This window comes from Notechis scutatus, chromosome 3 (genome assembly GCF_049901735.1).
Source record: "Notechis scutatus isolate UNSWTSFEM ecotype Mainland chromosome 3, rNotScu1.2, whole genome shotgun sequence".
In the NCBI taxonomy this organism is placed as follows: Eukaryota; Metazoa; Chordata; class Lepidosauria; order Squamata; family Elapidae; genus Notechis; species Notechis scutatus.
The window spans coordinates 80,509,312-80,797,669 of NC_142011.1; the positions used below are offsets into that span (position 1 = coordinate 80,509,312).

Genomic DNA, 288,358 nt, shown 5'->3' on the forward strand with positions numbered 1-288,358 from the left:
CCTTATTTTTTGGTGTCTTGTAGCATTCTCATTTTAATTCTTGGTTTTTTGCCTTGCCAGATGAACTTAGAAATCAGTCTATTTAGGTCTTCAAATAACTTTTTTTCCTAGTTTTACCGGGATTGCTTGAAATAAAAATAGCAATTTCGGTAGAACGTTCGTTTTTGTTGAAAGCTATCCTTCCAACCAGGGACAGCTGTAGGTTTTTCCACTTATCCAGATCTATCTTTATTTGCTGTATTTAGCATAGTTACAAATCTATAGGACTCGAGTGATTAAGAACATTCAATAAATTTTAAGATTATAAGAAATGAAGTCTGTGCCTGCAGCCAATTCTCCCATTAGTATGAAGGTTAGAGAGTTGTGAGAATTCTGAAACTAAAGCAGTCTGGAAAGAGGTGTGCTTGCAAAGCAAAAAAAAGACATCTTGATTAGATGGCATTAACTACCATTTACTCAAACTATAACATTATTTGGCCTACTAATCAGTTGTTTTAGCACATACCATGGCACAAAACTTATTCTTTTCAAATTCAAAATAAAGGGAAAGTAAGGGATTTAAGATACTTTTTTAAGATACTTTTTTTGCATGTGATCCTAACCAGATAAAATACAGCTCATCAGTCTGGAACCCACATTACATATCTGATATTAGCACAGTTGAGAAAGTCCAGAAATATTTCACAAGAAGAGTTCTCCACTCCTCTACTTGTTGTAGAATACCTTATGCCACCAGACTTGAAATTCTAGACCTAGAAAACCTTGAATTACGCTGTCATTGGTCTGATCTAAGTATGGTATATAAAATCATACATTGCAACGACTTACCTGTCAATGAATACTTCCGCTTCAACCATAACAACACAAGAGCACAAAATAAATACAAACTCAAGGTTAACCGCACCAAACTTGATTGCAGGAAATACGACTGCAGCAACAGAGTGGTTAATGTCTGGAATACTCTACCTGACTCTGTGCTTTCTTCCCCAAACCCCAAAAACTTTAACCTTAGACTGTCTACTATTGACCTCACCCCTTTCCTAAGAGGTCTGTAGGGGGCATGCATAAGTGCACCAGCGTGCCTACCGTCCCTGTCCTATTGTTTCTTTTATTTATTTTTATATGTACCCATTATCTTGTAAGCGATTGACAAATCAAAATAAAAAAAAATAAAATAAACAGATTGTTCAGACAGCTGTAGGTTTTTCCACTTATCCAGATCCATTTTTATTTGCTGTATTAATTTAGTATAGTTGTCTTCTTTAATGGATGTGCATCTTGTGTTAGCCAAATTTCCAGGTATTTAACTTTTTTAGTTATCTGCACGCCCATCTTTTCCGTCAGTTCGTTTTTCTGTTTATTTGTAAGGTTCTTTGTCAATATTTTAGTCTCTTCCTTGGTTATTTTAAGGCCTGCTACCGTACCAAACTGTTCTATTTTTTTTATTTATTAATTTGAGTCCTGTTTTTAGAGGTTCTTCCAATCTGCAAATGCTTGTATTTTGTATTGTTCTTTTTTTATTTTTAAGCCTTTTATTTCTGAGTCTTGTCTGGTCTGTCTAAGTAGAACTTCCCGGGTTAATATAAATAGAAGTGGGGATAGTGGACACCCTTGTCTTGTACCTTTATTTATATTAAATGTTTCTGTTATTTCTCTGTTTATTATCACTTTCGCTGTTTGATTGGAATAGATTGCTTGGATCTCCTTTACAAAGTTTTCACTGAAATTCATATTTTTCAATTGTAGTATCATAAACTGCCAGTCCATATTATCGAAGGCTTTTTGCGCATCTAGAAAAATTAATGCTAACTGTTTTTCGGAGTGGATTTTCCAATATTCCAATACATTCATAAAAATCCTCATTTTATTTTTCCAATGTCTTTTAGGTAAGAAGTCATTTTGATTGGGATGTATGAATTCATTTTAAAATCCTTTTAATCTTTCTGAGATTATAGAGGCAAATATTTTCTAATCTACGTTTAGTAATGATATTGGCCTATAGTTTTTTATCTGTTGAGAATCTGAGTCTTCCTTTAGAATTAGTGTAATGGGTGCTTCTGTCCAAGTTTTGAGGAGTTTGGCCTTTAATAGTGCTTTGTTGTAAACCTCCAACAGTAATGGTCCTAGTATCTCTTGTAAGATTTTTTTATAGAGTTCTGCAGGGACTTCATCTGGTCCAGGTGTTTATTGGTGTTTTTTTTTTGCCTTTGAATTGCTTCCATTGTTTCTATTGTCGTTATTCTTTCATTCAACATTATGAACAATGAGGAACAGTTCAATTCTTATTGAAGTGTTGATATGTTACTAAAAGAATACAAAGAATAACCAAAAGCTGAATCACTCCATCAGAACAAAGTCCTACTATATTCAGGAGTTGGCTGCATGTATAAATATGTGCATATGTAATACTTTCAGTCAACGAGGGTGAAGAAAGTAGCGGCAACAAAGATGGCACCCAGTCAGGACATTTTGGTGGTAATGATGCTACTACATGGAATAATGGGCACCATGATCAACCTCAACAATAATGGCTTTGAAGACATTGTTATTGCTATTAATCCAACGATACCTGAAGATCCCAAAATTATTACCAACATAAAGGTATGAAAATTAGACATTTCTGAATATATTAACTTTATAATACATTAAAAATTATGCTAGATATGTAGTGCTAAAATCTATTTGCCTTTTGTAAATAATGAGGTAAATTGAAAGATGTGTGTGTGTGTGTGTGTGTGCGTATGCGTTACAGTGAACAGCTTCCTCTGTCAAGGAACTGGGCAATTCAAGACCAATTTGATGATAAGAAAAGAGACCTTTTTGATAGGCAGCAGACTGAATAGGCACAAATCTCAACTAATAAACAAGCTTTCTAGCTAAAATATATTTGTTTAAATTGTAGCTTATAGATGTATTTTTATCTATCTCTAGTGATCATGCAAATTGATTCTGTCTAATATTGAATTTATTTAATTGTATCCTGCAATTATTATTTTTACATATAGCTCAAGGCAATGAACATATTCAACACATCCTCTTTTTCCTATTTTCCCAATAACCCTGTAAGATGTATTGGGCTGAGAAAGAATGACTGTCCCAATTGGTCATCCAGTTTTATGTCTAAGGCCAAAGAACTCACAGTCTCCTGCTCTCCAGCTTGGAGCCTTTTGTTCTTTTACTAATGCTTTCCTCTATTTGGTGCTGTGTAAGTGTACCCCTGCTTTTACTATAAAGTCCCACCATTCATTTTTATGAAACTCCAAAGAAATTCATAAACGTTTCAAACAACTTGATTGCTCAGCCCCAAAATGCTGCCCTTTATCATACAGACTTTGTGTTCCATTTTAAAAGCATTCCATGCTCAGATGAGGCTAATTGTTAGCTACTCACGCTCCTTTACCTCTTTGAAGGAGAGATGAAGCAATCCTCCTTCATTTCATATAATTGTAATAATTTGATCTCTGGCGCCAGAGGTGGTATTCAGCAGGTTCTGACCAGTTCTGGACAACTGGTAGCAAAAATTTTGAGTAGTTCGGAGAACCGGCAAATACCACCTCTGACTGGAGATTTTACAGTATCCTTCCCCTGCCACACTCACCAAGCCACGCCCATAGAACCGTTAGTAAAAAAAAAATTGAATCCCACCACTGTCTGGCACTATATATCATATTAGTGTTGGCCTTCCCCATCCTGATGTTTTTGAAGTTGAACTACAACTTCAAACTGAAGTTGAATCATTTTTAATCAACATGGCCAATGAACATGTTTGCTGAGATTATGGAAACCAAAATTCACTATATAAAAAGTGAGGGAAATGCATAAAAAGGTGAAAGAAAAGTGGGTGTTTTTGGATATATTAAACAAGATTGTGAGCTTTAGCAAGATGATTTAGGAACAGACAGCGCAGCCATTATTTCATAGTTTTACTTGCCGGCGAAGAGGAGAGGCGAGGAAAGAGAAGGGAATTTAATGGAACTTCGCCTCATAGCGGGGCAAGGCTGGCAAGCTGAGGTGGCCGCACCAGAGAGCGTCACTGCCGACCCCGTCGTGAGGATAAAGGAGCGGGATAGAGATTCAGTCCGATGTCAGCCTCGGCTAGAGAAAAGAGCCAGCCTCTCGGAGCACGCCGGCGTCTTTCCCTCTCTATGTATGAAAGAGCTCGCCTCGCTCGGAGCGTTTGGCGAAGCACACGAGTTTCGCAGTTGGAGAGGGAGGCGGCGGCGAAAAGGACGCAGCGGCAACGGCAGGATGCTGCAAGTCAGGACCTTGCATTGAAGCAGCCCGGGGGCACGTAGCCACCTCCCTCCAGCCCACCTTGAGGATTTGCCTTTTGTTGGTATACTTGGCTTCAGGCGCTCCTGTGGCCGCCTTCCCTTTGCCTTCGAAGGTAAAGTGAATTATTTTAAAACCTCCGCTCATCCGCCAGGGCCGCGGCAGAGCCGCACGGGCTGGGCAGAACCAGGAAACACCTGCGGCTGCTTTGCCCGGCTCTGCTCGCACGGCTCCGGCGCGCCCCTGATGGGATGAGCGGAGGTTTTTAAAATAATTCACTTTACCTTCGAAGGCAAAAGGGAAGGCGCCACAGGGCGCCTGGGCCATGTCTCCTCAGGGCTCCGGTTGCAGGGAGGAGCCCTGACTGGCTGCACGTGGGCTGCGCCAAATGCCGCGGGCGTTGCTGTAACGCTACGGCAGCAAGGGGGAAGGGAAATTAATGGTGGCGGAAGGTCTCCCGATATGAAGTGCTCCACCAACGCAGGCAGCACCATATCCGGGCATGCAACAAAGTACTTCCTAACGGCAAGCCCCCCCCGCCATTCCCCCCCCATTTCGCATGTTTAATATGGGCCTTAATTTGGGGGGAGGGGCTTAATTTGATTTTATGCCAATAAATCATGCTGGGGCTTCCTATTGGTGGAGGCCGTATTGTTGGAGAAACACGGTAGTATCTCTTGTAAGATTTTTTATAGAGTTCTGCAGGGACTTCATCTGGTCCAGGTGTTTATTGTTGTTGTTTTTTGCCTTTGAATTGCTTCCATTGTTTCTATTGTCATTATTCTTTCATTCAACATTATGAACAATGAGGAACAGTTCAATTCTTATTGAAGTGTTGATATGTGACTAAGAGAATACAAAGAATAACCAAAAGCTGAATCACTCCATCAGAACAAAGTCCTACTATATTCAGGAGTTGGCTGCATGTATAAATATGTGCATATGTAATACTTTCAGTCAACGAGGGTGAAGAAAGTAGCGGCAACAAAGATGGCACCCAGTCAGGACATTTTGGTGGTAATGATGCTACTACATGGAATAATGGGCACCATGATCAACCTCAACAATAATGGCTTTGAAGACATTGTTATTGCTATTAATCCAACGATACCTGAAGATCCCAAAATTATTACCAACATAAAGGTATGAAAATTAGACATTTCTGAATATATTAACTTTATAATACATTAAAAATTATGCTAGATATGTAGTGCTAAAATCTATTTGCCTTTTGTAAATAATGAGGTAAATTGAAAGATGTGCGTGTGTGTGTGTGTATGCGTTACAGTGAACAGCTTCCTCTGTCAAGGAACTGGGCAATTCAAGACCAATTTGATGATAAGAAAAGAGACCTTTTTTGATAGGCAGCAGACTGAATAGGCACAAATCTCAACTAATAAACAAGCTTTCTAGCTAAAATATATTTGTTTAAATTGTAGCTTATAGATGTATTTTTATCTATCTCTAGTGATCATGCAAATTGATTCTGTCTAATATTGAATTTATTTAATTGTATCCTGCAATTATTATTTTTACATATAGCTCAAGGCAATGAACATATTCAACAAATCCTCTTTTTCCTATTTTCCCAATAACCCTGTAAGATGTATTGGGCTGAGAAAGAATGACTGTCCCAATTGGTCATCCAGTTGTTTTATGTCTAAGGCCAAAGAACTCACAGTCTCCTGCTCTCCAGCTTGGAGCCTTTTGTCCTTTTACTAATGCTTTCCTCTATTTGGTGCTGTGTAAGTGTACCCCTGCTTTTACTATAAAGTCCCACCATTCATTTTTATGAAACTCCAAAGAAATTCATAAACGTTTCAAACAACTTGATTGCTCAGCCCCAAAATGCTGCCCTTTATCATACAGACTTTGTGTTCCATTTTAAAAGCATTCCATGCTCAGATGAGGCTAATTGTTAGCTACTCACGCTCCTTTACCTCTTTGAAGGAGAGATGAAGCAATCCTCCTTCATTTCATATAATTTTAATAATTTGATTTCTGGCGCCAGAGGTGGTATTCAGCAGGTTCTGACCAGTTCTGGACAACCGGTAGCAAAAATTTTGAGTTCGGAGAACCGGCAAATACCACCTCTGACTGGAGATTTTACAGTATCCTTCCCCTGCCACACTCACCAAGCCACGCCCATAGAACCGTTAGTAAAAAAAAAATTGAATCCCACCACTGTCTGGCACTATATATCATATTAGTGTTGGCCTTCCCCATCCTGATGTTTTTGAAGTTGAACTACAACTTCAAACTGAAGTTGAATCATTTTTAATCAACATGGCCAATGAACATGTTTGCTGAGATTATGGAAACCAAAATTCACTATATAAAAAGTGAGGGAAATGCATAAAAAGGTGAAAGAAAAGTATTTTGGATATATTAAACAAGATTGTGAGCTTTAGCAAGATGATTTAGGAACACATAATTATTTCATAGTTTTATTTTTAATGGAACTTATTCACACATTTAAAGGTAAAACTTTTAATTCTTTTTTATAATTTCTCAGTATAGCAGATGAGGTTATTTCCTGAATGTCAAGATTTTGTTACGTGTTCAAGAAAATAATGAATATAGAAAGGACAGAAAAAGATGCAAGAACATAATTTGTGATTTTCAGATTCTGGGAAGTTGTGGTATAGGTAGCACCATTCACATTTTTTGAGACTGCATGTGAAACCCCAAAATAAGTATTAGATCACATGAGAGTGCTAAGCAGAACAAAATAAATGCAATGTACAGAACCCTAGGCAGTAACTATTGACAGCTCACAACAAAGTAAATATATTTGTATTTTGTGTTCCTATTAGGATATGGTTAAAGAAGCATCCAACTATCTTATCACTGCTACAGAACGAAGATTTTACTTTAAGTCTGTAAAAATTTTAATTCCATTGACATGGTCACAAAAACCAGAGTACAAAAGAGTAATAAGAGAATCCTACGAAAATGTAAGTGAGAATGTTCTTCAAAAATATGTGATATTTTAAGAGACAGAAACTATCATATAGCTTCTGGTCTCTGATTTTGTTCTTATAACTCAATTGCCTTTTCCAATTGCAGTTGCTTTGAAAGGGCATTTGCCTTTTAAGAATCCTACCAAGGGAGTCTGAAAGAGCTGGATAGTTTACTCTTCAGAAAAAATAATTGAGATAGAATATAAGATACTTTATATATACTAAAAAGGTGACAGATTTAGAATTTTTCACTCACTCTCTTTCTCATTCCAGGGATCTGGCCAGAGAATAATAGATTTCAGTTATACAAAGACAGATTCTGATTAATTATTACAAACAAAAATGTAATAACAGTTTAACTATACTGGCTTTATTCAGATTCTTGCACTGAGCAAGGGGTTAAACACAGTAGCCTTAAAAGGCCCTTCCAAATGTACGATTTTAAGATACTTCAGCTGTGACATTCACAGGGTTTATGACTCTAAACTCTATATTTACAGAAAGTTTGCAATTGAATCAATATCAGCCTACAAGTGGCCTATATTAAGAAACAATGTCAGGACTAGTTTCATTCTAAAACATACAGTAACAGAATCTGGCAAGGAATGCACTTCCCGCTGCCCTCACTTTATCTTCATTTGAACTAGGAAGGGGTATGTCTGATACATTTTTTCCAAGTTATTTTCTTGGCCTAGGCTGGGCTCAAGTCCCACTTATCTGACTGTTGCCTGGGCAGAAGCTCTTCTCCCTCACCTTCAAGGCCTTTCTGTATGCCAGACCCTGTGTCTAACCCACAGGCCGCGAATCACATGCAACCCTGGAAAGCTAGTAATGCAGTCCCACAGGACAATCCCCCCAAATAAAGGAAGTTTGTTATTTATATACTTTAAGTGTATTATTAGCTATATTTTATATGCAGCCCAAGACAATTCCTCTTCACTCAATGTGACCCAGGCAAACCAAAGTTTGGACACACATGTCCTATGACCTTTGCAGTCAAACAATGACAGCAAAGTTATTAACTTCAAGTGCCTGCTTGTGAGTTTTATGCCCATTGTTGGGAAATAATAATTCCTGACCTTTATACACTAAAACTTAATGGACTATTTGAGGGAAGATATATACATTATTCCCAAAGATCTGCTAAATCCAAAAGTGCTTCTTTGGGTCTATTTATATCATTTATACAACAATATAATTAAGGAAATAATGTAATTTTCACCATTTATGTAGTGACAACATTATAGAAACTGACATAGATAATATAATTTGTTTTACTTCTATAATGACATTATTAAGGTGAAATTAACATAAATTTATCTAATTTATCTGAACCATTTGGGCTGTAACAGATTTGCCTGTTATTTTCAGGAAGGAATGATACCTAGATGAAAATTTTACTCAATCGTTTTCAAGTCTGCTAAATAATAGTCCACTAAATTGATTTATGTTTTACTGTAATTGGTTTCTTGTTGTGATGTGAAGGGTCTAACAAAATGACTCAGTATTGCAAAGATGTTGCTGATATTGCTGAAGAATAACTGTTCACTTCCCTAAATATTTCCCCTGCTAAGTGTGGCTGCAAGGAATTATGGAGGATAATAGTTCCCCATCTCTTCTATGTATTTAAATGAATTATAGATACATTTAATGTGAGTAAGTCATATGAATATCAGCCAAACCTTTCATTATTAAGGTGATCCAAGTTTCAGATGCAGAGGCAGCTAAGTTTGACTGCTTCCATGCAGAGGTGGTATTCTGCAGGTTCTGACCAGTTCTGGAGAATCAGTAGCGGAAATTTTGAGTAGTTCAGAAAACCGGCAAATACCACCTCTGACTGGAGATTTTACAGTATCCTTCCCCTGCCATGCCCACCAGGCCACGCCCACAGAAACGGTAGTAAAAAAAAATTGAATCCCACCACTGCTTCCATGCCTGTGTGTAATATCTTGTCAGTTAAGTACCAAAAAAGATGTATTCATTATAGGTAATTTCAAACTAGGGATGATTTTGTATTATCTACTTTTTCTTCACTGATCTTTAAAATATGCCCATTGTTATTTTATTTTAGGCTGACATCATAGTAGCTGATCCTTACTTGAAATCTGGAGATGATCCTTACACCCTGCAGTTTGGAGGTTGTGGGATACCAGGGAGATACATTCATTTCACGCCAACATTTCTGACAAATGACAATTTGCAGGTTGTTTATGGATCTCGAGGTAATATAATTAATTGGGAGTAGCTTTTTTTCAATCTCACTAATGAAACCTTCAATAGGCAGGGACTGAACAATAACCAATGAAATAAGAAAGTTCATGAAAAAATAAATGTCTGATCTCCCTTGGTCGCTTCTTTTAAAAGGGTCAAAACTCAGGCAAAAGTTTAACAAAGTCTGCATTTTAGACTGAACAATACAGCCCCCAGCCTGAAGCTATCATACCCTGGATCTAGTCAGAGGATGGCCAGATTCAAAAGGAGTCTGCATGTTTAGTAATAGGATAGAAAAGGCACTTTCAATTTTGTGCAGCAAGTTATCTATGCTATACTTAATGAATTTGCAGTTGCACATAGACTTAAATGCAGCTTCCCTTCCAAAAATTTTCTCAGTGGAATCACCGTTAAATACCCACTAACAATGATATGGCCACAGTTCCAGCAGCATTTAAACACATACACATAACACCAACTTTTTACTGACTCTTGTAAATTTAAATTATTGTGTTACAGTTCAGTTGTTTTACTTTTTTCTTCCAGGTAGAGTCTTTGTCCATGAGTGGGCTCATCTCAGATGGGGTGTCTTTGATGAATACAATTATGATGCTCCTTTTTATGTTACTAAGGAAAAAAAAGTTGAAGCAACAAGGTATCTTCCTAAACTTAAATTAACCTGGTTGGCTGCAGTGGCTAGACTTCAGTACTTCATCAATTTTCTATTTGCCTCTTGATCAAGAATCCAATTATTATCCAAATAATAATATTGTCACTCTCTTGGTTTGTTAATTGTATATCTCTTTCAATTATTAAGCTATTAAGACAATGGTTTCTTGTGTATATCCAGTGTGACATCTTTTTCCATATCATGGGAATTTTTGTTTATAATTAATTGAAAAAAAAAACATATTTCAAAATTATCTGGGCTCTTAGTCCAGTTTGGTTTGCTATTTATTCAAAAACACTTTTTTTAAAGTTCTTAAACTTGTAGTTTAAAGATTTTCTGTCACTAAGGATTGAAGGAAATTTACTTGGTGCTGTAAAACAAGTGAATCCCAAAGTTCCTAATAGCTGAAATGCAGTTAACAAGTAATTTCCAAGTGATTAGAAAAGGAAGGATGCACACTTGGTGTCCTTTCAAAGGTGTCCACTGTGATTTGAGCAAGATGACTAGCCCCTCTTCTCCCAGAACTCCATCAAGGACCCTCATCTTGGGAGGACCAGATGTTTGACCCATTGGTGGGTGATCTCTTGTCTGTAGAAGAATTTTCACAGAGTTGGTCAATTCACGGATCTTCATTCCTCTATGGTGGCCAGCTCTGCTTTTCTTGAAGCTATCTTCAGTTCCCCATTTCTTCCCTAGAAGCCTCTAGAAGTCCCTCCATTATCAACGTTCAGAATTGTTAATACTCTTTTTCAAAGTTCAAGCTTGCAGAATATAAACATCTCCTGATTTGGATGGGAGACCAAGATCACTCGAGCTTTAGGCTAAGCTGGGAAGTTGAAAAACGTCCTGGAACAAGACAACAGCAAACCTCTTGAGTATTCTTGAAAAGAAAATGAAATGCATGTACCCCAAAAGTCATCACAAGTCAAGCTCAGCTTGAAATAAATTTTCTCTTTTTATATTCATGTCATAATTTTTCATTTGTAAATTATGTATATTTTTATTATATCATTTAGATGTTCAGCTAGTGTCACTGGTATTTACATATTTCCAACTGCACCAGGACAACACAGAGAGTGCGTATTCCTGCAGGACACTCAGATGTATGAACCAGGATGCCAATTTGTATCAAATAAATCCCAAAGCACTCCAGTGTCTATAATGTATATGCAAAGTCTACCTTCTGTAAGTATAACTAAAGTAAAGCATTTAAGTCAATCTAATATTTGTCCTGCTGATTAATTCTTACTTTTATATTTTTAGGTTACTATGTTCTGTAATAAAAGCAATCATAATATCGAAGCACCAAATCTGCAAAACAAATTCTGCAACTATAAGAGTACGTGGGAAGTAATTATGAATTCCACTGACTTTGCCTCTTCATCTGTAATAAGTACGTCTCCACCTGAGCCCATTTTCACCTTGATGCAAACACGTGACAGAGTTGTCTGTTTAGTGCTTGATGTCTCTGGAAGCATGAGTGGTGTAAGTGCAGCATTAGAAGATTCTTTTAGCAAAAATCTTCAAAACAATTTTTATAGGAATGCTGGGTTAGCTGTTAATTAATTACTGATATTCAACCACTTCTAATTAATATGCATTTCTTTTTATAAACATTAGCATTTATGAAACTGTAGTAAATTATAGTTGTTTAATTGATATGAAAAGGGGGAAAGTTATCCAAGAGGATAGATATGATCCAAGAATGTTATATAGGCCTTAGAAGCAGGGTTTTGTAAGACAGTTGGAGAGTGGGGAAGATGTCCACACTGTATCCACACATCTGGTTTGTCATGTCCTCTTCCTGTCCTGAATTGCTTCCCTAAAAGCTCCACAGCACACACTTAATGTCGAACATAAAGGGTTTGTGGTATGTAGCTGTCCACAAACCCGTATGGAACATGGAACTTTGCAACAGTTCAACTATTTGTCATTCCCCAAGAGAAAGTTCATCTTGATCAACATTATCCACTGTTTGAAAAGCCTCCTCCAACTGGCACATGCAGTTCTCTGGGGTTACTCCATCACTGCATTTTCTTTCTTTCTTTCTTATTGTGCCATTGTCCAACTACACTTTCAAAGGTAACTCTGGGTCAGCCATCAACAGTTTGACCACTTGATCATTAAGGCAGTAACAAGTTAAGTTTTTAAATCTTTTGGCACCATCAATCAGTGCATTTTTTGCTGCTGGATAAGAATTTTTGAGGAGTGGGAGTTTAAGAAAGATATTTAATCAATCTAGAAGCTGGAAACTACCTTAAGAAGATTATTTGAGGAAAGGAAGTGAAGAGCTGGACTTCCCTAGGAACAGCAATTACTGAAGAAGGAATTCCCTGTGATATAGGTCAGAGAAGTACAGGCATTCCTTGACTTACAACTAAAATTGAGCCCAAAATTTCTGTTGTTAAGTGAGACATTTGTTGAGTTTTTGCCCCATTTTACGATATTTCTTGCCACTTTCTTGTTACATGAATATCTGCCAGTAGAAAAGTTAGTAACCCAATTGTTAAGTGAATCTGGCTTCCCCCATTGATTTTGCTTGTCATTTGGTCGCAAAAGGGGATCATATGATCCTTGGGACATAGCAAAGGTCATAAATATGAACCGGTTGCCAAGAATCTGAATGTTGATCACATGATCAGGGGTGTTGCAAAGTTCGTTAACTCTGAAAAACGGTCATAAGTCCCATTTTTCAGTGCCGTTGTAACTTTGAAAAGTCACTGAATAAAATGTTGTAAGTTGAGGACTACCTATACAAAGGCCAAATCCTTTGCAGGAAAGCAATACTCAATTTCAGAATTTCATACTTTTTCATCCAACTAATCACCAGTTGACCAATTCATTTTAAAATAGAAAAAAACACAGGGGAGCCAGAGAAGGCAATCTCTCCAAATAGAATAAATGTCTAGTTACAGATTTTGAACAAGCTGTTGGAACTTTGAATCAGGGTTGGATGAAGGCCAGCTGTTTCTGCTTTTAAATGAATTTGGGCAAAAAAAGGCATTTGAAATGATTGTTCAGGCAGCATTGAACAATCTTCCATCCTTTTTTCTTTCCATGCAGTATGACCGCATTGCTCGTCTCAAGCAAGCTGCAGAAGTGTTCCTCCTACAAATTATTGAACTTGGTTCCTGGGTTGGAATTGTAACATTTCAAAGCTATGCCACCATTCAGTCTCGCTTGCAACAGATTGTCAATGACAACATACGGCAGAATCTTGTGAATGTTTTGCCTACCACAGCTGGTGGAGGGACTAATATTTGTGCTGGACTGCGTGAAGGATTTCAGGTGAAAGAAAACATACTCCCATTACTTTTATTTCTTTTTTCACCCTAGACACATGTTGTATAGTGAGCTCGTGCAGGTGTTTTAAGAGAAACACGAAGCAATTATATCATCCAATCATTGTAATTTTTTTTCAGCCTGGTAAAGCTGGGTTGGCAGCAGTGGTGGGATTCAAATTTTTTTACTACCGGTTCTGTGAGCGTGGTTTGGTGGGCATGGCGTGGCTTGGTGGGCGTGGCAGGGGAAGGTTACTGCAAAATCTCCATTCCCTCCCTACCCCGCTAACCTGCTTTCTAACTCCGTTCTCCTGTGCAGGGCAACAAAAGAAGACCCAGCTAATCAGCTGGGACTTAGGAGGCAGAGAATAGATGGGTGCGGGGCCAGTCAGAGGTGGTATTTGCCAGTTCTCTGAACTACTCAAAATTTCCGGTACTGGTTCTCCAGAACTGGTTAGAACCTGCTGAATACCACTTCTGGTTGGCAGTAGTCACAGGTACCAGAGCTTTAATAGATGCCTACTGAAATTAACACATGCACACAAACACATTTTAAAATTACAAGTCTCATTATCACAGTGTTCTTTTATGGAGATCTGATGGTATTTTGATCATTAAAAAAAAATTGCATTTATTAAATTTATTTTGGGGGAATATCCTGGACAGTATCCAATGGAATTCATGGTCAGATAAGATCCATCATCTCCTATCAGTGTGGAAAATGAGAGGCAAAAGGATGCCTTTCTATCCAGTGGGAGCTTCTCTTCCTAATTATTAAAAACCAATTAAAAGTAGAATTCCCATATTAATTTTTGAGAGAGGCCGGCATTGAAATTGTTGTTGACTGAATTAGCCTGAAGGCCAATTTCTGACACATGATTCACTTTGAAGCACTTCTTACAGTGAAGTTTCATAAGTTGAAAATATCAGAATGGCGTTTAATAACAGCTCCGTGTACTCTTTTCATATTTAGTGGTATACTCCAAGTAGTCCTCAACTTATGACCACATTTCTGTTATAAGTAAGACAGCTGTTAAGTGTGTCATGCCCAATTGCATGACTTATTTGCCACAGTGTTGTTTTAAGTGGATTATGATGTTGTTAAGTGAATTTGGTTTCCCCTATTGACTTTGATTGTTAGAAGGCAGCTGTGAAGACCTCAAATGGTGATCAGATGGCCCTTGGATGCTGCAATTTGTCACAAATATATGCTGGTAGCCAAGTGCCTGAATTTTGATCACTTGACCATGGGGATGCTATGATGATTATAAGTGTGAAGACCAGATACAGACAAGTTTTTTCGGTGCTGTTGTAACTTCAAACAATCACTAAAAATGATTGTAAGTTGAGGGCTACCTGTAGAAAGAACTTTTTCCTATAAAGAGAAGAGGAACATGCTTCCAAATGCAGATGTTATAAACAATATCCCACAAGGCAGACTGTGAGGAATGGAAGAAGAAAATTGTGAAGCCATCTCGACCTTGGATTTGACAAATTCTTTCTTTAGCTTGAGCTGATCTCATTAATCATGACATAAAATGTATGCAATGTGTTAGAATAGCAGCCCCCAACCTTTTGGGCACCAGGGACCGTTCTGAGGAATGAGGTTTTTCTGTGGACGGGAGAGGGCATGGTTTTGTGTGCTGCCTGCATCCTGCAGATGAGGCTTCACTTGTTTACATAGCCCGGTTTTTGGCATATCGTGGCCCAATGCCGGTCCAGGGACCGGGGTTTGGGGACCCCTGTGTTAGAAAACACAGGAATGTGTTAAATATTGTAGGAGGATTCAGCAAGGGATCCCCTCGTTCTATTTCTGATTTTATAAGTACCTACTCTGGCTTTTATTACTTTTATTACTTTTTATTACTTTTATTACAATTAATGATTCCTAAGGAATGCAACACTACTTTATGGCAGTTGGGGAAACATACTATAATTTTTATTACAAATCATTTATATAATTATTCTATGAATTTTATCCAGCATCTTCATTTTAAAGAGCATTCCATGAGTTTTATACTGCATTCCCTGTTCTGCTAATATTTTATTTTATTTATTTATTAATACAGGAGATTGGATTAACAGATGGAAGTACTGAAGGAAGTGAAATTGTGCTCTTGACAGATGGAGAAGACTCAGGAATTCAATCTTGCTTTAATGAAGTTAAAAGTAGTGGATCAATAATTCACACCATTGCTTTGGGGCCAAGTGCTGCAAAAGAGTTAGAAATGCTATCAAGTATGACAGGTAAAGTGAGCTACATATTTTGAATGATTTCCAGTATTATGCAATAACAAATGGTGATTCAGAAAATGTGATCTTATCCTCATAATCACCATATGTCATGTTCTACCTTCAGGTATTCTAAAATGATACAGTGGAACCTTTGGGTTGCAACCATAATCCATTCCAGGACTACGGTCGCAACCCGATTTGGTCATGACCAGAAGCACGACCATCTGTGCATGCGCAGACCCAAAAAACTAAAAAAAATGGTGCTGAAGGGAAAATCGTCACAGCAGGGAAAATCGCCATGGCAATTTTGGGGTTTGCTTGGTTGCCACCCAAAGATCTGTTTGTGACCAGAAGCAAAACAGAAGCAAAAACTTTGATCGTCATCCGATTTGGTTGCAAACAGCAGTGTTCGTGACCCGAGGTTCCACTGTATTACAATAATACCCAAAATATATAGTGTCAATACCCAAACTGTATTAGTTCTGCTTCCTTGTCCCATTCTCATTGCCCTCCCTTGTGCTTTAGATAATTTCTAAAATATGTTGTCCTGACTACACGTACAACACAATGTGCTTCTCACTTATTTTTTTATTTTATTTATTTGATTTGCCAATTGTTTACAAGATAATAAGTATAAGTGTATACATAGTTGTGAATACATGAAATGGGTACATATAAGAAAAATAAAAGAAGAATAAGAGAAACAATAGGACAGGGACGGTAGGCACGTTGGTGCGCTTATGCACGCCCCCTACAGACCTCTTAGGAAAGGGGTGAGGTCAATTTGATTATGAAGGTCAACTTGATTATGAAGAAAGCAGTGAAGAAAGGAATAAGGACCTAGGTCTTCCTAAACATAATCATCTCAAGTTTAAATAAATAATATATTTGTATAGCATAGGGACAATCAAATTTGTCTGAAAACAGACTTCTGCCTCCCAATTATCAATGCAAAAAATCATCCCAAATATTCCGAGATCACCAAACTTTGCACAAATTTAGTAATCTTATTCTTCAGTTTTGTTAGCAACATCATTCTAATTCCTTCTTCTCCATTTAAATGAAAGGAGAGTCTGCGCCTCCAGAGAAGAAATGGTAAATAGACAAAAACTATACTAGAATGAAGACCCAGGTAGTGAAACAGCTCTTCATAATTTTTCTCCAGACAAGGAGAGGACTTGAGATCTCCCACAAGTACTCCAGACAATTGTTCCTGGTAATGAGACTGCAAAACTGTAGCCTTTGGCAGATTTAAGAGCTCTGGGAGACAAGGGAATAGCAATCTTACTCAAACCATGATTGGTGCCTTCAAAAGGACACTCAGTTCACATACTTTCTTTTGGGAAATTGCTTGTTGACTGTTTTTCTGCTTTTGGGAACCTTTGGACTGATAGGTTTTATAGCATTGTGTGAGTTTCCTTCAAGCCTCAGTGAAAGAAGATTTAGTTACCATTTTAAAGATTTATTAATTTTTCCTTTTGGATTAAACAGTAAAAGTTACAAATAGACTAAGAGTCCATATAACTTTGAAGTAAGATTTTGAAATTAGTGACAAGAATACTTCCATGGGGAAATACTTTTGTTTTGAATTCTATTTGAAAAAAAAAAATAGGATGGGATGAAACTTTGAAGGTTGGATACCAGAAGGAACCATTATTTCACTTAAAAGAGAAGAAAATTTGACTTATTAATTGACAATGATTTTTTGTAACATTGGATATATTGAGGAATATTTTTGTTTGCCTCTATGTATAGACTCTGTTTCAAAGATATTATGAAAGAGGAACAAATTTTAACTGACAAGATTGAGACAACTGAAAAGGGATTAAAAATGACAGACTACAAGAATGATATGGAAAAAGATATTCTATCCTCTGGACACAAAAGAAACCAGTTGATGTCTTAATAATTAAAAGGGACAAATAACAAAATAAAAGAATGGCCTGGATAATGTTCCTATACTGGATTTACAAAAGAGGCTTGTTAAAGCCTTGAACAATTTTGTACGAAGGGACAAAAAAATAAAAATAAATCAAGCACTAGAACACGATTTGAAGATCAAGATTGTTAAAATTAAAAGGAAGGAATATAAAGTTGGTTTATTTGATCAAGGTTAGAAGAGATGTTTTTATCTCTAGTAACTCTCTAGAGTTTTCTGATCAGGACTGAATGACAAATCGTTAAGGATTTGTTTATAAATAAAAGATTGGATATGAGAAGAAGATATCATTTGTTGTATTTTAAGAGGAGGCAATAAATTACTAAAATTATTTATACTTTTGATGAAGCAGGAAATCATTTATTCATATATATTTCCTTTTTATTTATTTTTTGCTTTTTATTTTTTCATTTTTGCACTTTCTATTTTTTATTTTCATTCTTTTATTTTTTTAGTTTGTGTTGGTTTGTATCTTTTTAATCGTAACTATTAATATTTTTTAACAAAAATGAGATGGTCTGCAAATGATATTTGGATTGTTGCTAGTCCCTGCATTGCTGATCCCTAATGTAAATATTGATCCAACATTAAGCAAAATGCAAATATTTTAGTGAATCTCATAGATTATCTCAAATATCTCAATCTTAATTTAGGGGGATTAAAATTTGCTACCTTTGATATCTTGGATCCCAATGCCCTCATTGATGTTTTCAGTGGAATCTCATCAGGAAGTGGAAATATTTATCAGCAGTCAATTCAGGTATTTGAAAGCTATTTATTTATTTATTAAATGCCTATATTACCTGACTCTTAACAACATTGGATGATCAGTAGCGAGTAGGGTTTATACTTTCTCAAATTTATTTGGCCCTTCCTTTGACCATTCCTTCTGAATGGTTTGTAAATGGAACGTAATTTGTCAAATGTTCCATGTTTCTAGAAATTCTCTTGCATGCTTAGACTTGGCTTGGTCTAAAATATTTACACATTCCCAGTTGAAACTGTGATTGAACTTCTCTGTGTCTGGTGAAATTGAAGATATTTTATCATGTCTTCTGACTGCCAATTGACATTCATGGATGCATTGTGCCAATCTTCTATGTTCTGCATAGTGATTTTCTTTTTCTTTTTTTTTAAACTTTATTAATCTTTTATATCTTTAAAAACCAAACAAAACATATAAATATTATGACATTAACAGTGTGTAATATCTATCTCATATATTTCTATTTTGTGCTCATTTACAAATATATACAGTTCATGCAAATATAAACCTTTAATCTAAGAAATGCTTATTGTTGACTCTTTTTATTATCCCTTTGCCCTAAATCAATCCAATCATACATTTTTTCCCAAATTTTATAATATTCAGACTCCTCTTTCTCTTGTAACATCAGGGTTAATTTATCCATCTTGGCACACACCATTATTTTTTGAATAATCAGTTGATCTGTTGGTATAGAGTTCTGTATAGAGTTCTGTTATTCTGGTGTTATTTTGTTAGTTTTTAAGCTAATAAAACCAATGATATTTAGTATTTTCTTGGAAATGTGAATACATCTCTTATATTTCCCAATTTATTTATTTATTTATTTATTTTCTCAAGCAATTATAAGATAACAGGTATAAGTATAAACATAGTTATGGATACATGAAATGGATACATATAAGAAAAATTAAAAAAGAAACAATAAGACAGGGACGGCAGGCACGTTGGTGCACCTTTTACAGAATTCATTTAGAAAGTTGTTTTAACATTCTCATATCTCATTGTCTACCTTCCTGCCACATTTGTCACTATTATTGCTTGATTATCACTGCTTGCATTACCATTAATTTTGCATTGCACTTTTTGTTATTCTTGATCATCTGATTAAACATACAAGTTTGTGTATGCTTAGCTGTAACATGCTGATCACTGTATCCATGTGAGTGAAGGTATTTGTGTACCTCAGTATGTCAGTTGTTTCTACAGGTAGTCTTTGACTTATGACCACAATTGAGCCCAAAATTTATGTTGCTAAGCAAGATAAATTGAATTTTGTCCCATTTTATGACCTTTCTTGCCATAGTTGTTACGAATCACTGCAGTTTAAGTCAGGGGTGGGATATGACAGGGTTAACTACCGGTTCGGGATTTACGAGGCTCGGTGTTTTATGATGTGCTTCCCCGCACACTGTGAGCTGCGGTCATCAGCATGCTGGGTGCAGAGAAGCAGCCTTTGAAACAGCCCTCTTTTCCTGCTCTTTTAACTGCAGCTGTGTCTCGCATGGCAGCTGAAGTTGAAAAAAATCAGGAAATAAAGGTCAGGTAAGAACCCAGGTGGGTGGGTGGGCAAAAACATCAGCAGACATAGAACTGGTTCTATGTCTGCTGCTCTTCAGAGCTACTGGTTCTACAGAGGTGGACAGAACCGGTAGAAACCCACCCCTGGTTTAAATTAGTAACATGTTTGTTAAGCGAATCTTGCTTTCCCATTAACTTGGCTTGTCAGAAGTTCACAAAAGCTAATCCTATCATCCCGGGGCACTGCAACCGTCATAAATATGAACCTGTTGCAAGCATCTGATTTTTAAAAAAATAATTTTTATTCAATTTTTCACATAAAAACAAAAAGCTCTTTTTAGTGGACAACATATTTCCGGGTTATCACTTTTACATACAGATATGACAATAGTTATACATTTATATATGCATACTTAATTCTATTATTACCTTTTCCATTCCAAACTTTCAGAAAGGAGAGAAACAAGCCAATTAATCCTAGTCTCTTACATTTATCTCAGTCAAAACATCTTTTCATTTCATTTCAATTATTTCAAATATACTCCTTTAATATTTTTTTTAAATAAAAATAACAATATATGTTTTTCTAATAAAAAAAGTTACCAATGTCTCTCCTTTCTTTTAATAGTCTGTATTAGCTTATTAATTTAAGTAGTTCTTTAATCTGTCATATTTTCTTTCCATCACACATTCTTTCTATAGATTCTAGATTAATACAAGTTTTAACACAAAAGAAAAAGAAACAAGTATAGGTTTCCCCCCTTTTACTTCTTTGAGTGTGACACATCAGTGGTTAAAATATACCTTTATTCCCTCATCTTAATTCCCAATAAACCATTATTTTTAAATAGTTACAATAATAATCATTACATCTTTTCATTTGTATTCCGCAACATATTTCCCCCCTTAATTTTATTTCTAATTTCAAAAAAGGGAAAAAATTGACTATTCAATTTCTGGTCACTGATATTGACCTCATTTTTAAACATCTTCACATTCATTTCAATTATTACAATTTCTTCAATAAATCTTAACTTTTCTTTTAAAAATAAAAATGTATATTCATCTAATAAGAGTTATCAGTATCTATCCCTCCTTTAATAATTTATATTACCCTATTTTCTAAGTATTTTTTTTAATTGCAAATATATTCTTGTTACCCCTTGTCACCCTGCAAAATCCCCTTTTTAGTTCATCAACCATTATCTCTGAAAAAATGATTTCTTTTCATCATTTTACTATTTCCGTATTTCTTTATTTCATGCACCTGTTTCTTACTGCCTCTCCTCCCCCCTCTTTTTCCCATATCTTTTCTCATTCCGGTTTATACCTCTCTCTTTCTTGATATCTTCCTTTCCCCTTTTCTGCTGGATCTTTCTACCTCTCCCGATTTCACAGGTATTCCCCTTTTTGATTACCTTCTTAAATCTCAACTTTTTAGCCTTCCTTCTTTCCCCTCGTCTTTGTAGTGTTCTTTGTGTTAATTGTCTATTCAAGATGGCTTCTCCTTGAATCGACTCCTCCTTCTCTGAAGTTCTTTCTTCTTGTTCTTCAATCGCCATTTCCATTTCTTCTAACACAGAGCAAAGTGATTCGCCTCTTTCCTGTAGTAATTCTCTCATACTTTTAAGTTCCATTTTTAATTCCCAAAGAGATATCATCATTACACACTCTTATATTTTATACTCATTGAAGTCCACAAAAAACACTTTTACTTTCCTTCTTTCTTCTTCCAGTTTTCTAAAGTTCTCAATTGTTCCAGCCCAGGGTCTATACCAAAAACATCAATCAATCCCACAATCAGTCTTTCCTTGCTTCTTTCTTTATTCTGGTTCAGCTTTCACTTTCTAAGATTCTTACTTTGTTTCAATGTTTCTTTAACATTATATCAACACAAGTTCATACAGAAACAAGATGCTTTTCCTTTTGTTTGAGTTCAAGTTTTTGTCAGAAGATGGCACTCTCCGTTATACAAAGTCTTCACCTTTTCCCCCTGTTTTTTTTATTTAGGGTTTTTCGAACCTCAATATTCCAGCACAATCCAGTCTCCAATTTGTACATTTTATTCTTATTATTTTTTGACAATCGTTAAGTCCAGCTTTGTTTTATGCCTGTTTATTTCCAACATATTTTAACCCAATTTAATTAAGGCTTTAGTTCCAGCTTCTTCCTTTCCCGGTTCGAAGCCCCGCTTAGCTGTCAAAATTATTTTCTTATTTTTTTCCCTGTCCCTTTGTATTTTCCCCGCTCACTTTTCTTTTCTTAAAAGTTCAATGTTACCTTAATCCTGGGGTACTTTTTGTTTAATTGTTTCACCCAATTGTCCCGGTTCAGATGTTATCCACCTCTTTCTTCCCTCCTGCACAAATAGTCCAGCTGAGTCCTCCTCTTTGGGGTGGCCATTTTGGCCACTTCAGTCGTCTTCGGGGGGAAAAAGACCAAGCCCAGGAGGGGAGATGCGGCTCCCCTCAACCTGGCTTGTGGCTTCCCCTTACTCCACCGCCCCTCCAAGGCAGCTTCAGCCCCTAATACAATGATCGGGGCTCTCCAATGAAAGAGCACAGACCATAGCCGCGGACAGTCATGATCTAAGGTCTGTCAGCGAGGAGGGCTCAACCCAGAAGTCGCAAGCATCTGAATTTTGATCACATGACCATGGGGATGCTGCTACAGTTATAAGGGTGAAAAATGGTCATGAGTCACTTTTTTTTAATGATGTTGTAACTTCAAACATTGTATTGTAAGTCGAGGACTATCTGTAGAACATTATTATCATAATAGAAATATTTAATTACCTATAAAAATTACAAAGATTATAGAAATCTAGATAGATAGGTACGATTTGTTGTAATATGTGGGAGAGATAGTGCTATGTCAAGTGGTTGTTGCACTAGAAATATGCAACAATATCATTGAATAAATAGCATTTATTATTTAACCTTATATAGCTTTTTAATCCATCTTCTTAACTATGAAGTTTACCCTTGATGAGATACTCCCAAACTAATTAAATACATTTTGTTACAATCACAGTGTTTTCTTGCAATATTATAATGTTGTCTTCTTTTTACTTATAGCTTGAAAGTAAAAGTCAGAAAGTTGATTCCGGCAATTCTATTAATGGTACTGTATCCATCGATCACACTGTAGGAAATGACACTTTTTTTGTAGTTACATGGAGTGAACCCTCTTTTAAACCTGAAATTCTTCTGATGGATCCAAAAGGAAAAACATATAAACAAAACGATTTTGCAGTTGACAACACCAATCACAAAACTGGTCGACTTAAGATTGATGGGACTGCTGAGGTAAAATACTTCACCTTTCTTTCAACCAAGGAAGTTGTATTAACATTAAAGTTATAATTTTAATGCTCTTTTTAGCCCATAGACAAACAGGTCTACTTCAGAGGTGCAAGCGATATACTAATAAATTTTGGAATACCTTAAGCTAAATTAGTACAATTACTTTATCTTCTGAAGTTCCCATAAGATGGGTACTTGAGACATAGAAATAACCAAGTCTTTAAAAGGAGTGGCCTGATGTTTCCATTTTTTCTTTGCTGCAACAGTTAGCTGGTGCCATTAATTTGCCCATTCATTTCATTTGGGAGAAATCATACTGGACTAGCAACGTATTTCCACTGTAGCATAAAACTGAAATCATATTTAACTATGTTCATTGGAATTTTTGGAAACTGCAATTGCAGGACATAGAAGAATTGGATTGATGAAGATTTTCTTAAAGAGAGTCATCATATGGGCACTCTTGTGTAGCCCCATGATGGCATTTCTTTAAGTATAGTGTTCTGGCAAAAGCCACATCTTCTATGGACATCCTTCAAATGATACAGTCAATTAATGTTAATGATGTTGTTAATTGCAAGCAGCTACACCATAATTAAATCTTTCGCACATACAGTTTCTCCCATGTGAGCCACAATTATGAAATTATGGGACCTTAGTTCATATGAAAACCAATATGTGGACAACTGTGTGCAAAAATGCTGGGTGCAAACTGCAGAACTAAAATTGGAGACTTCACAAGTGATCATGAATGGGCTTCTGCTGTCCAACTCTTTAAAATTTCTACATATACAAAGTCTATTTATCCTCATGAAATGCAGTATACAGAGAAATCAAAACTGCATTGATATCTCCCAGACCATGCCGAGTGAATATTTAATAATATTTTACTTCCAAATCTTCATCTGCAGACAGGAGATTGGACTTATGCGCTTTATAATAGACAACCAACGGCTCAGGTGCTATCAATCACAGTAACATCTCGAGCAGCATCTCTAACAGAACCTCCAGCAACCGTGAAGGCCTACATAAGCAGTGATGCAAATGCTTTTCCCAATCCAATAACTATTTATGCAGAAGTCAGTCAAGGACTTTTGCCAGTGCTTGGTGCACATGTTACAGCCACAATTGAATCAAAAAATGCAATTGAGGAACTAGAGCTTTGGGACACAGGTTCTGGTAAGTGTACTTGGAAGAATGTTTGTATTATATATTTTTCATAATAATACATAATATTCAAGAAGTAGGAACTTACTCACGTGAACTCAGATGATTGTCTTACTACTGTTTACTCTAGCAAGTCTGTCAAATGGGTGGCCCATGGGCCAGATACAGCCCGCACAGAACATGCCCACCCCGGCTCTGCAAAGACAAAAAAGGACATGATACATCACAATCCAGCCCGTGACGCGATACAGCCGTGACACGTTTGACATTTGTGCTCTAAGATCATAAATAGTGATAATGGTGGTAGCCTTTTAGATCACAAACACATATTTGGCCACTTTCATTGTGTCTATTGAGCTCCTTGCATCGTTGCAGCTGCTTGCTTGGAGGAAAAATGAACTGTGTTGGATGAGCTTTGGAAAGCTTTTTGTGGCCAGTGTCCTTCTGCTCTGCTCTCGTTCTGTTGTGTGTTGTATTGCTTTATCACACCCCTTCTTAGCTTGATGTAGCAAAACTTGCTCCCCAAGACATAAATAGAGGTAGTGCTCAAGTTACGATCACAATTGAGCCCAAAATTTATATTGCTAAGTGAAGCATTGCTTAAGTGAGTTTTGCCCCATTTTATGACTTTTCTTGCCGCAGCTGTTAAAGTGAATTATTGCATTTGTTAAGTTAGTAACACAGTTGTTATATGAATCTGGATTCCCCATTGCCTTTGATTCTCAGAAGGGGAATCACATAACTCTGGAACACTGCAACCGTCATAAATATGAACCCAGTTGCCAAACATCTGAATTTTGAACATGTGATCATGGGGATGTGGCAATGGTCCTGAGTGTGAAAAACAGTCATAAGTCACATTTTCAGTGCTGTTGCAACTTTGAACCGTCGCTAAATGAACATCGTAGGTTGAAGACTACCTGTAGCCAGTAACTTAGACTGTCAGACAATGCTTCTAGATTAATTCAGTTCAATTGTACTAAGTTTGCACATTGTCTCTTTATTTATATAACTTAAATGTAGACTTTAGCATGAGAAATGCTGAACTGGTAGGAACAGAAACTCGAAATAAAATTAATGAGAGAAATAACAACCCCAGATCTACTAATGATACAACTTTAATGGCTAGAAGCAAGACCTAAGCAATCTCTTGTTGAACATGAAAGAAGAGAGTGCAAAAAATGCTCAATATTTAAACAAAACCCAATATTATGCTTACCAGCTAAGCCAATCCAGTACATCTAGGCAGAGAAGACTTCTAACTTATATTGTGACCGGAATGCTTCAAGTCTGACATCTTGGCAAATTGTTGCTATAAAAGACAGATGGCATCTAGGTTCAGCTATAATTAACTCTAAGGTAACATGACTTTGTCATAAAGTCAAATCCCTCAAGTGTTAATCTTCTACAAAAAAGGGAGCTTTATTCTTTTTGGGGGACTGTAGGCAGAAGTCTGGGAGAAAATGAAACAATTATATTTATAACATTGTGAGATTCTATCATTATTTTGTTTGATATAAAGATTAGCATGTAATTATTAGAAATATTTCTCACTCAACACTCGGCCCAGAAAAGTTAGGCCAGAGAACGAGGGGTATTTTTGTACTTATGGTATTTCAAGTCCTTGGAACTCCTTCATTATTCATTGATTTCAGTAGAAAAGCAGAGATTTGGGCAAACCAAGGTACAAAAATTTATTCTACTGAACCTTAAGGTAATGTCTGTTTCTTACCTACAATTACTACAATTTAATTGGCATAACATTGCTTTTCAGAGCTAGTCTTCTGAAAAAATGTATATTATCATAGGTATCTACACTTAACAAAAATATGATTATACATGCCTGTTAGTTTGAAGCTTGGAATATATTTCTATTGATGAGTGTTTACAGAAATGTTACATACCAAAAAAAATCATGCATGGCACATACCATCTGAATGATATCTCTCTTACAGAAATTACATTCTGATAAATCTTTTATCATTGGCTGAATTCTTACATCCAACAACCATTTTGCATGAATACTTATTTATAAGATATACTTATAAGATATTCGACTTAAACAATTCTGAGTGGCTCACAACAGTATTCAAAATTATCCCATCATCCCTCAGATTTAGGAATCTATAAACTATGATCCCTACTGCCTCAGGAAATCTATGCCAATACCATTGTTGCATAGAATCTAACACCCAAGAATTATAGAAATGGGGAAAAAATTGTGGAGCCATTCTGACAAATTCCAACCTATAACAGCTATTATTTGGTTCTGAATGTAAATAACCATAGAATTAAACATTTTCTTTGATGAGGGATAGATACAACTTAGTTTTTGTGTCTTTTCTACATTATCCTGGATGTTAATTTTTAATATTTTTGTTTCAAGGTGCAGATATTATCAAGAACGATGGAATCTACTCAAGATACTTCACATCATTCAAAGACAATGGTAGATATAGCATAAAGGTGCATGTCCAAGGGAGAAATAGAACCAGCCGACAAACTCGCCAAAGGAATCATGCTCTATATGTCCCAGGCTATGTAGACAATGGTAAAAATGATGAAAGAATAATAATGTAGTATAACTGAATGATTAATTATATGCCATCAAGTTGTTTGGGGGGGGTCCTAGTATATATTTTCTCCATAATGATCTATGATGAAGACCTAACTTGATCTTTCAATTTTTCCATCACACAATAATGAGTCCATTGACCTGGTCCTGGTCATCTTCTTCTCTTTACTTCTACCTTTCCCAGTATTAGAGCCTCCTCTAGAAAACTAGGTCATTGCATAATGAGTCTGAAGTAGGATAATTTGAGTGTGGTCATTTGAGAACTTGGAGTGGATTTATTTGATCCATTTGTTTGTCTACAGTGTTCTCCAACATCAAATTTTAAATACTCTTCCTTTCTTGCTCCTTCAAAGTCCAACTTTCACTTCTGAAGAGTATTACAGGAAATATCATGGCTTACATGTTTCTGTTTTAAAATATAATTTTATAAAGTATTGTAATATTAAGTATTACAATACTCATAAAGTATTAAGTATTATGATACTTATAAAGTATTATTAAGTATTATGATATTTAATAGTAGAAACTAATACAGACTAAACTTAAGAGAGAGAAAATAGAATAGAAAGAAGAAAAAGTGCAGGAAAGAAGAAAAAAGAAAGAGAAGAAAGAATATAATAAAGAAATATATAAAGAAGTGAATTTCAAGCTTCATCACAATAAATATAGATAAATTTAGTAACTCTTCACTGAATAATGTTACAAAATGTTATTCCTTCATTTCATATCCCTTACCTTATCTGTAAGCAAACCCATGAAACATCAATTTTTCAGTCTTGGTGTTTGTAAAAATTGCACAAAGGGTTGCCATATCTTGCAAAAAAAAAAAAAGAATTCAATTGTGATGAAATAAACTTATTTTATACTCTTTCCTTTTATTTCTAACACTCTTAATATTTAATTCAATCAAATATTGTAATAAGATTTTATTTGTCTTCAATTCTTAATTCCATTGCACAGTTTTTCATATCCATCTTAATTTAATTTCCTGTTTTAACATACTGTAATTTATTCTGAAATAACATACAATTTATATTAGTCATAGTAACATCCAAGTATTTCAATTTTCTCAATCTTAAATCCATTGTTCTCATTCTTTTTGCTCTTTCAGATTCCTGTTTTTGTTTATATTTTCATTATCTAATTAATTTTAAATTAACTAATGCACCACAACTCTTTCATTTTCTATTAATATTTCTACTCCTTTGAAAGAATTTTCAAACATTATCACCAAATTATCAGACAACACTCATAATTTATATGTTTCCCTTTTAATCATCATTCTAGCAATTATTTAATCTTGTTTTATGTCTCCATTCAATATTTCAAATCTAAGATGAATAACAATAGTGACAAGGGGCATGATTTCTCCTTTTCTATATTTCACAGGGTTTTGCTAATTTTCAACTTAAAATTATTTGTGCGTGTTGCAAAGTATAAATCAATTTTATCCATTTAATAAAATTCTCACCAAACTCCATATCTTCCAAAAATTAAACAGGAAAGTCCAGTCATCAAAGGCCTTTTCTGCATTTGAAAAGATCAAAGCAGCCCTTTTTTCAGTATTTTGTTTTAAGTATTCCAAAATGTCCAATACATTTCTAATATTATATTTTGGGTAAAACTCCAAACTGATCTTCATTATGGAAATCAACATAATAAAATAACTATAACTATAGCTATCTGTATATCTGTATCTATATATCTCAATTTCTAATAAATAATGTATCTCACAGTCCCTGATGAATAAATAGGCATATTATGTATATCTATTTATATTTTCAACAATATGGAAATGATTTGGCATTCTTCTTTGTAGACAACTCAAATAAGCACCAGAATAATGAGAAAGTTTAGAGTTTCTGCTGAATGATTCTTTCTTTCTTTCTTTCTTTCTTTCTTTCTTTCTTTCTTTCTTTCTTTCTTTCTTTCTTTCTTTCTTTCTTTCTTTCTTTTTTTTTTTTTTACAATAGGTGAAATAAAAATGAATGCACCAAGACCAGAAGCTAGTGACAATGATACCCAAGCAAACCTTGGAAAATTCAACAGAATTGCTGCAGGGGGTAGTTTTGTAATGTCAGGAGTGCCTTCTGGAAATACTCAAGATGCCTTTCCACCATCTCGAATCACTGATCTTGAAGTAAAACTCATTGATGAGAATGATTTCCTTTTGTCATGGACGGCTCCTGGAAACGACTATGATAAAGGAAAAGGTAATATTTTCTTTCCTATGTTAGGCAGAAGAAATCATGCTACAAAATACTATTTGCTATTGGCTCCCAAATTTAAATCTTTATAGAATTTTCCTTATGGGATAAAATTGGGTGAATACAATCCAATTTGGCACATAGGGTGCTTTTGGTTTAAATTAGATGTGTTTGTTGCAAAGATTTCATTGACAAAGATACCAGTTCCCAAGTATTGTGGAGAAGTTGTCTTAATGTCTCCTTGAATATTTTTATTTTTTTGCAGCTGAAAAATATGAAATAAAAACAAGTGAAAATCCTGTGGAATTAAGAGATACTTTTCAAAATGCTGCTTCTGTGAACACATCTGATCTGAAACCTGATGTTGCTGGGATCAAACAGTCATTTCAGTATAAGATGGAAAATTTCACAAAAGAAAATGGCACCGCAATTTACTTTGCCATTCGTGCCAGTGATGGCAGCAACAATGTTGGGGAAGTATCTAATATAGCAAGAGCAGTTGTACTTCTTCCTCCATTGCTCCTTAGTTCTCCCTCACCCACCAGTCCTTCTAGTTCTCCCTCACCCACCAGTCCTTCTAGTTCTCCCTCACCCACCAGTCCTTCTCGTTCTCCCTCACCCACCAGTCCTTCTCGTTCTCCCTCACCCACCAGTCCTTCTCCGCCTACAGAAGCTCCCAATACTAAAGCTCCTGTGATAAATACAGTGACTGTAATTGTTATCATAGTATGCATTGCTCTAATTATCATTTGTGCTTGTATATGTATAACTATTTGTGTTTTACATAAGCAAAAAAAGGTAAATCCTGAAACTCAAATGTAAGAAGAAATAAGATCAAAACTATAGAATGGAAGGACAAATAAATACAATCTATGATGGTTACACAGACTTTTAACAACCTTGTTTGTGTATTAAGACGGCAGTTAATATTCTCTGTCATAGGCATAGATTTCTGCAGTATTGTTGATTTTAACTTTTAAAAGTTGAAAGGAAATTGAATCACTATTCTCAGCTTATAAGGTAAGAGGTGAGTCAAAATAAAAACAAGTTAGAAATATTTATCAGCCTCATATGTTAAATTTTACAAGCCACCCAGAATCCTTTATGTGTGAGTTGGGTGGATATATAAATGTGTTTAATAAATAAATAAATAGTTTTTCCCATGCTTTCACTAAGCAAAGTTGAATTTCCAATGCAAATACTACATTTATCTACTGCTCTTTTACCTTTAGTGTAAATTTAACATAAAGCCAATCTGAACTTAGCAACCTCAAAGGCAGCATTATTAATTTCATCTATACTGATTTATGAGAATAAGTTCTATGTTAAGTTTAGGTTGCAATGATATTACCATAATGGAGTCTGATTCAGCCTTACACTGAAGTATATTTTTCTGAGATGAGAAAGATTAAATTAAATTAAATCAAGTTTCTGCAGGCAGAATTTAGATGAGTGAAACATGTTATATGGCTTTTTAGGAATTATGATTTTTACAGTCTAAGAAATCTTGAAGCATCAAGATTTGGGGTAAAATAATTATAGAACAATAAGATTTTCATACAATTTAGTCAAATTGCTCAATTTAGTAAAAATACCCAATCATATTGCACCATAATGTTCTATACTACACTTTAACTATAATGGAAGATGGCTTAGCAATTCTGATGCCTACCAACAGGGACAAAATTGCTTCTCCTAAATATTGGTAAATAAGTATCAAGATTAATGTCAAAATAATGTTTTTAACAAATATGTTTGGTAGGGAGGGATTTAGAAGAATCATATGAGACAAAAAAAATCATTGTTCCATTTGAACAATTTTACTTATTTTCATTTGTTTATTCAATGTATTCAATCTCTGTTCCATGAATCTGGGTAGCTAACCAGGATTAAAAACAAAATAAAAACAACAAATCACTAAATAATATATATAGAGAGAGACCAAGGTAGAAAATCAACCAACTCATCAATCAACATTTGCTCCAGTTTTTCTGAAGTTCAATAAAGAATAAATTTAATTGATTCTCAAACTTGCTTACCATTGTGTATGCAGTTGCAACATTAATAGCCTTTGGCGTATTTGTGAAGAAGTATATTGAACTCTTTTGTTTTTGCAGGTACAATTCAAAATTGTGGGTGACATGAAAATGGATGGGGCTTTAATAATTCACTTATGATTACCATCCTGACCCCCTCTGAAGATACCCCTGTATTTCTGTCCTGAATCCCCAATTTCTCCTTTGAAAATAACACCCTCGAATTTGATGAGCCAAAACATTTTCTGACTTCTCATTGACAGACTTATCAGACACCATTACAGACAGTTTTCAACTTACAACCACAATTGAGCCCAACATTCCTGTTCCTAAGTGAGACATTTGTTCAGTGACTTTTGCCCCATTTTATGATCTTTCTTGCCACAGTTGTTAAGTGAATCACTGCAGATGTTCAATTAGTAACTGTTCTGTCCTAGGCCTCACCCAAAAGCATTCAGTCAATTCCGAGTCCCAGAAAAACCCTATTTACAATAATGTGAATTAGTTCATTCACAGTCAGCCAACAGCTTGGCACACATTCTCAGGGAGGTGGACTAATTATCTCAGACTGTTATCAATCCTGGAATGCTACCCGGTAAACAGTTCCACACTCACTGTTGGCAGGGAAGGCTGGGTTTACAGACCAAGATACACAAGACTAGAACAAACACATGACTGAGCGAGTTGGTGAATGCTGGCATATTATTCAAAATGCTGTGGCACATCACTCATCATATGTTCTCAATCGCTGTCCTGACACAACCCCTATTCCTGTTGATGGAACAGAAGTCCATTTCATGCTCGCAGATTGAAACTGTAGCATCACCATAGATCTGCCATGTTTTACCAGCAGTTCTAGGAACCTTAATAGATTTATAGACAGTAGTGTGATGGGTTTAGGAATTGTACTTAGACACAATCAGATGGCAGTTACCTGGCACTTGGAGTGTATGGTATTACTGGGATACAGATGAGATAAAACTTCCCAGTCACATTTCTCTGAGCTAAGGACTTTTCACTTTCTGGGTGATTAATTAGTTTGTGACAAAAGTAGCTTGGTGCAGTGATATCAGGCTAGATATCAGGGGGTGGGGGTATGGGAGATGGGACCCTGAGTTCTAGTGCTGATTGAGGAAGAAAACCAGTTGGGTGATTTTGGGGCAGTCACTCTCTCTGAATCCCATGAAGTAGGCAATTGTAAACCACTTCCAAATCTTGTCAAGAAAACTGTAGGCAGTTGCTAAGAGTCAAGACTGACTGAAAGGTGGGGAAATGGTTTGAGAATCTGGAGGCCTTGGAGGAGACAGGCCCATAGAAATGGAAGTGTTATATTAGGTGACTCTAATCCTGGAACTCTTCCCACCTAGCTGTGGAAGCTAAGAATACAGTCCCTCTCTCACTGCTTGCTCTTAGTGCAGCATAGCAATGCTAGGACAGATCGTTCACTCTTCCTAACAGATGGATCTCCTTTGGGAAAACTAGGTCAGTTTATATTTCGCTTATAGTTTTCTCCAAATGCTCATGTCTGTTTTTCTTCTTCCTCTGATCTTCTTAATTCATTCTTCTTAGATTAGCCCAGCTGTTAGATAGGTGAAGGCAGCCACCTTACCTGCTTCAAGTTACCTGTATATATAATTTAGATTTTTCATTTGTTTTCTAGGATTGTATCTGGTAGAACTGCAGTTTTGATTCAATATTTATTTTTAGCCACTAGATGTAGTAAAACATTCCTTCTTTATTGTGGCATTTCCAACACTTTTTTGTTGTATGCTTTGGTTATCTTAACAATCACTGATGAATCATATAATCTACATCTAAAGCAGGGGCTCCCAACTCCTGGGTCACAGAATAGTACCAGTCCACAGCCCTTAGGAAAACAGGAGCTTTCCCCCCTTTTATGGTTGCACCCACCAGCTCAAGGTATGTCTGTAAAGGAGGCTTGCTCCTAGATGGCTCACTGAGGCTCCTTGGAAGAAACAAAGGGCCACTTCAGGGACCTCAGTTTGTGATCTATTCTGCAACCAGCACCTGCTTGTGATTTTGATGCCATAGAGTACCTCTAACTCCTTTTGGCGATAATATAATATTATCTATATATATATTTTCCCACGTCATTATAGTTGTGCTTTTAAAGTTGTAGCAACGTTTCGGCAGAATCTCATCTGCCATCATCAGGCTTCTGTATTGTGTCCGTCTGTGAGTCAGGCCCCCACAGTTGTTTCAGTTTTAAATTTGGGGCAGCCTATTGCTGTGCCAGAATGGTTTTTTCTTCATCCTGATTGGTTGGGAATCTTGGTCTGTGTTTATTGGTCTTGGAGTTTGCTGTGTTCTGCTTGATTGGTGTTTCTAATATCTTCTGTCTGTTTTGTGGCTCTTTTTGCATCTTGATTGGCTGGCAACATTGTGTTCCTTTATTGGAGGCCTTTAGTGCAGCTTGGCTCCGGGTAAATGGATGGCTATCATTTGTTAGGAAGCTAGGTTTCATCTGGGTGCCTGGTTGGGGTGTGTTTGAGCTGAAGGTATCAGGGGGGATCTGTTTGTGCCCAGGTGTTTGCCTGGCTAGTGGTGTGGAGATTTTTTTGTTTGTGAGTGCAGGCTTCCAAATGATTGACAGTCTGGTGGAATCATCTCTTCTATTCATGCTTTCAGGTCTTTTTTCAATCTCTATGGCTTCTCTGATAATTCTGTGGCTGGGATCTTCTATAGTGGCTAGGGTTTTGGTGCCATTGAAGTTGATGCTATGACCTGTGGCTTCCATGTGTTGGACTAGTGAGGAAGTGTGTTCCAGCTTTTTGACTACATTTTTGTGTTCATCTAGGCGGGTACTTGTTCTTCTATTGGTTTGTCCAATGTATGTGGCCGGGCATGATGCACAGGGGACTTCGTATATGCCTTGGTTTTTTGACCTGGAAATTTTGACCTGGAAATTGACCTGGAAAACCAAGGCATATACGAAGTGGAGTGTCAGAAATTGATAATACCAGCTGTTTTTATTATAAATGAGTTTGTGGCTTAGTACTGTACATAAGCTCATTTGTGATTTATTCAACAGACTGCTCTTTATGAAATTGAATTACTGATATATATTGGTGACGTGAATTTAGCTTGTAATTCTCCAAATGCTAATTTGATTTCTTTCAGTATAGTGACATCTAGTGGATTTACAATATACACTTTATTTTGTTTATATCTATCCTCTCTGATAAGATTCTGGTTGCTCCAACAGCATTTTTGCATTTGTGGCAGACTTTCACCTTGTGCATCACTGACTACACCTTGGTTCTTGGGAAAGAAGTTCTAGTGTGAATGCAGAAAATGAATCTTCAGTGAAGTGCTGTAAGAAGTTTACCAACCAGCTAAATGTAATTTGGTATTCTATGCTTGCCAAAATTCTCAATGACATTCTTGTATGCATTCCAGGCAATTTTCTCGGGCCTCACTAACAGATATTAGAACTGCTTGTCATTGATGATGTATATGACCAACAAAAATGCCTTCCTTAATCCTGGCATATTCTTGAAAACAGCTGTCTCAAATAACAAAAAACTTCATCTTCTTTGTTCACCACTTTCAGAATTTTTTCATTGGAGTTTTATGTGAAGCAGAGGTAAAAATATCTTCATCCAATCAACAGGTGTCTCATTTGTCATGTTTTTCTGTCCTGAAACCAAATTCTTTTGGAATGGCTATTTGTTTGCAATTCTCTTGCGTGACAGTCCCATTCACATAAATAACAATAGTACTTGGTCCATCTGAAATGTAATCTAAGCAGCAGAACCACTACCGTATTTGCCGGCGTATAAGATGACTTTTTTGCCCTGAAAAACATGCCTCCAAGTGGGGGGGTCGTCTTATACGCCGGGTCGTCTTATACGCCGGCAAATGGTAATTGGGAAGCACTGCGGCTGCCCGCGGCACCGCCTGGAATGACGGTGGTGCAGCCGTAAGCCTGGGATAGCCGGTCCCCTTCCCCCACCCTCCCGACCCTTGCGGGTTGTGGTGTCCTGCTGCCGCTGAGGCCGCTGGTTCGCGACGGTCCCCGCTTACCCCTCCCCGTCCCCAGCGTATTTAGTTGGAAAATTTGGGGCCTCTGCTCGGCAGCGGCTGCCTCCAGCAACTCCTCTGCATTTCCCTCAGGTGCGTCTGCGTGTTCCCGTGCTGGTAGGCAGGTTGTGCGTGTGTGTGTTCCTAATCAAACCGGCGCCCCAGTTCCCCCACCCCTTGTCCGTTTGCCGGTGGCTTCGTCTGGCTCAGGGACCGGATCAGGATCGCGGCAAGATTATGTAATGCCGGCTGGTTCCGGCTGATGGGGCTGGGCTGCCTGCCGCCTCGTCGCATGCGCGCACAGGGGGCAGAGCGGTGAGTGCCCGCCGAGGGTCCCGAAGCACGCGGCAGCCCGTGAGCGGGACCACCCACTAGTGCTCCTGACCTGAGGAGAAGGCCTCGCAATCAACCCTCGCTGTTTCCCTCAGCTGGGAACCTCTTTCAGAGGTGCCATCAGAGGTGCCACCAATGTAGGAATCCTCAGGGAAGAAGCCCAGAACCCCTCTGGCAGAATGAGCGCATCTATTGCAGCGGGGCTGCGTTATGAAACCATTAAAGTCACTTTCGCCGGCAATGTGTTTTGGGTCAGCTCTGCTCTGTTGGAAAGTCGGCGTTGTTTTCACTCTACCAGTTTCAGCCTTTCACCTTATTATGAAAGTCCCTTCGGTCCCCTCCAATCAATGGAAGGTTGTTAAGAGTTAGGTGCCTGTGTAGCAGCTTCCCTTAAAGGATGAGGAAGTCGGTTTGGTGCCTTGACTTCTCAGAGAAGCGGTGGGGATAAACAAAATAAAAGAAGAGGAAAAGTTCTTGAAACAGGAATCTCCCTGGAGAAATTTATTCTCAGAAACCCTGGATTTCTTGGGGAGTTTTAAAGGCAATTGCTTGAACCCAGTGATGTAGGCATCCTTTCCTGCTTGTTTCCAGTGCTTGAGGATGGTACTTTGCTAGGAATTGCTTCCATCCATTTACTACCACATCTGAGCAAAAGAAATGGCTTCTTTCCATCCTTGGTTTTACAACGCTGTCAGTGCTTTTGATGCCCAAGTAAAGGAAAAGTCCTTTACTCTGAGGAACATGCAGTTAGTTGATTATACTTTTCCCTCTATGGGGAGAGACCCAAGGAAGAAAGAGAGCAGCAAAGTTTATATGGGTTGCAAAATAGCCCGTTTCACCTCTTCTTTATGTCCTTTCTCACCCATATTTTCTTCCCATTGGTGGTATGCTTTCCCTGGGTTTATCCAGTTCTGAAATTAGGACTATTTACCTTTCTCTGATGGGGACTAAAATATGGATGATGCTTCAAAAATAGGACAAGATATTATTGGGCAACTCAGAAATAATAAACCACTCTACCAGGAAACTCTTTTCCCAAGCCTTGCATGTTAAAAAAAAAAAAAAAAAAGAGCTGGAGCCCAATGAGGGGATGCCTTCTCTGGTTTGTTGCAGCTGAGGCCGGGCGGTGCGAACGGAGGCCGGGTGGTGCGGCGGAGGCCGCTGAGCGCCTCGCTTCCTTGGGAGCTGGGAGAAGGAGGCCCGCCTACATCGGCCTGAAGGCTGGCTGCTCCTTTCGGCTTCACGGGATTCGTTTCCACGGTGCACAAAAGTGCCTCAAAAAAAAAAAAAAAAAAGTGCAAAAGTGGAAGGTGTGTGGAAGAGGGGGTAGTCTTATACGGCGAGTATATAACAAACTCTATATTTTGAGTGGAAATGTTGGGGGGTCGTCTTATACGCCCAGTCGTCTTATACGCCGGCAAATACGGTACTTTTAGATCTCTTATACTTGATCTATTGGATGTGCGTCAAGCAACAATTCCATGTTTTTGCATGTTTTTTTCATGTGTGTAGCATAGTCAACAGGTACTGAAAAATGTACACAACCATTGTGTAACAACAGAAGAATTTTATAAAACGACATGCGGTGAGTTAAATTACAGGCTATTTTAATGATTAGAAGCCAAAAATCTATAACATACAAGCAAAAGTATTTCGGAAACAAAATCTTTGTTGTCCAGAACTATATTGGGAAATCGAGAGCAATGAGACTACTAGAGCAAAAACAGAGGCAGGTGAATTCAACAAATAGTTTTAATAGTTTCTATTTAAATAGTTTTTAGTAACAGCCTGGTGAATAGTTAATCAATGAAATAATACTTTGAAGATAAAATTGTTCATGTCCATGTTAGTTTGGGTTTGATAATGGGTACTATATCAATGGGTGTACCAGCAAACTGCATTTCTTTAAGTAAGATTTGAGTACTGTAAATTGTAAACTAATAATGTTTTTACGGTGACTAATATATTTCAAACCAACTTGTCTCTATTACTGGTTAACAGGAGAGGCACTTTAGTGTAGTGCTTAAGGGACCAAGCTAAAGACTGGGAGATCGTGAGTTCTAATCCTGCCTAAAGCACAAAACTAGCTAGGTAACTGTGCACTAGTCATGCTCTCAGTCCTAAGAAAAAGGCAATGGCAACCACTTCTGAAATCTTGCCAGGAAAACTGCACTGACTTGTCCAGGTAAGTTGTCAGGAGTCAATGATGACTTGAAGGTGTTCACATAATTGGGTTGCATTATAAATTCAAATATAAATTCCAAAAGGCCATTTGAAGATTGCGAGGTAATAGGCACCTACACTTTTTACTATATTGGCAATTTACACACATACACACATACACTAGCTCAATACCCGTGCTTCGCTACAAAACTATGTGGTCAGGCTTAGTTTTTGGGAAGAAAAATAAGAGGAAAAAATTCTGCCTCTGCCTACCAGCATCCATTGGTATTCATCTGGCTAATGCCCTTTTTGGAAAGTGAAACAGTATTTGCTGTGTGACCAAAGAGACAGCAAGGAGCCAGGGCCATGGCTTAGCTCAACTGTTCTGTACTAAAGCTGCTTGGTGCTGGAAAAGTAACACTGAAACTGAAACTCCTCTCCACAGCTTGTGTTTTGCATTTGGAGCTGATTTTTTTTCCAGATGGGGAGAGGAAGTAGAACTCCTTACATCAGAGCGTGTTAATAATAATATATGAAATACTAATGCTCTGATGGTCATTTTGAAAAACCCTTCCTTAGTGAGCACCTAGAAGTCAAGAGGAACATACGTGCCAGATTTCAAGTTTGTAGGCTTTACGGTTCTGGAGATTTTGTGATGATGCGTCAATCAATCAATCAATCTATCTATACACATACATACACATATATATGCATATATACATATACACACATATGCATATATATACATATGCATGTGTATATGCATACACACACATATATAATATACCTCTGTAGAGAGTGCAAAAATACCTTTTTATGAATTTACGATACTGCCACATTGTCGGAACCGGATACAAACAGGTAACCGTTGTTCAGCGGTCAGAAAAAGGCACGTATCAAGCAGTCACATAAATTTATGACGCTTATTGTTAGCGTAGATATTCCTTCTGATCTTGCCTCCTGTTTTTAGGCTTTAGCTTCCGCGTTCTGAAAAAGCATGCCCGGCGCTTGAAAAACGGGCGCAAAACTCTCTCAAACCAAGCAGTAATTACCGAGGCAAGAAAAAAACCAAACCAAACCCACGTAGCTACTCCGTAAACGCCACCTCTCAAGAGATCAGTACGTGACCGGCCGCTGTAATCTAATCTACACCGCAGCGGCTGAAAGAAAAGGATCACGCCCAGACTCCGAAGGACCTTCCCTTAAAGATCCCCTTAGGAAGCTCGTCATCGGGGGTGGGTGTGGGGGGGAATGGGCGGAGCGTCCGTAGCAGCTGTGCCTTCTCCTTCTAGCTCTTGGTTCCGCCCACGAGCTGAATGCATCCAATTGGCTGCTGGTTTCGTAACTCCTGGCCAAGGCCCTGTTGCGGCTGGCACCACCCTTCTTACTGCCACCGCCGCCGCCGCCTTCGCCCGGGCGCTTCCAAAGGGAGGAAGTGTGGTGGGCGGCAGGCCGCCGCCGCCACCTCATCTCCCCCCCCCCTCCAACTCCTGAATTGGTCGGCTCCCGCTAAAGATGAATATTATGGATTTCAATATGAAGAAGCTGGCGGCTGACGCTGGCACGTTCCTCAGCCGAGCCGTACAGGTAAGGAGGCAAGAGCAGTGCCGAGGAAGCGAAGCCTCGTTTTTCCCTTCCTGCCGAGCCTAGTCGTCCCTCTCAGAGAAGGGCCCGGGCGTTGGCCAGGCCGTTGCTGCACGCGCGAGACCCCACCCCTCCCTTCCCCCTTCCCCAGCTGGCATAGAAGCCAGCTCCTCTGGCATTGGGGCAGCAACCGGTTGATCAGGAGCCAAATTAGGCCCAGTCCTCCTCCTCCTCCTCGCCCAGCTCTGCCGGGCTGTCTGCATACGCGGAGAAGGCAGAGGCGTGGATCATGGGGCGGGGGGGGGGGGAGAAAATGGGGGGTGGGCGCTGTTTTGGTGGCCCTCGCCCTACGGCCGTCCTCACCGCCTCCGGGGGTCGGTGGGGAGCGCACCCGGGCTTTAAATGCCCGCCCTTCCGCAGCTCCAGCGCATAACGCAAAGGTTTCTCTTTCCCGGCCTTCGCCCTTCCTTCCGCCCCGTCACTTTCTTTTATTCCGTTTCGGTTTGCCAGCCTCTTCCTCCTCCGTCTCCTGGGGAGGGTTTCCCGAGGAAGGTAGGAGACGGAAGGAGGATGAAGACGGGGGAAAACTACCAATGGCCCAAGAGCCTGGACGACGTGTGAAGAGTTCAATGCTGGGACTTTCAGGATTGACAGAACAAAAATCTTTTTTTTTTTTTAACCCCAGCAACACATAGCTCTACGCTTTGAAATTTTCAAGCCTCTCATAATAATAGCAGCCAGGGCCTATGGTTTGGAGACCAAAAAAAAAGGGGTGGTGGTGGTGGTGTTTAGACAGGCTGATGGAAGATTTTGAGAGGGCTGGGTGGGTGGTGACTTATATCAATAAGCTGCTTGCTCACCTTGTAAATCAAATAAATGGTAAGCTGATGTTTTCAGTACAGGCCTGGATTTTGGGGATGAAAATGTTGCCATTCATTCTGGCTTGAAGCTTTCAAAAGTGCATCCCCGCTGGCTACTTTGTGACACAAAATGCTGGACTAGATGGCCCTGCAGTTTGATCCAGCGAAGTTCTTGTGCCATGATTGTTTCACTTAAATTAGATTTCTGCAGACAAATGATTACAAGCCATTAGGCTAACTGCATGTGATTGTGGTGGCCTTTCTGGACACTAGAGTTCTGTAGTGTCATTTTTGGAAGAGTACAGTACAAGTAAAATAATAATATATATAAAAAAGCAAGGCCTCTTTCTTGCTCTCTGTGTGTCTCCCTTTGTCACATTTCAAAAACAAAAATAAAGCATGTGCTCTCAGCTATTATTAGCTTAAGCGCAAGAGTAACTTCGTACAACTGACTCTGCAAATTGAGAATATGTTTAACTTTGCAAAAGGAAAATGCCTGTCTGCAAAGTTTTACGGTGCCTGGTATATTATCAATTTTGTTGATTCCTTCTCATTCTAAAGAAAATGTAAGTCTATTCCTGTTAATGTACAGTATGGTGGTGAAAGAGAGGATCACTTTTTAAATATTTGCATTATTGGTAGATTGGATGAATTTGTGGCTTTATAGTATATTTTGTTCCTAACTACACTTACATCAGACTTCCTGTGTTGTGTAATTGTTGCCATAGCACAAGTTACTGGAGATCTTTAAGTTTTTCCAGTTAATAACAGGATGGCATTTAATTTCTTGGTAAAATTCTGTTAGTTGCATAATTGCCAATACAATTAGAACCATGTTAAAACTTTTTTTCCCTGCCCCACCCTTAAAGTGCTATTATATATTAATTTTAAACCACCCATTTGGTTTTTATGAAACATTTTCTGATCTCTTTTCTTAAATATAAACTAATGAGGGAAGCAGGGTAATAGTAAAGTTTTCTTTTAGTTGCTGGTAACACCATGGCCACTATGTCTACGTAGTTTTCTGGGCACCAATAAGAATTGTTTGCCAATGCCTTCTGCCATGATTGATTTTCCAGTCTAGCCTATAGTTCCAGAGATTTTTAGAGGCTCCCTATCCTGGTCCTAAACAGAATTGATCTGCTTTATGTTTTGAGGTGAGCCTTCGTTGGCTAAGTACTGTTTATTTATTGATAATATTTATAGTTAATTATGCAAATCTTGATTTAATTCATTATATGATATTAATAGTTATATATAGGGATAGAATAACAAAATGAAAATCATGCTGATGTCATAGTGGTGAAACCCCCCCCATTTTGTGACATACCCCTCCCTATATTGCCAGCACTTCATACCCAGGTCAATTTTATTCCAGTTTTATGTTCAGCCCTGAATTTAGTTGGATTTGTTTTGTGGATATCCAACCCCTTTATTGTTTAATGTTTTATATTATTTTAACTTATTGCATATTGGTTTTTTATTTTGTTTGCTTTGACTTTGTACCTTGTCCAGAATTCCTGCGCTATGCATATTGTAAAGTAAATATGCTAAAAGAACATTTAAGACTAAGTCAACTCATTTCCAAAGTACCAAATATTTTGGCTGAATTTTTCACAACTAGGGAACAGTGTAGGGGAGAGAGAAAAGGTTGTCGCTTGAATACAGATGTCTTTATGTGAGGGATATCCCTAAAAATTCTCTTGCTGATGGCTTTGTGTTCTGTTTATAATCTTTAAATTGATATATAGAATAGAATTTCATATTGGAAGTCTACTCCTATGGCCTCTTCTTTCTCCTTCCCATGGGGCCAATGCTAATAACTACCCTGTGGAATGGTTTTACACATTTCTTTTCATAATATATACTGTATTTTATTTACATTGTTTAGATTGCAATGAACTCAGAAGAGAGAGGGAGGAAAACATGCAATATGCACAACGATGTTTGCTCAGCTGGTCTCTTGCTTTCTCCATTCAGGTCATCAACACTAATGGCCCTTTGCAAAATCTTCAAGTTTATTGTATTTTTTATTTAAATGCTTTATTGAAAGCTTCTCAGAGATAAAGCAATACCAAGCAGATTGCTTTGCATATCCCAATCTCACTAGAGATCATCCACAAGCATCAACATACTACTGAAACTCTTGTGTGTGATTGTAATCTTCAAGTGGATGAAACATAGGGCACTGCTTTTTTAATCAACATACCTCAAATGGGATAATTTACAGAGTGTCTACAAAATGTAGGAGCCATGACTCCTGTAGGATTGACGTTTTGTAAAGTTGTGGCCTCTGTTACACTCACCCATGGTCATGTGATTGTCATTTCCAATATTCCCTGTCAGCTTTCTACAAGGAAAGTCAATGAGGAAGTCAGAAGTCACTCTCATTGCTTTTCTGCCCTGCTCATGGTCATTCCGTTTCTCTGATTAGGTAAGGAAATATCTCTGAAATGATGACCCAATGAGTAACACGTTGTTTTGTAATCTTGTGGCATACCTACCGTGTTTCTCATATAATAAGACCGGGTCTTATTTTTTTTTGAGCCCCGAAAAAATGGCTAGGCCGTCTTTTTGGGGGTGACTTAATTCCCCCCCCTTGCATCTTTGGGCGGGTGGGCGGGCAGCGATGGCTTGGATGTTGACCTCGGCGTTGGTGGGGCACTTCATATTGGGGTCAACGCAGGCAGCCCCATATCCGGGTGTGCAACAAAAGTACTTCCTAATGGCAAGCCCCCCACCATTCCCCCCCCATTTTGCATGTTTTAATATAGGCCTTAATTTGGGGGGAGGGGCTTAATTTCATTTCGTGCCTATAAAACATGCTGGGACTTCCTATTGGGGGAGGCCATATTGTTGGAGAAACAGGGTAGGTCTGAACTAAGAATGGAATTAGTTTAGAAAATCTATTTCCCCAGGAATTTCTGCAGCTGATGCCCCAAAGTTGTCTCAAAATTTTTCCCAAGAAAGGGTTAGTTGGAGATTAGTCAATAGTTCTCCTGAATTTCCTGTCTGAGCCATCGTTTATTGAGGAAGAAGTATATCACCAACCTCCTCCTAAATGGGGGACATCGTCTACTCAAGGATGCACTTAGCAGTGTACCAACCCATCACTGACTCATGCCTTGGAGCCTTTTGCCAATCAGAAATTGAAAGGATCCAGATTACAGATGTCCTGTCCACATTCTTCAAGCTAATTGCTAAAGATTAATATAAATAAAAGTTACATTTTTTTTGTACCCATGTTTCTTAAATTACTTAACAGGCTACAGTACTTCCATGTACTTCCTCTATTTTAAGAACTACATTTCTTCATTTGTAGTTTGTTCATTGGTGCTGGAATGAGAACAAACAAAACTATCTTCTAATTAAGAGATCCTATGATGCTTGTCTTATGATGCTGACTTGTTCACTTTTATATGAAAAAAATTAACTCTTTCATTTTGCATTTTCTTGGCTACAAATAAATATAGTGTTGATCTGAGTTAAACTAGTTCAGTGGTTCCCAACCTTTTTTTCACCCCGCACCCCTAAAGAAATTTCACTCGAACATCGCACCCCCTGAAATAAATAATAAATAAAAATGCCAACATATAGCCAATATCCTATTATTTACCTGGACTTTTCTCGCACCCCTGGAATATCGTCGAGCACCCCAGGTTGGGAACCCCTGAACTAGTTAATAGAGGCTCCAATAATAGTAATACTGTTGTCAATTTATATGTTATCATGGTAGTATTATCATGAATTAGATATTTGGCTATCTACTTCTCTATTTTCTTCCATAATTATATACAACTGGTCCATAAAATGTATATCACATAGTCTTTTGAGATTATCTGCACAAATTCATATCTCTGTCAAGTAATATTCATTAATAAAAGTTGCATACTGGAGATTCTACCCAACATTCTGAATGCAGTATTTCATTTACACATTGTATAACACCAAATACTTACCATACGGTAACTATAGCATATTTCTTAAGCATTCATGAAAGTTCACCAAGCAATAAAGCAATATTTAAAGGTATCTCTAAATCTCAAATTTTTGAGAGATTAATCATAAACTAAAACATAATAAACAGTTTGTTTTTGTTATTGGTATATTGATTAGAACGTCATATTTAGAGGCAATCTTCTGGAATATTTTGCTTTTTAGATTATTTTTATCCTTAATTACTTTAAAAGTAATTCAAGGTGGTGAACATACATAATATTTCTTCCTCCTCCTATTTTTTTCTACAACAATAACCCTGTGAGATAGATTGGACTGAGAGATAGAGAGAGACAGTACTAATTGGACCAAAGTCACCAGCTAGCTTTCATGCCTAACATAGACTAGAACTCACCATCTCCTGATTTCTAAGCCAAAACCTTAATTACTACAGCAAACTGTTCGGAAAATCAATAGTGATCAAGCTCCTGTTGTGAAAGAGATATAGGGAAATGTATGCTATTCCATTTTAGTAAAAAAAGCTAGATCAACGTGCTTGAGCATTCACTAAATGTGAATCTAGTCCTTTAGAGAAAAAGAGTTCTTATCTGAATAATTTGAACAATATCTACATAAACTATCAAAGTCATTCCGGGATAAACATTCAATTTACAGAATGCAAAAAAGATAACTAAATTGCTTTTAATTAATTTATTTAGTCATATAATTCCAGAGATAAAATATTTTACAATTACTGTAAAATTTATTATTTATTAAATTTATTCATCACCCATCTCTCTGTCAAGTGATTCTAGGTACAATGTTCCCAAAGTACTGATATTCTTAGGTGGAACTAAAACGATATTTGTTCTTTAGCATAAGCACATAATGGGGTGTTAAATGATAACCTAGCAAGGTCCCTTTCTGAAAACAATGAGCCACCAAAACATCCGCGTCCTACTTACAAACTAAACTGGAAGGATACCATGTGGTTAATGGTACTGAAAGCTGTTAAGAGATTTAGGGAAACTATTCCAGCTACACCCTGCCTGACCTTTTCTACATATCATCTGTCAGGCCGACAAAGATAGTTTGTGATGAATCAGATTGCAAAGGATAACAAATTTCAGGAATTGCACAGGCATCGCTTGCTTAAACATGTTACCGAAGGAAGGCTTTTTCATTGAGGATGCAAACCCTTAGTAGCCAATCATTATTTTTTCTTACATTATTGCCCCTTCCCCTCAAGTTCTGAAGCTGTGAGGAGGAAAATTTTCTTTAACACAGAATTTGAAAAACCCTACTGTACATAAGAGTGCCTACAACATATTGGTGGGAAAGAAAGGGATGCTTCATAATGCTGAGGCTGAAGCAAACAGCTTCTGGAATCAAGTAATATTTATCTCTAGGCTACCTGAGGCACCATCTTATCCAATGAGATTGGCTCGTCCCACCTGCAGAGGTTTATGAGATGAACATTCTCTGCCGCACCTTCCCTCTGGAGCATCATATCCCCTCTGTGAGATCTGCACCCACCCCTTTGATCTTTCAGAAGGGCCTTAAAACCTGGTTCTCTAATTGGCCTGGGTCCTGGACGAGGGTGTGTCATTCTAGAGGTGGTTACTGGGTTAGAAGATTCCACCACCATTTTATTGTATGCCTCTCTGTTATTGCTTTGTTAATTTTATTGTATTTATTATCTTACTGTTTCAGTTTTTTATAATATTGTTTTATTGAATACAGAGAGATGGGTGATAAATAAATTCGATAAATAAAGTTAAATAAATATACCAATATAATTGGCAACTCTGGGAGCAAATTCTTGTCCTTTGTCTTCTGCTCCACTTTAAACATAATGGAAATACTTTGAAACCTGGAAACCCATTCATAAATCCAAGTTGTGAATCAGCAGAGTATGTATAATTGCTATTGTGCGTTTTTCCCTATTTGTTTTTTCTACTAAAGAGATAATTTAAAAGTTGAAAATGTTTTGAGTTCTCTTTTCTCTTCCCAGAGATTGCTGCTGTGTTGTTTACTTTGGAAAACCATGCAAAAAATGAGTGTTGATTCTTGTCACCATTGAAAGTCACATTCTATTAATACTTTTATATATCTGTCCTTTGAGTATAGACTAGTAAGATAGGACAACAGTTACAGAAAATGGTATATATTGTATTTTAAAAGCCGTGCACGCCTATTTTAACATTCTAGCTAAATAAACCAGAAGAGAGGGGTTTTTTTTTATTTTTTTACTAATATGAAGATAAAAAAACTAAATGAGTAAATTGAGGCAAACTTTTGTATTTTTTTTCTATTTTTGCTGATCAATATGTTTTGCTCATATCTTGAGAAGTGCTTTTGTTTATTTAATCAATGTAGTTTACAGAAGAGAAACTTGGGCAAGCAGAGAAGACAGAATTGGATGCTCACCTAGAAAATCTTTTGTGTAAGGCAGATTGTACAAAACAATGGACAGAAAAGATTATGAAACAGACAGAAGTGTTGTTGCAACCAAATCCAAGTAAGAGCAAAACTTTATTTCTCTTTTGTCATTAACTTATTTGCATTTTGATAAGTTCTACATGCATATATAACGTAACCTGAATTATTAACTTCAGAGAAACTAGCATGTAATTCTTCATGAACCCACACGTCACCTTTCAGTTGTTTTATTAGGTACAAATTATGCAATAATTACAGAACTTAAAATGTTAACTATAATGATAAGCTTACAATTTTGCAGAATAAATTGATTCAAAATTAAGACCAAACTTATAATTTCTTAAGTGATTAGGAAGGAATAAAATTGATAGTATAACACTCTGAATGTCAGAGGTTCAAGGTTTATTGAACCAGAAATAACCAGCTGATTATTCAAAGTTCATGCTACTTTAATATAATTAAATTTAATTCAGTTCTACAGTTCTGAAAATTGATTTCTTAAAAGCCTTTCTTATTGCATTTACACCCCAGCTTTCATTGAGTACCTTAAGGCAGCATTTAGCACTCTTTCCTCTATCTATTCCTCACAGGATCAACCCTTTCAAACAGGTTGGGCTGAGAGAATATGATCAGACCAAAGTCAGCCTGTGAGCTTATATCATTGAGGAAGCCTTTAACCTGGTCTTCTTTTTTCTCTTTCCTTGCCCTAGCCATCACATTGTACTGTCCTTCAGCAATAATTTATTTGATTATATTGTTCTGGGTGCACAATGGCTCAGTGGTTAAAGACATTGAGCTTGTCAGCTGGAAAGTTTACAGTCTGGGTTTGAGACCGAGTGGTGCACGACGGGGTGAGCTCCCATCCTTGCCTCCTGCCCACCTAGCAGTTTGAAAGTATGCAAGTGTGAGTTGGTAAATAGGTACCACTTCAGTGGGGTGGTAATAGTGTTCCATGCACTTCAGCATATAGTCATGCTGGTCACATGACCATGGAAAGTCTTTGGGCAACTCTGGCTCCTTCGGAGATGAGCACCGCCTCCTAGAGTTGGACATAATTTAGACAGGGAAAACGTTTATGATTACCTTTATTATTATTACAAAATGTACAAGTTTGGTTGTATCTGTAGTCATCAAGTTACAATGGCAATTGGGGCCAGATTTCTATTGTTAAGTGATGTGATCATAAAGTATGTCATGTGACCACATTGCTTAGCAATGACAATCCCAGTTGCCATTGTAACCCCAGGTTGTACAGATCATTAAATGGGAAGAGGTGGAAGTCCTAGGCAGGTAATGCAAGGTTGCCATGGTGGGGTCAGTGCAGGGTGTAATTGCTACACTGTAAATGTGTGGCTGGGGAGGGTGCTGCAAGTAGGCACTACAGAGTGAGGATGGATAAAAAAATGGCAGGAGTGACTTTGATTTCCTGCCAGCTTCCCCATTCACTTTGTTTGTAGGAAGCTGGCAGGGAACATCAAAAATTGCAATCATGTAACACGGCTCCAAATTGCAAGACGGGCACCCAAGCATCCAGATCACATGACTCTTGGAATGCTGTGATGGCTGTTTCTCCAAGGATTGGTCTCAAATCCCGTTTGTTCAGTGCTGTAATAGCTGTGAATGATTGCTGAATGATTGGATGCAACCCAGTGTGAGCCTCCCAAGTAGACAAGACAGGAAATATGACAAGATGAATTAATTCTAATTTAATATAAGGCTATTTTTACATAATTGGCAAGTTTGAAAGTACAAGTCTCCTGCTGTCTTTTTTTACCTCTGATAAATTAGTATGGATTTTATCAAAGTTTCTTTCTCTGTCTGTTACTCAGTTCTGGACTTTTCCTTTTAACTGAAATATGTTGCCTTTTCCTAGGCAACATATTTCTCCCCACCTCACTCCCCACCTCTTCCAAGCTCATTCTCACATTCCATTCCATTCCAAGAATTACCTGTAATGAAGAAATGATATGTTTTATTTTTTGCCAGATGCTAGAATAGAAGAATTTGTTTATGAGAAACTGGATCGGAAAGCACCAAGTCGCCTGAATAATCCAGAACTACAGGGCCAGCATATGATTGATGCTGGAAATGAATTTGGCCCAGGAACAGCATATGGTAAGTTGCAGCTATTAGTTTATATGACAGGAATGTCTGAAATGAAGTTAACTAGATACTAATTCTATGATGAACAATTTATCTTCGTTGTAAGTATTCTATAACTTTACATTTTGAAGCTATATGCTGGGTACTGAAAACAATATTTCGAACATACTATAAAAATTATTGTAGTATTTAAATATGTAATAATACACAACTAAGGGTGTCTTTTGTCAACACTTCTAGATTAAATACCTGTAACTGTAATTATGTCTGTATTGCTACTTAAATCATGCAATCAATTTTATTGCAGGAAATGCTCTTATTAAATGTGGAGAAACACAGAAAAGAATTGGAGCAGCAGACAGAGAACTGATACAGACCTCTGCAATAAACTTCCTTACACCTCTTAGAAATTTTATTGAAGGAGACTATAAAACAATTACTGTAAGTTGTTAATATAATTTCTTAATGAAACTTGGAAGTAATTCTGAAAGCTCAAAGAAATGATTTTTATTGTTGTAGTTGAGCATTTGGTATCATCATCAAGAAGGAACAAGAAATGTAGTTATGCTTTTTCATTTTTATGAAATAAAACTGAATCTTTTTTACATTTTGTCCCAAATAATAATGTTTCTTTTTTTTTACAGAGAGAACGCAAACTATTACAAAATAAAAGGCTAGATTTGGATGCTGCCAAAACTCGACTGAAAAAGGCAAAAGTAGCAGAGGCTCGTGCTTTAGTAAGTAAGATCTGCTTCTTAAGAACTTCACAATACATAATTTTGTATTTAAATAGCATTTTGTCTCAGTTCTTCACAATTCAGATATTGCTGCTAATAGCAGAAAAGATAGAAAATTTTAACTCATTTGATCTTTTATAATCATGTATCTCTTTGAAAAAAATCTGTCCAGGTTTTTGGAGTGCATAAAGTATTTATTTATATATAAGATTTTTTCTCCCTCCTTTATTATTTTGAGTAACTCAAGGCAGTGAATATGCCTTCCTCTTCCTATTTTTTCCCCACAACAACAACCCTTTGAGGTGGGTTGGGTATTGCAAGAGAAAAGAGGAGCCAGCAAAACACTTCCACCAGCAGAATGCTTTAGCTGGATGAAATGCTTATTATGGATATTAGGAGACCTTTCATTTGCAGAACAGGAAGTCTGGATTCAGTCCTTTCAAAACAGTCACTGTAGGTTCTTATTTTTTAAAAAAAGTCATATAACAAGGCTAAAGGGTTTGTGGCTGTGAACATATTAGTAGAAGAACTTTGTTCCACTTAAGGTGAGACCTCTAGGAATTCAGACTGGTGTAAGAAAGACTATGAAATGTTACTTCCAGGTACATAGTTTCAAGAACAGGAGAAATTTATATTGACTTTACTTCTGAGATGTTCTGGTGAGAAAGAGCTGAATACAATACAGCAATGCTACAGCTTGAATCATAATAACCAGACTATGCAGAAAAAGCTGAAGATGATGCATTTACTAAACTGTTAACAGATACAGTGCATCAAAGGCACCTAGGTATATAAATATGTGACCACCTCCATCTAAAAAAGGGATACAATCACCATCCAGAATTGAAAACTCATAAACTGATGAAAGCATTTTAAAAGTAGGACAAGTATCTGCTTGTCTTCAGGTGTATGTTTGTGTATTAGATATACAAATATAATTATGCATTATTAAATATTGCCTACTTTCAAAATTCCATTTATAAAAACAAAAACTAAGAATATCCAAATGCTGCCACAAAAAACCCTGCATTAATAAAAAAGTGTTAACTGAAAATACACATCCAATTAAAAATACAGCATTGAGGGTCATTGTGGGTGGCCAGTATCATTACAGAATTGGGTGGTTTTATGCATTTTTAAATTAAATAAAAGCACAACACAACAAACCTGTCTTCTTGGCTTGTGGAAAGACATACTGTGTGTATATATGTGCATTTTAAATAAGAATTGTTAGCTTTTGCAGGCTTTCACTGTATCTGTGTGGCACCTTCCTTATAGGCTGTTTTTAAAGAAAAAGCTGCTCTATTATTTATGTATGTATTTATTTGTTTAGAGCAGCTGATAACCTAGGAAGAAATCATTTGTACTTCTCTTAATACAACTACTAGCAACTGTTAATTCAAATGTATAGCAAAATTGGCTTAAATTGAAAAAAACAGATATTAGTGTTTTCCCCCTTAAGATTTTTGTGACGCTATAATGGCTTGTGTCTAAATGAGTGTTAGGCAACATTTTTTATAACCAACAGCTACCATAATATTTTTAGGAGAGGCCATAAAAGGAGTGAATCCATATTATTACAGGTTGAAAGCTGACAGAAAGCTTGAAGCTTTCTCTCTCTTTCCATCTCTCTCTCTCTCTGTCTGTTTCTCTCTCTCTCCCCATCTCCCTCTCCATACCTTCCTTTCTCCTATATCTGTCTGTCTGTCTGTCTGTCTGTCTGTCTGTCTGTCTATCTATCTATCTATCTATCTATCTATCTATCTATCTATCTATCTATCTATCTATCTATCTCTTGTGCCCTAGCGCAAAATGAGAAGTAACCACTATCAGTTTTCAGCAATAAAAGAGATGGATTTCTAGAGCCACCCAGGAGACCAGATTTCCCGTTTCTGATCTAAATGATTGCAAGAGCCATTCAGGCTTCCTGAGGGAGATCATGCTTAAAGAAAATACATTGAAAACCTTCTAGTTATAGGTGGTTCTTGTTTAGCAACTACCTTATTTAGCGACTCTTTGCAGTTGCAGTGATGACATAAGAGTAACTTTATAATCAGTCCTTGAATTCGCAACTTTCATAGGTCTGTAAAGCAAAGTAAAGCTAAAGTCAGATCATTAGCACAATTGTGATTTCACTTAGCAACTACTGTACTTAATGACTGAGTCGCCAGACCCAAATAAGTTCTGTTTGCTAAATGAGGACTACGTGTACTATCTAAGATGTGTAAGGCGTAAGTGATGATCTAATAGTACAGATAATATGGTCTGGAGGTACTGAATTCTGTATATTGAAAAGCATTAAAAAATTATTCAAGAAGTGTCACTGCTCAGACAATATGTTTTTCTTATATCTTTGGCTCTGCCTACTGATACTGCAAACTAATTAAATTGATCTACATTGCATTTTCTAGCTTTTTTCCACAATATAACATCATTTTATCTTTATACTTTAAGCAACTAAACCTGTCTCCACCTGATGAAAATAATATTATGGTAAATGTCTCTTACATGCTCAACTTGCTGCATGTAAAATGGCTGAAAGTATGTTGGCCTCTTGTCTTCATAACATTTCTTCAGGTGTTTCCTCTTGCTTTCCTGCTGATCAGTATTATTTATTTAGATGAAGAACCACATCAGTGACCATGTTGGTATACATACATACATACATACATACATACATACATACATACATAGGGCAGGTAGAGATATGTCTCAAAGAGAAGTTTGCTGATTGAAAAAAAAAACTAATCATTTAAATAATTTTATTGATCTGTTTCTTCCAAAGTGCTGTATATATTTAGAAAATAATACATATGCATGCATGAATCCCCATTATATTATTAACCTTTAGGATGAGCAGCAGTATTTAGAGTAGTGATCCCCAACCTTTCTGGCATCGGGCCAGTTTTGTGGAAGACAATTTTTTCACAGACTTGGGGGGGAGAAGGGATGGTTTCATGCGCAACCTAGATCCCATGCATGCGCAGATAAAGCTTTGCTAGCTTGCCCACTGCTTGTATGGCCCAGTACTCAACAAGCCACAGACTGGTACCTGGTCATGGCCTAGAGGTTGGGGACCCTTGATTTAGAGCATAGAAAATAGGTAAGAAAGAGTAAGTTAGAAAAGGTACAAGGTTAAAAAAAAAGATATATTAGTAGTAGTAGTGTTAGTATTATTTGATTTATATCCACCTCTATAGGTAACTTAAGGCAGTGATATAATACTCGTTCCTTCTAATTTCCTCATAACAACAAGGTGGGGTGGTCTTGGCCAGCACCATTCATTATATGAGGAACCCATCAACTCCATCCTACACATTTCTTGATTTTCCTCTTCCCCATTCATTCTACTTTCATAAATTTCTGTTACATTTTCTATAACTAAATTACCTCGACATATTTATTTTATACTTGTTTATATAAATATATACATTTATACTCAATCCACTTTCACTAAGCACCCATTCATTTTTTATTGTTCTCTTATTTTACCACATATACTTCTTTAGTATTCCAATCCCCCTGCATTCACATTTTATGTTTCTTCTGATATCTCCCAACTTTTACTTTCATCTAGCAATGTGGGCAAAAGCATGCTTGTATCAACAAACATTTATTCCTCACGTCAGACCTCGTACTTTTACTAATTAATTATTTAATAGAGGTGGGAGTCAAATAGAGGAATATTAAGATGTGCTTATAGAAAGACAGCAGATGGCATGTGGTCTGTTATGTGGGATGAATGTTTGCTGAAAGAAATGACAGTTTTTACATAAGAAATTGTTCATTCTTCTGAAATTTCAAATAACTTTAAAAGCTCTTTATTCACAAGTTTGATATCTTTTAATGATATCCTTGTGAAAATATTTTGACTCATCTCAATACTACAATAGAAGCTTTTGATACATATATAATTTCACAGGAATCTTTTAGAACAGAATTACACTACTTCAAATGCAATACTAAGCTTTAAAAGACATAATACTATAATTGTGAGTGCTAGCAATTTGAATATTGTATTGTCTTTAATGCATAAATATAACAAAATAAGTGGGTCCTTTTTGGTATCCGTTGGGTTGGTCTAAATTATTGAAGTGTCAAAGGCAGGCTTGAATAGCAAGAGAAATCACTTCTGTTTCCATTATTGTTTGTAGTAGTGGTATTTTGAATAGATTTGGCTTATATAAGCCATTTTTCAAAATAAATGTCATCCATCTGGTCATAATTCTGTCAATTGCTATTTAGATTGTATTCTTTTTGTTGCTTTTGAAGATATAGGGTATTTTTAACAGTTAGGATTATTCTTTTGACACATTTAATTCATTGGATCCAGAAGTTTATAAGGGGGAACATTACTCATGAGAAATGAGGAATTTTCTCCCTATGTATGTACAAACCTCCTACTCTATGTCCTACATCACCTTTAAAATATTGAACATTATGGAGGAGTCAAGAGACATCTGGCAAGAAAGAAAGTAAATCTCCACTGAATCAAAGCTCAAAGGGACCTTTCTAGAAAAGACACTCTGGATCCAAATACTGAATGTCTATTTAAAAAATACCCTATTTGTTTCAAGTTTTAAGCTGCTGACAGAATGTTGAAGATCCCTGTTTCCACATTTTCCTTTCCTACAAATTGTTTTTAAACACCACGAGGAAAATTGTTGCATAAAGGTCTTATCTGGCAGTAAAGCATAATAATATATGTATATTATAAATAAGGATAATGATGATAATAATTTTGGAAAATCATCCTGTAAGAATCTACATAGTAATAGGACTATCAACTAACAGTATTCAGCAGATTGAACTTCAACTGATATCAAGCTCTGGTCATTATATTATAAAATAAATCCATGAAATGATCATTAATTCATATCAGGAGAAAAATGAACTATGAGGAAAACATAGCAATATAAATTCTTATTGTTTCTTTACATCTTTATGCTTACAAGATATGGGCAGAGGAAGTGACGAAAGTAAGTACTCCTAAGTGAAAGTGTTGATTAAGAAATAATGCTGAATTGCTGATGTCCAGAGATAAATATTATTGTTTAATTCAACAGTCAATGGTGTGGTCAGGGCAAAATGATAAACAATTACAAAAAAAACCTCCAAACATATATATGAATTCCATAGCACATGATAATTTTGATTTGTTGCATGGGATAAGAACTTGCTTGATTAATGAGCTTCAGTCTCCAATTCTATATTTGAAATGCATTCAATACTACTTCTCACTGGAACTACATAGCCTTGTTCGGGCACTCATTTGATTGCTTTGAGAGTTTAAAATGGAAGGGGAATGGGACATGTAGACAACCTTGTTGCCAATATTTTCCCAAATTGTACCTTCTTACAGGTAATCTAAAAGAAACATGTATAGAGGCATTCATTTAAACATGAATATCTCTGTCAGGGTGATTTAGGACTATGTTACATTGAATGGGAATAAACTGTAGCTGTTTTTCAGAACTCAGTTCCTGAATTATTTTCTTCTTTTTTTAAAATTTTCAAACAAACTTTATTTACAAAGATTAAAAACATACAAGTTTAAAAAATACAAAAACAATAATGTGTATAATAACACATTTCATTTGTTATCGAATTCAATAGTCCTAATAATCATTACTAAATGATACTTATCGCATTTTCATTTACTATTACATGTGAGTCACTAACTGACTCACAATACTCTACTCATTTTCTCGTTGGTTTATAACTATTGTTTAATTGGAAATACATTCATATTATTTAATTAATGAATAAGAAGATATAGCAAATATATAATAGTAATAAAATAAGAGAAAAAGAGATTTAAAACCTTTGTTATTCTTACGTATTTCATATAATCCGTTTAATATAATTTGTTTCTTGGGTTCATATACATATTTTCCCCTTCTTATCTACCCAGATGTACCATTTATCCCATATTCTGTAATAGTCTGTATCCTCCTTCCCATTAATTTTGAGAGTGAGTCTCTCCAATTGGGCACACTCATACGTTTTTGAATGGCAACATGTATCAGTGAATTATTTTCAATATAGTTTCGCTGAATTTTTTTTTTTTAAAAACTATTTTGTCAATATAGCCTTTAGACTTGTAATAGGTTTGCTTCAAGACAAAAACAAAATGCTTAGGTGTTTTGGGAGCTGGCTGTTCAGTCAAATGAAGGACCACCATTTATTGAACCATGGGTTATATTTTGCCCACAGCATAAGTAAATTTGTGTTATCAATACTCTGAAAAGTTGTAATATGTTTTTCAGTCTGAACAGGAAGTACGGATAGCCCAAAGTGAGTTTGACCGGCAAGCAGAAATTACTCGACTTCTGTTGGAAGGGATCAACAGTACACATGTAAGTACACATGTAAGATAGTTTTGCTTAATTGTTAAGGGTAAGAAAATAAAAAAACAATTATAACTAAATGTTAAGATTATATCCTTGTCACTCCTTCAACTCTCCCAGATCATCTGCTACAGTAAGACTATGGTAAATAAAATATGCTGTAGAATTTCTAAAGATACGAGTTTTTCCCTTTGCCCCATTTAAAATGAAAATCTGCAGTTTAAGTCCAGATACAGTCTTTGTTTAGTGACCACTCATTTGGCGTCCATTTTAAGTTACAACAGTGCGGAACTACCGGTAGTGGGACATTACAGGTAGTTTTCAAAGTTCCAACCATTGCGGAGTCTTCATGGTCATATGATTAGGGTGTTGGATGACTGGCACACAATTACAACAATTGCAGTGTGCAGCATCATGTGATTGTCATTTGCGATCACTTAACAATAGGAAATGCTGCCACTGCTATGGTAAGTTGATATGGTCATATGATATCATATTCTGACTCTGTATAGCAGTGGACTGTTAGTCCCAATTACTGTCATTAACAAAGATTACCTACATTAGTGGTTATCCTATGTTAATTGTCTTATTTGTAAAATTTACCAATTTCATGTCTGATAAAGGAAATCCTTAAAACATTAATTTCCCCATATTCTTCAAATTAACATATTTTTAAATGATGGAAACATCCCTGTAATTTTGTTAATATTTATGTTTTATTGTATCATAGGCACATCATCTTCGTTGTTTAAATGATTTTGTGGAAGCTCAGCTGACTTACTATGCACAATGTTACCAGTATATGTTGGACCTTCAGAAACAGCTTGGAAGGTAACAAAATAATAAAATATTTAGTTGTGTGTCTAAACTAAAGAGGTAAAATTAAATAGAATTGGCAGGTTTTTAAAAATCTTGCTAAGTGACTATTCAGATTTCATGATAGTGCAAATCCTTGAGAATATCTTTCTGGAAAATTTCTGTTCCCATAACATCAAAGTTCAGTATTTGATCATTATAGGATTTAATTGCATACTTTTTCTCTGAAGCAAAGACAAGGTTTTTTTGGAGTTTGTATGACTAGTCATCCAGGACAGTTTGAATTGAATATTTTGTAGCTTGTATAATTTTGTTATTTGAAAGTGTGATACAACTTCCAGTTTGAGCTTCTTCGGCAACAGATCCGCAATCTTGCGCGGTTTCTATTTGTGCTCACCGCCGGAGCGCCCCGAGCCGGCTGGATTTGGGGCTAAGCCATCCTGTAGAGGTAGTGAAGAGGGGGGAGACCGCCAGCAGGGTCGAGGAGAGCCGCATCTGTCCTCCTCAGCTGGCCATTACTCCCTTTCCTGAAGGCGGTTGCAGCGGTGGTCAGAAATGGCCACCTCAAAGAAGAACTCAACCAGAAAAGAATGTGCAGGTGGAAGATAAGAAGAGAAAGTTTTGGTTGACTGGGTTAAACTGAAAAAGCAACAACGTAAGGTACCCTGGAATTTGAACTATAAAAAATAACATTGTTCCCAAATAAGACTTTGAAGCAGCGAAGGAGAGAAGGAAGGGAAAGGATTTGGCTTTTTTTTTCTTCCCTTTCTTATACTGACAGCTAAGAGATTTAAGTAAGAAATTGACAAAAATCCACTTTGACATCAATAGGCATTTAAGCTGAAAATAAAATGTCAAAGGGATAATAAAGACTTTTGGATACTCAAAAACCTTTAAAAGCAGGAAAGGAGAGAAAAAGAAAGAATAAAAGGGCGGGATCTGGAAAAATGGAGGAGACTGCCTGGAACTAAAAGGAACTTACAGTGAAACCTTAACAGGATTCCTAAAAGATACATTCTAACTGAAACTTTGTAACAAAATAATAGAACCCCAGGAAAAAAGAAGCAAGAAGAAACAGCTTTGGATTATTTGGATTACTTGGTGATTTTTGGATTTTTGGCTATTGGATTTAAATGACTAAAATCAATCAGGTGGTTGTTTAAAAGTGTTTAAAATGGCATCACTTTTAGAAGAACTGAAAATCAAACTTAAAAAATAAAAAGAAGATGCACAAGAAGGAAGAGTTTCTTTTGGCTTCGTATTTCAATTTTTAGAAATGGAGATCTGGAACTATGAGAAACAAGAAAAAACGCTTGTAGAACAAGAAGGTTGGGACAAAGAAGAAGCCATCTTTAACAATCAAGTAATTTTATGTGGGGGGAAAAAAGTAAAGGGGGGAAAGAGAGTGAAAAGTTTAAGATTTGAAAAAACAACCCCAAAAAAGAATAGTATGAAAAATAATTACAATATTAGGAAGCAACAGAAGAGAGGATCACAGAAGAGAGAATTAGAAGTAGAGAGACAAGGGGGCAAAAAGGGGAGGGAGAAGAAGAGGGTGAAGAAGGAAAGGAAAAGAAGTTATAAAAGACAGAAACAAGATATAGAGAAACAGGGAAAATGTATAAGGATTGAAAGTATAAGCCTATTTAGAGATAATGGGTGAAAATTTAATTGAAAAAGGGATTCTGCAAAGGTAGTATTATATTAGAAACAGAAATAATTTTAGAAAATATGAAACAATGTATGATTAAAATGATGGATAAAATACTTATTGTAATATAGTGGAATGTTTGTTAATAAATAAATGAAATAAAGTGAATGAGAGAATGAAATTAGGAAAGGATGGGAACATTTTAATTATTAATGATTTATAAAAATATAAGTGAAGAGAAATATGGAAAAAAAAGAATTTATTATGGAAAGTTTATAAGTGTTCACAAGGAAGTATGATATTCAATTGAAAAGAAATGTTAAAGATGTTAAATTCTAACTAATATTAATGATAGAATTGAATTGGAATGGAATGAGTGTTTTATTTACTATTTTATGTGTGTGTGTGTGTGTGTGTGTGTGTGTGTGTGTATGTATGTATGTATGTATGGTATTCAGCTTTGGGTATTTTCCCATGTCATTATAGTTGTGCTTTTAAAGTTGTAGCTACAACTTTAAAAGCACAACTATAATGACGTGGGAAAATACTCGAACAAAGCTGAATACCATACATGTAAGTACCCGCGAAAACTTAAGAAAATATATATGTATGTATGCATGCATGCATGCATACATACATACATACATACATACGTATGTATGTATGTATGTATGTATAAAGAATATAGTGTGTATTTTAAGAATGTACCAAGCAGAATTTGGCTGGAAGTTATGTACTATATTGAATGTTATAATTTTAAAGGCATAAATTGAAGTTTAAATAAGAGTTGAATGGATAAAATTAAAAGATATAAAGGTGTCATACTCCAATTGGTAACTACAGGGGAAAATTTGTTTAATGAGAAAAGGTAATATGAAATTGAAACAGGACAGACAAAAGTATAAATATGATTGGAAAGACATTGAAACTTAGAAAAAGATATATAATTGAATTTAGATATGAGATAATTAAAAATAAAGTTGAGAAAACCAAGGGAGGGGAAAAATTATTGAGAAAATGTTAAAATAGTAATAAGATATGGAACAGAACATAAAGATGAATATGAAATTGAGTTTGTTTCTGTATGAAGAAGTGATAACCCGGGATCATGCTATTCTCAAAAAAAGATGTTTTACTTGTATTATGTTTTTGTGAAAACCCAAATAAAATTTATATTAAAAAAAAGAAAGTGTTTTACAACATTCATGTTTATATGTAATAATTTTATGTTAATTCTTTATAGCTTTCCAGCTACGGTCCTTGCCAACAATAACCAGTCATCTTCAACCTGTGCTCCAAGTAGTTCTTCTAGTAATATGTCCTCAACTACTGTTACACCCTCACTATCTTCAATAAGCAGTGCAGTAGCTTCTACAAGCTTTGGTGAATTGAAGCCCTCAAGTGGTAGTAGAAAAGCCAGAGTACTTTATGATTATGATGCTGCAAACAGCAGTGAATTATCACTACTTGCAGATGAGGTACTCCTTTGCTATTTTTAAATAAAAGTAAATATTTTGTAAAAGTATGATATATCTGCCTTTTGTCTTAGAACAATTGCAGTGCAATCTGGATTTGAATGATATTACCATAATGCCTTTGCCTTGGTCAGGTTACTGTGTGTTCTCTTCTCTGTGGCTGCGAGAGTCCAGATAGAGTGGGAAGGCTCTTGTCCTCGCTGATTGGACTGAGTCTACCTAACTGAGACTTGCCACGCCCTAGTTTTCGACTCAGTCCCAGCTAGGACGGACATGAGAGTTGGAGCTCCACTTCTAAATAAGGAAGTGGAGGTTTTTGCTTAAAAAAAAGGAAGAAACAAACCACAGCTAAGAGCCACAGACCCTTTTTGCTCATGGTAATTGCCCCCTCACTTTGCAGGTATTGTAACCCTATATTAGTCTGTCCAATATGGATCCTATGAAGTTTCAGGTGGACCTTAGATTTTTATCCCAAGGATCTGATGGATGGTTTAATTGTAGCCTTGATTATTGTCTGGAATGGGCTGGATTGTTCCTTTGTAGCCTCTTACTGTCCCTTTATCTGGAAGTGCTCCTTTTTTTTTTCCTGAGGAACTTTAGGAGATTAAATGCTAAAACATTGTTGGAAGAGGACAGAGAGTAAATCTGACCAAGCATGAGTAAGAGCTATATCTGGGATTCCATCATGGCAATAAGGGTGACAAAACATGTTATTTTTCTGCCCTTGTTATGGCTGCAGTTAAGCCACCCAACACCTTTCTTTAAAGTGACTTGTTTCTTGCTGGGAAAATATGAGCCATTGAATTATTTGGAGGGTGGTGTGAGGAATTGCACCTGGCAGGTAAAGTTGTTTAGATTCACTCAGAAGTGGACTCTTAACTGGATAAGCTTACCAAGGTGAAAGAAACAAGGACTGGTGTTGTTTTTCTGGAGTGAGTTTGTCTGGTAACTCTTGTGAAAAGAGAATGGGTCTTCAAGGCTGTTAACCTGTCCACTTGTTAATTAAATCCATGCTCCATCTAAATAGTGAACACTGCCCAGGGATATCCTTGTGATAATATCAGCTTCATTCAGAGGGAATGGTACCATTTGCATTGAAGGTAGCATGTCCTCAAAAATCCTTTGCTGGATCCAACAATTCTGGATATTTTTTCATCTGATGTTTAGATTTTCTACTCTGGGAACATTGTTTAGAAGTTTAGGTTACAGGTTCAAGGGCTGTGGCAGATTTGGATTACCAGTCCAGGGTGGGGTAGTACAATGATGTGGTTCTCCTTGATTTCCTGACAACTTTCTATACCATCAACCATGAAATCCTTCTTGATACCATGCGATTATTAGGAGTGGGAGGTTTAGCATCTGTGGTTCTTTCTCTGTGGTCAAGTCCACTTGGTGTTAGCAGATGTGTGGGAGAAATCAAGCCAGAGACCCTGATATAGGACGTGAGGTGCCTCCTATTGCACATTGGATGAGTTTATCCATCAGTTTGGTGTCCATTCATACATGTTAAGTAGAAGATCTTAGGCTGTCAAAATCTTAGGCTGTGCGGTTCTGGCTGAAGAGGAATAGCTCAACCTCATCCTGACAAGACTAAGTGGATATGGTATTTTGACTACCCTGATCTGAAGATGTTCTATCTAATGCCAGACAAAGTTACATTTTTCCAGTCAGGACTGATGTGCAGTTAGGGGGAGTTTTGGATTCATGGCTCCTACATGAGGATCAGGTAGTCACTGTGGCCTGGGAGATTTTTGCACAAAGTCCTCTACTGTGCCATTTGGCACCTATGCCTGGATTGGGAGGCCTCTGCTTTCCAGGTACATTCAGTATTTGTTTGACACCTATGAAGCTGTTCATAGTATGGGACCTGGTTATCTGAAGTCTGTCTTCCATAGTTACTGCCCACCTTAAATGATCTGGGAGAGTTGGAATTTTGTCCTTCCCTCAATTAAGCAGTGTCATCTGGAATGATCCAGGAAATGGGTTTTCTCTTGTCACAGTACTTGCAACCCTTACTTTTGATATCGCCTAAAATACCTTGTTTTATTCTGCTTGCCAGTCAGAATTATGTTGGAATAAGGGGACGTAGAGTTTACATATGTAAATAAACGTTTTCTTTATTGTTTCTAGGTGATAACAGTATACAGTGTCCCTGGCATGGATTCAGACTGGTTGATGGGTGAACGAGGAAATCAAAAAGGCAAAGTGCCTATTACTTACTTAGAACTGTTAAACTGAGTGGTTGGCTTGTATAAAGACTGTCAGTTATGGTGAGATCATATTTATATGCAATTTAACTTTATATAAACCAGATTTAAGTGTCTTCCATGTTAATGTCTTAATGGATGAGAGTAACGAGCATTAGAAATGGGCATTTCTTGCCAGTATTGTTGCATGGTAGATACTGTTTTGAGAACTAAGTTGTTTAAGGGCTTTTTACTTTATGTGCCAAAATTGTTTCCTACATAACTTTGTTTCTATTGGAATTTTCTCTAATAACAGTTTTCTGCTTTTGAGTACTCTGAACCTGAAAGCAGGGAAAACAGTTTTCTACAGAACTTTTCATAATGACAAGCCTCTTCACAATAATAAATTGTTGAAAAATTGTTGCCTTTTTTTTCCCTTGGCAGAATTGAAGTTGTAACTTTTAAAGGTCTATAACTCTACTTTTGTGCAACAAAACACTATGGCCTTAAATAAAAGTCTTCATAACAAGGTAATGTTGGGGTAGACATTGGGTTACTACAGGACAATGTCTATGGGATATTCTTTGCTTATTCTCCCACTTCCACACAATGCTCAGGTTTAATAGCATTGCTTATTAATACAAGCATCTTGGTCAATTGTTGATTGGATTACAAATGTTACCACTGTTAGTCACCTTGAATACAAAAAGAAAGGAAGATAATCAGAATTGGGAAGTCTTTTGTGAACTTGCCTCTGGGTGACATAGTAATTTATCTAGACAGTCTAAGTTTTCACCATTTATCATTATAATTTGCAATTGTACATTTCATTTTTCCAGTGAAACATTTTTCCTTTTTTATAAGGGAAACAATAACAGCCTTTTTCCAATCAGCCACAGATAGTCTTCACACGCATCCTGTCCAACCATTCCAAATACAGGCTATGACATTTCTCCAGTTGCACCAGAAATAAATTCCCCGTTTCACAATGCCACTATCTTCTTTCATGTTATCCTTGTAACTGAAGATCATCTTAAGTCATAAACACTATTGAGAAAGGAGATTGATGACACATCAGAAGCCAATCCTGAACAGGCAGCTCCTAGTCAGCTGAAGATTGACAAAGTAATGGCTGCCAGAAAGAAACTGAGTATTTCAACACCACCACCCCCAGAATGTAAGCAGCATACATAAACAATTGTAACTCAGGAGTGTATACCTCTCTCCTCTCTTAACATTTAGTCATTCTCTGAGGAAGGTATCAGCACAGTTATAACTGAAGAAATCATCCTGAAACCAGATCCTGGGATTTCATGTCACAATAAACAATGCACCAAATGAGGATACTGTGTTTTGGCCTTGTTTGCATTCAGCTCATACCATAATACCTATTTTTAAAAACTCAGTTACTGAACATAAAACTGATATTAAGACGTTTCTCATGTAGCTTGTCAAGGTATAATCAGTGGACTTTTTATCTGAGAATAGTTTGGGTTTCTAACTATCTGCTTCAGAAGAGGATTTTCATTATCTTCAGACTACATCTTGGCTGAAAAATGCCACAGTGTATTAAAGCTTTCTTGGCCAACTTCCTTATTATTCCCATAGGAGTTTTTAAAGATTAAGCTTTATAATTGCTCCCCCAAAGCTGAACAAATTAGGGGAAGCTTGGCACTGTTAAATTAGTGAGCAAGTCTTATCTATAAGTTACATGCTCATTATATGCTTTCCCGCTTTGCTTTGCTTTGGAAGAGCAGCTGTTTAGCTTGATCTTTAAAAACTCCTATGGGAATACTAATAATTGGGCAATCTCAGTATCTCAAGTACTTCCCCCATAGTCCACATGAGGTACTAGGAAAGCTACAAAAACTGGCCCATATAGTCTGCAGTTGATAAGACTACTGGAAAGGGATGTGTACCTCTGTCTATCTCAAGGATCCCAATTGAGGGAAGGTTCAGGAACTGGAAAAATCCTTTGAAATGCTGTGTATTCCAGTGATCAGATAAAGTAATGAGGAGAACCAGCTGTCAACTTTCCCACTATAGAGTTTCCCCACATAGTTTGTGTTGAGGTAATTCCCTGTTAGGAGAATGAGCGCATACAGGGAGACGTATAGAGAGTAGTGTTGGAATAATACACACAGAGCACACAGATACACTGTACAGTAAATGTAGGTTTTTACTTCCAGAAAGGTTTAAGCAAAGTCCAAAATAAGTCCAAAGTCATTCACAAGTTAAATCAGTCAGTTTTCAATCCAGGGATAATCCAAATGTCGAAGTCCAGTGTCAAAAAACAGTTCAGTATCAGACTTACATTAAATCCAGGAATATCAGTCAATTAGAAGAAATGGAGGAACAGCAATACTTTCCAACAGAAGGAAACAGAGATACACTTACACTCTCTTCTGAGACTCAGACTAAAACAAACCAGGTTTCTGGCTCCATCTTATGGCCGTTTGAGAAACCACACCTAATTACAGTTTTGCATTTTCTTAAAGATAGAGTTTTAAAATGTTTATCCTGGTTTATATATATTTCTAACCCAAATAGCTGTTAGGTGACCCATATTCCTAACAGTTTGGTTCATTCCCCACAATACACTATGACTCTGTCAAAAGGGAGAGTGAGATTAAGCAATGGGGAAGAATTCCATTCAGAGTACAAGAAGGACTCTTGACGGTTGACCTCTAGTGATATGACACATTATCTATTCATTTTGGTGATGAAGCCACACTTGGAAAGTGACTGCTTTTTAATAATAGAGGATACATTCAGCGAAACACAAAGAATGCAGCTGGTGTTCTGGATGGTTGAAAAACTTGATCCACCATAGAAATCTTCACTAGCTTAATTTCTTCTGGTGCCATGTAGACACATAGACATACTTGAACAACTACTGACTTCATTTAACTCTAATCTGGGCACAGAGGAAAGGCACAGATGAGTTGATTCAAAGCATACATTGCCTATGTGGCTTGACCTTGAATGCATCAAACTAAAATTCAAAGGTGTTTGTTTATAAAGAGGCACACCAGGTGGCCCTCCTTGCATTAAACTACCATGTAGAATTTCTTATAAAGACCAAATGCCAAAGCCATCATGAAAACAAGGCAGATGTTGATTCAGTCTGTTAGGCTGCTGAGCTTCATTCTTCTGCCATTTAACAACTTCTAATGCACTCTCAAACTCAGCCATCCAAGACCTTTATTGATATGGGGAGGCCCGTTATAAAGCCCTATCTCTGAATGTGTGTTACACAGCTATGTGTGTTACACAACAGGGCTAATGAGTTGAAACATGACCCACAGTTTCAGTATCAGAAATGGCAAAAGTGATATCTGAAGATAGGCAAGACTTTAGGCTTTGGCCAAGTTCTATCAGAAGCAATAAAACTGAATTCACTCAGTTACCAAACTTAGCTGCCTGGATTACTATAGAGGAAGCTCTCAGAAAGAGAAACAGTATGTACGCTATGCATACTGTACATACATTTATATATTATGAAGCTTAGTTTAAGAGAAGGTGGACACTGTATACAATTCTGAATCCTTGCCTTACTTCCCCACTAACTACTTGTCAGAAGATTGCAAAAGGTAATTACATAATCCTGGGATACTGCAACCATCATAAATATGAGTCAGTTGCCAAGCACCTGAATTTTGATCGTGGGACCATGGGGATGCTGCAAAGGTAATTGAGAAACAGTCATATGTCACTTTTCGGTGCCATTGTAAACTTCGAACGATCCCTAAACAAATGGTTGTAAGTTAATGACTACATGTATATATTGTAGTCATCTGAAGTGCAACTGCTTGGTGAATGTAAGGATGAAACTACACATGTGCTGCTTTCTGGTGGTCAATGTATCTAAAGACATCTATGGCAGTGATGGCTAACCTTTTTGTCACTGCATGCCAAAAGTGTGCACGCGCATGTGGGCATGTGTGCCTGCACCCGTAATGCAATGCACACGTGACCCCCCCCATGCACCACGTGCCTCTGCGCACGCATGTGCAACCCCCACACGCACTGTGTGCCTCTGTGCATGCGTGCATACTTGCGTATGCCCTGCCCCCCCCCGTGCATGTGCGGCAGATACCCGATAATCAGCTGGGCGACGGCTCACGTGCTGGCAGAAATGGCTCCGCGAGCCACTTCCTGCACGCTTGCCATAGGTTCACCGTCACGGCCATATGGGATTCACTACTTATCTCATTGAATCCTACTTCTGTGTTCTGTTCATCTGGCCCATCTGCTTGAATTGCCCTCAGACAGGAGAAGTCAGACAGGTGAAGTCAATGAAAGAGCTCATTCCCAGACACTGGTAATGAACTGCGTCAACATTTAAAAGTACTGGCCATAAAAGTACTGGCCTTCTCTTAAATCGGCCAAGAAATGTGGATAAGAGAAGGGAAGACAAATCATACATGATGGAAATATGTGTAAAGCTGTGTACATTCCAATTCTATGTATTCAAGGATCCCTTATTTTATAAACTTATCCCTATTTTCCTGAGCTAAGTATTTCACAGCTGTCTTCAGCTGTTGACTGGATCTTAGGATTCAAGTGAAAAGTGAAGGTAATTCTGCAGACATGATATTTGCCTACTTCTGGATTTTAAAATGGTCAAAATTCAGCAGGTTAGGCCTAATTTCATGACAACCCTAATCATTTTGTAATTATAGCCTGTATAACTTGTTGACACATGACACATAGCACACAATCACTTGGGTTGAAATTAGGGTGGATTGCAGTTGTTACACCTGAACTTGCAACTTTCCATAAATATTTATACACGAGTACACTGTGCAGCTGGTTAAGAAGAAAAGGCCTAGTAGGGTAGATGTTAGTCAGCATCACACAGCATCACAAGCACCAATACACATATTTTTGTCACACTGTTCATGTTAATTTCAGTTCATTTAATTTAAGATCAGGTAAAAATATTTAATAAATGCAATACAGGTGAAACTCAAAAAATTAGAATATCGTGCAAAAGTTCATTTATTTCAGTAATGCAACTTAAAAGGTGAAACTAATATATGAGATAGACTCATTACATGCAGAGCAAGATAGTTCAAGCTGTGATGTGTCATAATTGAGATGATTATGGCTTACAGCTCATGAAAACCCCAAATCCACAATCTCAGAAAATTAGAATATTACATGCAATCAATAAAACAAGGATTGTACATAGAAAAATATCGGACCTCTGAAAAGTATAAGCATGCGTATATACTCAGTATTTGGTTTGGGTCCCTTTTGCAGCAATTACTGCCTCAATGCAGCGTGGCATGGAAGCTGTCAGCCTGTGGCACTGCTGAGGTGTTATGGAAGACCAGGATGCTTCCATAGCAGCCTTCAGGTCTTCTGCATTGTTCGGTCTCATGTCTCTCATCTTTCTCTTGGCAATGCCCCGTAGATTCTCTATGGGGTTCAGGTCAGGCGAGTTTGTTGGCCAATCAAGCACAGTAATCCCACAGTCATTGAACCAGGTTTTGGTGCTTTTGGCAGTGTGGGCAGGTGCCAAGTCCTGCTGGAAAATGAAGTCAGCATCCCCATAAAGCTCGTCTATGGAAGGAAGCATGAAGTGCTCCAAAATCATCTGGTAGACGGCTGCATTGACCCTGGACTTAATGAAGCACAGTGGACCAATACCAGCAGACGACATGGCTCCCCAAATCAACACAGACTGTGGAAACTTCACACTGGACTTCAAGCATCTTGCAGTGTGTGCCTCTCCACTCTTCCTTCAGACTCTGGGTCCTTGGTTTCCAAATGAGATGCAAAAGTTGCTCTCATCAGAAAAGAGGACTTTGGACCACTGAGCAACAGACCAGTTCTGTTTTTCTTTAGCCCAGGTAAGACGCTTCTGACGTTGTTTGTTGTTCAGGAGCCATTTGACAAGAGGAATTCGACATTTGAAGCCCATGTCCAGGACCCATCTGTGTGTGATGGCTCTTGATGCACTGACTCCAGCCTCAGTCCACTCCTTGTGAACATGCCCAACACTTTTGAATGGCCTTTTCCTGACAATCCTCTCCAGGCTGTGGTCATGCCTGCTGCTTGTGCACCTTTTTCTTCTACACTTTCCCCTTCCAAATAACTTTCTGTTAATGTGCTTTGATACAGCACTTTGGGAACATCCAACTTCTTTTGCAATTATCTTTTGAGGCTTTCCCTCCTTATGGAGGGTGTCAATGATGGTTTTCTGCACAACTGTCAAGTCAGCAGTCTTTCCCATGATTGAGAGACCATTTCCCAGACTGAGAGACCATTTAAAGGCTCAGGAACCCTTTGCAGGTGTTATGGCTTAATTAGCTGATTAGAGTGGGACACTTTGAGCCTAGAACAGGGGTGGGCAAACTACGGCCCGCGGGCCACATCCGGCCCGTTGGTCTGTCCAATGCGGCCCGCCCCTGAAAAAAATCGCTGCCATTGGTCTGTCCAATCCGGCCCGCCCCTGAAAAAAATCGCTGGGCATGGCGTATTGCCCTGTGCCGCGTGGCCCCCAAAGCTCCAAAACAGTGCGGAGCAATCTAGGGTAGGAAAGAAAAGAAATTTGCAAAGGCCTCGGCTGGGAGTTCGAAATCACCTTCGAGTGCGACCTCTCCGAAGGTGAGTCCCCCCGATCCCCTTTTTTTCCGGGCTTCCAGGCTTAAACTTTGCAAAGGCAAAGCTTACAGGCTGGAGCGCCTTCCCGCCAAGGAGCGGGAAGGGTTCCACCGGCGGGCGGGGCGGGCTGCTTGGAGCCACCTAAAGCTAGGCCGCTGCTGGTGGAGCCTTGCCCTGCCTTGGTGCCCTGTTTCCTGGCTCGGCGGTCCTGCTCAGGCGGCACTTTAAAAGCCTGCTCCCAGCACCCGAGCAACTTCCCAGCAACTTTCGGCTTCCTTTTAACTTGCGGGTGCTTGCGCCTGGCCCCGAGCCGTGTGGCAGAGGGGAAGCCCAGTGGGTGGGCAGGCTGCTTGGAGGAGGTGACCCGGCGGTGCTCCGGCAGCAGCAACAGGCAGTTCCGCCCGGGCTCCGCTCAGGTGTCCGGCTGGGGCTGTCAGGAGTTGCTACCGCCAGCGCAGCTCCGTGCGGCTCAGTCCCGCGTTGCCTGGGAAGGAAAAGGCAAAACCAGGAGCCGCTGAGCCTGAGCCTCCGGTGCCGCTGCTCCCGTTGCAAAGCACCGCCGCGGCTCTTCCTTTTGCCTTTCCCTTCCCGAGGCAACGCGGGACTGGAGCACATGGAGCCGCGCCAGCAGTAGCAACTCCTGACTCAGGGGGCCTCCGAGGGGAGGGAGCCTCCGAGGGGGGGGAAGGAGGAACCCAGCCCGTCTGTCAAATTTTAAAAGTCAATGCGGCCCCCGAGCCAAAAAGTTTGCCCACCCCTGGCCTAGAATATTGAACCTTTTCACAATATTCTAATTTTCTGAGATTGTGGATTTGGGGTTTTCATGAGCTGTAAGCCATAATCATCACAATTATGACAAATCACGGCTTGAACTATCTTGCTTTGCATGTAATGAGTCAATCTCATATATTAGGTTAACCTTTTAAGTTGCATTATTGAAATAAATAAATGAACTTTTGCACGATATTCTAATTTTTTGAGTTTCACCTGTATATTGGTGTTATTGTTTAAAATGACCCCTTTAAACTAGAAGGTGGAATTAATGCAAAGGTGGGATTTATTTCAGAAATGAATTAATCTGTATGAGAATTATATTGTGGCAATTAAATGCTGGATTAGAACAGGGAAATTTGTGCTCACCATCCTCAGCCATGTGTAATTCTCAGCCCATCCTATCTCAAAGCTTGTAAGGAAAAACTGAAGGAGAGAGAGCTGTGTACATTCCTTGAAATACTGGAGGAAAGGCAGACTAAAATCTCGTGTGTTTGTGTGTGAAAGAGAATTTCTAGCATTAATTCTTCCTATGTACTTATCAGAGAACACTAAAGATCATGTTTCACCTTCACTAAACCTACGCAACTTACCAGCAGTGACACACTGCTGGCAGGCAGGCAGATTGAGTTGCTCACACATCATTATATAATCAAATTTCACAATAATGTATGCATTTATTTGGAATTTTGGAAACATATGGTAGGTGTTCTTATAAAATGGCTGCCATTAGCAGATGCTTCCAGGTAGAAATAATCTATTTACTAGAAAGCAAACTACTAGAAATCATACTACTAAGATGGTTTTGTGCCAACCCTTTTTATTAATCTAATTATATTAATTAATTATATTAACTAATTTTATTAATTAGGGGGCGTGCATAAGCGCACCAACGTGCCTACCGTCCCTGTCCTATTGTGTCTTTTATATTTTTTATTTTTTTTATTTTTCTTATATGTATCCATGTATTCATAACTATGTTTTTACTTATACCTATTATCTTGTAAGCAATTGACAAATAAAAATAAAATAAATAGATAAATAAATAATCTTGTGTTTATTTTTTATAATGTGGACACACTCCCAATCAAAGCACCGTGAATGTTTAAGTGTTGTTGAATTGCCTTAACTCTAGCCAGCATAGCCAGTGATCGGGAGTTTAACTTTTGAAGGACCATAATACGGTAATGTTAAGTTTGCTGATGTCTCTTAATGGCAATTCCTAATACCTTTTACCATTTCTTCATAGCGTTGTTTGACCAGTAGATGGCATCATCTATTTCCTAAAAATAATGTAGAACTATTGTTTGCATTTATTGCTTACCAAGAGTATCAGTTTTGAGGAGTGTTTTCTGCAGTCTTCAAGGCATAACAAGTCTTTACTCATGTGTATGCAGAAAAGCTGTAATCAGGGCACAGAACAATGTCCCCTATGTTATCCAGTTTAATTGCAGCAACAATGTATATTTGTTGCCAACAACTGGATATGTCATATAGTATGTCCAGAAAAATCTAAATAGACTTACTATCACCACAATTGAGAGCAAAATTTTCATCGTAAGTCAGTGGCAGTCATAAAGTAAGATGTCACATGGCCCCACTGACTTACATTATCAAACCTGGCACTCCCCATTCTGATCATTAACCAAGAATGATGGGTCATTAATTCACTATCCACCCCAATCCAACCATTTTGGGCTTGGAGCCTCCCAGCACCAACCCTGTATACGAATGCACCCTAAATTCTTTTTATGGTAAAAGAGAAAGTTTTTAAATGTTGTCCAGGCCATTCTGATATTTGACATATGTTCTTTGCATGGATATTATTATGGGCATACAGCTGTGAGAACTGCCATAACAGTTTCAAGTAGACTGGTGGCATCAAATTAAAATGGAAATGTTTATTATGGGACCAATAGGAAAGACCAATCATTTACCCAAGAAGAGCCAAACAAACACCAAAATCACACCAACTGGTGAACAGCTTTCCTTCTTGGTCCCACTTTGCTTCTTCAAAAGCTGCTTAACAGTTGTTCTTCGGGAAATCTCACTCCTTTGAAAGAACTGCTGAAAGTCCTCCTTTGATTCACAAGCATTTTTTTTAAACACACAAAGTGTGAAGTTTTAGTGTTATGTTAGCAATCTTGGCTCAATATCCAACAGCTTTTTCAGTGTGGCTAAGAGCTTGAAAAACCAACTGAAATTAAGTACAGTTATTAACTCCCCTTTCCTGTAATTTCTGCCTAAAGTGCTCTACTATTGTTAAAATATTTAATCCATTGCTGAGGAATATTATCTTTAACCCTAAGATTTAGCAACATTCTCTATAAGAACAAGGGTGGTTCTCTAATTCAACTGTGCGGTAGAGCTCCCTGCACACCATTAAAGGTACTTTCTTTCATAAGGCAACCGGACTCTCGTTTTGCTACCCTGTTTCTCCAACAATACGGCCTCCCCCAATAGGAAGTCCCAGCATGTTTTATAGGCATGAAATGAAATTAAGCCCCTCCTCTCAAATTAAGGCCTATATTAAAACATGCAAAATGGGGGAATGGTGGGGGCTTGCTGTTAGGAAGTACTTTGGTTGCACACCCGGATATGGTGCTGCCTGTGTTGACCCGATACGAAGTGCCCCACCAATGCCGAGGTCAACATCCAAGCTGTCGCCGCCTGCCCGAAGATGCAAGGGGGAATTAAGTCACCCAAAAGACGGCCAAGCCATTTTTGGGGCTCACAAAAAATAAGACCCGGCCTTATTATATGAGAAACACGGTAGAAGACATATACATACATACATTAAGTAATTCTTCCATCAGGGAGCAGGGAGGGCGGGGAAACTGCATGACATATTAGTTGTGGAGTATTGGATAACAGGACCAAATGATGTACACTGAACCAGACTGAGAAACCATTTAAAGGCCCAGGAACCCTTTGCAAGAGAGCCTGAGTTTCACAAATGAAACATCATAAAATTAGACACTCTGTGACTATTTCAGTTCATGTAATGTAAATATCAAGGAGGCTTTTTGTGTTAAACATAATCAGGAACTTGAGAAGACATCAAAAGTGAGTATGAAGGCACATCAGTTTTTTGGGGTAGGGGTGGGGACTACACGTCTGGTTAGTAACGGTGGGGTTCATTTCTCTCTCTTTTGTTCTCTGGTAAAATTGAAGATCAGAAGGAACAAAGAAATCATGTCAGACTGTAGCATCTTGCTTCAAAACAAGTGGAAATCTGTAAAAGGTTACTCTTACTTTCAATTCTTTAGCACAAATCTGAAAGCAGATGTTTGGAAGATAAGCCTTCTTCGTTTTGATCTGCAGTGACCTCTCAGTTTACTCAAGGCAATGTATGTTCCGGTCTACAAAGGATTTAACTTAAACCTACTCTTAACAGAATATTGTTTCTTTTTCAGAGCTGGGGTGGCCCAATGGTTAAAATGCAGTATTGCAGGCTCATTCTGCTGACTGCCAGAGTTCGATTCTCACGGGCTCAAGGATGACTCAGCCTTCCATTCTTCCAAGGTCGGTAAAATGAGGACCCAGATTGTTGGGGGCAACTCTGTAAACCACTTTGAGAGGGCTACAAAGCACTAAGAAGCAATATGTAAGTCCAAGTGCTAATGCTAGTTTCAAGACTACATTCCAGTTCTCAACACCAGAGTTGAGAAGTAGGTAGTACTTGACTTATGACATCAATTGAGACCAGAATTTCCATTGCTAACTAAGGCGTTAAGTGAATTCTGTCCTATTTTATGACCTTTTTTGGCCACAGATGTTGTCACTACAATTAAGTGAAACATGCATTTGTTAAAGAAAACCAGCTTCCCCTGTTGACTTTGCTTGTCAGAATTTGGTTGGGAAGGTCCCCAAATAACAAACACATGAACCGGGATGCTGCAACCATCACACATACATGTTGGTTGCCAAGTGCCCAAATTATGATCATGTAACCTATAGATACTGCAATGGGCATAAATGTAAAGACTGGTTGTAGGTCATGTTTTTCCCTGATGTTGTACCTTCAAACAGGGACTAAACAAATGTTTGTTAAGTCGAGTACTACTTGTAAGGTCGTGGACCATGTATGGAAAGCCTTCCTTTGGTATCAAGTATTTAACCCATGCTGCCATGTTGAGATACTTCTACATGGCAGATTTTAGCTGCAACTCAACCCAACCCTTGGCTCCATTCTTCACCTTCTCATTCGGTTCCCCATTCTTAATTTAACTGCATTCTTTTACCCTGGTTGCTGCAAACATGGGAATCATTCATGTTGAATTTGGACTGCTAAAGATCAGATTCAAATATCCATTCCTAATTTACTCCTATTGGCAGAGGCCAGGGAATGCTGAAGTTTAACATTCAAAGCCTGCTGGCTTCAGGCCAGTTCAGTCAGAGGGCTTTTTGCTATTTCCCCACCCCCTTAATTTTCCTCCCATGTAAACCAACCAAGTGAAATATCCAGCTATAAGGATGGTAAGCTTATCCCCCTAACTGGAGGGGACATCTGAGAATCTTAATCTATCCCTGAATCTTGATCTACAAAGTGCTTTTAACATCAAAGCTTTGAAAGATCAGTTTCAACTGGTAGTTTAAACCAGGGGTCGCCAACCTTTTGGAACTCAGGGACCACCAAACTCATAATTTTAGATCCCAGGGACCACTAACTGGTTCTGTGGGTGTGGCCTAATTTGTGGGTGAGGCTGGGTGGTCATGTGACTGGCTGGGCATGGCTTGTATGTAAATATTACAAATATTTATATAAATATTGATTATTATTTTTTATTAAAAAAGAGCAACTTTTACCCAAAATCAGGCAAAGCAGGCAGGCAGATTGAGTTGCTCACAGAATCATTCAATGATCTATCTATCTATCTATCTATCTATCTATCTATCTATCTATCTATCTATCTATATCTATCTATCTATCTATCTATCTATCTATCTGCCATTGGCTAGCTCAGTCTCTCAAATTTGCTTGCCGTGAGTCTGCACTGAATTTGCTTGCAAGCAAATCTTCAGTCCTAAGGGAGGTCTGGCTGTACTTAAAAGCAGAGCCGAAGATCTAAAGACTAGCTGGAAAGCAAGAAATCCAACCATTTTCTGCTTCCTAGCTAATCTAAATCTCCTGGCACAGAGAACAGATGTTGATCGGAAAAAGAAAAAATAGCAATTTTAGCAGGCAAGTTTGCCGGGTAAGGAGTGAGTGGGCCAGGAGCGTTCCTGCGGGCCATGTGGGTGGCGCAGGCACTTGTGTTTCTGTGCAGCCTAGATTAATTGCTTTGGGGGGGGTGCTCTTGGGGTGAGATTTCTCTGCGGCCCACCAAAATTTTCTCATGGCCCACCAGTGGGCCACGGCCCACCGGCTGGTGACTGCTGGTTTAAACAATGTGTATATTCTTCTTCTTGGGTGTTCAGAATGATTATTCACTGAAGTCATATATTAATAATAAAATCTTGGGACAGTCACATGTTCAATGCTGTAAGAAAATACATTCTGGATAGTCAGTGCAGACAGGCTGAGATCGTTGTAATGTCTTGGTTTAGAATAAGTATAAAATCCTATACAGTCCTCTAGTAATCTGATCTATAGTTTAAGACCATTGAGATGCCAGAATTTAATTCCAATAATTAGGTTTAAGATCAACCAAAACACAGAAAGTGGCATGCTTTTCCAGACACCTAAGCTCTTAGAGTGTTAGTTGAAACCTTAATTCTGAGTGGGACTTTTTAATCACAATTAATTTATATGTGTTCTCTTGGTATAGTCAGGAAGTTTTGAGTTTTCAGCATTATTCTACAAATGCAAACTGACATCAGCTAATCGAAAAATTTAAGGACAGAGTTTCTACATACAAGTCTTCATATCATGTATTATATCCCACACTCTATTTTTGTAAAGCATAATCAGCCTGGCCCGGCCACCAATTGAAGGACAGTTCCTTGCAGAAAGATGAAATGTAATCCCCCAAATAATGGTGGTGATTGATACAATCTGAAGATTGTCTAGAATCTTTTGGGTGCCAGGGACTGGTTCTGTGGAGGGTGGATTTTCTGTGGACTGGGAGGGTGGGGGAGAGGCATGGCTTCACATGCTGCCTGGATGTTGCCTTCGCTTGCTTGTGTGGCCTGGTTCCTGGTGAGCCACAGATTGTGGCTGTTTGTGAACCAGGGATTGGGGTTCTAGATCATCTCAAGGGTTTAACATGACGTTAAAGTTATACCGAATGCATTTCAGTCAAGAGTGTGCAAACTTGGCGACTTTTAAGATTGGTGGATTTCAATTGTCAGAATTCCCCCAAACAGCCTTGCTTAAGTCTTAAAGTCGCCAAGGTTGAATACTCCTGATTTAAATTTAAGAGCAAACGAAAGATAATATGAATAATAAGAGCAAGGTTTTCATCAGGATTTCAGATATGGGGTTCAATTTATCCATCCTGCATCCCCATCCAGAATATCTTCTCCCTAATCGGCTTGGCATAAAATCTAACATATGTAAGGTCTGAAACTCGTTAGAATGGTAACGAAAAATGTCTTGCTGGGTGTGATTTTTGAAAAAAAAAAAAGGCCCCTATGCCAGGAAAGTGTTAAATTACTTCACTCCACTCTCAATTTTGACTGATTTCTTGGCCTGAACTGGTTTCCCTCCCCCCTCCAATTTTGATATGCTTATCCTCCGGTGTAATTTAACTCCCCTCTCCCACCTAATGAGAGGTCAAACCTGATTTGCAGGAAATTAGCTCCTTTATCTCAGCACATAATGCTTTCCAGACGCTTCCCCTCCCTCCTTTTACACATCACTTTGTCTTTCCTTGAGTTGTGTCTGCCAAGTGTTTCAGTTTTTACTGCCTGAAGCAGTGACCAAATTCAAATTTCCAATATTCTTGTGGCCTCATGAACAGGGTAACAATCATTTTGTGGGTACCATTGCTAGACAATGCACTGTAGGTAGTCCTCCACTTACAACAGTTCGTCTACTGTCTGTTCAAAGTTACAACAGCATTGAAAAAAATGACTTACAACCATTTTTCATACAACCATTGCAGGATCCCATGGTCAAATGCTTTACGTTCAGATGCTCGGCAACTGGTTCATATTTATGACGGTTGCAGCAGCCCCCCGGGGGTCATGCAATCATCTTTTGCAATCCAACAAGCGGGGTCAACGGGAAACCCAGATTCACTTAACAACTGTGTTACTAATTTAACAACTGCAGGGATTCACTTAACAAAGGTGGCAAGAAAAATTGTAAAACGGGACAAAACTCACTTACCAAATTTCCCACTTAGCAATATAAAGACCCCCAAACAGACCCTGTGTGTAATCTAGGGGTTTTCCTGGACTCACGACTTCTGTTCGAAGAGCAGGTGGCACTCGGGGCCAGGAAGGCCTATGAGCAACTGCGGGTTGTGCACCAGTTACACCCTTTCCTGGACCAACGGTCCCTACTCACAGTCACTCATGCCCTGGTCACTTCCCGTCTTGATTATTGCAATGCGCTCTACGTGGGGCTGCCCTTGAAGAGCATCCGGAAGCTCCAGTTGGTGCAAAATGCAGCGGCCCGCATGGTTTTGTGCAGACCCCAGTGTGCACACGTCACCTCCCCTGCAGGAGCTGCATTGGTTGCCAATTTGCTTCCGGGTGCAATTCAAGGTGCTGGTTGTCACCTTTAAAGCCCTTCGTGGCTTGGGTCCGGGTTATCTGAGGGAATGTCTCTTGCTGGTCACATCTACCCGACCCATTAGAATGAGGAGGCAGGGAATGTTGCGGGTCCCACCCCTGAGGGAGATATACCTGGTAGGACCCAGAAGAAGGGCCTTCTCTGTGGTGGCTCCCTCTCTCTGGAATATCATTCCCCCAGAGATTAGAATGGCCCCCACTCTGGTTTTGCCAGCGGGCCTGGAGAACCCAGAGAGGGATGGAGCCCATCAAATGACTAGTGTGATCTGCTGTCATCCAGGCGGGGGGTGGGAGTTGTAAAATAGGCGGCAATATATAATAAATAAATAAACAAATAAACAAATAAATAAATTCTGGGCTCAATTGTGGTCGGAAGTCAAGGATTACCTGTAGTCTGTGCTCATTAATGTGGCGCGCAGAAAATGCCTAAGGAACTGTATGAGAGGAAATCAATTGTCATTGCTTTTCTATATGTTGGCATGAAGAGTGTCTAGTTTGACATGACTTATATGCCATGAAGGAAATGCATAGGCACTTATGAACATGTAAGAATACAATCTTCGACTTAACAACCAACTGAACCCCCAGTTTCTGTTGCTAAGGCAGATGCTAAGCAAGTGGTGCCCCATTTTATAACACAATTTGCCGTGGTTGTTTAAAAATATCACTGAAGTTTAAGTGAGTTGTACAATTGTTAAACGAACCTAGCTCCCCTCCCTCATTGACTTTGCTTGTCAGAAGTTCCCTAAGAAGTTTGCAAACGACAATCCTGGGATCCTGGAAACATCATAAATGATGGTTGCCAAGCACCCAGTTTCTTATTGGGGATAAGACTTTGGGGATGCTGCAGTGTTCATAAGTGTGAAAACTGGTCATGAGTCACTTTTTTTCAGTGCCGTTTTAAGTGATCCTTAAATAAATGGTGATATGTGGAATGGTAAGGTAGGTCAAATTAAACGTTGTTACACACACAATGAAAGCAAAAGGAAATTTATATCTGAATCAGAAATCCTGGCCAAAGTGACCATGGCACAGATGGGTTGGATGAGAGCAAGAAGCAGCCAGATGTTGGACATTTCCAGGAAGACCAAGGCTTAATTTTACATCTTTCCCATTATGGATCAAAATAGCTTTTTAATAATATTTCTGAGACATCAGTAATATAGATGCAGTCTGTTTAACTTTCAATTAACACTGTAAGTTAATTTAGGTGTATGAAAAGTCTGGTGCTTATCAGGAGTAAATGTACCAGCAAACTGAATTAATGTCTTGGCTCTTTATGTTGTCTGTTTTTCTGGACCTGAAAACATCTTCCTACAGAGGAGGAAGTAATAAAAAACGATGCTAGAATATGCTGAAATGGACAGACTTACAATGGAACTTAAAGACAAAGAAGAGTATTAACATGGACACAATGTATAATTGGAAAAATAATAGAAGCAGAGATTAGTGTTAAATAAGGAAAGAAAATCAACAAAACACATATATACAGGGATAGGAGAAGATGTAAGAATAAACAATGTAAAGAAGTATATTTATGAACTGTATATGAATATAATACGAAGTGTATAAAGTGAGGATTGTAATAATATATCATGGTAGAAGACAATGGAGATAATTTGGCTGTATAATATGATGGAGAGATTATACTACATGGTAGTTTCAGCTAGGATGTATAAACATGATGGGAAAGTTGGGGGGAAGGGACTTGATGCAACCAGTACACAATGGTGTTGTACAACTATAAACAGTTATGTATATTAAGGAAAAATGTACAATAAAACTTAATTTAAAAAAACACCTTCCTTCCTTCTAATCAAGTCAGAAGAATACCAATAGGATACTGATCTACTTAAGAAACCTTTTAGAAAAATAAAAGCAAAATCTCAAAAAACAATACAAAAAAGAGAGTAAGATGATGTCAATCAAATACTAAAATTCCTCCAATATTCCAAATATTCATAACCTCAAAAATGTATTCCTATTGAGGCAACTTGTGAATGCTTTTGAGGTGTGGCTTGGCCTTTCTGAGTATCTTGTGCTTTGCTGTGATTCTGTCATAGAAGTGTTGAATAGAAAACCCACATACCCAGCAAGTTAAACTGGAATTTCTTGCTCTCCCATGGTCTGTTTTTTTTTGTATCGCTCCAATTCCAGTATATGTGCTGCCGAAGCGAGCACAGTCTATGCTTTTTTTTCTATAGCAGCCAAATATTCTGTAGAAAAAAAAAATCAAAACACTTTTAACTGTGTAATACATTTTAATGGAAACTTTGCCCAGTTCTGAAATACATTTTTAAAATTAAATATCAATGTTCAGATTGTTATATATCTGCATAATACATTTATTTTTTTCGGGGGAAGAGTCTGAAACAAAAAGCAATTTCCATTGCTTAACACGCAAGAAATTTCTGTTCTACTGATTTATGTCCTGTGAGTATTTCCCATTATAATCTAATTTAGGAAACTGGATTAAGAGGGCTAATTGTATTGCTTATGCTGTTTCTTTGGCTTTGAACATATTTTCCTTATTTCTTGCTGAATAATTACTTTTATTAAGCAAAAAAAAAATATTGCTTAGCATTGTTTTTTCTTGTGATTTTAAAAGCAGTTTTTGGAGGGGTTATAATTTAAGTCTGGTACAGAAAAAGCATTACTGTACCCCAAATGGTAATATAGTTGTGCTCAAATTCCCCCTATTTCAATACATCTGTAAATTTGATCTGAACTATTTGGGGAGTTTTAGTCCTTTGAAGACACCACCATTAAAGTTCTAAACAACTTTTGAAAAGTGGTATCATCACAATGAGCTTTAGAATATTTTGAACCTTATTGTTTGAGTGCAAGAAAGAGATTTGGAATGACTGGAGGATATCACTTTTGTTGTCATGCTAAGATCACATTCAGATCACTGTGAGGCTACTTGGCACCATTGTGATCTGCAGGGAAGAGAGACAAATTAAGATGATCTGTCCAAAGTGCCTTATGGATCCTCTAGATTCCCTGTGGGCATATTTGGAATTTTCAACAATCTGACAAGGCAATTGAATTGGGTATTTAGTTGATCTATGGAATGCAGAAACAATGAAAACAGTTGGATTTCTCTGGAGAAACCACTCTCTGTATGCCAGTCTCTAATCAAGGGATGACTGATAGATGGAACATCAGAGGGACTCCTGGAAAAATGAGGGAACATGACTGAACAAGGATACAAACCCATATCTGGGCCTATGTCATAGTTGTAATGGTGGCGAAACATCAATACTTCTCCGTTCTAACAGTAGGCATGGATCACCATTTGTTATCCCACAAGGTAAGCCATACTAAAAAAAAAGCCATATAAATTAAGATTACTTTGTTACTAAATATGAATGTGCTTCTCGCTTTATCTTCAGTTGAACCAGGATGGTCTTGTCTTGAGATGTTTTCTCAAGTTACTTCCTCGGTCCAGGTTCAAAGCCCACTTGTTGGTCCGTTGATATTATTGTATCATTCCTAATACTTCGAGCTATAATAATGAGATTTTTATACCTGTCTGGGAAGACACTGATCAGATTAAGAAACAATTCTGTACTTCAGGAGGTCAACTTTTTTTTTTTTTTGGTATTATCCTGTTTGAGAAATTGTCTGTTCTTAAGCCATCCCTGTCTTAAGCGAGTTTGCAAAGTCACTTAAAGAGTTCCCTTCATAATGTAAGGCACACACAGATTGATTTAATAAAATTTAAATGCATCAATTCACAATGGACCGAACAAAAGACACATTCAGTGCATATTTTGTGAAGTAATTTATTGCCCTCTCAAATAATTTTCCTCTTCACTGAACTCATGTCTGCTGAAGATAATAGAATAATTTAGTGAAAGTACAACTGACATCAGACATACATACACCTCATTAAGGCTTTCTATGTAGTCATCATTAAGTACAATCCCCTAGCATTTTCCAGTCATTCAACAGCATGAGTCCTTCCAAAACCGCAAACCATTTTTTTTAAAAAGCAAGGATCCATTATGAATATTCTCAGTTATATAAAAAAGAATAGTTGGGAAATACAAAATGCAAAGAAAGATAGCCAGTATTTGGGGGGTGGGGGGGACTGAATGGAATACAGTATATTGTATTTGGTACCAAGGCCTCATCACTGTATAATGAATGGCAGCATAATTAATATGCACACTTATATGCAAGCACAGAACATTCACCTAATTAAGAGAAACTGACCAATAGGCTCCCTTTATGAAAAATATTCAAATTGTAAAACTTCTCAGAATTTGCATCAGATTTGTATCAAACTTAACATTTAAGGATCTCTTATTTACAAAACTGAATTGAAATACACTTTGACATTTGATCAGCCTACCAATTTATAAACTCTGCTTTGCTTGAAATTCCTTGTAATCAATATCCATGTAATATGGAATAGTGTTCAAATTAATGCCAATGCTGGGATGTTTTCCAGCATTTATCACACTTTGAAGAGATTAGGATGATGAAAAGGGATATGAGAAATCCATATTTCAATTCTTTATAAAAGGGAAAAAATATTTAGAGACGTTCTAGCTTTTCATTTAAGAATTCTTCAACGCTATCTGTGTTCCATTTCAGGATGCTCAGTTCTTCGGCAATGTTCCCACCGTCGTCCAAGAGCTTCAGGACAGGATCAGAGCCACGCACATACTAGAGAGGGGAAAAAAATAATAATTCCAAGGTTACTGTCGGTTTGGATTAAAAACATTCAGCCTATTTTGCATGGTCAAACCTCATCTCCCTCGCTAAAGTTCAAATGTCAGTTTTATACTGAATTAATTATTGTAGCCTGTTGTAAATATGGATCTATTTATGTCATGAAAAAGAAGTCAAACATAGGCCTGTTCTGCTTTATCTATGGTCAAAATTGGATTAGTTAATTAATTCAAGTCTATGACACATTGCAAAAAAAAAAATACCATCACCAGAGATGAAAATTAGATTCAGCAGAATTATCTGGACCTTGCCATTAAATAAAGCAAAGTTGTGCTTGGAGTAGAAAAGATAAAGAGCCCATTTGAAAATGCAATATTGAACATTCCACTTTTCTTCTATTCAATCCTTCCTTATAAGAAGTTGAAACAACTTAAAAGCATAGAAATTTCCTGTTTTTTTTTTTTTAACTAAGCATAAAAGTATGGCAACTAGAGGGGAAGAGCATAATAGATAATAACACATGTAAATACTACTTGTGCTTAAAATACATATTTTTGTGCTAACTTTGTGCAGTCTGATTTTGGAAGAGCTCTCTTGCTTGTGCTAACAGAGAGAGGTTTTCTGATGTTAAGATTACTCCTAACTTTTATATTATTCATTCCATTGAAAGCATTATTTTTATTACGGAACTTCAGTGGAAAATCTCTTAGCAACTGCACTCATGGTGTTAACAGAATCTGATCTAATACCATCCCATAAATGATATTCCAAAATAATTTTGTACATAGAAATATTGCCCTCATGTCTTTAAAATGTATAATGAATCAGTACAAGTTTATTCTGCATCAAGAAGGTATCAGTTCAACATTCTTGCCTCCTTAAAATTAAATTTCTTTTTTATACAAGTAACTACGTCAGTTGCTATTTTTGATTATTATTGATCGAGCTGATCATTTGCATCTTTTGATGCAAAATGTATACTTGAATTTTCTATATTCTGTCTGAATCTATGTTTTATAGCCACCCTTCTACTACTAATTCACCACAAAAAGGGGGACAAAAAGGGAAAACACAGCGAGAGCTAAAAATTTTCAAACTTAACTATCAGCTAGCACTCTTTAGAGCTGGTAAACATTTTTTAAAAAAGAAACATACTATGGTTATATCGCTTGTACGAATAAACAAGGTTTTATTCCCTTGAGAAAGGAAACAAAATCACAAATAAGGGGAAAATGTACAAAGGGAAACAAACTATGAAAGAAAACCTGCTATACAAAGTTTTTTGTTTTTTTTGTTTTACCAAAACAGGTACTATGATTCATTCTGTATAAAAGCTAGAAACCCGGGGTTGGAAAACAGATTTTCCTACCAAGAAAATCTTTGGACTTTCTCAATTTCCATTTTGCCCAGTGAACTCTGATGTGTGTATGCACATTCTTGTGGAATATGTTATCAGCAAATGGTTAGAAAATGGCTGATCACGTTCCTGGCTTGTTTAGTTGAAATGCCACTCTCTATGCACACCAAGTTTCTAAATGTCTTATAACAGTCCATGCCAGACAAATATTTTATCAGTTTTTAATTAAAAATAAAATAAAAAGGCAGTGCCAAAACCAGTCAAAACCAGTCCTTACCTTAATCTGCAGTCCCCTGAACAGTTTGGGCTTGTCGCTCTTGACAAAAGCTACAATTCAAAGGAAAGAAAAAGACGTTCCAAATATTTCTTAATTCTTCCAGATAAATACTGTATCTGTTTTTAGACATTAAGGGATTTATATTTTTACATACCGATTTAAACATCTAATTGGAAGGCAAAAATGATTTTAGTATGCTACTCTGAACATTACATATTAAAGATAACTGAAGGAGGACAAATACCTCCTGAGAAAAATGGACAGCCAATGAATTTATGATTAGTTGGGGGGTGATTTTGTTATATTGTACTTTATCAATTTGATTCTTTTTATTAGTTTTTACTGTTTTAAATGTGGTTTCATATTCTATAAGCTGCGTCGAGTCGCCATGGGCAAATAGGCAGCAATAAAAATTCAATAAATAAATAATAAATAAATAAATTAGGATATGAAAAAAAGGAGTCACTGACAGGTAGTCTTTGACTTAACAGCTCATTTAGTGATGTTCAAAGTTACAATAGCACTGAAAAAGTGTTAACTTATTAACACTTTTCACAGTTATGACCTTTGCAGAATCAAAATTCAGATGCTTGGCAACTGGTTCATATTTATGACCGATGCTGTGTCCCAAGGATCATGTGAGATCCCCTTTTGCAATGGAGAAGCCAGATTCACTTAACAGCCGAGTTACTGAGTTATTAGCTGCAGGGATTCACTTAACCACCATGGCAAGAAAGCTCATAAAATGGGGAAAACTCACTTAACAAATGTCTCACTTAACCACAGAAATTTTTGGCTCAATTGTGTTCACACTAATTCATTTTTCCTTACCTAATATGTTGATGCAATTCTTTTCCATGTTAAGAATTTTTTTACAAGTAGTCCTTGCCTAGCAACTGTTTTGAAATTATGATGGACCTTCCCAGCGCTACTTACGATCCTGTTCTGATGGTCTCATGCATTTGGGGAACTTGGCAACCAGCGTGGACTTGCAGTGTTTTGCAGTCACATGACTGCATTTTTTTGTCAGGCTGGTTTCCAGCGTTTACTGCTCGTTTCCAGCAAACAATGACCATTGAAGAAGAGATGGCTTTGTTTTAGGACCATGGTGTTCGCTTAGCAACCACAACCGCAATGACTGCACCAAAAAAAGCCGTAAAATTAGGCACTGTCACATGATGGCCCACTTCATGACTACCACAACTTACAGCTATAATTACAGGCTTAATTGCAGGTGTATGTTAAGCACTACTGATATCTATACTACCATGATCCCCCCAAAATAACATCTAGCCAAAAAATAAGCTCTAACTCGTATTTTGGAGCAAAAATTAATATAAGACCCAGTCTTATTTTCAGGGCTACATGGTATAGTATATTCATAACCATAGCATTCTAGTCTATTATCTTGGCCAATGTATGAGTGCTAAGTCACCTGCCTGTATAGAAAGCAGATAAGTAATATCAGGAAATCTGGGGCCCTGCATGTGTTAGTTATCTGGCTAGATTTGTATTTAACACTAAACCATGACTTAACAAAGGTCTGATGAATAATCCAAAGCTATTTATTTCTTAAATTTACTTATAAGCCATGGAATTGTAATTGTCTCATAGCAGTCTTCAAAAAAAGAAAAGAAATAAAATTACCATTATTAATAAATCTAAATAACCAAACTAAAAAATAATAATCAAGAAACAATAATACATTAGCAAATAAAAGCCAATTCCAGGTGGCACTCAAACAATGTCTCAAATCCCTTTAAAAGAGTTCAATCTTCACAAACTTCTGGGAAACCATTGCTAAGAGGATCAAATCAGCTTTTAGAACAGGGGTCCCCAGCTCCCAATCTGTGCATGCTAGCAACCGGTCCATGCAAACAAATGAAGCCCCACCGGGGGTGGGTGGATGGGGTTTGCAGGCAGCATACAAAGCCACGCCCCCTCTGGTCCGCAGAAAAACCTTTATCCACAGAACCAGGTACCGGTGCCCAAAAGGTTGTTTTAGAGAGGATGTTTCACAACATTGGAAAAGAAGCTATGTTGCAAAATTTTTTGGGCGGGAGGCTCTTGTTCCCTTCATGTCACAAACATTAGCTGAATTTATATATAATGAAGTATGGTACATCAACCACAATGGTTAAGTTCATACAGTACGCTAAATCAAATCCAAATAAATCCTATTATGTGTAATGCAATGAGTAAATTCAGCAACAATCTGGGAGATCAACATTAAGTTATCCAGATGAGATGCAAATTTGCTTTGTTGACTGAAGGATTAAAAGCTTGCAATGTTTATCACAGTGGTATGGAACATTTCATCAACTCAAAGATATTCCTTTGTAGACAGATTTCTCTTTTGCTTTTTTGGGGAACATTAGCAGACCAGATCTCACTATGCCAAGAACAAAATGAAGTAGAATTATAGAAATAACTTAATGCTGATCTCCAGCTCTGTCTGATGTCAATTCAAAATCTAAGACATATTGTAGAGTTGGCAGCTTCCTCACACTAGCAAAAATTAACTAAAGCACCTTCTGGATTAAAAAAAAGGCAATAAACAACCGGCTTTATTATCTGCTAAGACATTCTCAAAATGTGATCTGAGGATGAGTAAGCAGCAGAGAATTTTAATTTAAAAAAGGAAAAATGATGTTAGATAAAAAGTGCCATTTCCACTACAAAAAATAGAGATTTGATTAAAAGAAAACAGATATTTTTCCTAGCACAGAAGCAATGAACCTGTGTCATAACAGCAACAGATTAAAATGAGGAAATGCACGGAATTTACAAAAACATTTGTATAAAATATTCCATGCATTTAACAGCTAGGTTCAAGTAGAAGTGATGCGTGTCCATGTGTGAACGGAAGTTTTTGGAAGAAGGGGGAGGGAAGGAAGAGGAGGAGAAAGAGGAGGGCTATGTTTCTACTGTTGTCTACCAATTTATCATACAACAGACTGAACTTTTATTCAATTGATAGAACAGAGACAGAAAACAATGGGGCAATAAAAATGAATAAAAAGCTGGCAGAAATAAGGAGAAACCTCAGATGGGGTGCTTGTATAGCAGATGTTGGTAAAAAAAACCCTACAGTTCAGCTGCAAAAAAACAGAATTGGAGGGTTCACAGTTCAATGCTGAATCCATACACTGCAGATCTAAGTTGTATTTCTGGCATCTCCGGTTAAAAGAAGCACCAAGCAGATGATGAAGAATACTGCAGACAGCCATTTATTTAACCTTAAAATAACTAATTTTGTAACAAAAAAATAATCTTTGCTAGATTCTATTTGAGAAGCAACTGCTCTAATTCCAGAAGCTGCAAAAGACAAACCCAATTTGGTGGATCTGCAGAATCCTGCTCAGCTAAAACAAAGGTTTGAAATTTTTTAAAAAGTCATGATTTTTGTGAGAAGGAAAATACTGTTGACTGTTGAGAAAATATCTCAAATCTCAGTACTACTTTCAGTTATTTTAAAAGATGAACTCAGCAAAGAGGGTTTTGCTTTCTTATAGCTCACATTAAATAATTAAATGTTAATACAGTACAGGCAGATCTTACTGCCCTACTCATTTAGCAATAGCTTTAAAGTTACAATGGCATTGTAAAAGTAATTTTAAGAACCAGTCCTCACACTTACGACCATTATTACAACATATGTCATCACTCCAGTGCACTCTGCCCAAGACAATCTGCTGAAGATCTTGAGGTGAAGGACTCTAACTATTTCTCAGTGGCAACCCCCTGCTTTGGAGCACATTTTCTTCTGAGGCTCATGGGCTCTCTAACTTGCTGGCCTATAAGGCACTTTAAAGGAGTTTATTCTGTAGGACAGGGGTCCCCAACCACCAGTCCACGGACCAGTACCGGTCGGCGGAACAGGTCCTACCGGGCCGCTGGCTTGCTGGGCGCCGCCATCTTTTTGATGAAAAGTGCTTCCGGTGAGCTTTTCCGGTAGAAAGCTCACCGGAAGCACGTTTCATCAAAAAAAAGCGGCATCAGCCTCGTGAGCTTTTCTGGGTAGAAAGCTCACCGGAAGCACGCTTTTCATCAAAAAGATGGCAGCGCCAGCGCTTCCGGTGAGCTTTTCCGGGTAGAAAGCTCACCGGAAGCACGTTTTCATCAAAAAGATGGCGGCGCCAGCGCTTCCGTGAGCTTTCCGGGTAGAAAGCCATTTCTACCGGAAAAGCTCGCCGAGCAGCTGGACGCCATATTTTGATGAAAAAGTGCTTCGGTGAGGTCACCGAAGCACTTTTTCATCAAAAAGATGGCGGCGCCCAGCTGATGCCGGTACTGGGCCGCGGCGCCCAGCTGATGCCGGTACCGGGCCGCGGCGTAAAAAAGGTTGGGGATCACTGCTGTAGGACTTTCACACTAGTGACAAGATTAAGATTATGTAGGGCTGATGTTTTGTTTTTGTTACTTTTTATTGGTTGATATTGTTTTTGTAGGTGACCTAAAATCTCTGGAGTGGAATGATGCAGAAGTTGCTATATGAATAAATGAATTGTTCATAGATGGGCAACTCAATTTGATACACCCAAAGGTGCTTTTCCAGGAGGCAACTGGACTTCGTTTTTTTCTCTGAAGACATTTCGCTTCTCATTCTCATTTTGATGAGAAGTGAAATGTCTTTAAAAACAACAACCATGAAGGTCTAGTTGCCTCCTGAAAAAGCACCTTTGGGACAACCATCACCTGGATGACTGAGAATCTCTGAAGAGTTTTATCTATACAACTTTTAGCTATTCAACACCCCTTGAATAGTGTAGGAATGGATTTCCAGAGAGAGAAAAAAGGCACACTACCCTGAGGACACTGAAAAACCTCCAATGTTTCAAGGACTCTCTAAAAGGAGACCAGCTGTCTGCAAGGAATATAAATCTTTCCATTCTCCACTATCCTGTCAGAGCTGAAGAAGCTTCTTGGATGAAAAGCGAAACGTCAAAAAAAACAAACCACCAAGGAAGTCCAGTTGCCTCCTGAAAAAGCACCTTTGGGACAATCATGACCTAGGTCAGTGATCCCCAACCTTTTTGGCCTTGTGCCCGGTCCGGCATCAGCTGGCGCCGCCATCTTTTTGATGAAAGCGTGCTTCCAGTGAGCTTTCTACCCGGAAAAGCTCACGGAAGCACTTTCATGAAAAAGATGGCGGCGCCCAGCAAGCCAGCGGACCGGTAGGAGTTGTTCGCGGACGGTGCCGGTCCGCGGACCGTGGTTGGGGACCCCTGACCTAGATGACTGAGAATCTCTACAGTCTCAACTTGATACAGCTATTCCTGTACCAAGATTTTCCAGTTAAACAGGAATAATAATTAAAAAAACATTAAAAAGAATCAATGTGCATTACAGAAAATGAATGTCCCAGTTTTGCAATATTCAGCAAAGAAACAAGTGGGTCCCACCAGACAAAAGTCAACTTAAAAAAAAAGAAAAAAGGATAGAGCCTTGAGAACCTTGGCAATAGCAAGCTATATAGTCCAAGACAATCTAAAATATTCCATCTTTTGAAGCAACAGAATGACCTTCCCCTAGCCTCATGCTCAATTATAGTTATTCAAGTGACATGTAAGAAACAAAGCCAGCCAGAACAAAACCAGTAATTCTTCCCTAGGAAATGGCTGGCTGCAATTTAAGACCTTAGAGATGCTAAATAGAACAACTGTAACAAAATCCCTTATACCCAGCATTTCTTAGAAATCTTTTTAAACATTTGCAAAGCTAAATGTCTTCTCACTCCTGCTCTGCAACGTACAGGCGTGACCAGTGCTACTGTTTTCTTCTATTTCCGTTGTTTCTGAATCTGACTCTGAAATTACTCTTTGTTATTTATTTATTTATTTAATATTTGTGCCACTTCTCATATAAGAAATAATAGTACCCTGAAACAATCATTCTTACAGCTGCCAACAACCCCCTCCAACTCTGTTATCATGTTTCTAACAGCCAACTCTCAATTAGCATTGACAGAATGATTTGGCCTGAGACATACTTTAAAAATAGTTGGGGCAAGGAAGGGAATGCTGGAAAGTGGGAGATAGAAAGCCATTTACACACTTATCTGTCTCCCTGTGGGTGCACAGGTACACCTATATAAAAACAAAATAGAACACGATGTGGATGTTTAAAAATCCACACATTATATGCATGTACATAAAGCTACTGCATTTTCAAGAGAAAAAACTCAAGGCCTGGCCAACCTCCCTCTCAATCCTTTTTCTGATTCAGTTTCTAGCAGCAAAGCGAAGAACAAAATGCACACCTCCCCCATTCCTCTGATAAGGACAAAAGAAAGTTGAAGAGTAATTGGCAGTTTTTAATTCAAGAAAGGAAACCTGAATCAGATGGGATGGAAAAATATTATTATATGGATTCTGGGAAAGGAGGGTTAAAGAAAACCCAAAACTGAACTGCAATTCCCATTAGACTTCATTATTGACCATGATTTCTAGTACTGATAAGAACAAGAGTACAGAATCTGGAGGAAATCCAAACTGAAATGACCATCCCTTATAAATGATTTGAGTATATAGGCGTACTATATATAGGCGTACTATGTCAGACTAGACTATTCCTTCAGGATCTAAATAAATGATGGGGTGTAAGGACACTGATTTTGGAAAAGAAATACTGCAATTTCACTTACCCTGAACCTGAGGGAACCTCCCCAATTTTCATCCACACACTTCAAGGATTGCTCCTGCATAGAGCTGCAAGAGATAAGCAACATACAGTAATAATCCGATCCAACATTATTGCTCATCATGTGAAGCATCAATTTAACTTGAGATATATTTATTTTTAATAGAAAAAAATTACCAAGATAATTGACACGTGTGCCTGAATTTTCTATTCAGGGATTTGGTTTACCAAGAATAAAGAACACCTTAAATAAATCACTAAGTAATATTGTGCAAGATTGCACATTCTGCACATTACCATTAAAAAAATATATGCTGATGCTGTATTCATTTCACACAAAAAAATTATGCAGAGCAAACATTCCCGTAGGTGACATTGAAACCCTGGGCAGATGCCTGGGGAAAAAAAATTAGAAGGACAAGAGCTAACATACTTAATGAGAATATTAAGATGCCGTTCCAGATTGAGTGAAAATCATACCACTGGATTCAGTTTATGCTATCAAAAATTCTGGCACTTTTATGATTTTTAAAACCATGGTAGGTTGATTTGAAAATTGCCTAAAAAGGGGGACATAGCCACAGGAATACACGACTTGAATTTATTTCATTACAGTAGTATGTTCGATGATCCGCTGAAGGGAGCATGGAAACTGCCACTAACACAGCATGAGAGTCTTGGTTGGTAGTCCTCGGGTTATGATGGCAATTGAGACTGGAATTTCCTTCACTAAAGGATGCAGTTATATAAAGCAGGGTGTTCACACGACTGTACTGTTTAGCAACATAGTTTTGGCAGTCCCTGTTGCCATCATTAAGCGACAGTCATATTCAATGAGGACCTTGCATGACCACTTTGTGGGAAGAGGCATTGAAATCACATCCAGGCAAACAGCTGATAGGCAAGAGCCACAGTGGCGCAGTGGTTAGAATGCAATATGGCAGGCTACTTCTGCTGACTGCTGGCTACCTGCAATTTGGCAGTTTGAATCTCACCAGATCCAAAGTTGACTCATCCTTCCAAGGTGGATAAAATGAGGACCCAGATTGTTGGGGGCAATATGATGACTCTGTAAAAACCGCTCTAAAAAGCACTCTAAAGCGGTATATAAATCTAAGTGCTATTTTAAGAGCTACAGGTAGGTAGGTACTATGGAGTATGGGCGGGCAGGTACTCTAGGGAGGTGAGGGAGGGCACTACAAAGTACAGGAGGGAATGAATGCTACAGGCTAGCACTATGGAGTGTGTTGTGGGTGGGCACTACAGAACATGGACAACTGGGAGCTACAGAGTATGAGATCCCCATGCTGCCGGGGGCTCCTTGTGAGAAAAAGCAGCAGGAAAAACCTGCAACCTGCTGATGGCTTCCCCATTGACTTTGCTTCCCGGAAGCAAGCGGGGAAGGTCCTAAATGACAATTACATGACTGCAGGGAACTGCAACCACTAATTGTGAGTTGTTAAGTTCCTGAATCATGATCATGGCACTGTGCGGAACATATGACAGCCACAATTTTGAGGACCAGTCGTAAGCCCCCTCACCCAGTACCATTTTAACTTGGAACGCTCACTGAATGAACGGGTTGTGGTTCCCCGGCAACAGGCACGGACGGCTGATGTCTCGGAGAGCGAGGACTCGGATGAGGGGCCTGCATGTGATGCAGGGATGGGACCAGGACTGTCAGAAAGTGGAGTGCTGCCTTCGGAGCTTGGTGCGGTGTCAGGGGTTTTCGGTTCAATGTGTGAAGGGTGAAGGATGTGTGTTTGTGTTTATTTTCATGGTCATGATGTGCACTGAAGATGGTATTTGATTTTGTTGTACGAGGTGCAGTGACAATAAACGAAACGAAACGAAACAAAACAAAACTAAACTAAAATTCCATTGAAATCAGCTAGAAGGGGAAAGCTTAATTCTTTTCAATTGCATCTGTCTGTGCCTGGATCAGTCTTTCCTTTAAACCTGACATTTACTATAGCTGACTCCTGTTTTCTCATTATTAAAATAAAAAAGAAAGAAAGCATACAAACATTTTAAAACTAATTTTATCATAACTTAGGACTCTAAGCTTATATTTATTTCTATATTTCACTAAATGATCTCTTCTGAAACCCTGGCAGATTCATGAATAATGCATAAGGTAAACCAACTCCAAGAGAGCTTCGAATTCTGAGCTGAATGTTGATTGCGGGACCTGAGAGACTCATGATCAAATCCCTATTCAGCTATGAAGCTACCAGAGTCGTCTCAGAATATTCAGCGTTTTAACTATGCATCATCTACTGCATTGGACTGAGGCGAAAATAAAGTTGTTAAGTAAATTTCGAAGGAGGAAGAGGAATAAAGTTCAAGCTAAGAATGAAACTGGGATGAAAAGTCAAGAAACAAAGTCCTCTGGCCTTTCCTCATTCTACTGATAAAGGAGAATACAGGTAGTCCTCGACTTACAACAGTTCATTTAGTGACTGTTCAAAGTTACAAGGGCACAGAAAAAGGGACTCAATGACCGTTGCAACATCGGTCACATGATCAAAATTCGCATGCAGTCACATGATCAAAATTCTGATGCTTGTCCATCGATTCCTATTTATGACGGTGATTCCCTCTTCTGACAAGCAAAGTCAATAGGGAAGCCAGGTTCACTTAACAGCCATGTTACTGACTTAACAAATGCAATGATTCATTCAACAACTGTGAAAAGAAAAGTCATAAAATGGGTCAAACTCACTTAACAAATGTTTCACTTAGCAACAGAAATTTTGGTCTCAATTGTGGTCGTAACTCGAGGACTACCTGTCTTTGTAGCTCAAGTTTGAAATGAGGAGTCGTCCTTGGTGTCCTCTGAGTTTGGTTATTTTCTTGCAGATATTTCATTACCCAGATTAGGTAACATCCCCAGTGCTAGTAAGGAAATCTCATTCATTACTAGCACTGAGGATGTTACCTTGTCTGGGTTAATGAAACATCTACAAGAAGACAACCAAGCTGAGAAAACACCAAGGACCCCTCATTTCCTAATCCCAGATTGAACCTATCACATTTCTAGCCTTATTACAGGACCTCCTCCTCCTCCTCTTCTTCATAGGTTCACTGACAACATGGTGGCTAACTATCAAGGCTTTATCTCTGATCTAATAGTTAAATTTTCAGGAGAATATCAACATTTTTATTTGGGATGAAAGTATAAAAAATGAAGAACAATGGGAAGGACTACTCTCATTGACATAGCCATAACTAAGACAATCAGTCTGTTTTGCAATGACTACTATTTTGATAAAGCCTGCAGCAGAAGCACAGAGGCATATGGTCTAAAGCAGTGATCCCCAACCTTTTTGACGCCACGGCCGGTGCGGCATCAGCTGGCGCCGCCATCTTTTTGATTAAGCGTGCTTCCGGTGAGCTTTCTACCGGAAAAGCTCACGGAAGCACTTTTTCATGAAAAAAGATGGCTGCGCCAGCAAGCCTGCCCGGTAGGAGTTGTTCCACGCCCGGTACCGGTCCGCGGACCGGTGGTTGGGGACCCCTGGTCTAAAGGAAACTAAGAATTAGAGTCAGAATACTTTAAGGTGACAGCTATATTTTAATTACTGTAGTAGAAACTCTCCCATACTACCACCTCTTACAATACTAGACAACACAGTATCAACAGTAGAGACCTTCAAATTTCTAGGTTCTATCGTATCACAAGACCTAAAATGGACACCTAACATCAAAAATGTCATCAAAAAAGCACAACAAAGAATGTTTTTTCTGCGCCAACTCAGAAAGCTCAAAGCTCAAAACTGCCCAAGGAGCTGCTGATACAGTTCTACTGTATTGAGTCTATCATCTGCAGTTATTGAGTCTATCATCTGCATCTCTGTAACTGTCTGGTTTGGTTCTGCAACCCAACAGGACAGACACAGACTTCAGAGGATATTTACGACTGCAGAAAAAACAATTACTACTGTTGAGGAGAATGAGCGCATACAGGGAGACGTATAGAGAGTAGTGTTTGAATAATACACAGTACACAGATACACTGTACAGTAAATGTAGGTTTTTGCTTCCAGAAAGTTTAAGCAAAGTTCAAAATAGGCACTCCAAAGTCATTCACAGGTTAAATCAGTCAGTTTTTTCAATCCAGGGATAATCCAAATATCAAAGTCCAGTGTCAAAAAACAGTTCAGTATCAGACTTACATTAAATCCAGGAATATCAGTCAATTAGAAGAAATGGAGGAATGGCAACTCTTTCCAACAGAAGGAAACAGAGATTCACTCTCTTCTGAGACTAAGGCCAAAACAAACCAGGTTTCTGGCTCCATCTTATAGCCGTTTGAGGAACCACACCCAATTACCATTTTAGCATTCCCTTAAAGAGACAGTTTTAAAATGTTTATCCTGGTTTATATATTGTCCAACCCAAATACCTGTTAGGTGACTTACATTCCTAACAACTACCAACCTGCCTTCAATCAAGGACCTGTATACTGCACGAGTCAAAAAGAGGGCTGTGAAAATATTTACAGACCCTTCACATCCCGTATATAAACTGTTTCAACTCCTTCCCTCAAAACGACGCTATAGAGCACTGCACACCAGAACAACTAGTCACAAAAAAGCCATCACTCTGCTAAACAAATAATTCCCTCAACACTGTCCAACTATTTACAAAATCTGCACTACTATCACTATTAACCTTCTCATCACTCCTTATCACCCATCCCCTCCCACTTGTGACTGTATGACTGCAACTTTGTTGCTTGTATCCTTACGATTTTTTTAAAAATAAACTTTATTGAATTTTATTACATTAAAAACATTAAAAAATCTATAATAACAGCTGTTTGTGGTGCTTATCGTGGAACAATCATTTGTGCAATATTTACAAATATTAATTTGTGCATAATTATATTTTTATTTTATCTATATTCTATATTTAATAATTACTTATCCTTAGTCTGTCTCCAATCTATCCAGTTATACTATTGCTCCCATATCTTATAAAATATTGAAGATTCCTGATCTTTTAAACTCAGCGTTAATTTATCCATTTCAGCACAATTCATAACTTTTTGTAGTTCCTCTACAGGTGTATATGGCTGTTTCCAACATTGGGCAAAGGCAATCCTGGCAGCAGTCAGGATGTATAATAATAAGTATTTTGTACTCTTTACATATTTTTTTTGAAGATCCCCAATAGGAAGATTTCTGGTTCTAGGTCTAGTTGTTCATTGGTGATTTCCTGTAGCCAATTTTGAATTTTGAGCCAGTATTTTCGAGCCTCTGGGCAAGACCACCATATATGATAATATGTTCCCTCTTTTTTTTTACATTTACAACATATGGAACTCATTTTAGGATACATTTTCGCTAATCTCGAAGGGGGTGCCACCTATAGAACATTTTATATGCATTTTCTTTGTATGTTACTGATTTTGTTAAAATGTGGTTTCTATTCCATACAGTCTCCCACTCTGATAACTTTATGTTATGACCAATATTTTGACCCCATGCGATCATGCATCCTTTCACTACTTCTTCTTCTAATTCTACTTCTAGGAGATACTTGTAAATTTCAGTAATATTTTTTTTATCTGGGCCTAATAAAATTTTGTCTAATTGTTGAGGTTTCAAGTATATTCCATACTCCTTTACATCCTTTTTATATCGACTTTGTATTTGAAGATAAGCCCACCAGTCTACTCGTAGCCCTTGTTCTTGGAGCTCTTGTATTGTTTTTAAATTTCCATTTGTATCCAATAAGTCTTTATATTTTAACATTTTGTTCAGGTATAAATTATTTGGGTGGATTGTTGCTTCCATTGTAGATAGCCAAATTGGGATTTTTATATAGTGTTTCTTTTTAACCTTGATCCAATTGTATATCAACAAATCTCTAATCAGATTTCTGTGGAAATATTTTTGTTTAGTAGGTCCTACATCCCAAAGAAAGGCATGCCATCCCCTCTGAAGATCATGACCTTCTATAGCTAATATTCTTTTGTTCTTTAAATTAATCCAATCTTTTAGCCAAACTAATGTTGCTGCACTATAATATAATTCCCAATTTGGCAATCCAAAGCCTCTTCTGCTCTTCATATCTTGTAGTAATTTCATTTTTATTCTGGGTTTTTTACCCTGCCAGATAAATTTTGCTGTCATTGTATTAAGATTATTGAAAAAGGTCTTTTCTAATTTAACTGGAATAGTTAGAAATAAATAAAGAAATTTTGGTAATATAGACATTTTTATGGCTGCTATTCTTCCTAATAATGACAGTTGCATTTTTGTCCATAATTCCAAATCTTTTTTTGTTTGATGTAATAGCTAAATATAATTATTCTCCTTTATCGCCTTACAGTGTGCTGTCAGCCATATTCCCAAATATTTAATTTTTCTTGTTGTTTGGAGTCCAAGCACCCTTTCTAATTTTGTTATTTGTAGATCTGTTAAGTTTTTTACTAAAAGTTTTGTTTTCTGTCTATTAATTTTCAATCCTGCCACCGCTCCATATCTTTCTAGTTCCTTAATTAATATTTATCCTTTTTCTATTGGATCTTCCATAATAAAAGCCATATCATCTGCAAAAGCTTGCAGTTTATATTCTTCATTTTTAATTTTCAATCCTTTTATTTCAGGATTTTGTCTCACTCTAATACTATTTCTAATGATAATATGAAGAGCAGAGGGGACAACGGACAGCCTTGTTGGACTCCTTTTTCTATATTTATAGTTTGGGTATTCTCTCCATTTATTATGATATTTGCTTTTTGTACTGAATAAATTGCTGTTATAATATTCTCAAATTTGGTGCCAAAATTCATATCATAAATTTGCTGAATCATAAATTGCCAATTAAGATTGTCAAAAGCGGTTTTGTGGGCAGAAATCATTTATATGTTGCTTGGTGGGCATGACAGGAGAAGGTTACTACAAAATCCCATTCTCTCCCCACCCCATTAACCTACTTCCCAGCTCCATTCTCCTGTGCAGGGCAACAAAAGAAGACCCAGCCGATCAGCTGGGGCTTGGGAGGCAGAGAATAGATGGGGGTGGGACCAGTCAGAGATGGTATTGGCCGGTTCCCCAAATTACTCAAAATTTCTGCTACCGGTTCTCCGAACAACTCAAAATTTCTGCTACCGGTTCTCCAGAACTGGTCAGAACCTGCTGAATACCACCTCTGATGCTGTTATGTCTAACCACATACACTTCCAAGAAATTCCACCCTCCCATTTTCCCAGGCTTAAGAAGGTGGCAGTGTGAAAGCGTCTGATGCTAATATGGCTTCCAAAGCTGACAAATGCATTTTTTGATGGATTTAACACTGCACCTTGTGCAAAAATTCATCAGAACTAGACACAAGGACATTTTTTTCCCGTATGCCATCACTCTGCTAAACAAATAATTCCCTCAACACTGTCCAACTATTTACTAAGTCTGCACTACTATTACTATTAATCTTCTCCTCACTCATCACCCATCCCCTCCCACTTGTGACTGTATGACTGTAACTATGTTGCCTGTATCCTTACGATTTTTATTGACTGTTTCCTAGTATGATTTGATTGCTTATTGTACCCTATGACTATTATTAAGTGTTGTACCTGATGATTCTTGACTCTTGACGAATGTATCTTTTCTTTTATGTATACTAAGAGCATTTGCACCAAGACAAATTCCTTGTTTGTCCAATCACACTTGGCCAATAAAAGAATTGTAATTCTAATTCTAGAATGAAACTGACTTTAAAATGAAGCTAAATCAGGTCATGCAAATAAATGAAGCTAAATCAGGTCATGCAGCCTAAAGCACTAAACACATTCTACTATATTATCAGTTGCTGGAACTGGCAGCTCTTCATGGCAACTTGGTTTAAATTATTCTCAAAGATCTGTTTTCAAGTATTTCTATCCCTCTTATCTATTCCCTTCATATAAAGGGATGGGGTGTTTTTATTTTGTTTTGTTTTTGAAAGATAACATCTACTGGAAGAGTAAAATTACGGAAACTTTATAGAAATAAATTCCTTATATTTTAATATTAATATTGATCATGTAAAAGAGTACTTTTACTAAGTATCTCACTCAGTTTCTTTCAGGTCACTGTTCAACATACATACCATTTGTTGTATTACAGTATTAATATTTTTCCATACTAGCCCCAACGTCAGGTCAATGATGGAGACTTGGAAATGGAAAGCTGCTTCAAAGTAGCTGTTGAGAGTTGACCATTAGGCAAAAAGAAAAAAAAAATATACACACAAAACAGCCTTTGGGCTGATGAAGATTCTGTCCAAGAACCAAAGAAGGCTTCACACACAGTCTCCATTTACAATGATTTGAAGAATGGTGCCAGTATGCATTCTCCTCAGAATGGGGAAACAGAGAAGATTTGTCATGAGAGATTTATTATGGAGTCTTGAAAAGCACTAGGAGCAAGGAACCATCTGTTCTGCTTCAGCCCTTGCCTTTTAAAAAAAGCACGCATATGAGAATATGCATATGAGCATGCATCTTGATTACAATCTGCAGAGATTTGACACAGCATACAAAAATAAAAAGGAGCATTATGTTTAAAAAACAACGAAAACATTCATATGCTGAATTCTGAGGAGGTTGATAAGAGAGTTTACAGAAGTCTGTTTGTGAATGGACTCACAGTCAGAATTTATCTTTCTGTTTCAGTTCAGTGTTTCCTGTTGTCCAAGAAAGGGGCAGCCATTCTGCTTTAAAAGCCAGTTAGACCTTTCTGATGAAAATTGTTGTGAAAGCTTGAGATTCACAAACTTGTTCCATTTCAGAAACCGTATGAGCCAATTAGCAGACAACAGACTTCTTAGATTTATATGTATGTACATGTATATACACACAAAATAGCAGGGTTTTTTTAATTAAAAAAATCGAGTTCTAACAGTGAAGAATATCAGAACTACTGGATTATTAGAAATTAGAAAATGCAATGTAAAAGAACATATCTAATTAAAGGCAATAGGTAATTCCAAAAGAGACAACCACTAATAATTAAAAAAGGGGGTTGAGGGAAGAAAGTCAATTCAAAAGTGCAACACATGAGTTGGCTTTAATGTTAGGTGGTAGTTTATAAATTTGAAAACAGAATTGTCTGGCAAATTTTAACTTTTTCAGGATAGAATAGTATCTGTGTATATAGATAGTTCTTGACTTATATCCATAACTTAGCATGGAAATCTGGTTTTGAGTCCACTGTTGTCATTATATGGCTGTGTGGGATATCTAAGGGGTTGAGGTGGGCCCTGGGTGACTTGGCATCCACTGGCATTTAGAAACATTTAGAAGCTTCAACATTTCAGAATCTTGAGTTCAGAGATTTTATTACTCTCCTCCGGAATCTCCCCTTCTGCTAGTATCCTTCTACTCAATGGAAATGCCCAAAGTCTTTCAGAGTAGCAATAGGACTTAAGACTTATATACTATTTTATAGAATGCCAATTTTGCAAGCATTTTCACCAGACTTGAGGTCAGTTCCTTCAGTGCATGAGAGGATTTCCCCTCCCTGCACTGAGGGGAGGATGAAATAATGGCCACATGATTACAAGGCATTTGGCAACTTGTTGTAAAAGCAAACAGGTTGCAAGCACTGGAAATGTGGCCCTGTGGGCGGGGGGGGGGGGGAAGGGGGGAGTGTGGCACAATATCTTACAATGCCTTTAGGGCCGTAAAGAAATATATAAAGAAATGACATCCAATGTTCATCACAACAAATGTAAACCAATTTAGTACTTTTTTTTTACCCTAAGGTTACATACGAGTTGTAAAGCATTAAACGACTGATCGCAATTTGAGGATTATTTATATAAATAACTTTTTATTGTCATTTTTTTTTTACTGTGAGCATACTGGCCCACAAGAAAAATGAAATTCTGTTGCTTGTTCTCAAGATATATTGTAGAGCTACACATACATAACACCCATATATATCACAAACACACACACCTGCAACATTTTATATATATTTTTATATTTTTTTTCTATATTTTTCTATATTTCTCTATATTCTATATTTTATATATATATATAAAAATATAAAAATCACTGTCTATTTTGAATATGTAGTGGAAAGAGGAAACAAGAGTTCACAAGGTATGTGTGTCTATCTATGTTTGTGTATGCCTCTATTTTAGATATTTAATATATTTTCATACTGTTTTCAACAAATACTTTCAAGGTAATCGTTTTGAAAAAACTGTACAAGCATTATTAATTTTGTGTGGACATCTCACAATTTATAAACAATTGCGTTGTTATTCAAGTGGGCTGTATAAATCTGGGAAAATTTTGAATTTTTATATGCCACTAGAATTCAGTTTATAACCATTTAGAATAGAGGTGTCAAACTCAAGGACCGCAGGATGCTTACATCTGGCCCATGAGATGGCCCTGGAAACAGCAAAAGACTGCACCCCGTGGCTCTGCCAATGAAAACGGAGCTCAGGAGGGCTGCACACAGGCCTTGCAAGCTCCATTTTTGCTGCTGGAGGGTTGCAGGAGGCCACTGCAGCCCAAAACGGAGATCGGGAGCCCATTTTCACTGGCAGAGCACTCGAGCCACCACAGGCATCCCCGACAGGAGTGACATCAAGCTGGCCACCCCCAGCCTGGCTATGTCCACCCCAGCTCCCCCGAGGTCAAATACAACCCTGATGAGGCCCTTGATGAAATCGAGTTTGACACCTCTGATTTAGAACAATAATTTCTGATTAACATATTCATTTATAATTGAGAGTACTGTTTTAAATATGATCAGATATAGGAAAATGCAGAGTTTTAAAGTGTGGCTGTTTGCATCAAATGCAAAGTGTTGGCATTTTTTCCTATACTTTGAAGCAGAGTAATTTTGGCCTCCATTTCATTGTTCGGTTTTTCAAGAAACCAGCATTCTTTTATGCTACTGAAAAAGAGGCTTACAATACGCAGCTAAAATGTCTAAAATGCTAATAAAGAAAGCTTCTAAATTAGCCTGAAAGTGAATCTAACAGTTCTAGTCACTGAAAGTAATGAAGTGTATTGCTTGGTACAAATGTAGTCAGGATAAATTTTTATAACTATTTGTTAGGAGTGAAATGTGTCTTTCCTTTTCTCTTATAAACAGAGACAACTTAAATGTCTAGCATTTTGTCTGGGATACAGATATGAAAGGAAATATCTTAACACTTAATGGGAATTATGGAACTCCAGAGCCAGGACTCTAATTGTGTGCTAATTTGTTTGACTAGCTTATGAGCACATAGATCCCCACATGCACCTGATTTTTCCTGTATGCATTCCTTGATCCAGCAACAGACGTAGAAGTCTGCCCCAATGTGGACAGAAGGAATAAAAGTCAACATGCTAAAAATTGCTCAATGACTAAATAAATACATTATGAAAAGGATTTAATCCATCAAACATCTGTCATGATATCTGTCAACATTTCAAACTATGAAATCTACATCTTACTCTAAAATATGGTTGGATGGTGGTGCTTATTTTTAAAAGGTCTATGTTGTCTTTCCAAACCATGTTTTCACTGTATAATTTAAAATACATTAATAAAATACATTAAAATTACATTATTATAATTCAGATCAAAAATAAAACATAAAAATAATTAAATAAAGGTAGTCTTTGATGTACGACTATAATGGTCATCAGAAATTCCCTAGCATCTTTCTTACACATCCTCTTCCTATCATTATCATTAACTTGACTGGTAAAGTACTGATTATGCTACTTGACACACAATTTATACAGAGAACAAGAAACAGAGTTCAATGATTAGCATTCACTTTATGTTGAGAAAAGACAATGCCTTTCTATGCAGGAAGAATATGGCAACAATCTCTCCCTCTGCGTATAGGGTGGGAGAATAAATTACTGTAAAGGCCTTGTGTGTCAGTGAAAAATGGACTAATAAGATAAAATTTATGCCACCTTTTCTATCTGGAAGACAAGGCTTAAAATTTATTTCGGTCCTATGCAGGAAGCTCTGTCCCTTCAACTATATGCACTGATTTCAGCATACTATTCAAAGCAGAGGGCACTCTCATCATAATGAATATTAAGAACCTATTAAAAATAGAAAATTAATATACTACAAAATAGTTTAAATTGGAAATTATCCCAGGGTTTTTACTCTTCATGATATGGGAGATAATTTGAAGCTAAATGCACAATGGAATTCTTTCAGAAATTCTTTACATTGAACTGGGCACTCCTATTACTCTGGTCCAGCACAAGATAAAATTACTTTTCTGCAAATATTTCATTACTGTACTAATAAATATTATGTTTTTAATTGCATTTAGTTATGTGGCATAATGCTTTTACTCACAGGATGCTTTAAGAATGGAAACAGTACATTTTGATTTCAAACCAATGGGATAACTATTATGAATAATCATATCAGTTGGCTTCTCCTGAATGGTAGCAAGAACAGTTATACAGAAATAGTTCATCACAAACCATAACGGAAACATTCAGTTCTGAAATACAACAGATATTTTCCTCCCTTCAGGTAGGAAAAATACTCTTCAAATCTATTGTAACATGTACAGTAAACACATATATTGTATTTATTACAATATCAACAAATAGTTTTTTCCCTGAGGAGCTGGTATTTTGTATTTTAAAATAAATATATAATTAGCTATTTAACAAAATCTACAAACATTTTCCATAAACAGCAATGTACTCTTGATAGGCTAACAACTGGAATCTGCTCAGCTTTCCCTTCAGCTAGATTGTATTTAGTCTAACAACTAACTGATTGTATTTCATTTTGCTCAAACTTAACAGTGTCCCTTACAAATACAGAAAGAACGCTGGCTGACCCATGTTTGACCTTGAAGTATTAGGAAATCAGTACGTCCTAAGAAATGAAAAATGTCAACAAACTTTTATTGCCAAAAATTACAGTATTAAAATTTAATAAAAACTTTCAGTATAAATAATATTATATCACAGGAACGTTAAAACACATTTTAGCTAAGACTTTTAAAAATAACAATGAAACCTACCTTTCTAGTTTCAGATTGAACTTCTTCTTGGCAGCACTTTCTGCAGAATGGATCCAACTGATTCAAGCCAAATTGGCCAAGCAGGTCACAAGAACTGCACAGCAAATTGCTGGAAAAGCCAAGATCTCTGCATGCCTCCGATGATAATTCTGCTCCATAAGCAGATATCTGAAATCAAGTAAGATTTACGCAAACCCTTTAACATTGGTATTTGTAACATTTCAGTGTCCATAGTAAGAATTTCTAAATACGATAATTTCAAGGTTGTCCATTTCCCACTCTAAACCAGAAAACCTAAGATTACTCTTTTGAGAGGACTCAGGTAAAAGGGAAGCATATTCACTAAGTTACTTATTTGCTGTGTGAGGATTACTGACACAGGAAGTATTGTATTTATCCTGTCTGACAGGTTTGCAATCTGTATTAACTATAACTTGTTCCCTTTTAGTTTGCTCAACATATGAGATAGTGGTTTGAGAATCAGCTTATGGCATCGTATATTTGAAAGCTCAACTTTTCACAATGGCAACATGAATTTGTGCAGAGGCGTTAAGTTCTTGATTTAGCAATTAAATATTTATCTTGTTCCTCATAGGAGCTCAACTGCTTTTTTATTTTCATAATTGCCTTGCAAAACAAATTGAGTTGAGGCTTAGTGAGTAGACAAAAGTCATCCAGAAAGGTTTTTTTTTGGTGGAATATGGGGCTTTAAACTTGCCATTACCCAAGCTTCCGCTGGCCTCTTCCCCCGCCCCAGTAAGCAAAGTAAAAGTGGCCACAAAAATTGCTACTATGGTGGTGATGGAAGATTTACCCAGTTACAAAGACTCCTAGGGTGGCTGTGTCAAATCACAAAACTTTAGCATTGCCATTTTATTTATTTCCCAAGCTTTTTAATACCATTGTTATAGCTTCAGTTACTACATATAATTGGCTGGATTTTTTATTTTTGTTTTAATCAGCTGTTGGTGCTTTTACTGCTCACCTATAAGCCGTCTAGTCCCATGGAGCAAACAATACTGTGTACAGATAAATAAAAACGATGCATGTCTTGAAATTAAAGATCTAATCACCTCAAAGAGTGTCTTTGGGAATGGCAGGGGTTCGGGTAGTCCTCGACTTACAACAGTTCACTTTAGTGACCGTTCGGCACTGAAAAAAGTGACTGATGACCATTTTTCACACTTACGACCGTTGCGGTATCCCCGCGGTGACGTGATTTCCATTAGGCTGTTTGACAACTGATTCATATTTATGATGTCTGCAGTGTCATGTGATTCCCTTTTACGACCTTCTGACCAGCAAAGTCAATGAGGAAACCAGATTCACTTTAACAGCCGTGTTGCTAACTGAACAACTGCAGTGATTCGCTTAACAACGGCGGCAAGAAAAGTCGTAAAATGGGTCAAAACCCACTTCACAAATTTCTCATTGAGCAACATAAATTTGGGGCTCAATTGTGGTCTGCACACACATTAAGGACACGAATAAAAATTAATCTCATTTATTACGTAAAGTTCTATTAGCTTGACTTCCAAGACATCTATCTGTTCCAAAGTATCCATCTGTATTTCCACCCTCCCAAGACGTTCCGTAGCACGACTAAAAAAATTAAAAATGGGGAAGTACCCAGTTTAGCCGATGGCGAACACCGAAATACCGAAAAAAATTACTGAAAAAACATTTAACATCCTTATTCGAGTAAAATCATGACATACGCTCATTTCAACGGGTTTAGCCAAAGTATAGCAAAGAACGTATCCAGATCAACGTTTTACTTAAAAAAACAACAACCCAAATGCACCTGCATATTGGATTTTTTTCGACCCGACCGGAAAAGTCGAAGGAATTTGCGAGTCCAAAATAATGAGCAGAAATAGATTCCCCTCAAGACCCCCTTCGGCCGCTCCCCAAGCTCATCGTCGCTACTCTCCTTGTTCTAACGGGGCTTCTTACCGCCTGCAGCGCCGTTAGCAACCAAAGCCAGTAACGGCCGAGCCCCACGGCTCCCTCTCGAATCGCCATGTTGGCACAGACGGACAGCTCAGGCATTCCATCGATGAGGCCCCTATACCGACAGGATGTCTTACGTACTGCCCGCTTGGAGCAAAGAAAATATCTATACAGTTCTTCCATTCACATTAAACTGACCAGCGTAGGAAAAAAATCGAGGAGGGAAAGAACATATCGGAATTTGCAAGAAACAATTTACGTGTCTTGAAAGATCGCTTGTTCCCTTTTCTTTCTTTTTTTTTTCAGGCACTTTTTTGGACGTTTCGGAATAGATGTCCCTATGGCCTCAATCGAACGGTTCCTAGAGATTGACAAGACGATTGACCAATGGCCTAGCGGAACATTAGCATTCGCCTTTACCGCCGCATCCAATACCCAAAAGGGAAAGTCGCTAGGCCTACCGGACAACGTTGTCCAATCAATAAGTAAAAGCGGGTAAGGAGGGGTGCCGGTTCAGTTCCTTTTTAGTTACGCGAGGAAGCCTCGATAGGCGGGCGGATGAGAGGCATAAGCCAACCGATGAAAGACAAGGGGAGTAGAAGCCAATGGACCTTAGGTTTTGGGGCGGGACCTGTATTCTGGCTGGTCGATGAGGAAGGCGAGGTAAGCGAAAGGGGCGTGAGTAGGGCCGGGCGTTCGGTTGCTGAGCAGCGCACGCAAATTGGTGGCTGGGGTGGCCGGGCGCGTGCATGGGACCGTCCGCGGAGCCGGGCCGGCGGACTGAGCCGCTGTCGGAGGCGGTTGGTGGTCGGATGGGCGTGTGCCGTCGCGAGGTTTCGTCGCGAGGAATGTGAGAAGCCCAGTTTTTTTTTTTCTTCCTCCTTCCCCACGAGCTCTCGCCGGCGCCGGGCTTTCCCTCGCTCGTCTGCGGCCGCCGTTTTTGTCTCCCGCAGAGGCTGTTATCCGACCACCACCACCCGGCCTCCCCTGTCGGCGCCCCGCGTGATGTCGTGATCTCCGGGCGGACGTTGTGAGACCAGGGAGGCGGCGGCGCTCAGGTGGCGGCGGCGGCTGCTGCTGTTGCCGCTGCAGCCGCCGATGGGGCTGCTCCGGATTATGTTGCCGCCTAAGTTGCAGCTCTTGGCGGTGATGGCGTTCGGGGTGTCCGTCCTTTTCCTGGAGAATCAGATTCAGAAACTGGAGGAATCCCGCGGGAAGCTCGGTAAGTCCTCTGGACGGCCTCGGCCGTGGGAAAGTAGTGGTGGCTTAAGGGGGGCCGTATGGAAGGCGGCAGATGGTGCCGTCTGAAAGTCGCGGGTGTGTGGTTGTGTATGTGTGTGTGTCGGGGGGGTGGCATGCGATGGTCTGAAGTGAGTCGGGGTTGGGGAAAAAGACCCCTTTCATTTTATCGCAGGACTACCAAGACGGCAAGGATGGGGGTCACGGGAGGGTGGGAAGGGAGGAGGATCTGGAGAAGCTTTGGAGACCGATTGGGAAAGAGGTCGAAAGCCCTCGGGCTACTGTCACGTCTCTGTAAATGAGATAATTCGGTTATTTTATATGTGTGTGTGTGTGTGATTTATATATATATATATATATATATATATATATATATATATATATATATTATATATATATATATATATATATATATATATATGACACATGTGTGTGTGTGTGTGTGTGTGTGTGTGTGTGTGTGTGTGTATGTATGTATTGTGTATGTGACATTTATATATGTATATATATATGTATATGTATATGATATATATGTATGTGTGTGTGTGTATATATATATATATATATATATATATACATTTTCATTAAGTTTATGTGTACATATATATATATATATATATATATATATATATATATATATATATGACATACATACAGATATGATACTATGTATGTATGTATGTATATGTACACACACACATATATACACATACACATTGTGTATGTGTCATTTATATATGTATATATATATATATATGACATACATACACACAGATATGATACTATGCATGTATCTATGTATGTATATGTACACACACACACACACATATATACACATATACATACATACATAAAATCCGGCCCCGGGTTTTAATCTATTACATAGATCCTCTCAGGGTATGAATCCCAAACAAATAAAAAGGTGAACAATATATGTTTAGCTAATGAGAAAGTTTTCTTAAGGTCTGGTTCTACAGAACTAGATAAGGATAGGTCTGAAGTTTTCTCCAATCTCCAAATGAAATATTTGAAATGCTCTTTTTCTGTTTAGAGTTCAAACTGTGAAATAGAGAAATGTGAGGGAAGAGAGGGAAACAAACACACTTAATGAACAGGGTATATATTGATTATGAAATATTAGCATGTGATTCATGTATTTCATAACTGATGTTTCTATTGCCACTCAGTTATTGTGTAATTAGGGAGAACATTAGCTCAGAGACTTAAACTTCAATTTGTATAATAATTGTATTCTTTAAAGTTTAGCTACGCTTTGTTGACATACTTTGTTGAATTGCTTTGCTATGTATGGTAGTAAATGATTATAAACTTGAGCAGACTTTTTTCTGTATATAAGATGCTGTATAGTAATGAAGGATTTCAGGGTCTTATCTTTTTATGCTAAACATTACTTTTTAAAATATAGGTTACCCAAAAGCCATGATTGATTATCACACAATAAATTCAGGCCAATTAGGATGTGCGCTTGATAAACATATACTGTAATGCACTTTAAGGTTCTTAAGCATCTTTGTATAAAATCAATTTATTCTAAAACTTATTCTATTAAAAAGCTAAAATTTAAATTCTTATCTCTTGATAGGGTAGGAATTAGAAAAGGGTTGTGTGTTTTCTCTTTCCAGTATGTGCCATACAAAACCAATAAAAATGATGGCAGTTAGGTGTAATGGTTAAGGCACCAGCCTAGAAACCTGGAGACTGTGGATTCTATTCCTGCCTTAGCCATGAAAGTCAGCTGTGAGTTTGGGTCAGTCACTCACAGAGAAGTGAGTAGGAGGAAGAATATTAGATATGTTTGAGTTATTTATGAAAATAATAGAAGTGACAAACATAAAACATTCCATCTACCAGTATCACTTCATTATATTCATACATTCTAATTGTGGGGAAAGAACTTTGGTTTTCATACTTCTTATCTTAAAATGGGAAAAAATCCTCATGCTTACCCTAAACTTGAGATCCTGATTTTGTAGTAATACTGTAAAAAATAAAAAGAAAAGCAATTTGTATTATTTATCTTCTGGAACATTAATACAGGCCATTTAATACTGCTCATAATGTCTAGAAGCAACTCCACTAATTAGAAAAAAGTAAAATTTATTTCAAGTGGAATATGACTCCTGGTGACTTTTTTGACATTTCTGTCATTTTCTTGGCAACAGTATGCCTATAGCTTGCAGTTGCTGTCATCAGTGCTTGCTTTCACCTTCCCAATCTAGCCCAGAGCCTTGGGATTCTCTGATACTTTTTCACTCAGAAGTAAACCTGTGTACTAGAACATATCTTATAACCATACTTAAATTCCGTGTATGCGTGTGCATGTGCGTGCACATATGTCAAAATAATCTAGCTAAGATCTTTCATTTTTAAGTGTGAAAAGTGAAAATGTGATTATTTCCTGATCTAATATGTTTGTATAGGTGTCTTGTTATGCAGCATTTCACATTTTAATATTATGCAACTCAATTGCATCTTTTGCACAGAACTGTATATACAGAAGGGAATGAGTTCTGAAATTAATGGACTTTTGTTTGATGTGATTTAGGCAAATGCAGGATTACATTTTGATAGGGCAATCCTATTCATGTTTATGTAAATGGAGCACTGAGCTCAAAGGAATTCCCCTTATGTAAGCCTGTGTAGGGCTGTAGTCTTAAATGCTTTTTAGAAAGGGGCTTCAAGTCTTGGCTAGAAATATTAAATGTTGGTAGAATAGTAACTTGTAATCTGAGAATTAAGCCTACATGTAACTCTGGATAATTGGAAAGAGTCATCGGAATGGATATGTACTGGGTGAGTGGCTCTGTATGTGTGGTAAATAACATTTCCTAGATGGTAGCACTGTATATTGGACTATGTAAGACTACAATGAAGCCCAAAAATGCATATTAAATATAAAAGTAATGCATCTTGGATCTATATTCCATTGGAGCACTGTCTAGTTAGTAAAACATTTATGTTTATGTAAGAGGCCAGTTTCCTTCTATCCTTTTCTCCTCTTTCCAGGTTTCTCTGCCCCCTGAAAATCTGTTCCACAGGATTTAGGGATGTTCTATAACAGCTTAAGGAATAGCACAGACATTTCAGAGGGAAATTGATGAAAATAGTTTTTTATTGGTTGGAATGTTTGGTTGGCACTTTGCTTATGGAATATTCTGATAGGAACAAACTTGAATCCACTGCTTTCAAGCTATAGTTCTTGATCTGCAAAGTCAGAGATTTTCCCATCTTTGCTGGTAGGCTGGTACCCACTCACACAGATCAATATTTACATTTTGATTCCCACCACCCACTGGAGCACAAAATGGGAGTCATCGGAATTGTTCATCACCAAGCTGAAGGCCTGCAAAGATGGGAAAGAAAAAGAAGGTAAACACATCAAGGAAGCCCTCGGAACATGTGGCTATCCCATGTGGGCCTTCATAAAATCTCAAAAAAGATCCTACAGGAGCTCATCTGTAACAGAACAATGTCGAGAACAATGAACGAAGCAATGTTGTCATTCCATATGTTGCAGGCATATCGGAAAATCTCAGGAGGATCTTCAGCCAATATAACAAACGTGCACACTTTAAACCAGTGGTCACCAACCAGTGGGCCAGGGACTACTGGTGGTCTGTGAGAAAATTTTGGTGATCCGCAGAGAAATGTCACCCCCAAAGCAATTAATGCAGGCTGCGCGGGAACACAAGGCTGCGCCGCTCACATGGCCTTGTGTCGCTTGCATTGGGAACACAAGGCTTGTATCGCTTGCATTGCGCACAACACGGGGTAGTGAGGGGAGGGGGAAAGGGCGGAGGAGGGGAACTTGCCCCACTTGCCTTGTCTGGCCACTGGGCTGCTTCTTTCTGCTTCTTCTGCTTTTGGCTGCACTCAAGGAAAGCAGCCAAAGTCTTTCTTTCCCCCAAACTCCTCCAGAAATGAGTCTTTGGGACCCTGCAAGCCCTCCTGCTCCAAGAGGCTGTGCCAGCAAAGACTAATTTCTGTCAGAGTTTGGGGGAGAGAAAGAAAGACACAGCTTTTTTTGTCCTCTACCACTTAGCCCTTTTGACAAAAAGTCCATCTTTTTGTGGTGTTCATTCCACTAGTGGAAGCATGTATGTGTGATCATAACCTATTGATCTATCTTGGTTTGGGATACTTTTTAAAATATTTTTTGACATATAATGAGGATTCTTACCTGGTAAATAATTTGTCATTTTTAATTCCTAGGTTTAATGATTAATTATAGTATTGGTTGATGAGTAATGAAGAATTTTTGATCAATAATTGATAAAAAATTGGAGTTCATTATACTAAGATGTTATTACCATTTTACTATTTTCAACAAGTAATTTCAGATTATATTAATCCGTTTCTGAAAAATAGCTTCCTTGAATATCAATATGATTGTAGTACAGTATGATAGCAATTTCTTCTGTTTAATAATTTTGAGAATTATTAATAGCATTATAAGATGTAGCAATATATATGATCATACTTTTTTTCAGATAGTTAAAAATGGAAATTCATTTGAGATTTGAGTGAACACTATAATATATGATTTTATCTTTGACAGCATAAGGTTTTGGAAACAATTGGTGACCTAACAGCAGTTTTAGATACACTCTGATTTAATAGCAATCTATAATAATGACATGCCAGCAATTTTTTACTTCTAAATTTAACCGAATCACTCAAAGTGCATTGAATTGTGAATTAATTGGCATGTAGCAAAAATGAAATTCCTACATTGTGTAACAAATGGAAACGATAGTCCTTCTTAATACATGTACTGTAATTTAGTCTAACAAATCCACCTATGTCAGTGAAAATGAAATTGCTTTACATGCTGTGAGTAGTTTTTTCTTAACATTCCTAATTTAGTCTTATTAGAAAGCACTCTATAAAGAACCATTTTTTTACATTTACCCAGTTGCACATATATTTTTGGTAATGATAATTCTAGGAAATGACAATTGGAGGAGTGTGCACATTATATTACTTAATATACTTTAAGAATTTTAAGAATTTAGGCAAAAGTTGGAAATAACTTTCAGTTCTATATTTATTTACAATATGGGGTTGTGTTATAATTTTCTCTTAATTGTTTTTCTAATGCAAGTTACGCTTTGGTTACATTTTATATTCCCTTTGTCTTGGCAATTGAAAGTTAGTTAATCTTTAAAAAATGGGTACTAGGTATGTTTTTATGTTGCTTCTATTATCTAACTGAGCATTTCCAGCCACAATATGTAATACATAGCATTACAATAACTATCAAGTAAACACTGTGTGAAGTATATTAAGTAATAAATCTGTCCAGTATTCAAGAGCCATCCCTAGATTGTATAGCAGCTCTTCCTGGTACAACCCTGCTCGCAACTAAAATTGATTTTAACTTAGAGGCAGTCAGTTTCTGAATCCTCAGCTGCCTCTGTCTTAACCTGTTTTTCTCCCTTTAGATCCTTATAGCCTTTTAAATAGACATCAAAAAGATGAAGAAAGAATAACGTCTATGTTATTGTTACATGGAAGGCCTGCCTGAAAGTTATAATGGTAGATTGTCCACAGATTACAGCAGGCAAGCACTCCTGAGAACAGGTAGCATGGCAGAGAATGCACACTTGAGAATAACTTGTCAGGTCACATACAGTAGGACTTCCTCTGGCTATCTTACAAAGTGCCTTCCTTGTTACAGACCTAGGCAGTGTACTAGGTATTCTTCTCCCAAGTTGTTAAGAATTGTAGATATCATACACTAGGAACACCCCTCAGTAGATAATTGACTGAGCTGTTGTTTCGACAGTGGTATATAATGTATACATTGTGAAGATACAGTTTATGATTTGCCTTAGTTAACTAACCATAACGTATTATGTACTGCTGTTTCTGCTGAAGAGGAACAACATAATTGATATTTAGAAGTGTTCTAGACACACTAGTATGCTATGTATTTAACTGTCTTTATCGTTGCAGTACATCCATGGCTTAAAAATTGGCTACTTATCGGTGGCTTAGGTGATAACCCAATCTGAAGATTTGATTTGGAGATGCTTCATATATTATAGTTAGAACCTTCATTACAGTAAACATGTGACATTTGTATTTATTTTAATGTGTATCTCTAAGACATGTTGATGTGTACTTAATTTATAAAGCAGTCATTAGCTTAACATTTTAATTGCTGGATAGAAAGTTTTTAGTCACCAGAGAATCTAGGAAGCTCTCTGTTGAAACTGCTTAAAGAAATATTTAGAGGTCTTTAGGAATTTTGCATTCATAATTGGTTTTCTGTATGTAGCTTCCACTCTGTGAAGTTTGAGTGGTGATAAATTGTAGAAAGTTTGATAGTAATATTCAAAGATTAGATGGGATAATATAAAATGTATGCCAGGTTCCCAGTTCCTCCATTCCAATCAATTTAGGAGGCTTGTCATGTTGATAGTAGTTGTTTTAATTGAAGAACAAATGCAGCTAATTATGAAAAATGATGGGGAGATTCCATACTGTGGGAGTGAGTTTTTTTCCAGTTAAAAAAAAGTTGGAATTTTAAAAAGCTATTGTTTCATAGCAAATTGCAATGGAAATAATACAAATTGTTTTCTGTTGAAATATGGAAATTACAGGTAGTTCCTGCTGTCTTGTTTTAGCTTGTCAGATAGGTATTTTCTTACAACTTCATCAACAAAATTTAGACGTTTGTGTGGTGTTCCTGATCTTAATACTTTAAATCTTGGTTATTAATGCAGAAATTCACACAGTATGGATTGTAATCCCTAGAGAATCATAAGCATATTGGGGAGGTGCGGGGGAAGCATTGCAGAATGCCTTTTAAATGTTGTCTCAGACTTGATAGCCAAGCTTGCATTTTTGAGTAATACTTGGGAGAGGTGCAAGGTTTACATTAACTCCTTTATACTACTGTATTCCTTACATTATTTATGTTTTATATACTCTGTGTGTGTATGTATGTATATATATATATATATGTGTATATGTGTGTGTGTGTGTGTGTGTGTGTGTGTATGTATATATATATTCTTTTACAGATGCCAAGTAGATACTGGAAAAATTGGATAAATCATACATTTTATTTTTATTCACCTTTAAAATTTGTAAAATGCAAGTCTGTGGTAAGTTTTTTTTTTCACAGTAGTTTAAAAACAAAACAAAAGTGATGCTTTCTAAATAATAAAATAGTGGGTTGGATTGCTGCTGAACCAAGTGCCAGCCCACTTTGTACTATTTTTGTGAGTAAGCTACTGACTTGATATGATCCACAGTGTAAAAAGTGTACAGTATTTCTTTTGACCTTTTAAATTGTTGGGCTGTTTTAGATGGTGATTCACAACTGGTATTTGAATTAGTTACAGTAGTTGTGGCTTGTACAAATAGAAAAGTTGAGAAACATTAGTGATAATAAAACAGTATTTTCCAGTTAACTGCAAATTTAAAAATTAAATATGTAATCTAGAGTTCAACCAATGGTCCTAGATAAGTATTGTGAATTAATATGGAACAAATGTATATACACAATCATGTAATGAGTGTCATATACAGTATTCACAGTTCAAATGCCTACATTGAAAGCATTGGAAGTTTTACATAATTATAGAATAAATACAAAAAGTTAATCATATATGTGAACCTCTCTTGTTTCCATATTTTCTCTCTCTCTCTCTCTCTCTCTCTCTCTCTCCTCCCCTCCCCTCCCTCCCCTCTCTCTGAAATGTACTTAAATTGCTTCTCTTTCTTCCACCAGAAATTCGAAAAAAATATGATAGATTCAGTTAGGGCTGGGTAACTTTTCGGTTTGTTGACATAACTTAGCATCCTCACCAGCTGGTAGATCATATGGAACATTTTAGTGGTATAATGAAAATGTTCATTTCATCTGGGGGTGTAAATGTAGAAGCAGTTTTCTTCATTAAAGCTGTACACTGCATTCAGGACGCAAAACTGTTCCTAAATCAAATTAAAATCACATTGCTCCAAGTAGGCCATTTTGTCACTAGCTTTCAAGTATGGAAACCTCAAGATTTTGAAGGAACTGCAACTGCAATGCAGGAAGTCATATATACTACCTACATTGTCTGGCTCAGCCATGACATTCAAGAGAGGGCAGGCTATTTTCTTTGTATATATTCAATGTATAAAAATACAGAACTGGCAAAGAAACTGCGCGTATGCTTAGTTTGTCGTTACTGTGTAAAACAGATTATTTGATAACAACCATTCAAACAAACTGCAAAACTGAGGAAATAAACAAGGAGCAGGATCATATCATTGTGTTTGATCTTCTTTCAAATAAACCAAATCAACAAATGAAATGTTATGAATAAATTACTGTAATGTTGCCTTGATGATATTTGGGGGGTTATTATGCTCAATTAATTTAAGAGGTGATCCATTATGTTCTATTAGTTGCAAATACTGGTAAGTGCCTTGCTATTTTTCAATGCATTACAGACATTCCAGATTTGGTCCTTGTGTAGGCAATTGGTATTACTCCCATTTGTTGCTGAAGTAGTTTCTAGTAGCATAGCCGATATGGCCAGTAGAAAGTGATCCAGGAAGTTGTAGTTCAGCAACATTGGGAGTGTTCCGTGTTCTACCTCTGCATTATTACCCATTCAATAAATCCATATTTGCAGATGAAGAGACATGCAGATAATAATAGAAAAAATTAAGATGACAAAGCTTTAGTGTGGAATGTTAAGTCTGGAAGTATTATAGTTTATTCCAAAGCTAGACATTCCCGAAAGAAATGATTTTTTTCCCCTATTAAGGTCTGAAAACTGGAGTTTGTTTTCTTTTTTCTGCTTTTCAGATTTTTTTTCATATTTGGTAATGTTTTTATTAAATAGTTAATCAGAGTGTAAGGGTGTAAAATATCTTTTCTAAAATAGTTTAGAATTGAACTTTTATAAGGTTGTAAGGTCAGCAAGATCGTGTTGATATAGCAGATATCTACAGAGACTCATAAATATGTAAAAATGGATTATGTTTTGATTTTTTTATTGAATTGTTCACTAACATAAACAGTTCTAAATTTATGCTATTAAACTGTTGTCACTTATTTTCTAATATTTGTCTGTTGTGTATATGCTATCCAGTACATTATTTAATAGGCATAATTTAATTGGTTTTGTTATATCAGTAGATAACTGTAACTTAGCTTATTTGGATGCAGTTTGCATTGCTTCATCCACCAAAAGCTAAAAAACATTTTATCAGCCATTCCTGAAAATTGGAAAGGTAACAACATTGCTTAAATTATTTAAAATATTACTATATTCTGCTTCCTCCAGAGAGTCTTTGTTATTGATTTTGTTTTGTCTGTAGACCTGAATGATTATGTTTTCATATACTAATATTCCTTCTTTAAAGATGGGCTACATTGATCTGAAACAATACAATGGAAGCTTGTCATATTTTAAATTTGTACCTCTTATAACAATAGTCTTCTTAAGTGGGAATGCATTTTGTATGCCTTTTCTGTCTCTTGGAAAGTCTAGCCATTTTTTTTTCTTTTCACGGATCATTTATAATTGCTGGAGGTCTTGGCAAACTGTTCAGTTTGTAGACCAAAAGATTTATTAAAGTGCCTACCCCAGTAATTCTTTTTTTCTGTACCAGTTTTGTCATAAAAGCCAATGTAATATGCCAGTTCCTTATTAAATTGTTGGCTAATTTGGCCCTGGTCAAAATAGCCTGAGTCTTTGTCCCAGCAGATCTATATCAGATGCCATAGCAAAATACAGATTATTCCATATCTTTTTATACATGAATGGAGTTTATATTCCATAATTTGAGACTCTGATTTGCACCAATAAACTACTCTGTATTTGTATACCAAATGGAAAAAGTAAATCCTAATTAATTATAGCTAATATTCCTGGATACCCACAATGGAGAAGCTAGAGAGAATTTTGTAGGATTGCATTTTTCTTTAAATTTCTTCTGCAACTGGCGCTTTGGACCACTTTCACATACCAGATGCTACCTTCAAGAGCAGAATTGTATAGTCTTCTTTTGTCTTCTGTAGTCATGTGTCAAAACTGGATAACAATTGGATAAAAAAAGTGGTACAGTATGATTTTGATCAACTTAATTATTACCACTTTAAAGTGATAGCACTTAATATAATTAATGTAATTACATTGCCAGGATTGACTAGCATAAAAGAATGAAATATGCTCCCTATTGCTATTTATTTATATATCCCATATTTATTTTTTTTACAAATAAGGCAGTAAACATATCCAAAACACCTTCCTCCTCCCGTTCCCCCCCCCAAACAACAATCCTGTGAGGTGAGTTGGGCTGAGAGAGTGACTGGCCCATGGTCAGCCAGCTGGCTTTCAGGGCCAAGTTGGAACTTGAACTCAGTGTCCAGCTTTCTAGCCTGGTGCTTTAATTATCAGATCAAATGGGCTGTCAACTGCTTGTGTCTGTATATTTGCATGTATAAAAATTATGTACAAATAGTAACACAGTAGTCACAAGGATTTTGCACCAGTGTACAGGTAGTCTTTGACTTACGACAGTCATTTAGCCTGGAATTATGGTTGTAAGTCATGCCAGTCAATAAGTGGGCTACCACGTGACCCAATTTTACGACCTTTTTGCAACAATCATTAAGTGAATCACACTGGTCATTAAGGGAACTTGGCAATTGTTAAGTGAATCTATTGTCCTCAGTTAGTGTCGGTTGGGTGTTTTTTTTTGTTTTTTGTTTTGCTGGAAATCGGAACTAAACATCACTTTCTTGCAGAAAACTTTGAAAATTGAGTGACTATGGGCTGCTGCAAATGGTTGTAAATCTGGGCCAGTTGCTGAGCACCCAAAATGTGATCACATGATTCTGGGGGAAGGGCAGCTGTTGAAACAATAAATCTGAGTTGTGAGTAGCCCTTGGGAAGTTCTGTAATCTTGAACAATTGCTAAGCGACCAGTCATAAGTCAAGGACTACCTGTATGCAAGTAAATAGGGGTGTGTTAGGGTCTGTTTGGGTATTTCTTATTAGATGCAGATTTTGAGTGAGAATGAATTTTAAAAGGTAAACATTACCAGTGTGTAATTTTCAGTAAAGATTACAATTACATCCAGAAATCAAACTCCAATTTGCTATGCAAATACATTTGATATGCTGTTTTTCCAGATGGCATTTAAAATTACATAAACTAATTAGGGATGATGGAACATTAAGGAAAAGAAATCAATTCACTGTTTTTTGAAAATTAGTTCAGTATGCTATTTTTGTAAAGTTAGAACCAGCTTGCAGTTTATGAGTAACTTCCAAACATCGTCAGATCATAGTTTGCTGTAATGCATTTACTTTCATTTATTTAGTAAGTGACAAATTTAAAAATAAAAAATGTCTTTTTTTGATACAAGAGGACTCAATGTGAAATGTAGTATATCATATTTTTGAGAAAGCAGGGCATATCAAAATCCATATATACACTTTATGTTGAAGTATAAACCAGATATACTGAAACAAAAATAGTTCAAATTATTAGTATTTCAGTGGACACAATTTATGAGAAACTAGATATATCTATCTATCAAACAACTTCCAAACCTTTTAAATAAAGAGTGTCTTTAATACAGCTTCTAAACAAGTTTTAAAAATATTTTAAATGTTTATTAATCCATTCTATGATTAAGAATTTAACACCTATACATGGTGAATTCAAAACAGAAATGTTAAATTAATAAGCAGTATCTCCCAACTTGGTGTCTTTTGTATCCAAAACATCCACAGGGGGTATTTTTATTTTATTTATTGCATTTATCTCCTAAACTTTTCTTTCACATTTCTGCTTAAGATGTCTTCTCAAGAGTGGGAATATAGTAGAATGAATATTCGATATGTTTCCCTTTGGGTTTAGCTTTATGAGAGATTTCTGTAGATGAAGTATTGTGTACCAGCAAAACTACTGGAAGCTGAGTTTCTAATCCTTGCTTGGTGATGCTCCTTGTTGGTCCTTGATCAAGCTAGTTTCTTAGTAACCTATATATTTGAGAATAAAACAAGCATACTTACATCCTAAAAAAAGGACAGCAGGTACATGGCAAATCCCTTTTTCCTGCAATTCTCATCCATTCATTGGGTTCTGGAAGATCCATTCCTCCACTCTAGATGAAGATTTTCGGGAACAGTTCTAACAAAAAACACATCCTTGTCTTACTAGTGAAAGTCTTTAGTGGAGTTGAATTTTTTTTGTGAACTAAAGGAGTCCTTTTTTAAAAGAATCAGACTCTTAGCTCAGTGCAATAGAATTAAAATAGCAATCATGCAGCATTGACAAGCAGTACTATTTATTTGTTTGTATTCCACCTTTATTATTTTTATAAATGGTGTGTAAACATGTTTTGTTTCTATGTGTCTATTGATGGCTGATTTGTCTGCTAAATTTCAAGGATTCCCTAGTGTTTTTGGATTTGGCTTGGTCTAGGATGATCGAGATGCTCATTTTCCCAGTTGAAACTGGTTAAGTCTGTCAACCACAGTTTCAGCCAGACTCAACTGCAGTTTAGCTGGAACATCATTCTGTGCTTCGTTTGCTAGATAATGCATAGGATATTGTTTAAGAGGAAATACGGGTACTTCTCACTTAACCATAAGTGGAACTGGCAGGTCCATTGCTAAGTGGCATGGTTGTCACATGACCACAATGGACTCATCATGTCACTTTTTCTTGTTGTTAAGCAAATCACCCTAGTTGTAAACTGACACATAATCATGTGACCACGATTTATGATTTCTCTGCTGGCTTCTCCATTGAGTCTGCTTGTTGAAAGTTGGCTATGCAGAGTGCAAAGGGAGCTCGTATGATCATGGAGACATGGCAATGGTCACGAGAGGACCAGTTATAAAGTAACTTTTTCAGCACTATCAAATAGTCACTATATAGGGCAGTTGTTAAGCAAGGACTATCTTTAAAGGGATTAATTCTCAGGGTATCTTCTATGGCAAGGGGAAGTTACCTTAAGAAAAATGTATTATTCTTCCAAAATTAGTTCTTTTCTTACTAGGTTTTAATGGAACCCTTACCTCTGATATGCCTCTCTGTTGCCTGCTACCGAGAGTTGTAAATGATGAAGTTTTAGAGCAAGTAAAAGGCATATCTACCTTGATAAAAGTGTTTTAGTTTTTGTGTAACTCTCCATGGTCCTTTAGTAATTTTTTTCCTGACCCTCCATTCAATCCACATTTTATTAATGTGTTGCAGCAGGAAGGGATTAGAAAGCAAATGGTGCTTTTTTATTATTTTTGCAATCCACCTCAGTTAAGCAAGATAGATTTATCAAACTTGAGCTGTTATAGCAGGGGTTATTGGGTGAAACTCTTCTTGGTTGTATATAAGATTGAAATAAATTGGGAAGAATGAGTTCAGATTAATTTGTACAATAGATATTATACAATAATAGAACATGTTGATTGCTTATAGATTTAAATAATTTTTTTAGTAGTAACATATTTAACTATATTGAAATCATGCCTATTGCATATGGTTTGAAATACATTTCACCTGGCTTGGCATGAAAAGGTCCATGATTTTACTTTGTGGGGGAAAAGGGAAATAATTTCACTGAAATGGATAAAATCAAACAAAATGTGCAGCCCCATATGATTGTGGGATATTTTTTTTTAACAAAGAATGCAATAAAATGATTACATGAAGTCTGCATTTATATGCATAATATTAAAAGAGGAGACAGTTCTACCTAAGGATTTTCCTTCTGATTTGTTTCCATCTATCAAGATTGGCTTAATCTTTAGATTTTTAGAACTTTAAATATTTAAAGAAATAATTCATAGCGAGATACTATTTAATTTTTTTGTCAGATAAGATAACAAAATGTCAGAGATAACATTAAAGTAGAATAAGACTATTTAAAAGCAATCACTAGTACTATTTATGTGATATTGTACAAATAGCTAGAGAGCCATTATCACACAAAGCAAACTGATAATACTGTTAGCTTTTAATGCAGGAGTTTTTGGTTCTCTGTAGTACCTTAGCCACCTAAAATGAAAAATGAAATTGTATGTTTACTGTCAGTTGTGATAGTATTTGGTGAATATGTCCACTGCCAACTTAGCACTGAAAGGTTTCTTTGCCCATTCCTTATCCTCTTATTGCTTCTATCATTTTGATTCTGTGTATCTCTCCTAGTAAATCGCTTTTTAGCAGCCGGAAGCCCCTGATTATCCCACCCTCCTTCTTCCCCTGTAGTAAGCAGATTAAACAACAAAGCTTCTGTTGTGTTTTTGAAAAAAAGTTGCCTATTGTAAGTTTGCAAGTTTCCAGATTGTAAGTTTCCATTTTATATGCATTGGTTAGCCTTCCCAACTAAATGTCTTCTCTTGATGAGTAGGATACTAAGACCTACTTCCAATGTTCGTCCTAGTTATCCTATGCTATTGAAAAAAGAATTGCTTCCAATTCAGTACATGGATTCCCTGACTGATAATGCAAACTAAAAGATTGAAAACCTCATTCATTCTGAACAAAGGGCAGACTCTCCCCTTCTCCAGTCTCAGAATTTTTGGCTGTAGTAGTGATTGGCTCAGAGCTCTGTCAGAGTATGGCTATTTCTTGGGTACAAACAAAGCAGCAGCTCCCAATTACTTACTTGCTATACCTAGTTAAGACCCAGTTCTACTGCCTCAAGGATATGCTTGAATTAATGGGTGGAGAGTAAGGCCTAGGTGTCAGGTCCTAAACTGATAAAGATTAAGGAGAAACATTTTAGGTTTTCCAGAAGCTTCCCTGATATCAGGAAAGAGACCTGGATAATATGAATCTGTTAGAAAGAAAATCTAAACATGTCAGAGAGATATTGCCATGGAGATAGTAGTTCTAAATTGAAAATAATTTAGTTGCTGAAATGTCCCATCCCATTCATCTTAATAAATCTTGCTGAAGACAACTTTGTGAAATCATGTTTGTGTCTGTAAATCAATATTTATTTTAGAAGGCTTAGCCTATTTTGTACATTTATAGAATGTTATTTGCAGCAAAACATGTTTTGTCTTGACTCTATCCATTACCTAACAGTAGATTTATGAAGACATTTCCAGGATAGTATTGTCAGATCCTAAGATCTCAATTTTTTTTACTTTCTCTCAGCTCCAAAGATTAACTATTGAAAAGCATATTATTGATGTGCATTGTTCATGGGAGTCAGCTGAAGGGCTGATCTGGAGAGGAAGCCTTGGGTACAACAGAGGGTATATTAGTGTAACAACAGTTATACTGAATGAAGCAGAGATATCCCCATCCTGATGAAATCCATTCAGTGTCCAGCTTCTTCATCAAAATAGGGCAATCTTCTTCCATGCAGAGGAGCAGGAATTTCAGCAGTTGTCTCTAAGAATGCAAATGCCACATTGATAATGCAGTCTTAGGAATTATAGTTTATAGGTGCTCTATAGGAAATAGATGCTTTAATTTGGCTTGCCAGCGTATTTTGCTCCATGTCTTCTTACAGAGCTAATAGTTTTAAGACAAATATGTAAAAGGGTACAAGTTTTCCAACTCTTGAAACTAGATAACCAGTGAATTTTATCCTTTTTAAATTTTGCAGTCAGGGATTTTTGTTGCTGTTATGACTGTTTAGTCCACTTGAGCTTTCTAAATGCTGGTAGAAGGCAAAACATAGCAAATCAAGTAAAGAAATAAATTCATTGCTAGTGCCACAAAGTACCTTTGAGGCAGATTTGTGGGGAAACAGTTCTCTTTACAGGAACTACTATAACAATCGAAGATCAGGGACATTCATTCTAAATTTGGAAAGATTAAGATAGAAGAAATGTGCTGAACTACTTTCCAGCCTTAATGCAGTTTGCAGTGTCAGTTCATAAATAGTGAAAGCAGAAAAAAATAGCTGGAGAATGGGAATGTATACTGGAAGGTTGTGAAAGCCTTTGTCTGATGGACAAATTGACCTTCAGTGTTTTGGATGTTTGTTTCCCTAATTACTGTAGCAAACAGTCAAAACACTGAAGCTCATACTTTATCCTCCCCTAATTACTGTAGTTGAGAACCAGCTTGGTTTCATGGCTAAAGGCACCAGGCTAAAAACCAAAGGATATTGACCTCTAGTTTAGGAATTAGCAGAAAGCCAACTGGGTAACTTTGTGCCAGTCACTTTCAGCCTTTGGCAAATCACTTTTGAAAATGTTGCCAAGAAAAGGGCAGTGACTTGTCCAGGCAGCTGCCAGGAATCAAGGCTGACTCAAAGTCTCTTTCTCCCCCCCTCCAACACACACACACACACACACACACACACACACACAATTTGAAAGTTTGCATTAGTGTTCTCATCTGCCAAAGAATTGTGCCAACAATTATGTCACCAATTATAAATGCATGATTAGCAAACCTTCCTCTGTTCTTCCATCAGATGATGGTAATATAAAGAGCCAGCATAGTGTGCTGGCAAAGACTAGGATTCAGGAACCTTTCTGGATAATTTTGAATCTCTTAGCCAGTCTACCTGCCAGGATGCGAAGGAAAATTGCAAGACAGCACTGTATACACTACCTTGAGCCTTTGAGAAGGAAGCATGCAGTATACATCTAACTATAAAAACAAGTTTTATCCTAGTACTTGGTCATTTGTGTGCATTCTCATTTGATCACTGGAATTAAAAATTGTGAAAATATAATTTTTAATAGATTTTTTTATCTTTCTGGAAAATCTTGCTCTGAAGGGGCTTGGCAAAATATATGTCAGGCATTAACAAGAATAGGATGCTATTTGCAAAGGGGATCTTAAACATTTTTGTGAATGCCTATGTGTTTCTTCCTAATTCCTAATAATTCTACTGATTGTTAAGGAAATATTATTTGAGTATACAATAGATTTTGGACCTTTTTCAGCCTTCATGGCTGGAGTGTATATGCATTGTAGGCACAACATAAATAGTCTGTTAAAAATGTATGGTTATATTTTTCAAATTTGTATTAAGGAATATTATAAAAATGCTGTCCCACAGTCATATCATTCATACTGAATTCATTTTTGCAAGAATGTTAGAGCTATATTTTAACAGAAATTTAGAGCACCTAAAATAAAAAAATATATAATTTCTTTTATCTTCAAACCAGATCCTGGATTCACTGGGAGAGAAGCTCAAAAGATTTATACATGGAAGATGGGCTATATCTGCTTTATTTCCTGTATGTCAAAAAGTACTTACAGAAAGCATGACATACTCTACTTGGTAATCATAGGGGAAACCTTGCTTTTCAATGCCAGGAAGGGGAGGGAATTGTTTTTTTTTCTTTTCCCTTTCGGGATGATGATGGAAAAAGAATGTATGAAATTGTAAACAGGACAGACAAAAATATAAATATAATGACTAGAAAGATATAGAAATTTAGAAAAAGATATGTAATTGAATTAGAAAGGAATGAGATAATTATAAATAAGGTTGAGGAAAGTAAGGGAAAGGAAAAGTTATTGAGAAATTGATAAAATAGTGACAAGATATAAAATTGAATACAAAGATGAATATGTAACAGATTATGACTTTATGGAGATGTGATAACCTGGAATCATGTTGCTCTCAAAAAAGATATTTTATTTGTATTATGTTTTGTGAAAACCCAAATAAAACTTTTACCAAAAAAGTACTTTCAGAAAGCTTAATATTATGAGTGTGTGTGTGTGCACGCACGCATGCACACACACATACACATGCAGTTGTGCGTGTATGCCTTCTCCATTGTGGTAGAGATAGCATTCAGGATTGGGTGATGAGACTCTGCCTGTGATTGGACTGAGTCTGTCAAAACTTTGATGACACTCCCTCTGCTGCTAGGGACCTCCCCAGAAATTGACTCAGTCAGCTTGTTGGACAACGTGTTAATTTCTTCTCCTAGCAAATTTAACAAATCCTTTCAAATTGATTTGGAAAAATAGGAATAAAAACACCAATCCTGAATTCTATTGCAAGCCGGAATCGGTTTACCACTTTGACAGCTGTCAAACTGCAGCATGGGCGGGGCTCTGCCCAGGTCATTGGACTTTGGATCGTCTGAGGGTTGATCTACAAGGTACTAAGGTTCTGGAGTTTGAATACCATCCTCACCTCCTTCCCGCACTTTGGCTTGGGAGGCTCCCAGTGGTTTCGGCCGTTTGAGACACCGAGGTTAACCGCGGTAGCCTTTAAAGGGGCAGAAGACCTGCAGCGAAGAGCACAGGTAGTGAGAGTAGGTTTAGGAAAGTGAAAGGCTGCAGCGTGCTTGGGGTGACTCCAGAGTAAGATTGTTGGAGTCAGAGATGGCAGAATCACAAAAGACTAGCCGCGATGTCAGGAGAGGGGAGGGGGACGACAGCCATCACACACTCTAAGCCCAGCAGCCCCAGAACAGATGGCTTCATTTTACAGCCCCAAGCCAAAGGACAAGGCTGCAGGAACCCGAAAGGGCTCCAAGGCAGCAGAGAGGGACGAGCGCCGCAGGGACAAGGTGCTGGATAAAGTGTGGGCTCGAGGGAAAGAGCAAAATGATAAGGAAATGGCGCCCTGCATAATTTCCTGCCCAAATGAGGAACGGCGGCCGTTATCGAGAGGAGAGAGGCAACTGCAAACTGACAGGGCTGCAGTAGCAGCAGCGGCCATAGGGGGAACTGAAGAGCAGGAATCTATTGAGGCTTCTGAGATCAGAAATTTCTTCTCTGTCTGCCCAACAACAGAGCAACTGACAGTTACTGATCAAAGGCACAGAATGGCTCCAGAAGCAACCTTTACTCCCATGTCATCTGGGATCAAACCAGTTAGGGCACAGGAACCTGGGTTCCAGGTTAATATGCAGGCTGTGTTAAATGAGGCAGTGAGACAAGGAGTGTCAGCTGTCTTGAGACCGACCAGAGGTTCTCCCTCAGAGGTTTCTGCTTCCTCATCCAGATGCAGTAGGAGAAACAGGTCTGATCTTTCCCTGCATACAGAATCAGGTGCGTATATTCCTGCTGTAAGCTCCCACTCCATCACATCTGACAGTGGCCAACTGATGGACAGAAACTATTCCGATGATGAGGGCCTCAATGAGGCTGACCAAGGCTCTATCCCTGGCTTGTTCCAACCTGCCATCTTTAGATCTCTCCTCTTTAAGGCCAAAAAGGCCACAGGGCGAGGCTTAGTCCCTGAACCGCAGGAGCCTTCAGACCCCTCTGAAGACCCCAATGATTCATTGTTTTCTGAGAAAACAGTCACAGCAGATGTCATCCCTGCGCCAAAGATGTTCATCACAGTCATCCAAAGACAGTGGTCGTCCCTCGGGTCCGGTCCAAGCCCTTCCTCCCTAGACAAGAAATTGTTTAATGTAGGAGGCAATCTTTCCAAGGCCCTGGAAGTGCCCGATGTTGATGCCCCAGTTGCGGACCTGCAAGCCAACACAGACATCCCTGGGGAGCCTGAGGACTCACTGAAGGCTGAGGGCAAGAAGGCTGAGCAAACATTGCAAAGAACGCACCTGTCAGCAACATGGGCAGTGAAAGCTTCCACAGCCGCATCTTTCTTCAACAGGGCCTCTCTCATCTGGCTCCAGGAACTACAGGAGAGAAATCCACTGGACGATGTCAGATCACACCTGCATGTGAACAAACTATTGGCAGCAGTAGAATTTTCAGCTGATGTCACACTGAGTGCTGCCAGATTTGCGTCCAGGGCAATAGGGGGAACAGTGACCTCTCGTCGCTTGCTCTGGCTAAAGCAATGGCAGGCTGATATGAGGCACAAATGGAGGTTGGCCATGGCCCCATTAAAAGGGGACAAATTGTTTGGAGAGGCTCTGGACCAGGTCCTAGTGGACTCCAAGGACAAAGGGAAGGTTTTGCCATCCAAGTCCAGAAAAAGTGATTATAGACCAACTCCCTATGCCAAACGCTCCTATTATAGGACCCCTGAAACAGGAGGGGGATTCCCCAGAGGTCTTTCGCCCCCAGGCAGGAACAAAGCCAGGACAGGACAGGTAGAAATCATCCTTTTAACAATAAACGGCCCTTTCAAGGGGCTGGGGATCGTCCCTTCCGATGCCCCAGATAAAATGGAGACAAACCCTCCCATTGGAGGACGTCTGGCCTTGTTTGCCAGGTGTTGGAAGGAAGTAACCACTGACACCTGGGTCCTGGAGACAGTCCGCTCCGGACTATAGAATTCCTCTCTATGCCCCGAGGTTTTTCATTCGTTGTCCTATCTCTAGGAATACAGAGAGAAGGAAGCTTATGGAAACAGCTATTCAGCACCTGCTGGAGATTCAGGCTATTCAGCTGGTGCCTGAGGGTCAAGAAGGCATGGGATTCTACTCCATATTGTTTGTAATCCCAAAAGCCTCGGGGTGGGGGTGGGGGTGGGGGTGGGGGTGGGGGTGGAGGGCAATTCTGGATTTGAAGCGCCTTAACCACCGGGTGAAATAGAGGCGGTTCAAGATGCATTTACTCCAGTCCATCCTGGAGGGAATTAGGGAGGGGGACTTCCTTAACTCCATTGATTTAATGGAGGCCTATCTCCATGTCCTTATTATCCCTGCTCATCGACAATTCCTCAGGTTCTGCTACAGTGGTAGTCACTACCAATACAGGGCCTTGCCCTTTGGACTTTCCTCAGCCCCCAGGTCATTCACTAAGCTGTTGGCAGCCCTGGCAGCCCACCTTAGGGCTATACCAGTTAGGGTCCAGTGTTATCTCAATGACATACTGGTCCAGTCATCTTCCCCATCTAGAGCTGTAGAGGATTTAGAGATCACCATTCAGGTGCTTGAGGAGCATGGCTTCTCTGTCAACGAGGCCAAAAGCCACTTGACTCCCACCAATACCTTACTCCATCTGGGAGCTGTTATAGATATTAATTCCTGCAAGGTGTCCTTATCCCAAGAACATCAGGAGAGTATCAGGGAGTTAATTGGATAAGTGAAATCTAAACCTAGGGTATCCCTGGCTACGCTTTCTAAGCTCCTGGGGAAAATGATATCATGCATTAATATAGTGCCCTGGGCTAGAACTGCATGCCAGGTCACTCCAATGGTTCCTTCTACCTTATCAGAAGACAGGTAGGAGTTGTTCCCTCTTACAGGTCAGATTAACTCCATTGGTCCTTAAGTCTTTAAGATGGTGGTCATCTGAGGCGCTTTCCATGGGACTCCTATTCAAGGAATCGAACAGGTTAGTGCTGACCACAGATGCCAGTCTTCATGGCTGGGGTGCCTACATTCAATCCAGGGTGCTCCAAGGACAATGGTCCCAGGCAGATTTGGAACATAATATTAATTGGTTAGAGCTTCGAGCAGTCCATTTGGCTCTGAGACAATTAGAGGACGTGGTCTCAGGTAAGGACATCCTAATTTTGACTGACAATGTGTCAATCAAGGCATACATTAACCGCCAAGGTGGGATTCATTCAGGGCCTCTGATGCTGGAGGCAGAGCAGCTTGGTTTATGGGCAGAGAGACACCAGGTGTTGCTCAGAGCTGAGCACATTGCAGGCGTGGCCAGTGTTGAGGCGGACTGGCTTAGCAGAGCCACCATTGACCATGCAGAGTGGCGTTTGCATCCTGATTTGTTTCAGGAGCTGTTGGAGCACTTTGGATGCCCAGCAGTGGATCTCTTTGCTTCCCAGAACAACACGCAACTCCCGAGATTCTTCCAGGTTTGCGGTTCCGGGAGCGGAGGGAACGAACGCCTTATGCAGCCCTTGGCCACGGGAGCTCCTGTATGCCTTTCCTCCTCTGCCCCTGATCCCAAGGGTCATCCAGAAACTGTTGGTGGAAAGAGCAGAGCTTATTCTTGTAGCCCTTCATTGGCCCAGGAGGCCATGGTTTGCAGACTTAGTAAACCTTTCCACTTCCAGACCTTGGAGGATACTGGAGGACAGAGTGTCGCTCAGCCAGGGGCCAATCTTGCATCCAGAGCCCCAGTGGCTTCACTTGGCCATCTGGAGATTGAGCGGGGATCTCTGATCCGGGACAATTATTCCTCCAGAGTAATAAGAACTATGCAGGCCTCCAGGAGACCCTCCACCAACCGCATCTACGATGCAACCTGGAAAGCTTTCAGCGCATGGTGTTGTAAGTATGACATTGTCCCTACTGGGGCCTCGATTGCCCATGTACTGGACTTCCTCCAAGAGGGCCTGGACAAAGGACTTCCACCTAATACTCCGCGGAGGCAGTTTGCAGCCTTGTCCTCTGTTCTATCCTTGGGGTGAGTGGAACCTTTGTCTAGACATCCCACGGTCCGCAGGTTTCTGAAGGGGGTTACAAACCTGAGGCCTCCAGTGGTTCATCGATATCCAACTTGGGACCTCTCTAAAGTACTGCAGTCACTGACTGAGGCCCCATTTGAACCACTGAGGTCAATTCCCTTGCAGTTTTTGTCTTGTAAGGTAGCCTTTCTGATAGTGATCACCTCTGCCAGAAGGATTTCGGACCTGGCAACCTTGCCTGTCAGGAAAGACTTTTGTGTGTTTCACACCAATTGAGTGGTGGTAGGACTAGACCCCTTCGTTCATGCCAAAGGTGAACTCGTGGTTCCACAGATCCCAAGAACTAATTTTACCTGACTTTTGTCCGTATCCTGTGCACGCGTTAGAAAGATGATGGCATACTCTGGACGTTTGGAGGGCGTTGAGGATTTACATCAAGAGGACATTGTCCTTCAGGAGGTCTGAATCCCTCTTTGTTTCCTTTCAACCTTCCACCATGGGCTACAAGGTAACTCCAACGACTGTGGGGAGATGGATAAGACTTTACATATCCAAGGCCTACCAAACGCAGGGACTTGCAGTTCCTCCAAGGATAACAGCGCACTCAACAAGAAGTGCGGCAACATCGATGGCGTGGGCCAGCCAGGCTTCTCTGGAGGAGGTTTGCAGCGCGGCTACCTGGGCATCTCCTTCTCTGTTCATCAGGCACTATAAGCTGGACTCATTTGCTTCTGCTGAGGCAGCTTTTGGACGGAGGGTTCTGCAAAAGGTCCATTCTGTATAAGGGACTTGGACTGCACTAGGCTCACCTGTAGGACAGCTGGCTTTAGTATGTCCCAATCCTGAATGCTATCTCCACCACAATGGAGAAGGGTCATTGGTCCTAACCTGATACGACCTTTCTCTTTGTGTGGAGATAGCATTCAGTCCCACCCTTTCGTGGTGCGTTCCAAATGTAATGATGTGTATTATACTTATAGGAGAACATGTCAGTCTGTCACTATTCCTTCGCCAATTTCTGGGGAGGTCCCTAGCAGCAGAGGGAGTGTCATCAAAGTTTTGACAGACTCAGTCCAATCACTGATCACCCAATCCTGAATGCTGTCTCCACACAAAGAGAAAGGTTAGGACCAACGACCCTTTCCATAAGCTTTAACAACCCTTATCATTTTATTCATTATCTTTTGCTATTTGCCTAATTCTCAAAGCTTCAGCAAAACAACATGGCATGCCATCTCTTAGGTGGCCTTAATTTTACTTTTGGGCTGCTCTAGAATATCCTAAGGCACATGATATCTCAATCCCTGGCTTATACAGTAAATGCATTATTTTGCACAGTTCAGCAAATACTGTATGGGGCAAAGTGAAATCTTTTTTGAACTATAGCTGCTGAGCAAGCAACTTCTTTGTTTTCTTTGTATATCTGGGTCACTTTAATGTGATTGTAATCCAATATAAAATCCATATGGAGAAGAACATAATATTTTACAAAGTATTTGATTAATATATGTAATTTGTTACCAGCAGTTACGGTAATTGCAGCTGGTTTGAATGATTTGAAAGGAGATTAGACACATTCATGGAAGATCAGGTTATCATTAGCTACTAATATTGATGACCATTTACTACCTCTTACATCATAGAGTAGTATATTAAATATAAATTATTGAGATTCAACAGTGAAAGAGAAACAGTTACTTTCCAGTTCATGTTGGTGAGTTTATTGAATGCTTCTAATCACATGCTAGAGGCAAAGAATGCTGAACTAAATGGGCCTGTGGTCTGACTTAGTAGTTCTTTGTACATTCTAATCTTATTTTAATGAATGTCCTCAATTTATGACAGCAGTTGAGACTGGGACTTCCAGCAGTTAACTCAGTGAATCATCATGTGGCTGTACCCAATTTTATAATTTGAACAATGCGAAAGTTTTATTTTATGTATAGTAGATTTACTCAACCTGTCTCTTACAATATTTATCTAAAATGTTTTTTTCTCACCTAATAATTACCTTTGATACAGGGAAGGGGTGTGTGTCTCCTTATATTTACAGAAAAGAGTGGTACTGCTATTTTTAAAGAGTGATTCCTCCTTATTGTTGGTGAAGACTGGAAAAATAAGTATGGACTCCATGGAAAGGATTACATGAATTAAGTGATGCCATAAACATCTTTATCCTAGTGCCTGAAAGCGATGAGAATCTGGATGGACGACGCCAGGCTTTAGCTGAACTCTGGCCAGATTGATTGACTCTTTTGGAGTCTACTGATTTCAGAAGTATATCATCTTTGGTACTGAATGGGGTGGGACTACCCCAGAAGGTGTACAATCTCCCAGAGCCTCATTTCCTGCTTGAAGAGCAAACGATGACTGTAGCCAGAAGGGCCTTTGGACAACTTCATATGGTGCACCAGTTGTGTTCGTTTTTGCATCGGCAGGCGCCGATCGTGGTCACGTGGAACTGCCCTTGAAGAGTATCTGCAAGCTTCAGCTGGTGCAGAATACAGCGGTGCAAATTGTGTTCTCCTAAAACAGATCATGTTACCCCTTTGCAAGTTGTGCTGGTTGCCAGTTTGTTTCTCCAATTCAAGGGGTTGCCTTTAAGCTTTAAAACCATTCATGGCATGGGACCAGGTTATCAGAGAGACCGCCTCTTTCCAATTACATTTGTCCATCCCGTTAGAACTGGCTGATAGGGCATCCTTCAGATGTCAGCTGCTAGGGATTTACCCCTGGCAGGTCCTGGGAACAAGGACCTCTCTGCTATGGTGGCCACCCATAGATCCATCCCTGTTCATTCTGGAAGTTATCCTGGCTATGTCACTAGACCCCGAGCTCCCAGAGAATGGAGCTATGGGTAGATGGCTCTATCACTGAGGTGGACACCATCATTTCTCTGCCTGGCATTTGTATATAGTTAACTTTTAATAATGATTATTTATATATGTGTTTTTTATCTAGTTGCTGGGAGTTGTCCAGAGTCACTTTTCATGAGATGGGTGGCCATAGAAATTTGATTAATTAATAAATACAATAAATTAAAAAATATTACTTATAGGGCCTTCCCCAGAAGTGGGATTCTACCAGTTTGGACCAGTTCTATAGCACCAGTTATGATACTGCACAGTTCAGAGAACTGGCAAATAATGCCCCTGGATGGCCCCGCCCATTTCCACCCACCCCTCCCCTCCCTGCCCAGTCAGTCCTTATTGCACATGCGCAACATTGCAGGCATGCCTGACATCACTGACTGCGTTCTTCCCCACCCAGTCACTTCTTAAGGTATTTCTTTTTTCCCCCCTCCCGACAATCAGCTGTTCTGGGATTCCTTCGCTGTCTTACTGCTTTGCCCAGGAGGCTTCCCTGAGGCCCAGGAAAGCAAAAAATGGAGGGAGGGCGCAGCACCCCCTACCCCTTCATTTTTTGCCTTCCTGAGCCCCAGGGAAACTTCCTGAGAGCAAAAACGCCTCCCCAGGAGGCTTCCCTGAGGCCCAGAAGGCCCAAAAAACAGGGGAATGGGGTGCTACAAAAAAGCCACGCCCACCCAGTCACATGGCCATGCTCACCCAGCCACTCCCACAGAACCGGTTGTTACAAAATTTGAATCCCACCTCTGGCCTTTCTTATTTCTGCCTAATTCCAGATATTCATGCTATACATTATGGAGGGCAAGCAGTGTTGTCCAGTTCAAAATGGTTAAAAGATATGTTCTGAACAGTAGCAGTGAGATCCTCGCTTCCCAAACTGCTGGTGACATTGAGTCTTCAAAAATATTTATGCTTTCACCTTAAATTCAGGGTCACCAAGTTTTAAATAAATGTAGTAATTTGTCTGCACATAAAATGAAGATATAATGTTCATTAAACGTTTGATTATTGTACATTTTTACATTAGAAATAAACTGCATGTGGAATATTCACTTGGAAAAAGTGCATTTGCTTACTTATACCTGGCTTACTTGCCCCCAGAGGCAAGTAAGTAATCTCTACATGTAGTAATCTCTACATGACATGCTCTTGAATAGTTTGAAAATTACAACCAATGCAAGAAAAAAAAAAGCAATAGCTAGGATGTTTTCTGTAGTTGTTGAAGCCATGTTGTATTGGTATTGTTTTTTCCAATTTGATTTCAGGCCCAATAAAAGATGAAACTGTAGATGGTTTGGGTTAAGGCTAGCTACAATAGAGATGTTTTTGTAGATGTGCTTTTTATTGTTAAGGAAAACAACAATGATTAACTGAGATAATACATGACCTTTTCATTGGCAATATCCCAGTTTGGGGCTAATCTTATTTTTATTGCTTGTACAGGTGTTTTTATTTTAATGAGCTTGTAAATGTTTGGAAACATATCACGTTTCCTAAAGCTTCTTGTGGATTTATTGTCTCTGATTTATTCATATTCTGTTTTATAGTACTCTTCCACTTCGGCAGCTTACAGATTGAAAAACAATGCATAAATATTTCTGTGAATAATATTAGAAATGACTTTCACAGACTGTTCTAAAAATGTAAAATAAAGTATGTTGAGATGGTTTGAGACCAAGAACTTGTGTTTGGACGAGCTGATAAGATGCTTAAAAGTAATCAGACAAGACACATCATGTATAATGGGCACAAAGAGGTGAGGTATGGACCTAGTGTAAATTAGATGGTTTAGTACTGTAAACTAAATTTAGATTTTCTTTAATTTCATTTTAGAATTATTTCTTTTACCCATTATCTTCCTTTTTCTTTCATTTGCATTATTTATTTATTAGATTTTTATCCCACATTTATTACTTTATAGATGATTCAAAATATGAACATACATAATACTCTTCCTCCACCTATTTTCTTCACAACAGCCCTGTAAATTGGGCTGGGCTGAGAGAGAGATTGACTGGCCCAAAGTATCAAGTTTTGTGCGTAAGGCAGGACTAGAACTCACAGTCTCCTGGTTTCTGGGGCAGCACCTTAACCACTACACCAAATTCAAATGGTTTTCGTCCTGAAAGAGAATGGTGTAATGGGTACATGTCATACATCTGTACACTACTTCTAACCCTCCAATCATAATAGGCCATTTGAAACAGGGAAGTGTTTTATATATGTTTTCCTTTTTACTATTCCTTTTTATAATTTGCCAAATAATTGCACTGCCATTTTTCATACGGCTAATTTTCCTAGAAATACTTCCAAAAGCATAGAATTACTGTATACATATATTTACTGGGATTCAGTTTGTTTTCTTTCTGTTCAAGTACTGATTATTAAAATAAAATAAATGTAGCTAAATTAATACTTTGAAATCTTAGTATGAGATTATTTAAATGTGCATCTTAATATTGTTAGTATATGTGGTACTCCATATAGTGGATACATACTTTATATGTGGTATTACCCTATAGTAACTTTGGAACGTGTTTAATTTCAAGTTCAAATCAGAGCTTTGCATTCAGTATTGATTTTTTACTACTAAAAACTCTGGATTTTATAACCTTGAACTGGGTGAAATGGTGCATCATAGGGCAAAACATTTTGAAGCAAAATACCTTAAATGGGCTAACTTGCAGAATGTATCCAAAATCTGAGACCCACGATTCTCATGAGATTGAAATTTGGCAAATTTTATAAACATTTTATGACATGATATAGTGTCATAAAACATTTCTTTTGCTGATGTTTGACTGTTATATAGTTCAACACGAACTATTTTTAAAACATCTGTGTATCTCGACTTTTCCAGTAAAGACAGTACATTAGAAGCCTTTTAAGGCATTGGGGAACCTGGTAAAGAAATACGGTATCTCTGAAACAGACCCCAGAGGGCACAAATTGTCTAGTTTTAAATTAAACCTGGAGGGGAAGGGAGGCCATTACTAAGAAAAGAAAACTTGGTAGCACTCTACCAATATGGGAAGAAATGTCACAGGGCAGGGTGTGTGGATCTCCATCACCCGAAAGTAACACAAATTATTTATGTATAGAGGGAGTGCCAAACTTGAAATAAAGAAGAATGTTTTGATTGTGGGAAGTATTAAAACAGTGGAAAAGCCTGCCTTGTGAAATTGTGGGTCCTCCATTACTGGACTGGATTGTCATTTGTGAAGAGGGTTGAATTAGAAGACCTCCAAGGTCCCTTTTGATGCTATGATTTTGTTATTTTTTTTTTACGCTTATAAAAAGATTCTGCTTTGCTTACAAAATGAAAGATGTACTATTTCTGGGTTTTCTTCTAAAGGCAAAGAAAATTAAATGTAAATTGCATTTACTTGTGGAAGATACTGTCATATTTACATAAAGTCACATTTACCAAGAGGGAAATGCAACATAATGATTTCATAATTTATAATCAATTCACTTTGATTATATTTTGTCTCTTGATGTAATTTAGTAAACAGGATTCAGATAAGTATGATGTTCTTGACTTAATGTAATTTATGCAGTTTTTAGAATTTCAGAGGACTGGGTCTAAAAAAATCTGTTTTGTGTTTTAGATTAATGGCTGTTTTATTGAGAAGCTATTTGTCAGTGCTTAAAAGTGGGCCATCTGGAAATCAGTTTAAAACTGGAAATAATGTCAAATTGATTTTTTTTATAAAGCATCCCCATTACTTCAATTCCATTATTCAGCATTTTTAGTTTAAATTTACTGTAACAGTTGGCTATGGTGCAGGTTCTAGTACGGGAAGTACAAAAGTTTATCAATAATTTCTTATATAATAGAGTATCTGAATAGTTGGGAAGATATTTGGCATTTGTAAATTTATTGGTGTCAAGCTGTTTATACAGTCTTGCAAATGTTTTTTACTTTCTTAATTTAAGTCAAAGAAGAGAATAGATGCAGCTGATATTACTTCAGTATTGAATGAAATTGCTGTGTGGATTTAGTATCATAATACAATATATTCTGTTTTTCCCACTCTTCTATCCAAAACTTACATTAAGAGATCTCTAGTACAACCTTACCCAAGTGCTAAAGTACATTGTCCAGAATGCTCAGTTTCCACTCCCAGTATCTAAACTACTGACTAAAATTAATTATTGTAAAACATGATCAGGTGATCAATTGGAGAAAGGTTGTTTAGTGATTGGAAATAAAATTGGATATGTGGCACATCATAAGGATATCAATAGAACTATGGTTGTCTTCTGGTTTAGTTTTTTTTAAAGATTTTTTTTTAAAATCCTAGTTTTATTATTATATAAGTAACTCAAGGTGTCAAATATTCATTATATTCCCTCTTTCTTTTTTTCCTACAAACAACAATCTTATGAGGTGGATTGGGGCTGAGAGAGAGTGACTGGCCCAAAGTCACCCAATTGGCTGCTTATAAGAAGTACCCAGCAGTACACAAAGCAACATTTCTAATCTTTCTTTTTTGGTAATAGAGGCTTTATTAAGCTAAAAAAAATTTCTGGACAATTTGAATGCTACTAGCTATAAAGCTTGCCAGGTAATAAATACAGTATGATTGTTTAATTAATTGATTAGTTCAATTTATATAGCTGCCCATAGCAACTGCACGATTCTGGCCATCGTACAGCAATTTAAAAATTACAAAAACAATTAAAACATATTAAGAAAAGTATAAAACCAATACAATTAAATTTAGTATATGATAAAAGGAAAACAAGAAAAATCAACTTATACATAGCAAACTAAATCTGTAAATACAATATTCAATTGTTTGTTTTTAGGTAGAATGGAAATAATTTGTTGGTTTATTTCCTTAAATGAGGTTAAAATGACCTTATTTAGATTCCATAATATAATTGTTTTTAAAAGCATCTTCCATTTTGAAGAAATTTAGGAACTTAGTACAAGGAGCTCTTTATAGTGTATTAGAAAATAAAAATTCTGCCTAACAATCTTTATTTTATTGCTTGACTGTTAACCTTTACAATGAACATATTGACTTAGACTGGCGTACCACATAATGTACTTTCAAAGTCGTTATTAGCAGTGACTATATATAAAACCCATTGGCTTGTAAAATACTGCTGTATATTCCTGGATGACAGATGTACTCAATCGTTCATTAATAGAAATAGCAATCTTAAAGATGGCCTAATGGACATTGCTTTTAAAAAACACTGATTTTGTTCTGCACTTAGTATCATTATATTATTTCAAATGGAAACTGCTTGAATAACTGACCCTCAAGCCAGTTTAGAAATGACAGAGAACATTTTAGAAAGCAACTCTCCATGGTTCAGCTATTGGATTGTAGTTTAAATGTTCTGTTATTAAATTCAATTTATTATTGAACTTACCTGCAAAATACTTCACTTGTGTAGACTAAGATTAATATTAAATTCTATCTTAGAACTTCTGTTAATGTCAATAGTGATGGCAAACTGGAATCTATACACTGTGTTGTTTTACAGGATAGATATCAGTATTTAAGGCATTATTTTACTATTATAGCATTGTCTGATTTGTTTAAAGGAACTGTTTTGTTGAATCTCTGTAGATGTTGTATGGCAACTTATGTGTTTCATTGCTGCAGGTTTTCTTTTTAAATAATGCTGATGGTTTGTAATATGAAATGGAAAACAAAATATCAAGAGCTCAATAACTTTGGTGGGAAATTTAAGGACTCATCCACAGAGCCTGCAAGTCATGAAGATACTCCACTTACTATTTTTAAAAGACTCTCACATTGGACCCTTAATTTCATTGCCTGTCCAAAGTGCATGAAAGTATTGTTTTATTCATAATGCCAACAGAAGAATTACTATGTAGATGAGCATGGAAAATAAAACTGTGGATAACATAGTCTGGCTTGTAATCTATCCTACTTCAGTTGAGTGGCAGACCTGCTATGAGTATTCTTCCTTCTATCCAGTTCATTCTTGATTTGATTACTGGCGAAGCTGTAACCTCAGCCTTTTAGTTTGATGAAAGGAGGGCGACATGATTCCAATATCTCAGGGGTTTCCAAGAAGAGAGAGTCAATCTATTCTGCAAAGCACCCAAAGGCAGGACAAGAAACAACAAATGGAAACTAATCAAGAAGAGAAGCAACCTAGAACTAAGAAATTTCCTGACAGTGAGAACAATTAATCAGTGAAACAACATGCCTCCAGAAGTTGTGAATGCTTCAGCACTGGAAGTTTTTAAGAAGAGAATGGACAACCACTTATCTGAAATGGTATAGGGTTTCCTACCTGAGCAGGGGGGTGGACTAGAAGACCTCCAAGGTCCCTTCCAACTCTGTTATTCTGTTCCTTCCATAGTCCTGCTCTTCCTTTAAGATGGGTAGGCAAAACAGTCAAATAACTCCTCTGAAAAGCTGTTGCTTATACAATACCATGAAGAGAAGTTGGGCTGGCTGCATTTATCAATTATGAATAGCCCTTGACTTGACTTACAACCACAATTGAGTCCAAATTTGTTGTTGCTAAGTGAAACATTTATTAGTGAGTTTTGCCCCATTCTACAACCTTTCTTGCCACAGTTATTAAATGAATCATTGCAGTTGTTAAGTTAGTAACATGATTATTAAATGAATCTGGCTTCCCCATAGACTTAGCTTGTCAGAAGGTTGCAAAAGGTCATAAAAATAAGTCAGTCGCCAAGTACCTGAATTTTGATACTGCAACCATCGTGTGAAATATGGTCATAAATCACTTTTTTCAGTGCTGCTGTAACTTTGAACGGTCATTACATGAACTGTTGTAAGTTGGGGACTACCTATACAGGGTGAAACTTAAAAGAGTGAGAAGCTGTTACATGGGAGGAGCTCAGTGCTTCTGGATTATCTGACAGCACTTTTTTCCTCCCTACCTTTTCAGACTCTAGCAGTCTGTTTGATTGGGAATTTGTGTCGGTTGTTAATGCAGGACTAATCTTATAGTGTGGCTGTATGAGCGTAGGTGCTTCAGTGAATCTCTTTTCGATTTGAGGAAGAAAAAGGACCAGCCTGCAAAGGAAGAGAAGAGGATTGCGGGGAATTTGTTTGATGTGGAAGTGTCTTGTTGGAAGGATCTTTAGGAGTTGAATTGGCAGAAAACTGGGGTGGTTTTCAATATTTGAATTAGAGGAACAAGCAGAAAAGGGGCTAGTAGGGACTTGATAGAAGAGAGAAAAGCCATCCCACGCTAACACAACTATGACTTGGAAGTACATATTTTTGGTTTCATTAAGTCATTTATCAGTTTTGTCTCAGAAGACAAAAAGAATAACTGACAATTGATAGTCCATTGTTATTCAACAAAATCAGACCATATTAACTTTCTAAGCTCAACAGAACTGAAAAAAAAAAGTCTGCAGAGGTTTTCTACCGATTAACTTGTATTTTTTCTGTCTCAAAGGTGCTTTTCAAAAGGCAGCTAGACTTTCTTAGTTATTTTCTTTGAAAATGTTTTGCTTCTTATCCATGAACATTTTTCAGTTAGGACAAAACTTCTTGGATGAGAAGTGAAATGTTTTCAAATGTTTTCAGGTCTAGAAAAACCGTTAACAAGAAATGAAATTGTAAAACATCTGAAACTGGTGTGTGCGCTAATAAAATGTAACCTGATGGGCAACGTAATACACAGCTCATGAAAAAGCATTTATACAAGTTTCAATAGAAAAAATACACTGGGTTAAATTATTCCATATGGACATGAATATCTATAAGTGAACATTTTATTTGAAAGCAATCAAACTGACCATGAATTATCCTATTTGCTAATGATCACCCTATAAAATAGGATCAGCAAGAGCATAAAGAGATATAGAAAACTAACAGAATAACAGAGTTAGGAAAAAACTAAGGGAGTCCAGTTGACTTTTGAAAAGCACCTTTGAGACAACCATGATCTGGATGATTGAGAATCTGCATAGACTGTGTTTCTTTTCTTTTTAAAGTAGAACTGCAGGCAATTCTACTCTCTTAATAGAGATTTTTAATTAAATCCTTCTCTTCACCAAATGCTAGTTTACTAAATCTCAGAATTTTGGCACAGGTTAATTATATAACTCCAAGTACGAGAGCTTTTCTTAAATTTAGAATTTCTAACAATCTAAAAATGATTGCTTTCCATAGGCCTGAAATTTTTCTGAATTTGAACTCTGGTGAGGATGTAGATATGCTAGCCACACTTAGAAGCCTTGGGAAATAGCTGCCTGCTGTTTACCTGGACAAATTTTCACAGAGCTGTTTATCACCCTATCACAAAACAATGCTTGTAGGTTTTGGTCAGAACTTTGCCATCAACAAACCCTTTCCATCTGTTGCTGAGGCATACTTAGGGTCTTCCTTTTCTCTTCTTCCATGTAATAGAGACAGATTGGGTGGTCAATTTGTAACCACTCCTTCCTATGCAATTCTGCATGTTTTCTGCAATGAAGGAAAACTTATAGTATAAAAGGGAGAAAGGGGTAAAATTGACCAGGCTAGGTCAGGTTGGATTGTGGAAGCTTGGAAATCTTTTAAGAAGTTGTAACCTTATCAATGCTGATCACTCAAGAACCTTTAAAAAATGCAGCTTATAATTATCAGCCCTGACTTACATGTTAGAGCTTGCATGCCCAGGTGTCCCACTCTTGTGTTCAAGACAGTGATTCATGACAGTACTGAAAATATGGAAAATGATAAAGGAAGCCACCATTCAGGAAACATTTTGAGAGACTTGTCAAAATATGGAGGAACTGCTTTTCCAGAATCAACCTAGAATGTTGAATAGGCTGCACCTCTTTCTGAATATAGAAGATCTCTGATAACATTTTATGTAAAAAATGCAACTGTTCCAGTCTTAGAGATTTTTAGCTATGCTTCTAAATGATGTAGTTTGAGGCAGATTATCTTAAAGTGGATCCTTTTGCTTTGATCTAGGTAAGAAGGCTGTTTTTTAATCACCTTGGGTTTGATCATATTGAGATAGTGTTACATTTGGAAGAGCAATTACATGTTAATGTTTTCATTATACAGATGTTTTTGAGGTGCTAGACATTAGTGCAGAAATTATAGGATTATCAAATTATGGTATCCTGTGATTTAATTCTACCAAGAAGCAAAATCTAATTGTGTCACCAGAAAGCAAACATACTTCTCCTTTGCAGCTAGATATGTGAGTAAATAAATTTTTGTATATTTAATTCATTATATGTACTCATTAATCCAATTCATGAGAGGTCATTATGCATCCTTGCATAAATCAGTGTCCCAAGGGATCATGGAAATAATGTATTATCTTTAATAAAAACACCCAAAATGAAACAAATTAAATTGGCTTGGGATGGAAATTTGCCATTTGAATTTTGTAACAAAACTTGCATAGTCTCAAAATGTGCTAATTTATTTCTGTGACATGATGTGGTATGTGTTTTGTTTAGTTTTGGCTTAGTAAAATGTATTCGTCAAGTCTATATAGCATGTGTTTCCTAAGCATCATCAGTAATTGGCACGGTGGAATTGGATACAGCATCTTCCATGTGCAGATCAGGACTATTCTTCAATGGGAACCAATTTAACTGGTATACGTATTCTCCCAAGGAAAATAGTAACATTAGCTCAAAGTATAATAAATAATGATTCCAATGAAAAGACATCAGGTTCCATCCATCCAGGGAGGGATGGTTGTCAAGGCAACATCTGAATTATTGTTATATTTTTATTGGCTTTTTAAAAGGCCACTCTACTCCAAGAAGACTCTCAGTGGTATACAATAAATCTAATATTGTTAAAAACACAGCTAAAAGCATACTACTGCCCATATCAAATTATACTTCCTTATGTGCAAGAAAAACTCAACAGGGGCTCCATAGACATTAATTTCTCTATAGGGTAGTTTTTACATCAAATCCAAACTTTGGACCATCAGTGGTCTATAGAAATCCACCAAGTAGCCCACCGTGACCTTCTAAGTTAATTAGTAGTCAGCTGGCCAGAATTGTCTTAGCCCTGTCTCTTTATATTCAGGTTGGTCAGCAAGGCTGCAGAAATGGATCTTTGTGTATGTGATAGTACAAGTAGCAATATGAGTTCAAAATCTTAGAAAATGAACAATATTAATCAGTTCTCAATTCTAGTTATTGATTGTGAATCTGTGTGCACTGCAAAGTGGAACTGTGGTGAATTTCTTTGAAGAACCTTTTTGACTAGCTCATGCATGTGAAGTTCTTACCATGGCCTGAGATTTGTAAAATAAGTGATAAAATTGTTTAATTTAAGGGTAGAAAATTTAAAGGACCTTTAAAAATGGAGAGGATGGGAAGGCATATACAAATACATCATAATTACTGAGCAAGGAATCTCACATGCTTTTAAATATAAAAACACGAGAAGAGGTTTTATTTAATTGAATGGCCATTGTATTTTTTAAGCATTTATTTAGTGGTGCATGATGTCAGAAAATTTGATAAACAGTTTTCTGTATGTTTATATGTCCCACAAAACCCTGGTGTTTGCTTTCTCCAGTACCATTCTAGAAACCCCTCCACCAGTTATCTCACATCAGGAGTCTGCTGCGTAGTGAGCTAGATAGAAATAAAACATATAATCTATATCTAGCGCCAAAGTAATCTTAAATTCTAAACTGCATTCAGTTTATGGCATTTCATTAAAAGTTAATTTGCATTATTGTATAGTTGTATATTCAGTCTGTCTTCTATGAGATCAAAGAAATGCACATTGCATTCCCTCATCTGGGCTTTCCCTACAACCATCTAATGAAATGTTTGGGCCAAAACATCACTTGTGAGTTTTTGTGCCAAAAGTGGACCTCAAACTGAATCTCCCTAGTCCTACTCCAACACTTTTACTATTATATCACATTTACGCATATTTTCAAGTGCATTAACTTACGTTTTTATAATACATCACAACATTGTTTAGAAATTCCACTATCATTAGTTTCTTCTATCATATTGAATATAATTACTGAAATTAAATTATAAATATTAATTAAAATTATTTAATTCATCTTAAAGCATGGGCGTCCAACCCTTTGACTTGCCCGGGCCATATTGAGTGAAGCATAATTGTTTTGGGCTGCATAAGTTAATATATATACATCGCATAATGTTGAAAGTTATGACCATGTGGACTGTATTTCTAGCTGTTCAGGGCCATATGTGGGCCTTGGGTTGGACATGCCTGGCTTAAAGTAATTAAAAATATTAAATGCAAGTTCTTTAGACTGCAAGGCGATCAAACCGGTCAGTCCTAGAGGAGATCAACCCAGACTGCTCTTTAGAAGGCCAGATCCCGAAGATGAAACTTAAATACTTTGGCCACCAAGTAAGAAGGAAGGACTCACTGGAGAAGAGCCTAATGCTGGGAAAGATTGAGGGCAATAAAAGAAAAGGACGACAGAGAATGAGGTTGCTGGATGGAGTCACTGAAGCAGTAACCATGAGCTTAAATGGACTCCAGAAGATGGTAGAGGACAGGAAGGCCTGGAGGAACGTTGTCCATGGAGTTGCGATGGGTCAGACACAACTTTGCATCTAACAACAAAATTAATATTAAAACATAAAAAGAACCAATGTATAGATAGGGTGGAAATTTGTATTATCTGAAATAAAGATAAGCCATGAAACATTTTTGAAATATTGTATAATAAGCCATATAATGTTATGAATTGAATTATACATAAAATATGTTCAAATAATTACTGTTTGTATTTCAAATTTCTTTTTATTTGAGAATCCTTTGGTATCTCCACCAAATTTCCAGAATTGCCATAAAATTGCTTTATCTTTGGAAGAATTGAACCAGCAAGTAAAGATAATATGGACTTTAAAACTTTGATATTTCTTTACAGAACATATTTGTTTTCGCCACAATAGTGAGAAGCATTTCCAGAATGCTGGTCAATATTCTCAAATTAGATGATTGAACAATAAGATCAAACACTAAGATTCAGCACATTTCTGATTCCTCAAAGCAACCGAAGCCTATTACTCCCTTGACCACAGATAACTGATTGGTTGTCTTAAAAAAGACAACCTTGTAAGTAATAAGTCATCAAATAACAACCCATCTAAAATCTAGAAGATCAGCCCCTGCTGACTATTAAATGCTTCATATGCATTTCTTCCATAATGCCTTTAGTAAAGATTCCCTGCATGTCTGTGGCTTTGTGGTATAGAATTGCAAAGTAGGAAGCAACTGATAAACATTGCTACAGCTCTTTAATATTTCTGGCAGCAGAAATATGCTGAGCTGGTAACATCAATGCTAAAACCCAAACTTTAATTCACTGTGGCTCCCAAAGGAAAGCATTATTGTGACTAGTTCACAGTGTACTTTAAGGTAATGGAATCTCTCCCAAGGAAAATAGCAAGTGTATTACCACAACCTTATTGATAACTCTAAAAAGCCTGTCATAATATTTCTAGGACTGCATTAAGATTTATGGTAAAAGAGGCCTTCCAACTATCTTGGAAAAGAAAAAAAATGTATTGCTACTTTAAAAGTTAAACAAATGTTTTTTAAAAATAATACAAATTGCAAAATGATGTGTTTCTACTTTTCATTTGAAAAACCATAGCGTTTGGCATGACTAGAACAGATAACTTTTAAGAAATTTGCAGAGTAATTTATTAATCTAGATTATGGAAAAGACATGTTGGTACAATGCTGTGCTTGGATATATTAACCGCCACATTTCATTGTCTCTTCACTGCTAGTGAAGAATAGAGGTATACCTTCACCTTCAGCTCTGGTGTATTGTGACTTAGTATAACAAATGAGATTACAGCCATACTGATTGCATGTCATCAAAATGCAGATGCTTTGTTACTTTATTTCTAAGAAGTCATGTAATTTTTCCTAAGACTGGCTTGAACTTGTTCACATGAACATATTAATTTAATCTAAACATGTTAAATTTCTTCACTTTTCTAGATCATTTTGGTCTCTAGTAAAAATCTAAAATTTGCAGATGGGTTTATATATTTTGAGTGCATTATCATCTTCCACATATCTATAGTCATTCATTCCCTTTTCCTAGTTAATGCAGGTCTTGCTATCATTTTTCCCTTGAGTGCAGGTTCCGCTATTGTTTCTCCTACAAGTGTAGGTTTTACAATCAACTATCATAGGTCTTGATCCATTGGTTGCAACAGGAATTGACTGTTTTGTCGACCAATCTTGACATTGCAGGCTGAAAGAGAAGTTGGCTCAAAGTCTACGTAGCTTAGATTTTCATACCCAAAGTGGGACTATAGCTTACAGTCTCCTACTTTTTAGCCTGGTATTTCAACCAGTGGTCCAAACTGGCTGTCCAAAATATATTCAGTCATATATTTTCAGGTATCTCATTCAGTTATCTCTGTCTACTTGTATAATATATTTCTATCATTCATCATCAAGAATCATAACGTGTCTGCATATTGATTTCCTGGGCAGGAAGCTAGAAATTAAGAGAAGAGGAGAAGAGAAAACTAGAAGAGAGTGTTTCCTATATGCTGCTTATCTACCTGGTTGATAAGCAGCATAGGCCCATGTGACTGTCAAATTTACTATTTTGAAGAACTCTACATAGTAATGTTTATTTTTCCCCCAAGTACCTGCATTCAGAAATCCCATATATTTTTTTTTTAGAAAATATCTTTTTTAATCATCAAATCTAATGAGGAAAACTGCACCCAACTTTAATGAAAGCTTCAGATCTGTACATTACTGTAGGCATTCATGTTTGACTTTATTTGAATTGTAAATAAGAGGAAACTCATAATAAACTTAAGTTTTCTGTATGCAACAGGATAGCCTATCTGAATTATGAGCACATTTACCAACACAGCGAAACTGAATTCATACACTCGGTTTAATGGTAGATTTTCAGGATCTTAATCACGAATATAAAAGGTTTTTTTTTGCCGTAGTGCAGAGGTGGTATTCAACTGGTTCGCACCGGTTCACTAGAACCGGTAGTGGCGATTTGGCGTGGGTTGCTGAACCGGTAGTAACTTCTGACTGGCCATGCCCCCGACCTGGTCGCCTGCTCGCCACTCTCTCAATTGCCCCGTGGGAACTCCCGGGCTGCTTCCTGCAGCCGCGCCACCGCCCCCACCCCCCACCCCATGGTGCTCTGAAAAGGAGGGTGTATGGATGTTCCGGGGCTGCTGCTTTCTTCATTCTCCCTCCACCTGCTGCTCTGGAGCTCACCGGATCAGTTTATCCCAGACCAGGTGTGTGTGTGACACGAGAGAGAATTTGGTGTGTGTGTGTGTGTGTGATGGAAGGAAGGAAGGAAGGGCAAGAAAGGAAGAGCAAGAAAGAAAGAGGAAGGGAGAGAAAGAAAGACAAAGTGGAAGAAAGAAATAGGAAGAAAGGGAGAGAGTGGTGTGTGAGTGTGTGTGTGAGAGAGAGACAAGAAAAGAGTAAGAAAGGAAAGGAGAGAGAGAAAAAAAATAGGAAGAAAGAGAAGCAAGAATGAAAGGAAGGGAGAGAGAAAGAAAGAGAGAAAGAAAGAGAAAAATAGGAAGAAAAGCAAGAGAGAAAGGAAGGGAGGAGAGAAAGAAAGAGAAAGAAAAACAAATAGAAAGAAAGAGAAAGAGAAAAAGAAATAGGAAGGAGGGGGGGGAGAGAGAAAACTGCTATTATTTTTAATTGTTCCATTATTTATCATATATTAATATTTTACACTTTCCCTATACCTGGAGTGATTTTACTGCCTTTCTTTTGCCCAGGTATTTTTCAGGGTTTACAATACATGCATTCAATGTCTGTAATCCAGAACATAAATACATGTGTGTTTAACAGAGTTGAAAGGAACTATGGAGGTCTTCTAGTCCAGCGGTCGCCAACCGTTGGGCCACGGCCCACTGGTGGACTGTGAGAAAATTGTGATGGGCTGTAGAGAAATCTCACCCCCAGAGCACCCCCCCCCCAAAGCAATTAATCCAGGCTGCACAGAAACACAACGCTGCGCCGCCCACATGGCCCACGGAAACCTTACTCGCCCACTCCTTACCCGGCAAACTTGCCTGCTAAGTTGCTATTTTTCCTTTTTCTGACCATCATCTGTTCTGCTGTGCCTGGAGATTTAGATTAGCTAGGAAGCAGGAAATGGTTGGCTTTCTAGCTAGTCTTTAGATCTTCGGCTCTGCTTTTAAGCACAGCCAAACGTCCCTTAGGACTGAAGGTTCTATTATTCAGTGCAGACTCATGGCAAGCAAATTTGGGAGACTGAGTTAGCCGATGGCGGATAGATAGATCACTGAATGATTCTGTGAGCAATTCAATCTGCCTGCCTGCTTTGCCTGATTTTGTGTAGAAGTTGCTCTTTTTTTATAAAAAAAAAATCAGTATTTGTATAAACATAATATTTACATACAAGCCATGCCCGGCCAATCACATGACCACCAAGCCAAGCCCACAAACTAGGCCACACCCACAGAACCGGTTAGTGGTCCCTGGGATTTAAAATTATGAGCTTGGTTGTCCCTGAGGTCCAAAAGGTTGGCGACCCCTGTTCTAGTCCAATCCACTGCTCAGGCAGAAAAACTGAGGGTGCCAAATTCTGAGTAGAGGTCCTGGGAAAGATTTCAGAATAACAGAATAGCACTTAGAAGGGACCTTGGAGGGGGACTCTATACTATTTCAGAGAAATGGCTGTCCAATCTTTTCTTAAAAACTTCCAGTGATTGAGCACCCAGAACTTCTGGAGACAGGCAGTTCCACTGGTTAATTGTTCTCACTGTCAGGAAGTTTCTCCTTGGTTTTAGGTTGCTTCTCTGTTCAGCTTCCATCCATTGCTTCTTGTTTGCATTCTGCTTCTTTGGAAAATACATTGTCCCCTTTCTTTGTGGCAGCCCCTTAAAAGCCTGTTGCCTATATCACACTCTTGGGCATAGCATGTGAGCCATTTCCTCCTTTCAGTGGTCCATGAAAGTACATCTGTAGTGTGTAGATAATAAAGTCAAAAAAAGGTGAACAACATTTTTACAGAACTATAGATACGTTGAAGCTGGGTGTGACAAGGAATGGCTGGGAGGGGAGGGGCCAGGTGAGGCACTCCTTGACATGAGTGACATTGAGTTGGCCACGCCTACTGAGTCACATGACCACCAAGCATGCCATCCAGTCACATGACCACCAAACATGCCCACATAGTCACAGTTATACTGCTTCACAGTGCTTTACCGCCCTCAGCATATTGGCCCCAACAATCTGGGTCCTCATTTTACTGGCTGCAGAAGGATGGAAGGCTGAGTCAACCTTGAGCTGGTGAGATTTGAACTGCCCAATTGCTGGCAATTGGCAGTCAGCAGAATTAGCCTGCACTACTGCTTCCTAACCACTGCGCCACCAAAGCGAATTCTCTGAGACTTGCAAGATTCTGTTAATGTACTAAGGATACAGTTAATATTATTGTGCATCTAATCTGGACTAATAAATGTCTATATTAAAGGTGGGAAGATGGATTTCATCTGGATTTGATAAGCTAGAATGACGGGAGAATTGTTCTGCATTGTATAGGAAATTAGGTTTATAGTATTTTTACCTGTCTACAATTGGTTTGCAGGGCAGGGTATCTTACATTCAGGTAAATACCACAAGAATAAATATTCCCCTGTATTTTCTAGATAAGAGGAGTGCTGCTAATATCTCAATATTCTTCTGTTTGAAAGGTGGAAGTTTTCTGCTTGCTCTATCAAACTTTTGGACTAAGTTGTTGCTCTTTTTGCATAGAGCTCCATCAAGTTCACGCCCCTCTTATTTTCTTTTAGAAAGCAGTACTTTCTAAAACCTTGAGATACTTTCAATTCCTCAAATACATCTCTAACACAGCCTTGGCAAGAAGCTGGCTTTTACTGCAGATGCTTTGAACTCCAGTTAAAGTTTAACTTCAGTCCAGTGGGTCTGACTTTAATAGTCCTTTATAGCTTTCATTTGTTCTAGAGGAGGAAACTGAACTGCTTACGGGTGGTTTTTCACCAAAGTTTTGAACGTCCACATGCTATGATCAAGCTAGTGTGAATCTGTTCATTCTTTTAAATAGAGAATTCTGGACATTGAATGGCAAAGTAAATTAAATGTAGTCACTAACAATGTTAAGTCCTGGAGATGGAATCCAAGTCTGCAGCCAACTAAATATCTTACTGTCACAGAACTGTCCATCCTTTGCCTCAGACTTGGTTTATTATCCTCACAACAACTGCACTGGAAGGCAGATTTACCAGGATCCCTTAGGAGGGCTATAATTGTTCTTAAGGTTTGGTGTGGTTAAAAAGGCTGGCATACTACAGGTCCTCGACTTGCGACCACAGTTGAATCCAAAATGTATGCTGCTAAGTGAAACATTAGTTAAGCGAGTTTTGCCCCATTTTATGACCTTTCTTGCTATAGTTGTTTAGTGAATCACTTCAGTTGTTAAAGATAGTAACACGGTTGTTGAGTGAATCTGGCTTCTGCCATTGACTTTGCTTGTCAGTAGATCTCAAAGGCTGATCACATGAGTCTGGGGCCTTGTAACTGTCATAAATATGAATCAGTTGCAAATCATTTGAATTTTGGTCATGTGACCAAAGGGATCCTGCAATCAATTGTAAGTGTGAAAAAAGCTTCTAAGTCTCATTCAGCTACGTATATTTGAACAATCACTAAATGAACCATTGTAAGTGGAGGACTATCTGTATTCAGCAGTGCTACCACTTTTATAGGGATCTATGCAACATACTTGTGCCTTTTTTGGTAAAATCTTACTTGTTGTAGGCAGTCTTGTATACATATAATACAGCAAAAATTTGCACTGTACAGTTCAGGAACAGATAATAAAAAGACAACAGCCAAGCTGGTATTCCATCTCTCTGCCCAGTTGCATATAACCTTTTGCTTTTATATTATTGTATTTATATCTTATGTTGTATTATGTTTTTTTACTGTTTTTTACTGTTTGCATTCGTTTTTCTTCTGAATTGTTTTGTGCTGTTGGTCTCTGGCTGTACCTCAGAACTAATTCCTTCATTTATTGTTCATAGTTATTTTCAAGCATTGTGATTTATTTTCCAAGAGGACTATGTGTCATAATTCATTAACTTGTTATGCACGAGCAATAGCATTTAACTATTTCATGAAAATTGTTCATTCCCCAGCACGTCAGTTGGAGAATCCACACTTGGGTTGACACATGCCTTTCCACCCAGAGACTGAGTGCTTAATCTTTTGCCATGCCTCTCTGTCAACAGTCACTGTCCCAGTTTATGACTCAGTCTGGCCCAATAGGGACGTGGCAACAGGTGGCTCTGAAAAACTTTGGCTAGAAACAGCATCGGATTCTTCCATCAACAAAAAAAGTGCTGGCAGGTTTGAAATTGCAACGCTGTCAAATGACTTTCATCTCTCATATAAAACTTACTGCTTTTGAGTTTTAAATAGGATTAAACCATACACAAAAAAGACTTTTGAAAATACTGAACAGATTTGGTTTCAGTTTTAATTTTCTTTTTTTATTTATTGAAGGAATCTCCTCCAGTTCTCAACATAAATGTCACTGTAGCTAATGAAACAAGTAGTACAATAAATCTATAGAAGCATATAAATTAAAGAACGACAGCATAATAAGAATCACATCAGTAATAAATGAGCTAAAGAACAGAATAAATTTATTAATTTATAACCAGATGGGAAGTCCTCCCTCCCTAAAAACTGGAAATAGGTGATGGGTGAGTCCTGGAGATGCCATTATGTCTCCAGAACACAATTTGGAATTTTACTTTATTTTATTGTCATTGCACCTTGTACCACGAAATCAAATCTTCAGTGTACATCATGACCATGACCATGAAAATAAACACACACATCCCTCACCCTCCACACACTGAATCTAAAACCCCCGACACCACACCAACACTGCACTATACAGCAGAATTCAAAAGAGCTACTGCCCTGGGATATAAGCTGTTTTTCAGCCTATTTGTCCTTGTTTTTATTATTCTGTACTGTCTCTTTCTAGTTGTGGCTTGTTGAACCCAGAAGGCAGCTGAATTAAAAGGAAACTCCAAAACCATCAGTTGAAGTTCCTTGTGCTCAAGTGAACAGATGCAGGAAAATCTAACAGTCAAGCAATGTGTTTCAGAAAAAAAAACTATGCTAAGATCGCATAGAACAGGGGTCCGCAGTTTGTGGACTGGTACTGGGCTGTGCAAAAGGCGGGAGCACACAAAACACCCCCACCCACCCCTGCTCCTGTTGCCACTGGCCCAAGGAGCCAGAAAGTTTGGTACCACTGATCTACAAAAAAACCTGAAGTAAGAAACAGCACATATGATTCAACTTGGAGTTGAATTAGGTCAATACAGCATTTTGCTGACCATCCTTGGCCAGTAGCCTCACAGCTGTATGCTGAGTTAACTGCATTTCTCAGACTGCTACCGTGTTGCTCCAACAATACGGCCTCCACCAATAGGAAGGCCCAGCATGTTTTATCGGCATAAAATCAAATTAAGCCCCTCCCCCCAAATTAAGGCCTATATTAACCATGCGAAATGGGCGGGAATGGCGGGGGGGCTTGCCGTTAGGAAGTACTTTTGTTGCATACCCGGATATGGTGCTGCCTGCGTTGACTTTGGCGTTGGTGGGGCCCTTCGTATCAGGAGACCTTCCTCCACCGTTGCTTTCCCTTCTCTCTTGCTGCCGCGGTGTTTAGAGCAATGCCGCGGCATTTGGCGCAGCCACGCGCAGCCAGCCAGGGCTCCTCCCTGCAACCGGAGCCCAGCGGAGACACTTGGCTTCAGGTGTTCCTGTCGCCACCTTCCCTTCGCCTTCAAAGGCAAAGCCAATTCTTTTAACAACAACACCCCACTACCGGTACTAACCTCCCCTTCCCAAGAGGGCAGCCCAACCCTACGTGGGGAGGCGAATCTCCCGGGCTGCAGTGCAGGATCGGCCCACCCTGGGAGAAGCACCCAGCCACCATCCCTGCCTGGTGCGGGGCAGAGTACGAACAGCTTCGCCTGGGGCACCCAGCATAGCTGATAGGCAGGCCCTCCTGCCCGCCGGCGGAGCTCTCGCCAAGGCAGCGAGCGCCTCCCCGGTGGACCCTTTGCTCATCCCATCAGAGCCGTGCCAGAGCCGTGCGGGCTGGGCAGAACCGGGAAAGCAAGCCGTGGGTGCGCGCCCGCCTGCCAAGCGAAAGAGCTGGGCCGACCCAAGCTTGGCTTCCTTCCCAAGTCCCTTCAGCGCGAACCTGAAGGGGCCACTGGAAGAGGCCGCCCAAGGCAATGATAGTGCCCAACCATCCGTGGACAGGGAGGCAAGGCGATGGCCTGCGCCACGTCCTCAGAGCTGAGCCCTGTCAAGTCAGCGCCTCTGCCTGATGCCCATTCCGCTGCAGCATTTGGAGCTGCTGGCACATTTGGAGATGCGTGGGGACGGGGATGGGCTGGGTGAGGGGTGGAAAGGATGGGCGGCTTCGGGCTCTCTCCGCCGGCCAGGGAAGCAGTGCTGCCATCACCTCACCTCCCTGTCCACGGATGGGTGGGCGCTATCACTGCCTCGGGCAGCCTCTCCCAGTGGCCCCTTCGGGTTCGCACTGGAGGGACTTGGGAAGGAAGCCAAGCTCAGGTCAGCCCAGCTCTTTTGCTTGCAGGCGGGCGCGCACCTGCGGCTCGCTTTCCTGGCTCTGCCCAGCCCGCACGGCTCTGGCGCGGCCCTGGCGGGATGAGCAGAGGGTCTGGCGGGGAGGCGCTCACTGCCTTGGTGAGAGCTCTGCAGCCGGGAAGGAGGGCCCACCTGTCAGCTGCACTGGGTGCCCCAGGCGAAGTTCTTCACACTCTGCCCGGTGCCAGGCAGGGATGGCGGCTGGGCGCTTCTCCCAAGGTGGGCCGATCCTTTGCTGCAGCCCCGGGAAATTTGCCTCCCCACATGGGGTTGGGCTGCCCTCTCGGGCAGGGGAGTCTTTGTTGTAGTAGGACGTCATTTTTAAAATAATTGGCTTTATCTTCGAAGGCAAAGGGAAGGTGGCGACAGGAGCGCCTGAAGCCAAGTGTCTCCGCCAGGCTCCGGTTGCAGGGAGGAGCCCTGGCTGGCCGCATGTGGCTGCGCCAAACGCCACAGCGTTGCTCTAACGCCGCGACAGCAAGGGAGAAGGGAAAGCAATGGTGGTGGAAGGTCTCCCGATACGAAGTGCCCCACCAACACCGAGGTCAACATCCAAGCTGTCGCTGCCCGCCCACCCGAGAATGCAAGGGGGGGAGAATTAAGTCACCCCCGAAAAGACGGCCTAGCCTTTTTTTGAGGGGTCAAAAAAAAAAAAAAAAAGGGCCTGGCCTTATTTTGTGAGAAACACAGTATTAAAGATAACTCTTCATACCGAGCATTACAAAAATTTATCAAGGAAATGATCAGATGTAATGGCCACACTTTCCCTGTCGGGAAAAAGGTGGTGGCTTTTAAGGAGTTTATTGACTTTCAGCATGTAAGAGTCTAATAACTAGCTATGTTAGATCAACAAGCTAAGCTGCTCTGAGTTCTGTCTAAACGTTGATGCTGTAATTGTCTTCCAAGTGCTTACATGTTTTGAATCTTGTTTATTATGCATTGTACTTAAGATGAAATTACTTTAAAAATAATTTTGGGAGGCTCTGGGAGAGGTGGCTATAACAGGATAAATAAAAGTAGTTCTCATTTAGCAAAACAGCTCTAACTTACTTGATAATTAAAGGCTGAATGTTTTGAGAAAATCAAGTTTTGAAATGCCATTCTAGCTATGTGTATTTACATGTGAGTGTATAAATAATCTGTGGGCTTTGAGTAGAATTTAATGCTTATATTTTGGAGTGTTGGGATTTTGAAGAACCAATGCTTTTCGATTTACAAAATTGCTGGAAAAATCAGTAACAGTTTCTAACTTCTAGATTGCCTTTGGTTTACAGCTGACATCATTTCCCCCAGAAGTTGAGATTAGGATCTGGATGGTTTATTGCTGATGTGCTGTCCTTAGACCATAAAGCTTTCAGACTCCATGCAGTTGCTTTGGACACATCAATTAGAAAACATTAAAATGCAATACACTAGGAAGAAAAGATTAATGTTACCCTAAAGTATTGCATACTGAGGCTTTTCTGGTTTAATTCATTCATGGGTAAAGCCCATTGGTATCTAAAATTCCCTAGGCTACTCAATGAAAGCATTGTGCTTGTTCTGTGACAGAACAGCTATAGGCAAAAGGCAGAGACAAATTGTTGCATTATGCTGATGGAAGAGAGATTGCATTTTCAACATTTGTCATCTCATTCAACTTGATATGAGACCTTCTCCAGACTCTGCTTTTTAGGCAGATTTATCAGTGTATTTTTTTTCCTCCCGGGTCTTAAAAAAGTAATCAAGTATATCAAAAGGGTATTTAATTTCTGGTCGTCTGTTTTAATGCTCATATCATGTAATGAGTTGTGCAGCTTGCATCCTGACACTAATATTGCAGTATTTACATGAATTTTCATGTGTGTTGAAAGCCACACACATTAAAAAATAAATAAACATAAGAAAGTGGTCCAGTTGCTGACAGCATATTGATTTGATTGATTTTCGATGATGATCTTTTTTGTCCTCTGAAAACTGGAGTAATTACAGCTTTACAAACCACAAAAATGGGCAAGATGAAATTTATTTATTTCCCACTTTTATTAGTTTCACAAATAAGTCAAGGTGGCAAACATATCCAATGCACTTCTCTCCTATTTTCCCTACAACAACCCTGCAAGGTGAGTTAGGCTGAGAGAGTGACTGGCCCATGGTCACCCAGCTGGCTTTCAGGACTAAAGCAAGACTAGAATTTATAGTTTCTCAGTTTCTAGCCTAGTGCCTTAACCACCAGATCAAACTGGCTCTGTGATGGAGAAAAACCTTATATAACACATACATCTAACTAGAAGTAGATGGTGGTTTTGTCTTGTGAAACAATGCTAGGGATAAATAGAATTCACATAGGATTTTTTTTAAAAACCAGATAGTTTAGGACTATTTGGGATTACTTAAACAAACCTATGACAAAAAAACGAATAGCTGAATTTGCTTTAGCTTGTCTTTAGCCAACAGAGATTTGATAGTCACTTGCTTTTCTCTTTAATTTTGCATTTTTTTCTATAATGTCTTTAACAATGAGCATAGTTAAGCTGAAAGACAGCTGTACTGATTCATCCTGAAGAGAAAGAGAGATAAGAATTAATCCCTTTTTCTCAACTTCCAAGGTCTTTAAGATCCACCAAAGTGTTACAGCAGGAACAGAAAGTTCTGGTGTTTTCATTTTTAGTTTGCACACTTTTCATAAACTTTCTAGGAGTACCAGTTATCTTATGGGTGCAGTTTTACTTATCTGTAAGAAAATAATCAAGTTTAATAGGGCTTTGGTCTAAATTAGGCATCTAGATATTGTATAGAAAAAGTCAGTACAGGCAAAACCACATAAATACAAACAATAATATATGCATTTTTAAAGCTATACAGTTTGAATGTATGCAATATGAACATTACGGGAGAAACCAAATAATTGGGTTACTACAATAGGTTGTGTATCACCTGTTACTATGTAGTTAATAGAACCGTATATTACAGAATTGTTATCATTATTTTATGACATTGTTATGCAGCTTTGTACTATGTATTTGTGTAAAGAGAGCCGATTTGATGTAGTAGTTAAGGTATCAGACTAGAAACTGGGAGACTGTGAGTTCTAGTCCTTCTTTAGGCACAAAGCCAGCTAAGTAGCTTGGGCCAGTCATACTCTCGCAGGAAAGAGACAAAGGCAAACCACTTCGGAAATTTTGCCAAGAGAATTGTACAGGCTTGTTCAGGAAGCCACCAGGAGCCAAAAACCTGATTCAAAGGCACTGCCTCTCTCTCAAAAAAGTGTAAAAGTATGAATGGGCATGAAACAGAATACACGTGGCCCACTCAAACTGAGTCATAGAGGCAGAAGAATTGGTCTAAAGACATAAAATTCTATGGAAAAGTACAGAGTAAAAATTCCTAAAAAGATACCAGCAGATATGGTTCTCAAAATAATCTATGATTTTTAACCAAAATAAACCATTAATAGCACCATTAAAGATGATTTCCTAAACAAAAGATGGCAGTATGTGAACTGAATGATGATGGAAAAGTATCAGTAAGTATAAATATAAAGATGGGAACTATAACTCAGAATGAGAGGCTTTGGTGGGTATCTCACATGGACTCTTCTAGAACTCAAACCGAGCTTGTCCAACTAGACTAAGTTAATGGATGGGTGACTGAAATGTTAAATTCAAAAACTAAACAATAGAAATGGTAAATTTCATTTATCTTCATTTTTGCTGAATTCCTGTTTCATTAGGAACAAATAACAATGAAAATACCATAAAGAAACATCTTTATAACATTTTGTATGACACTTCTATTTGGTTTAAGTTCATGAAGTCTTCCTTGGGTTTGTTTAATAGTTAGGCTATTCTAGAATATTTATTAAACAAATTCATATAGCCACCCAGCTTACATATAGTGACTCTGGGTGGTGTACAACATTAAAAATCCACGGTTAAAAAAATCAGGATATCTGCCTAAAGTCACCCCAAACAGTAAGACAGGTATATACATTTAATAAACATATTTAATAAGTTTATCCTCTCCCCACCCTTGTGACAATGACAGAATCAAACAAGCTACTTGTTAGGCTCCAAGGCTTTATGGAAAAGCAACAGGGTGGAAGCCAATCTCATATCTGGATAAATGTACTTCCCTGAGAGAGGTACTTCCTTGAGAGTTGAACCCACAACATGCCCTGCCTTCCTGCTCTGGTGGATTGAGTGGATTGGGCAGAGGCAGTCGCTTGTATCCTAACGCTTTTTATTGACTGTTTCCTAGTATGATTTGATTGCTTATTGTACCCTATCACTATTATTAAGTGTTGTACCTTATGACTCTTAACTCTTGACGAATGTATCTTTTCTTTTATGTACACTGAAAGCATTTGCACCAAGACAAATTCCTTGTGTGTCCAACCACACTTGGCCAATAAAGAATTCTATTCCATTCTGTTCTATTCATATGTGAGGAACAATAAATACTACTATATTCAGAAATAACTCCACGTGTCTTTCTTGGTTTTTGAGCTGCCTGACAATCTTTATTCAAATTCTGCTGCAAAAGCCCTTTCATACTATGTCTCTGTGCAGAATTTCATATAGAAATCTTTTTCAATATGAACTTTTGTTGAAAAATGTTCAGGATTTGCATGTTTAGAAAGACTAAATAGAACACTAAAGATAACAATGTACTCATATAGTTCTTTGATAAAATGCAAAATACTTTTTTTATAAAGCATGATTTAACTCTCCCTCTAGTGAGCAAATATTAGAGTGCATCTGAAACTGAATAGTAAACTCTAGTAATCCTTTTTTAAAAAAAATCTCTAATGAGATACTTTGTCAAAGGGATAGGAACAAAAACAAATAAATAAATTTGCATTCACAAGACAGAGACTAAGATATGTAAAAATAAGATTGGCAGATGTTTTCTCTAACGCTAGAGAAAGCCATTTTATTTTTATAAGTTTATGACTTCATCAAAACATTAATTTATGGGATATATTTTTTAAATAAATATGATTTATGTCTTTTCCTTCTCATCAAAAATAATTGCCAGAATGGTTTGCAACATGTCTTTTTATGTATATTTTCCCATTTTTAATTTTGTATGTATAACCATAACCATATTTATAATATTATTTCTTCCATTCTTGTATTCTACCAGTGTGTTTGAAATATTTAATTTAATTTTGCTCATGTTACTTCTTAATCTGCAAATGAAGTAAATCAATCATGTTGATTTCACAGTAATTTTTTTTGATAGCTTAAAAATAGTTACATCCTTAATATCTGAAACTTCATTTAAAAAGAGCAGTTGAATTAATGACATGAAAGTTACAGTTAGGAAAGAAGACAAAACATCATTGTTTATAAAACCCTCTTTAAAAAATAAGGGGAGAAGCAAAATTGTGATTTGTTGGTAGTATTAAATACTGGCACATTGGAATATTGGCATTATTCACAATAGTTGTGAAATTCAGAACAATTTGTCAGATGCATGCTAAAACTTAGCATGATAATTTAGTAGACTTTAGCATGTATGTAAAAAAAAAATTGTCTGCCCATTTCACAAGTTGAAATGGTTGTTTAGCTACATGTTAACACCACCAAGCTGGGATAAGGATATCTAGCCAGTGCAGTATAATGAAGATTGGAATTTCTTAGGTGATTTGAATTTTATGGTTATAAAATAGGTAAGTGTTCTTTGTAGAAATATGAGGGCATATTGAGGTCCTCTTGAAAGGGAAAAATGGGTATTTGAGGAACATGAATGTTTTACATGCTAATTATTTTTCTAAATGTTGTTACTTGTGACTAATTACAAATCTACGACTTCTCAAATTATGTTTTAACCCAGGGGTTCTCAAGTGTGGGTCATAAGCAAATTTGAGGTAGTCAAAAAGCAGGAGCCCTGTCAGATCACATTCTTGTTTTATTTGGCCAAGCTATCATCACCCACTCATCGGAATGCTTCCCACTTTGGACCCTACACTCTGAAGTTTGTTGAATTATCCAAAATACAATGCCCAGTGTTGAAGACAAGCATTTCATGTAGTAAATCTAACATGACAAGCAGCAAAACCGGAAGAGAGTCAAGCAAGGATATATATATATATATACATTGCTGTTCTATTTTCTGCCAGTGGTGATGGGGTGGAGAGAAGATGATAGAAGAAAAAGTGGTGGCAAGCAGGCGCTGACAGAATTTTGTCCCATTCTGTCAACAGCTAGCTTGTTTAGGCAGAACAAGAGTGACAGGACTGATTGGTAATCGGGGCTCTTAGATACTGCTGTAGCATTGGTGGAGGACAGAAGAAGACAGGGGAAGAAAAGAAATCATGGACAAGATGGACAGTTGCTCCCACAAACTCATCCTGTTCTGTCTGGACAAGCCAACAGCTGTAAGTGTAGGAATGCGATATAATGGGGTTCGGGCTTTGCTTGTGCTTATGCCAGCAACTCATAGACCAAATAGAAAGGCAAGAGCTCAGTGCTAGAGTTCAGTGGACTGGTGGTGATACCAGAATCCGAATTTGCATATTCATTTAGTGTGCCATGGACCCAGCTAATTTTTCTTCTTCCCCTGCTGCTTCTACTTTTTCCACTTGCTCTGTTTCCTCTCCCACTTCCTCCAAACAATTTCTGCCCGTTCACCAGTGAGGGTCTCACTTCCTGCCATAACCCTATATTCTGTTCTTTAGGATATCTGGAACATAGGGTTATATATGTTATATATGGAATCGAGTTGCAAAGCATGTGCTCTTCCATGAAAAATTGTATATTTTCCTAGTTAGAAGCCATTTACTAACATAATTAGAGATAGATATGTGTTGCCTTTCCATTCTTCCTTGCACCCTCCTTTCTGTCAACTACGGCCAGTGCCAAGTTGTGGTGTATTCCACTCTCCCCCATCTTCTAAGCTTTGCCCTTCCCTTCCTTCCTCTGCCACTGATATCTCAGCATGGCTCGTTCCACTTTCCCACCAGCTACAAATCATTCCTTCCCTTCTACTCTCTTCCTTCATCTTCCAGTTTAGTTGACTTCCTCCTGCTGTTATATTTTTGCCTGGGTAGACTATTTAGATCTGTACCTTTAACAAAACACATCTATTTTGGTCTCTATTTCAGCCAGAAACATGTTTCTGAATGCACGTTTTGTTTTGTGCATTGATCGTTTTGCACATTCCTAGGGACAATAGCCAGCATTTAGCAGAGATGAATTTACTCAGTTAGATGGCTTTAGGCAGGTTTCACATACAGGACTCTGTTCTGTTTAGTTAAACTCTAGAAAAAAGTTTAGAAGCACTAAAGCCTAAGCACTTTATCACATGGTCTCAGCTTCTCCTTAAAGTTGAAGCACATATTTTTCTGGGATCTCATGTCTATCATGTGAACCCAGGAAAAATTACAACTTCTTTAAGGAGGTATTGACATAGAAGTCCTCTTTGAAGGGCTCCAGATGTGAAAGTCAGCACATCCCTATCTCTAATTACAGCTAGTCCTCAACTTACAACAGTTCATTTAGGGACCATTCAAAGTTACATCACTAAAAAAAAATGACTTATGACCGTTTTTCAAACTTAATGACCACCCCCTTGGTCACATGATCAAAATTTGAATGTTTTGCAACTGGTTCATATTTATGTCCTGCAGTCATGTGCTCAGTCTCTGCAACCTTCTGACAAGCAAACCAGATTCATTTAACAACTGTGTTACTAACTTAACAACTTCAGTGATTCACTTAACTATATCAAGAAAGGTCATCAAATGGGGCAAAGTTCACCTAACAAATGTTTCACTAAGCAACATAAATTTTCGACTCAGTTGTGGTCCTAAGTCGAGGACTACCTGTATGTTAGTAAATCTTACTTTAATAGAAGATTGCAATTAGTGGTTCATAAATTCAGTCCTGTTATATAAGCAGACAGAATAATCAGGCAATAGGACTAATTTTTTTTTGGGGAGCTGCAGTATTCCTACTCAATATATAGGGTCAATATAGGGTCTAGGCCAGGGGTCTTTAAACTTGACAGCTTTAAGACTTGTGGACTTCAACTCCCAGAATTCCTCCTCCAGTCATGTTAGCTCAGGAATTCTGGGAGTTGAAGTCCACAAGTCTTAAACTTGCCATGTTTGAAGACCCTTGATGTAGACCAGTGATGGCTAACCTTTTTGGGCTCCTGTGCCAAAAATTGCACACATGCTGGTGTGCCAGCACCCAGAAGGCAATGTGCGCACACCCCCATGCACCTGCACATGTGTGCGTGACCCTTGCACGCCATGCGTCTCTGTGCATGAGTGCACCCCCTGTGTGTCTCTGTGCATGCATGCATGACCCCCCACGCATGCCCTGTGCGTCTCTGCACATGTGTCTCCCAAACACCCCACCCCGCGCATGCATGCCAGATACATGACAATCAGCTGTTGGGCGCACAGCGCACGCACATGTGCATGGGACTCTTCCAGGTGACCTCTTGTGTGCCGGCAGAAGTGGCTCTGCCTAGGCTAACACAGAACCTTATCTCTAGCATATAGATAATCTTCCTAAATTCCTCATTGTTGGGTTGAACATGATATTTCTTTGACTTTTTAAATGGACAGTAAATATTAAAATACAGTATTTTGACATTAAAGAAAAACACTGGAAGTTTATAGGAAAACTATAATTTAAAAGAAGAACACAGGTATGTCCTACTTTGAAATTAAGTATTCATAAACTGGTAAGTGGTAATTCCTAATGCTTGTTTTGTTTAATTTGAAGCATCAAATATCCAAGAGCAAGTTCATGCAAGGAAAGTATGAAGTGAAAAAGATTGTAGATTGTTGGAATAAGTTGGTGATCATGCAAGACACAGAAGCACAATTACTAAATGGCAGAGCTATTGCTCTTAAATAAAGAAAGCTTCAGTATCTTGAAATTGGTTGTGAGGTTCTGTGTGTTCATGTGTGAATGGATACACAAGATTCTAGTAGGGCCTTGGCAAAATATAATGGACACATTTAATATTTCTATTCTGATCAAGCTGAAAGACTTCTCTCTTTGTATGTGAAAAGAACTAGTTTTCAGCCAGAATGTATTATCATATGCAGACAGGGAAGACTGTTTTAATTAGAAGTTTAATCTGGCATGGAACTGGATTAACTCTCCAAAGCTCAGGTGAGCATCTACTCATTTTACCAGCTGGTGTGTTTCTTTTTACAGATGCATTTTTATCTTTTGAGTCTTTCTCCCTCTTCCCACACTCTCAGTTTGTCAGATAATAAACTCTGAAAAAAAATTACAGCTTGTCATTGCTGAATGCAATAATATTTTTGAAAATTCTTTCCTTACCACTAATGTATACTTTGATCAAGCTTATCCAGTGTTCTAGGCCTGACGATATTTCTTTTAGAATATATAGCATTGGCTTTATTCTGCCTGAGCAAATAGAAACTGACAGTTTTATGGACAAAATCCATTGCAGTAATTTTGTGAAACAAAACAAGAATGAAAAACATTTTACAGAATTGGATATGCGCAACCCAGTGGGTATATAAATGGGTGTGGGAAAAGCTGTTCCTAGTTGTGCATTTAAACAATCTGTGTGGAATAATAGCACTGTATTGTGCCTACGGACTTTTAAAATACAAAGTATATTCTTAATGAACTTCTACAGCCATCCATTTACTAAGATGAGCACTGAAAAGTTCCCATCTTGCCATAAGTGGCTCTGTCAGGACTCCAGGAGCACCCACACGTGGATAGTCCTCTATAGATAGGTCTGCTTCTCAATCCAGACTTTTTTGTCCTTTATTCACAGTGAACATTTGTTTCTAAAAGATGTTGGAAAGATTCTAGAAGGCATCGGTGAAGAAATAAACCTACTTTATAGTAATCGTCTTCCTGCTGCATATTTACATACTTTTGAAATTGACACTATCAAGCACCAAATATTAACTATATTCTTTTTTTAAAATATATACAAACCATCTTAGCTCAACATAACAACTTCAGTGTTTTCTTTTGGCCATTAACAAAGACTTTTATAAAAGTATAATGAATTTACTATATCTTTCCCAACAAAATGTCTAGCCCTACAATAGAATTGAGCCATTAGCTATAACTGACATAATTTTGGTATTCTTCCTAGTACTGTAGTCATCAGTTCAGGCAGAAAGATATATGGAATTCTACTTTCTGTTGAACCGCTTGCCCTGGGATGTCCCACTTCTTAGTTTTTTGGCTAAGATCATGTATAGTGTAGTTTCCCCTCAGAAAATGTGATTCTCAAGCCAGATGCCACCTTTGTTCTAAAGGTGTTATTGGACTTTTAGTAAATAAGTCTTTGAATTGTTATGCTTTTTGTCTCTTATTTTATTTGTTCTTAGAGGTTCCTATTAGTATAGGCAAATAGCTCGGTTGCCTAGACTGGGTCCACCACAGCCTTTTTGTGTATGTTCTGTAAGAATGATTTTCATGTTATTTCAAGGTATATCTCTCCTCAATCTCTGTAAGGCCAGACACCCAGAGATATATGGGTGCTAAAAGCTTGCAAACCCTTTTACATTTTCAACATTTTGGTATACATATGGCCTAAAACACACTACCACCATAGGGATAAGATTTTTATGCTGCAATGCAGGGTTTGCCTGTCACCAAGCAACACTTTTCATTCAAGCCAAAAAGTTCTATTTTGATTCTTCCAATAGTCTTTTGGCTTATCCACATGATCTTTCTCAAACTACAGATGGGCAGTGATGTTCTGTTTGGAGAACTGTGGTTTTCTCCTTGCAAGCCTGCCATGCATACCATTGTTGTTCAGTGTTATCCTGATGGTGATCTCAAGAAACCTTGGCATTCACCAGTGCAAAAGAGAACTCTTTAGTTCCTTAGATGTTACGGCAGGTATCTGAGATTTTCTGCAATATTATATACTGTTGTTGAAATCTTGATTAGTCATCTACCTCTGGGGGAGGGTGACAGTAGTGTTCAGTTGCCTCCATTTGTCCATGATGTGCTTGACAGCAGAATAATGGAGTCCAAACAATTTGGAATTTTTTGGAAATAGTTTTGTAACTTCTTCCAGACTGGTAAACATCTACAACGGGTTTCAGAAATATCCTTTGTTTAAGGACACACAACTATGTTGTGAAGATCAGATTTTGAAAATAAATACACATAATTCGGTTCTTTAAATAACACAGGACCTCTCATTGCACCTGATTTACATCTCATTCATTGAAATGCCTGCATCTTATGCCCAAAAACCAAGAATTGCACGTGGTGATTCTTCTCTAAGCCAAGTTCTTTACTGTTTTCTTACCTAAAGTTAGAATCTTGCCAGATTAAGCACACTACTATCGACACCTACCATTTACCATAGAGCTGTGGTGGCACAGCGGTTAGAATGCAGTATTGCAGGCTAATTTGCCGACTGCGAGCAGTTTGATTCTCACTGGTTCAAGGTTGACTCAGCCTTCCATCTTTCCGAGGTTGGAAAATGAGGACCCAGATTGTTGGGGGCAATATGCTGACTTTGTAAACTGCTTAGAGAGGACTGTAAAGCATTATAAAGTGGCATATAAATCTAAGTGCTAATGCTATACACTGAGAAGTATGAGGTGGGGCTATCTTCACCCTCTTTCTTTCACACAAAATACCTGGAATGATTTGTCTTCTATTTCTCTAGAGTGTACCCGCTCCCTCTTGGGAAATCAGCCTACTACATTCCATCACACCATGAACTTGTAATGGTAGTAGTTCATATACTTTTGCCACATAAACAATTATTTAGCTTTGGATAATTTTCTTCAATCAACTAAAAAGCATGTTTTGCTTGCTACTTTTCATACATGTGATACACAATGATACAACACTGTTTTGTTTAAAGCATACGTATGTAGTCAAGTCCCATACTTCCCTTCTTTCCTTGCTGGGTCAACAACTGTAGTGCTTAACTTACGAGTAGAGGGGAACAACTATATTCTCCCTTGTAATGCTGCAATAGGTCAGTCAGTGGGTTGCTCTTGTCCTAGCTTCTTGGACTGAGTTTGTCTAAAAGGCTGATTAGCCTAGCTCCACCCACTGTGGGTGACTCCTCCCAGCTTTCGACTCAGTCCTCAGCCAGGACGGACACAAGCTACTGCCTCTCCTGCCTTAGCTTTTGCAAAGGCAGCTTTACTTTAGTTGATTCATCGAAAAAGGAAAAAAACTTCAAAATACGTGGCTCTGGCTCTCAGCTGGTTGTCGGAGCCGCAAAACAGCTGAGGGCTACTCAGGTAATCCGGAGCAGCTGGCAAAGGCCATGGGGCCGCTTTTTGGGCCTCCGCGGTGAAGATGAGGCTGTGTGGATCGGGTGGCCATTGTGGAGAGCAGGCGGCTTTGGCCCGCACTTTCCAGAGCCATGGGGCCATTTCCGAGCCTCCGCAGCGAAGAGGGAGGCTGCGATTTGAGCGGCCTCCTAAGGAGCTGCCCCTGCCCTGTAAGGAGCAGCGAAGGGCTGAGGAGATTGTTTTTGGGCTCCTTGGTGAAGCAGGGAGCCTCATGGCCAACGGTAGCCATTTTGAAGAGCCTTGTGTCTTGCAATGGCCATTTCGAAGAGCTTCTTGGCCTGCAGTGGCCATTTTGTTTGGCAGGAGGTTCAGCCTGCTTCTCCAGCCACTCCAGCGCCAGGACCAGAGCTAAGCCATTGGCCTCTGGAAGCTGCTGGTCCAGAAGACAATGAACAGTAGGCACTGTTCAAATTGTTTTGTTCTGGTGGGGGACCTGTCCCTATCTCCAAAGTAGATATTTGGGGAAGCATTAGGACCATTCCTGGTGGAAACCAAGGAGAAGAGGAAAGTGCTTCCATCGCTTTACAAGAGGGCTGAGAACTGACCTGCTCCATACTTCAGGTGCCCAGCCTTCCGGGCAGAATCTGGCTCCAGCTTCCATCAGTCTGCAAAGTCCCCTTATCAATGTCCTGAGCCACCATCAGATCAATCAGGCAAGGGCAGAGAGCAGTTCTCGGGCAAGCAGCCCTTTCGAGGAGGAGGAAGTCACCCGCACCATCGCCAACGCTCATAGTTCCCAATCTTTCCCCATTGATGGACATTTAGCTAGGTTGGCTGACAAATGGGGAGAGGTTACATCAGACGCCTGGGTGTTAAATACCATAAGATTGGGTCTTTTGTTAGAGTTCTACTCCACTCCTCCAAGGTTTTTCATCTCCTGTCCCATTTCTAGGGATAAGGTGGGAAAGGGGCTCATGGAATCAGCTATCCAGCATTTGCTGGAACTCAGAGCCATCCAACCGGTCCCGGAAGACCAACAGGGAAAGGGATTTTATTCCAGACTCTTTGTCATCCCCAAGGTCTTGGGTGGGAGGAGAGCAATTCTTGATTTGAAAAGGCTCCATAAATTTATAGTTTACAGGCATTTTACAATCCAGACCATCCTGGAGAGCGTTAGGCAGAGGGACTTCCTCCCTTCCATTGATTTAACGGAAGCTTGCTTACATATCACAATTTGCCATTCCCATAGGAGTTTCTTATGTTTTTGTTATCAGGGAAACCATTTTCAATATAGAGTTCTTCTTCCCTTTGGGTTATCTTCTGCCCCTAGAATTTTCACCAAGGTTTTGGCTACTTTGGCAGCGCACCTGAGTTCTTTCCCAGTACATCTGCAATGTTACTTAGATGATATTTTGATCCTCTCCTCATGCTTTCAAGGTCCCTGCAGACTACCATTTCAGTGCTGCAGGACCTTGGTTTCTCAATAAATGTAAAAAAGTGCCAGTTTATTCCTTCCACTCGTCTGCTTCATTTGGGAGCTACTATTGACACCATGGTTTGTCAAGTTTTCCTTTCCCAGGAAAGGCAGGACAGCCTGCAGTTGCTAGCTAAAGGTATCTGGAGAGAGAGTTCCACTCCATTGGCTCATCTCTCCCAACTTTTAGGTAAGATGGTTTCATGTATTGGCATCGTTCCCTGGGCCAGGCTTCATTCCAGGACCCTCCAGTGGTTTCTCTTGCCTCATCAAACATTAGGTAAGAATCACTCTGTAATGAAGGTGAAGGTGCCCAAGCAGGTGGTGCAGTCTTTTCAGTGGTGGCTCTCTAGAGCCATTTCCAAAGGTCTGCCCTTCAAGATGGAGGACAGACTCATCCTCACGACCGATGCCGGTTGGGGAGCTCATCTGGCTTCTCACATGGCTCAGGGCATATGGTTGACTGAGGAACAAGCACACAATATAAACTGGCTGGAACTTAGGGCTAGTCCGTTTAGCTCTCAGAAAGTTTAGCCAACAGGTTTCTGGCACACATGACCTCGTCATGACAGACAATGTAGCTACCAAAGCCCATATTAACAGGCAGGGAGGCACCAGGTCCAAATCCCTTACGACAGACGCTGAGGCATTGGGTAGATAGGCAGAACAGCACCTACTGTCCATCTGGGCTGAGCATATTTCTGGCACGGATAATGTGCAGGCAGACTAGCTCAGCAGAGCTACTATTGACCACACGGAATGGAGGCTGCACCCTTCCCTCTTTCTACAGATTATTCAGAGATTCTGACTTCCTGTGGTGGATTTGTTTGCTCAATGCCCAGTTACCAATTTTTTACCAGATTTGTCACCCCGGGGGCTGAAGGGACCAATGCTGTCCGTACCAGGTGGCCTCAGGGTTTGTTAGATGCTTTTCCTCCATTGCCTTTGCTGTTGCCTGTAGTCTGTAAGATTTTAGCAGAAAGAGCAGAGATTGTTTTAGTGGTCCCTTATTGGCTTCGGTGCCCTTGGTTTGCAGACTTAGTGGGCCTTTCAGTAGCTCATCCTTGGGGGATTCCTAAGGAAGATACCTCTCTCCTCCAGGGGTCCCTGATTCATCCAGAGCCCCAGTGGCTACAGCTGACAGTTTGGCGATTGAGTGGAGCATGTTAAAATGAGCCCATCTCTCCAACAAAGCAATCAGGACCATTCAGGCCTCCAGGAGACCTTCTACCATCTGCATTTATGACATTACCTGGCAAGCCTTTTCTCGCTGGTGTTCTAAATCAAACACCCAATCTTTAGAGGCTTCCATAGCACACATTTTGGAATTTTTACAGGCAGGTTTGGATAGAGGCCTTTCTCCCAATACCCTTTGTCATCAGGTGGCGGCGATATCTTTGGTGCTGACTTGCGGCAAGTTGGAGTCCTTAGCACACCATCCTACAGTCCATAGATTCCTCAGAGGGTCAACCAGTCTTCACACTTCAGTGGTCCACAGGTACCCTACGTGGAACCTGTCAAAGGTGTTGCAGTCCCTGACTGAGGCTCCGTTTGAGCCTCTCAAATTGGCTAGTCTGCATCTCTTTACACTTGGTAGCCTTCTTGGTGGCTATCACTTCAGCCAGAAGAGTATCTGAGTTGGTTGCTCTCTCAGTTCGCCCAGACCTGTGTATATTTCACCCTCACCGGATGGTTTTGAGGTTGGATCCAGCATTTATCCCCAAAGTCAATACCTTATTCCACAAAACATAAGAATTGGTTCTTCCAGATTTCTGTCCCAAACCAGTCCATGACTTGGAAAAATCTTGGCACACCCTAGATGTGCATAGGGCACCGAAGATTTATATCAAAAGGACTTCAGTATTCCGCAGAAAGGAATCCCTCTTTTGATCCTTCCAACCTGCCATGTTGGTGGGAAAGGTGACTTCATCTACAGTCAGCAGATGGATTAAGTCATGTATATCCATGGCGTCCTCGAGTCATTCCCTCTTGATACCCAGGGGTATTATGGCTCATTCCATTCGCAGCGTGGCAACAACAGTGGCCTGGGCAATGCAGGCTTCAATTGAAGAAGTCTGCAAGGCAGCCACTTGGACATCCCCATCTCCTTTCATACGCCACTACCGTGTGGACGCTTTTGCTTTGGTGGATGCTGTGTTTGGCAGAAGAGTTCTTCAAAGAGTTGTCATGGAGCATGGGGACCAGGACCAGACATAAACCCTCCCGAGGACAATCCAGCTTTGGTATGTCCCACTAACTGACCTATCGCAGCCTTACAAGGGAGAATGGGCGTTGTCTTACCTGAACGCCATTTCTCCTTGTAAGCTAGATAAGTCAGCACCACCCTATTGGATTGGTCCAAACTGTGGGCCTACGGGAGGGGGAGCCGATAACGGTCTCTATTTGTGTTTCAGAGGCAGTCCTGTCTGTCGTGATGTCTTCGCCGAAAGCTGGGAGGAGTCACCCACAGTGGGCGGAGCTAGGCTAATCAGACTTTTAGACAGACTCAGTCCAAGCAGCTAGGACAAGAGCAACCCACTGACTGACCTATCTAGCCTACAAGGAGAAATGGCGTTCAGGTAACACAATGCCCATTTTTAAACATTTACAAAAGAATCCCCCCCAAATCTCAATGATAATAAATTTTGTTGTAAACTTCTATGAAGATACAGAATATATATGAGTAATTACATGAATGTGCACTTAAAGAGCCTGACTCAAAGACCAGCTGTGTGTTTCTTTTAATTAAACTTTGACTTAATTATCTGTAGTAAGTGCCCCTGTGAGCCAGGTTCCCATTTCATAGTGCATTTTGTACACATAGCTGGCTATTTTGCCTGAAGATCCAGTAATTTTGAAGTTCTTGCAGGGTGCACACCAGTTTCTAATCTATGCCAGTGATTTTCTGCTAAAAAGAATATTGATTCACAATGCATATGTATAATGAATCAGTTCTCAGAAAAGAGGAAGCAGGTAGTCACATGCAGTGGAACATTGTAGAAAGCCATGTAACAGCCATGCTTAGTGATTCAAAATTTCCTTCTAAACATTATAATTCTGAGACATAGATATCTGCAGAATGAGGAAGTAGCATCTTTTTCTGGGCATTTGTATATATTTCTCATAGGCATTAGTCCTTACCACAAACTATTAATATGAATGTCCTAGTTTAAAATTCATAATGTGGGAAATGAAGGAGGGGTAATAAGTATATTATGCTGAACAGCTGTGATTGCTATGCAGAGTATATAAGCAAGATGAACCAACACTGAATTAGATGTTAATTAAAATTTTAATGAATTTTATTCATTTAAATATTGCGAAAAACGGTCTGAAAAGGAACAAAATATAAAGATTAAAAGGGAAAAGAACATCTCATATATTTCCAAGGGGTCTAAAAGGTTTGATGTGTTATGATATGTTACCTGCACATATATACGGTCCTATGTAGGTATGGATGCATGATCTTGTAATAAAGCTGTATTAATTAAAAAATGTGCCTGTTTTTCTTTTAAAGTCCAGAATGGCTATATAAAAGATGCACAGAATAAAAGTATAATAAAATGAATTATAGCATTTGCTCAGGTTGGCATTTAACAATATATTTAATTGAAAATTAACCACTTGACATCTTTCTAGGTTCCGTATATAAGTGTGTGTGTGTGTGTGTGTGTGTGTGTGTATTTGTTTTTGTAGATTTTCACGGGTACAGGTATGCAGGTCTTGGGATGTTCGGGTCTTTTCCCGTGTAAGATTGAGAATATCTTGGCGACGTTTTGGCAAGGTCCCACTCGCCATCCTCAGGCTGGTGCTTTCAGCTTCGTGCCAGTGCAAGCAGTGCTTTCTAACCTGAAAGCATGAATAGAAGAGATGACTCCACCAGACTGTCAATTATCTGGAAGCCTGCACTCTCAAACAAAAAAATCTCCACACCACAAGTCAGCCAGACTCCCCCTGATACCTCCAGCTCAAACACACCCCAACCAGGCACCCAGATGAAACCTAGCTTCCTATTAAATGATAGCCATCTGTTTACTCGGAGCCAAGCCACACTAAAAGCCTCCAATACAGGAACACAATGTTGCCAGCCAATCAAGACAAAAAAAGCTACAAAACAGACAGAAGATATTAGAAACACCAATCAAGCAGAACACAGAAAACTCCAAGACCAATAAACCCAGACCAAGACTCCCAACCAATCAGGATGAAGAAAAAACTATTCTGGCACAGCATAGGCTAGCACCAAATTTAAAACAGAAACGGCTGTGAAAGTCTTACTCACAGACGAACACAATACAGAAGCCTGATGATGGCAGATGAGATTCTGCTGAAATGTTGCTACAACTTTAAAAGCACAACTATAATGACGTGGGAAAATACCCGAACAGAGCTGAATACCATATATATATATATGTGTGTGTGTGTGTGTGTGTGTGTGTATGTGTTTTCTTAAGTTTTCGCGGGTACTTACATGTAATTGTATGTTGTACATTTTATGTACATGTATACCATATATATATGGTATTCAGCTCTGTTCGGGTATTTTCCCACGTCATAGTTGTAGCGACAAATATATTTAAGAAAACAAATAGATATACACATACACATACACATATACATAAACATATACACACACACAAATGTGATACTTGCGTGAGTTATCTGATGGTAATAAAACTAAAGTTTTCAGATCACTAGCTCCAATTTCCAGACAGCTGCTGCATTAAATTGTATTTAATGATATCAAAACCCAGCTGGAGTTGTCTTGGCTGACTTTGCTTACCAGTATAGAGAGCACCAGGTGTGTGTTGTTGAAGTGTGAAAATAACACTTTACATAAACTATCGGCAGTGCTGTTTGCAGTCTTATCTCAAAATGTTTTTACTTGCTGTTGGAGAAAATAAATACTTTAGACATTGTTAGTAAATACTGATTCATTAGTCCAATTCTATTTATGGTAAAATGTTGGTCACTAATTTTTTATATATATATGAGGATAGCCTGCTAATGTGTTCATGCCTTACAGATAGTCTTTGACCTCCATTCCTCCAATTAGGACTGAATTTTTGGTCACTAACCGATGTAGTCACTAAACGAGTCATCACATTTATGACTATTTTTACTGTTAAGTGCCATTAAGTGAATCATGGGGTTAAGTGAATCATACAATCATTAAGCAAATCTGACTTTCCTAATGGAGTTTTCTTCTGGGAAGCCGGCTGAGTAGGTCGCATATCACAACTACATGACTGCAAGACGTAACTATCATAAAGCAAGCTGGTTGATAACAACCCAAATTGCAATCTCAGGATCAATGAAGGTGGTGCAACAGTTGCAACTTTATGGATAGATCTCAAGTCACTTTTTTTCCCCCAAGGCCATCATAACTTCAATCCATAGTTAGACCAACAGCTGTAAGTCAGGGACCACCTGTAATGTGGTCTAGAGCAATTTATTTTTAATGGTATTTAACTTCATGAGATGAATATAAGGTAAGATGTTCCTAGCATTGTTCGACAAGTAACGTTAGCTCCAAGCAGTTCATGTAGATTTCTTGTGCAAGAATTTACAATGTACTTTTCCATTACAAACCCATTATTTTCACTACACTTGGAAATATTTCTTTCAGGTAAGTCACCAATATATCGTACTACCTGTTATCTTTAGTCCATAGAGATGGAATAATATATACATCTATTCATGGCAATAAATGTTTTAAAGCAGTACTATTACTACTGTGTTTTTGCTTTCTTTTATGTTTTGGCTTTAAAAAGTTGTTGATTATCCTGAGGTGACAGGCTGATCATGCACATGCTAAAGAAACCCTTATTAGATTGAATTCTCAGGCTGCCAGTTCAGTAGACCTGCGTTAACTATTCTGCGTGCTATCTAGGATCTTTTCAGCCTCTTAGTGGGGTGATATAGTATGGCCTGAGCAAATATTATTAGCAACCCCACTTTGTCTTTACACTTCAGTTCAGTGGATGAAACATGCCTTGCTTACAAATTCCTTGGTTTAACCCCTAACTTCTCCAGAGAGTGAAAAGAAAGACTTCCATTAAAATCAGCCTGGGTAAGAAATATTGCTATTAGAAACCAATGGTCTCATTTGCTTAAAACGGCTTCCTGAGTTTGTGATCATCTTAAATTTTTAAGAACATCTTCAATTCCTAGAAATGGTTGGGATATAAATCTAAACCTGCCTCCCAACATTTCAATGTAAAATTGGTATATACATAGTTAATGTGTTGTATGCAAAGGGTGCATATGCAAAGTGCTGGGAATTTACTGTTTGAGGGAAAATATAATGCTGGGTTCGATTCCCATGTAGCAAAAGTCTGTTCTTGGCTGGACATATATAACCCACCTTGTAGGAGGGCCGCTTTCTATCCTGCATGGATGTTGATATTCTTCCTGGTAGAAATGAATTTATAGGGATTGGGGGAAGAAGACACAATTCAGGGCTATTGAATCTAAACTTAGTCTCTTGAATACATCTGTTGTGGAAATCAATATTACTCAATTTATACTGATAGTACTAAAGATGTTGCATTTAGGAAAGTGAGAGCAACATTTTATGTTGTTTTTATATTATTTTTTGGGGTTGTCTTTCAAATATGTCAACTAAATTAATGGCAGTATTGTCAATGTTGGAATAGATGTCCAAACTGTAATATTATCTGGTTCTTTGACAAGGTTGGTGGCTTTCTATAATGGAAGAATGAGATGTAACAATCTTTTGGTGAATCAATTTGATTTTTGAATACAGAATCATAGATAGTAGGTTTTTTTTTAACTCTATGAGGATATTTTACGGAATGAAAAAGCAGATCATGCAGCTGAGGAGAGCTTGTATAAAGCTGTTGTAGATTTTCCTTTGTATTTATCTTCTTTGGAGATCAAATGAAGGCTTAGTTGAGAGATTAGGGATGAATTTGGGGACAGTGTGAGTTGCAGCTTATTGGGAGGAGAATTTATTTTCTTTATCCTGATTTCACATTTGTAGGGTTTTTACTGTCTGGGCCGTAGGAAACAGATGAATCATTCTGGAGTCTTGTTAGGCTACTGTACATTAGGGAGAAATCTCTTCAAAATGGATAGCAATACTATGGGATAGTGTGATGCTTGTCGAATAGAAGTTAATCTTGTCCTTTGGAATTGTTGATAGAGATTTGTTGCTGCAATGATTCCCTGACTTGGGTGTTTGAGTTCTTTCTGCAAGAAGAATGGTTCATAATACTGTAGAACAATTCAAAAGGTCTTGTGGATGATTTGTGGGATTAGAAACTGTGATTTTATTGTGACTAATTGAATTGAAATAATCTTTCAAGAGACGGCAATAACAGGGTTTATATATGTTTGCAGTGTTTATTTCCTTGGAGCGGTCTAATAAGGCTTTAAGGAGAAGGTAGGAATTGTTTTAATCTACTGGTTTTACTACTGCATGGTCATGGAAAATGGGGAGGGCAGACAATAGAAAACGGCCTGCCAGTAAACATTATATTAACGGAATAGCTGCAGGTATTAATACATTGGGGGAAGTATAACTTGGCTATAAGGGAAAGAAGGGAAAGACATTGGCTGAGCTCCCATCCTTTCAAATTGCAGTCTACCAAAAGAAGTCAAGGTGACAGTGAAGGTGATCCTCCAATTAAAGATCTTGGTTTATAATGCCTGGTCACTTGCTAATAAAAACATTTATTATATAAGATATAATCCTACATAGAAACATTGGCTGTGACGTGTCTTACAGAGATTTAGCTGAGCGAAGAGTATCAGAATTGTGACAGAGTCACAGTGAACACAGTCAGATTCACTTTAACTCCACTATTGGAGCAAATAACAGATAAGTAATTGGTAACTGCTTATTTCTTTATATAGATTATTTTTATCTAATAAATATTGAAGAGTAGAGAGATAAAAACTCTTTCTGTTTGCTTGATCCTTACTTCTCTTGGCTGAAGGATTCAAGTTAGAATAATTCTTCTGATAAGACTATAAAAAGCATATTGCATTGGATGGGTAATAAACTCACAGGAGCCTAGCAGTTTGGGAATGGATTGGATTGTGTAGAGACAATTGAGATTAACAAGAGAGAAGGGGTTAGGTACCAATGGTATTGTGACCAAAAAGGATTATTTGAAACTAGACAACCTGTGACCCATCAGGTCCTCATTTTAGAGATATTTCCTTATGTACCACCATGTACTTTCCCCATCTACCCACATAGCACCTTCCCTGAAGCCTCCTAAACCTGTTAAGTTTCTGATCTGCAAAACATATCTCATGCACCCCCAGGAATTCACCCAAGCCCACACTATGACACTCCTGAACACCCCCTCACACCCTCCTTCATGTGGCAGCAGCCATTTACCTGCCTGCTGGTCTGGGACTTCCAACTTCCAACCCTTGATATTCCTTGTGGGAAGTTGGCAGGGAGCACTGGCAATGATGAGACTTTTTTGGGACTGTGGATAAGCCTAGCAGCACTAAAGCAGCCATAACATTGCCAAGTTTCAGTCCCATGGGAATTCAGTAATTCCTCATTTTGGATGCATTTTGTAAATTAGCCCATCTGAGGTATCTTACTTCAAAAATGGTTGCTCCATGATGCACTATTTTGCCCTATTGATGGTTACCAATAAAGAGGAGAGTTTTAATAGTATATAGATTCCTGAGTTTAGGACTTACTGAGAAACTGATGCTCCTGTTACAAATCTTCCCAGTTACTGGAATCAAACAGGTGAGGCTCTTTCCAAGGTGGTCTTGCTAGAACTTTATTATTACTTTATTTATTGCTGTGAAGGAGATCGATGTATTGCTCCCAGACTGTGAAATGTTCTTCCTAGAACAGCTTAGCTTCCATTCATCCAGCATTTTGAAAAATCATGAAGCAACCTTTTTCATCATACTTTTAAGCTAAATTTTGATATGTTGATCATATTAACAAGCTAGCTCGATACCCGTGCTTCACTACGAAACTATGGGGCCAGGCTTTGTTTTTGGGGAGGAAAATAAGGGAAAAAAATCTGCCTCTTCCTACCAGCATCCATCAGTATTCATCTGGCTAGCATCCTGTGATGTGAGAGTTGAAGGCTATTTGAAAATTGAAACAGTATTTGCTGTGCGAGCAAGAAAGAGACAGCAAGGAGCTTGGGCGTGGCTTAGCTCAACTGTTCTGTACTAAAGCTGGTTGCTGCTGTGAAACTAAAACTGAAACTCCTCTGCTTGTATTTTGCATTTGGAACAGGTTTCTTTTCAGGTGAGGAGTGGGCGTAGAACCCCTTAGCATCAGAGCATGTTAATAATAATATACGAAATACTAATGCTCTGATGGTCATTTCGAAAAATCCTTTCTTAATGAGCACCTAGAAGCCAAGAGGAACATATATGCCAAATGTCAAGTTTGTAGGCTTTATGGTTCTGGAGATTTTGTGAGGATGCATGAGTGGTATTTCACTTTTATATATATAGATCAATGCATCTTTTTGAACGCCACCCAAAGTCACATTTTTGTGAGGTGGGCAGATAAATTAATTAGATAAATACATATTACTCTTAAGCATATTTATTTAAAATATTTAATTTGAATATTGTACATAGTTTTAAGTGTTTTTATAAGTTGAAAGACAGTGTATAAATGCAATAAACAAATACACATTAGTTTAATTCACTTTAATGCTGCTTAATATTAATCATTTTTGTATTTATCTAGTAGGGTGTCATTGAACTAGCATTAAGCTTTTACTGCTTTCAGAAATCTAATTTTCACCCTTGTGCATAAATTAAACCCAATAACTGGATTTGATTTACACAGTCCAGTTACCACTGTTGCATATGCGTTCAAAATTAATAATGATTTAATTACAAGGTGGGAGCTCCTGGTGCTAGCTGCCAAAATTGTGCTTGTGTAGTCTCTCACAGAGGGTAGGGTAATAATTAAGCTAAGATTTGCAGTGGTATGCCAAAGCTTTACTCAGGAAAGTGGCCCAAGGCCAGAGAACACTAGCAGGGCTGAAAGGAAGAAGTAAATAACGTTAGAATTTTTTAAAAAATGATATAAATCTAGGGTATAGTTTTTTTTCTTTCATTCTTTTAACTGAGAAAGTGGCCAAAATTCAGTGATGGCCGGAATACTTGGTATAATAAAACCAAGTATTTGTCCTTCTGCCTCTAGGTCCTCTAAACACAGCTTGTTTTGAGGAGCATTATACCAACCTAGGAGAGACAGTTAACATGCTGACCCAGAAGTAGGGAAATCTGAGTGGTGTTCCTGCCTTGGGAAGGGATCCCAGCTAGATCTTTTTGGGCAGTGAGTCCTTGGAAGATGAGGCAGTGGCAAGTCACCCTGAATTGTTCCTCCTTCCTGGACTCTCACCACCAACAGGTTCTTGTCAGGATTTCACAGATCAGACAAGAGAGCAATAGCACTTAGACTTATATATGGATTCCTAGTGCTTTACAGCCCGCTAAGCGGTTCACAAAGTCAGCATATTGCCCACAACAATCTGGGTCCTCACTTTACCCACCTCGGAAGGATGGAAGGCTGAATCAACCTTGAGTCTGGTGAGATTCAAGCTGCCAAATTGCAAGATGGAATATAAAATCACCTGGATTCGAATGAATAGATACTTTGATTTCCAAAATATTTTTTCCATGATTCTTGCACTTTTCATTTTTCCTGTTCATAAACTGTCAAGAAAATTGCCTTGTGGTACAGACCAGAATCTGGTCTGATTAAATTTAGCATAGTTCTGTTTCATTACAAGATCAAAAAAATCCAACTTTGTGATCACAGCTTGCTTCATTTTTTCTATGCCACCAACTCAACCTCCTCTCTCTATTTTGCATCTGTTCTTGAATACCACAGATTTCTACTTATGCCCCAAGGGAACAACATAGGTTTATTACAAATTAGGCATGTAAGATATGCAGCACAGAGACTCAACATCTTTGTGTTTCTATCTTTTTTTTTCCTGGGAGAAAATACTTGATCCTAATATTGCTATGAACTTGAAAAGGAAAAGACAAGACCTTTCCTTTATTTGCAACAAAATCCAGCAATTCCCTAAAAAGCTGGCAGAAAACTACTTTGAGAAGTATTTTGATTACTCCAAAAGGACTCAGGTTAAAAAAACCCTGACTTATTAAATATACTGTAAATCTTTTAGACAAATGAATGAACTTTATCTTTATTATCTAAAGCCAAATCTCATAAAAACTGTACATTAATCTATTTTATAGTTTCAGTTGTGCTTTCTTTTTCAAGATCATGACATAAAATGCCTTTCAAAATGTAGGAAAATCAATAAAAAAATCTGTCATGTATTACTGTGTAATGATTGGCTGTACATAACTCTTCATGAATCAAATGTTCAATGAATCTTCAGTCCAAATCTACTGCTCGCTGGCTCAGTGGTTAGAATGCAGTACTGCAGGCTACTTCTGCTGTTGTCTGTCTGCAATTTGGCAGTTCAAATCCCAGCAGGCTCAAGGTTGATTCAGCCTTCCATCTTTCTGAGGTGGGTAAAATGAGGACCCAAAATTGTTGGGGGAAATCTGCTGGCTCTGTAAACTGCTTAGAACAGTGGTCGCCAGCTGGTGGGCCGCAGCCCACGGGTGTTCCATGAGAAAATTTTGGTGGGCTGCAGAGAAATGTCCCCCCAAAGCACCCCCCCAAAGCAATTAATCCAGGCTGCATGGGAACACAAGGCTGCACCGCCTACATAGCCACCCACCCACTGACTCTTCAGCCGAGTGCAAACCTGAAAAAAGCGCAGTCTTCACCAGGCAGGATGAGGTAATGGTGCTGTTGCAGCAAGAGGGGGGCGGCAGCACAGGCGGGCTGAAGCGGCGATGGAGATGGCCGGAAGGTGCAGGAGCGCCGCACTACTTGCATTTGCATGGCACTCCCGCACATTTCAGCTCACCTCTCCTGGCCTGGGCTCTTCCTTGATGGCCGCGGGCTGTAGGGATGGCCCAGGGCAGGAAAAGTACTGGCTGGTGGGTGGTAGGAGGGGGCGGAGTGGGCAAGTCTGCGCTCACCATCCAGTTCAGAGGTCCGGAATTGGGCGCCGTCACCGGCATCGTCAGTTTTCTCATCCCTCTCGGTGCTCTGCTCTGCTGCCCCCCATCGTTGCCCAGGGAAGGCACAGGAATAGCAAGCAGAAACATAGCTCTCTCTGGGGTGAAAGAGCTGAGATCGAGGAAGGCACAGGCAAGAAAAGATGGAACCTGCTGCCTTACCATGTTTCTCCAACAATACGCCCCCCCCACCATAGGAAGACCCAGCATGTTTTCTAGGCATAAAATGAAATTAAGCCCTTCCCACCAAATTTAGGCCTAGTTTAAAACAGCAAAATGCAGGGAAGGCGGGGGGGGGAACTTGCCATTAGGAGTGCCCCCGTGGGCAGCTACGCCTCACCATCAGCCGCTCCTAACAGCCAATCATGGTGGAGCATGGAGGGCTCCCTTACCCCTCCCTTACCTGGGTCAGCAGGCGGGCGGCGTGGGCGTGGATGTCCGGCAGCATTTCAGCCGCTTCTCAGGTCTCCCTAGCTTCCACGGTTCCCACCAGTGCTGGCGCCTCTCTCATCAGTGCCGTCTCCAACAACAGCGTCTGAGTTGCTCCCGCTTTTCCCCCGTTCCCATAACAACAGGGAAAAAAAAGATTTTGAGGTACCTGAGAGCGCCGCGTGCTGCGTTTTAGTTTAATCCAAAGTGGCTGGGTGGGCGTGAGAAGAGCCGAGCAAGCATCTCTGCTGCTGCTACCCTTGGTGCTCCAGCCTCGGGCTCTGCAAGTTTGCAAAAGTCCTGGTGCGCAGCCCGTTCCTGCATTCCAAGCGCGCCCAGGCCAAACTGCAGCTGTCCATCTCTTGCCAGCGCCGTCTCCAACAACAGCAGCAGCAGTGGCGGGAACTGTGGAAGTTATGGAGGCAGCTCTCCCACCCGAGAAGCGGTTGAAACGCTTCCACGGTTCCCGCCGCTGCTGCCGCTGATATATATATATATCAGAGCACCAGCCTGAGGATGGCGAGTGGGACCTCGCCGAAACGTCGCCAAGATACTCTTAATCTTACATGGGAAAAGACCCAAACATTATTTATATATATATATATATATATAATGTTAAATTTATATTTAATATAAAAATAAAAAATATTAAATATATTATCTTTTTAAATATATTATTTATTAGATATATTATCTTTTTAAAAAATTCATATTAGTGGTCCTCAGGATTTAAAAGTATGAGTTTGGTGGTCCCTGAGGTCCCCGGCTTAGAGAGAGCTGTAAAGCACTATGCAGTGGTATATAAGTCTAAGTGCTATTGCTGGGGAGCTCTGATGCTTTACCATGATGCAATTAATTATACACTGCAGATAAGGCAGCAAGCATGAAAAAGAGGGTGGGGAGCCTTTTGACGCTTACATATTCTGCCAAAGTGAAGAAGGATTTGAATCAGATTAACTCATCATCAGACTAGGTACCAGTCTATAATCAGTCTATTGGGTGGCTAACAAGAACACAGTTGGATAACATGCAGCCAGCTGGAGACACTGAAGTGTGAAAGCCAGATATCAGTGTCACTGTTCAGATGGCAGAAGTGATCTAAGTAAGCAGTTGCTAAGGTCCACAGACAAAGCAAAACACACACAAACAAAATGCCAATGACAAGTGGTTTCAGTTCAGGGGTGACTTGCCACTGCCTCATCTTCCAAGGACTCAAAAAGATCTAGCTGGGATCCTTTCCCAAGGCAGGAACACAACTCATATTTCCTTACTTCTGGGTCAGCATGTTAACGGTCTCTCCTAGGGGTTCAGCAGTTATTTATAACAAGGTTATAAGAATCGTTTAACAATAATCAAACCAGTGGCATCTTCTATCTTTGCTTGGGAATATCAAGATTCCCGAGACATAGTTTTAATTATGGTGTTTGAATTGGTATGAAAAAAACTTATTCTGTTAATCTGAATATTCCATATTCAGATATTGATAAATCCTGTAATGAAGAGTAGCTCCTAGCATGTGCTGAAAATATAAAGGCTTACCTTAAGGGAATAGGTAACAATGTATACAGGTGATTTTTAATTAGATTTGTTAACTTCAACTTGTCTGATTTATCAGTTTTCTTTCCTTTTTTTCCCATAAGAAGAATGGTTTTAAAAACTTGTGTTGGGCTGCTGACTGAATATAGTCATGTGAGAAAGTAAATACATCCCCTGTAAAAACTTTTCCTTGGGGAAAATTACACACACACACAACTGTTTATTCAACAAAAAGTTAACAGATATATGATTTCCTTCCATGCAAAGTAAATATACTCTTGGCCGTAATACCTGGTATTGCTCTTTTTGTCAGAAACAATCTTAAGTAGACATTTTTATAAGTATCTACCAGTTTCCAACATTGGCTGGGATAATTTATTCCCACTCTTCCATATCACATTTTTTTCAGCTGTGTGATATTTGAGGGGTTTCTTGTATGTTCAGCCCAATTCAGATTTTCCTACAGCATCTCAATGGGATTTAAATCCAAACTTTGACATGCCCATTCCAGAACCCTCCATTTCCCCCCCAGCCATTCTTTGGTGGATTTATTGAAATATTTAGGGTCACTCTTGTGTTGCAAGGCCCACTTTTGTTTGACTTTCAGTCTCCTGATGGATGGTCTCACATTATCCTTAAGCATTCTCTGTTACAATGAAAAATTCATAATGGATTCTATGATGGTGAGCTGCCTGGCCCTGATACAACAAAGTAACCCCAAACCATTACATTTCATTACCATGTTTTACAATTGGTATCAGTTTCTTCTGATGAAATCCTGCTTTGAGTCTCAACAAATACATCTTCCAATATTGTGTCCAAATAACTTTGCCTTTGCCTTGTCTTTTCAGGGGATGTTGTTCTAGAAATCATAGTCTTCATGAGCAGACATTATTATTTGCCTGATATTCTGTCTGAACAGGAAATGTTTCAAAACACATCCCATGGAAATAATTTATGCAGCTCATTTCTAACAGTTGACCGACGTCTTTTGACACCAATAGTGTTGGGAGTTACATGTAGGTCATGTGCTGAAATTCTCGGCATCTTAAAAGAGTTTTTCAGCATCTTGCATTCTGCTGCCTTGCTAGGACTTCCTGGCCTGAACAAGTTGGCAGTTGTTTGAAGTCTACTCCATTTGTAGATAATCTTCTGGACAGTTGGAATGATTGATGTTGTTTGACAATCTTTTAAAATTCCTTCACAGATTCAGAGATATCTGTTTGTGAAGGCCTCAGAAAGCTCTTTTGATCTAGGCATGGTGTGATATCACACCCTTCAACAACAAAGAGCAGATCAAGCTAAATGTTTGAGGTTTAAAGACAGTTTCTCAGATCCATTCTAACAATGTTCTAATCATCTGGTGCACCTGATTCTAATTTTAGGTATTTGAGGTAGTGAGAAATGTAAGGATATCCTTTTTCCATGTGTGAAATTTGCATTAGTATTTATTTAAATTACACAATGGACTACAAAATGTAAATGGCACGATATTTATATTATACAGTACTGTATTCCCTTTATCATATTGTTGAAATGAAGAACAGATATTTACATGTTAAAATAGGTTGAAAAAGTGAAACGTTTTAATGGGGTGTACTTACTTTTTCACATGTGTGTAGATACAACAGACTGTTTTACTTCTCTTTAGTTCCTTTTTTTTATTTTAGTATCTATCTTTCTTCTCCCACCAGCTTTTAGATGCAAAATGTTAAGAGTCTGCCATCCTTCAGTATCACTGAACTAAGAACAACAAGAGTCCTTCACAACTGGGTCAATGAAATAATTTGCATGTAATGCAAGCACAAACAAGGGAACAACTTGAAGGAAGGAAGGAAGGAAGGAAAAAAGAAAGAGACTAGTGAACTGAGAAAAATGACCCAGATCACCATTTTTAAAAATTTATCTGTAAAAGGCAGCTTTTGTAAAAATACATATTTTGTATCTGCCACCTGTTTTAATGTGACTGAGCATTTCATTACATATTTTACTTGCTTTTTTTCTTATTTTCAGAAAAGGCTTTTTGTTGCTCAGATGATGTGGTTTTTTTTGTTTGCTTGTATGTCCCAAGGCTATATGTGTCACCGAAAGCAAATATAGAAACAGAATACTTTATATTATTCCTACTTTGTGTGTTAGCTGTGAGCATGCTCTGTATTCGGGCAGTGGAACCATTTTCTCTCTCCTCTTTTTAAAGCACTCTTCTCCAAATGGGGAATGCAGATGTTGATGGCACAGGACTTATGATGCAAGACATGGATAGTGCCATCCATTTTCTTGCCCTCATGTTTCTCTGTTCCCACCAAACAAACTGCTGCCAAACAAATATATATATTTTACCAGAGATCTCAGCTTATTGATTGCAGAGCATTTCTTCTTCTTGCTTTTCTTCTGGCCATTTTAATCTCCTTGTCTTTATCCCACCCACCCCACACCCCCGTATTTTTTTTTCTATGTACATGAAATTCGAGAATTCCTGCTAAAAAATCCCAATATTCTCTCCACACTCTCACATTACAAAGACAGTATGTATCATGCATATCCATAGAATTGGGATTCTATCTTCTTGATTAGTTTAAGAAATTTCAGTGAGGATTACTATAGTCATTCTGGAAAGAGTATATTTATTACACTTTGTTGGGTTGATAGTTGACGAACTACCAGCTGGCTAGGCAGTTTGCCTTCAGGGCAGCTAGGAGTGACAGGAATCCATATATACTACTACTACATTTGTGTGGGAAGCACCTACCAAGGCACTTCTGATTTGAAAGGATTATCTGGTGATATCACAGTTGCCCAGGGGATGCCCGAGGGGGTTCCTTTCATGTCCCTGTTATTTTCCCACCAAAATAAGGTAGGTACTAAGTGGTATCTGTTTATCTAGTTGTATTTGCATGCTTTCAAACTGCTAGATGGGCAGGAGATGGGGTAAATTGATAGGAGCTCATTTGGTCATGCAGCCCACTTTCGGGTTTGAACTGCTGAGTTGTCAACCTCTCAATGGTCTTTTGACTCCGTGTCCTAACTACGAGTCATCGTGACGCCCATCTATATATAAAAAAGGTACTTACATTTGGATTATAGTACTCGCTATGTTTTGACATAAATTCATTTAGCAATTACTTGGAAAGATGCTGAAAAAAAAATTAATTCCAAACTACAGTGTCCCAGTTTCTGGGATGTCCATTTCAGGTTTTCTATTTGCTTCATTAACTCCTTTTGTTTTTTGTGGCTTGTATTTTTGTACTCAGGATGGAAACTTTGCATCTTTAATGATTATATTGTCATAAAGTGCTTCTACTTCTTTTCTTATCAGACGTGCAATTAATATCTAATTGGATTTTGCAAAGCCAGTCATTGTAATATCATACACGAGGGACAAGGTTTAATTAAAATAAGCAGAGGATTCATTTTATCTAAATTTCAGTTTCCTTTTTCAATTAATTGACTAAATCCAAAATCGTCAGCGGCTAATGTTTTGTAAAATTCATATTGTGTGCAGTATCTTTTCAACTGTCTGCCTTTGCAAAGTGTTGGATATTTTATAGTCGTTATTTGTAGGATATATGTGAAAAAAGTCTTAGTGTGTGATCTTTTTTCTTATTCTTGTTAACCCTGAATAGTAGTTTTGGTTCAAATTATGATCATATATGCATAAATTTAATTATTTCTAGCATTAACTATGATTAAGACTAGCCATAACCCTGCAACCTTTAATGTATCTGATGGGTTTCCCTTCCTGTAGTTTATTTTATTTGTTTGTATGGCTATCCACCTCAACAAGTGACTCTAGGTGGTGAACAAAATTAGAAATACAATTAAAAATAATTACAATAATGCAAATAATAAAATATATAAGAATATATGATGTACCATAATCATTAATGTAACCAAGAAACGAGTCACTGCACTCAGTTGGGGCCTACATTTTCCATTCAGGTTTTGATGGCATGCAGCTCCTTCATTTTAGAAAAAGTGCCATTCTTTAAAGGTATAGCTACAAATTTAGGATGTTTAAGATGCTCCTATTTAGTCATAGTTTAACCAAAGTCACCTAGCCATATGATCCATCTCTTAGTAAAAGCAAATTGAAATTAAATTGTTCTAATAAATAAATGGAAAAGTTAAAAATGCATTTGTTTTGTTGTGTGCTTTGTTTTGACAGAAAGGGCTATTGCAAAACATGAAGTTCGGGAAATAGAGCAGCGCCATACAGTAGATGGCTCTCGATCAGATCTTATCCCAGATGAAGATGATGATGTAGTGATCATTTACAATCGAGTACCTAAAACTGCAAGTACATCTTTCACAAACATTGCATATGATCTTTGTGCGAAGAATAAGTATCATGTTCTTCATATCAACACAACCAAAAACAATCCGGTTATGTCTCTACAAGATCAGGTAAGTTACCGTAGTTAAGATATTACATTCTGCATTGCTCATTAATCTTACTTACAGTTTTTCTCTATCAATCATACAATATTGTGTGTGTGAGGTGATGTCTCATTCCCAGTGGAGAACAACAAAATATAGGTTCTAATAAAATCCTGACTTAGAATTAGAGTGGAAGTTTTCATATCTGATTTATCTTAAATTTTAATTTCATTGAATTTCAATTTGAATAAAGGCAAAGGTAGGTATGATATATGGTTAAACAAGTATTTGTTGTGTGGTAAATTAGGACATTCTCTCACTGTTTAAAACAGAATTAAGTTTTCTTCTTTTCCTTCTATATTTTCTATATCAGTTGGTCATTCTTTCCTTTTCATATCAGATACAAATTCTTGCCATTTTTAGTGGCTTAAAACTTTATTTCCATCATTTATTCATAACTGGGTCATATCTTTTTTTCCATACAAACCTCTTGATAGAATCCACTGATTCATATTCAGATCATTTTCCATCTTCTCTCTTAGTCAGTCTTATTACCCTTCGGCCTTCTTTTTCAAAATTTTGGAAGAATAATTGGCTTAATAATGCTAACCATATGATGTCCCTTTATGTGCTATCAAGGGTAGCAAAAAAGGATTATCTGATTTATGGCTGATCAAGAAGGATTTTATTAAGGCAAGTTACATGTTCCCAGAAATAAGTTGAATTACTATTTTTTTCTTAAATATGTATTGCACACCTGGGAACCTGAGCAGTTCTCCAGAAAACCAGGTTGGCGACATATTTTGCTCAAATCTCAATATGCATGTGTAATGAAATCATACATCATTAAAGTAAAATGTTGCACTTGTTCTTTATCATATTCATCAGCAATTTTGAAATTTGTAGTCTATTTTATTCTCTTATATTTTTCTGAGCATATGTGATTCTTTGTACCTCAGAGAATTTTTGAAGCTCCCAATTCTCACTTTTTTTCCCTGTAGGATTTCTGACCTTTTCTCTGTCAAGATACATTTATTTTATCTTTCACTTCTAAAAAAAATCATTTGGGTTGAAAATGTAAAACAGTTTGAATATGCCAGAAATTCAAAAATGACTTTTGAATACTTTCTTTTTAAGCATCAGGAAAAAATGTTCTGCAGAAATCCTTTCAGGTTTTTTGATCTTCCTAAATAAAATTTTAGAAAAAAGTCTCCAGTTCAAATACTCCTCCAAAACAAAACCCAAACATATGTATATATGTATGTGTGTGATAACTTTTGTAACAATATGAAAGAGAAGTAGTGGTGAAAATACTTGCAGAGTTGCATATGATCCTAAATAATTGATGACAAATGAATATGCTCTGTTCGTGAAAGGCTTTGGCATCAAATATAGTGATATCAACATACCTTAATTGTTACTTCAGTTACTTTCTACTGCAAGATAGTAGACAAAAATACTAGTATAAAAAAGGCCTATAGGTAAGGTCTTTTGTTGTTGTTAGTTGCGAAGTCGTGTCCGACCCATCGCGACCCCATGGACAATGTTCCTCCAGGCCTTCCCGTCCTCTACCATCCTCCGAAGTCCTTTTAAGCTCACACCTACTGCTTCAATGACTCCATCCAGCCACTTCATTGTCTGTCCTTCCCTTCTTCTTTTGCCGTCAATCTTTCCCAGCATTAGGCTCTTCTCCAGTGAGTCCTTCCTTCTCATTAGGTGGCCAAAGTATTTGAGTTTCATCTTCAGAATCTGGTCTTCTTTTATATTTACCTGCTATTATGATCGTAGATTTTCCCTAGAAAAGGTATTAAGAATGTTGAATGGGCAGTTTAATACTTGTTGCAGTTTACTTTCCTGGGGTTTTTCATTCAACATGCAGGTACTGGATGAGGTGGAGATTTGAATAAAAACATAGCATAGTCTTTTTTTAAAAAGTCACATATTAGTATTCATGGTCTTTGTACTGAAACTGCCTGGATTCCTTGGGAACTGGTACTGCGTGAGTTTGTTGAAACTGAAGTAATAATAATTGGCAGGATCTGGGACCTGTTGGAGCTTGAGATTTGATTAGTATTTTCATATTTATCTAGCTTGTCAGATTTTGGAATGTTTGGAGTATCATCGCTATGTCTAAATCTTATAGGTCAGCTGTAGGATAGGTTTTCACTACCCAGTATGCCTATTGTAGCCCATATTGTTTAATTCATATTTAAGACATTCAAAAAACTATGATTCTAATAAATATAAGCTGTGTAGTTAAATTTAAGAGACGTGTGACTGTTTAATTTTAAAAAATATATATATCTGATGCACTACACTGACTGTTCACTCAAACACTGAGAATAAACATCCAGATTATGTCTTTGCAATAAACTAGAGGAGTCCTTTAGAGCTGGAGATTGGATCCATGGCAAATATATTTCTAACAACTTCATTCATTTTTTATAGCAACATTAAAATATATATTCAACTTGTATAGTAAGCTTTGAATTATTTGCAGAAGCCCATGGAATGAAGAATTCTATTTAGGCTTTTTTTATTTTTATTGTACTTTTTGTAGCAGATGGCTACAGGTAGTCCTCGACTTATGACAGTAATGGAGCCTGCCCATTCATGTTGGACATTGAGGACTACGTTAAATGAAGTGCATAGTTAATAATCTCCCTGTCCTTGCTTTCTCCAATGCACAGATCATTAGGTAGACCATGGGGTGACTCGGGGGTGGGGGAAACCATGGGAGGCTTAGTGCAGGCACACACACATCGGGGAGGCCCAACCTCTGAGGTATCCCATGGTCTGCCTCCTGCCCCTTGGGTTCCCCAAAGACCTACGGCCCTCCTCCATACGCTACTCCGTCCCAACTGCACACTTCCTTTTGAAGATACTTGGAGCTCAGTAAGTTGGAGTAGAGAAGGCTGGGCCACATGGCACAATTGAGAAGAAATCCTCCTGGTTTTGCTTCCCTCACAATCCTTTCCTCCCCAGTGCCAGCCATGCTAGCTTTGCGCTAGCGTGGCTGGCATTTGGGGAATTAGGTAATCATGCCGATTTTGCTCTCTTGTTAATCCTTTCTTCCCCAGCCGGCGTAAATTGGCACTATTTCTTCAGCTCCTCGAATGCCAGCATAAAGCCTTAACAGTTGCATGACTGACTTTCGGGGAGCTAAGAAGAAATTGTGCCGATTTTGGTGTGTTGCAATCCTTTCCTCCCCAGCCAGCATAAATCGACATGATTTCTTCTTATCTCCCCAAACTCCAGCATAGGGCTAGTGTTATGCTGATTGAGGAGGAAAGGACCAGAATGGACCAAAATCAGCAATATTTCTTCTTAGTTCTCCAAATGCCAGCCATTCTAGTGTAAGGCCTTATGCTGGCATTCAGGGAGATAAGGATGGCAATGGATCAAAATTGGCACGAATCCTTCTTAACTCCCCGAACTCAAGTCACGCTCGCGTAAAACAGGATTTCTTTTGAATTGTGCCATATGACCCAGCTATGGGCGCAGCAAGGGTGTGGCCTTCTCTGACTTCCTGAGCTCTCAAAAGATAAGTAAGCAAATGGTGACGAGGTAGGTGGGTAGGAGTGAGGTATGGTTGGGAAAGCCCAATGCCCCCGAAGGCCTGATGGGGCAGGACGAGAGGGTGATAGGTAGGAGGGTACGTTGCAGTGTCTCTGTTGTCGGTCGGAAAGGTGAATGGCCATGGCAGCATTGCAGGGGAAGTTGTAACTTTGAAAGGATTTGTATTTAGTATTTTTTGTAGGTGGTTGTAACTTCGAGTGTTCATTAAATGGCCTGTTATACCTCAGTTATCTATATTTTGTAGGATACATTTGATGTTATATCAGAGTTTGCAACGTTGTAGAGGGTAATTAAATTTGGTTTCTTTATCATATATTTCTGTCACGTTTGCCATAGCATAGAAACACAGCTATATGCATAGAGACATAGCTATTGCTACTATGCCAAAACAGAATCAAATTTGCATTTAAATGGCTGCTAAATTTCTGCCTCTTTAAGAAAATCACAAATGGCAGAAAATATTTCCTTAATCAGGATGTTGGGGAGCTAGGATTCAACTTTTTAAAAATCATCCTACCTGTTTTATTATTTTATTTTTCTCTGTCTCTCTCTCTCTCCTCTGATATCTATGTTCTGTTATTATTGAGTGTGCTTAATTCTCATTGTGCTAGATATGGTTTTTATCCCTAGAATTTTATGATCATTTTGGGGGGTATTTTTTCAAACTTAGCAATTCTGCTGAGCAGGTCGGTAGCTGATTCTTTTGTTAAAAATGTTGGGAATTGGCACTTGAATTTATTACTGGAATGTAATAAACATTCTACAGTTGAAATAGTCCCCATTTTATATTGACTTGACAATTGTGTCTATGTGTATTGACTAAAGCAATCTCCTCCAAAGGTCAAGATGCAGCTTACTTCAGATGTTTGGTATTCTCTTGGCAATAGCTAGTCAATTTGCCAGACAACTCTTGAGAAATTCCAGCAACCATGAGCACTGTGTTAGGAATGTTGTTCTAGAAATATCATTATCTTGATAAATTATGAGAATAACATGTCTGCTTTATCTTATTTTTTCCCATGACAGTTTCAACTTCTGAAAGTACAAGAGTAGATTATTTCAGATACTGATTTTCATGTTTATCAATTTTAGTCCAAGTTTCACTGTTGCTTTCCAAATTATGTATTTGTGTGCAAACTCATGTAGCTTCTTCAAAAAGAAGGGCCTCTGTGCAGATAGTAGGGACAAATTCAAGCAGCCATGTAAGCTGTCCTAAGGATCTAGCTGCTTCAGTGCTTTAAGGACGGATCCTTTGTTTATATTAGCAAACTTTTAAAAACACAATTTTCTAATGCTTGCAATAATCCTAATATATTGTTTTTAAAACACCATTTTCAAATACTTGCAATAATCCTAATTTATTGTAATTTCCAACTCAGAACTCCAGGTCTGTTGACTAGAATGAGACCTTGAAGAACATTTCTGTGATATTGCCAAGAAAATTAATTGAAGTATTGCTGAAGTTGCCAGGACTTGAGCCTGACTTGGAGATTTTACTCTTATCTCTACTTACCAGTGTCTCATAGTATCAGTACATTCAAATTCGTACATTATAATTATGAAAGATGGGACCTAAATATAACACATAAATATATACATTGACTAATAATTATAGCAAAGTCTGTTCAAAGTATTGTTAGAGAATATAAATTATAAGATATTCCTAGTTAAAAACTTAGCCACGTTTAGCATATCTCAATGTTTTCAGCTATCTGTCCATAATAAATACTGATGATGTTGCCTCATCCTCCTGTAATTACTGGAGGATATAAAATAGAATATTTTTTTAATGAATACTACATACATACTTACATACATACATACATACATACATACATACATACATACATACATACATACATACATACATACATACATAACATCAGAGGTGGTATTCAACAGGTTCTGACCAGTTCTGGAGAACTGGTAGCGGAAATTTTGAGTAGTTCAGTCTCTTTGACTGGAGATTTTGCAGTATCCTTCCCCTGCCACGCCCACCAAGCCATGCTCACAGAACTGGTAGTAAAGAATTTTGAATCCCACCACTGCATAACATACATAACATAAATACATAAACTCTTGTGTTTTTTTTTGTAAAACATTTAAAAATCTTCCTTTTTCTTGTAGGTACGTTTTGTGAAGAACATAACTTCATGGAAAGAAATGAAACCAGGATTTTATCATGGACATATATCTTTCTTGGATTTTGCAAAGTAAGCTACACAACAAATAATTCAATTTGCACCAATTTGAACTTGAATCATTCTTTATCATTTGAAATTTTCATAGTAACTCCAGTTCATGATTCACTTTAGTTTGTACTGCCCTCTAATGGTCAAGATCAGAAATTGCACCATATAAAGAATTGCAAATACCGGTTTTCTCCTTCCAGTTTTATTTCTCTCTGCCTCAATCTCCTCTTTCATTTTCTTAACATATCCTTGCCTTGTTCAGATTTTGGGGGACAAAAATGTATCTTGTCTGAATAGTCAGAGAAATTAATTCAGAAAAATTATTTTCCTGATAGTTAAATCTTGAATGTGTGTGTATATGTATGTGTGTGCGCGCGCACGCATGTGTATATATTCCTAACATAAAGACAACTAAGAATGATTTTAATAACTTATTTTCTCTAACATTCCAACAAAGGATCTCTCTTCTCCTATCTTAAGACAGTAACCAAGTTATAAAGCATCATCATTCACTCCTAATCAGTAAAAGTCCATTAAAATTTATCAGAAATACCGTAAGAAGGTATATATTTAACCTTAAGTAAGTAAATAAGTTTTATATTCCTCTTTTTCCTTTTTACATAGTAACTTATTTTCTCTAAAAATGCAACAACAAATCTCTTCTTCCCATATATATTCTATATCTTCCTATATATTTTAATAGGATTTTAAACACAAGAAGGATTCTTATCATTTCAAAATCTCATTTTCAATCCATCTGGCCCCTTAGTAACTTTCTAAAATCAATGTTCTAACTACCTTTTTGCTGTTTATTTCAAAACAATTTATTCAAAATTGAAACTTCTTTCCCTGTGGATTGAAGGAGAAACACCAGGTCCAATATTGAAACTTGTCATTCTGAAAGTTCTTAAAAGCCTCAAAGCAGTTAATAAACAATTTCCAGAAATGATTAAGAAAGTTGGTGAAACCAGTGTCCGCTTGAATGCTCTCAACCATGGCTTGGGCAAAGCTGAGTTTCTTTTGGCTCCAGAAGCTCTCAAATCACCTAGCGGCCATTGTTGTAGTTTCCTCACAAGGAACTTCAGTATACAGCAGTGGTCCCCAACCTTTTTTGTACCAGGGACCAGTTTCAAGCAGAAACACTTTTTCAAGGACTGGCGGGGGGGATTCTATTTTCCATTCCCAAAACTTTATGTTTACCCTACAACTAGCATTAAAGACACCTGACTGCAGTCTCTCTAGTTCTAGGTCTTGCCCAGCTGTGTAGCTACAAAATTTCATGCAGATGTTTCTCTTATCTCTGTTTGGTGAAAACAGGAATTGAATGAGGAGCATTTAGTCAGTGTGTTTTCCCTAGGAAGCTCCTGTAGTCCTTGTTTAGGGATCATTCAGAGCTACGATGGACCTCTAACATCCAGCCCAGGAAGAAACTGCTTCAAAGAAGCCGGGGGGGGTGGCTTTTCCTGTCGCTGCACCTCCTCCAAAGCGCCCGTTCACCCCCGCCCGCCCGCCCGCGGTTCAATCCAGTGCTCCGTTCTGCCTGCCTGCCTGCCTTCGTTTCTGGTTGATTCGGAGAAGCTTCGGCTGATAAAAAGAGGCGAATAGTTATTATTCTCAGCCGAAGCTGCTCCGAATCAACCAGAAACGAAGGCAGGCAGGCAGGCAGAACGGAGCACTGGATTGAACCGCACGTGGGCGGGCGGGGTGGGGGTGAACGGGCGCTTCGGAGGAGCTGTGGCGACAGGAAACCCCCCCCCGGCTTCTTTGAAGCAGTTTCTTCCTGGGCTGGTGGAGGAGCAAGAGAGCGACTGAGAGAGGAACGAGGCGGGAGGAAACCGAAGCCACTGAGCTGGAGAGCAGGACAGGCTTTGGTTGCTTCCTCCCTCCCCTTCTTTCATTTGTGTCCTTGATCCCTGATCCCCAGCAGCATTCACCGAAGGCGAAGAAAGCCGCCATTTTTTTAAAAAAAAAATTCTTTGCGGCCCGGTACAGAGTGCTCCACGGACCGGTACCGGTCCGCGGCCCGGTGGTTGGGGACCCCTGGTATACAGCACTTAAGGGCGATCTCAGGTCCTCCCCTTTATCTGGAGAGGAATTTCGAAGCACTAATTTGTTTGCAAATTCTTTGTTCCGTTGCAATCATTGGAGCTTCTCCAGAAGTCTGAATTTTGTTTACTTTACAGGTGGTATTAAACTGTCAGCCCATCCTCAAATTTTGGGACTGACTGCCTATTCCCTCTCAAAGGATTTCTGATGTTGCAAAATATTTTAGATGCTCCAGACTTGTGGCTATTTTCTTTTTATAGAAATGAACTTGTTAGTTTTAACATTAAATGTTTTCCACCATGATTATATAATTGCTGAGTTGCCTTCTATTCAGTGTAGCATTATCTGTGCTATTATTTGAGCTAGTTAAATGGTACATTTAATGTACATTGTAACATTCCAACTATGGGAAGAGAACCTCTCTTTAAAAGTCAATGGTCAGCTGTTTAAGCCTATAGGATAGACAGTAATAGTATTGGTTCAGTGACATCAGATTCTCTTTCTTTTGACAAATATTACTTCTTTATAATGTCTTGACACTACAATGCTTAATTTTCCATTTAGCGTAATTTACAGTCTTGCTGACTCAAAGTTTGGCAGTTGCACTCCAAATACATTTGGATAGCACAAGGTGGAATACATGTGCAGTCCACTCTCTGAGTCAAAACAATAAATGTCTACTTATATGCTAGTTAACCTCTTGCTATATCTTGTATAAAGCAGTTTCCTCTGAAACTTGTGTATTGAGCAGTTGAAATAGATTACAAGCACTGTTGCTGTTCCTTTGTACCCCATAGGTTTTTGCTGCTTTTATCAGAATGATTAAGGCAGCATAGCATTGGGCCAGAAACTCCACACCTTAGAGTGAGTGCCCGGTATGCAACACATATAGAAAAGAGGGCAGGGCTTGCATTGCAGTGCTACAACACAACTTACATCATTTTAGGACACACATACCCCCAGTCCCTCCACAGATGCTTGTCTGTACTCTGATAATGTCTGAGACAGAGAGCAAGAGGACTGGCATATAATATCTTGAGTATGATCTATTTTTGAGTGCATGAAATTTCTGTTTGAACATTTGTTTTAAGAATACTAGGCATATATGTTGAATATGATAGTTTTTCATATTTTCTTCAGCTCCTTCTGCTTATAACAATAGCAATAGCACTTAGTCTTACAGCACTTACATATTGCTCCATAGTGCTTTACAGCACTCTCTGAGTTGTTTACAAATGTCAGCATGTTGACCCTAACAATCTGGGTCCTCATTTTACCAACGTCAGAAGGATGGACATCTGAGTCAACCCTGAGCTGATCAGGATCGAGCTGCAGACAGTCGGCAGAATTAGCCTGCAATATTGCATTGTAAGCACCATGTCATCACGGCTCTTATATGTTGTAGTCTTTGTTTGATTCTCAATTTTGCTTAACCTTGAAAGCATGGTAGCTTTTAAAGCAAGTTAAGAAAAAGTGTCCATGTGTGTGTGTGTTCCCTGCCCTATGTTTTCTCTGTTTTATTTTGGTAATTGTGTAAAAAATGGCAACCTCCAAAAAGTTGATATTATTTTCTAATACTTGCAATAATCCTAATATATTGTTTTTAAAACACCATTTTCAAATACTTGCAATAATCCTAATTTATTGTAATTTCCAACTCAGAACTCCAGGTCTGTTGACTAGAATGAGACCTTGAAGAACATTTCTGTGATATTGCTAAGAAAATTAATTGAAGTATTGCTGAAGTTGCCAGGACTTGAGCCTGACTTGGAGATTTTACTCTTATCTCTACTTACCAGTGTCTCATAGTATCAGTGTAAAATTCGTACATTCTAATTATGAAAGATAGGACCTAAATATAACACATAAATATATACATTGACTAATAATTATAGCAAAGTCTGTTCAAAGTATTGTTATAGAATATAAAATATAAGATATTCCTAGTTAAAAACTTAGCCACGTTTAGCTTATCTCAATGTTTTCAGCTATCTGTCCATAATAAATACTGATGATGTTGCCTCATCCTCCTGTAATTACTGGATTAATTACTGTAATTACTAATGAAACATAGTATCACATAATAGTGCAGTCAACAATGGCAAAAAAAGGTTGAAATATTATATACCAAGAAAGAGCTCCCTACTCTCAATCTCCAAGAAGAAACCTGAGTATAAAATTGTCTTGTTTTTCCAAATTCAGAAGTGTAACATACAGTATTAATGCATCTCTTGTGTTGAATATGTAATGAAATAATAACATTTTGAACATCTATATAAGTATTTCTTTATTCAATAAGTTATTTATAGTTTGAAACTTAAGACCTCTTATTCAAGAAAGAAACAAAACAATATCGCAATTTACATTTGTAGGCATATTTTCCCCAGGACTGTCCTATACTTTAGTTTTTTCGTTTGAATGACTGTGCTTGCCCTCTAAATAGTGTCAAGGTTCCAACTAACAATCCCAGGCAAGTAGAACTCCGAGACCACTTGTTTCCTCAAAGGACTTCTTTATTGGGTACATCATATCGGCGCACTTAGTGGAAAACCAACTCGGAATCTTTCCAGCAGTTTTAGCATAATTAAAGCCAGCAATAACCCCTTCCCCAAGTGTCACTGGTCATGTTGGCCAATTAGGTTAATTGGCAGGCTCCTCAGGCACTCTCCTCTTCCCATCACCTGGGAGATGACCTTGGTTCCCACAAAAAACATATATGTTCTGTCTAGCAAGGCATTTCAACCTTCTCCCTCTCCCATAATGCATAGCAATGATGAACTAGGGAAATGGCTCCTGTCAGGTTTAGTTCAGCATTGACAACCAGGTTTAGTTCAGCATTGACAAATAGCTTGTTTTCTTATATTTGTGATTTTGGTTTTTAAAATAATAGTGAAGTATTTTGATCTTTTTGAGTAACATGGTATGGTGTGATGTTCTTTGAGGGGAGAAATATACAGTCTCTGAATACTGTTTATTTATCCTCCTTAGCAAACTCTCCCCTAGTGCTTTGATTCAATATGCACTCATACAAAATTAAAATGAAGTTAAAAAGTTTTGCAACAGCTGTGGTAAATATATATTGTAGAAATTTTATCAAACAGGATAATGAGTTGATATGTACAAGAATTTTTTTTAATCAGTTTTGTTGCTTTCATGTTCTTTGAAATATAACTGTTCAGTACTAACTTACTGATAGGATTCTCTTCGTGTTTAAATTTTATCATGATTGAAATCTAAGAGATCTTGATATCTTCTGGGTCTCTTTCATAGAAGTGCTGATTCATCTCTCCCATCTACTGAAGAAAGCCAAACCTGTTCTTTTTTGTGTTGGCTATATACATTCATAGATAACATAAAAATAACATATGTTAGGCTGTTCCTCCCCTAAGAGGATATAAAGTATAGGAGGAATAATTTTTAGCAATTAGTTTCCCTTCTGCTCCTCTTTCCTGAGCATTGCCTTCCCACATGCAGAGCTGAGCTGGTACTTCCGCTTGAGTCAAGGAATGAGAAATATGAATTGAGAAACATGTTCAAGAGAGACCTTGATTCGTCTCTTTTTCCTTTGCTGCAAAAGAAGGTTTAGTCTTAGAATATGTTTGTTGCGTTTACACCCTGCGACAAGTTCTAGTATGAAGAAAATGATAAACATAGTAAAAGCACTTAATACATACAACAAAATCAAGAGTAGCAACAAAAGCATGACCGGATGGTCTGCTCTTGACACTTTTGGGCCTGCACAGTTTTGTGGCTGCTCTTACACTTACTGCAAAGCATTTAAAAATTTCCCCACCTCTTGTGGAGAATGGTGAACTCTATTAGAAATGTGCAATACAAAAGCTAGTTTTGAGCAATGTTTCACAGAACAGATTGCAAAGGGCCATTTAGGTTAAACAATAATCTCTAACTTGCTGCTTAGTATATCCCACTTTAGCACACACCTTTCCTATATTCTGGGGCAATGGAAGATAGGCCTTGGCCATTCTTGCAATCATTTTCCCTGGTGGGAAAATGGGGATAGGCCTTCTCTCAGCCTCACCACACCTGGGCTCTCTGTCCAGCACTCTGCATAATGACTGTACCGTGGCTTAACAACTGCAATTTGGAAGGGCCAGGATTATGGTAATTGAGTAAAATAGTCACACCTCTCATTTAACGACCACTTCATTCAACAACCAAGATTCTGGGTTCAACTGTGGCTGTAAGTAGAAGATTACCTGCATGCACAATATGATGAAAGCTTTATTTTGTACTAAATTCTGCCTTGGGCCACAAAAACAGTTGGGTGATCTTAGAGCAGACACTTACTGTCCCTGCCCTAGGAGGGAGGCAGTGGCAAACTACTTCCTCAATCTTGCCAAGAAATTGCAGGGCCTTATCCAGGCAGTCTATAGGAGTCAAAGGCTTGCACACACAGAAACACAGACATTTTCACAAGAACATTATATAGATTCCTTAAAAGAAGGTGCTAATGAAAGAACAAAACTATTGTGCTCAGTCCAATCCTATCTGGTTTTTTCCTCTGTTGAATATAGCTAATTATCATTTTTCCAGCTTCCAGTATTCATCAAGCTTAATTATCATTTCTGCCACAATCTTTTAAAAGGCAGGATTTTATCAAATTTATTTAATATTTATTTAAAAGGGCGGCTTTATCAAACCACAAACTATTTCTGAACACCTCCCTCACCCTCATACCTTTCCTCCATTTGGTCATTATAGTAATCCCAGCTGCATTATCTTCTTTGTTGCAAAGTATAGTTTTAAAAGGTTGCATCTGTTGGAAGCAGACAAGGCTTCTGCTGATAATTCTTGTTAGACAAAATAAAGTGAGTATCTATATGTAAATATCAAATATACATGTTTAAAATCCAGTAAAATGGAATGTATTAAGATAAGGTCTGGTGACCTTCCTTTGAAAACTATCTCGACTGTGAACCTTCTTAAAAGACCCTTGAAATGGAAAACATATTGTCTGCTTATTGTTTTTTCCTAAATACATTAATATGGGGGGAGAGGAACACTCTTTTGAAATAAACTTGATACCGGATCCACTTTTACATCATGCAGGAAACGTTTTGATTTGTCAATTGGATTATCTTTCCTGTTTCAGATTTGGTGTTAAGAAGAAACCAATATACATCAATGTCATAAGAGATCCTATAGAACGGCTGGTTTCTTATTATTACTTCCTGCGCTTTGGTGATGATTACAGGCCTGGACTCCGAAGGCGAAAGCAAGGGGATAAAAAAGTAAAAGTATATCTTATTCACTTTCTTTGTGGCTTAGTTTTAACTATGTAATTTATGAACTAAATGAAAAACATAAGACGATAATGTTCCAAACCAAAATTGGAGCAAAAGTTCTCATTCCATTCACAAATGTTTTCTGTGAAAATTTTTGATCTTTTAAAAACATCTGTTCATGAGAGCAGGATGAGCTTTTTTTTAAAAAAAGTACTCCTCCATATATTTCTTTTTTTTATTTCCCCATAATCCTTTATTGAAGATCTTAGGTTGGCTATCTCATGTTAGAGGTTTCTGCTATAAATTGTTAACATGCTTGCTTGTCCAGCTCTTTCCTGGATTTCTTAGCTTTACCTTTTCACCTGCTGACAATTAAATAAAGTAATATGTGTAGACTAACTGAAGATGTCTGTCACAAGCATCCTGTAGCGTAAGAGGTTTTATCAAAATGATGGAAGTAATGTCATGGTGGCACAATACAATCCTTGTGCCTTTTATATGTGTGGGCACTGTAATGAAACGTGCACAAAAGAGATGGCGCTTACCCAGTGCAACACTACTTTTGTTATTGACCCTCCCCCAAGGACACTTCTGATACCTTCTCCTCTCTGAGTAAATATCTGGATGCTTCATACCATGAGCAGAGTGCAGTCTGTTAAGAATTGTGTGAAGATCCTTAATTGTTCGTGCTCGCTTCGGCAGCACATATACTAAAATTGGAACGATACAGAGAAGGTTAGCATGAAGATCCTTAATTGTTCAGCATTAACCTGAGTCTGGTGGGATAATATTAAAATCAGTTAATGCTGAATCATAAAACCTTTGTCATGTATTGCAGAGAGCCATGGACTGGAATTCTTCAAACTGCAAGTAATATAGTCATCACTTCCCAGGATAATATTTCATACATTGGGGTTGAATATTATGAGACATTATCACTATCATCTCAGAACGAAATTAGGTTAAACTGTTGGACGCACAAGTATAGGTAGTTCAGCCAAGAAATATGAAATGAAGTCCGAAGTCCTGTCCCACTTTTGTGAAGTCCCAATGAGTTGAGCCTTCTTTGTCTATTTTTCGTAACTACTGCATGTGAAGCAATGTACATAGAGCATGTATATACTGATAATACTCCTCCTATTTAGGTATACAAAACATGGATCGTGTAAATCCTTAGGCACCCTCAGCTGGGTCTTCATTTTATGTTACAGGAACACTACAACAATCCATGGATCCATTTCAGCCAGACTGTTTGCATCTTCCTTTTGCTTTGGTGCCATGTTAACCGTATTCAGGAAATGCCTTTCCCTTTAAGCCAGATGCAGTCTACTTATGAGATTCTTTATTATAGCATTACTTGGAGAATTCAGTCCAGAGGCCCTACTCTTGCTATAATGCCTAAGGAGTTTCTTAGGCAAGAAGGAAGTTGGTTGTGATCCAGTTGATCAGTCAGCTATAACTAATGCTGCCTTAAAATCTCTTCCTGATCACACATTTCTTGCTGATGTACACTTGTACTTGCTTGGTGGTAATCATATCACACCCTCTGTGCTACTTGGATTTTGCATTGGTTACGGATGGTTCTGCAACATTTGTTTGGATTCTGCTCCGGTAGTGTTAGAAAGTACTAAGTAGTTAACTTTTGTATAGGAGGATTCAGAACTTTCAAAATTAGCCCCATCTACTGCAGTAGCAATATTATAACTTGATTACCAACAGGCCATCTTTTTAATCAACAAATATAGTACATTCAGATTGGTTCCTGCTAATATAAAATAATCCACTTTTTAAAATTAACATGTTTTGTCCATATTCCCATGAGCCATTTTAACTTTCATTTCTAGTTATTTCTGTTGTTATCCCTGCAGATAACATTTGCTTCTCAAGTGTCTGTATCATTGAAATAGTATCTACAGTTGGAACCCAATAGAGATTGACTTGCAAACATAGTTGTTATACGCAGACACAGTTGTAGAAATGGGACCTTTTGCTATTGTTCTGATATCCCTTATTTAACAATTTGATCATATTGAAAAGTTTCATCTGCAAGAAAGAAGTTTATAGCTTACTTTTGAGTTTCTTTGGGTTTTTTTCCCTCTAGACCTTTGACGAATGTGTAGCAGCTGGAGGCTCAGATTGTGCTCCGGAGAAACTCTGGCTTCAAATACCATTTTTCTGTGGGCATAGCTCTGAATGCTGGTAAGAATATGACACTACATAAGATATTTATCCTTAATTATATATAATTAATGTATATAATTATATATAACGGGTACCAGAAATTTAAATTCAGGCTGCTGCTGGTGGTGATGATGGTGAGCCTTAATTAATAAAAGTAGCTCATCTTCCAAGGAGTAAAGCTTTAGAGAATTATATGCCATTTTCAAACTAAACTGCCCTTTCTAAACTGGCATGTCAGTGATTGAATATCCCGATTAAAAACTGTTTAAGAGAAGATGGAGGTTTTGGTATTAGACAAACAAGTATTTGACCAAGGAGCTAAGCTTATTTTTCATTTTCACTGATAGAAATAGGCACAATTGAATTGCATTTTTAAAAACTTGCTGCACTGTGAATTTATCAGTAAAGGAAAAAAGGAGTAAACAAGAGGGTTTGTCATGATAATGCTCCAAACATGTAGTGTCTGGAGGTCACTTCAAGTATAACCAATTTCCAACAATGTTTTAGTATATAAAGTGTTGATGATCATTTCTTCAGACAATTTATTCAGTGCAAGGCATGAGCAACTACTTTCTGAGTATTAAATGTCAGCAGAATGTTTAATTTTTTTAAAAAAAGAGAATAGAATATAGAAATATTCTTTAATGGCCAAGTGTAGGCACACAAGGAATTTGTCTTCGGTGCATAAACTCTCAGTGTACATACAAACAATGAAATAATATAATCATTAAAAAAACCAACAGTAGAAGATAATAGGAAAGATGAGAAGGATAATAGGAAATATCTTTGTTTTTGCTTATAATGTAGACTTACTAAAATGCTATGGTTGTTGTGGGAAACTGTTGAACAACTCAAATGTTCTCTGAATCTTTTTTCCATCTGATTCAAAACTATACTCTTGGCTGTTTTAGTATAACAGCAAAACTTTCCCCATTCTATAGCACATTTTAAAAAGGCATTTGCGCCATTAAGAAGTTAGAAATCAGAGCTGTAAATCTTTTGACATCTAACCTAGGCAATGAAGAGAGCAAAAACTGGGGAGCAGGGGGAAAAAAGCAAAGGAAATTAAAAATGTGTGTGGCTGAAACTTTGTTTTCTTGCCTGAGCAAAAATAACAGCTTAAGCCATTATTTTAGCCTGGTGTGAGAATATCTAAATGAAGGGAACCAAAATTCTTGGCAGACATCAAAACCATCCTGTAATTACTTTTTATCATTTTAGGAATGTGGGAAGCAGATGGGCTTTGGAACAAGCCAAATACAACTTGATTAATGAATATTTCCTAGTGGGAGTTACTGAAGAGCTTGAAGACTTCGTTATGTTGCTGGAGGCAGCTTTGCCTCGCTTCTTCAGGGGTGCTACAGAATTATATCGAACAGGTATTTCATCGCCCCTCAACTACATCATGTCTCTTCTGTGTGTATGCATTTCTTTTTAGGAGAAAGCACGGCATCTTTTCTGAGATTTTCATTATTCCATTCCTGAAAGAATTACAAGCTGTGTATTATGGCTGTGTATAAAACTGAAAATGTGTTTTATATACAGAATACATACATAGCACTTCGCAAAGTCTGCTGAATTGATTGGCTGGGGTGTGATTCAAAGCAAAATGAAAGATCACAGCATTTTGATCTGTTGTAGGCTGAGTAGGGCAAAGTTTATGTTCCTCTCTGCTCTTCCACTACATACTTAAGCCAGACAACTTGACCAGCAACCGAGGCTTAAGGGGCTGGACCTAGCCTGCTACCCCTAATCATCCAGCCAGTAGTCTCCAAAAGAAATATCATGTCTTCCTGGCTGTTACCAAAAAATTCTAGTTAGCAATTTTATCTTAGACTGGTGTAGACCCAGACTATTTTAATGAATTCTAACAATTTGAATGGGTTATAAATCTGTATACAAATATACATATGTGTTTATTGCATACCTGCAGAGATCTCTTCCTCCTCCCTCCATAAGCATTACTTTCTCCAACTACCAGAAGCATACTGAGACTCTGCAGAACACACTCTTATTTTTGACCACTCCTCCCTTCCTTTTTCCCACAAAGCAATGTATGATTTTCCCCCAAAGAGTCCTCCCAAGTGCCAAGAGGAGCGGGCAAGGTGGGGGGCACATGGCTTCTGGCTCTTTTGCAGAAGAAGGCTTCCAGTGCTTGGTCTAAGCACTAGCTCCCTTGCCAGTCTCTCAGTGCTTTTCTGTCCATACTCCTTTAGATCTTGCCTATCTTTTTGGCTTCAAGTGCGGCATGTTTCACTGCTCCCCCCCCCCCCCTTCCTTCTGAATCTTCCCCTAATTCTTTTTTTAGTTACCTTTAGCTGCTTGGCCATGATGCATATAGCTGGCCTGATTGCCTCTCCAATCTCTGCATCTTCTTTTCCCTTCGCATCATCTCTTAGCCTGCACTACTTTCATTTCACCCATAAACAGCCCATCCACTTTTCTAATCTTCTGAGCACTATTTTCCCCTGTCACTGCTATATGCTACCCAAATGTTGTTTGGTTTACTGCTCCTCCTCTCTCTCCCCCCGCCACTCCAATTCTCCAAAAGCATTTCTGCTGAAGATATATATATTTTGGTCTGGGCACAGTTGTGTGCACAGAAAGTTTTGCAGTTATTAGTGAGATTATAATAATACCAGTGTCTTTTTCCAATTCTTCCTTTTGCATCTACATACATATCTATCTTTTATTTTACTTTGCTGAAAACAAAATAAAACATAAATGGCTTTGCCATAGCCTTTCAGGCTCTGTAAATAAACGTAAAGGTAAAGTTTCCCCTTGTATATACGTGCTAGTCGTTTCTGGCTCTACGGGGTGGTGCTACAAAGCCGAAGACCCAGCACTGTCTGAAGATGTCTCCGCGGTCATGTGGCTGGCATGACTAAACGCTGAAGGCGCACAGAATGCTGTTACCTTCCCTTATTTTTCTACTTGCATTTTTACATGCTTTCAAACTGCTAGGTTGGCAGAAGCTGGGACCACCGAACTGCTGATCTTTCTGAATGACAAGCTCAGCGTCTTAGCCACTGAGCCACCACATCCCACCACAGGCTCTGTAGACCTAACCTTTTCATCATAATTTAAAGAGGTCTACAAGTTTTCAGGGATTTACCAGTATATTACTGGAAAAAAGAAAGTAAAACTTCGTACCTGGTAATAGTAAATAGGAAATAGACCAGATCACCTTTAGGATTAGACTGCATTTCTAGATGGCAAATATAATGTTAAGTTACCAGCTATATGTAACAGGGCTGTGCAGTGCTTGGGAGTGAAAGGGGAAAAGGTGCTTCAAAGCATGCATGTATGTCAAATTTGGAATTTGAAACACCACATGTCAAGCTGAAAACAGTTATTTTCTATTGGAAATGAACTGTTTTAATCTTGTTGGAAGTGTCTCAAGTTTAAAACACTCCACAAATGATTGAAATGGCCTGTTCCCAGTTCCCTACTTTGAATTTAAACATTTTTCACACCATTTGATAGGAGTCACATTTACTATTTGCTTTAAGTTCATTGTAGTTTGTAGTCTGACTTTGATTATTATTTCATAATTATGGCTAGAGAGTAGAACATAAGGAGTTAGTTTTGATAGTGAGAATATAGTATAATATACTATATGGTATAGCTTATATGTTAAGTGCATATAAGTTTTGTGATATATTCCTATAATAAATGACTTTGTCCTTTTGTCTTAAAAGATACTTTAAGACAAAATATTTATATTATGACAAGTCACCCAAACACAAATTGCTTTGTGTTTTTATTAGTTTTGTTATCAGTACTGCTGAATTTCTAATTAAGTATTAATCATGATTGAAATAGAAAAATGAATGTGATAAGAAGAAATCCAGTTTTCTGCAATCACCCCTCCCTCTTTATGGTTTCAATAATTAAGCCCTTTAGCAGTGACAAGAATACAACTTCTTTTTTGTTTTTTCCCCTTAAAGTTGGTACTCACTTCCCAAAACTTAATAAATCTTGGTCAAAATTTTGTCACTTTTCATATCCATTTAGAAACCTACAGACTAAAACAATCACGTTGTGCATCCTTCCATAAATTTATGGTCCATGCTGAACAGTCATGAGAATATTTACACGATGACCCAATGAAATTGTGATTTATTTATTTTTTAGGTAAAAAGTCTCACCTTAGGAAAACGACAGAGAAGAAGCTCCCCACAAAAGAAACCATTGCAAAGCTCCAGCAGTCTGAAATCTGGAAAATGGAGAATGAGTTCTATGAATTTGCTCTTGAGCAATTTCAATTTGTCAGAGCCCATGCAGTTCGAGAAAAAGATGGAGAGCTATATATTCTGGCACAAAACTTTTTTTATGAAAAGATCTACCCCAAATCAAACTAAAGACGATGGATATTTTTAGGTTAAGAAAACAAACCTTGTGGTCACATCCTTGTTCTCAGCACCAATTTGTAGATGATCGATAAATCCACTGAAGTGCTTTGATCTTGAGCTCGGTAGAGTGCACTGTGTGTCGCTGGAAGAAGATAGCTGAAGAGTAGACCTTGATCACCTCTGAGTTTAAACTTCAGTTTCTTTAATATTCTGAAAGAAGGTTATTACCTAGACCTTGCACAAAGATTTACAGAAATTAAGCACATACCAGTTGTAGCTGAAGCTTAGGTGAAAAACTTCCTTTTATTGTCTTCTTGATTCATAGGACAGCTTCTTTTACTTAACGCAGTGCAGAGAGGAGTTGGTTCAAGATGGAAATTTGGGTTGTATACACTTATGAATAATATAAATAACTGGTGGACATTTGTGCTTTGTTCTTGTGAATTCATATCACCTGACATTCCTTGGAATGTTCACCTTCTAAGAAATGATGCAGCTGGACGTACCTGAATTTATAAATAATGGATTTTCATTTTAAGAAATTAGAACTGGTCATCAGTGTTTTGTTTTGTTTTTAAATCAAATCCTATAGTAATATTGTAAAAAAGGATGAAAATCACTCAGTGTTTCTTTAATATCTTTTGAACCTCCGTCTTACATTGGAAAAATTCTTAAGAAGTGAGGTTTTGCCTACACTTCAGTGTAAAACAGATAATGGATTCTGTATCAATGTTCCATGAATTCTTTGTATTTTTAACAACTACTGGCAAATCCATATTCTGACTCAACCAGTGAGCCTGTGGTATGGTTAGGGTTTTCCTATTTAGATACTTTTACCAGTAGAATATTTTTACTAAGATGCTTTACAATGTGTTTTAAAGCATTGCATTTGCAAAAGGAGAAAGCAGCTGTAAATAATGCATATTTTATGTATTTGGACCAAAAGGTTAGAAGTAAATTGTTTAAAGTGTCTTTGCACCAATTTTGTTGGATGAAAAGTAAAAAACAATCTGATTTGCTGTTTCAAACCCCACTTTGAATTAACACTTGGACATCACTGAAACATGCTTCGGTGATCTCAACAAATTTAAATATACAGTGTTTCTGCCCTGAATCTCTTATTTTTTCAGAAAACAACTTAATCTTCATCTTTTTTATCATGATTGAAAGGAAAAAGGAAAATTGATGCATGTGGCCTGGCGAAAAGAGATATAACAGAAATTGATATCAGTGTATATCCATTGAACTGCCTTATGTTACTTAGTAAAATTGCATTTGCCACAGTTAGCACCTTACAACATAAATGAAATTGTTTAGCAATTAACATTCTGAAATGCTAGATTTTAAACAACAATCATGAACATTTGCCATTCTTAAAATTCTCTGTTGGTGCACAGTTCTACTTGAATTTTTTTAAAAAATAGCATTAAGGTTTGAAGAGTTTTAAAACAATCAGTTAAAAAACAGACTTTGAATTTCACATTCAGTAGAGTGCTATATATTGAGATGAAAACGTTATCAAAAGCGTGTATCTATTATACAGACAAAACAGGTTCTATCTATAATTGAATGTTTTAATGCCAAAAACACGATAACTGTTATAATAAGGTAATGAGACTGTTAAGTAAAGCTTTTACCTTTATGTATATTTTACTTTGACTAGTTCTTAAGAGAGATTTTAAAATGGCACTGCTTTCCTACGCAGTGTGCTTTTGTTTAGTTGACAAGTGCTGATTATGTTACTTCTCTATATTACCATAAGTCTGACTGTTTTATGGCCATTTAAGTCCAGCTGAATGAGTTATGGGGAAATGCAGTAATTCTTACTAGACTATTTATAATATATTAAAACTTAGGAACCTTAAGTATGGATGTTGACAGCCCAACAAAAATGTTGATTGTGCAGGCTAATTGGTTATATAGTTTGCCTGTTTTCCATTCTTGTATGCTGGGAAGAGAATTTAAGGTTCTGCTTCAAAACAAGAGGTTGTGCAACATAATCTGAGCTAGCGTCACTGTGAAGATATAAATGTGACTGCAAATTATTTCCAAAACCCAGTATGGATCCTTCTCCTTAACATGGCATAGATTATATGGGATATCCATCCTTGCAGATTCTCCACTATGTGGATGTGTTTTAAAGGAAAGAGTATATGTCTACTAATTAGACATGAGCTGCTTTGCCTTTAGGTGTATCTTTATTACTTCAGGTGCATTTTAGATACTCAGGCAATGATATCTACAGTTACCTGAGATTAAGTCCTAATTGAACACATTGGGATTCATTTGTGAATGAATGCATATGATTATGCTGGCAATATTGTAAAATATACAGCAAGTGGGTAAAAAGGCCCTTTTTAATTTCCTAAATGCTCATTTTGAAAGCAAGCTGTAGCAGCTGTGTATCTTTTAGTTTAGTTAACTTAAATCATAAATGAATTATATTTGGATTCATGAGATATCATTGGATACCATAGTACTCCATTTAGGGAAAATAATGTTCCTCATGACTATTCAATGCTAGAAAGTGTATGAGAAGTTGCTGTGATATTAAGATATTGGCAGAAAAAATTAAAATGTATGATTGCATTTAAAATGAAACACAGTATTTTGAGACCCACAACACTGCTATTGCATCTTACACTTCAAAGCATCTGTCTTTTATTCCCTTTTAAATAACTGAATAAAGCTCTTAATGTTTACAAAGTAAAATATGGGCTTCTAAACATTTGACACAAACTTACAAATTATAAAAATTAATTAAAGCAGGACATAGTTTGCACATTTCAACAGTATTGAAAGTTCTATTAATGAATTATCTTCCTAGAGGAGGCTGACTATGATTTTACTTCACAACTAAAAGCATAGTTTAAAAGGCCAATTTCTATTCATTTAGAAAGAATCTTTAAAGCAGAACTGTTTGAATCTTAGCAGTCAAAGAGAGGGTGGTCAGAGCTTTGATCTTTAAAGAACCACCTTATCTCTTGTTAGTTAACATTCTCTGCTTTTTGCTACTATAATTGACTTACTTGTTCCCTAAATACTTTTCTTCTAATTACTTGCTGTTTCTGGATATTCCATTTAGAATTCACAGAAAGTTTAGCTGAGCCTTTTGTGGGGGAGAGATGAAATACATAACAAGGACAAATAAGATACTTTTATGGAGGAGGGATAGGGCAGTATCGTTCAGTGTGGCTGAGGTCTCATTTTTAATCTTGAATATAGTTGTAAACATGGGCTTACAGGAACAAAAAACTATGTCAAACTCAGGCTTGATTTGAAATGTCTTACTGGAATGACTAGAGGATTTTAAACTTATTCCAGAATTTTAAAAATGTAACTATGGAAGATCTATATAGGAATATGTTTCAGCTCAATTCTACATGCCCTTATCCATGTGGAAGTAAGACTATTTTGTGGAGAAAGTTTGTCTTCAAATCTTCCCTATCAAGATCAGGGAATCAAGAATAGAAATTGGCATGGATTGGCATCTTCAGATTGTACTGATAATCCATCACCCAATAAGGACTTACAATATAATTTGATCTGGTATACTTCTAAGGTGTTCCAGGAAAGGCTGTTAATTGTAGAATTAGCATTAAAAAAATTGTAATTATTGAAATAATTACAAGTATAAAGTCTAGATTTTTCTCCTTTACTGCACATAAAGTAGATATAAAAATTCTACACACCCCTATCAAAATGTCATCTCAAATGTTTTTGAGATGTAAAAAAATAAGACTAAGATAAAGCACTTCAGAATTTTTCCCCTTTAACGTATAAACTGTTATAATTCAATTCAAAAACAAACTGAAATCTTTTTTTGCGGGGAGAAACCATATAATATGGTTGTTTAAGTCTGTGCCTTCTTAAACTAATACTTTGTTCAAGCATCTTTGGATTTTATGACAACATTCACTCTTCTGGGATTGGAACCTATCAGTATAGCCCATCTTGCCTTGGAAATCTTTGCTCACACTTTCTTACACAAGTGTTTCAAATCTGTCCAATTTGACCAAATTATGCCCAAAAATTCAACCTTAGTCTCATCAGACCATTAACACATTTTTCTGCATGCTTTTTTTTTTTTTTTGCCAGACTTGGTGTACTGTAGTTTTTGCAAAATGTAGCTGGGCTTAGATGTTTTCCTTTGTAGGGGGAAAAAGTGGGGGGGAGGGAAAAGCTTCCTTCTTGCCACCCTAATCCCACAGGCCACACATATGAAGAATACAGGAGATTGTTGTCACATGTAGTGCAATAAGATCTTTTTGATGCTTTGTAACTCTTGACAGGCACAGTTTTTGCTGTAAGAGTAAATGTCAGAGAAATCCTACAACAGCTGAACTTCATATGAGCTTGATCAGAATCACTTTAATTGATGGCAAGTGTGTACTGACTGCTATCTAATGTCAATTTGAATGAGGTAGGTTAATTCTGAACACAGCCACATCCCTATTTATAAGTGTGTGTGCATGGTGAAGCGGCCATGTTTTAAAAATATTTTCCTCCTAAAAGTTTTCAGTGTTTTTTTTAACTTAAATTGTACATTATATATTATATTAAAGGCAGACAAAATTCTGAAATATTTATCTTGGTCTGATTTCTTTACATCTCAAAAACATGGCATTTTAATAGGTATGTAGACATATCACTGTAGATAATAGGTTGCATTTCAGGGAAAATATGAGTAGTGGCTCTGCATGTAGGATTGACAAAATAAGAATTGTCTGGTATCCTTCAAATATTGGAGCAAATCATAGTTAAGATCTTTTTTTCATCTAACAATTTCTGGGCATAATTCTAAACTGATTCTGAAGAGAACAGCCAACACAAACTGGATCTTTTGTTACCTCTAAATTAAAATTACATGGTTGTCTATATAAATGGATTGTCCAGCCACCTGTAAACATGGTTTGAAGTTGGTTACATGCTATGGAACTAGATGAGGGATCATGATGAGCCTAGTTTCGTGTTATATCTGAATTGTATTAGGATCTGTAAGTTCTGCAATCTTTCAATTATTGGGTCTCCTGAAAAAACTCTTTGTTAGGAGTCCTCCATTGTGACACTCTATAAAGAAGATCACTGAATAATCTTCTCCTAACTGTGAGTAGAAGCATTTTTCCTTCATGCTAAATATGTGGGCTCAAGAAGCACCTTACATGTTGTTTTTCTTGATCAAAACTACAAATGTACTTTTTCTGAAACAACTTTTTAAAATTTAAAAATAAAATGGGGATGGTGTAGAGAAACTACCAAAACAACATTGATTATCAAAGACTGTCAAACAGTAGCTAAACAGGATTTATATATTTCAGACTCAATAGTCTATACCAGTGATGGCGGACCTTTTCAGCACCAAGTGCCCAAACTAGAACACACGTGCATGTGCGCATGCTGGAGCACCAGAAAAGCAAAGACCAGCTGGCGGGTGTGCATGCCTGTTTTTTGGGCATTTTCAGGCTGTTTTGGCTGTTTTCAGACCATTTTCAGGTCATTTTTCATGCCAAAAACGGCCCAGAAAATGGCCTGGTCTTTGGCCATTTTCAGGCTGTTTTGGGTGGTATTTTCTGGGCCATTTTGGGGGCTTTTTTCAGTCTGTTTTTCTGGATGTTTTCAGGCTATTTTTCGGACCTCCCCCCCCCAAAAAAAAAACAGCCTGAAAACACCCCCCAAAATGGCCTGGTTTTTGGCCATTTTTTGGCTGTTTTTTGGCCCATTTTCTGGTGCTCGAGCACCTACGAAGACCGCGGGCCAATGGTACGCGTGCCCGCTGAGAGGGTTCTGCATGCCACAGGTTTGCCATCACGGGTCTATACTACACTGTTAGAATTGACTTTTCCCTTCTATCTTTCAGCAAGCATAACTTGTTTCATCAGGGTTTTTAAAAGATTGTAAATGTCAATTTAAGTTTGTATTAAATATCAAGTAACATATATTCCTTAAAGGTGGAGCCCATAGTAAAGATAATAATTAGTCTGGAAGATAAAGTTCCTTAAAATATTTTAATGCATGCATTTAAAGAATTTGATTAGTAGGACCACTTGAATGAAGTGCTTTATAAATCTTTAGGCAATGGGAGGCGGGTACTGATATTCTGATTAGATATTTTATAAATCCAAATATTTGAAATATGTACATTGTAATGTTTATAGTAGTATTCCCCAAATCCAGTGAATTATTATACAAAAACACCATGCCTGCTAGAGATGGAGTCACATGAGTGGGGGGTGCAGTTATACTCATGAATTGCTGCCCTGAAACAAATGAGAAACTTACCTGCAAAAGGGCAATGTGTCCAATTCTGGAATTAAAACACAGTTGTGGAAAGTATATTATTGCGTAGACTTTGTGTATGTCTGCTTCACAGGTTAAAACTGCCTCTTGCTAAGCTGTTTCTGTACATGCCCAAATTTGAACACACTTTTGCCTTTCACTAGATGACAGTGTAGAATCAGCTTTTTGAAATCCTGTGCATTGGAGAACTAAACTGCTTTAATATACATTAATTTAATATACAGGTAGTCCTCGACTTACAACAGTTCATTTAGTGACCCTTCAAAGTTACAATGGCATTGCAATAAAGTGACCTATGATCGCTTTTCACACTTACGCTTTTCTCCATAGTCATGTGATCAAAATTCAGACGCTTGGCAATTGACTCATATTTATGATGGTTGCCGAGTCACGGGGTCACATGATCCCCTTTTGTGACTTTCTGACGAGCAAAGTCAATGGGGAAGCCAGATTCACTTAACAACAATTTGACTAATTTAACAACTGCAGTGATTCAACAAATGTGGCAAGGAAGGTCGTAAAATGGGGCAAAATCACTTAACAAATGTTTCACTTAGCAACAAATTTTGGGCTCAGTTGTGGTCGTAAGTCGAGAACTACTTGTACTTGCAGAATTTGATGCCCATAGCTTTTGCAATGTCAGAATTCTAGCAAATCGTGCTTCAAAATGTACAGTGGGTTTATACATAACTTGTTCAAATGCTGTATATTCAGAGTTCTCAAATTATTAGAAGCAACATTTTTGAAGTCTATTACATAAGGGACAGGTGGTCATTTGAAGAATTGATTGCATATCTAAACAAAAGCAGCTAATATTTACTTCCCTATTATGAACATTATTCATGATTTCAGTAAGATTTGCCTTTACACTAACTTCTCCAGCATTGAAGCTGAAAGAGGTCTTGGAAACATTTTCTACATTCTGTGCCTAATCTGTGCTACTATGGATATACCTGCTGAAATGTGCACTGCCAATTAGCTCTTAAGTGCAGGCATCCTGTGATCACTCAAATTCAAACCAGGACAAGTGTCATCAATGATTAGTTGCCAAGATATACTGTATCTTAAAGCTCATGTAACCTTTTGCACCTATTTAGAAATAAAAGCCTTTGGGATTTTTATATATTTGCTTTGAAAAAAAAATCTGTTTAGATGCTTGGATTTCTGTCATATTGAAGTTTTGTTGAGCTCAAATATAGTTTCTATATTACAGCATTTCAGAAGCATTATTGAATGTAATTTTGAGAATATAGATTGTGACTCATTATTTTTTAAGATACACATCTAAACTAGTGCCTTTTTCCTCACAGTCTGTGTTAGAAGATACTCTTCCTTTTCTCATATGGATTCAGTTATTCAATACTCTCCCAAATATAAAAGCATAGTGCTGCGGCTATTTGATAGAATTGCTTTATTATTTTCCCTTTACTTTGCTAAGAGCTTTCTCTTGTTGAGAGTTTCAGTTGATTTACCTAATGCAAATGATACAAAAAAATAAAGCACCCAATGGGAATGGGGGAAGACAAGTCTGGTGTCTTTGTTGAAATGTGTCTTTATGAACATTCAGTATGTTTATCCTAGGAAAATGCAGTGTCTGATGCGAGAACAGGAAGCAAGGCTGTTCAATTGACCACAGGTCTATTGCATGCCAACCGTCTCTACAAGAACCTGAACTACTAACAGTCAAAGCAAATTGGCAGATAAGAGTCAGTAGGATTCAAGGTGGGCTGGACTTAAATCTCTTGTGAGCATGAAGGGACTCAAAGACTGATGATGCGTTTTACTCCTCTCTCAGGCTCAGCCTGGTCATCCCCTACATGTAGGCAGTCGAACGTAAATTTTAAAAAGATGCAGGAGTGCCTTTATTGTCCTTTAGGAATTTTGAACAAGTGTATTGGCTTGGGTATGACTTTTTTTGTGAAAAAAAGTGTACAAGGAGGTAGAGATCCTGTGTGAATTAAGACGTGGGTGAGTGAAATGATCAGAGTTGAGTTTGGAGCGACAGCTCATATTGGAGGTTTGAAGGAACTTGAGATAACTGAAAGAATAAGAATGGAGTCCAAAATAATCCACTGGTTTATCACCGCTTAGGATTCATTCCATAACCAGGAATGGATGGCAGGAAGAAAGCAGAGGCAACTCACAAAGAGGTAATGTTGGAAAACATTATCTGAAAGGAAAAGTAAGCTAAATTGAAGACACACTGACCTCCTAAAGGAAGATTTAGACTGAAAAATAAGTTTAAAATCACACATACAGGGAGTCCTCAAACTACAAGGAACTGGGATTGCCATCGCTAAGTGATGCAGTCATAAGATTGACATAATGTGACCGCACTACTTAGCAACAGCAATCCAGGCAGCCCCAGTTTGACTTGAAACCCCCAGATGTGCAGATTGTTAAGGAGGAAGTCCCAGAGGTAGGAAGTTCAGGGTCCCACATGGGGTTTGTGAAGCCTGGTGCAGGCCCACATGTAAGTTGGGGAACAGTACAACGGGCACATGCGAATCCAGGGAGGCCCAGGAAAGAAGGAATGACACTGAAAGAAGGAAAGGAGATTTAGAGTGATTTCAAATCTTCCCCATTGACTTTCCTTGTGAGAAGCCAGTAGAGAAAGTCACATATGGTAACTAACCATGGGACACTCTGTCAAGCATCCTGGGTAAACCACACAGGAAGCACTGTTAGATGAGCTAATTCTACTTTATTGCAAGGCTGCATTAACGGACTCTTGAAACTCTGAAAGTACAAACTTCCTACTGCCACATTTAATTCCCTGATCAATTAGGGCAGGTCCTTCCGAAGTTTTTTTTCTCTGACTGATAATCCGTCAGGGACTCCTGCCTCTCCTGTTTCCTAGGCAGCATCTCTTTCTCTCCTTCCCCAAGGTCACCTGCACATTCCATTACATTCTGCAACTGTGGTTAAGTGCAAGCTAGTTGCCGAAGCACAAGAATTGCAATCGTGAGACTGTGGAGGCACTGCAATGGCTGGTACTTTGAGGACTGGTTTCAAGTACCTCTCCTTCAGCACTGTTGCCACTTTGAACAGTCTCTGAGTGGCTGATAAGCAAGGACTATCTGTAGATGCTTGATTTCCTTGTCAATTTCTAAAGACTGTTTTCCTCAACAAAATGTGGGTGTGTGACATTATATATAGTATGTATCTATTATCTGCATATAGTACACAACAAATGGCATTCCAAGAAAAGGCCAGTCCAGGATTAAGTGTAATTTTAATTAACAAGTGTCTGGAATTCAGAAAGTTGAAGTCCACACATCTTAAATTTGTCAAGTTTGGAAAACAGTGCCACTCAAACACTAATCCAGTTAACTGAGTTGTGCAAAGTGGACCTCTATAAATTAATGTGCAACCTGCAAGAAAGTTTCCTTCTTCCTCATATATGCAAGAAAGAAAATGAAATTAGGACTTAATATAAGGTTTACATTTTTAGGAAGCCCCATAGAGTTCTGTAACTAAGTCCAGTAAGTCTGTGCTAGGTTCCTTTCCCTTCCTCTCTCCTTTCCATGTTTTGCACCACAAAACTTATGTTGCTTCAATAAGTATTTTTTCAAAATCCTCCTGTAAATGTCTATGGAGATCCAAGTCACAGTTGTCCCAAAGGTACTTTTTCAAGAGACAACTGGATTTTCTGAAGAAGTTTTCAAAGAAAAACAAGAAAGTCCAGTTGCCTCTTGAAAAAGAACCTTTGGGTTCCTCTGAAGATCTTTGGGGATGAAGAGGTTCTCTGTTGCAGATATTCTAGAAGGCTGACAACAGGAGACAGAATGACTGCACTTATTCTCATTCCACCACAAAGTGAGTTCCTTTTTCTCCTGGCTCTTCCTTCAAGCAGTTGCATTCACCACCTGTTCGCTCCCTTCCAAAGTATCTTCCTGTTGGATTTAGAGTCCTTGCTTGAGTAGGGGGTTGGATTAACTGCTGTTGTGTCCAACTTCAGCATTCAATGATTCCTGTGTGAACTGTATTTATAGTAAATGTAGCATGTCTGCACATACAATGTGCTGGTAACCGCTTGTGAATGATGCTTGTTTTCTTTTTGGGTATGTTTGATAATTTTCTTTAACTGATACAGCTATTTTTGTCTATTCCAAGTTTTTCTCACAGGGCAGCAACTTTGTTAAAGCAACTTAGATCTAATTAAATGCAAGGATAGGCCTCTTCCTGTGGCTAGCTGTCCCAAAACCAAATCCTAAAGAGCACCCTTTCTTAAATAGGTTTGGTAGTTTCTCTTCCAACATGGCCCCTTGAGACATGCTTATTTTTTTAGCAGATTTTCAGTATGAGACTGAATGAGCCAATCTAGCTTTTGCTTTGTTACCCAGAAGCTATACTGCATAAATGCAACCTTTCATAAATGTCCTGAAATCATAAGGCACTTCACTGCAGCTGTCTTTTAACCGAGGAACACTTTACGTGCTTGCTTTCATGTCTTAATGGGATAGTTCCTAAATATTTAGTCATCAGCATTTACTTGCTGAGGCAACAGTTGTATGGAGTTTCAATTCCTTCTAATCTAAGGCCCAGCTGTATAGCCAGCCAAGGAGACTCCTGAAGGTTAAAACTACAGCTGACTTGGGGGGGTGGGGGGGAGAGAAGAGAAGAGAAGAGAAAAATGGAAGATTACTTATCCTAGGATTAGGGAAAATATAAAGCCCATTCTAAAAATCATGCTAAGCTTCTTTCGCCGTGAAGTCTTATCTTTTATGCAGGCAAGCCAGCGCATGGACTGTAAAGCTGGTAGACATTGCTTCCTCCCAGGGCATCCTTCATTCAGATTGAAATATGGAACCACTTTGCCAAGGAACGTGACAATACCTCAATATGGAACACATTAGCATCCTGGGCAAGAAAATGTGCAGATTTTATTGGGTTGTCACGTTAGTTAGTAAGACACCTTTTAAAACAAATGCTTGCCCAAATAGCCTGTGCGAATCTTAAATTCATTGGGGGGGGGGAGTTGTTCTTTGGCCTTTTTGTGAGTCTCTTTCCTTCCCCCCCTTCTGTGCTAGAGTTGAGCTTAGTACAACTTTCCTTCTTAATAAAATATAAGAAGCTGCAAGTGACTCTCAAAGTAATATCCAGATGTTTTCTTCTTATGGAATTCCCCCTTCCTGTGGTGACTTCTCTCTGGGTTTCATTACCACATAGCACAGATGTGGTAACGCAATAAAAGCTAATTTTTCAAAAAAAAAAAAAAAAAAAGCAAATAACACTTTGTTTTCTAAAAAAAAACCATAAGTCTTACTAAGAACACCTGCCGGTTCAAAACGCCAGTTTCAAGACCTTTCAACTTTTGATAAGAGCACACTGGAATCTCATCAAAATGAAAGGGGTCAGGCAACAATTCTTGCCAATTTTTAGAAATTTTAAGTTGCTCCTGACTCTGCCCCTTCACAAGAAACCTTTTAAAAGCAATTGAAGTAAATGTGACCATTGGATTATGCTCTTTTCATAAAATCTCAAGAAGGCCTAAATATTATTTTGGGAGTGGGGATACCAAAACTCAAATCAGGATCGAAGAACCAAAGTTTTCTTTCCCCATGAATCTCCCTCATCACCATGGAGAATGGCCAGTTCTGCTGCCACTGCTAAGCCAGTGCAAGGCAGATGGAATGAGATGAATCAGTTTCTTAAAAGGCGGTATTTTTTTCTTCTACCATCTTTCTCCTACTTTCTTCTCTAATTTTTATCATTTTTATTAAGGACATCTTTAACAAAGTGCTATCTATCTATCTAGTTGAGGCCACCTGCTTTCAAACTGCTTGGTTGGCAGGAGCTGGAGCATGTGACAGGAGCTCACCCCATCCCAAAGCAGAAACTGGGTCTTGAATGCAGCCTGCCTATGTCAGCTCAGAATCCTAACTTTGTGAGCCGCTGCTCTCCCTTTTAACAAAGTAAAAGCCATACGAGAAAATATTTATTTATAATAAAATGAAGATAATAGGCAACAGTAGTAAATAGTGAAAAAAAGAAAATAGGAAAGGAAAAGAAAGATCATAAAGAAGCAATTTCCGATCCTCTTGACAGAAGTTAGAGATACATTACTTTGCCCTTTTTCCCCCAAGTTGCATCATAATTTCCTTCTTTCGATAAACAACTCTTCTTAAGCTTCCAACTCATAAGTCACAAGTTCATTTTTATCTTATTCAGCAAAAAGTCCATAAGAGGTTTCCAGTCACTAATAAATGTAGTTGTTGAATTTTTGCTAATCAAACTAATTTTGCCATTCTTGCTAGTCTCCTCCTCCTCCTCCTCCTCCTCCTCCTCCTCCTCCTCCTCCTCCTCCTCCTCCCTCCCTCCCTCCCTCCCTCCCATCATCTGGGAAAAATATCTTCTGATGGGTAGGGGCCACAGCATGTTTATGAGACACCATGCTTCCACAATCTGGTGCTGGCTCACAGAAACACAGTGAAGGCCCACAAAAACTGATTGGTTCTGCATCTTTTTTTGTTGCTGTTATTCAGGTGGAACTTGAGAGGTGAAATTCTGCTTCCCCTACCCAACCTCTTGGACAAATACAGATAGTATTTGCTTAGTGACTACAATTAGGTACCAGCAACTCCATTGCTAAGTGATGGTAAACCACACATCATGTGACTGTGACGGACTTACAGCCTCATTTCCTCCCCAGTGGTTTAGTGCACCCTCTGTGTCATTAATTGGGACATCATATAACTGCATCTTGCAATTTTACTGCCAGCTTCTCCAGTGACTCTGTTGGGAGCTAGCTAAGAAGTGTACAAGTGGCAATTGTGACTGTGGGATGCTGCAACAGTTGTAAATGCCTGCCAGTTGCAAAGTGCACAAATCTATCAAAGGATGGAAAGGACACTGCACTGTTCATAAATGTGAGGACTGGTTGTAAAATTGCTTTTTCAGTGCCATTGTCATTTAAAGCAGTCATTAATTAGGGCAGTCATTAAGCAAGGACTCTACATTGCTCTCTTTACCGTATAAGGTGCAATGGTCCATCAGACTGTGGCTTTCCCATGACTGTTACTCATGCTGAGGCCATGCTAATAAATTTCATATGCCCCTTAAATTGGAACACCGGAATGGGGTCCTGCAATGTGATATCAGTCAATCATTTTGAGAACATTTGGAGTGGATAATGGAACATTTAAATTCACATCCAAAGCAAAACAGACTTGTTTGGATTCATGCTTAAACGGAAATCAAAGCACATTACTTCATTCAGAAACTAATCAAACCAGCTATTCTGGGCTCAAAAGAGTTTTGATTTAAACCATTTTACACATTCCTTGTAAGAATACATCCATGCATTTATATGAATTTGATTAAAGCAGTTGGCATTCAAAAACTAGCTGGCTACAAACAAAAAAATCACTAAAACAAATGTGTTTCACACCTTCCTTTTCTTAGCTGATATTTGATATATTTGTGATTAATAACAATCCTATTTAAAACACACTTTTTAAAAAGTCTTATGCAAAGAGGCTGCTTTAATCGTTAATTACATTGAGGCTGCATCTTTAATCTGATTTTTCCCCCCAAGAATGTTAGTAAAGTGAAAATACTATCGGTGAAGGGGTGAGGATCAAGGTTTTTACCAGGTTTTGAGTGGAAGTCTTGAAATCAGTAGAATGAAATTAGCCAGGAGGACAAATTAAGTCATGACTATGCTGGATTTTCAACCCCGTATGTTTGTATTCTAGCATCCTTACAGTTTTATATCAACAATCCTTTGAGGTGGGCTATGTTGAAAGGAAGAGGCTATTTTTAAGCCACAGAGTGAGCTTGAGAGCAATATCTCTCATTCATCACTAAGAGCCATTCAGACTTTTTTCTTGTACATACAGGAAATGCTAACTTGCAATGATGAGAGGGAAACGAGAGAGCCACAATCATGTTAGGATCACCTGCCCAGGTTCTGCTCAGGTTTGGCCAAAAAAATAATAATAATAATTGGTCAAACTAATGTTTTTTCCAATTATGTTAATTGATGGGAGTTTAGTGTGAGCCAAGACTTGGTTCCTTTATGACAAAGTTGCTCTGTTGTTAGCACAGATGTCCAGCTCTTCCTATGCTTAATGAGGAAACACTGTGCATTGAGATATTTTATCTTGCAGGATGGCATTTGTTCTCAGATAAGACCGACAAGCAACTGATGGTGTCATCTACTGAAGTCGCTGGCTGGGGTCCAAAGTGCTATTCATCATTCTCCAAATTGCTTCCAAAAGCTGCGGAATTTCCCAAAGGAGTAGCTATATGCTACAAACCTGGTATGAGAAGTTTGAAGAATGAAGAAACTACTTCTCTTCTGGGCCATACTGTCCACGAGGTTATGATACAAAGTTAGAAATTCTCAAATGTTCTGTAGGGTTATTGAAAAAAAACAAAAAACCTAAATGCTGGTACGAAGGGCACGAAGTGGTGTTTGCGTTTGCTGATGGAGAATTCCTTAGGTCTATGTAGAATTTTAAAGCATGGTAAATATTATGCTGTTCTCAGTAGAATTCCTTCGAGTTTCAGAATTAATTATCAGACATCTACAATTCAGCTAGAAATGTGAAAGAAAGAGAGGAAAGGAAGGGAGAGAGGGAAGAAAGAAAAGGAAGGGGGAAAAAGAAGAGAATAATCCTAAAACTATGGCACAGCCATAGTAGACCATCCTTTTAGGCAAGGTTTGGAGCACATGTCTAAAACTGTTTTACTCGATGAAGACTAATTAATGCAATATTTTTCCCCAGCCTGTTTGTTTGATAAAGAATGACACCAGTTCAATTATTTTATCCAAGCCATCCAACTGTTTATACATTTTCAACTTGAGAGTAATTCCAGCTCTTCTTGGTTTTTTTGGGATTAGATTCTAAACATTTTCAGCTTTTGGAATCCATGTTCCAAAGTGATTTGTTATGCATTATAATGGAAACACACACATACAAACCTGAGACAGTGGCATTTTCACATGTATACATAAGTATCTTGGCTGTTATTTGACCTTAGGGGGAAACAAGAAAAAGTCTTTCTGTAGTCAAGCTTACTTCCTGATATGACTGAATGATTTCTTAATAGTGATATGGAATTGGAAGATGTTGCCTCCTTCTGGGATTCCCCCCCAATTCTTTCCTCTCCTGTCTAGTATATAGCCCTGGGATTCCCCTTTAATCTCCATCCAACTAATAAATACCCCAATTTTTAGCCTCAGCCAAACTCAACTTGGGACACTTGATACTAGATCCCAGGAAACTAGGTTTAAGTCCATCATTGTAGTCTGGACCTGACCTACATCCAAGGTCCTGCCTTGACTCATTTTGTTTCTTCTTGGTCTCCCATCTGTATTCTTCTCTGCATGAAATACAGTATATTACCAATGCGAAATCCATCTTCCAAGAATCAAAATGATTGTAGTAGGATATAAATGCAACAAATTAAGCAAATAATCCTATAGTGTTCATATAGTACCAGAAACACGTAACTTCTGCCACTCCAAAGCTTTGGTTATCTATACAGTAGGACTAATCAATTAAATCTCTTTTAATACCCACTGTGGACCTTCCAATCTTCCCAGTCCTTTATACCAAGTCTTAGTGCTTTCTACCAAGAGCAGAATCCAAAAGGGAAGATCTAAATATAAGAGATTCGTGTTATTATTATTTTTAATTCATGTGGTTTTGTGGAATAAGGATTCTCATCTGGTCCTCGGAAAAGCTATTCAATCACCTGTTGGCATTGTTAACCATCTCATAAACTCTGCAGTTCATCCTTATAGTATACATTTAGAAGATGACTCTGTATTGGCTACAGCCTGTTGTCATTTTAAAGCTTTTTACAAGCTGTGTGCACTTTAACTGTCTTCATAAAACTTTGCTTGAACCCTAGTGTCTCAATGTCTCCCTTTCTTTCCTCTTCCCACCCACCTCTTAGGAAAGCTTTTCTCTTTTATGTAGGCAAGCAAAGTGACTTTTTAGAGCATGGTCTATGGAGAATAATCAGCAATTGTCATGTAAACGTTTCTCCACTCACAAGGGATAGCAACAACCTGTGGTTTCTGGGTCTTCAGCTTAGCAGAAACGGTCTTCTTTTGATTATCTAACTGTTTAATCTCTCCGAGAAAATATCTATGCAAACATAGTGGTAGTACCTTTTGGAGAAGTGGTAAATCATTTGATATACGATTATTGTTCTTGGGATCTTAAGTGAAACATCCACCAAACATGCCTTGTCTAGTTCCTTATTTGAATTTGAGTTTAATATTATTTCTGCCCAAGTACCTAATGAACTTTGTCAATAAAGTAAGTGCTGGGAATAAAACTATCTTTCTTTCCTTTTAAAAGTTTTATTGATGCAATATGCTTTCAACAATAGATAAACAGAACATTTATAACCTTTTGTGCTACTTGTAATTTTAAAAGCTAGATTAAAGAACCTGCATAGAAAGGTAGTAATTGCAAGCCATTTAAGCGGGTCACATTTACTCAAGACTCAAGCTCTCAGACTTGCATGAAGTGGCAGTTCCTAGAAATTCAATTTTGGCACCATCACCAAAACTTGAAACAAGAATGAAATGGTAACCTTTAAAAGTAAATTTCCGATACCACCTATGTTTACTTAGAAATAAATCCAACTTGATTTTGGAGTGGGAAATTTTATGTGAATGGCAATAAGATTGCAACCTTTTTAAAAATTATTTTCTATAGTGAGGATTAGAAACACATGTAACCAAAGAGTCATTGTTAAATAATGTTTTAGCAAACTAGCAAAGATTACCCGATTCAATAGAAAATCCATCAATGAGTTCTCATGATTTGACTTTTGATTCCTCAAATGAGTTTTATCCATTTCCTCCTTATGTGAGGTACACATAATCCTAAGTATTTGTATTCAGAATCAAATCATACATCCAATAAAAACAAATATTCACAACGTAAGAAAGAATAACTATGAAACGCAAAAGATGGTTGAGTTCTAGAATGTAGAATTTATAAATTACAGTTATTATCGCTTACAGTTATTATCACTAAATGCAAATAATGCAGCCTAGTTACTGTGAGCCTACAGCTGTTTCCAATCTGCCAAGCTAGACAACCATTTGTTGAGACCTATCATGGATTCTATCAGAGTTTTGTTTCCTGAGACTGCAAAACTAGAACCCCTGCCAGCTATCCAGAGTTTGGGTATTTAAATAGTATGTTATGCTCAACTGAGAGGGTCAAATAAGGTGCAAGTGGGGCCTACTACAAGCCAATGACGATTTAATTCCTGAATTACTCTTAAGCATCGAAGATCCGCAGAAGCTTACTATAGTACGGGGTGTCAAACTCACATCATCATGGTGGCATCATGTGACACATTGAGACTTCCCCCCCCCTTCGTAGGTGTGGGTGTGGCCAGTGTGACGCATCTGGCCCACAGGCCGGGAGTTTGACAGCCCTGCTATAGTAGTTATAGCTTTTCCTGATGGGAAGTACTTATTACGGTACTAAAGATCAAGACATTCTGTTGGAGGATATATTGTAGGTGTTGGGTATGTGGTGTAATATCTATGAGTTGAAGTGCTGTGAATAGTTGGTCCTTAACAAAGGAAATTTGCAGGGATGAATGTGCTCATGTGAATGTGCTCACTCTTGTCAAGTGAAAGTGCTTGCTGAAAATTAACAGCCTCAAAAAAGCGCAGGTTTTAATTTTTTTTTAGAACATTATTTCTCAACCTGTTCTTCAAGATGTGTAGATTTCAGTTTCCGGATTTCCCTAGCCAGCTTGCTGGAAGAATTCTGGGATTTGAAGTCCCCAGATTTTAAATTTTTCCAAGTAGAGAAACACCGCTTTTGAAGGAAACAGCCATGGTACATGCTTTGTATGTAGTAGATCCCAGTTTCATACTCTACATAGTAACACGAAAGTACAGTGCAATACAGGTAGTCCTTGACTTACAATTGAGTCCAAAATTTATGTTGTTAAATGAGACATTTATTAAGTGAGTTTTGCCCCATTTTGCAATCTTTCTTGCCACATTTGTTAAGTGAATCATCGCAATTGTTAAGTTAGTAACATGGTAGTTAAGTGACTTTTCTTGTTGCAAAAGGAGATTACATGACCCCGGGACACTGCAACCGTCATAAATATGAACCAATTGCCAAGCATCCAAATTTTTCATCATGTGACCATAGGGATGCTGTAATGGTCATAAGTGTGAAAAACAGTCATACGTCACTTTTTCCAGTGCCATTATAACTTTGAACAGTCACTCAATGCACTATTGTAAGTTGAGAGCTACCTGTAATTGAAATAATGGACATTGACATCTATCATTGACAAGCAGGTCTTTGCATAACTGAAGATTTCAAGGCAAGATGATGCTTGCTGAAATGAGAAGGTGCCATTGATCTTCAACTCAGTAAATCAAACTCCCTGCTAGATCCCTTCCAACTCTATTGTTCTGTCTTCCAAGTTCTATGTTCCATGTTCCATATTTCATGTTCTATGTTCTACGTTCTGCATTCTACATTTTAAGTTCTACATTCTAATACACTTTCCTGGGATGACATGGCAAACATGGAAGGCAGTTTTGTGGTTCCGTTGTACACCACAGAAAGTTGTGGCTATTGTAACTACAGAGGGGTGCTACAATTGTTCCCGTGCACTATAGGAAGTTAGCACCCACCCCTCTCCTAGAAAAATGAAATATCCTAGGAAATATTAAAAAGGCAGAATATTTCCCCTAAAAGGGAAGTAGAAACTCAGAGAGGCAGAAGCTCCCTCCACACCTTTGTTAATGGGCAGGCCATTAAGACCTGGGCCAGAGTATTCTACATAACAAAGCCCTCTACGCATCTTACTACCTGGCCTGGGAAGATTGCATCAGCCAGCACTCAGGTGAAGCCATGTGGTCCAGACAAAGCTTACAAAGTTAGCTAAGACCCCTGCCCCCAGGAGTTTGACAGCCAGTGGGATACATATCTTACACAGGAACAGGAAACACTAAGGTGGGGCCCAACAGAGGGTATATAACTAAGGGTCCCTCAGCATCTCAGCTCTTTCCCCTTCCCTTCTTTTCCTTCAACCAACATCTTGAAGCATGTGATCGTCTTTTTCACTTTGGTGCTCCAAGCCATGTGGTCCTGCCCACCATTAAACCATCTTTCCAAACAGCCTCCATGTTTCCAGTGTCTTTTTCCCCACTTGGAACTGAACCCATAAGGATATTTCTTCCAACACACACATCACCTTTCTGGTCTTGAAATTTGAAACGCTACACATTTGCAGAGAATATGTGACCCTTCAAGTTTTGGATGCAAGTATCCATCAACCCCAGTCACAACAGAGCGAGATGTCCTTGACAATGAGCTGATGATCATCTCACAGCATCTTCATTTAATGCAACTATAGCCAAAGATGTTTAGATCCTGGAGGTTCTTTTGTGAAAAGATTACACCTGAACGGTAATCAAAATTAGTCCCCTTCTCTTTGCTGTTTAGAATAGTAAAACCCAGGAAAAGTTTTGCAGCATGCTTCTGCTGATCTGCCTAAACTTATCTTCGCTCTTCAGTTTTTAGTTTCTTTATTTTCTTCCTTTTTGTAAAAAAATAAAAAAAAATAAAGAGACTGTGGCTATGATGCAAAGTGGGGACTAATTAGCAACTGGCAATTTGTGTATTTTACCCTGGATCCTATTGCCAGTGGGCCTCCCCTTTAATCTTCTGCTTGACGGATCTTATGTTAAGGCCAATAAAACCAACCGCCTTACTTCAGCTCTTATCTAGCGTTGAGCAATTATCAAGAGGCAATTATCTAACTGCAAGCCCAGTGACCATGAAAGATAAGTAGTGACAAACATACAGCTCTTTCTCCACTTTTCTTCCTTACCTTCTTCCAGAACAGAAAAAAAAGAGACTCTGTTAAAATCAAACAGCTGCAGAATATACTCCCCCCACCCCTTGCAATGGATAAGTGAGGGATTGTTTTCATCTGTCCTTTTCAAATGGAAGACTTTGAGCACATCCAATCCAACCGGCCTTGTACAGCTGTCCATCGCATTCCTTATGAATTCTGCAGAGGCTAGAAATTAAAACCAGGAGGAAATGAAGGAGGGTTGAATCTAGAAGGTGACAAACTCTGGATCCTTCTTGTGCAAAACTTGGGAAATGAGGCAGGGATGGTTACACAATAGAAAGTCACTTACGAGTTTCCACCATCAGAGAAACCTCCAGTTTTCAAAACAAGAAGCCTAACTGGAACCAGAGGGAGAAATGAAACACAGGCTAATTCTGAATTGTATCCACTAGATGGTGCAAAAGGAATTCTCACTTCATGCTAGAAAAGTATTTAAACCTCTTTGGAAGGGCTCTTCAGGGCTGTGATGACATCTTTTAGCCTCCATGAAGGTGCTCATGTTTTATGCTCAAGCTTCTTTTTTTTCAGGCAGAGAATTCAGAAGATGCTGCTTGCTGCTAATGTTTACTTACAAATCAATGTCATACGAAGCAAGTAATCATTACTGGGCAGTTTTAATGTGTTAATTAAATAAATGGATCCATGCCTTAAAGAGCTGAGTCTAGCAGAGATGGCAGACCTACTTGATGTGTGCTACTGCCTTTGGAAGACTTTTAAGCAGTTGCACTTTTTTCCCCGTCCCTGAAATCAATGCAAAATACGACATAACTAAAATCTGCACCTCTATAACTCTCTGGTTTGGTTCTGCAACCCAACAAGACAGACATAGACTTCAGAGGATAATTAGGATTGCAGAAAAAAACAATTGCTACCAACCTGCCTTCAACTGAGGACCTGTATACTGAACGAGTCAAAAAGAGGGCCGTGAAAATATTTACACACCCCTCACATCCCGGCCATAAACTGTTTCAACTCCTCAAAACGATGCTATAGAGCACTGCACACCAGAACAACTAGACACAAGGACAGTTTTTCCCCAAACGCCATCACTCTGCTAAACAAATAATTCTCTCAACGCTGTCCAATTATTTACAACATCTTCACTACTATTACTATCAGTCCTCTCATCATTCCTATTAGAGGTGGTATTCAGCAGGTTCTGACCAGTTCTCGAGAACCGGTAGCGGAAATTTTGAGTAGTTCGGAGAACCAGCAAATACCACCTCTGACTGGCCCTGCCCCCATCTATTCTCTGCCTCCTGAGTCCCAGCTGATCGGCTGGGTCTTCTTTTGTTGCCCTGCACAGGAGAATGGAGCTGGAAAGCAGGTTAGTGTGGTGGGGAGGGGAGGGAATGGGATTTTGCAGTAACCTTCCCCTGCAGTGGGGTGGGAATGGAGATTTTGCAGTATTCTTCCCCTGTCATGCCCACCAAGCCATGCCCACCAAACTACATCACACCCACCAAGCCACACCCACAGAACCGGTAGTAAAAAATTTTTGAATCCCACCACTGATTCCTATCACCCATCCACTCCCACTTGTGACTGTATGATTGTAACTTTGTTGCTTGTATCCTTATTATTTATATTGACTGTTTCCTAGTATGACTTGATTGCTTATTTGTACCCTATAACTATCATTAAATGTTGTACCTTATAAGTCTTGACAAATGTATCTTTTCTTTTTATGTACACTGAGAGCATATGCACCAAGACAAATTCCTTGTTTGTCTAATCACACCTGGCCAATAAAGCATTCATTCATTCATTCATTCAAAATCCTGTTGACTTCAGCACAAACCAAGTGGGCATCTCTTCTTCCAACAGTCCGTGTCTGCCCTTAACAATGGTAGGCATTACAGCTTCATGTCTCAAGCCCATGAATGTTTTCCAAATTTATATTGGGCTTTGGGCAGCTATTTTGATGCCAGTTTGGCAAAATTATGAATAGAGCTGAAATATCTAGAGTCATGGTGGCACAGTGGTTAGAATGCAGTACTGTAAGCTACTTCTGCTGGCTGCCTGCAGTTTGGCAGTTCGAATCTCACCCAGGCTCAAGGTTGACTCATCCTTCCATCCTTCCAAGGTTGGTAAAATAAGGACCCAGATTGTTAGGGGCAATATATTGACTCTGTAAATCGCTTAGAGAGAGTTGTAAAAGCACTGTGAAATGGTATATAAGTCTAAGTGCTATTGCTATCTACGAGTTTGTTTAGGAAGTTGGTGCTTTGGACAGAATGATGAAAGCAGTGTTGCAGTAATATACCACAAGCCCCTCCCCCTTTTTTACATGTGTCACAATGTATCTACAAAGGAAGGAGGGAACTGCTAGTTTTTTAGTATTGCTTATATGATTTGGTCCTACTTCTGTTCTCCCAACACTACTGTCAAGATATTTGGAGGGCATCATACCAGCAAAGCATCCTTCGTCAGTGGAGTTAATCTTTTTATTTGATCCCAGTTTTCTATTTGCCCTTTGGATGTGTCATTAGAGCATATGGCATGTGATGTAAATGTACACATTAATTTTTTAACCCTTGAAGATGGCTAGATAATGTCTTTAAGATTTTTGTAGCATGTAATTGAAAGCATGCCATGGTTGTCCCAAAGCTGTTTTTTCCAAAAGGCAACTGGACTTTGTTTTGTTTTTCCTTTTAAAATATTTCATTTCGCATCCAAGAACCTTGGATGAAAAGCAAAACATTTTCAAAGGAAAAAACCCGAGAAAGTCCAGTTTGCCTTTTGGAAAAAAAAACATATCTTTGAGAAATGCCAGTCCTGAATTAATAATGAAGACAACTTTTTAAACAATGTTTGTTCTGCTGTGATTACTGACTCCCTCATTTAATGCACTTTTATTTTTGACACACAATCCAAAAGGTTGTCTTAATATTATAAGAAGCTCTTTATCCAAGGAAAGTTTCCTGTGAGTTGTCCAGATAAGTTTATCAGCGGCTGATAATCAGCAGCTGTAGGAGAAAGAGTGGCAGAATCTGTGGGTGGAGTTAAAAGAGAGATCAGTTTAGAATCCCTACCTAGCCATAACCAAACTAAATTCAACCTTCCCTTGAATCCTGTTCACCCTTATCTAACTCTAAGCAGGTGCTGGCTGTTAGTTGAGAAAATTCCTGTGAATAGGCATGAGTAGCAATAAATCAGTTTAATTGAACTTTCACATGTGGACCAGATCTTTTGTACTTGACAGTGGCCACTTGTCAAAGATTGTAATGACCCTAAAGTGCTCAAGTGGTCAGATTAACCTCATAGATTAAGAACTGCTTCAATTTTAAAATGAATCCAGTATGGACTCAGTGCCAGGAAAATAAACCTTAAAAGGTTGCCCTTCCTTACACAATAAATAGCCCAGTAGATGTTTCATATTGATTTGTTGGGCATTTAAAGTGCTGTGTTTTATCTCATTGAACACTTAGCAAATTTGTCATGATTGTATTTAGCAGGGCAACTGCTCATTATTTATTTCCCCAAACCTTTTCGGCATATTGCCTAAACCCTTATTACACCTTGGGTAAGCTACTATTATAGTACGAAGGAATTATAATGCCCTTTCTGCTTAAATAAGCATGACGAAATAACAACTCCAGTGGAAGGGAATACTCCATTGCCAAATGCAATTCACTTTGTGGTTGATCAAACTTGAATCCCACTCAAAAAGATTGGGAACTTCCTGTTGCTGTTTAAACAGGCAAGCATGTTCTCTGGGGTTTGAATCTTGCATCTTGCAAAATCAAGGGAACGAGTCCATGAAGAAAGGGGAAGAAGTCTAGTTCCAGGTATTATAATGAAATTTTACTGTAGTTATAGTGTGGTCTGTCTGTAATATGTACATTGTTCCTTGGACAATGAATAGCAATATCCAGATAAAGATATACATCTAATAATCATTAGCCTTCCTCCTCCTCCTCCTCCTCCTCCTCCTCCTCCTCCTCCTCCTCCTCCTCCTCCTCCTCCTCCTCCTCCTCCTCCTCCTCCTCCTCCTCCTCCTCCTCCTCTTCCTTTTTCTTCATTTTAGCCATTGTCTATCCACTGCAGGATGAAGGCCTCTTCCACATGTTTCCAACCAATATAGTCCTGAGCATTTTTTTTTTTTGGCCAACTGGGTCACAATGCTTGCCGATGTCCTCAATTCATCTTATTTTAGATCTCTTTTGTGAACAATTTTTATCTAGTAGGATCCATTCTATGATGACCTGCCATCAGTTCTTCTTGCTATGTGACCAGCTATGTGACCAGCTTCCATTCTTTTACTCTCTTGATGGCATCATGTACTTTCATTTGTTCTTTAATCCACGTGCAGGTCTTTCTCTCTTGCAACCATTGTGATCTTGAAAAACCTAAGCAGGGCAACCACTAGGAAATACCAGGGCTATAGGCTAGACTGGAAAATCAAAAGAACATCCTAAGAAAAGGCAAAATTTGTATTATTGTACTGTCAGGAAAGCGGTTTGGGTATGTGTGGAGTCACCAGAAGTCATGCTCCACTTCAGAGATGCTTATCTTTTACTTTTGATCCATGGGAAACTACCAGACAGATAGTTCATAATGCTACCAATTAAAAGAAATGAATGCATCTTTGCTGCTTTTCTCTCTTCTCTAATAACACTAAGTTAAAAGAAGGGGTGGGAAAACAGGCCAAGAAATCCAAGATGAATATTGCTTTGGCCCTCTATAACAGAGGTGTCAAACTCAAGGCCCAGGGGCCAGATCCACCCCGTGGGGTGCTCAGATCTAGCCCGCAGGGCTGCCCTGAAAACAGCGAAGAACCGGCCTGCAGTGCCTCTGCCAGTGAAAATGGAGCTCAGGAGGGCCGTAGGCCAGGGGTCCCCAACCACCGGTCCCCGGACTGGTACCGGTCCGTGGATCATTTTTTACCGGGCCGCAAAGCTTGGGCGCCGCCATCTTGTTTCGACGGCACTTCCGGGTTTTTGGTTGCTTCTGGGTTTTTGGTTGGAAAGTGCTTCCGGGTTTTCAGTTGGAAGGCGGCGTTTGGGTGCTCGCGCCTTAGTTTCGTCGAAGAGGGTGGTGGTGGCTTCGAACGAAGAACTGTCCCGATGGCGGTGGAGTCTCGTGTTACTCAGGTACCGGTCCGTGGAAGAATAAATAATCGTGAAACCGGTCCCTGGTTCAAAAAAGGTTGGGGACCACTGCCGTAGGCGATCCTCTCTAGCTCCATTTTCACTGGCAGAGAGTTGCAGGAGGCCATCACAGCCAAAAGTGAAGCTCGGGAAGCCAGTTTTCGCTGGCTGAATGCTCGGGCCACCACTGGCGCCTCCAACATGAGTGATGACAAGCTGGCCATGCCCATCCTGGTCATGCCCACCCCGGTCCCACAAAGTCAAACCCAACCCTGACGTGGCCCTCAATGAAATAGAGTTTGACACTCCTGCTCTATAATATTAGATGTCTAGCTCAGAGCAACTGAAGGTTCTTTGTTTCAAGATTTGCATGTAATGAGAATTACCCAGCAGTAATCATTTTACAATCATTACAAAGTCAATCACATTTATTTATCTTTCTTGGTCATGTGTTCCTTTTGTGTTCATTATCTCTATAACAAAGTTTTCAAAGAAAACTTACAAAGGTTTCCCGCAGTCTCAGGCTTTCCTATGCCTCTGAGTTATTTCTTCTAGCTTGTATTTAGTTCCATCAAAGAAGAAGAAGAAGAATCCTCTCCAAGGAGAAAAGCACTTTTTTTTTAGTATGGTTTCTTTAGTTCATGTCCTCCATATAGAATGGATTACAGTGTCCAGGTTTCTTAATTTGGGAAGTTATTGTCCAATACATCTTGAAGGTGTTGGTTTGGGAAAGACTATAATAGCAGTTACAATTGTCTTAATAGTTTGTCCCTTCTGAGCAGGAAGGGAATGACTTGTATATGCTGTGCAATATCTATTTCAGAAGTAGAGAAAGACTGAATTAGACAAGTAATTCATTTGGGTACACAAACATAAGAGGAAACGCTTAAACTTTGCTTTTCCTAAAAATAGTCTTAATATTAATTTCATTTATGTAATGCAGCACACAACACCTTATATATAAACAAAAGGACAAATTTTGCCATTTGATTATCCCCTCCCTGTATGTTTGATGCTGTTAGGCAGTTACAATTCTCTCAGTTGTGAGTCTTTCAGGTTAATGGGTGACAGTCTTACAGATTTAGGCACCTTTAGTCTGGTCTAAAGTATTTAGCTACCTTAACACTTGTACAGCAAAGGATGCCTTTATCTTGTCTTGCACTTAGACTGATGAGGAGATGAGACCAAAGAAAAAGGAGAAAACAGGAAATGCCTTGAAACTTGAACCTTCTTACTTCAACCCTAAACCAGAAGAAAAACAAAACATTCCATTGAAACAAATGCAACACATCTTACTTACTTACTTACTTTTACTTTATTGTCATTGCACCTTGTACAACAAAATCAAACACCATCTTCAGTGTACATCATGACCATGAAAATAAACACAAACACACATCCTTCACCCTCTACACATTGAACTGAAAACCCCCGATACCGCACCAATACTGCACTATACAGCAGAATTCAAAAGAGCTACTGCCCTGGGATAGAAGCTGTTTTTCAGCCTATTTGTCCTTGTTTTTATTATTCGGTACCGTCTGCCAGATGGTAATAGTTCGAAAAAAGGGTGCCCAGGATGAGATGGATCTTTGAGAATGTTTTGAGCTTTCTTAAGGCAGCGGGAGCTATAAAGCTCTTCCAAAGAGGGGAGAGGGCAACCAATGATCTTCTGGGCAATGACATTAACACTCGAGTGCTTTCCAATCTGCCACTATGCAATTGGCAAACAATACAGAGGTCTCCATTGATAAGCAAGGGCTGGATGTCTGATCTGTTCCTTCTATAGTTCACATCTATTATGTAAGATGTGTGCAAAAGCATTTGCTCAAGTGACAAAGGGTTTGAACTTCCTAGGTATCTTTTGAGTAGAGTGGTGAACAGAGGTAACTGATTTAAATATTAATTTCACCATTGCCTCATTGTGTACAGAAAGATTTCAAGGCATATAGGTAGTCCTCGAATTACGACTGCCATTGAGACCAAAATTGACCGTGCTAATTTGTTAAGTGAGTTTTGCCCTGTTTTATGACCTGGTTTGCCATCATGGTTAAGTGAGGCTGTTAAGTTAGTAACCCGGGTGTTAAGTGAATCTGAATTAACTTTGCTTATCAGAAGGTTGCAAAAGGGGATCGTATGACCCCGGAACACTGCAACCGTCATAAATACGAACTGGATGCCAAGCATCTGAATTTTGATCACGTGACTACAGGGAGGCTGCAACGGTCGTAAGAGTGAAAAAATGGTCATAAGTTACTTTTTTCAGGGTTGTAACTTTGAACGTCACTAAATGCACTGTTGTAAGACAAGGACTACCTGTACTTGTTCCCTGGGTTTCACAGATCTAATTTATATAATTATTGTCCCTATAAAGAATTGCTCCTCTTTTTAATGGCCTCTCTCCTTCCTCTTCAAATATTAATCCATGTCTCCATTCCATACATTGGAACTGTATAGTCAAAGTTAGCTGGTGATGTCACATGATGCAGTGCGAGCTGCCAATTCCAGTATTGGTTTTTTTAGATTTTTTTTTTGTCTAAATGAATTATCATGCATCCTCTTAATTGTAGCGAACAAATTACATTTGTCGGGGTCTATCTTGGTAAATAAATAACTGGAGACACATGGATGAGTATTTATGCTGTTCAAGGTCTCTTGTTCCATTTGTGGGAACAAGATGAGCATGAAACAAAGGAGACCTTTCCTCTAAAAGCAATTATCTCCCTGCGTTCCCATCAGGATAATTATATTGCAGGGACTTCTAAGAAGCTGCAGAAGTCGAATTGAATAGTTAAAAGCGACACTGGCTAAATTGTGATGCAAAAGGTAACAGACAGTGCTACCCCTGGGCCTGTTTCTCCTATTCAGAGGAAGTTGCGCGATACATTGTTGCCTTTTGTAGCAGGCAACAAAAATTGCATTAGGAAAAATAGCTGTGATATGAAGCATGAGCTAAAAGTGTAGAAGAAACTTGTACAAGCTTGGACTTGAGTAGATTCACTTGCTGGGAAAAAAAAAATTGAAAGCCCTTTTCTTTAGAACTTAACCACAGTTCCTTCAGAACTACTTACCAAACAATTCTTTGTAACTTTAATAATTGTGATTTATTATAATTTTGGTTGGTAAACTCAGACCAGAATGTCACAACGTTCCTTATTCTTGTCAATGAGACTTTGGATATGTAACCAAAAAAGGGAAACATTTTTGAGTGGGTGTCACACCTTGGAGAACCAAAGAGTAGGGAGATCATGAAGAGCATGGCTGCTGGAATTCTTCTTTATCAAGAGGAGTCGTCTTTATCTGCTTCCACATAACAGAACAATGTTGCATTTCTGGATGTGTTTCCATGTTGGATGGATGGATGTGTACACTGACTGGAAAGTACAGAGCAATCTGTATATGTTCCTGATGTGATCATGTGACCAGGAGGAGGGATGGGGGGGGGGTTGGAATAGAATTGCCCGCAGATCTTATTCCATGGAGATGGATTGGAATACAATCAATACAAAAGCTACGAGTGGCGCAAAAAGCCGTGGAAAGACACATGCGCAGCATTACAAGACAAGATACGTAGAAAAACTTGCGCATGGATCAGAGGACAAATGAAAATATATGATGCCATCAGAAGAGTAAAGGAATTGAAATGGGCTGGTCACGTAAGAAGAAGAACTGATGGCAGGTGAACTAAGGCAGTCATAGAAATAGATTCCAGCTGATAAAAAGGGTCCATAAAAGACACCTAAAACAAAATGGAGCAACAACATCAGCAAGTATTGTGGGCCCAATTGGCAAAAGAAAGCTCAGAACCATATTGGTTGGAAACATGAGAAAGAGGCCTTTATCCTACAGTTGTTAGACAATGACTAGAATGATGATGATGATGAATTGGAATATTTTCCTAGATTTCCCCCCTCTCTCCCCTCTCTTGTTCACAGTTATATCTGGCTTATTTTTTAATGCAATCTCTTTTTTCTGGCTTTTTCCTAACCCCAAATGCTGTCCTGTTCTGTTTTCAAGGAGTTATCCTACTGATGGATGGATTGGACAGAGTCCTAACCCATTTTACATAATTTTTTTAAAACATTGAATAGGGGTGTGGAATGAATAAACATGACAAAGTTAGCTAAAGCCTGGAATTAATCCTGCTTCGTCAATGGATCAAGTGAACACTGACTCATTAATCTATTTTGAATACTACTTTAAACAGTAAGTATGATTCTTAAAAATAGGAGGAGAAAGGTTGGAGTAGAAGTTACTTTTAGAAAGAACATTCATGCTTCACAGAACAAGTGTATATTCTCGGTATACTTGGGGGGGAGAGAGCCCTTAAATAAAATTTAAGGGAAAAAAAAGATTGTAGGGGAAATTTTTTTCTATATTTTGACTGCAAAGTCCATTTTCATCAAATATCTTATAGTAACATTCTTTAGGACTTCTAGGATGAGCATTCTCCTCTTAAAGATGGATATTCTTACCAAAGCTATCCATTTAACCAGGCTAGTTAATGGTTCAGCAGGGTACATATTGATTGAGTAGCTACTGAAATCTTGTCTACATGTTTAGCCTGCAGCGATTAAAACTAATTCTGGTAATAGGGATATCCCAGCTATCATTTTGCAAGCAATGTGAAATCTAAGTCAGGATGAGGAGCATTTTTAATTACAAAATGTCCTGCAACTGTCACCAAGAAATGTCAAACAGATGCTCACTCCATTTAGGGATCAATTCCTTCCTTAATCTTCAGGCACTCAGAGAGCTATGCTGTCCTAATGCAACAAGAGCTCTCTGATCATTTCAGGGCTGCCATCTTAGTATAGGCTCCCAAATGATCTCTTCTTTTTTGTCTATCAATCGTCGTACAGATATTTACCCAGGAGAGGCTGAAACTATATCGGAGCTGTAAAAAGCAGGATGACCACTAGGTGACAGGAGAGGGAGAGAGAAAGACAAACCAACACTGTCTAGGACTTCATGGTCATCTAGAAGTAGCCCCAATTTTTGCTGTCCAAATATAGCCCTAAAATAAAATGTAATATTGCATGGCATTTTTATTGGTCCACTTTTGACTAACCCTATTCAATGAGGCATAAGTGTAAACATTCTGGATTGAATCTTAACGCAGTAAGTTAGAGAAAGAGAGAAAGAGAGGGAGGGAAGGAGAGGGAGAGAGAAAGAGAGAGAGGGAGAGAGAGAGATGGATGTGGGTCCCCTCCAAATATAGTAAATTATATAAAATAATTACATGTCTTTGTGTGAGTAATCAGAGACATTTAACTGAACAATTCATTTCAAAAAGACAGCGAGATAGGGCAGTTACTATATACGCCCAAGATCGGCTTACTGTATGTCCATTTCTATTTCTCACAGACGCCCAAAAGAAGTTTCAGTCTAGCCCAGGGGTGTCCAACCTTGGCAACTTTAAGACTTGTGGACTTCAACTCCCAGAATTCCTCAGCCAGCTTTGCTGGCTGAGGAATTCTGGGAGTTGAAGTCCACAAGTCTTAAAGTTGCCAAGGTTGGACACCCCTGGGCTAGCCTAATAGACTGGCCTATTTAGTTAAAGCACCTAAGATTTTCCAAATCATGCTACCAAATGAAAAGAGAATGGGCAAAGAACAGGAGAACAAATATACATGGTCCAGCTCTTCATTCCTAAGTCAGTGGCTGGCTCACTGTATGGTGGATAGCGTGTTCTTTCTAAGATACAGGGTGTGCAGCTTCTCAGGATATCATATCTCTCCCAGTTTGAAGAGGTCTATTAAGGATGCTATTCTTAAAGGTCATTTCTATTCCACTCTAGTTTCAAGCCTCATCATGGCAGAGGAATGTTTCTTTTGTCTGAGCCTGACACTACATAAATAATTGTTCTACATCCAGCTGGGGAAGCTTATAATGGAGAAGTTAAATGCTTTAGCTTTTCCTCTTGATTATGGACAAAACTAACAACCTACACCCACTGTGCTGAGACAATGTATAATGATTTTATTATTTTATGCATATGCCAGCCTTCAAATCAAAAGTTTTCCCATGGGTGATGTCTTCTGTGGCAATTCAGCAGAGAAACCAGATCATACAGGGGCACTTGATTCTTTAGCTGATGGCTCAGTCAACAATGCGCTGTTCTTCAGCTTTCCAATCCCATTATAATTAGGAACTGACTAGAGGGATATGGGAATCCATCTGAAACTGAACCGAACCATTTAAATTAAAATCAAATTAAAAACAAGCAAACAAAAAGGCTGTACTATGGAATTTGGCACTATGTTTCCTGATTATGTACATTTTAGTGAATTATTGTATGGGAACGAATAGTTTTCATGTATGGTTTATCCCAGATTTAGCATACAATACATCTGCTTTAAACACATTTTATGAAGAATCTCTTGAATGTTCACCAAGGTAAGATCTTCTAGAATCATAGGGCGGAAAGGGATCGTGGAGGTCTTCTAGCCCAGGGGTCCCCAACCACCGGTCCGTGGACCGGTACCGGTCCGTGGAACAAATCCTACTGGGCGCTGGTTTGCTGGCGCCGCCATCTTGTTTTGATGAAAAAGTGCTTCCAGTGAGCTTTTCCAGGTAGAAAGCTCACCAGAAGCACTTTTCATCAAAACAAGATGGCGGCGCCACGCTCGTGAGCTTTTCCGGTAGAAAGCCATTTCTACCCGGAAAAGCTCACTAAGCTGGCGCCGCCATCTTGTTTTGATGAAAAGTGCTTCCGGTGAGCTTACCGGAAGCACTTTTTCATCAAAACAAGATGGCGGCGCCAGCTGATGCCGATACCGGGCCGCGGCATAAAAAAGGTTGGGGACCACTGTTCTAGCCAACCCACAATCTACACTGAGGTACATTTAACATTTGAAGCAACACTTTATATCCTGCTTGTTAGTAATACAAACAAACATTACAGACCAACGGATAGCTTTAAACAATGGAGAAAGTAGACAAAAATTGGAAAATCAGTTACTTTTCACTATGTGCACATATATTGTGTGTTCCACAGATCTCTTTGTAACTGTGCAAATGAAAAAGAAGTCGGTCCATGGGACATTGTGCTACTAAGTTAGCTATTAACAAAACTCCCAGTAACTATGAAACTGGATTTGTTGTTTATAGACGAGCCATGAAAAAATAGTCTCTGCATTTATCAATAAATAATCCATTGTTCCACTTGCAAAACTCCTTCCCCTATCTCAGCTCAAAACAGACTTAATGCTGCTGAAGTTATTCCCAGTGGGATATTTTTAAAATTCCATTGTATTGGATTATACACTGCTCAAAAAAATAAAAGGAACATTTAAACAACACAATGTAACTCCAAGTAAATCACACTTCTGTGAAATCAAACTGTCCACTTAGGAAGCAACACTGATTGACAATCAATTTCACATGCTGTTGTGCAAATGGAACAGACAACAGGTGGAAAGCATAGGCAGTTAGCAAGACATCCCCAATAAAGGAGTGGTTCTGCAGGTGGTGACCACAGACCACTTCTCAGTTCCTATGCTTTCTGGCTGATGGTTTGGTCACTTTTGAATGCTGGCGGTGGTTTTTCTCTAGTGGTAGCATGAGACAGAGTCTACAACCCACACAAGTGGCTCAGGTAGTACAGCTCATCCAGGATGACACATCAATGCGAGCTGTGGCAAGAAGGTTTGCTGTATCTGTCAGCGTAGTGTCCAGAGCATGGAGGCGCTACCAGGAGACAGGCCAGTACATCAGGAGACGTGGAGGAGGCCGTAGGAGGGCAACAACCCAGCATCAGGACTGCTACTACCGCCTTTGTGCAAGGAGGGACAGGAGGAGCACTGCCAGAACCCTGCAAAATGACCTCCAGCGGGCCACAAATGTGCATGTGGCTGCTTAAACGGTCAGAAACAGACTCCATGAGGGTGGTATGAGGGCCTGACGTCCACAGGTGAGGGTTGTGCTTACAGCCCAACACCGTGCAGGATGTTTGGCATTTGCCAGAGAACACCAAGATTGGCAAATTCACCACTGGTGCCCTGTGCTCTTCACAGATGAAAGCAGGTTCACACTGAGCACATGTGACAGACGTGACAGGGTCTGGAGATGCCGTGGAGAACGTTCTGTTGCCTGCAACATCCTCCAGCATGACCGGTTTGGCAATGGGTCAGTAATGGTGTGGGGTGGCATTTCTTTAGGGGACCGCACAGCCCTCCATGTGCACGCCAGAGGTAGCCTGACTGCCATTAGGTACCGAGATGAGATCCTCAGACCCCTTGTGAGACCATATGCTGGTGAGGTTGGCCCTGGGTTCCTCCTAATGCAAGACAATGCTAGACCTCATGTGGCTGGAGTGTGTCAGCAGTACCTGCAAGACAAAGGCATTGATACTATGGACTGGCCCACCCGTTCCCCAGACCTGAATCCAATTGAGCACATCTGGGACATCATGTTTCGCTCCATCCATCAGTGCCACGTTGCACCACAGACAGTCCAGGAGTTGGGGGATGCTTTAGTCCAGGTGTGGGAGGAAATCCCTCAGGAGACCATCCGCCAACTCATCAGGATCATGCCCAGGCGTTGTAGAGAAGTCATACAGGCACGTGGAGGCCACACACACTACTGAGCCTCATTCTGACTTGTTTTAAGGACATTACATCAAAGTTGGATCAGCCTGTAGTGTTTTTTTCCACTTTAATTTTGAGTGTAACTCCAAATCCAGACCTCCATGGATTGCTAAATTTAATTTCCATTGATAATTTTTGTGTGATTTTGTTGTCAGCACATTCAACTATGTAATGAACAAAGTATTTAATAAGAATATTTCATTCATTCAGATCTAGGATGTCTTATTTTTGTGTTCCCTTTATTTTTTTGAGCAGCGTAGTTTGCAATTGTGCTCCCCTCAACATAAAAGTAATTGGGATGGGAAAGCAGAATAAAGGGGAACTGTGTTGTAAGGAGAATAAGTTGCACATTGAATCATGTGCTGTATGAGTGATTCAGACATAACAGCACTGAGATAAAACTTTAGCTTAGATAATCCCCAATTTGTTGGGGGTGGAAGGAAGCTGGGACACTGCCACAATTCATTTTCTTTATCATGAATCTCTTTCCACCGTTGGCTTTTAAGTTCTGTTCCTCCATCCTTCTTGGCCTTCCCTGTTTAGCTACAGCACATTAACTCTTCTTGAAGTATAAATTGGAGGACAGCAAGTGCCAGCCTTTTTTTTTTTTAATGGTTTCCAAACGCTTTGGAATTTCCTGCTGGCTATATTAAATTGGCCAACAACTTTGTAATTGTCTAAAAACAGTTGGTTGACATTTCTTTCCACCCATGTTTTTAAAAGCTACTTGGCTGAAATGCTGCTTCTTTCTTTTTTTCTTTAAAAAAAAAGTTAAACCAAACTGTATCTTGAAATCCTTATGTTTTCTCAGGGTGAACCATGCTTTCATATTTATGACTGAACTCCCCTGCAAGAGACAGTTTTAAATCTATGGCGAAAGAGAAGTTGTATTCCTTTCAGTGATTTAAGACTAAGAGCAGGAAACGAGTAATTCTGATTCCAAATCAGGAATCACTTAAAATAAGGAACATGTGATCCACAGCTTCAGAGTATTTTATATATGTATTTTTAAAATTTCCTGAGTAGGAGATGAAGGGACGGGGTGGGGAGGAAGAGCCACAGTTGATGAAAGTTAATTATTGCTTTATTTTTTGCATACCAAGAGTTTAAACCAGCATCACAGCCTTTATCCAGCCAGTTCAGCTTCGTCTCATCAATGTCTCATCAACAGGAATCCTCTAGTTATGTTGAACTGCTGCTTCTTCCATCCCAAGAAATAATGGTTGAGTGACAACTGGACACAAACATTGATTATGCTGGCTATCGTTGTTGTCAGTTATAGCCCAACTCATCCACAGTTGTTGTTTTTCCCCCCGGAAGATTAATCCGTTGTCCTTGATCATACTTTCCAGGTTTCAAACAAAGGTATTTCCCCTGGAGATTTATTTATTAAACTTATTCACTGCCTATCTTGCTGTCATGAGATGCCACAAACTGAGCTGTCCCCTTTTGACCTACAAAGCAGGTAATCTCCTCTGAGCCACATCTCAGCTGCCAGATTACACTCAATAGTATTTACAGGTAGTCCTCAGTTAACAATTTAGTGATAGTTTCAATGTATGGCAGCACTTAAAAAGTTGGATTATGACCAGTCCTTGCGTTTATAATGGCTACAGTATCCCAAGGTCATGGTAACGCCATTTGTGGTCTTCACAACCAGCTTCCAACAAAGTCAATGGGGAAGCTCGCACTGTGTCAGGCCCCTAAAACAACACACGGAGTTACTTGTGAGTAGTTTCCTTGATTGTTCTTCACTTATAGACTCTTGCCAGACTAAAGCAACTATTTGCATAATTAGAGATATACTCTGAGATTTGCTAGGGAGGAACCATTTAAACCTTTCTTCCTGCCAACCAAAATTTCCAAGCTTTGATGCCTCTTTTCCCTCTCAAATACAGCCCTTCCCTCCTGGGAATCCAGACCACATTCCACCACAGTTTCAAGTCATAATGACATGACATCCGGTTTAATGATTGTGGGCGATTCATTGAATGATGGCAGCAGAAGTGATGTAGTATTTTGTGTCATTTAACAATGGATCTGCTGGCCATTAAGTGACGACTACCTGTATTTTTATTTATTCACATAGAAATTGACAGCAAAGCTCACACAACATGAGAGATATGAAACTATATGAGAGATTGTGTGGGCATATATGACTCTGAGCAGGTCCACCCATGCAGATTTAATGTATGATAGGATGGGGTAAATCCTGCAGGGATGTTCTGCATAAAGGGCACCTCCTGGGCTACAAACACCATAGATATATTTGTATTCAGAAGCTGAATCACAGAAGAGAATGTTGGATGGTTCCTTTCCATAAGGCCCCCGAGGAGACTATAAATACTTCTGAGAAGTCATAACAAATTATGTAATTGACATTATTTGTGTGATGATACCCATGACTACTCTTGCTGTCTCCTGTCTTCAGCCTGCTGCAGACACGCCCCCCCTCCATTTAAGAAGTTGTGGGGCGGAAGATTCTGAAAAGAAAAAACCAGTGCCTCTCACTTTTTTAATTTTGGAGGAGTGGGAAAACGGGGAACCGTGGTCCCCTGATCCCCACAGTGGTGAGAATTATGGTACCAGGGAGAGAAATTAATTTTTTCTTCAGAAATACAATTGCAGTGCCCCTTTTGTTAGCTACTCCATACTTTTACTCTGATTTTTTTTTTTTTTTGCTGTGCCGAGGGGAGTCTTCTGCTCCTCAACAAACATTTTATCCTTCATCAGTAGCTAAACCTGCCTGAGCTCATTAAATGGCAATGTGTTGGTTACTTACAGTTGATAAAATTATCAGAGGCCTGTTTTTTTCTCCCAGCTGAAGCTGCAGGAAAGAAAGCATATGTTTCCAGGCCAAGAAAAGCAATATAAGGGGGAAATGTTATTCTCAGATTTGACCAAGTGACCCTTTCCCTTTTTTCTGAATCCTCGCCCCAGACCCGTCCTGTTGCAGCAAAACAGCATTCCCAGATTTTCTGGGCTGGGGGAAGTGACTTATTATAAAATTCACTGTACTCATTGAAGTTAATGAGATGTGGAAAGCTTTGTAATTTGATTTGCTGGACCATATGCTGTAAAAGGATACTGCTGATTGCATTCCTCCACGTTTAATTTAAGCAGTATGCAACAGCTTCTTCATATGGCTACTTGTATAATTAAAATTAAATTGGAGTATTTTTTTTTTTTTAAAGACAGGGGAAAAAAAAAGAAAGCACCCCTCCACTATTGGCTTTATTACTTAGTGTGGTTGGGTTGCAAGCTTTATTCTTGAAAACATCTGTAAGTAATGTGCGGGTCTAATTTTAAATCTTGGCAAATATCTTCCACTTAACATTAGGCTTGTTTTTTTTACTGACAAGATTGGAGCGGCAGTTTTTTTGGAAGCCTGTTGGTAACAGATATGCATCCGCAAGGACAGAAACATTTCTTAATTGGAGTTAACTGTAACACAAACCTTAGCATTCTCCTGACCTCCCTCTCACACTCAATTTAGACACTGCAACACAAATGGGGTGTGGTGAAATCAGGCTTCTGTCTTTACCAGATGCAATGAAATCTTTTGTTTCTCTTTAAAAAAAAGTCATCCTAGAGTTCAATGTGCACATTTTTTCTTTTCTTTTCTTTTTTTCTTTTCTTTTTTCTTTTCTTTTTCTTTCTTTTTACCATCTGTTGAGGGCAAACAGATTCCAAAGCGACTTATAAAAATTGTTGGGCAAAGTTGTCTGTTCTTTGTGTAGGACTTCATCTAGATGCCACTCTGTAAAACCTTTAACATATGTCTGATGTTTTTACTTCCCTTTATTTAACTGCAAATATTTATGAGGGATTTTTCATATGTATATAATGTTTTTTTTTTAATCTTCCCACAACAGCTTTGTGAGGTGTGTTGAGTTAAGACAGAGTGACCGGCTCAAGGTCACCCAGCCAGTTTTCATGACTAAGGCAGGACTAGAACTCACAACCTCTCAGTTTCTAGCCTGGTATCTTAACTATTACTCTGTTTCTCCAACAATACGGCCTCCCCCAATAGGAGGTCCCAGCATGTTTTATAGGCATGAAATAAAATTAAGCCCCTCCCCCCAAATTAAGGCCTATATTAAAACATGCGAAATGGGGGGGAATGGTGGGGGGGGCTTGCCGTTAGGAAGTACTTTTGTTGCACACCCGGATATGGTGCTGCCTGCGTTGACCCCGATACGAAGTGCCCCACCAACACCGAGGTCAACATCCAAGCTGTCGCCGCCCGTCCGCCCGAAGATGCAAGGGGGCGGAATTAAGACACCCCCGAAAAGACGACCTAGCCATTTTTTCTGGGCTCAAAAAAAAATAAGACCTGGACTTATTATATGAGAAACACGGTACATCAAATTGGCTTTCAAGTAATGCACTGTGGGGATTTTATACTTGAAAAGGTGCACATCAATCCTGCCATCCCTGAAGGTTTTGGACTTCAACTCCTATGGAACAACAATTCTAACATGTTAGCTAGGGTAGAAAACAGATTATATCATAAACTTTTATAAATATTACTCTAAGCGCCTACCCACGTTTTTAATAGGTTTAGAGGATTTGGAGATTGTGCAAGGCCATGGGCAGTGATATTTACATATAATAAGCAGTATTCTCTTCTCAAGTCTAAATAACCCAGTGCCCCAACTGTTCCTTCTAATTTTTTCTTTTTTAAAAAATTCCAGATTTCTTTTCAACCCAGTTGCTCTCCTTTGCACATATTCTAGTTGTCAGTGTCCTTTCTAAACTGCTAACCAGTTGCTCTCCTTTGCACATATTCTAGTTGTCAGTGTCCTTTCTAAACTGCAAAGCCCACAAAAAGAGGGGGGAAATAGGTACAATTGTCCAACTGAGGACTTCTTTGGCACCTTCATGGCTTACATTTCAGCTTGTGATCTATGCACCCCACAGCTCCCAGATTTCTTTCTGTCAGTTCCCACTTTGCTCTAGAGCAAGGTTTCTCAACACTGGCAGCTTGAAGATGTTCCCAGACTCCCAGAGTTCCCCAGCCAGCTAACTTGGAATAAGAGATTGGTATCACCATGATTTGATTGGCAGTTTACCATAATAAGTCCACAGAGAAGGTTTCACATTGCGGTGTCACTGAGCAACATTTGTTTGAGGAAAAGTTCTATGCAGCTTTGAAGCTTACAGGTTGCTTTGTGAAGTTATATCACAATAGAAATATTACTTTATGTCACTTCAGTTTTAATATAGCAGAATGTAGGGAACAGAGGCAAGATCTCTCCTTGGTGCCCAAGGTTTTCCTGCATGAAAAGTATGAATGAGAACCTAATTACACTGTTGAAAAGCAATGAATTGTGTGCATAGTGCATATGCTTGAGGCTTATTTCACAGAATATCCAACTGTTGCTTATTTAGCAATATTCCCATTCCCCCCCTGGACTTCTCGTATTATTTGTCTTGCAATCTGGCTTTGCTCCTAATAAAAAAACTTTTTCTCCCTTCTTTATGCTGGCAAGAAGAATTTTTCAATACCAAACATGTTTGGTTGAAAAGAAAGGATTAGCTCCTGGGCTCTGTATTTTTATTTATTTTTATTTATTTATTTATTTTTATTTATTTATTTGATTTGCTAATTGTTTACAAGATAATAAGTATAAGTGTATACATAGTTGTGAATACATGAAATGGGTACATATAAGAAAAATAAAAGAAGAATAAGAGAAACAATAGGACAGGGACGGTAGGCACGTTGGTGCGCTTATTCACGCCCCCTACAGACCTCTTAGGAAAGGGGTGAGGTCAATAGTAGACAGTCTAAGGTTAAAGTTTTTGGGGTTTGGGGAAGAAACCACAGAGTCAGGTAGAGTATTCCAGACATTGACCACTCTATTGCTGAAGTCGTATTTCCTGCAATCAAGTTTGGTGCGGTTTACTTTGAGTTTGTATCTATTGTGTGCTCTTGTGTTGTTATGGTTGAAGCTGAAGTATTCACTGACAGGTAGGACATTGCAATGTATGATTTTATATACCATGCTTAAGTCAGACCGAAGACGGCGTAATTCAAGGTTTTCTAGTTCTAGAATTTCAAGTCTGGTGGCATAAGGTATTCTACAACGAGTAGAGGAGTGGAGAACTCTTCTTGTGTATAGTTGGATGAAATAAGTTGTGACAAAGGGGACAAATCTCAAGTGTATTGAGATGCACCAAGGTTTTAAAGAAAGAAGGAAGGCATTGCACACAGGCCAGCCATCCTTCAGTGTGGGATTGTTCATATACACATTATACAGCCCTACCTAGGGGTGGGATTCTACCGGTTCTGTCCACCTCTGTAGAATTGGTAGATCTGAAGAGCAGCAGACAGAGAGCATACATAGAACCGGTTCTATGTCTGCTGCTGTTTTGGCCCGCCCGCCCGCCTGACCTTTATTTCCTGCTTTTTCAACTGCAGCTGCTTTCCGCGACACAGCTCGGTTGAAAAAGCAGGAAAAAAGGGCTTTTCCAACCACTGCACCCTTGCACACAGCTGTCTGGGCAGCTCAGCAGGTCGTAAATTGCACTTGTGCGACTCGCGCACGCAAAGCACGCCTGATGCAGAGCAACAGAACCGACAGTTATACCGGTCGGATCCCATCCCTGGCCCTACCAAATTATGGTTGGAGCCAGGCTCTCCAGATGTTGAAATCCTATCAGTCTCAGTCACCATGACCAATGACAAGGGGCAAAGGAGAAGAGGGAGGGGTCTAAAACATCAAAATAACTGCCACAATTGGATGACCAAAGCCCCACCCCTTTTACATATATGCAATCAGTGCCACACTCGTTAAAAAAAGTAGTGAATTTTTGTTCTCCCATTCATTTTGACTTTGACACCATTTTGATACCAATGACTTTCCATGGACACCCCTGTAGAAAAGACCGAAATTAACATTTGTGAGCAGACAAAGCCTATTTATATGTGGAAATAGTTGTAAAGAGCAATTGGGGGATTTGAAAAAGTAAAGGTCTACTGGGATGATTTTGAGAACATTAGCCAGGCAGGGAAAAGGAGTCAAGCTGGGAACTAGCCTCAAGTCCTTGCGTAGCAATAAAAGACATATCCTGACAATTTTGAAATTCCATGGAACCTTATATGGTTGTTGTTAGGTATAACATTGATACCAAATATGGTTTGGGTGAATAAATATATAAAACTTAGATATCATGGTTTAAGTGCTTATCACTTTAAGCACAATGCAGCAGGCAATTAGCCGATTAAGGGTGCGGTTAGAAGTTACAATATAAGGAAGCATTAGAAGCTGGAAAGCTGTCTGTAACTGTCTGTTACTGTCTGACTGTAACTGTCTCTGGCTGTAACTGTGTGCTGCTGCGACTAACTGTGATTACTGACTGTGAGTGCCTGTGACTGAACTGTTATTGTTTGCTACTGTTTGCTGATTTACTGCGTAATTCTACTGAATATCCAGCGTTTGTTTCTCTGGAGAGTGAAACCGGAGGAGGAGGAAGATATCTTTATCGGCTGATAAAGATATTGCAAGGACTCTTAACTTGGACTATACTAGTGAGTCTTACTGGATGGAAATACTGTGAATGACTTAATGGACTGAATGACAATGCTTAAAATCTAACTGGATTAAAAACTATTTAAACTATAAACAGTGTTTGTGTTCAGTGTGTGTATACTCTGGGGCCCTTCCGCTCTCCTTTGGTTGCCTGGCTTGACTACTGCTGCAATACTCTTCTAGGGGTTAATCTCCAAACCCTAACATTGGTTATGGGCCCAGCAGCATAGTCTAACTAACCAGGATATAGCAGAGAGAGTTGGTGTGAGTTGCACATTACTGTAATAACAAACTGTTTTAATTAGTTTAAAATAGTCAAAATATCTGAAGAGTAATGGCACAAGTAAATTTGTCACAACTGTCCATGATATCCAGGCTGGATGGAACAAACTATGTTTCATGGTCAATGAAATGTAGTTTACTTCTACGCAGAGAAGGATTGTGGGACATTATAGCAAACCCACCAGATGTGAGTAGATGGGATCCTGCTGATGATGATGATAACGAAAAGTTACAAGACTTTAAACTGAAGAATGAGCAGGCTTTATGCATCATAGGACTGACTCTCTGTGATCAGCAGCTTGTCCATATTCGTGGAGAAGAAAATGCTGCAAACTGCTGGGAGAACCTCAGGAAGATTTATGTTCGGGACAGTGTAGGAGCACATATAAATCTTACACGGAAGCTTTTCGAACGCATCTTCAGAGGAATGGAGATATGTTAGTTCATTTAAACTGTATGAAGAGCATTTTTCAAGATTTGCAAGAAAAAGAGCTTATATTTAATGAACTGCAACAAGTCTACATAATATTATCTTCATTAGATCAAAGCTATGATGACTATGTGACTTCGTTAGAGGTATTGCCAAAAGAAAGCCTCTCATTAACCGAGATTACAGGCAGGCTACTAGAAGAAGCCAGAAGAAGGCGTGATCGTGACGAGCTGAGAGAAGATAAGAAAGAAGAGAAATTATCTTCAAAGTTTGAAAGAAACCAGCAAAGCAAAGTAAAGCACCTGGAAGAAGAGAATTTATCTTCAACAGCATACACAATTAAAAAGTGTTTTAATTGTGGAGGCAGAGGACATTTGGCAAGGTTCTGCAAAAAGAGAAAAAGCCAGAATGTAAAAAAGCCAAAGAAAGCATTTGAACTAGCCACGTTTAGCAACTCTGATGTGAAGAATAATTTATGGGTGGTTGACAGTGGCGCATCCCACTGCATCACAAGAGATAAGACAAAATTTATAAAAATATCTACAAGTTCTCAACATATATCACTTGCTAACGGCTGGAACCTGAAAGCGAAAGGTCAAGGTTTTGCACGTTGTCCGTACATAAACCAGGATATAAAAATGTTGTATGTACCGCAACTAAAGTTTAATTTGCTTTCAGTAAGGGTATTAGATAAATTAGGTTATGTAATTACTTTTAAGGATAATAATTGCATAATTGAAAAAGATAACAAAAGGGTAACTGCAGCTTTAAATGGAACATTATATGTCTTAGATAATAGTAAGAAAGGGGAGGCTCAAACTGTATTTAATAATATAAAGCCTCATGATGAATGTATCCATTTATTGCATAGGCGTTTGGGGCATGTAAATTTTAAAATGCTAAAACGTACAGTTGAGTTATCTGAAGGAATAAGGTTAAAATCTTGTGATAAATATTTGCGTTGTAATGTTTGCTGTGAAGATAAGAGCAAGGTATTGCCTGCAAATAGGCTAAATGGTTTCAAAACAAAAGAACCTTTAGAAGTAGTATTTGCAGACATCATAGGTCCAAAGAAACCCAGTATGGGGGTGCTAGATATATACTGAGCATTATGGATCATTATTCTAGATATGGGTTTTGCTATTTAATGAAAAGCAAAACTGAAACATATCAACATTTTTTCAATTGGCTTAGGTTTGCTGAAAGAAAGTCTAAACGGCAACTGATAACCCTGGTGACAGATAATGGTACGGAATTTATTAATAACAAATTCCAGAACAGACTTAAAGTAGCTGGAATAGAGCATAAGAAGTCTGCTCCATACAGGCCAGAACATAACGCTTTTATTGAAAGAAGAGGCCAAACACTACAGGCAATGGTTAGAACAATGTTAAATGATTCTGGGTTACCTGATTCTTTGTGGGGGAGGCTACAATGTGTGCTAATAACATATTGAACAACGTTGTTAATACAACAACAGGTGAAATTCCATTCACCAGGTGGCATGGCAGGAAACCTGATCTAAGTTACCTGCACACATTTGGTGCACCAGCATGGGTGCATATTCCTGCACAACTCAGAAAAAAAGGGCAACATAGAGCTAAAAGATTTTTCTTCGTTGGTTATCAGGCAAACCATAGGGCATATAGATTTTGGGAGAAAGGCACATCTAAAGTGTTATGTAGTGCTAGTGCCCAATTTCTAGAACATGAAGGATGGGAGAAATTAGAACAGGATGCCAATAAAGATGTAATTATTGAATCCTATAGAAAACCCATTAGTTATCCCTGTAACTTTAAAAATAAAGTAAAGAGACAAATACAGGATGAAATAGTGCCCATAAAGGAAGAAACAGATTCAATAGCTGAACAGGATGAGGAAGATGAACAGGTAGTAGTTCAACAAAGTCCTCCTGTAAGCCCTGTAATTCCCAGAAGAACTACACGTATATCTAGACCGCCTGATAGGTACCAGGCTAACACAGTGTGCCAGATTAATGAAGTTCCTAATTCTGTAGAAGAAATTAAAAAGTATCCTAATAAGGAAAAAGAAAAATGGTATGCAGCAATGAATAAGGAACTGAATTCATTAAGTGATATGAAGGTGTATGAAAATGCCAAATTACCTGTAGGAAAGAAATCCATTGGCTGCAAATGGATATTTAAGGTAAAAATAGATAAGGATGGTAATTTAATCCATAAGGCAAGGTTAGTAGCCCAAGGTTTTAGGCAGAATGCTAATGACTACGATGAGGTGTTTGCACCTAGTCTTAAGGCAGCAACCTTGAGGGCAGCTTTAGTGTGGGCAGCTAGTAAAAACTATATAGTTAACCATCTAGATGTGGAAACTGCTTACTTGCACGCCCATTAAAACATATTATTTATATGAAAAAACCTGTTGGTATTAAAAGTGAAAATAAGGATAATAATGATTGTTGGTTGTTAAAGAAAAGTCTCTATGGTCTAAAACAATCAGGCTATGAATGGAACCAGTATATTGTAAAGGAACTAGACAATATAGGATTTAAAGCTGGTTTAGCCGATCCATGTTTGTTTAAGAGGAGACAAATGGGAAAGTATCATTATTATTACTATTCACAGATGATATTGCTTTGATTACTGAAACTAATGATGAAGCAAATAAAATAATAGCATCATTAGGAAAGAGAATAAAGATCAAGCAATTAGGGGAGATAAAGAAGTATCTCGGTTTGAATATAAAGAAAACACGGAAAGGTTTTAAGATATCTCAGGAAGATAAGATAAGCAAATTACTAAAAGATTACAAGATGGAGCTTTGTAAGCCAGCTAAGACTCCAATGAGTCAGGAGTTTAGCAACACTGATGAACAAAGCCCTGAGTTTGATAAGGTGATTTATCAATCTTTAATTGGTAGTTTGAGTTATATTAGTAATTGGTCTAGACCAGATATATCGTACTGTGTGAATCAGTTGGCTAGATTCAATTCTGCACCATGTAAAGACACTGGATTGCAGCTAAGAGGATATTAAGATATCTTAAAAAGACAATGAATTATTCATTGTATTTAGAACCAAAGGGTGATTTAATTCTGAGTGCTTATGCAGATGCTAGCTTTGCATCAGAAAGAGACACTAGAAAGTCGACTTCAGGAACAGCCATAATGCTGGGTAAGACATTAATAGGCTGGAAGTCAATAAGACAACAGCATATAAGTTTGTCTACTATGGAGGCAGAATTCTCCTGTTTATCATTGTTATGTACAGAGTTAATAATGTATAAACAAATGTTAATTGATATAGGTATAACTGTAGATTATCCTATAATTATACATGAAGATAATCAGGCAGCAATTCAAATGGCCACAAATATTGGAGTAAAAACAAGGAGCAGGCATACAGATCTAAGATACCTAAACGTGAGACAATCTGTAAGAAGTAAGATGATTCAGCTAGAGTACTGTATGTCGGAGGACAATTTAGCTGATAATTTTATTAAAGCCCAAGGTGCCAATAAGCACCAGGAGAGTTGTGAAAAATATGGGATAAGATTGTAAAGGTATTATATATTTATTTCACCCAAAAGGGAGTATGTTAGGTATAACATTGATACCAAATATGGTTTGGGTGAATAAATATATAAAACTTAGATATCATGGTTTAAGTGCTTATCACTTTAAGCACAATGCAGCAGGCAATTAGCCGATTAAGGGTGCGGTTAGAAGTTACAATATAAGGAAGCATTAGAAGCTGGAAAGCTGTCTGTAACTGTCTGTTACTGTCTGACTGTAACTGTCTCTGGCTGTAACTGTGTGCTGCTGCGACTAACTGTGATTACTGACTGTGAGTGCCTGTGACTGAACTGTTATTGTTTGCTACTGTTTGCTGATTTACTGCGTAATTCTACTGAATATCCAGCGTTTGTTTCTCTGGAGAGTGAAACCGGAGGAGGAGAAGATATCTTTATCGGCTGATAAAGATATTGCAAGGACTCTTAACTTGGACTATACTAGTGAGTCTTACTGGATGGAAATACTGTGAATGACTTAATGGACTGAATGACAATGCTTAAAATCTAACTGGATTAAAAACTATTTAAACTATAAACAGTGTTTGTGTTCAGTGTGTGTATACTCTGGGGCCCTTCCGCTCTCCTTTGGTTGCCTGGCTTGACTACTGCTGCAATACTCTTCTAGGGGTTAATCTCCAAACCCTAACAGTTGTTCCCTAGGCGAGGCAAGTAGTTTGGAGAGATTCTTATAGCTAAAACATGATAAAATTGTTGACTTCATAAATTAATCTGGTTGCTTAATACTCCTGGTATGGGGGTTGGTTTGGCTGTTCTTATAATGGTTGCAGAACCCAAACATATCTTGCTGATTTTTTAAAAAATATATTATGAATATTTATAATTTTTATAGTATTCACCTTCTAGTTAAGTGTGGATTGGATTACAGCTAAAGCCTAAGATATTTTGCTTTTAAATAAATTCCCCTTCTATGAAATTTCCACTCTTTGGGGGATTTTTTTTTCTGACAATCCACTCTTGTCTCTTAAATCAAGTCAATCATCTAACAATTGAGATCTACAATTATAGCCCCACACTCAGATGTGGACTTTCCGACTCCTTTTTTCATTACTTAGTATCCTTGTACTATAGCACAGGGGTCACCAACCTTTTGGACCTCAGGGACCACCAAACTCATAATTTTAAATCCCGCGGACCAGAGACTCTGGGAAAATCCCCCAAAAAGTCTGCAGGAAAATTCCCCACCCCGTTTTCCTACCGATCGATCATTCTTTATTTGGGATCGCAGGATACCGTCTCCAACTCCATTCTCAAGGGGAAAGAGAGAGACAGACTTTTGGCTTCATGCAAGGAAAGCAGCAGAAGCAGCAGAAGTCTTTATTTCTCTCCCCCAAACTCTGCCAGAAATGAATCTTTGTGAGACTTGTCATGCCGGCACAGCCTCTTGGAGAAGGATGCCTTGCAAGGGTCCCAAAGACTCATTTCTGGCCTAGATTGGGGGAGAGAAAGAAAGACTTTTGATGCTTTCCTTGCGTGCAGCCAAAAGCAGAAGAAGAAAGAAGCAGCCTGGTGGCCAAATGAGGAGTGTGGGGTGAGTTGGGCAAACTCACCCCCCTCTTCCCTTTCCACCCTCCCCTTACTACCTTGTGTTGTTCGCAAAGCAAGCGATGCAAGCCTTGTGTTCCCATGGGTCATATGGGTGGCGCAGCCTTGTGTTCCCGCGAAGCCTGGATTAATTGCTTTGGGGGTGACATTTCTCTGATGACCGCCAAAATTTTCTCGCAGACCACCAGTGGTCCCCGGCCCACTGGTTGGCGACCACTGCTATAGCAGGTTGTGTTTCTTTTAAATTTCCTTCTGTTGATTTGCCTGCTTTGGGCAAACAATTCCTATTGAAGCAAGCAGTGTCTCCTGTCTTCCTTTGTTTCTTCCTGAAGCCAATCCTTCCTCGTGCATTTTTATTTTGCTATATATTTGCTATATATTTCTACATTCTTTGCATTTTTCAAGATTATATGAGCCCTATCATTAATGTTCCTCAGCACTGTCCCTTTTGTTGATTGGTCACTGCTAAATGGGTAATGAAAGGTGGTTCTGTTTGGAAGGATTTTTATTTAACAACTAACATTCATTATTACACTTTTCCCAAATCTGTGTTGCCTTCGGTCTTTTTGCATATTTTAAATTCTTGGTTTTTAATGCGAACCATCTTGAGTAGCTCTGCAACTTCTCTGCTCCCCCTTTCACTCTGCCCTCCCCCCATTTTCTCCCTGCTCGTTTATCTGCAACATAGCAGAATAGGAGCCAATGGGAGGAGTTGAAAAAGAAAAGCATTTCTTTCCTTGCCTTATTACTTTTCATTCAGCCACCCCAGTGCCTTGTTTTACAGCTAATTGGTGCAATTTGCAAGACACAGGTCTGCTTCTGTCACCTTTTGATTCCACTGACAGCATGCGAAAAAAGAAAAAGTAGCAGGGCTTTTTCAAGATACTTTTTTGGAGTTCTTTTGCAGGAACCAACCTCTCCCTTTCAATTATAGTTATTTGATAAAAGGATCTAGTGCACAATTTAGGGAGGAAAAAAAAATCCTTTGGCCAAGTCTAGTGGTTTTCTCCCATGGTCCTTTATCAAAGAAGAAAACATGTGACAGCCTCTCTCAGGGTGGGAGGAGGAGGAGGTCAAAAAACATTTTCCCCAAACTTAATGTGGAGGTCAAGACAAGGATTTTGACAGAGCTTGATTTCAGCCATTTGATTTTGCAAACACAGTGAAACAATTTTCCTCAGCCTGAGCCTATAAAACTTAAAACCAACCTAGCTGGCTGGAGCGTCACACCACATCAAATTCCATGTCTGGAAATCAAGGGACAAATCTGGAGCAAGTGTTAGAATCAATCACTAAAGAAATTAAAGGTCAGTTTGGAAATCTAATCCAAGTATATTAGAATAGCAATAGCACTTAGACTTATATACCGCTTTACAATGATTTACAGCCCTCTCTAAACAGTTAACAGAGTCAACATATTGCCCCGAACAATTTGGGCCCCCATTTTACCCACCTCGAAAGAATGGAAGGCTGAGTCAACCTTGAGCCTGGTGGGATTTGAATTGCCAAATTGCAGGCAGCCGACAGTCTGCAGAAATAGCCTGCAGTACTGCACTCTAACCACTGTGCCAGTGTGGCTCAAATCTTGAACTTATTGGTTTCACTTTTTAAAACTGGGCTTTTTAAATAAACAAATTAGAACTATGGGGTCCTTGGTGCTCGTACTGATGATGTTACTTAGTTGGGTAATGAAATGTCTTCAAGAAAGCATTCAAGCTCAGAGAGTACCAAGGACTCCATAGTTCAACTCCTGAGCTACAAATATTCTTTTCTAAAGTTAGACCTGTTTGTTGAAGCCTTGGTTTTAATATTAGTAAAAATAGTAAAAATTAATAAAAATGTAATTCAGAACTATTTTAAGGATATATTATTGGCAATGAGAAACTATTGGAATGTGGCCTATGTATGGAAACTATGTATGAAAAGCATCCCCCAAACACTTGTTCTGTGTATCTTCAACCTTTTCCCCCAAATTTTCCTAGCTTGAAAAAATATTTATGTTGGAGGAACAGTTATATTTGCCATCTGTGGCAATCTTACAGTCAATTAAGTATGAGCAAGTCAATAATTACGTAAGGTGAATTCATGTAGGCTTCTTATAATCTGTTAAGATTGTCACCCAGATAAAGACATTTTAATTGATAATGATAATCATTCTATAGTTCAATTAAATGTCTATATTTTTAAATTGGCAAATTTAAATTGGCAAAAGAAAGCTCAAGACTGTATTGGTTGGAAACATGATCATTCTGCAGCAGATAAACAAAAGTTAGAATGATGATATTGTTTTTTAAATATATAATTTAATGTTTGTTTTTAGAAGACTTTATAAGTAGAGTACCAGAACACAATACCTGTAGAATACTTAAAACAGTGAGTAAAGAGAAACAAAAAAAAGTACAAGTGTTTAAAAAAAGTGACAGAAAAGAAGAAAAAGGACAAGAGGTATAATATCATTATAACAATAAACAGTTTCAGTTCTAGTTGTATACATTCTCATATTCTTTATCTAGGTGAAATGGTGCATCATTGGGGGGCAACAATTTTTGAACCAGGTACTTCCAATATGTCCAAAATTCAGATCAATGATTCCCATGGAATTCAAATTTGGGAATTTTTTATAAAGCATTTTATGACTTAAAATGATCATGAAACGTTTTGTGACATAATATAAAATGTCACAAAACATTTCCTGTGCTGATTATATGACTGTGTTCTCTATACAGAGTCATTTTGTTATGAGATGGATGGCAAATAAATTCAATAAAATTCAACAACCAACCAACCAACCAACCAAATAAATAGTTCAACACAGGCTACTTTTGAAGGAGATACATCTCTGAATATATCCCAATTTTTCCAGTGAAAACAGTACATTAGAAGCTCTGTCATTCTTGAAAGCATTGAGGAATCTGGTAAGGATCTATTTCTGAAAGGATGACCCAAGGGGTCATGAGTTGCCTAGTATTATATTAGCATCAAATACAAAAAGATAGAAGTTACCTAGTAACCTGATTGTATTTCTCAGTGTCAACCAATCTACATTCCAATAAGAGCCAAAGATTTATCACAATCCATACTGCTGGAAATAAAATACCACTTCTACTGAAGATTGATCCAAAAACAAATAAATGGTAACTTTCCCATAAAGCCGATTAGGGATGATAATATACTAAAGTTTCATTCCGCATACTTATGGTTGATAAAACACAATCCCAGTGCTATTTTTGCAAAGCCAATAAACTGAAGCCACCCTCATCAAATGGTAATCTCAATTTAGTGAATGAAAACCTATTACCTCAAATAAAGGTCCTAAATAACCTATCAATCTGAAGAAATATTTGGAATCGGCTTTAGAATGCGTCTGAGGCTCTAAATCAAACAAGGGACAATGCACAAAGCATGTTAGCTGAGGGACTTCTGGGAGTTGAGGTTCATATATCGTAAAGTTGCTGAAGTTGAAAACACTGATCAAAAGTACCAAAGTCAATGAGAACAGTCTTGTAGACCGCATGTAAAATACTTGTTGTTTTGGTTATTATTATTATTTTAATGCATCATTTACATCAGAAAACAACAGAGGAGTACTTTATCCAATATTAACTTCTTATTGAAAGCATGAGAGAAGCAGCCAAAAAATAGTTATCACTGATTAATTTGAACACAGGATTTTGCAGTGTGGAAACTACTAATGATGATGATACCACAAAAGCTTCCACAAAAGCTTATTCTCCAGTTAATACTAATTCTTAAGAATTATCTGTACACATGCAATCCTATTCTACCTCTCAATGCAGTGTGAACAATTCTATTTAACAACTTCAGTCAATTTAATTTAATGTAATATTTCACTTAGTGCAACATACTTCTCTGAGTATATTTTATACAAGTTGACTGATAGATCCAGAAAGTGCTTTCCTCCTTCCTTCTCTTTTGTAAGATTTTTTATTTTAAATCTCAGGATACTTTCTCAGTCTGGGAAGCCTCATTAAGGAGAACCTCTGTGTGTAAAGTCATTTTTGGGAGATACAATTTAAGATTTTAATGTGAGCTTATGTCCCTGCTTCGTGTTGCCAAAAATTTAGAAACTGCTTCTGGAGAGAAGATTATTACTAATGGCAAACTTGGCTTTCTTTCTCTCTTTTTTAAAGACAGTGTAATTTGGCCCAAAAATGATCATTGGCTTTTACTTTTTAATGTATAATGTATTGTTTTTTTAATCCAAGCCCACAAGCATAGCAAATTAAGTAAAAAGAAAATGAGCTCTCTGTTTACGGGACCACCAGATCTTGCTTTACTTTCTAGCTCGTTTTTTTTTTTTTAATGTGAATAAAGGTGCTTTTTTTCATACCAAAAATAGCAAAGGCCAAAAGTTGAATCCTTCCTAGACAACTTATTGTATTGCATTTTAAATTTCCCCATGTATTAACTTGACCCTTTTCTGTAGCTTTTTTATGCCTGGTGTTTAATTACTTATCATTAGCAACATGCATGGGGAAAGCAGTTTAGCATCTTTATAAATGTGATCATTAGTACATGGAAAGACACCGGTTTCTTTAGGACTCTCATTAGTTATTCGGTTTTCATGGAAATGATCATTAGGAGAAGACGGGCCACCTGGTTAATTGCAGTCCCAATTTGAAAATCTCTGTTGCATTTCCCATGGAATCTCTGATTATAAGAGTCTCTGCATTTCCTAGCTAGGTTTTGTTTTATGTCTGCTTGCAAAGGATTTGATAGGCAAATAATTTACAAATGCCAAACATTGTTAAGGGGAAGAACCTACTGGTTATAGTTAACCCCTCCCCAGCAATTTATAGCCAAAATTCATTTAAAAAAAGATAAAAGCAATAAAATAAGGGTCACAAATATGTAAGCTGAAATCAAAGTTATCTGAAAATACATCAACTTTTAAAGTTTTGTGTTTTTCTTTCCTTTTCAAAAATCTTTATTGGCAAAAAAAGTTGTTGCCATTTCAAAATATACTAATTTACCCAACAGAATCTCATTTAATTCAGTAGGGCTTTTGTCTAAATAAGCCCAATTATTTATTTGATTATGCTTCTAAATCACTTAGTAATCACATCTCTCTCTGTGTTGTACAAAGAAGTTAAAAAACGATTACACAAAATATAGGATCACATCCTATCTTTTCCCCATATGCAAAATTATGTTTCTTTTATGGCCTGTAGGCATTTAAAAAAAAACACATTTTGTTGTAAAACTTTGCTTTGGAAGAGTAATCAATAAATTACATTATGATTGTCAGAAAGCAATCGTGTAGATCTGTCTTCCTTGACTGCCATAGAAAATCATAAAGTGTGAAAAATACGGCTACATCTTAAAATTTTAATGTACTGCAGACAAGCTATGGCCATTCAGAAACTGTTTAGCTCTCATTGGCTGTGATGAGTGGAGCTGATGGGAGTTGGAATCCAATCCTACCTGGAAACTTCAAGTAGACAGGCAAATAGACACAAACAGTTTGTAATTCATGCTTAAATATAGAGGATTCCTACAACTGTAGACATGTCATCTACCCATTAAGGAAACCTTCCCTAACTTGGTGGTCTCAAGGTATGCTGTGATCCTTCTACAAAATTAGATCAAGCTGCCAAATCCTGGTTTTTGTACTTTTTCACAAGTGTAAACTGAGTAAAGTCTCGAAGCACTTGATTTTAAGACTTGGAAGTGGAAATGCCGAGATGGGGCCCTCTTTTACCCATTACCCTTGTAAAATCCTAGCATTTATTTTTTGCAAAAGCTCACATATGTATACTGTATTCTCCCCCTCCCCATTTCTTCTCCCCAACCTCTTTTCCATCTGCTGACGATTTTCATTCACTGCCAGTTTTAAGTTCCTTGATACTAAATCAGGGAGTCTATATGATATATAATAGTTCCTAGCCACAAATCAGAAGGCTGGTGATGACCTATAAAGATCTCTATGATTTTGCATTGGAACCTCAAAGGAAGACTTGGATTCTGAAGAACTTTAGAAGATCTTCTTGCCTCAGACCCCTCCACAGAAGAGTGTTTGTCCTTCCCAATTTGAGCTGCTTCTGATTCATATTTGTTATTCTGTTAACAGATGAATCCTTTCTTACCTAGACACATTTCTGCTTATTAAGCTGAATGCTTCCCACTAAATTAGCTTTTAATTTGTGGGGGAGATACCACTTTTATTTCTCTTTATTTAGCTGTATATTTTTAATCATTCTACTTCCATGTTTTAATTATAATTTTCTATTTTGTTCTGCAACTTCTGCTTAGCAGCTTTGCCTGTTTTTAGAAGTTCTGAAAAAGCACTACAAAGAAAAGGAAATTAAAAAATGTCAAATTGTTAGACCTTTATCTGTTAGTCAGGTGGTAGCACTTAACTGACCTTGGTTGATCTTGGAAAGCTAAGTAGAGTTGGGTGTAATTACTGTTTGAATAGGAGACCATCAGACAATATCAAGGGTGAAAAAAAAATCTATCATGCTGGCAAGAAACTACATATATTTGTCTATGAAGTCTTCAGGATTCATGGTTAGTTCAAAGAAGTCTTTATCCATTAACTGATATTTTAATCAAATATAACCCACAGGATTCTCATGAAGATAGAGGAGAATGAGTGGATGTGTACAGGGACAAGAACAGACAGATGTGTATTATATGTCAGATCCGTCTTCTTGTGAGAAAGGTGAATTAACATTATAAATTCTTGCATTTTTCAGCGTTAAAGTTGTGGCAGAATTCTCTACCTACAAATAAGTGCTAATAGGTAGGCACTTTTAATGAGAAAAGCCCATACCTTTGGGCTTTTTTTTCAATAAAATGTATGAATATGCTACACAATTAACAATCATACGGCAGTACTAGTGTTGTGGTATTAATATTAAAAGGCATGAAATCTAGAAATAAACACTTAGTAAAATAAGGATTATCATTCATGCTTTTATCCTATTTTACCTTCAGAGCTTTAAGGCAGTAGAAACGTCCTAATGTGGTAACTTCTTCCATTGTAAAAAAGAAAACACAACTGTGACAGTAAAAAAAAACCTTGTCAGAACCTTTTATTTTGTCTGTAAACAATTAGCCTGCTCTTGCTCCTGCAACCTAGCTTGAAAAAGCTCTGGAAATCTGCAATCAGTTATATCTCCAATTACCATAAAATATATTATCCATCTATTCATTTATTAATGATTCATCAGTTAACCACACATAATGAGCAAATAATTAGTAATGCAATCTGCTTGCCAAAGAACTAAAAAAAAAAAACTGTTGGCATTTTAAAGATGAAAGGTTGCATTTATGCTGAAGCTTGGTGATGATAAAGTTAATACCAAAGATAATTATGAAAGTGCCTATCCGTTATTAGAGGCTGTGGGCCCACAAAACGTGTCTAATTGAACTTAGATTATGCTTCAAAAACAGGCATGTTACTGCATATTAGTGACTGGTTTTGCTGGAGGCATGAGGTATACCCCCAAATAATCGCTCGAGTTAATAAAACGCCAGACAGCAAGACAGCGAGTGCTCTTTGTTTGCCCGGTTGAGGCCTTTTGGAAAACAATAAATTGCATTGATGTCAGCCGAGCCACATCCCTTTGCTAATTATCGTTTGGTGCTGAAATGACTCCTGTGAAATTGGAAGCAAGGAGAAACAAACAGCCGTAGAGGGAGGCTTTTCAAGCTTCAGCAGTAAATGTGGGATAGGCCTCAGGCACACAGATGTTAAAACAGTGAATTCCCCTACAGATTACGCTAATGGAAACCCTGTCAGAGTAAGTCAAATCCAGAGTCTGTGGTCAAAATCTAATTAATGTACAAAAAAAAAGAAAGAAAGAAAGAAAGAAGAAAGAAAGAAAGAAAGAAAGAAAGAAAGAAAGAAAGAAAGAAAGAAAGAAAGAAAGAAAGAAAGAAAGAAAGGGGATGCCTGGAGGTGATGAAGTCTCCAGAAGAAACTTGCTTGTTTGTAAAAACTGTTAGCATGCATAGCAACAAATGCTGAGCTATTGCTTCACGATGTAAAACTTTTTTGTTGTGTGGCTCTGCGCCATGGTGAACCCAGCTTGTACAAGCTTTGATCTCTAGTGAAATACTCGTCCTGCAGTCCATTTGAGAGAACTGATAAGATGTGAGTGCTCAAGACTCTCTGCAAAAGCTGAGAGAAAGCACAGATTCGTCTGGATTTTTGGGAACTAATGAAGCATTGAAGAAATTCTGGAAAGAGAGAGATTGGAACAACAACAAAAAAAGGCCAAATTACTCAACTGTATAAAAGTTAAAAAAAAATATAGAAAAGGATAATGCCAGCTGGTTCTTGAAGGTTCAGTTTGGGAATGTTGCTGGCACCATCTTTTAAAGCATTGTTGCCCAATCTTTGTTGGGCAATGCTGGGTGGGGAATTCTGGGAGTTAAAAGTCCACACAACTCCAAGTTGCCAATGTTGGGCAATACGGTTTTAAAGCTTTCACAGCTGTACAAAATTGGTCCCAGGAAATAACAGATTCAATGAATTTCTAATGTAGGAATCTTTCAGGTTCCACAAACCAAATGCACTCCCCCCACAAGCACCAACTCTCCTGCATATTTTATAAAGAACCACACAAGCAGGATAGACCACACCTTTTTTTTTTTTTTTTGGAGAAAAACAGACAAACCATGAAACTCGTCCCCCAAGGTACACGTTCACATCAGATCATTACTGTATAACTCCATTTCAGAATGGTGAGGATTTGAACATGTTGAATTATTTAAACCTGTTTTAGGATAGGTCTCTCTCTTGTAATCTGGCTTTCCTGTTGAGGGTATGGCTTTCTGAAAAAAGATATCTTACCCTTGGAATGATGAGCTTTTGTAGGATGTGGCAGAAATAAATATGTGGCAAAAAAAAAAAAATTGCTAATGACCTATTAAGCAATATATACATCTCTGTAACAGAGAGTAAATAAATAAACAGGCTCTGAGCATCCCATTAGGATTGTTTGCTAATGCATTTGTGGCACAATTGACATTGTATTCTTAATACTTAAATTTGAAGTAAACCAAAGGTAGAATGATATTAATTCCCAATGAGATGTAAAAACCATTATATTTTCTCTTTTGCTTTCCTTATGAAATGGCACGAAGTATTTTTAAGATATCAAAGGAATGTGTTTTGCTTGTTTGGCAACCGTGCAAAGTACAGGGCGTTCAAATCCATGATACCAGTATAATTCTTATGTATGTCTTTAAGCAGAAACAGTCTGTTTTCCCTTTGGGAGTTTGTTGCTAGGGTTCAGAAAGAAGGAAAACAAGATAAATAGGAAAATTGACATAGTTTATTTAAAACATCACAGTCAGATAAATTATACATAATTTATTTGATGATTGTCCAGAACTTGAGCTAAGTACTATCATATAATTGCTGGGTTGTTTTGTAATACCTTAATTCATACAATTAAACAACAATATATTTAATTTAAGCTTAGAATTGTGTGTGAAAGAAGCTACAGTGATTTATAAACCATAGTTTCTGTCTTATCATATTGTGCAAACACAGTCACTATAGTGTATAAATTATATAATAATGATGGCTTAGTGTAATGTTTCAGCTACAAGCAGAGTTCTTTTTATATACGTGTATGTATGTGTGTGCGTGTGTGTGTGTGTGTGTGTGCAAAATTTTAATTGAAGATTTTAAAAAACATAGATTAAAAACTAATACAAACTAATAAGAAAGTAAGAAAGCAAAAAGAAAAAGAAATAAATAAAAAAAATGTTAAAAGTGCAAGAAAAAAAAAGAAAAATAGAAAAGAAAGAAAAAAGATACAATAGCAATAGCTCCTAGATTTACAGTATATACTGCTTCATAATGCTTTAAGCCCTCTCTAAGAGGTTTACAGAGTCAACATATTGCCCCCAACAATCTGGGTCCTCATTTTACTGACCTCGGAAGGATGGTAATCTCAGCTGGTCAGGATCAAACTGCTGGCAGTTGGCAAAGTTAGCCTGCAAATTGCATTCTATCCACTGGGCCACCGCAAAGAAAAAGACTTCTGGCCTCAATTGTATATTCATCTTTAAAATCTTCTGAATCAGTATATGTATTTGAATCCAAAATTTTCTAGCTGTTTTGCACGTCTACTAAGCATGATAAAACATACATTCTAGACAATTTCTTTGGTGACAGTACCACAGTACATCATTTTATAAAATTTCCCTTTAAAATTATAACATAGTGTAAATTTCAGTCCTTTCATCCACATATTTTCTCATTGTTCAATGCATGGTATACACTTAGTGTAACTGAAATTTTTAGCCCCCTGTAATCATACATACTTGTACTTCTGTTTCAAATTTCAATAATTGTTTGTACATTTTAGGAGTCACATATTTATCATTCGTGCATAATTCTGTTTCAAACTCAGTTTTACAATGTTCGATACCATAAACATTTTTTCCTACTTTAAATCTTTCTGATAATTGTAAATAAGAAAACCATTGCCAACTGTATCCCTCTGTAATCAATTTATCTCTTGATTTTATTTTGTGTTCCCCTTGACAAAATTCCAGTATCTCACAATAAGTTAGTCATTTGTTCTTGTCTATTATTTCTTCTTTATAAAAATGCTTCTTTTTGCTGAGAGCCACAAAGGTATTTTTGGACACAACTTGGGTTTGTATCGCTTCCATATTCTCAATATGCAGTGATGGGATTCAATTTTTTTTACTAAGGGTTCTGTGGGTGTGGCTTGGTAGGTGTGGCAGGGGAAGGATACTGCAAACTCTCCATTCCCTCCCCACTTCTGGGAGAAGGTTACTGCAAAATCTCATTCCCTCCCCACCCCACTAACCTACTTTCCAGCTCCGTTCTCCTGTGCAGGACAATAAATGAAGACCTAGCCCAGTGATGGCAAATCTTTTTGTTACAGTGTGCCGAAAGCACGTGTGTGCCGGCACCCACAATGCAATGCGCCCTGCCCCCTGCGCATGCGTGCTCAACACCCCTGCCCTACCTCTTTACCTGCACTGTGCATGTGCATGCCTCTCAGCTGATTTTCGGCCCATTTGAGGCCGTTTTCGCCCTCCTGGAGGCTCGAGGGAAGCCTCTGCAGCCCCGCGATGCCGAAACACGGGCCCATTTTCAGCACTTCCGGTATTTCCGGAAGGCCTGTTTTTGGCCTTCTGAGGCTGCAGAGGCTTTCGTTGAGCCTCCAAGAGGGCAAAAATGGCCTCAAATGGGCCGAAAATCATCTGACAGGTGCGCACATGCGCAGTGCAGGTAAGTTTGGCTGGGGCTCGCGTGCCTGCACAAATGGCTCTGTGTGCCACCTGTGGCACACGTGCCATAGGTTCGTCATCATGGACCTAGCCGATCAGCTGGGACTTGGGAGGCAGAGAATAGATGGGGGTGGGGCCAGTCAGAGACGGTATTTGCTGGTTCTCCGAACTACTCAAAATTTCCGCTACTGGTTCTCCAGAACTGATCAGAACCTGCTGAATGCCACTTCTGTCAATATGGCATATCTAAGATGTGGATTTTAAAAGCTACATTAATGTTGACTTTAATATATCACAAATATTTACAGAAATTCTCCCCAGCAATGACAATGGTAGCTGCTCTCTTCCTAACGTATCTTTTTAAAATTTCATTCCATGTTTTAACATAATTATTTAACATATTATTTTGAAATAACATACAATTCATATTTGACATGGTGGTACTTTTCTTCTTCTCAATCTTAAAATCTATTTTTATTCATCAATTCTATTTGATCCATTTTCATGTTTTGTTAACATCTTTGTCTTCTTGTTTATTAATCTTAAAATCTGTTAATGTGCCAGATTCTTTTAATTTTTCCATTAATGTTTTAATTCACTTTAAAGGCTCTTCCAAAACCAACATCAAGTCATCTGCAAAAGTCCTTAATTTAGGAGTTTTGTTTTTATTTTCTGCCCCAACAATCCTCGCATCTTGTTTTATATCTTATTCAATATTTCAAAGCTTAAAATAAAGAGATGGTAGGCATCCTAGTCTTGGGTTGTTTTTTTAGTTTTCAGTTTTTGTACATCACATGTTAAATCTCAGTTGAGGACTATTTATGCTTTCTGTGAAGTATAATGCAAATAGAATATTGTATGCTCATGAATCAGTTTTTTACTTTGTTTGTTAGCAGCTCTTTACTTGCTTGTTTTGAATCCAGATTTGGGTGAAATAAGCTTTTTTTGGTCCTGCCCTCTCCTTTATGGATTCAGAAGCAGAAGTGTTATACATAGATATGGTTATGACTTTCCTCCAATCTTCATTTTCCAGTTGGAAACTGTAGTCTCCTGCCCTCTGATATCAAACCCCCCACCCCATTCCTTGTAGCTAAAAGGGAAAGGGGAAGAAAGAAAAAAAGTCCTTCTCGTAACTGATTGAATCTGTGCCTTATAATATCAAGACAAGTATGTGTGGGGTCAGACTGATGTCCTTTGGGGGACCCTTGTCTTTTTACTCCCGTTTTTCCTGGGTATCAAGAGTGTGTTTAGCACAAAGATTGTGTTATATGTCCATCCTTCTTACAATGCTGCAGGCCTGCCTGTTGGGAGATTTAAAGGATTTAAAATGAGCTTTATTTAGACTTTGGTGGCTTTGTGGTAGAGCAGATGTCAAAGCCAATATTTCTTTGTCCTGCATATTGCTGTGTTAAGTCAGTGATCATTTTCTCTACATTTGCTTTCAATTCAATAACTAAGTTATCGCATCTAAGAGGGATGGCTTTTTCTAGTTGAACTCTTTTTCCAGACTAACCAACTTTGTTCCCTCCCACGGTCTTCCCTCTGTCCCTGAGATAATTCATTTGTTCATCTAACAAGTATTCCAGAACCACAGTTGGCCCAATTATTTCTTTTCTGACAGAGCCATAATTCACAGTGTGTACTTAGAAACCTCTATTTCAACTTTCTGATGAAAAATGTGTCCTGTCTGTCACCCGTAGCTGGATGAGGAGACAGACAACAAATCCCACCTTAGAGCAAACTCTTCATTGCTATATAAATTACCAGCATGGCAACTATCCTGGCCTATTTCCTGTGGCTGAATCTGTTTGCAAGTTTTGTGCCTTTACTCAGAAGATGTAAAGTCAGATTACCTAGAAGTACCTCCTATACCTGCTGCCACATGTTTCTTGATCTTCCCCTTTTCCAAAAATCTCCCCTTTTCTCCAAAAACTTCAAACCATCAGCTCTTTTTAAAGATCGAATGGATCATTTCAAGGCCTTCCGAATGTTACTTTGTTGACTGTTATCAGGGGAAAAAAAAAAACCTACACAGATATTTGAGCCCGTAATTTCCACCAGATTTCTCCCCTGTGCATGACAAAGAAAGTGATGTCAAATTTATTTCCTAACCTTCTACAGATCAGTCCAAGACAGGGGTGGGATTCAAAAATTCCAGTTCACTGCCCGGTTGCTGTGTGGGCATGACCATGATGGACGTGGCCTACCAGAACTTCCTGTTTCTGGCTTCCAGTGGGCCTCCAGAGCCCAGAGGAGGCTGTTTTTGCCCTCCCAAGGGTCTGGGGGCCTCCCCTAGGCCTATGGGAAGGCAAAAACAGCCTCCCCGGGCTCTGGAGGCCCACCAGAAGCCAGAAACAGACCCACAAGGAAAGCTGAAAACACGACAAGAATTACAAGAGCGAGGATTTACAATTGATCAGTGGGTGTACCTTCAAATCCATAGTAGATATAAACAAGATATTAAGGAATTTGGAGTCTACAATAAATTGCAGACTTTAGATAAAATTCTATTAGGACCGAATAAAAAAAATATATCTAAATTCTACAAACACTTATTGGAAACGGAACTAGAACAAGAGATTGTAAAGGGAAATATGATTGCGTGAGCAGAAACGTGGGACGGAGTAAATTTCAGTCCTTTCATCCACATATTTTCTCATTGTTCAATGCATGGTATAGCCTTAGTGTAACTGAAATTTCTGGACTTCCGGAAGGCCCATTTTTCTCCATCCCAGAACCTCCATGCGGACCCTGTACTTACCTCCATTGAAAATGGGACACATGGAGACTCCTGGGATGGGTGGGGTGGAATGGGTGGGACCAGTCGGTCGGTCGAAATACCAGTTCAGCGAACAAGTTGTAACTTTAACATCTAGTTCACCCGAACCGGTCCGAACCAGTAGAATACAACCCCGGTCCAAGAGGCTTGCAGTTCTGCAGCTCACAGCTACGTTAAAAATACATTCAATTTTCCATCTGTTTTAGAATGTTCACCCTTCTCCCCCAGTGCACTTCTCCACCCTTTCATTCTCAATGGAGGGGAAAGAAAAAATTAAACTGGAACATCCTTTGGACTCTTAGTGCTGGAAGGGCAGTCTGAAATTGTCCATTTAGATGGGCTATCAAGATACAAAAATGTTCTCATAAGGTGGCAAATGTCATTCGTTCAGCAGGTCTCCCTCAATTTTCTATCTGCAATGCCCTGACAAATCTAAGTGGCAATGCTGTGACAAATCTAAGACTGGTAATGCAATCAGGCTTATGCACTTGCTAACACTTCTGATTCTGAAAGAGAAGAAGAAGCAGAGGAGGGGAGAAGACAGTGCCTGAAATAAAGGTAGAGTTCTAGAATGGGGAATGATCCTGATGAAGAAGGATCATCGTGGTGTCCTGTGCCACGTGGTATCCTGTGCCAGTTGGAAAAGCTTGAAGGGTTCTCACCAGTTCCAGTGAATGGAGAAATGGAAAGGTAAGAAGGAGCAAAATTCCTGGCAGGTACATTTTTGAGGTTGTGGGATCAGCCCTGAGGATCTTCATCCATGTTGAGTTGATGGCTGAAGGAGTAAATCTCCAGAGAACTGAGACTTACAGCTATGTTCCAGAAGAAAGTATTGCAGAGATTCTTAACCTTTTTGTGTCTCCAGAGTCTGATGAATCTTAGATCTTGCAGGCCTTTGAGTTAGGCCACATTAGGCAATAGTTTCCACAAGGAATAAAGGTACCCCATTGATATATTCCTTCCTTTTTGTACTAAAAAGAACAAGGTACAGGCCCTTTAACATTTCCCCCCCTAACACTTTCTTCCTTTCCTGGATTTAATTCTTGTTTTGCTTTCATTTACTTTCCTTATCTAAGGTTATTTCTGTGTTTTTAAAAGTGTGTCACAAGGGAAACTAATTACCAAATGAAGATCAAACTATTTAAAAAAATAACTAATATAAAATGTATGTGCTTCTTAATCTATTAAATAGGTAACAGGACAACTAAATTTCATTTAAAGATTAGGGAAAATAAAGTTGCCATTTTCTTTTTCTAAAATTCAGTTTACGCACTTCCTAAAATCTGTTCCTCGATCCCAGGTTATGCTATGGAGCAAACCATGATGAGAATGAGTCATGCTTGGTTTCCATGTTGTTAAGTATCAATTATATTTATTTCCACACTTGCTCATACACCTCGCAATTCAGCAAAAATAATGAACACCAACATTGACATATATACTCATGATTTATTTTATTTATTTATTTGATTTGCCAATTGTTTACAAGATAATAAGTATAAGCGTATACATAGTTGTGAATACATGAAATGGGTACATATAAGAAAAATAAAAGAATAAGAGAAACAATAGGACAGGGACGGTAGGCACGTTGGTGCGCTTATGCACGCCCCTACAGACCTCTTAGGAAGGGGTGAGGTCAATAGTAGACAGTCTAAGGTTAAAGTTTTTGGGAAGAGACTACAGAGTCGGGTAGAGTATTCCAGACGTTGACCACTCTGTTGCTGAAGTCGTATTTCCTGCAATCAAGTTTGGTGCGGTTTACTTTGAGTTTGTATCTATTGTGTGCTCTTGTGTTGTTATGGTTGAAGCTGAAGTATTCATTGACAGGTAGGACATTGCAATGTATGATTTTATATACCATGCTTAAGTCAGACCGAAGACGGCGTAATTCAAGGTTTTCTAGTTCTAGAATTTCAAGTCTGGTGGCATAAGGTATTCTACAACGAGTAGAAGAGTGGAGAACTCTCCTTGTGAAATATTTCTGGACTTTCTCAATTGTGCTAATATCAGATACGTAATGAGGGTTCCAGACTGATGAACTGTATTCGAGTATTGGTCTAGCAAATGTTTTGTATGCTCTGGTTAGTAGTGTGATATTACCAGAGAAAAGCTACGTAGGATTAGGTTAACAACTCTTAATGCCTTTTGGCTATGTAGTTGCAGTGGGCTCTAGCACTTAGATCATTAGAGGTGAGTATTCCAAGGTCCTTTACAGAGCTTGGGTCATCAACAAGTTCTTGACTATTCAGCTTGTATTTTATTTTCTGATTTTTTTGCCAATATGTAAGACAGAGCATTTATTTGTTGAGATTTGAAGTTGCCATTTGTTTGACCATTCAGATACATAGTCGAGATCTTTTTGAAGGGTAGCAGTATTGTCTGTGGTATTGAACAGCTTTACATCATCAGCAAAAAGAACGCAATTGCTCTTAATATGATCGCAGAGGTCATTTATGTAGAGTATGAAGAGAGTTGGTCCTAGAACACTGCCCTGGGGGACACCACTATTGACAGGTACTGGATTTGATAGGACGCTCCGATTTTGACCATTTGTTGTCTGTTTGACAGGAATGCTTCTATCCAGTTATTCAGTTGTCCAGAGATACCATAGGATTTTATTTTTAGAGTAGTTTGTCGTGTACCACTGAATCAAAGGCTTTACAGAAGTCTATGTAGATTGCATCTATTGCTTTGCCCTGGTCGAGTTGTGTCATCCATATGTTTTTGCAGTGTAAGAGTTGCAGATTACAGGATAGTTTTTTCTGAAACCAAATTGTTTATTGGAGAGTAGGTTGTTTGTCTCTAAGTGGAGGATAATGGATTGGTTAATAATTGATTCCATGACTTTACAGGTGACGCAGCATAAGGAGATTGGCCTGTAATTTTCAACTAGGCTTGGGTCTCCCTTTTTGAAGATGGGGATGACTGTGGCTTGTGATATGGCAATATTATCTCCTTCTCACGTTATTCTTTTACTCAGTTTTGAAAACCATCACGAGTGTGCGACTTGTGATAAATTGATTATCAAGCTCAAATCCAATCTAAATAGAATTATTCTTCGTGATACTCAGAGTGATATCTCCTACTTACACACTTTGGTAATTCAAGAGGCCTTATACAGGTAATCTTCGACTTACAACAGTTCATTTAGTGACTGTTGGAAATTACAACAGTGCTGAAATTATTGTTATTTTATATAAAGCATAACACAGAGCAAACAAAGAGTACAATCATCATGTGCTTTACTGCTCATAACTGTACAGGAAACAGGAAACTCTACTTGGAAGAAAAGAGCAGAGTATATATCATAGATCCAAATATGTAAACACTGCCATCTACTGGCTAAATACTACTGTAGTTGTTGCATAAAAATACAACAATTAATTCCAACAGTTGGAAATACAGAGATGTAGACTTTTATGGAGATTCATGGCTGTTAGCCCTGATGGCAATGGCATTGTCTCAGTCATCTGTTGGGAGATTAGTGGGCCTCCTTTTGTAGTTGGTTGGCCACTGTGGGAACAGACTGCTGGACTAGATGAGCCAGAGATGTAATTCAGCAGGGCATCGCTTTTTTTTTTTCTATGCTGCTAATGCATCAGGCATCATGTTCTAAACTCAATTTCCCAATAGGAAAACAAGTGCAAAACTTAACCCCAACTTTGTTACGTGGATGATAATGAAAGTGCACAGTATGAAAGCCCTTGATTTGCTTTTTACACAAATGGGAATGTTTGGTTTCCACATTTTTTATTTTGAATTAGTTTTAACTTTTTTCTCTCCAATCAGGATTTGAAAATGAAAAGAGCAAAGTGCTGCTCTTCCTCTCAAGTTACTTGAAAGATCTTTTATTGCTCTTGCATACACTTACATCAGTCTTACGACTCATTTCAGAAGCTCTGCCCAAAGCACTTCTGCCATTGAAATGAGGAAGGTGAATTTTAAGGAGAAGGTCTGATTAGTGGTGATTTTTGGGCTATGGAATAGCCTCCTCAGGTAGACTAACCAAATACCTTATGTCATGCCCTTGTTAGAGTCGGACTCTGAGGGAGAGGAGGAACAGCTGACAGGGAGTGGAGGTGTGGCTCTGGAGGTTGTAGAGGAGGCTGGGGAAGGGCAGAGGCTGGCTGGGTAGTCAGAGAAAGAACCAGGCCCATCCCCTCTTCATCCTAGGACATGCAGGGAGAAATGGAGAAGGAAACAACTTGGCTAACGACAGAGGAAACGGCCATGACCCCCCCTCATTGGTTGCAGCCGGGGAGAATAGTATATAAGAGAGACAATTAAAACACAGCGTTGCCAGAAGCAAAGCGCTTTTTATTTTGGGCTGAAGTTATCTTGGTTGGTGTCCTTCCAACAGATTGTGCCTTATTATCTCCTTGAAGTTGGTAATTACTTATTCTGGTCCATTGTGGAATTTCCTTCATTGTAGTTTGTTTTGGGTTTTTTATTTCACCTCTATCTGCTCATTAAGTTTGGACTGTGTTACTTTATTTTAAAGACTATTTTTGAATAAGATTTATCTCCAACTGAGAATTATTGAACAGTGAGGCCAAGTTGGAGGCATTAAAGGACATTTATTTACATTTTGGATTTTGTTATGTTGGTGTTACACTCTGGGTCATCACACTTATTAGTGACTTTTTCAACAATTGGTGAAGAATATTTAAGGTTGTTATTTTGATGCTACTGGTTGATTTGACCCTTCCTTCCTTCCTTCCTTCCTTCCTTCCTTCCTTCCTTCCTTCCTTCCTTCCTTCCTTCCTTCCTTCCTTCCTTCCTTCCTTCCTCCCTTCCTCCCTTCCTCCCTCCCTCCCTCCCTCCCTCCCTCCCTTCTGGGTAAGGTCCATTTTTTTAGGGATCAACTAATTATTGGTCCATTGTTTGTGACAGGAACTGACCAACCATCATGTTGCACATCCCTGACTTCATGCTGTACAACCCTGACTTCACGAGCTAAAAGAGAGTGACTGGCCCAATGTCACCCAGCCGGCTTTCAGGCTTTGCAACATATGAAATAACTTACACCAGCTCTTCTAAGCTGCTTTCTGTATCAAGTTACACTGAAGAAGCCATGGCACTCTGAGTTTAAGAGGTCACTGCACAGGAAAGTAAGAGTGGATAAACAACGAAGAATGGAATGGAAAGAGGCATGTGAAAACTTGAAAGTGACTGGACTTTCTGGTCCATCAAGTTCATCTGTCCTAGAAGGAGTCTGAAGTCCCTGAGGCTTTTTTTTGTCCAGGAATATTTACCTCATAACTACCTTTAAATAATTTTTATTTTGCACATCTCTAATTTGCATATTAGGGGAGCCAGAAGGCCAGCACTTTTTAAATGAAATAAACCATCCTCGGGATACGAGGTATGGCAAAAGGCAGATCATTCTGTAGGCATTTTGTGGGCTACTTCAGAGAAGGTGACCTATAATTTTTAATGAACGGTAAGTTGAGAACCAGATAGCCTGTAGACCTCCCTACCTCTAAATATCTGGGAGACTGATATAATGGAATCAGGAAACCTTGTCCCAAGTTTGTATACGAACTTGTATTTGTATACTTCTTCAACATGGCTTAGTTGTTGTTATTATTATTATTATTATACACAAAAAACGACAATGTATACAACAAATGAGTTCACTATGTTGGGTTTCGTATCACAAATCACTAGTCGAAGATTTACCAAGCATTTAGGACTGTGTGATGTATCAGTGGATTATACAGAGTACAGAGAAGAGTAACCAGGATGATTAGGGGACTGGAGGCTAAAACATACAATGAACGGTTCCAGGAACTGGGCTTGGCTAGTCTAGTAAAGAGAAGGACCAGGGGAGACATGATAGCAGTCTTCCAATATTTGAGGGGCTGCCACAGGGAGGAAGGGGTCAAGCTATTTTCTAAAGCTCCTGTAGGCCAGACAAGGAATAATGGATGGAAACTGAACAAGGAGAGATTTAACCTGGAAACAAGGATAAACTTTCTGACAGTGAGAACAATAACCAATGGAACAGCTTGCCCTCGGAAATTGTGGGAGCGCCATCAGTTAAGACTTTCAAGAAGAGATTGGACTGCCATTTGTCAGAAATGGTGTATGGTCTCCCGCTTGGGTGGGGGGTTGGACTAGATGACCTACAAGGTCCCTTCCAACTCTGATTATCTGTATTAGATCTGTATCTGTATCCCAGTAAGGTGGCCTTCTGCAGCTGACCAATGGTGATCTTGTTCTTTTCAACTGATTGCCTAGGTCTTTAGGCACAGCACCCAGTGTGCCGAGTACCACTGGGACCACCTGTATTGGTTTGTGCCAAAGTCTCTGCAGTTTGATTTTCAAATCCTGATATCTGGTGATTTTTTCAAGTTGTTTCTCATCGATTCTGCTGTCACCAGGTATGGCAATGTCGATGATCCACACTTTTTTCTTCTCCACAATCATGATATCCGGGGTATTGTGCTCCAAAACTTTGTCAATCTGTATTCAGAAGTCCCACAGTAGTTTTGCATGTTCATTTTCGACCACTTTTTCAGGCTTATGATCCCAGCAGTTCTTTGCTACAGGCAGATGGTAGTTGTGACACAAGTTCCAGTGGACCATCTGAGCGACTATGTTGTAACGTTGTTTATAGTCAGTCTGACTACAGACTGAACTTGTATTGTATACTTCTTCAACATGGCTTAGTTGTTGATGTTGTTATTGTTGTTATTATTATTATTATTATTATTATTATTATTATTATTATTATTATTATTATTATTATTATTATTATTATTATTATTATTATTATTATTATTATTATTATAGGTAGTCCTTGACTTATGACCACAATTGAGCCCAAAATGTATGTTGCTAAGTGAGACATTTATTGAGTTTTGCCCATTTTATGACATTTCTTGCCACTTTTGTCAAGTGAATCACTGCAATTATTAAATTAGCAATGCCATTGTTCAGTAAGTCTGGATTCCCCATTGACTTTGCTTGTCAAAAGGTCTAAAAAAATGATGCCGTGACCCCGGGACACTGCATCCATCATAAATATGAACCAGTTGTCAAGCATCTGAATTTTGATTGAGTAACCAAGGGGATGCTGCAATGGTCATAAGTGTGAAAAAGGGTCCTAATTGACTTTTTCCCCCCCCAGTGCCATAGGGACTAAATGAACTGTTGTAAGTTGAGGGCTACCTGTATATCTTTTTCAAAACAGAGAAATTCCCAGAGGTCTGCATCAGCTTTAACAATTTGTTTGACTCTCTTAAGAATACATTGGCAGATCTGGATGCAGGCAAGGTGGAGAAGAAGAATGCCATTTCCCAGCATGATTTGCTGACTCCTTACATCTAGACCAGGAAGAGAAGAGAATAGGAGAGGAGAGAAGAGAAGAGAAAGGAAAGGATGGGAGAGGAGAGAACAGGAGAGGAGAGGAGACAACAGGAGAGGAGAGGAGAGGAGAGGAGAGGAGAGGAGAGAAGAGAACAGGAGAGGAAGGGAGAGGAGAGAACAGGAGAGGAGAGGAAAGCAGGAGAGGAGAGGAGAAGAGAGGAGAGAACAGGAGAGGAGAGGAAAACAGGAGAGGAGAGGAGAGAACAGGAGAGGAGAGAAGAGAACAGGAGAGGAGAGGAAAGCAGGAGAGGAGAGGAGAGGAGAGAATGGTAGAGGAGAGGAGAGAACAGGAGAGGAGAGAACAGGAGAGGAGAGGAGAGAACAGGAGAGGAAGGGAGAGAAGAGAACAGGAGAGGAGAGGAGTGAAGAGAAGAGAATTCAGAGATATGTGGAACGGTGAGAGTCTAGCAGGCCACAATATTATAGCTGGTCTGCTCGCTCCAGATCACAAATTTTGTTATGATAGTAAGGGGGGAATTGCACAGATTGGGCTTAAAAAATAAAGAAACGAAGAAAAGAAATCAACTGTGCTTAATTATTCTTTTTTCAAAATTCACTATTCAGCTTACATCAGTGTTAACATCTACTGAGAAATGCAGCCATCAACAATTTGCAACTCAATGTGTGTTACTTTAATTAGTATGAAAATTAAAGGGCAACTATAGGCCAATGTGAATGATTATGGAAATACATGTGCATCCCATGCAGGGCTCTCATTTAATTAATCGTCTTGTAAACCATATCAAGCACTTTAAGGCTCTGAGTGTAGCAGCTCCATTTTAAATAACTACTTAGTACTCAACAGGATGTGGGGGGAAAAACCCAGCAACAGAGGCATCCATGTCTTAAGTTTCCAAGATTAAGGGTTGTTGTTTTTTCTCTCTTTCAAAGCAGAACCATGTCAAAAAGGAAAGAAGAAAATGTCTAATAACCATAACTAAATGCCAATTCTGCGATGTTCAGACATCCATTTAAATTGTTTCTCGGATGTATGTTTGGTTGCTCAAGTGAAAACCTTTGGAAAAAGTGCAAAGAAGAGCAACTAAAATGATTAAAGGCACGGAGACAAAAAACATATGAAGAACAGTTGCCCAGGAATTGGATACGGCCAACCTAGAGAAAAGAAGGACTAGGCGTGACATGATAACAGTATTCCAGTATTTGAGGGCTACCACAAAGAAGAGGCGGTTCAACTTATTTTCTAAAGCACCAGAAGCCAAGACAAGAAACGATGGATGGAAACTAATCAAGGAGAGAAGAAACTTGGAATTAAGGAGAAATTTCCTAATAGTGAGGGCAATTAACCAGTGGAACAGCTTGCCTTCAGAAGTTATAAGAGCTTCATCACAGAAGGTTTTTAAGAAAACGACTGGACAGTCACTTATCAGAAATGGCATAAAGCCACCTGCTTGAGCCGTGGGATGGACTAGAAGACCTCCAAGATCTCTTCCAGTTCTGTTCTGATTGAGTGAATGTGGTCACGACAAGTTCTACAAGAACCAGGAAGGATGTCTGTCTGTCTGTCTGTCCCTCCCTCCCTCCCTCTATTTTGTAGAGAAAGTAGCAGTTTATAAATGAGTGACTTTAGCAACTAATTTATGTAGTAAATACATAAATGAAGGCCCAAATTAAAGCGAGCAACATTTACTACAGTAACTTAGGGTAAATGGAAGGAAGAAAGCCACTTTTGTTTCAACTGCCAAATCATTTGATTAAGAAACAAATCACCATTTCATGTTTTTTAAATGCAGCCTTAATTATGTTTACTGGGTGTTGGGTGGAGGGAAAGAAAACCCATTAAAGCAACTTTCATGAATTCTATTTTGTCTGTCCAGCATTGCTGGATCTGTAATCCTTTCTCCTCTTTGTTTTCGTTAGCAAAAGGAAACAGTAAGATCCCTGTTTAAAATGTCCTGTGGCCACACTTTTCATATATATGTCTATGTCTCTAGGATGTCTCCGACTCCATTTATTCTTTTAGAGAATGCAATTTATATACCAATTGATTTTTGAAAGGGTCTCATTTTAAAGGAGGAACTGACTAAATGAGTAGAAATAGAAAAACACAACGATTCAGGACCTGGGCCTCATTATCTTCTCTGTAATGAGGTTCTAAATCAATGGCATTAGATTGGTTTAAAGACGACTTAATGGAGGGGATAAATAGGCCAATTGGAAACAAAGGCATTATGAGCTCTGAGAAGTTTCTATCTGCTACTCAAGCTCGACAGAAAGCCAAAATTGAGTAGATTTGTAGATGCTTATTTTTCTTTCTCTATTAATTTCAGTGAGTAAATGCAGGCCTAGAGCAATGTTCTCTACACAGTGATAGAATATTACCCCATTTCTAAAGAGCTTCCAAAGGTGACTGTAAGGAAGGAACAGAGTTTAGTATCCTTCATATCTCCATTTAAGTTGACAGTTTCAGCTTCAGTCCCACCTTCTTTTGGACCTAGTAAGGCTGGCAAAAATATCCGACCCAAAATCTTGGAGATTTACTAATAGCCTTTGGACCAGGCTGTATCAAGAAGAAGGACTGATGATCTGATTCAGTTCAAGACAGTTTCCCATGTTTTCTATGTGAGGTGCATCACCCTGAAAAACAACATTTGTTAGCATGTCAGGATAAGTTCCACTGGAAATTATTTATTTTGAATGCAGGTAGGTCACAATTCGAGTAAGTTCAAATAATGAAATATTCAGTTTAGCCCGAGTTGTAAATTGATACCAGGTCGTGTTTAATGTGACACAAAATTTAGTTCATGGAGGGCTAGCATATGTGCAATTGGGTTTAGTACCTGCGCAGTTGTGGTCGGGTTTTAGACACACTTTTGCAGGTGCAAAATGGAGAAAAGGAAGACTCTGTCAGAGGAAAATGGTACAAGTTTTGAAAAAAAAAAGGCTTTTGTTTATATTATATTATATTATATTATATTAATTATATTATATTATATTATATTATATTATATTATATTATATTATATTATATTATATTATATTATATTATATTATATTATATTATATTATAGTATATTATATTATATTATATTATATTATATTATATTATTATTATACTATACTATACTATACTATACTATACTATACTATACTATACTATACTATATTATATTATATTACACCAAAAAATGGATGTGTAAGTAGTAGTCCTTGATTTATAACCGCATTTGAAACCAGAATTTTCATTGCTAAGAAAGCCAGTTGTTAAGTAAGTCAGTCCCAATGTGTATGAAAAGTTTCCTGCACTTTGGAACCTATTTTCCATTTACATAATTGCACTTCTTCATGTAATAACCACTCTGCTGATGTATAATCACAACCTCAAGGTTTTTTAGAATGAATTCTGCCCTCAAAAGGAAAAAAGCTCTACTTTTATGCCTTTCTTTTTGAATATCAGCTCTTCACCAATAAAAGAAGAAACCATTCTCTGCTTTCACGCATGGAAGACCAACACATTTTCAATTCCCTGGCATGGATGGTTTTTTTGTTTCCATTTGCTGTCCCTTGTGGTTGAAGAGCACTTGAAGTGACATTAGAAGAGGGACTACAGTGCAGTTATGTTTCATTCTTGATTCATTTCTCTGTGTTTATGGAGAAGAGTCAAAATATGTTTTTCAGGAACTGGCTACAAAAACGAAGGGTACAGTTCTGTAACTTTGACTGAAAATGGCATATGAAAGAGTGGATTTTAAAGGGCAAAGCCAGTGGGTTTGGATTTGCTGACAAATATTTCTCAGCCCCTTATTTTTTAAAAACCTCATTAATAATAATAGCTTGACCTTGGAACAGTGTTATAACCCAGAAGTACCTTCATTCATAATGAGCAGTTCTAAATATATTCTGTTTAAACCTATTTTATTCCATTCGTTTTATCTGATTTTTATATTTTGAAAAGCAATCAACTAAACCCAGAATACATTATATTTGTTGGTTTGTGGCAACATTTCCAAACTGGCGTGTTGCAGAAGAATTGGAATTCAACTCTTACAATTGGCTAATCTCTCTGGGGTTATGGAAACTGAAGTTCAGCACATCTGAACAGAAAATTGTTGTATAACTTGAATAAAAAACTGACAGAATGGCAAATACTTTGAATGTTTTTTGGCACCCTGTATCAAGATAAATAGATATCGAGCTAATGGGATTTGGCATCCATTTGAAGCTCTTTATTATTCTAAAAACAAATTCTCCACTTGTTTCCAGTATTCTGGATCATACAGTGTCTCCAGAAACTCCTAATTTCTGGACTGTCTCCAGAAATTGGGAGTTTTCCAATTTTCAGAGTTGCCTTCTAGGTATGAAAGTAATCAAAAGAAAAACAGGGGGAAGTACAGAACTAGCCTGCTCATTTTCATATTTAGAATACTTGCTTAAACTTAAAACCTAAAATCATAGAGTTGTAAAGGGCTATTTACATCATTCAGTTCAATCTCTATGTTTCCTTGGTTGAGTTTAAAGCAAGGATAGTGCAAAAGTGTAGTTGTGCAGATACTGAATTCTGAATAAAAGTGGTGAGGAATAAGATAGAATAAGATTTGTGAATGCTCCATTTAAAAACTGGAAGTTTTTAAAAACTTTTTAAAAAGATGTTGGATAACCATTTGTCTGAAGTGCTGTAGGATTTCCTGCCTAGGCAGGGGGTTAGACTAGAAGACCTCCAAGTTCCCTTCCAACTCTGTTATTCTATTCTATAGGCTAGCAACTCATAGGTCTACACCACAGTTTCCAGTCTCTGATTCCAGAGCCCTGAAGGAATCTGAAAGGGTGACCAGTTTGGAAGGTCTGACCAGCCTGATCACGTCTGATAGGAATACCATTTTAGAACATTTGCTGTCATGCAGTCTAGGTGTCAGCATATGAATGAGGACAAAATGCTGAATTATATCTTTTTTTTTTGACAGGGTTTTTTTTTCCCCAATTGGGGCACAAACAAAACTTTTTGGATTTATTTTTAAAATCACTTGAAGTGACCTAAAAACTTTTCCTTTTAGTTGAAGATCTTCACTCCACTTTATTTTATTTTATTCCATTTATTATTTTATTTGATTTTTATATTTTGAAAAGCAAACCACTAAAATCATATATTGTTATACATCAGGGTCCCCAACCGCCGGTCCAGCGGACCGGTACCGGCGCGGAACAAGCCTTACCGGGTCGCTGGTTGCTGGCGCCGCCATCTTTTGGTAAAAAAGCAATTTTTAATCAAAAGATGGCGGCGCCAGCCTCGTGAGCTTTTCCGGGTAGAAAGCCATTTCTACCCGAAAAGCTCACCGAGCGCTGGCGCCGCCATTATTTGACGAAAAATCACTTCCGTGACGCCACCGGAAGTGATTTTCGTCAAAAAAGATGGCGGCGCCCAGCTGACGCCGGAACCGGGCCGCGGCGTCGAAAAGGTTGGGGATCCCTGTTATACATGGTTGGTTTATGGCAACAAACTGGCGTTTTGTATAAGAATTGGAATTCAACTTTTACAATTGGCTAATATCTGTCAACGTAGGATTATTACCTTACCGAAAGAGATCGCATTAGTTATTCCATTATAGGAGGAGATGTAATGTTATTTTATGGTGGCAAAAGATTGGGAGTTTGATAGCACCTTAGTTGGAAAGCTAACACATTTTATTAAAAGGCCTACACTTTCATAAGCTGTTGCTCACTTCATCCGATGCACAGAATGTCTAGATTGATGTAGGATTTAAATTGTGGTGAGTTGCAGGGGGAAACAGAGGGAGGAAAAGAGGGGAAGATAGGTTGGTTATGCAGATGCTGGTTACACGAGAGGCAGATTATACAGATTTTATCAATTATCACTGTGTTTGTTGAGATCTTCTGAGATTGCTTGAAACCTTTTGATGTATGTGAGATCATCAGTTTCTTGCTTGATGGGACTGTTAAGGTCCTGCTTTCCCAAAATAGTGAGTATGAGATCTGTTATAGGTTGTCCCAGGAAATTGAAATGCTGTGATCTTGCGTTGTCCTTGTTTTGAATTCCGATGTCAAACTTATATCCATTATTTTATTTTTTTTAGAAAGTTTTCCTCTTGTCCTTTGTAGAGTCCAGAAAGGCATTGCTAGCAGATGTTGGAATTATCACATTGAAATAAGAGCCTGTACCTCTAATCTTGTGTGTGTGACTTGTGGCAGTGTCGTATGTGTGGCTGACTTAGAACAATGCTTTCTTCACTCTTACCCCCTCCTCCAGAGCCCCTCCCTTTACTTAAGATTCATTTATGACATTTTCATCATCTGCATTCATGATAATGAACGTTTTATCGCTTTCCGTCATGATTTCAACAAGCCAGTTTGGCGTTATGGTTAAGATGCTGGCCTGGAAACCCAGGAGACTGTGAGCTCTAGTCCTGCCTTAGTCATGAAAGCCAGATGGGTGGCTTTGGGCCAGTCACTGTCAGCCCAAGCCAACTCATGGAGTTGTTGTGGGGCAAATAGTAAGAGTATTAAGTATGTTCGCTGCCTTGAAGTATTTATAAAGTAATAAAATGTGAGTTAAAAATCAAATCAATAAATGAATGAACTTCTCCTCCACCATCAAGCAATCTAAGGCCTCAGAAAACACAGTGGGTTTTTAACACAATGCTAAGGTACTTTTAATTTGTTTTACATGTAACCTGCATTTGTATAGCCAACTACCTTCCCCGCCCTTTTCTGTTCACTCATCCTATATCAATCTAGTCATTCTATCCATCATACAGAATGAGTTCTATCCCTCCCACCCAAAGGCTTATGCCTTTTCATAAGATTACTACAGAATCTCTATAAGATCAAACCATCCCTGCAAATTGTTCTCTTCATTTTGTCCACCATGGCCAACCTCTGATAAAAGTAAAAAAAAGAAGCACACCCGTACAAAAATCTATCCCTATTATGAGACTCATGCCTTCTATAAAACATTGGAACAAAGGAGAAACTATTTTGGAACAGGACTGCAGTTGTATCACTACAGCCTGCTGCCTATATATGTCAAATGACTGATAACAACTGCTGGAGCTTTTTCAATTCTCTGCAAGTGTTGTCTTTAGATACCCTTCCAGATAAACCCTCCTTGTACTGCAACAGAGGCTTGAAAGATAAATGATGCCAGAAACTATGTATTATTTCTAAAGGCCTTAGTCACATGTATGTTTTAGACATTAGGCAAAACCATGGAATGGCAGCATGGGAAGTCTTTCAGATTGGTGCTTTCTGGAACAGTTTAAAAAGCAAATGTTTAGCGGATTAATTTCGCAGGGTGACCATCCGGAATTGTCTCTTGTTTTATTTTGTCTGGATTATTAGGCAGATGCTAGCAAAGTTTAAATCTTGATTGAGTCAAAATGGACTAATCTATGCTTCTCCTTCCTGATATTCGAATAAGACAAATATAGATGCTTGTACACCAAGCACCCTGAAAACATACATACATACATACATACACACACACACACACACTTATTTATTTATTTATTTTATTTTGTCAAGCAATTATAAGATAACAGGTATAAGTATAAACATAGTTATGAATACATGAAATAGATACATATAGGAAAAATAAAAAGAAATAATAGGACAGGGATGGTAGGCACGTTGGTGCGCTTATACAGACCTCTTAGGAAAGGGGTGAGGTCAATAGTAGACAGTCTAAGGTTAAATTTTTTGGGGTTTGGGGAAGAAACCACAGTCAGGTAGAGTATTCCAGACATTGACCACTCTGTTTATACACAAACACACACACACACACTCACACACACAGAGTCGTATATCCAACATATATACATTTCATTTGTGATGAAAGCCTCCTGGCTTGGTACAAGTGGTGAACAGCCTTTGAGCTGAAACTCAGCTAAGTGTTTTAAGTTTGTTTTTGAAATGGGTAAAGGGAAAAATAAATTAGCTCTTTAGAATCATATTGGCATGGTGAGTTAACTGCACAAAGGCAAAAATGTGAGGTGGATTTGTAAGTTATGGTGAATTGTGAAAAGATCATCTCATTTCCCCCGCCTCCTTTCGTGGCTTCGAGTCAATGTTGACCCATGGCAACAACCTGTACAGGTCCCTGCAGTTTTCTTGGAAATGTTTTGGAAGTGATTTGCCATTGTCTTTTTTGTAGGGCTGACAGACAGGGACTGGCTCAGAGTCACCCAGCCGGCTTGTGTCTAAAACATCCTAGAATTCATGGTCTTGCAGTTTCTAGCCTGGTGCCTTAATGGCTACATCAAACTGGCTCTCCCATTGCTGTTCCTGAACAGAAAGAAGGGAAAGTATTTCGGGATGCTCAAATTGTTGAAGGATCCTGCTATGTGGATCACTACATTTTGGAAAAGACAATGGATTTTGTTCAGATTTGGGAAAGAAAGCATTAAAAGAATGCCTGGTATCACTGAGACAGTCTAGGGCGATTAGACTTGTGCGGACATTTTAGACAGACTGGCAAACAAGTTGTGGCCAATGGACACCAGCTCCTGCTTTTCACATTGTGCTAGCCCTTCCAAAGAATAAAGTATTCCAATTTTTCTCTCCAGGGGAACAATCTCGAATCAAGATTCACTCTATCTCATATTCATCTTCCCCATCTAGAAGAACTGGGGGTTGGATGAGGAAACAGGGGAGTTGCTGAATGAAAGGGACAGCGAGACACCTCTCACCCAAAGAGAAACTGGTGAAACATCCGGTATCCTCTCTAGGAAGGAGTAATGGAAAATGGCTAAACTTACTTGGTTCTGTCACAGAAAAGGACCCGATAAATTTTAACTTTGGACAATGTTGAGTTTTAGGTTTTTGTGATTGGGGTCTAGACAACAGATTTCCTGATGCTTCACTGGAAAAACATCAGGAAACTTTTTGTCTAGACCATGGTCAAAAACCCTGAAACACAACACTGCCCAACTCATACTGTGAAAACCTACTTCAAACATTTTCTTGGACATGGGGAAGAAGATAAAAATTTAATGGAAAGCCATGCCAAATCCCCCATATCAATTCTATCACGTTAATGTGTACGTGTATCTGGTGCATTGACCCAGAAAATTTGCCAAATCCACATGTGTTCTTAAGAGGAAGTGTACTGTCTATCTCTTTTAGAGAAAATCAGAGGCTTGAGGAATTGTAGGCGCATGAATTTTGGGGGGCAAAGGACACAGTTATAGCTATAAACTGCTTGGAAAGGAAATATGTTGATGGAAGAATACAGAGAATGGTTAAAACCAATTTTGCAACAGATCCGTCTCCTATAGTATGAATAAAGGCTAAATTATCCCTAATGCACTAGCTTGTTACAGAGAAATTAAGACCATTTAGATGCCGAGATCTGACTTAGACCACTCAGAAAATAAAACTAATGCAAGCTGTGACCTATTGCTCCAACAAAAATACTACACGAAGCATCTGGCCCCTTATTTCAATTCTCCTGGGCTTCTTAGCTTCTTGGAAGTACTAAACCTTAAACTCCATTCTGTATACAAACTTCTGTATTTTGGTTTTAAAGGGGTCAAACATTGCTGTCTCCAGCAGATAGAGGGGTAGGAGAAATTCCTTCCTCAACTGACAGAGAACAAGTCTCCATTGAGAAGTGTCAATGTGCCAATGGCCTTCAGAGACAGGAAGAAGAGCTGTAGCCTAGGCTTAGACAATATCTGATAAGCAAAATCTGTTTCCAAAGGAGGGTTGGGGGTGGAGAAGACATCTCAGAAGAACCCTCTCTGCAAGATTGTTACTGTTACCTTAGAATGAAGGTAATGTTCATATTCATGGTTGGGACTCCTTGTGTGGACTACCTAAATTGTCTTTCAATCTTGAGTACCTGTCTTCTGAGATGCTTTCTCCCATTCCACCCCTCCTCCAGATTCAGATTTCTTTTATTAGACCACAGTCTAGACGGTGGCTTTTCCTTCATCTCCCAAGGTCATTCTCACATACCATTGAATGAAGATGAGGAGCCCGTTGAAATATATGTAGTGTGTCTTTGCTGGCAGACTTCACCTGCATACTGTCAGCTTTGGTCAATACAAGAAGTTAGTTTGGAAACTTCTACCTCATAACTTTAAAACAGGACAACATTCGGAATATATATTGAAGTGTTACTTCAGCAAACTCCTTGCAGATATCCGGTTGAAATTGAGGATGATTAATATTGTCTGAAGGATTTACACCACTGTTTTCAACTAATTTTGCCAAAAAAAATAAAGCAGAGAAGTTTCTGCAGTAAGTTTATGGATGAATCCAGGGGGCAGGATTCAAATTTTTTAACAACCGGTTCTGTACGCATGGCTTAGGTGGTGGATGTGGCTTGGTGGTCATGTTATTGGCTGGGTGTGGCCAACTCAACGTCACTCACATCGAGGCACGCATCTCCTTGCCTGGCCTCTCATGACTGTGGGGATGCTGCAACAGTTCTAAGTGTAAAAAATGGTCATAAGTCACTTTTTTCAGTGCCATTGTAACTTTGAATCATCACTCCACACAAGCAAAGTACCAGCAAAGGAGGGGAAAAAAACTCCAGAGAAGTTCCTGAGACAGGAAGTCTAGTCCTGCCAAGAATGTAATAAGGGTTAAGGGAGAGGCAGTTTCTGTAAGCAACACCAGAATGTTTCCTTCCTGCCTTCCTTACAGGATTAGGCCAGTAATTTCTTCTAACAACCGGTTCTCCAAACTGCTTAGAATGTTAACAACCGGTTCTAGCAAATAGGTGCGAAGTGGTAGAATCCCACCCCTGGATGAACCTCTTATCAAACAAACATCAAATCTCTGAGCAGACTTAATTGAATTGGTTTGTCCTCAAATATCAAGCTGCATGTTTGAACTAAAACATGTTCTTTTTTTTTTTTTGAATTTGATTTTTTACATCCAAGTTGAATTGGATCAAAGGTGATTGTTACAGGCCTTATCATAGCACTAGTATTAATTACCAGATTAGTTGCAAGGCTGACTTTGAAAACAAATGAAAGAGATGACTCCATAATATTTTGGGGGTGGGGGAATATTTTCCAATTCTTGTTCATACAGAAGACTTCTGGATATACTTCCAAAGATGAAGACGTTTCTTGAGATCTCTCTTTCAAAATGTCATATTAGATAATATGATTCTGCAGCCTTCTTTTTACATGTCTTTTAAAATCATAATTTCATTCCTCATGGAAACCAAGAATCAAAGAAATTACTTAATCTTACTGTCAAATTTTCTTTAGTTTTTTTTTTTTTTTTTGCTGGAGGGACATAAACCAGGCATCCACTGTTTTACACTAAAACTTTATTTTTTTCCTTTAAAAAAAAACAGCAATCTTTTAATCTTCAGTAATTTGAATGCACATGGAGAATTCATAGGTGAAAGCCTGGTTTTGCTGGGAAAAGTAAGGATGAAAGTAATTCACAACAGTCCCTGAAAGTCCAAAAAAGGGTTTGAAGCATTTTGAGACAACTCTTCATCCAAAGATATTTAAGGGTTATGGAGAAGATCAAGAAGAATTAAATCTGATGAGGTGCCATAAACAACTTGATATGCAAGGTTCTTCTCTTCCTAAAGTGGTCTCTGTACCATAGTTTGACCCAAAACTTGAATTCAATTGCTTCAAATAGTGCATTTATAAAGATGTTGATTTGCCCATGCATTGACCTCAATGAAATGTACAACTGCCCAGGGGTGGGATTCAATTTTTTAAACAACCGGTTCTGTTGGTGGACATGGCTTGGTAGTCATGTGACTGGGTGGACATGGCCAAGTCGACAACACTCACATCGAGGGGCGCTTCTCCTCACCTGGCCTCTCATGACTGTGGTGATCGTAAGTGTGAAAAATGGTCATAAGTCACCTTTTTCAGTGCCATTGTAACTTTGAATGGTCACTAAATGAACTGTTGTAAATCAAGGATTACCTGTACAAAAATACAAAAAGCTTCTTTGCTTGCCAAAAACTGTCCTAAATACCAATCATTAGATTAAAATACCTGTAAGCCGGAGTTACAAATCAGGCAGGGTGCCAGAGCACCTTGAGGAATTAAAATAGTTAAAATGCAATGATAATTATCAGCAGCCAACTCTTGCTCACAAAGTGAAACCCTTTAGCAGAGAGGTCATTTAAGCTCTCCAGAAAGAGCACACCCAGGAGAAGCAATCCTTAGATCCATTTGCACCACTTAAAGACACCAGCTGGTCTCACTCACCTCACAAGATATTCTAAGGAAATTATCCAGATTTAAGGTAAGGTCACATGCCCCCCAGAAAGGCAGTAAAAAAATCAGTGCCAAACTTGCATCCTGCCTCTTGGAAATACACCCCAAAAGGACAGTGCCAGATACCACTAAAGCTGTGAAGGAAGATCCCCTCCACAGATAGAAAAAGAAACCATGAGGCAGGAAAAAATTCAAACAAAATACAAATAATTAAATCACAACAGTAGCTGTTGCTTAATTAAACCAATTACCAGAACAAATAGACACAGGAACTAGCCAGATTTCTCAACCCAGTTTCTTTTTAACCTTTTCCCTTCCAAACAAAGCTGAATAGGGAAAATTATCCCATCAATAAACACAGGATTAAACGTCACCAAGCACAGAATTAAACTTCACCAAAAACCAGGTTTAGACCAAAACTCAGAAATGGTATGTAAAATCTTGTCTGAATGTTAATCTTTCTAGCTAGCCAAGAAGCCTTGCTGAATGTCACTCATTTTGGTTCCTTGTCATTAAAAGCTTCTTTCCAGCAGCTCTGCTTCATTATTCAATTATTTTTTCAAAGTGCTAATTCTAACAGGGGAGTATTTCATCCCAACAGCAGTGTAAAAAGCTTAAAACAACCCTTCCCCTTTAAGAAAGTCAAGCTGTCAGGTTTCCAAGTGAAATGGCTACACATATGTCTATTTCAGGCTGGACACAAGCAAAGTACCAGCAAAGGAGAGGGAGAAAAAAAAAACCCGCAGAGAAGCTCCAGAGACAGGAAGTCTAGTCCTGCCAAGAATGTAATAAGGGTTAATGGAGAGGCAGTTTCTGTAAGCAACAACACCAGAATGTAAGGAATGCCTTCCTTACGGGATTAGGCCTGTAAAGTGGAAAAAAACAAAAGGAGATTTCTTCTAACAACTGGTTCTCAAACTGCTTAGAAAGTTAACAAGGGGTTCTAGCGATTAGGTGTGAACTGGTAGAATCCTACCCCTGCAACCGCCATATAATGGTGTGAAAGCCTTCAGAGAAGGACAGTAGAGGCTTTTTGATGAGATAGCTTTTCATTCTTTGATGGAAAGAAGGAGTCTTCCTAATACTAAAAAAAATAGGGACTGATGGACTGCAAATATATCTTGAATAGCCTGTCACCAGAATCATTCATGGGTAGAGGCTAAGATACAAAAGGGAAGTATCACATTGACAAAAGGATAATTTTTGGTTCTCAGTTGATTAGTTCTCTCTGTCTCTCACACCCATTTTATAGCTATAGAAACAATGCAGATTAAATGATGAATTGTTGCTCATGTTGGCCATGCATGTTATGTTTATCTCTGGTAAACATAAAGCGATTTGGCAAGGGGCTGAGCTCTCTCTGAATTCTGTTCAACCTCTGTATTCAGGCTACACAAAACACGTGTGTCTACCACGAGAAGACAATTTCCCAAGACTACTTTAAACTCTCTTTAGGAAAAAAAAAAAAAAGCTGTTGTCAAGCCTCCAGCCTCTCAGCTGTCAGTTATTCTTTCTGTTGCAATTGCATTACATAGCCACAAGCCTAGGCCTCCAAGGTATCAGATAGCTTTCTATCACATATCAGTCACTTAGTAGGTTTTGCATTATTGCCCCATCGGAAGACACGACAGTGAAACTGGAAGCCAGAGACATCTGTGTGCTGATGTTATCAATATTATTATTTTTTTTTTAAAAAAATCCACATTCCGACTGAAGTTCAGTTTTAGCATTATAATAAACTGCAAAGACCACAGCAGCTGAAAAGAAAAACCAAACTACCTTTCTGACTTCCTCCTCTTTTTTTTGTGGTTCTCTTATCTGTCCTGAGCAGGGAGGTCCATCTTTCTATCCACACGATTATCTCTGTACCCAGCTGCCAAGTTGTGAAATGTTTTTGTTCCTGGCCTATTGATGAGACAGCCATTTTTAATCTCTACTTGCCCTTACCTAAGATGGCACGTGCCTCCCAATCTCATTTTTAATCTCTCATAAACCTGACTTTTGCCTGTCCGTATTCATCTCTTCATTTGAAAAGAGGATACACTTCCCCTCCACCCCCAATTTTTCTCTTAATTGAATTCTTTGCTTGGCATCAATATCTCTGCTGCATTGTGAACATAGGTAAAGCAAGCTCAAATTAAATTAAGCAGGTTAAAAAAAGATGTAATAGTGGAGCATTGATGCCGGCATATAAGAATGTGTTAAATTGCAATCTCACCTTCAGAATCATCAGGTCAAAAATTATTCATGGCGAAACAGATCTTTAAGATCATCATACCCAAACCCAAAAATAATTGTCTAACTTCTATCGATGCTTTTCCAGAAAAAGGTGGGCAGTCAAGGTTGTCAGTTCTGCTATCAAACAGCAGGTATTATTAGGGAACGTTTGAAAAGTTTAAGTAAAAACTCTTCCGTGCAGTTTCTAGCACTCAACAGAGAGTAAGTCTGCTTCATCTTCAGTGTGATAATAGTTGAAGGCAGCCATCAGTTCTACTTTTAATCTTCTCTTCTCCAGGCTGTTCTTTCAACCATTCATCATGGGACCCTTCTCCATCCAGATTACTCTGGTTCATCTCTCCATCTGTTTTTCTGTAGCATTCTTTACAAAGGAAGCACATTTGTATTAAACCTTGTTGGAAGCCCACCAATGGTGCTTTCTGTCATGAGTTTGTTGCTGATGCATGGTCGTCTCCTTAACTTACATTTCTGACTGTTGCATGCTTGAGAATTTCCTTTAGCCTTTGGTCTAATTTTAATCTGTGCAAGGAAACCGGATCATGTTAAGAACCACTTGACCTTTTCTTGGCAATTTTGGCATGGGAAAGGCAGAAAAACATATCAGAAAAAAAAAGAGAAACATGGAAACGTCTACCCTGCCCATTTTGCATTCTGGTTCTGCCATTGTTTCCTTCAGCCACACCTTGTCTTGGGCAATGGTCTTTCAAAAAGGAGTTTGGAGACTTTAAAAAAAAAAAGGCTGAATCCCTTCCCTGATCTCTGCCCTGCCCCTGTTTTAAATCTAGAACAGGGGTGCTTAAATTTGGCCCACGGCAGAGATGGTATTCATCAGGTTCTGACCAGTTCTGGAGAACCGGTAGCGGAAATTTTGAGTAGTTTGGAGAACTGGCAAATGCCAGTTGACTGGCCCCGCCCCCATCTAGTCTCTGCCTTCTGAGTCCCAGCTGATCGGCTGGGTCTTCTTTTGTTGCCCTGCACAGGAGAACGGAACTGGAAAGCAGGTTAGTAGGGTGGGGAGGGAATAGGGATTTTGCAGTAACCTTCTCCCAGGAGTGGGGAGGGAATGTGGATTTTACAGTATCCTTCCCCTGCCAAACCCACCAAGCCACGCCCACAGAACTGGTATTAATTTTTTTTGAATACCACCACTGGGCCCGCAGGCCGGATGTGTCACATGCTGGCCACGCCCATATGCGATTTAGCAAAGGGGGAAAAAGTCTCAATATGTCACGTGACGCTGCCATGACAACGTGAGTTTGACACCCCTGATCTAGAAGAATAGAGGCATGAGTTGCAAAAGATCTAACTTTGTAGAGATCACTTGATTATTGGAAGATGTATAAAAAAAGAATAGAGCAAGTGGATATTGCTGTAGTTATGTGATGTACTCTGATGAGCACTTTCTATTTTATTTATCCAGTAGATGAAGAATAAAAGCTTTTAAAAGCCAATATTTACTGCAGGTGTGGACTGAGACCAGATTTTGAAATAAAATGCCCAAGGACTACAGGTAGTCCTCGACTTATGGTTATAGTTGAGTCCAAAATTTCTGTTGTTAAGTGAAACATTTGTTAAGTGAGTTTTGCCCCATTTTATGACCTTTCTTGCCTCAGTTGTTGAGTGAATCATTGCAGTTGATAAGTTAGTAACCTGGTTGTCAAGTGAATCTGGCTTCCCCATTGACTTTGCCTGTCAGAAGGTAGCAAAAGACCATGTGATCTTTTGGGACACAGCAATGGTCATAAAGATGAACCAGTTGCCAAGCATCTGAATTTTTATGACATGATC

The 288,358-nt window shown here is 38.3% G+C and overlaps 5 protein-coding genes and 1 pseudogene across 6 annotated transcripts; 5 read left to right on the forward strand and 1 right to left on the reverse strand.

Moving 5' to 3' along the window:
- The first annotated feature begins 5,229 nt into the window (after positions 1-5,229).
- Positions 5,230-31,748, forward strand: CLCA4 (chloride channel accessory 4). The gene is made up of 14 exons (XM_026674143.2): positions 5,230-5,415; positions 7,089-7,229; positions 9,307-9,457; positions 9,993-10,101; positions 11,133-11,301; positions 11,380-11,601; positions 13,180-13,404; positions 15,467-15,644; positions 18,225-18,331; positions 22,936-23,166; positions 24,075-24,342; positions 26,717-26,881; positions 28,879-29,118; positions 29,378-31,748. The coding sequence occupies exons 1-14, from the start codon at positions 5,263-5,265 to the stop codon at positions 29,932-29,934; spliced, it is 2,916 nt and encodes a 971-aa protein (XP_026529928.2). The 5' UTR covers positions 5,230-5,262; the 3' UTR covers positions 29,935-31,748.
- Positions 31,749-39,092: 7,344 nt separating this feature from the next.
- SH3GLB1 (SH3 domain containing GRB2 like, endophilin B1) lies at positions 39,093-62,248 on the forward strand. Its single transcript, XM_026674142.2, has 9 exons — positions 39,093-39,275; positions 46,448-46,589; positions 48,497-48,625; positions 48,921-49,054; positions 49,258-49,350; positions 55,620-55,709; positions 56,431-56,531; positions 59,411-59,645; positions 61,773-62,248. The coding sequence occupies exons 1-9, from the start codon at positions 39,204-39,206 to the stop codon at positions 61,878-61,880; spliced, it is 1,104 nt and encodes a 367-aa protein (XP_026529927.1). The 5' UTR covers positions 39,093-39,203; the 3' UTR covers positions 61,881-62,248.
- An 18,423-nt stretch (positions 62,249-80,671) lies between these two features.
- SELENOF (selenoprotein F) lies at positions 80,672-104,910 on the reverse strand. Of its 2 annotated transcripts, none has more exons than XM_026674141.2 (5): positions 104,830-104,910; positions 102,874-103,041; positions 89,861-89,924; positions 83,215-83,264; positions 80,672-81,574 (listed from the first exon to the last, which is right to left on the reverse strand). In XM_026674141.2, exons 1-5 carry the CDS (start codon positions 104,896-104,898, stop codon positions 81,443-81,445), a joined length of 483 nt encoding a protein of 160 aa, XP_026529926.2. In that variant the 5' UTR covers positions 104,899-104,910; the 3' UTR covers positions 80,672-81,442. The 2 variants fall into 2 exon arrangements, with proteins under 2 accessions (XP_026529926.2, XP_087816699.1); XM_087960573.1 differs by having other exon boundaries at positions 104,678-104,910.
- Positions 104,911-105,531: 621 nt separating this feature from the next.
- HS2ST1 (heparan sulfate 2-O-sulfotransferase 1) lies at positions 105,532-206,119 on the forward strand. The gene is made up of 7 exons (XM_026674140.2): positions 105,532-106,048; positions 183,720-183,958; positions 189,638-189,723; positions 196,862-197,000; positions 199,096-199,193; positions 200,397-200,554; positions 203,313-206,119. The coding sequence occupies exons 1-7, from the start codon at positions 105,925-105,927 to the stop codon at positions 203,537-203,539; spliced, it is 1,071 nt and encodes a 356-aa protein (XP_026529925.1). The 5' UTR covers positions 105,532-105,924; the 3' UTR covers positions 203,540-206,119.
- On the forward strand, positions 124,467-126,245 carry LOC148131252 (uncharacterized). The gene has a single exon (XM_087958984.1). It carries the CDS (start codon positions 124,467-124,469, stop codon positions 126,243-126,245), a length of 1,779 nt encoding a protein of 592 aa, XP_087815110.1.
- Positions 197,681-197,738, forward strand: LOC113416350 (U6 spliceosomal RNA; annotated as a pseudogene).
- Positions 206,120-288,358: the final 82,239 nt, after the last annotated feature.

What these genes read in the sequence shown, in the direction of transcription:
- CLCA4 (XM_026674143.2), top strand. Translation starts at nt 5,263, where the DNA reads ATGGCACCCAGTCAGGACATTTTGGTGGTAATGATGCTACTACATGGA. An exon ending in TAAGAGAATCCTACGAAAAT is followed by an intron (nt 7,230 to 9,306) that starts GTAAGTGAGAAT and finishes ATTTTATTTTAG; the next exon opens with GCTGACATCATAGTAGCTGA. An exon ending in GCTTTGGGACACAGGTTCTG is followed by an intron (nt 24,343 to 26,716) that starts GTAAGTGTACTT and finishes TTTTGTTTCAAG; the next exon opens with GTGCAGATATTATCAAGAAC.
- SH3GLB1 (XM_026674142.2), top strand. Translation starts at nt 39,204, where the DNA reads ATGAATATTATGGATTTCAATATGAAGAAGCTGGCGGCTGACGCTGGC. An exon ending in TCCTCAGCCGAGCCGTACAG is followed by an intron (nt 39,276 to 46,447) that starts GTAAGGAGGCAA and finishes TAATCAATGTAG; the next exon opens with TTTACAGAAGAGAAACTTGG. An exon ending in GAGACTATAAAACAATTACT is followed by an intron (nt 49,055 to 49,257) that starts GTAAGTTGTTAA and finishes TTTTTTTTACAG; the next exon opens with AGAGAACGCAAACTATTACA.
- HS2ST1 (XM_026674140.2), top strand. Translation starts at nt 105,925, where the DNA reads ATGGGGCTGCTCCGGATTATGTTGCCGCCTAAGTTGCAGCTCTTGGCG. An exon ending in GGAATCCCGCGGGAAGCTCG is followed by an intron (nt 106,049 to 183,719) that starts GTAAGTCCTCTG and finishes TTGTTTTGACAG; the next exon opens with AAAGGGCTATTGCAAAACAT. An exon ending in TTATGTCTCTACAAGATCAG is followed by an intron (nt 183,959 to 189,637) that starts GTAAGTTACCGT and finishes TTTTTCTTGTAG; the next exon opens with GTACGTTTTGTGAAGAACAT.
- LOC148131252 (XM_087958984.1), top strand. Translation starts at nt 124,467, where the DNA reads ATGGCTTCATTTTACAGCCCCAAGCCAAAGGACAAGGCTGCAGGAACC.